At 43.8% G+C, this 288,358-nt stretch overlaps 1 protein-coding gene and 2 long non-coding RNA genes across 4 annotated transcripts in view; 2 read left to right on the plus strand and 1 right to left on the minus strand.

The window, feature by feature from the left end:
* Positions 1 to 15,074: 15,074 nt before the first annotated feature.
* On the plus strand, positions 15,075 to 29,660 carry LOC109281905 (uncharacterized). Its single transcript, XR_009461864.1, has 3 exons — positions 15,075 to 15,306; positions 27,382 to 27,435; positions 28,068 to 29,660. It is a non-coding gene; the product is annotated as an uncharacterized LOC109281905 (long non-coding RNA).
* Positions 21,340 to 162,945, minus strand: WNT7B (Wnt family member 7B). Of its 2 annotated transcripts, none has more exons than XM_006264607.4 (4): positions 162,503 to 162,945; positions 87,935 to 88,161; positions 33,866 to 34,137; positions 21,340 to 25,044 (listed from the first exon to the last, which is right to left on the minus strand). In XM_006264607.4, exons 1-4 carry the CDS (start codon positions 162,571 to 162,573, stop codon positions 24,565 to 24,567), a joined length of 1,050 nt encoding a protein of 349 aa, XP_006264669.1. In that variant the 5' UTR covers positions 162,574 to 162,945; the 3' UTR covers positions 21,340 to 24,564. The 2 variants fall into 2 exon arrangements, with proteins under 2 accessions (XP_006264669.1, XP_059582640.1); XM_059726657.1 differs by lacking the exon at positions 162,503 to 162,945 and adding an exon at positions 154,257 to 154,341.
* Positions 162,946 to 201,715: 38,770 nt separating this feature from the next.
* The window catches only part of LOC109281882 (uncharacterized), a 149,876-nt gene continuing 63,233 nt past the window's right edge, over positions 201,716 to 288,358 (plus strand). Inside the window, exon 1 of the long non-coding RNA XR_009461351.1 lies at positions 201,716 to 201,836. This is a non-coding gene — a long non-coding RNA (uncharacterized LOC109281882). The remainder of the gene's footprint in view (positions 201,837 to 288,358) is intronic.

Consider the following 288,358-nt stretch of genomic DNA (forward strand, 5'->3'; position numbering starts at 1 on the left):
GGTTTTGTCTGGGGCTTGATTTGACATTTTGAGTTCTATTGAACTTTAAATTCTAAGTGAAACAGCAGCTGGTATCATTTCTTAGGCTGGAACCAAAGACAACATTCACTGGCATTCTGTAAATGTAACAGGCTAATTAAGGGGAAATAATTCTAGTTTTGTTTTAAATGTACTTAACCCTCTCATTCTCTAGCGCTGAAGAGACTGTATATTGGTGTCTGTATTTGGAGGTGGGGTGGGGTGGGTAGGGGATAGGTGACAGAGACTTGAAAAACAGTTCGTTGCATATCCAGGGAGAGGATTCATTGTATTGAAAGTTCAAGGGTTGTTGATAGAGCTGTGGGCTGAGAATGTGTCTGCCTGCATTTCTAAGTGCACTATGCCTGTGTTAATGTCTGCTTAAATAGAACCACATTTACTATGTATTTTTGAGAGGAGTAACTATCTCGGCTCCAATTTCAGAATATAAAGTTCTTTTACAGTCATGACCTTTTGCTCTGAGTCCCCTCTGTTGATTCAGAAGTAAATTCAGTAGCATATCTTCAGGAGAGCATAGCACTCCCATTCCTTCCATGTAAGGAATTTCATATTAATTTAATATTTTATCTTCTGTACTACATGTATTTTAAACCTTTTGGGCCCTATTTTTCTATATGCATTTAAAAGAAACCACAAATATTTATGGGACATTTTAACACTTAAAAATGACATTAGTGGTGATGGATTGCATTTAATACATAAAAATGAATCAGTATTGCATGATATTTCAGTATTATTTGTGTTCAAACATTCTATAATCCATCACGGAACATTAACAGCATCAGTTTAAGCTCTCTTCACTTTCTTCAGTCTGGGTTTTTATTTAGAAAGCAGACATGCAGTCCCCAATGAGAATTAAAGTAGAAGCATTAGCTTGCAAAATATATGCCAATGAGCTAATGATTCTGACACTTCCACAATACAAGCTTGACAAGAAGGCATGCAGACAGCAAAGTCTGTTTTTCTATCTCATATTTTTTTTAATGGCTAAATGTTTGTAGGAAACAAAATGGATTTATTTTGCTCAATCCAGGATATAATATCAGGACTTATCCGGTTCCGGGCCCCAGGGCTTCAGACAACTAACAAAACACATCTTACTTCTGCTCTGCTAGTTCTCTGTTATGCTTTTCACATGCAGGAAGAAAGAGTAAAAGCATAACCCAATTGAATAAAGCAGCATGGCCTGCTATTCTTTGCTTATGAAGCATCACATGATAAGCACCAATTGAAGAAGAACCCCCACCTGTGGTAAGAATCTACATAAGTGTTAAGCAATTTCATAAAATATAGGTGAATGATTATGATTGTCTCCAGTCACTGCAATAATTCAGTATTATGTTAAAGTTGTTAGTGTTGCTTCAAAGCATATTACCATTCATTCTGGAATATTTCAATGACATTGTGCTATTTTGAAAAAATGGATGCATCTACCAATGTTTTTTTTTTAAACACGGCAGCATTTGAAAAAAAAATTATTTTGCTACATGAGAAAATTAAACCAAGGTTTTTCCTTGTAGAATTAATGTTGCAGTTTGTTTCTTGGCTATACAGTCACTGTTTATATAAGGATGTACTGGGATAGGGCTGTCTGCCATGACAGTGTAAAAAAATAACCTCCTTTTCTAATAAAAATAAGATGCTATTTAAACAAGAGGTTAAAGGAAACCTATCCTGTCTTCTGACCTTTCATACTGTGGTGAGCATTCAAACTATAGAGCCAGTTATATGACACAGCCATGTTGGATAGATTGTGAATGCTATATTTTAGCTGGGATTTCCAGTAAAAGCTCTCGACCATATGAGTTGGAACAAAATATTTGTACAAATGTATATTTGTTCTTTTTTCAACAGTAAATGCATGGAACAAACAGTCAGCATTTAAAGTGCTCTTTAGGCAAGACTACAAATATATTTTAGAAATCTTGGGCTCTTTGTATTTTGTCTATTGTTGCTCGCAGGAGAAAAAAATGATATGATTAAGGTAATGTATTTTTAATGTTATCTTTAGGCAAGTCACTTCACTTTATTATGTTTCCATTTCCCATTTGTCTTATGTATGTTTTATCTGTTTAGATTATGAGTTGTTCAGGGAAAATTTTCTTATTTAAATGTTTTACAGTACCTAGCACAGTGATTCTCAAGCAAGGTGCTGAGGCACCATAGGTTGCTGTGAGATTTTTTAAGGGTGCTGCAGATTGCCATGCAATCTCCCTGCCTCCCACCACCAGGCTGAACTCTGTGGCGCTGGTGGAGCTGATCGGAGGGCAGTGCCAGCTCTGCCCACCTTCCACCACCGGGCTGTGCTCTGATAGGTACTGTCAGCCCCATGGGGCTGAGCCCAGTAGCGGGAGGCAGAGTGCAGCGCTGGTTATGTCCACCTCCTACCACTGGGCTGCACTCTGCGGGGCTGGCTCAGCTGATTGGAGCACAGCGCTGGCTCTGCCCACCTCCTGCCACCAGGCTGAGCTCTGATTGGCTCCACCAGCCCCATGGAGTGCAGCCCCAGCTCTGTCCACCTCCCACCACTAGGCTGCACTCCATGGGGCTGGCAGAGTCAATTGGAGCGCAGCCTAGTGGTGAGAGGCGGGCACAGCTGGGGCTGCGGTCTGCCTTCTACCGCTGGGCTGAGCTCCATGAAGCCCGGTGCTGGGCATGGCCTGTGCCCAGAAATGGTCCTAGGTGGCAGCAGCAGCCTCCTGTAATCCGGTGCAGATCTGGGGGCCTGCACGCCTGAGAGGAGTCTGGCACAGCCCAGCAGCCATCCTGGGGGTGTGAGCCCCTGGATCTGCACCCCAGATGAGAGGAGGTTCAGACTGCCTCTCCCACCTGGGATCAGTGTTGGGCATGGGCTGCGCCTAGCACCGGACAAGGTTGCTCCTGCCACAGCCTGAGCCTCTTCTCATCCGGTGTGCAGATCTGGGGGCTTGCACCCCTGGGAGAGCTGCTGAACTGTGCTGAACTCCTCCCAGGCAGAAGCCCCTGGATCTGTGCCTGGATGACAGGAGGCTGCTGCTGTTGCCTGGGGCCAGTGGCAGCATCAGTCTTCCCCAGTGCTGGCTGTGGGCTGCACCCAGTGCCAGTCCCAGGTGGCAGGGGCAACCGCCTGTCATCCGGCACAGATCCAGGGTCCTGCACCTCCAGCAGGAGTCCGGCACAGCCCTGCAGCCCTCCCAGGGCAGCAAGCCCCCAGATCTGTGTGTCAGATGACAGGAGGCTGCTGTTGCCGGCAAATTTTGCTTTCAAGACTTTGAGGTGCAGTTTCTGAGAAGCCTCTGCACCTATCTCCTTGAAACTTAGCAGGCTTCATGCCCTCAGAAGCGGCTATGATCTCTGCAATTTTCATCTGAATCAGGCAACAAATGACAATGTTTTAGGCATTTTCATGATTCTCCATTATAGCCTATGGGTGAAATGTCGAAACGAGACGAAACAGTGAAACAGTTTCAATGAAACGAAACAGGACAGTGATTTGAAATTAAACTAAATAATGAAATGAAATACTGTCCCTTCGAAATGGTGAAACGGATGTTGAAATGAAATGATGGTGTTTTGCACAGCCCTATTAAGTCCCTTTATCAAAGTGAAAATGTTAAGAGTTATTTCTTTTTTATGTGTTGAAATATCCTCCCAAGAGCTGTCATTCCCTTCTACAGCCTTAGAGAGAAAGCATTGCTATTCAATGGAATCATTATTGTAAAGTAACTATTATTTCTAATGTGTGACCCCATTTTTTGAAGAAGCAAACCGTATGGAATATTTGTGCCTTTGAAGAACTACTTAAGATGAAATGGTTCTGAAGTGCATTTAAGGATGTTTACTTTAGACACTTTATTTTTCTTTATTTTTATTCTTATTGGCATTGGCTAATGTTATTCATTAAACTAACAGTTTCTCCCCTGCCTGTTCTTAAGTGTGACTTGTGACCTTGCAATCTGTGTATTTTGTCATCACAGTGTGTTACCATGGAACTGATTTTGATGTCATGAATAAAGGCATTGTGAGTTTTCACATTCCCAAGCATATTTGAGACACAGATTTAGAAACAAAAATGACTTCACCAGTTAAATATTATTAGATCCTATAGTATATCACAGGTAAGAACACTTGGGCGCTATATTCCTTTCCATAAAGGAATCAAAAAGGAATTTCAAAGCAGGTGTACAGAAGAATGATATTACCAACAGCATTTCACATGATTAACTATTTTGTGAGAGCATTGAGCTCCAACCTATTTATGTTACTGTAGATTAACTTTGTTCATATGGTTCATGCATGCTGTTTAATATAGGTCATGCATAAGGAGGAAGAAAAGCTATTGTATATAATAACACTTGGATCCTAATTGAATTTAACTCTTTGACAACAGTAGCAGCAGCCGTACATCATCAGAAAACTAGACTAAAGTCAGTCTTTTTCTATTGAGCTTGCAAATAGGTGTAAAGGATGGTGAAGTAGGATTGCTCATTTTGAAGTTGCCTATTTGGATGTTTATCTCAAAGCAGAATTTTAAATAGCTGAAAGAAATAATTCATTTTCATTGGGTAGTAGAGCCTGTGCATTCATATTAATTTAAAAATAAGGCAGACAACCTTGGTGACCTGCATATCAGATTTGATGAGCACAGAGTTAAAAGGGCAAAGAACCACATGTCCCTCAGGTTCTTTTCATTCCAATTCAATGGCTGATGACTTTTTTTTTTTTTTTAATCCTGAAAATGAAGTAAAATATTGCACTGAATACAAAATTAGTACAATGATTGTAATAGTCAATGAATTTCCCTTTTATTTGCCTGCTACTTATTTTTTATTTGGGACTTTGGACATATTTTATTTAACACTTGTTCAACACCACTTAACCCCTGGGCACTGGCCAAATAAATTCTCATTGAGTAGAATTTATGCTAATGCTATTCTGATTAAGCTACATTAATTAATATTGATTTTAATTAGACTAAATTAGTTCCCTGGAAGACATCCCCATATGGTTTTATTTATTTAAAGGACATACAAAATGTATGGATTCACTGAGTTGATAGCTGATGATAATTATAGCATATGGTTACTATAGTGATTATTAACCCAAGGCTTCCCGAAGTACTTTGCAGCATATATACAGAAGAATCTTTTCATTCATTACTAAAGTGTTATTTCTGTGACACAGTGTTGCAGCTATCCTGCATGAGCAACAATATCCAAGTGCTTTTATGAATTACTTATTAGTATTTTTTTCTATTAGCTACTATACATAATGTCCATTGCACAGGGCTGACAAAACTTGGTTGCAAAGGTATCAGGAAGCTATTCCTGCTAATGGACAATTGTCATTAACACCATTATGCCAGGTCTGGTACTTCCGTACCATAGCATCTGATGAATTAAGTCCTGGTCCATGAAAGCTTGTGCGCCGCCCCCCCCCCCCCCCCCAACCCTACAATAATTTAAAATAACACACACACACACATTTTGGTTAGCAATCTACTCTGCTTTATTTTTTTTAAGGGGCTAGGTTGGAAGTACTGAGCTCAGTGGGCATTAGGGGCCTACCTTCTGAGGTGCCTTTCTGTATTGTTAAGCATCTGAAGTTACCATGCATCCAGGTTCTCTCAGATATGTCCTCTTTTTGGGTCCACCCATTTCCATCGGGGCATTTTTTTAAACTATCAGCAAACATCCTAGATTTTGCTCTTCCTCTGCTCAGCATCAAAGTTTTTCCTGGCACTTTTTGGCTTGCCCTAGCAAGGAACTGCTTGGAGCTGGAGAGAGCAGAGAGGGTAATTGGAGGCAGGGGCATCACATGCGTCTGTATGTACATTCCAGAAGCTGCATGCAGGTAAGTCTATGGAAGTGTGGGTTGGATGGCCAGGGCTTGGGAACTGTCTGGGGGAAGGGAGGGTGTGTCAGGGGCATGTGGAGGGAATGGGTGTATGTGTGTGTGTGTGTGTGTGTATGTGTGTGGCAGAGCTGTGTGAGGCGGACAAGTGCCTGGTAACTCTGGGGAAAGCTATCCAGACACCAGGGCTGCAGCAGGGGAAGGAGACAGGGGAGGCACCTGCCCCTCCAGCAGAGGAAGGGGGCAGGGGGGCCCTTCAGGGGCAGCAGAGATCTGTGTGGCTGGCCTGGGACCACTGGGGCCACTGCCTATTCTTTCAGGGCTGATGAAATGCTGCAGGGATGCTGCAGGACTTGTGGGGATGGGGGGGCGGGGCAGGGGGCTGTGGGTCAGGAGTGAGGAGCATTGGTAAGGCTGGGAGGGCTGTGGCTTGGGAGTGAGGGGACACTGGTGGGGGCAGGGGACTGTGGGTCAGAAATGCAGGGCACAGGCAGGGCCAGAGGGCTGCATGTTGGGAGTGAGGGGAATCAGCAGGGACAGGGGGATGTGAGTTGGAAGTGAGGAGTACCAGCATGGTCTGGGGGGCAAGGTACTGTGGGTTGTGAGTGAGGTGCAGCAGCAGGGCTGGGGAGGGAGAAGGTGGGGGCTTGGGAATGAGAGGCAGTGGCAGAGCATAGGCATATCACTGACCCCCCCCCCCAAACACACACACACTGGTGCCCTCTTTTTTGAAACTGGAAATATGGTAACCCTAATCTGAAGGCCTTTGAGCATCTGGCCCTAAATCCTTCTGATAAAACTATCTTCACAATCGGTATAGCATAGACCATCTGTCAGTGCTGACCTAGAAGGACATCCTTTTGAAGTGGGAAGATTTGCTTGACCCCCTCAATCCTTGGCCTCACTACTGAGACTACAGACCAGGGTGCGTGTTTTAATTGTGAGGGTTTTTTCTAACATAGCCACCTGGAAATGGGATTCAAAACTGTCTATTTATTTCATTTCAGGCTACTTAATACCTGGTAGGTGGTAACAGCTTCTGGTTTATTGTCAGCAGTGACTAGATTCCTAACAGTGACCTATAGGTGTGAAGCCTTCTAGGTAATGATTAGTTCCCTGATCCATTCAGTCTATTGTGACCTTTGTTGTCACCAAATAGCCTACGGTACTATTAGGAAACAATTGTGCTGTTGTCAAATCAACCCTGGGTCAATTTTTTTTTTACCCTTTTGTATTTCTAGAATTTGTTCCATTTCAAAAGAGAAGAGCCATGAGAGATTGAAGAGAATTTGCTAATGATCAACACTAAATTCAGATCTAAAGGCTGCTTTAGAGGTATATTTTGTGGCTAGAATGGCAGTGTGGATCTGTCCAGTTGCAGATAAATAACCATTATCATTCCTTCTACTGTAAAACTGCATCCTATAATATATTGATGAACCTGGTAGGGTGAAGCCTGTTTCCATGGAGACACTCTTGAGGGTAGCATAAAGACCATTTGAATTTTAAAACCAAACTGCATGTGATCATTTGTATGTCAGTACCCAGAATGTATTTCCAGTTCCTTCCTAACAATGTGCATATCCAAGTGCCAATTACAAACAAAGCCCAACCAACAGTGTATGAGTTTGGGAGTTAAAAGAGATTGCTTAAACTAGTCCCTGAACATTTTCAACCAACAAACACATTAGTACATATTGACAAATTGACATCTGCTTGTGCAAAATTCACAAAATGAAAAGGGAAAGGGGACCAAATTATCTGATTTAAATGCTTGTTCCTAAAAGTTTGAATTCTCCATCATAAAGGTGAGTAGAAATGTAAATGTGCCATATAAAAACTAGATCTTCAAAATAAACAGTGCTTTAGTCCAACCACAGGTAACAAATTACAAGATCAGATCAAAGTAATAGCCCTAATTCCTCACAACTTCTAGAAAATGGATCAAGGTGGGAGAGAATTTTAATATCATAAATGAACTTATATATGAATTATTCATTATACAATGGCACTTATTTTGTAAAACCCAACCAATGCAAGTTTGACTTGTTTGGCATCTATAATAAAATAGGGAAGCCAATTCAAGTAAACACATTTACATTAGCAGACATAAGTGTCCATTCTGCTTAGTGCCTGTGGGCCAACACGTAGACAGCACTGGGTATGCCACTTAGAATGAGTGTGGCCCTTATCCATTGTTTGAAACCCATTGCATTAAATTTGTTTCCTGGCAGCCATCCCAGTTAAACGAGCATGCTGGCTAGCAAGGGACTTCACTATTTACATTTAGATAGTTTGGAAAATTTCTCCCTTTATTTGTACCTTGAGCACACAATTATACTCTCTTCAGTGTGAATTTTCAGCTGCCTAGGTGAGTCATTCTGGAAGCTGGGACTTAATGCTCTACAGTTTCTTCTTCTGAAGTGTGTCTACTTGTTTACATTAAGACGGCTTTCCAAAAGAGCAAATTCCATTCTGGTTAAAGGAGTAAATGGGCTCCCCTTGCATTGATTTCCTGACACATGTCATTACCAAAGAAGTATTTACTTTGTTAGCTAGTAGTATTAGTTTACCTTTTCTTGCTTGGAGCAGAGTGATTCTGAAATTCTTGTTGAAGGTGTATGACAACGTGCTCTTGCTACAGCATGGTCACAATTTAAATCTGCATTTATTCCTTCCTTACTGATTTTGAAACTAAAGGAATTTTCTCCAGGTTTTGGGTAAATAGTTTGAAAACAAGAAAGAACCAACTCTCTCCAAGCTAACAAACCAATGTTGTGAGGCAGCTTTTAATAAATACAACATAAACTGTAGGGGGAAGCATTTCAGTCAAATCCGCTACCCGCGTTCTATCTCTGGACATCGCAGGTGCCTTTACATAAGCACAGAGGACGCTCTGACATGTTGGAATTACAGTGCATGAGAATGTTATGCAAATGTCGTAAATACCAACTTTATATTAGGTAAATAACATGGAGATAGATTTTTGCCTATTGCCTTATTCATAGATTCATAGATGTTAGGGTCGGAAGGGACCTCAATAGATCATCAAGTCCGACCCCCTGCATAAGCAGGAAAGAGTGCTGGGTCTAGATGACCCCAGCTAGATACTCGTCTAACCTCCTCTTGAAGACCCTCAGGGTAGGGGAGAGCACCACCTCCCTTGGGAGCCCGTTCCAGACCTTGGCCACTCGAACTGTGAAGAAGTTCTTCCTAATGTCCAATCTAAATCTGCTCTCTGCTAGCTTGTGGCCATTGTTTCTTGTAACCCCCGGGGGCGCCTTGGTGAATAAATCCTCACCAATTCCCTTCTGTGCCCCCGTGATGAACTTATAGGCAGCTACAAGGTCGCCTCTCAACCTTCTCTTGCGGAGGCTGAAAAGGTCCAGTTTCTCTAGTCTCTCCTCGTAGGGCTTGGTCTGCAGGCCCTTGACCATACGAGTTGCCCTTCGCTGGACCCTCTCCAGGTTATCCGCATCCTTCTTGAAGTGTGGTGCCCAGAATTGCACCCAGTACTCCAACTGCGGTCTGACCAATGCCCTATAGAGGGGAAGTATCACCTCCCTGGACCTATTTGCCATGCATCTGCTGATGCACGATAAAGTGCCATTGGCTTTTCTGATGGCTTCGTCACACTGCCGGCTCATGTTCATCTTGGAGTCCACTAGGACTCCAAGATCCCTTTCCACCTCTGTGCCACCCAGCAGGTCATTCCCTAGGCTGTAGGTGTGCTGGACATTTCTCCTCCCTAGGTGCAGCACTTTGCATTTCTCCTTGTTGAACTGCATTCTGTTGTTTTCTGCCCACTTGTCCAACCTATCCAGGTCTGCCTGCAGCTGTTCCCTGCCCTCCAGCGTGTCCACTTCTCCCCATAGCTTTGTGTCATCTGCAAACTTGGACAGAGTACATTTGACTCCCTCGTCCAAGTCGCTGATGAAGACATTAAAGAGTATCGGTCCAAGGACCGAACCCTGCGGGACCCCACTGCCCACACCCTTCCAGGTCGAGACCAACCCATCTACCACGACTCCTTGGGTGCGACCCTCTAGCCAATTCGCCACCCACCGGACTGTGCAGTCATCCATATCATAGCCTCTTAACTTGTTCACCAGTATGGGGTGGGATACCGTATCGAAGGCCTTCCTGAAGTCTAAGTATACGACATCCACCCCTCCTCCTGTGTCCAGGCGTTTCGTAACCTGGTCATAGAAAGAGACTAGGTTGGTCAGGCACGATCTGCCCGCCACAAACCCATGCTGGTTTCCCCTCAGCATAATTTGCCCTGCCGGGCTCTCACAAATGTGAGCCTTGTTAATTTTTTCAAAGACTTTACCAAGGATGGAGGTGAGACTGACCGGCCTATAGTTGCCCGGGTCCTCCTTCCTCCCCTTTTTGAAAATGGGGACCACGTTAGCCCTTTTCCAGTCCTCCGGGACTTGGCCCGTGCGCCACGAGCATTCGAATATTCCCGCCAGTGGCTCTGCAATGATGTCGGCCAGTGCCTTCAGCACCCTCGGATGGAGCCCATCCGGGCCTGCTGACTTAAAGGCATCCAGTTCTTCCACGTGACTCTGCACCACCTCAGGATCTACGTATGGAAGTCTGGCGCCTTGCTGCTGCCTCTCTACAACCCCAGTGAGAGACTTGTCGTGCCCCTCACTTAATCTTATGTATTTTCTTGAGTTTTGCACTGCCTTAAGAAACTCCATTTTGTATTGCTCTGTAGCTTGACATAAGTGCTTGACCTTTGTATGCTGTATATATGAGAGAATGGGTGAGAGTGTGTCTGTGGAAAAGGAAAACATCAGCTGGTGACTGGCTGAAGAATGCAGACAGATAAAACATCAAAACAAGAAGAATCCACCCCAGAACAGCAAGAGAACAATATCAATTGACCTTCAAGGAAGAACACAGTAATAAAAAGCCCAGATGATTAGGTGAATTGACAAGGCTATAAAAGATGGGTCGAGACATATCAATTTTGAGTCTTGTTCTGCCTGTCATCCTGGAGCATCGGTTCATCTGATAAGAATAACCGGCAGGAGCCCGGCTCCCACTTGCGATCAACTGGGCTGGCCACTAAGTTGATCCGAGCACCAATAAGACTGATAATGTATACCAGTGCAGAACAGAAATTGGGGTATGAATGTGGGGTGTGTGTGTGTGTGTGTATGTGTATTAAGCACTTAATCAATAAATGCAGCACTTTGCCTTATCGCCCTCATAAGGTCTCACACATGATTTGAGCAATTGGCAATTTGTGTAACAGGAGCAGGGTTGATTAATTGAGTCTGCTGGAGCATGGTAATTATGGCACTCCAACCACCCTCAACATCCTGTATATTGGTGTCCCTGCACTTCAGAATTGTGGCAGGGGGGCTCATCAGTTCAAGTGCCCCTGCCAGCATTTTGAAGGACACTGATAAATGAGGTGCCGTGGCACTTTAGTTAGAGTGGCTCTAGGAGCCTTTCTAATTAAAGTGCATCCCCCCCTCCTGCCCCTGGAACACGTGTAAAAGTGCCCCACATCATCCAGTGCATAGGTGGCTAGACTAAGGGGCACAAGTGCCACAAGTGGCATGGGTAGCCTCTGTGTGTGGCATGTGGGGAGGGGGCAGGCAGCACAGTGGCAGATAGGTTAGGAAAAGAGCAGAAGATCAGGAAGAGGAAGGGGGTTGGAGTGGCATGCAGGAAGTGCAACTAACCTGTGGTATGTCTGCTGAAAAGGTTAGCCCTCACTAGTGAGTCAGGGCCACAACCTCCAGGGGCAGTTGCAGCAGTACAGGGCCTTGAATTTCCTTGAAGTTTTTATTTGAGCAAGAGGCCAATTTCATGTCCTTTTTTTGATGAATTACAGACTTGAAACAGGGGCAGTGTAGGAATCCAAACATTTTCAGTTAGTTCCCAATCATGCCTGGAATTAACCAGTGTTACTAGAGTAACAAATCAACTACTTATAGGGAAAGATGTTTATCAGCACAGTTTATTTAATATTGACTCCAATTCATCTAATATAGAAACGTCCACAATACCCCATTTTTATGGACTTTAATACATCCCAGAAAAGGAAATGGGTCCCCCTGACATTTCACATGCTGGATGTTGTCCCAGGGTAGATTTTTTTGTGGAAGTTTGACACAAAATACCCCCAAAACCAAACCAGTTTTAAAGCTATTGGAAAGATTTTTTCAAATGAGCTCTGTTCTTGGCAGGTACATCCACATTTAATCCCTGCCTGTGTTTAAAAAATGCAGTCTTCTAACAGCTCCCATTTATTTTTTCTTATTAGGCTCCTATTTTTTGAGAACTTTGGTTGTAAGTTGTATTTTGTTTGTTTTTAAATTATTGTTGTCTTTTTAAAGATTCTCTAAATGTATTTCTTCCTTGCTACTTATTGAAATTAGAGTAGACTATAAAATCCAGATTTGTTTTTATCTTTGTCTTTGTTTTCAAAATGTCACCATTGTTTTTAGTAAGGAAAAATACAAAAATCTGCATATCCATTAAGACAGTCCAGATAGGAGAAAAGTGGGGAGTAATAAGAGCAGAGGTAAGAAGAGCGCGCCCATTCTTTCTTAGAACTGACGAACTAATTTTCCCAACTCAACATTTTTGAGGTATTGAAAAAAATTCCTATTTCCTGCCTGTAATGAAAAATCAGTATCTTGAGAATTTTTATGAAAATCCAAAAAAATTGTTTCCTTTGGCCCATTCAATATTTCATCTTTTTAATTTTTAAGTAGTTAGATTTTGATGAGGGACTGGCTAAGAACATTTTGAGAGCAAAAAACATTTTGGCTGGGAAAGCAAACAGCTTTCTGGTTTAAACATGTTGAAATGGGAAATGTATCACCTCGATCACCTCAGAACTTTGCAACCTTTTCAAATTGGGGAATTTATTCAAAATGATCCTATTTTGTTTCTGATTAACCTACATTTTTCATGAAAATATTTATTGAAAAATTCCATCTCCCTCTGTTGATGACTGCTTTAACCCAGCTCAGTGTAGGAACACTGTCAAGTAGTGACCAGCCCCACCCAGCAGAGAACTTAGAAAATGGTTGTGTTGTACTTCATTTCATAGCCTCAGCTTTCTGCATTTTCTCAGGACCTCAGTTGCTCCACTGCCCCTCTTTATTTTAATTTCAGCTTTGAAACCTTGTACTTACTGTGGGCTAAGAATTTCCATGCAGGGATTTTTTGAAAATTAGCTAGTGTATAATAAATAAATATGCAAATTTACTATGCAGTAAATTTTCTAAGCCCTCGGGCTGCTTAAAGACTTGGGTTATATTGCAAATTTTCCCCTTAGAGTTTCAAATTCCATGTTCATGAAAGTTGAGTTAGATGTCCTAGTCTGTTTTGAAAAATTTTAGAAAAAAAATCGGAGTCAATTTATTGTGTTTACCTTCCAGGGATCCAGGCTTGAAAGTTAAGGTCTGCTCCTTCCTCCTTCACCTGGAGATGATATGAAGGGGGAAAGCATCTCTCTGCCCTTTGGTGATTTCTGCAGTATTTTCAGGAGCACTGCTAATGGCCACTGGAGCAATCTTGTGGCTTCGCTTCAGGTGGACATAAGTATGAGGTACCTAAGTGTGAGGGAGGACAAGTGACTGAAAAATAAAAGAGCAGAAAATAAAAAAAGACAGGGGGACAAAAGAAGGGAGCAGAAGGGAGTAGGGGACACAAGAGAACCCATCTGAGTACAAAAGGTATCTGGTCTAGGAGTAGGGAAATCAGTTCAGTTAAAATGAGGTCTAACTAGAATGAAATAATTCTGGAGCAAATTCATGTCCCAGTTTGGCATCCCACCATCCTTACAATACTCTGAGAAAAGAGTCTTTGTTTGTGACTCCTTTCCCATCACCCACTCCTGAATGACAAAGCTTTCAAATATGAAATTGCAGCCACAGATTATAAAGGGTAGGGTTAAGGTCCTTTGAAGAAGTATTCCCATTGGGCAAGTTTTTCTACTAATGTGGGTATCATTAATTTGTGCACACTGTTTTTTGGTCTCATATTACCTTTACACAAAGGACACACATAAAAGTGCTTGCATAAATGGACAGTGCATTTGACATGTGAAAATTCTATTGCTCTTGCACACAAATGGTAATGGATAAAACATAAGAGAAGCAGGATCTGTGAGGTAAGGTGTTATCTTTTATGGGACCAACTTGTATAGTTGGGAGACAAGTCTCTGCATTTCAAAAGCCCTTCATCAAGCACCTACATTGAACACCTTCAAGATGAAACTGGATGCTTATCTTGCTGGGATCCTATGACCCCAGCTGACTTCCTGCCCTTTGGGCAGGGGGCTGGACTCGATGATCTTCCGAGGTCCCTTCCAGCCCTAATGTCTATGAAATCTATGAAAGTCTGGGAAAGAAGCAGTTATAGTCTAAGCTAAGTACAACTTAGAACAATTATTTCAGTTTTCAGCTGGCCACATCCAGTAGGTTAAAGAAGGCAGGCACCATTATACTCCAAATGAACTCTCACAGCGTAATGAAAAAGGAGGGGAATACTATTTGACCAGTGGGTCAATACTATTCACAAAATGACTGCTCCATCTCTGACTTCACAGTTCTTGTTCTCAAAAGAAACCAACATAGTATCTTCCAAAAACAAGCCTTGGAAGGGAAATTCATAACTTTACTGGACTCCAAAAACCATGGACTTAACAGAGACATTAACAAATGGAATGTGTTTGCTTATCTTACTATCCTATGTCTGCAAAAGAAAAAATAGTAGGATAAATGGTAGTGTTGGAGTGATGTAGCCATGATAGTTAAAGAAACATGAAAGAAGCAAGTATTTGTCCGAGGGATACGTTTTACTGGGCCAGCTGTATAGTTGGGAGAGATTTTAAACAATCTTTTGACCACGAAGTGTCCTTCCTTAAGCCTGGGATAGAAACAACACCAAACAAAGTCCCTGTGAAAGGAGCTGTTTGGTTCTTTCCCAGACATGAGAAAGGGTGCCTTGTGCCTGAAAGGTAATCTAAAATCTCTCAAGAAGAATGGTGCAATTTAAAAAGTAAAGTTTTGAGGAATTTTGTGCTGGTAAACAGAACTAAAGACCCGTACATGTACTTTCTTTTAATCATGTCATATTCATTTATTAATGATTAAGCATAATAGCACAAATAAGGAAAATGTTCTATTCAAATATTAAAAATGTAAATCATTCCAAAACATCTAGTAGCAGTATTGGAGTCTGAATGTATCTCATGGTTTCTTGCTATACAGATCATTCTGATGAAAGCCTGGCTCAAATCTGAGACGCATCTGAAATGGTCAGGCTCAATAAGAATGCAATGGGAGCTCGTTATGTGCATCTGCAGACAGAAGCTGACCCTTCTTAAACCTTGTTAACCAAGATTATGACCAAAGTACTTAGGAACAAAGGACTTCTGCACTTCCATCCAAGCATGTAAGTTCCTCTGCCTCTGTTTTTGGGGTAATAACTGTCTGTATGTAATTATCTACCCAACATGTTGAGCCCAGAATGTGTTGATATGGCCAAGTGCTTTGGGGATAAAAATTGGAATATGACTGCTAACTGTCATGGCCCTAACAAAATCTTTTTGGGGAGTGTAAAGATAGGTGATAGATATAATTATTAGAAAATCTAGTCTACTGTTCTTGGTAGCTGCTGTAAAAAGATGTTCAGTCCAAATTAAAAAAATCTTGTTGGAGAGATTTATAACAGGAATAAATCATATTATTAATATTTAGGAGGGTTTCTGTTTGAGTAAGCCAATATTGTTAGAACCAAGTATTTTTAACTAAACACACTTGAATAAGAAATGCAAAGAATAAAACTTATTTAGTTCATTTATCCAAGGTTGGCTGAAATGCAGCCTTTTAATAGTTACATTCTCCATATTAGGGACAGTGAAATCCATAACCGCAAACACACTTCCTCATTCTTTCTCTTTGAGGAGCGGTTCAGATTAGGTAGTCAGCTGAAACTCCCACAGCATATGTTTTCTTATCATTTTGCAGGGAGCCTTCTCAAGGTATTTTCCTCTTAGGTTCATTCTAAAGAAGGTACTTAAATGGCTGGCCAGGGGTCCCCATAAATTTAGAAATATTCTTTTATTAACCCATTTATCTTGTTAATTTCTCTCTTGCATACACGTTTGTGTGTGTATGGGTGCCCACGTGGATGCACGCGTGCGTGCGCGCACGCGCACACACACACACACACACACACACACACACACACACACACACTCATGTAAAGAAAAAATATGTACTGTCCATTGCTGCATAAAATACAAATAAGTTCCTAGTTCTCTGTCCTCTAAAATATATATTTTGTATCACATAATATTAGCAAACAAACCAGACTTCCCCCATGCTATTATATATTTACATTAACATACTATTTTAGTTTTACATATTGATTCTATGAGACTATTTGATACCAGACGCAGCCCTGTGCCAGGATTGCTAGAATAAAATGTGGTGGGTGGATAAACCTGTCCTGCTGCATAGCTTCTGGCCTTTTTTGAAAAAAAATAAATTATTTATTTGACTTTCTTAGTACACACCTACTGCAATAGTATATCAGTAAGTGTTGTGTGACTGTAGAAATGTTTGCATCTGCTTAAAGGATTATAATGGGAACAAAGGAAGTGCACATTATCGCACAACATTTGGTTTTGCTCTTTTATTATTACTTTATATATTATTTTTGGCTAATACGAAACCATAAGTAGTCCGAGGGTATGTTTTTTGTTAAAGCTGGAGAAGATGGAACTTATTGTACTTGACAATAAATGCATGACAGATCTTTTAGTGGCATACATTGCAATAACCATGAATAACCAGGTCTAGCAGCCTGAACACAGGACTGGGATTCAAGAATTTCAGGCCCTAAATCTCATGCTGATTTCTACATGACCCTTTTTCATAAAGTAACCAGTTTTTAAGGACCAAAAAACCAGGGCCTAGTCCCTGGCACTGCACAGGCCTCTGGAACCAGAAGTTGTCTTCTTCACCACTTTTAGTCACAATTAATGAAGTGTCTCTAATGCAGTGCTGCCAGTGAGCTTATTAACTCTGCTGAAAGGCAGAGCTAATTAGCCCAGGTGCACTGCTACGTAAAGCCAGCTACACAGCTTCCAGTTCGGGCATTATACTATGGCAACCTTCTAAACTGGTATAGCCATATTTATACAGCATCAGGCAGCATTCTGCAACATCCTCTCAGCTGATCAAACAAGATACTATCTGGCATCGTGTGATTGTTCAGGGAAAGGGAGAGATCAACCAATCTGGGAACAATTTTTCTAATTCAGGATAAAAGTCCCTGTTGCAGAGCACTTAAGTGCCCTACTCCTTTTAAAGAGTGGAAACTGCTAGGAAAAGAGCCCTAGCAGTGAGTGGGGAGCCCCAGCTGCTAGCTACTAGGGCAACCAGAGTGAGCTAGTGGCCCTTACCTACCAGCGGTCAGCTGACTGGAAGGGGCAGGGCCTAGCTCACATAAACCCCAGGGCTGAGGCCAGAATGGCAGTTCCCTGCCAGCAGCCAAGGGGGAAGGAAATCTCCCAGAGCAACCAAAAGGGAGAGGCCTGACTGCGGGTACAGCCTCTGATACTGGTGAGGGACAGAGCACCCTGGTGTGGCTTGAATGATGTTATAGCCAGGCAGCTTGAATTTATGTTATATCCCAGAGGCTTGTGTCTTGTTCGCTGTTTATGACTGGTGGCTTGGGTGAGGCTATTAGGGGATGGAGGAGGCCTTGTAGGGGACCCACAGCAGTGTGGGGACCCCAGCACCAGAGACGGTGCAGCATTTGGGGGTGCACCGACCCCAGCGCCAGAGAGGGCGCAGCACTTTACAGGGCCATGGACAGCCCAGGCACCAGTGAGGCACAGAGCAAGACAGGGCTGCGGAGAGACCGAGGAGGACCAGGGGGCCAAATTTGTAACAAGGCCCAGACCGAACTATGTCAATTCCATCTGCAAGGCTTGGGGCGTGGTGAAAGGGGTGGTTGGAGCCACACATAGCCCATAAGGCTAGGGTGCCCCAAAACATCCATTGCAGAACGGGACCCACCAGGGGTCCAGGAGTCCACAGGGTCAGAGTATACAGCAAACCGTGTCCAAGAGGATGCAAAGGCAGCCTCCCATAATATACATATATATATATTATTTTTCCATCAAAGACATGGCAGGTGAGAATCGAGGGTGCCCATTGGGCCAACTTGGCACGGTAAGGGGGCCTTGGGGAAATCACGACCATCCTGTAGGGCCCCGTCCCATGACAGTCCCATTTCAGGCACTGGACGACAGGAAATGGCCCTGAAATTTGGCACTGTCTTTGAAATTTCAGAATAGTCAGTTATAGTGCTTATGCAAAGTATCATGAGGCTAAATTATGATCTGCCTGTATGCTCCTCCTGACCTGGTATGCATGATGGTAGAGAAAATGTTGATGGAGGCATTCCTCTTCTTCTCTTTCCCTGTTTATAAAATCGACATCATGATATGTGCTTCCTCTGTATGTTGTTTTAAGACCTACAGGTTAAAAGTGGTAGATAGTAGGCAGGCATTTTCAGTGTAAACACACTTGGTTAAAGGCAAGTTTTAAATTGGTTCTCAGCAACTGAACCAAAAGCAGCAAGCAGAGTTATTCATGGAATAGTCCCATAGGATTTAAAGGGTTCAAAACAATGCAGTCGAATAGAAATACAGGATCACAGGGTTAGAAAGGTACCTCATGAGGTCATCTAGTCCAGCCCCCTGACTAAACCATCTCAGCCAAGTCTGTCCAACCTGTTCTTGAAAATCTCCAGGAATGGAAATTCCACAACTGCCCTAGATAGCCTCTTCCAATGATTGACCAAGAAAGTTCTTTCTCATCTCCAGCCTAAATTTCCTCTGCTGGAGCCTGAGGTTATTGCTCCTAATCTTGTCCCCTATAGCCACAGAGAATAGTCTATACCCCTTTATGTATTTGACAGTTGTTATCAAATCCCCCCTCGGTCTTCTTTTCTCCAGACTAAATAATCTTAAGTCTTTCAGCCTTTCTTCATAACTTAATGCAATTAGAGTACTACGGAAATTACTCTATCTGTGGAATAGATAAAAATCTCCTTTGTGCATGTATATTTTTGCATCAATTTGTGGAATGCTATAGCCAGGATGTATATTTTCATTTGAGAAGTGCACTTTTTCATCATCCCCAGATTGGGTTAATCTTGTCAGAGTCATAACTGAGGCATTACCTCTACTCTGTGTTTCTTCATTCATTTACTTACCCAAAGAGGTGTTGGGAGGCTTAATGAGATGGTGTAGGATGAATACTAGTATCAATAATGTCAGCCTATTAAGTGTCCTTAACTTCAAAGTTCTGTTGCAAAGATAGTTTTTTTTTAAGATACAAGGTAATGTCTTAAGGATTGAACTTTTTAAGAACACAGCATCTTTTTAATAATTTCACACAATGGGCTAACTTGGAAGCCAATGGCAGGCTATATCCCACATGGGCCACTAAAATGGAGTTGACTTGAATCTTTAGTAAAAAAAAAAAAAAAAAGGCAGTTTAATGTATGTTCAGGAATAGCTAGGTCAGTTAAAGCAGCATGAAATACAATGGCAAAATATCTAGAAAAGCAAAACAATAAATTCATGCTAGGACACTTCACAGAAGTACCACAATATATTAAGTAACTCACTTGGTGCATGCCCTTGAAGGGGAAATTCTATGAGAACCAAAGATAAGAATGCTGTATCATCATGTCAGTAGGGCATTGATCCAGCTTGCAAAGACATCCTGGAATTTTTTCTGTAGTGAAATATTTTTTAGTCAAAAGGAAGCAACAAGAATGGGATGATAGGAAAAATCAGAACTGCTTTGGCACAACCCAGCATCCACTCCTGCTCATAGTATGAAGGAGAGCAAAGCATGCACTAAGAATCCAAAGCAATGCCAGAAATTAAGAGAAAACACATTAGCACTCAATGGATGTTCCATGAAATGAGGAGAGCTCAGTTTTCATTGATCGCTGCCAAAGTTAATCAGGAAGGCACTTCTCTTTTAATTAGGTCTGCAATGAAGGGGACCTTGCAGTGGGATTCCAATGGCAGGATCAGGACTGAAAATCCCTACTATTTTCTAGGTTGCTGGACAAGGAAATGTAGAGGCTGAGGCACAAAGTTTGGCTTTGGACGCAACTGCTTCCAAAGTTACAGGGGTTTGGATTTGGTTTGGGTCACCTATAAAATAATATATGAATTTAAATACATAATATAATGATTACTATAGTTTCAACCCCATACAGACTGTTTCTCATTTTAATTTGAGTTTGAAGCATAGATGCAATCATCCTCATCTATTGGTGTCACTCTGAGAAAAGAATGCTGGGCTTTTGTTCCTATACTTACAGTACTGCCTTCACTCTGGGAGCTGTCATTGCAATATTTCTTAATGATCAAAAGTGAAACGAGCAGCCATTCAGTCAGGCTGTGACAACTGCCATGATGGCTAATTGTTTCAAGCTTCAGAGAAGGAGGTTTCCAGGGAACACAGAGGTTTCAGTTCACAAGGGATAAGGCAGAAATATCTCTTCTGCATGGCTGAAGGGCTTATATATACAATCAAGCTATTTCCATGGGAAACCTAGTGTAACAGGAGTGTGACACTGTACTTTTGAACTATTATTTTTACAGCATCACTTTGTATTCTCAAAACAAACTATAAAAATATAGTAAAACGTTATTGAAATGAAACAATTACCCAGAACTTCTACTTGCAGCATAATTTAGATTTACAAACCTTTGGATGTGTTTCATCTACTTCACAGTTTTGTTGTAGAAATACACCTTGACTACATACAACTTTAATAAGAAGTTGCCTGTGATATAATTACAAAGAAGGTATATTGCTTCCTGGTATCTTTGAATTAAATTTGACTTGTATCTGTGCTTGTATAAACCTAGAGTAATTGAATTCATTTTAATGAAGTTACTTTGAATTTATTCTTAATTCAAAGGAGGGAAATATTCCATCATAGACTATACTCTTTGTATTTGCTATAAAATGATGCTAGTGACACTACTGAGGAGTGATTTCTACCCTGATAAAAGTATCAATTGATTTAATACTGTACAATTTTCTCTTGAATTCTAATTCAGCTACGTATTTTCACATTTGTGACCTAAGCATATAAACAACCCTTTACAATTTAAAATCTGTGCATGGGTATATGTCTTTAGTCAGCTAGGGCCTTCTTTCATATGTTTTGTATATTCTTCATTATCCTCCCTTGTTTACTTACCTACAGGATACAAAGAAGAATGGGCTTTGGCAACACCAAAATCTTCCATTATTACCTTGTCTTACACATGCATATCTGTTGTAGATTTGCGAAGCTTCTTTTAGATGATCACTGCACAATTTTTAAACATCATATTTGTTGAAGGGTGGGATAGCAAACACAATGAAAAAGGGCTGGAAGGGGTAAAAGTTAAGTTTTAATGAAACATGTTTCATTTTCTTTTTTTCCTTGCCACAAAACATTAACATAGTAAACATTGATCTTTGTTCTTAAATTCTTTAATAAGATACATTATTTTGAGCTCTGTCATTTCTAATTATTGTAAACCGTGTTGTGTTGCTGTTAGCATTCAAACGTTCTACTGTCAACAGCTCTTTGAACTGCATTTGTTTAGGATAATGCTATCTGTAAGTTAATTGCAGTCATGAGCTATTGTTAGAAGGCTGTCACTGTCTTATTCACATGTGCTACAGTATATCAACAGTGATGCTATCTTAACCAAAATGCACTGCTCTTTTCCCAGTCATAGCTCAAAGTCCATGCACTGCTGTGGTTGCCCCCTGCTCTGTGCTCTATAGTACCTCTCTGAACACCCCACCCTAAAAGAGCAAAGCTGCTCTGAAGAATTTTAATTTTGAAATCAAATCCACAGTAGAAATATCAGGATAGCTAAAAGTTATTTCAATGAGGGGCAACTAAGAAAGTGTCATTTTGGTCCACTTTTCAGGGTGGTTGGTGTAATAATATATATATTTTTTTTTTACTCAGTGTAGTTCACAATAATTTAAAATACTCTATAGACATTTAAACGATATACAATAATATAACTTAATTGGATTCCTCAATTGTACTCAACAAATACTATTCTAATATATTTACAGTATCTAGTACCATTTGACTGTGCATGGGAGCTTTATTTGCTTCCTGTCAAGAATTAAGTGAAAGTACAGTATATATTTTATTGTTAAACAACAATACCCACGAGTCGAGGGACTTTGAGTGGTTCTAGTGTAAGTGTGGATGACCCTATTAATATTAATGTAGTTGCCCTCCTTTGCACAAGGGCTGTATTCACCTTGAACAAAAGTAATTTGGACTCCTTGGGCATGTACCCAGGAGTGGGAATGTGCATTTCCCTGGGGACAAACAGCAGCGGCACAATATGTGCCACTAATGTTTTTCTCTAGGAAATGCCCATGCATGCGTGCTCTGGCACATGGCATGGCATGTTGCCCTGGGTGGGGTAGGGGAGTCTGGGGCCAAACCTTGGGCTGGCCCTAGTAGCCTTACCTGGGGTCCTAAGGGCTGGAGGCTGGAGCCACAGCAATCCAGCAGCATGGCACCTAGCTGGTAGCTGGAGTGTGGCTTCAGCTGGCTAGTCTCTGGTTTCCAGCAGTACATGCTGCTGTCACATGCTCTGCTGTGTTATTTTAAGGTGCAGGTTTTTTTAACGCTGGGATCTCCAGTGTCAAAAAACCACACCTGTGCTGCAAATTAGGAGTGCAGGAAATGTCTGAATGTGTGGCACATGTAATGGGTCTGTGGCGCTGCATACTGCACATCCGCGCTTGTCTTGACATGCCCCTCAGCTTCGAGGTGCTCTGCTGGAAGAGGTCTGATTTCCAGAGAGCAAGGGGTCAGCACTTGAAAGCCTGGTGCCTTGAGATATCTCCAGTCAGTTTTAAAACATGTAGAGCCACATACTTGGAAAGAATTCCCAAATGACTCTTTGAAAAGCAAAAGCGCACATTCAAATTATCACCATTAGACAATACTTCATCCAAGTTTCCTGAAAGCCAGATAGAGAGTCACACTACAACTGAATACTTGCTATAAAATAAGCTATGTAGTTTTATTGCAGTTGGACAGATCTGGCTCTTGTGGTTAAATTAACCAGGATCTACAGTACTAAACAGCTGGAATCCTTTTTTGGAGTGTGAGTTGGAGTAGAAGGGTATTGTGAAAACTCTCTCTCTCTTTTTTTTAACATTCAAATATTTACCCCAGGAAAGGGTAATTTATTGTTGCTAATCTTAGATTAATTGTGACATTTAAGAATAAAATATACTAACCCCATAATTCCTTTGCTTTTTGTGGTACACTAATGTAGCCATCATAACTCATAAGTTGTAGTTCAGCTACTGTATTTTTATTAGCTACCTGGCTTATGAGCATTAAGCTCTTTAAAATATTGGAAGTAGGCAAGTTTGTCCTAGGAATTATTAAGCTGTAACTCTTAAAAGGAAAGTGTAATTGCTTGGAAGATCCTATCAATGTATTTGTCTTCAAAGCAAAATCTTTCATATCTGTTGAAGCATATCCTTGTGTCCTAAAACTCCTCATGCTAAGTTGAAAATAGATGCTCCCTGCCTTACCCCTGAGCTGTAAGACTACTTATTTTTCAGAGGTTGGCAGGAAACAACTATATCAAGTTTTTGTAACCACAGTTTTGCATGATCTTTTTTTTTCTTTTTTTCTTTTTTTTTTCTTTTTCTTTTTATTTTTTTTTTGTTCAATTCTCATACTTGCTTTAAGGCCTACAGTAATTGAAATCTCTAATAGTGGAGTGACAACAGATCAGTAGCACTGAAGAACTTAGGGAGAACCAAATACAAAAATCATAAAGTCAGAATTCCAATAAGTTTACATTTAGTACAGAATTAAGACATAGCTACCCGTTAGTGCTTAGAAAATTTTTGACACTATTAAAACATAAATAATAATCTTTCAATGTTCATTCCAAGAGTTCCAGTGTCACTGGCAGCTGACATAATTTTGTGAACTTTAAACGTCAAACCGATAGTGGAGTTTTTCCATTTTATATTTTTCCTTCACTATCAGTCTTAGTTTTTACTATACCTGCCTTGTTAGAAATTAGGGTTTTTTGTAGCAATGTTGCTGGGTTTTCTTTTTTTTTTCTTTTCAAAGAAAGTTCTTTAAAAAAAAAAGTCTTATTTGCACAGGGATGGGGGGGTTTCTTACCTTTTTTCAAATTTTACAAAAAAAAAGTCTTTTTTTTTTTCTTTACATCACCTGGGAACTGTAATTCAGACAGCTTCTCTGATATGTATAACTTAAAATCCTAATTGGAAAACTCTACAACACCCAGACTGCAATTAAAAAAAAAAAAAAAAACAGGAGGAAAACTTGCATGTGTTTTTCAACGTCACCTTAATCCTCTTGCCCTTATTTCCAAAGCAGTTACAATGGCCAGCCAGCCAAAACACATCATCCTTTAGAAGGGTAAATAGTAGGGAGAGATTGGTTTTGGGGTGGTTTGTTTTTTTTTTAATTTTTTTTTCCCAAAGAAAATTAGATGTGCAAAATGATGCTGTAGTTGTTTGTTGTACTCCACTTTCTGTCCACTTGCAGTGACTTGTTCTGTTTATTTAAATGCTATTATTTGCAGGTGAATACCTCTGTCCGCTCACTACACGTGTTACACTTGACAAAGCAGCACCAGTGGAATTTGCAATTACACTGCCACACCTTGGTGTACTGGTGTGTGTTATAACCCCTTCCGCAGCACATCATGTCACACCCATCCGCATTGGGAGATGTACGGTTACAGAGGCGTCCTTGGGTACCAACACTCCCTGTGGAAGCATCTTCCTCACAGTAGTTGGGTGATTTTTCAATATACACCAAATCGGTTTCCATTGGTTTTTGATAGCTTTTAATCTGCTTAATCTTCAGGAAAGTTGGCTGCCGGAGCCGACTTGCTCGTACCACCTCCACTTGTACTGCAGCATTATACTTTTCTTTCAAAATATATCCAATCTCTCTGAATTTAGGAAGTGTGGTCCAGCAGGTCTTAGTTGTACAGGAACCTGATACGCCATGACACTTGCATTCCAATTTCATTCTCTCTTCAAGAACCTATATGTATAGATAAGCAATATTACATATTAATGGATAAGCAATTATAATAAAATGACTTAAATCTTACTGCTAATAGTTTGTTTATCTTCACTATAGCTGATTGAAATTTTTCATTTGCTTTTTATAAGTATGCTTTTCTTTGCCAGCAATAGCACATTTTATTGTTTTATGATGTTGAGTACAAAAATATAAATCAGGAAAATAAACATTTGTTTTCCTTTTTTAAAATAATTTTTTGGAAGTGAGTTTTACAGTGAGCAGTGGTTTTAGGGAGCAAGAATCCATGTAATTTTAGTAAAACATTCATATGCTGAAAATGGAAAATACTAAAAGAAAAAAGGTTTATAGTACATTCTGATCTTTTAAACATTCAGATTTTTTTTAAAAGAAAAAATTATTGTGATTTTTTTTTTTGGAAAAACATATTTTTGACTGGGTCTTAATATTTGTTGAGTAATTTAAGATGTGTAATGGCTGTTATCCCTGCTTATTCCGTATCTGAACATTAATTGATACTGACAGTGGTAACAGTTGAGTACTTATTAACCAACTCACAGTACAAAAGACACCACCACACTTAAAAATACCATCCCCATCCATTTAGCCTACAATCAGTCTCTAAATATTGTTTTCACACCATACCAACAGCCCAGCTACTGTGGGGTCAGTATAAGCTTCAAAAATACCTTGGGCTCTATGTGTAGAACCAGTGGTTCACATAGGAGTCCAGATCAAGGTGGATCTTCCTTCTTCTTAGGTAGGTAGTCTGATTTCCAGCCTATGTACTGAATTGGGCTAGAGGCTCTAACAGGAGAAAACACCTTCTAAAAACTACCCTGGGTTCCTGTCTGTTTTATATGAATGGGGAAGAACCTATTGTCTTCTATAGAAGACTTGAGTTTTCCCCAATGGATACTTTCCCCTTTTAATGCCAGACAGTGTGCCTAGTGCCAGCCTGAGTTTCTGCTATTTTCTCTGACAGAGGCATCAGCATTTTGGTGGAGGTGGATGTGCGTACCTTGTGAAGTTTTGGGGGTGGGAGGCTTTCTAGCTTGAAAGCCCTGTATAAATATAAAGGACTGCTCTTTTTTCCTAAAGACTCCTAAACTTGATTTCAATTTCATTCCACACATTTTATGATTCCAAACTATCTATTAGCCTAGATACACATCTCCAGCTGCTAGCCTGTTTGGTTCTTTAATACAGAGTCGCCTTCAACTTACCAGCAGTAACACAGGAGCAAAATCAATGATAGCCATGGACAGAAGCAATATTCTCTTCTGTTCTGTTCTTTATATAGATTCTTATCGTGCCTTCACCATAGTATCTAAGCTTCTTTCAGGAGTTCATTAAGAAACATTAGTTGGAATTGTCACATGTTGTTCATTCTCACTCTTTTATCCTTTCTCATGGGGGAGAATTGTGTGTGCAAAGTCATGTTTTGTTAAAGCACATTTTATTACAGGTGTATGTTATAAAAGATACTATGTACAGTATACACGAAGGTGGTGAATCTTGTGATGATCATTAATTCCTGTGGGAGTTCATTCTCACTCCATTCACTGAGAAAGCTCTGTCTCCTTCAAAGAGAAAGTTAATCTTATGGCATTGTGCCTGAGAAGTAGAGTTGTTATTTTGCTGGAGTTTTAAGTGATGTTTTAGATATGCTAAGCCCAGGCATTAACATTCAGTACTGTCTGCAAAGGTTGGTAGTATTGGGTCTAGCAATTTTATGATGGGTCTTGCAATATTTAGTGTCTTTTTCAACGCCTACCTTTTGGATTCATATTGCTACATGAGTATCTCCACATTCATTTAAGAAAAAAAGAGAGGTTTATAACTCCTTAGTATAGTGGAGGAAAATTGAAAATACAAAGCGTTAAAGTTAAAAACCCCAGAAGAATCCCCAAATGTATCAATTCATGATATTTAAGCCAATCTCAGATTTGGAGCGGTGGGGCTTAGTTCATAACTTTTGAATACTTAGAATTACAAAACTGTGTGCAGACCCAATCATCCCGTAGTTAGATTGCTAAATGCTATAATTTGTATCAACAATTAGTTGTGGGTGCAAAATTGTGCCCACAAAATTGGAGGGCAGGGAGTCTAAGCCTCAAAATATGCAGACTCCAAAGAGGAATTCTTCCTTTTCCCACACAGCTTTTGTTGCCTACCCCTCACTCCTATTGAGTAGTACCTTACAATTTAAATATCTCCACTAGGTTCCCTATGTGCACAGTAAGGTACTGCTGAAAACAGAGAGGTGGTAGAATTTGGCCCTTAATATTGTGATTCGAAGTAAACAGACCTTTTTCTTCCTATTTTTTTCCTCAGACTTGGTTTGCCTCAGAGAAACTCCTGTTCAAATGGTGACCCTGAACCTGAAAGGTACTTATTTACTCAGATCTAATGCATTCTGCCAAGTTGGGTGGCTGATTAAAGATTGAAAATCGTTAACTTGCGTGACCCACTCCTTCAAAAATACAATTTGTCATCTGTCAACATCTCATATCTAACCTTGACTAGTTTACAATTAGATCTATTTCCCCAAGCAAATTCCCATCATTTGACTTGCTGCCTCAGCCTAACTGTAGGAACATTCTTTAGATCCACTTTCCAGGTACCGCTCCAATATGGTCTTGCCAAGTAAAATTTTCTAACAACTACTGCTACTTTATTAAATGAATTGTGAACTATAATGATAAAGATTTATTTTATTCTTTATATTTTGTACCTATATAAATCATACACAGAAAGTCCGTTTGAGAGTTGTCTTTTGCAAGTTAAGCAGAAAAACCTTCTAAAGAAGGAGCTCATTTTAAAAAAAATGTTCTTAAACAGTAATATAAGCATAATAACACGATAAAAGCAAGCTCATTTGAAAGCTAAGCTCAACTGCATAATATCAGATAGGATTTTCAATATGGACAGAAACTGTATCTGGATAAAATATGTAAAAGCAATAGTAACATTTTGTGTGTATTTATTTTGGCCTTGACTTCCTGGTTTGTTTTCTTTAGTGGAAATGCGTATTCTTGGACCACATGCTGAATGTAACGAAATCCATGTTACTTCTTTAACTGCAGTATCAAAAAGAAATAGAAAACTTTAAGACTTTTCCTGTTAAATAGGCAGAGATCAGCTCTTGGCTTTGAATACCACGTTTATAAAGAAAGAAGAGGATTCTTGTTAGACTGTGTGTTATACTGTGAATGGTATGTGTTTACTCTATACATCGCATGTTTATAGTTATGGTCAAACCTCAGCTTCAGCAATACTGATAAGAGCAATAATCTCTTATGAGCAACATTTTCACCTGGGACTATTTTCCATATCATGTATTCAGATGAAACCCTCTATAACAGCAACAGACACTTAGGAACAACATGGCATCTGGATACTGACATATTACTACAAACAGGCATTGGCTTTCCTAGATGTAAATCCCATAAACTTTTGTCTATTTTTAGATCTGTACTTTTTCTGCATTTTCCAATTTATTTGATTTTTTCCCCCATATTCCCCTGTCTCCCCCACCCCTTTGCTTTTGAGCAGAGGAGCAAAAACACTGAGGAAGAAGTTATTGTCACTATATCTGCAGCCTAACTGGAAACAAGACAACTGTCCTCATGAGATTCTGAGTGGAAGTGTTCAGGCTTAAGAAACATGGATAAGTTTTAGTTCTCTGACTAAACACTCCACGCTCTAATTCTGAACTTCTGCAGTTGGATTAATATCTGCCTGCAGATCAGTTTAAGCAAAAACATAGGACGTATGCCATCAGGCAGAATTACAAGAATATTTTCCTCTACAAATGCATCCAAAATGGACATGCAATGAAGTTTGCCCCACAATCTAGGATAGCCTGCCCCTGATTTAATGATGCTTTCTACCATACTGCCCAAATTCCATGACGGTCCCAAAATGCCCAGCACCACTGTGTTTGGGAGTTCTTGACTCCTGATCCTGCATTCCAGATCCTAGAGGGGGAAAATATTAGGAAGTGATGAACCCAGGGCAGCAAGACACTGAAGGTAACCTTTTTTAAAAGCAACCAAGTGAGTCTGGGGCCTAACTACCATTTCCAAGAGTGGTTTAGGCTCTCAACTTTCACCCTTAAAATGGGATGCTGCCTCCTGAGTGACCTAGGTGCTTTTGAAAACTTTTACCTCCTTCTTTATTTTGGGAATTGGCTGGTATAAGAGAATTGGAGCTGAGAGGACCTGGCATCTCTTAAGAGATGATAAGTAGTTTGCAAATCAACTTATTAGCTGATCCACTGCCGGAGCATGTCTACAAAAACCCTTCCCAGTACCACAGTGCTATGGTGCCAGGAGCTGTGAGAAATAGTCATGGTTTGTATGAAAATGTTGTCCTAAGTAATTGAATATTCTGTCATAAAGAGAGCCTGAAAAAATGTTGTCCTTACACTCTTATTGTTTGAAATATAAAATAAGATGTTGTCATCTTCCAGACATTCAAAATAAATAAATAAATAAAAACAACTCCAGCAACATTACAAAGAAATAAATGTGGGGATGTTATGAGACAGAGCTCCTGGCATTCATTGCTATATGGGTGTGTTTCTGGGGGGAAAAAAAGACATAGGCCTGCTTTTTTACCATGTAAACACAGTCATTGTAAGAGCCTAATTGATCGATAAACAGTTGGAAACCATTTATTTCCATCTTTTGGGTTAAAGCTGCAATGTGCTACTAATTTGTCATCCTTTTCTTTACTTCCACCTGAAAAAAGCTCATGTTTCTAATTGAGATTCTTATGAGCCTCAGTCATTGTGTTGATGCTCTAAACAAAAAACTTAAGGTAAGTGGTATGTGTTCACCATTTGCACTATTTCTACATTCATTTATCCCAGAATAGAGATGCTCACTTCCTAAAAATGCACAGTGGAAAATTGTTTAATAAATGGGCCTCAGAAGTTTACTAAGTTTTATTAGCATTTAATGTCTCAAAGCTGCATCAAAGTTTTCTTCAGGTATATCTTTGTAACCATTCAGATTTGCCACAACCTTGAAGTTGATTTTTTTTTTCCATAAGAACGCTTGAATAAGACATGAATTAGATCAGCGTTTCCCAACCTTTTTTTTTTCTTCCATGGCACACTTGCATAAATTTTAAAAAATTGTGGCACACCGCTGCTCCCCCTGCCCCCAACAGATAATATGGCCGCCACCGCTGCCTACCGCCCCGTGTTGCTGCCACTCCACCGAGTTGGGGGGAGGGGTGGGTGGCGCACGGCACCAGGTGGAGATACGCCCCACTGGGAGCCATGCCCTCCAAGAGCATTACGGACACGGCATTCATTTATTCATTTATTTGTGTGACTTTTTTCCAATTCTGCAGCTCACCTCTTCAAGCCTGACGGCACACCAGTGTCAGCAGCACTGGTTAGGAAACGCTGAAATAGATTTCCAAGTGTGTGTTTTTTATTTGTTGCTGTTCTATTTATTCTGATCCCTAGGAGCCATTTTGGAAATTAAATTCTTTGGTATTTTACTCAGCGTGGTACTTTTCTGACACAGACCACATTTATTCAGGCAGCAGCATCTAATTATTTAACCAAAATTCATAAGCAGTTCTTTCTTCCAAACTGTACTGATGTCAACTTTATCATTTTTCACCTGCTGTGACTTATTATAAATTCAGTAACAAACTTCACAAATGTGATACTAGTTTGGATAATGCTGGACATGCAATACAGTGCAATTAGTCTGACCTATCCTACCCCTTGAAAAATATCCTGAAGACTGAAATATCTGCCCTATTCATGGACTACCCTATTAGCATGGGTAGTCTAGAGGATCTTAGCCACAGAATACATTTTAAGAGCTTCCAATAACTTTTTTCCTCAATTGTTTGCAAAGCTCATGTAATTATTTATACAGTGCGTTGTTTTTTCCTCAGAGAGAAATTCCTCAGTGCTCTGTCATTAACTGCAGTAAAATACCAGCAGGCCGGATTTTGAGATCAATCCTACAACGGCAAAATATTATAGGTTCTGTTATGTTTGTGGCTTTGGTTCCTGGATGTATGTGAAATGAAGGACAACACGGCAGCTGGGGAGCTGGAAGCATTGCACTGGCAGAGGTGTAGAGCAGACAAATAAAGTACCTCTTGTGGAAAACTATCCTCTGGTGTAGGACACCTAACTGCTTCCCCTGAGGCTTAAAATGACAAGCAGACATTTGAAACATAGTTGCCAAGGTCTTGATTCAAAGTCCAGTGAAGTCATAGCTGCCTTAGCTGGCAAATTCTCAGGGTGAAAAAGATAAGTGACATCATAAATGACACTTTGTCTTAGCTGCCTTCCTTCAGAACAAGGAAAGGTTGTCCTCATATTTGTTCATAATAGGCGTGACCCTCATCTATGAGGATCAGATCCAATTTCTTCCAAATGCTGAAAACAGTCACACTGCATGTTGCAGAGGCTGGGAGTGAGGGAATTCAGATTCAGCATTGCAGTGCTGCACTAAGCAGGAAGCCAGTGGTAAGTACAGTTTTGGGGGGGGGTTTTAACACAGACATCAATGACAGCCATGTGAAACCTCTCAGAATGAAATCTACAAGAAGACAAAACTGGATGCACTTCTGGCAAAACCCCAGAGAACAACACAGAATACATGAAGGTGCTGCAGCTGGCATGGTTACTTTACTGTATAGATTGGTGTGGTCTGAGAGTCAGAAGACTTGGAATGTCCCCAACTCTTCCACTGATCAGTTATGTGACCTTGGATAGATCTCTCTAACCCTTGACATCTACATTTTCACTCTCACCTTTTTGTCCATCTTGCCTATTTAAACTGTAACCTTTTTAAGACAGCTCTTGCTTTAACACGTGCTTGTGTTGAACTCCCCAGCATAGTGAGAGCGTACTGCTAGGTGGGACTTTGGGGCACTAACACAATACCAAACAGGAAGTTGTTCACTTCAGAAATTCACCAAATGGCTTTGTGGTTCTTTAACATGCATTCCAGAAAGCCTCTGCTGAGGCTTAAGCAAAATTAAGTGCTGATGCAAAAATAAGGCAACCACTCCCACTCTACCCACAACAATGAGACAACACTCCAGCACAGCTGTCATGGCCTGTCCTATTCACCATTTAGGATAACCTGCCCCTCTTAAGGATGCATTCTACCATAACACCGACATTCCACCAAGATACCAAAATATCCAACACCATCTTGTTTGGGAGTTCCTGACTCCTGTTCCTGCACTCCAGATTATATACCTCATCTGCTTTCTTGTATTTATATATTTCTTTTCATTCTAACAATTTATCTGGCCATATCCAAATACATTCTGTATAGGAACCATTTCTGTTGCCATCAAAATCAAGCTACCTCTGGGACTGAATAAACAGTAAATTTACCACTGATACAATGACAACACACAATGGTTCAGGGAAGGAAACTGCAAGGATATGATAGGTTAAATTTCTCTTTGTATAGTATAATAGAACATTTAATATAGGGGTTTCCAAGTGTAGTCTCTGGGTTACTTTTGTCCCATGTAACATTTCTGTGCAGCCCACAAGAAGACTTTTCAGTGGCAGCTCCCAATGTTACATCTACCAAATGTAAAGATACTGCACTACAGATTGATTTTATCATGTGGCACCCCAGCATGACATCTAGCCCACTAAATTACTCCCCATGTGTGTGTGTGTGTGTGTGTGTGTGTGTGTGTGCGTGTTATACACTCAATATATAAGCAAGCTTCATCTTGGAAGATGAGTAACATCGTTTCTCACAGTGAAAATATTTCAAAAGGAGTACTATAAAATCTGTTTTTTATGGTGAAATTCTATTTCTTATTTTCTTCCAAACACTCCAGGTGTTTGGAGTTGAGGAACTAGATCATTGATTTTCAATCAGGACACTATGGCACCTTGGGGTGCCTTGATATCCCTTCAAGAGTGCTATGGGATGCCACATAATGCTAGCATTCTTACATGTGCAAATGTGATTCACAAGATAAACCCAGGAATTTCAAATAGGAATCCATGGTGTCAAAAACATTCAGAGTTGGTGTGGTCTTTCTGAGTTATTTGCAACAGAAATTCCATTTTCTGAGGGCTGCCTTGAGTCTAAAAAGATTGAGAATCAATCACTGCAGTAGATCCTCAGTGGGTATAAGTTGGCATAGTTTCATTATGATTATTGTTTCATTATTAGGAATTATGTTGTGGTTGTAGACATTCCACTGTGCCGCCTTCCAAAGATTTAGTGATGCTTGCCTAGTCATGTGGTTATTTGCGTTCCACCAGTGTGAAATTTGCAGATATACATTTGCTACAAAGTATGTAATTGATTACAGCCATGGTTGAAGAAATGTTTTGTTTCTGGATGGAATAAATAACTACTAGAGCTTTGGGAGTTCGGCAACATGCAAAGCTTTTCATGTTTCACTACATCCCCCTTTCAGCTCTCACTAGATTTTTCCGAGGGAGATAAAATGCAAACATTTAAGTCTACCCAGGACATCTCCAGCCTGTTTCTTAAGGCCTTACGCCCTCTTAAGGAGGGCGTAAGGAAGCAGAAATAGGTACAGGTACAAAAACTGTGGGAATACCTCTTGGAGCTGTAACGCATACCTATCTTTGTATCTATAAAATTAATATAAGCAATAAATGCCCTTAGGTAACTTTTATTTTCTGGTGGGTACAGAATGATAGTATAGAAAGAGGCAAAACCTAAGTGTATTCCTCTTGATAACCTGTCCCAGTTAAGTTCAATTGCAAATGAAAATCTCCCCACACATCAGAGTATAACCGCATTCCCCACCTATTCTAGAATACCTTTCTTCCAGCCTCATTGTTGTGCAAGTTCATCAGCCTCCGTGCATTCTTTTTGATTTCTCGGGCATCAACAAACCTCCTGGAGAACTCAATGCCGTATCTGATATCCGCAGAGCAGCCTCCCCATTTCCAGCCCTCCTCCTGGTTGTAGTAGCCCTGTTTTTCTCGGTCACAGCCACAGTTGCTGAGATTGCCCTGGCTGCAGGCGGCAGTGACAGCATGCGCAACCCCGGCAGCAGTAATGGCATAGGTGAACGCAGCTTCCCTGCTTCCTGTGGAGAGAAGCCAAAAGCTGATGGATCTGGAGAAAGTCAGTGTTTTACTAGTAAGTGCATACAGCATGTACAGTAATGCATTCTTTTAAGCACATCATGGAGAACCATTGATAGCTCAAACGTTTCCTTTTTAAAAAGTTACTCATCTGTTTAACCATTTGGGTGTTCATGGCCGTCTGGTAAACCCAACTTTTATAATAATCCTGTCTGCCAACTGTAGACTGAGGTGCTTTTTGCCAGTGGATTAGTCAGTAAGATATGTAGGATATATTTTGCATTGCATCCATGCTGCACCAAGCACCATCTCCATGAAGCATTTCTCTCCTGTTTGCTCAGCACATCCCAAATACCAGGAAAGAGTGGTGCAAACATCTTAGAAACAGACCTGAGTGTTCACCAGGAAGTACACCAGAGACAGAGAGCTTCAGAGCAGCACTGGGGCTTGTACTCTAACCCAAGTAAACTACTTCATTTGGAGATTTTGCACCAGGCTGAGGGAGAGTAAGTGCCACAGTAGAAGAATAATGATTAAGAATTCACAGCAAATTACTGAAGTACCTTAGCACCTGCCCACAAACTTTAGGTTGTTGTTATCTAATAGGCCCAACAGATACAAAGCAAAGCAAATCATCTAGGAGGGAAAAAAATCACCTTGCTAGCTCCGATCATTTTAGGATTTACAGCTGTCATTACTGTTCCAGAATAGGGCATGCACTTTGCATTAATTTTGTTCTATGTTTATTCAGTCATATAAATTATTTTTGTCAGCTTCTGACCTGAAGAAAGCACAACCAACCTCTCTTACTTCTAAAAGATTGTGCACAGAATTGTTCAGAAGGGGATCCTAAATTTGTTTTGGCCCCCTTTTGTTATATTTGTTTGTTCAATGTAAGAAAAAAATGACCTTTTTATTTTTAGTTAAGTTTGTCTTTTTTTAACATTGCTGAGTCTGCATTTAACAGAAATAGAGAGAAGAGCCAGTCTTCTCTACTCTCCTTGCCCAGTCTCTCCATAATTAATAAGTACTATGGAGGGAAATGTGACCCTCCAAAATTGCAATTACATTCTTGTGGCCCTATGTAAGTAATACATGCCAGGCAAGGATGATGGGGGGTTTTTATGTGCTGCAAAAGCTAAAAAACACTTGTACAAGTTCTTATACTATTGTTATTTTAACACATCATGCAAAGGAAGGACTGATTTGGCTGAGGATGAATGTAGTATATTTGTTTGTATGTCCTGATCTTACAAAATGCATATACCGGTGTTCACTCCCTTGGTTGAGATCAGAGCCATGTACTGTATTTGAGAACATGTTTTACTAACCCAAGGTATTTCTTTCTTGCATGTTCCTTTAAGAAATCTATGTTTCATCTTTAAACTAGAAGAACCCTGAAATATTCTATTTTTAACTGAATATTACAAAAGTTCAAATTCTTATTGTCTTCAGAATCAGGATAAGAGAAAATAAACCTCTAAGTTTATTTCAGGAATTACAACCAAGTAGATTATGGGGATGTCCCTGCCTTATAAAAACAAATGTGGAAGATTTGAGTCTTCTTGTATGATACTTAACCACTCTACTTTTATTATTATTATTTATTAATTATATGGCACTGGCACATAGAAATCTGAAGTCAAAACACTTATCATACTAGGACCATGCAAACATATCATGCAAGCCAACATGTAAAGTCAGCTAGGGAGTATATTAGATAGGAAGAGAAGAAACAGGAGGAGTTTGTGTTAACAGAAGCAGGAGAGCGGGGAAAGGAAGGACACTATTAAGGAAGGAGAGAATGGGCACGTCTACATGTCACCGTACAGCGACATTGCTATGGCGCTGTGCTTTAGTACTTCCTTTTGGAAGTACTAAAGCACAGTTCAGTAACCACCTGTACTGCGCTGTGCGCATGGTGCACAGTTAGATTTCACCATTACCTTGCCATAGCGGCACACTAAAATGGGGGGACGGGGTGGTGCGCTATTACAGCGACGTAACTGCTGATCAGATGTAGACTCACATGATCACTACATCACTGTAGTGCATCACTACGGTTACATAGGATGATTTGTAGATGCACCCAATCATCTAGAAGCACTTAATGGAGCACAAGAACTTGGCTGTCCGGAGAATGTCACAATAAGGTTTGTCAGGTGCTTAGGCTCTATGGAAATAAGTATTTTAGAAACACCAATTAATAAATATTTCTTTCAAGTAGTGTAAAAGTATTGTAGCCTCTACAGTCCATTATATTTACCAAGTGATAGACTATCAGAGGTTTTTTATTATTGTTATTTGTAGTTTCACTATCTCCTATGTGTATCCCAAGCAGCTAATCCAAGATTCACTAATTTTACTGGCTAAATAGTACTCATAGTCATAGGACTCATAGTCTCATATTTCAATTTATATTATATCTGTAATAGTCTGCATTGTGACATCCCTTATTTATTTGGCCCATGAGAACACCGATTTTTTTAAAGATGTGTGGAATACAGGCAACCTTCACTTAACTCTGTTTCACTTAGTGCTATAACGCTCATTTTAAATTGATACTTGATTTCACTTAGCACTCACCGAGATTTGTTATAATGCTCATTGTCACCGTCTTGGGTCATTAAAAACAATTGCGGTCACCATCTTGGGTCATCCAATACTTTCAGTTTTGCTTAACACTCATTTTGCTTAACGCTAGTTTTTTCAGGAACCAATTAAGAGCGCCAAGCGGGGTTTGCCTGCATCCTTATCTAGTTGGTCAGAAAAATAGTTGCCTAGTTAGTAATTCTGAAACAGTTAAACATGAATCCCTGTACACATAGCTGATTGATCAAAATATATATTTAGTGTCATTGATCTGTCCAGGAGTCTTCATAAGGCACCAGTCCTCAGGCAGGTTTGCTCTTGTAAACTGAAAGAGAGTCTATATTCTCTTCATTATACCCTTGATTACCTTTAAGAAGAGATGAAATTGTACCCACTAGAGAACTGAAGCAATAATAAAATGAACTCCAATTAGTAAAATACCCAATGTGAGCCCCAACACTTAGCTGTCAGAGCCATCTTTTTACTTCAGTGCAATTCTAAAAGAGAAAGCACTCGGAAATCTGATCTGGATTGTAAAGTGTACCCCTTTAGCAAATTAAGCAATCTTGTGTATCCACTGAACCTGCAGAAAATAAGATTTTTGAAACAGAAGAGATTAATTTTATCTTGAGCACTAATCTAAGGCAGCGTGTTAACTATTTCATCAGCTCTTAAGGTAAACAAATTTTGATCATAAATGTTGAGTAAGGAAAAAACTGGAACAAACCTATGGCTTCTCCTGTTTAGTACCACTTTGCTTAGGCCTACATCATGACCTTCCTTAATTATTCCTTAATTATACTGTAAGTCAATCCAGTCACACACACAGCTTAAATAATGCTTGATAACCAGTAACATAACTAGGAGTGAGTAAGCAAAAAACTCTCCCAAGGAAGGCTGTGCTGTTTCAGCAGTAGCAGCCCGACACCACTGCTGTAGCAGCAGTTGGGTGCAGAGATGCTGCACTGCTACTATAGCAGTAGCAGCAACAATGGGGTGGGTGGACCATGTGGCAGGAGCATTTGGGGTCCCCTGGCAGGTAAGACTGATTCCCCTCCTCTGCTACCCCTCCCTACTCCCCAGCCATGTTTTACCCAAGGTACAAAAGTTGCTAGTTATACCTCTATTGATAATTAGAGTTGAGTGGGGAACAGCTTTCCTGTCCCATAAAACTTCTTGAGGTTTAAATAATTTTCCTTGTTTGTATTATGGCAAAGCTGAGGCCTCTTTTCATGAAAAAAAAAGAACTAGAGCTCAAGTACTAGTGGTTAGCACTCTGAGTTGTGGGAGACAGTGAAATTGAAGCACCTGGTATGACTAAAATGAATGTCCTGACCACCCAGGCATTCTCAGCTGAAATGCCTTCTTAAACCTTGGAGAACTTCCCCAGTGTAAGTTTCATCAAACCTCAAAATACTCTATGGTCTAGTGATTAGGAAACTGTTAGGAGTCAGGTAACATGCCTCCTTAGGAACAGTAGGAAATTTAAGATGGGAGCCTTATCAACATTGCATAATTTATATGTTCCTGTGGCTGAGTGGTCTAAGACACTGGATGGAGGCCCTGGACTCTTTGAAGGCATGAAATAGACTGCTTCTGTCAGCCTGTTCTGAGGACTTTTCCTGTGCTGGTAGGAGAAGAGGAATAGTGAAAAATGGAGCATCTGACCATAATTTTATGACATAATAATAGAGAAACAGTAGATGTGCTATATCTGGACTTTAAGGTTTTGACACTGTACCGCACAACATCCCATTGAAAAAGCTAAGGAAATATGGTCTTGGAGAAACTACTATAAGGGTGCTGTTACAGGTTTCCTTAAACCATTCTAAATCTATGGAATATTAGGTGGTGTTAAATTCAGACCAGTTTCAGAGCAGTTACTTAATAGTGTCTCCAACCTGCACAACTATGACTTGCCATTAGTGGGTCTGGTGAGCAGGGGCATGACCTAAACTCTATCCCTCCTCTGGAAGCAGAGCCCTAGAGGTTAAGTGCAGCAAGAGCATGAGGAAGCATGTCTCCCTGGGCTGCATGTACTCATTGCCTAGGGGCTCCACGCCAATGCAGAGACCTCAGGGATTAACTGTAGTGAGAGCATTAACCCTGGGGAAGCATACCTTTCCAAGCTCCATGATCTTGCAATGCTCAGAACTAAGCAGCCCTTTCTCTCTTTCCCCCCCAAGGAATGCAGGAGGCTGGGGAGGAAAGCCACATTCCTCCCTCCTTCTCCTGGCCATGGGGAGAGCCACCCAGATATGGGGCAAAGGCCTAGTTCTGTGAAGAGAGGGGCATGTGCCTGAGCCCTGGCCCAGGGGCCAACAAGGGTCTCCTTGGATCCTTGAAGTCTTCAGCATGGTGTCATGTGAACTAGTTATAACTACTGGGGACAAGTTAGAAGTGTTGGCTTGGGGCCAGTACCACCCCTTGGGCAGCAGAGCTTGGGAGGGTAGAAAGTTTGTCAGGTGGAGAGGGGCTGGGAGCTGTGCACCCTGGCATGCTGGATGAATGCAAATTGGTCACTTTTGCTCTGTGGAGCAGGCTAAAAATATACTAGCTCAAACTAGGTAGAACAGCTCAAAAAAGCCCTTGCCCAAAGTGGCATAACTTTAAGATGCTTAGAGGATAAAACAGTTTAACACCCTCTTGGCTAGGTACAGACAGTCAAAAAGCCTGAGGCTGAATTGATCCAGTCTTTGCAGGTTAGTCTAAGCTGCACAGATTGAACCGATTAGCAAATGAACACACATTCACTTTTGATTCAGGAAATGCAGCCACATACCTGCGGTGGCTCAAGCCAGAAGCCAGGGGGTGCTACAGCATGCCTGCCAGCCACTGCCAAAGCGGAGGAAAGAGAGAAAGCCATCCAAGGCTCTCACCCCTCCCTGCTCGAGCAGAGAGGGTGTGACCAGGCACCAACCTGGGGCCTAGTGCGCTGGAGGGTAGGGGTTTAAATTCCCTCCCTGGCCCACACGGGACTCCAGGCTGGGTCTGTGGTGGCAGTGGGGAGGGCAATGCCTGCCAGGCTTCTTCCCCCCACCCCTTGCTTGAGGGAGGGGTGGCAGCCGCTGCCAAACTGAGGGGGTGGAGGGGAGATATTGCTATTGAATTCATAAAAGTTTGAACAAGAATAGTCCTTCCTGTGAGGTGAGCATATATTGAACACAGCACTTTGCAACCTCAAGCACATAACAAAAAAAACAAAACCTTTGCCTAAGTTAAGATAAAGCCCAGTGAAACACAATGAGAGCACACACAATTTAGTCTAACTTAAAATAGAAGGTAATAAACCAAAAAGACAAGAAAAAGCCTAGAACAAGTCTTACATAATCCAGAAAGGCAGTGTCTCCTTACAATTCCTAATTTAATTCTGAGAACAAATGTACATATAAATTGAGTGGTCTGACAGTTATACTAGTCTAGTCATGGTAGTTTAGTCAGGCTAGCCCATAAGTGCAACCTAAAATTAAATGTACCTCTTTAGTTGAAGGCAACTGAGGAAAGTAACACCCTGAAACTTGTATGATTTCCATGCCGGGTCATTGTCAGTATTTTTGAGGTCATCATTTACATTCTAATTGCATATTTTTTTAATAAGTGTGCTAATGCCCAGTAATGCAAGCTGTTTCTGATCACACACACAGATGTTGGACTAGTGTTTTCCACAGCAGGCTATTTCTGTCAGGGAGCGGTCTATTTATTCAGTGTTGGAATCTTGGATTAGCCTATAGCCCACCCCTAATTTATATGTCATCTCTGACTAACTTTTAGACTGCTAACATAGCACTAAGCTTAGTATGGTCTGTTGTGGAAATTATTACAAGTTCCATAATTGCTATAGTTTACTACATTCTAATGTACATGTGCATTGCAGCATATTTTCAGGCAATAACCACACTCAGCAGAGGCTCATGTACACTAAATATATATTTTGATCAATTGACTATGGGTACAGGATTTCATCTTTAACTGTTTCAGAGTTACTAACTAGGCATCTGTTTTCCTGACCAGCTAGATGAGGATATTGTAATTCTGCGCATCATTCAGAAATGTGTGTTATCATGGGCCAAATAAATAAGGCATGCCATAAATGTAGGCTAATGCAGCTATAATTTAACTTGAAATATTAGACCCTGGGTTATACTATTTAGCCAGTAACTTGGTAAATCTTGGATTAGTTATGATAGAAAATATATATGCATTGCTACTAAATACAGATCAGATCAAATATGCTTATATAATCTACAAGTCATCAGTAGGCTTAGTTTCTGTGGCATATTACAATAAAAGTCAGTTGTAAGCAGTTACAGACCATTGCAAAAAGTAGATGTCATTACAAAACCTATTCTTTTGCACCAGTCTTCCCTTCCAAATTTTGCAAGAACTATATACAATAGAAATCAGTTTAACTAAGCAGAATGTGTACATTTATCCTATTTGCATGCTAATCTAGTGCTCTATACTGACTTTTGGAAGACCAACCTACTTAAGTATTCATTTCAAGATGCCAAACTTCTGGTGAAGTAAAAACCAGTTATTGTTAAGCATGCATTTTGGATCTTTTAGGATATATCTACAGTATATTGGACCATAGTATGAGCGCCACCATTAAAATATGCAAATCTGCTCATTCCCATTGTGTATGTGCCACTGACTGAAAAAAACCTCATGTAGCCAGTGTTAGAGGAGCTAGGTGCTCTATGAATGATCACCAAAAAGGAGCTACGTGACATGTTTTTGACATGAGATATGTGTGCAGCAAATGGGCAGGATATGTTTTTCTGGCAGTCCTCTCTAGCACTGTTCAGCAAGGAATGGATATGCCCTGAGAGAAGAATCAAAGACATGCAACATAATGAACCTTATGCTATTAGGTCTTAAGGGCCATATGACTTGGGTCAGTGTTTCAAAAGATCATACCCATCACAGGCCAACATCCACTGGATCCCATGCTTGCTGTCACACATCCCCTTTTGGGAAAAAAATAATCAAATATAAATAAACTGAAAAATCCTACAAATAAATACAGTCCTATAAATAAATCCTATAAATAAATAAAACCAAAATACATGGAGAGGTCATCAAGACTGGGGGACAGGCTGGGCAAGTCAAACTTCCCAACAGATCAAATGAATTACTGGTCTTGTACATCTGTTAAGAACTACTAACTCTCCACCTTAAGAGATTTTTGATTAGTCAAGAACTTGTTCATGAAACAATACTTCTGATGTGGCCACTTCAGTTGCTGGCATACATCTGCCACTCGGAGATGGTGTTTGCGGCTCCTACTTCTTCTTGTGATCAATAGCTGTATGGGCTAATTACTGCAACTGGTGGTCACCCCTCTGCAGAAATCAAAATCATCATCCCCTTGACCTTGTTGAGATGTCTTCTTTTCTTCTTGTAGGACTCCCCTTGAACAGTGATTATGACACATGGATTTGATGTGGTTTGTATAGTTCTTACTTTGGCAGGTCACCAGTCATTTTCTGGTTGAAATCTAATACCATCTCCCATTTGCTATGTTTGGCATTTTTGTTCTTTTCCAGTTTTATGGCAGATACACTCTGACAAAAGACTATGTCTTCACTGCAGTCATTGCTGCACCTGTAGCATGACAAAGACATGCCTAAGCGAGCTGGGGTAGGAGGAGAAGTTTAGATATAGCAGCATAGGCCATTTACCCAGCTTCTCTTGTGGGTTTGGCAGCCTGCACTGAGTTTTATGCTGCTACAGATAGTCTCTCTTCCTTTCACCAAAGCTAGTTAGTTTAAAGCTAGCTTGGCTCTGTCTATACTAAACTATAGTCACATCAGTGACCTCAGCGCAGACATACCCAAAATCTTAACAAACCTTTCAGAATAGATGATAACATTAAGGATTTGACCTCTGCCCAGAAATCTGTGAGCTTAATAAAGCACTTTGAGGTAGGTCACAATCTTTGAGGCATGTCAAATATGATTCTCTTGAACGTGCCAGGGATTTTTCTTTTTTAATCCACTTTTGCACTACTTTTTTCTGCTAACTTATTTGACAGCTTACAGAAAAGTCTTGACGTGCTGCTTTCACGATCTGATGAATCAAAAAGATTTGCTTAGATGAGCCACTAGTGAATGCAGTCCAACATCTGTGATTAACTCATCTGGAATTCCATGTTGCACAGACTTTGCTACTTGATGTGAAACAGCACAAGTTCAAGAAAATGTCATCATTAATCCATGAGCAGAGAATCCTCCCTGTTTAAGTCAAACAGATATGCACCAACTTTGGACAAACAGCAGTCAAGGGTTTCATGTGGTTTCAGTGGCTCCTCTGCATTCTGTTCCATTTATTTAATGCAGATTTTACACATGGTTGGATACTGTGAATGATGCTCAACCTTTCAAACCTGAGGCTGTGTAGCATTATTACACAGCGTCCTGTAAGCAGACTCTTGTCCTATGAAGCATTTTCATCCCTAGAACTCCAGTGAGCTTTTATGCTTGAAGATGCCTGGGATTTTTCTGTTGAGCATCCATCTGGAATTACTCTGCCTCTTGTAAAAATGGAACATTTTTATGTTGCACATTTGTTGCTTGTCAAAGTTCCTTTTAGAAGTGGAAAATAGGTGAGCTGTAGTTTATTTCACTCTTCTCTTCCAGGAGTTACTTGCTTTCACTATTTATAGGTACTCTGGAAGGCCTGTCCACTACATGGAAGTGTATACCATGTCAGTGTTTTCATAGTTTCATATTTTCATAGTTGGTAGGGTCAGAAGGGACCTGAGCAGATCATCAAGTCTGACCCCCTGCCATGGCAGGAATGAGTACTGGGGTCAAACAACCCTGGCAAGGTGTTCATGCAGCCTTCTCTTAAAGACCCCAGGGTAGAAGCAAGCACCATTTCTCTTGGAAGTTGGTTCCAGATCCTAGCCGCCCTGACGGTGAAGTAGCGCCTCCTGATATCTAGCCTAAATCTACCCTCTGCCAGCTTGTGACTGTTATTTCTTGTCACTCCTGGTAGTGCTTGGAGGAACAGGGACTCCCCCAATGCCTGCTGGTCCCCCCTGACCATTTTGTAAATGGCCACTAGATCCTCCCTCAGCCTTCTCTTGTGGAGGCTGAACAGGTTCAGGTCCCTTAACCTATCCTCGTAGGGCCTGCCCTGCTGACTCCTGATCATGTGAGTGGCCCTCCTCTGGATCCTCTCCATGTTGTCCACATCCCTCCTGAAGTGCAGCACCCAGAACTGGACACAGTACTCCAACTGTGGCCTGACCAGTGTCACATAGAGGGGGAGGATCACCTCCTTGGGCCTGCTTGAGATGCATCTGTGGTTGCATGACAAGGTGCGGTTGGCCTTCCTGACCACATCCCTACACTGTCAGCCCATGTTCAATTTGGCATCAATAATGACTCCAAGATCCTTTTCTGCCTCTGCACTGACGAGAAGGGAGTTCCCCAGCCTGTAGGTATGCTGCTGGTTCTTCCTCCCCGGGTGCAGCACCTTGCACTTGTCAGTGTTGAAACCCCTCCTGTTCTCATCTGCCCACCCCTGTAACCTGTCCAGGTCTGATTGCAGCCTATTCTTCCCTTCTAGCATGCCCACTTCCCCCCACATCTTAGTGTCATCTGTGAATTTGAACAGGGTGCTTTTTACCCCCTTGTCCAAGTCACTGATGAAGATATTGAACAGTGGGGGCCCAAGGACCGAGCCCTGGGGGACCCCACTGCCTACATCCCTCCAGGTCGAAAATGACCCATCCACCATCTCTCTCTGGGTGCAGCCCTCCAGCCAACTACTGACCCATCTGACTGTGTAGGTGTCGACACCACAGTCCCCTAGTTTTTTAATGAGAATGGGGTGAGAGACAGTGTCAAAGGCCTTCCTAAAGTCCAGGAAGACTACGTCCACTGCTACCCCTGCATCCAAGGATTTTGTGACCTGGTCATAGAAGGCCACCAGGTTGGTCTGACAGGACCTGCCTCTAATGAACGCGTGTTGGTTGCCCCTAAGCATAATCTCCCCTGCTGGCCCCTCGTGGACATACGCCAGGATAACTCTCTCAAAAAGCTTACCCAGGACCGAGGTAAGACTAACTGGCCTATAGTTTCCTGGGTCCTCCTTCCTCCCTTTTTTGAAAATGAGAACCACATTGGCCATTTTCCAGTCCTCTGGCACCACGCCAGAGCACCATGAGTGCTTTTTTTTTTTTTTGAGTACTTTTCCAATTTTATGATCCTTTTCTAAAGTATTGGTGGTACTTTGCACAGTAGTTTCTGTATTACAACAATTTATGGTCTGTTTCTAACTGAACTGATACATCTCCTAAGGGTGGGTCACTACATGCAGGGGCGTGTGCTTGTAGAGGCACAGATAGCAGCATCACAAATTTGTGCTGCCACTTTGTGCCCTTTCGTATGCCCCTGCATGTACGCTTGGTGTGCAGCAAATTGTCCTGGGTAGGAGTAGAGGTAGGGGAGGCTGTGGCCAGCACCTGTGTTGGGTCCAGCGATATTACCTGGTGTCCTGGTGCAGCCAGGGCACAGATCTAGCTTTGTAGAGCCTGGCTGGCAGCCAGAGCATTGTTCTGGATGGCCAGACCTCCATTTTTTTCTGGTGCACGCTACTGCTGCATGCTCTGCACTGTTTTTTTAACCAAGAGTTTGCGGGGGGGGGGGGGGGGGGTTGCTACTGGGATTTTGCTATGGGTTTTCACATTCCCTGTGTGCAGTTTGTGGCACCACAAACTGCACGCCCCTGCCCTAAATGTTCAGTAAACTGCTTACAACCATAAATAATTGGCAACATTTCTTGTTTAATAATACGAGCACAATTCTGTTGTGTTTTAGTCACTATTTTGGAAGCATAAACATTGGGATTTTTTTTGGAACTACTCATGGAAGCTTGGTAAATTACTGGTAGTGTTAAATTTAGGGTAGGATTGTTTTTGTTAACTCAGAGCTAACAAACAACCTAACTCCTTACTACAGAAGAGGTAATAAACTGTGATTCAGAAAGCACTGCTGCTTGCTTTTGTTAATGGTTTATCAAAACATGGTGCTAAGCCTTCCTTTAAAAAATAAGAGGGTCCCTGTAAGCATAAGAGGTAAAGGTCCCAGATACACTGTACCTTTGAGAACAGTCTGTGAAGATTGTTCCAGTCACACTTGGCTGTGTTTTTACAATGAAGTTGCTAATATTGTCAAAGTATTATGTGAGAACCAATAGCTGGGGCTGGGTTCTGTTCCTGACTCATTGGCAGGGTGTGATGTTTTGGTGGCTAAATTAATAAAAATGACTAGTGATTTGAACTCTCTTAATTTTTGTGCTGTCTGAGATACCTTAAGGCAGCAGTGCCAGTTGCTGCTCCCGCACCCTGCTTTGGGAAATCCTGGATCTGCCTCTGGCAAACACATTCTAGTTGAAAACAAAAAATGACAATACATCATGAATTCACGTGTGGCAAATTTCCAACAGTGGTATTTGTACATGGCCTTATAGAGTTACTACATTCTGTAGTGAATGTGGCTAATTTTTAAAAGCAACCTCCCCCACCGCCCCCCTTTCAATAGCATTATGTGCAAAGAGCCACAAGTAGTAAGTTGAAGAGCCATGGTCTCAATATCACTGCCTTGCAGGATCAGGCCCTATCTGCAGCTTCTATTACATGGACCAATATCAATGTATATCATTATAAGCTGTTTTGATGTAACTGTTAAATCTGTCTACTTCTGTTTACAACAGGTTTAAAAATGCAGCAGTGTGATTCCACTTCTAATGGTATAAGAGAAGACAGACCTGCCAGCTGAAATGGAACAAAGGATGTACACCACAAACAGCAAGTCCCCAACCCTAGTAAAACAGTCAAAGTTACATCTGTCCATAACCTCTTCTATGTCAACCTTCTAGTTTAGGGGTTGGTGAGCTTTTAGAAAAGGGGTCTACCCCTCCCCACCCTGTGCTGGTACAGGTTGCTACTCCCCTCTCCAACCTTCCCCGTCCCTATCACAGTACGCAGGTTGTCTGCTGCTGCTTCTACCAAGCATCACCACTTCTGCCACATACCACTGATCCCCAACCCCAATTGAAGCAGAGAGGGACGAATTCATTGGTGATGATGAGTGATGTATGCCATATATGGGGCGATGGAGGCACTGGGGGAGGGAGACAGGATGGGCAGCCCCACACAGAGTAGAGAGAGAAAATAGTGGGCTGAGCTGTGTGCTACTGATTCTCCTGCCAACCTCTGTTTTAGTTCATTAAATTAAATACTGATGGAAGTACCATGCCATCCATTGTTCGGAAACTTATTTGGATGTTCTTCACTCCCATTTAAATTATGTCATCTTTTCCTGTATACTTATGTTATAAATTATGTTCTAACCTAGATAAATTGCTCCAGGCAGTGGATATGTCTTCACTCTTCTGTAAGTCACCATGCACACCTGTGTTTGCTGATCAACTATGTTAAATAATAACACCTTTTATAAGGTTCATTGAATTATGGCTAATTTGAACCATTAAACTGCAATATCTGGCTATGCCAGTGCATGCTTAGAAGGGAATTTCAATGTTTGCTTCAGAATACTTCATTTTTGTGGATTTGTGTGAAATCGCTAGCATTACCTGATGATGTTTATGAAAAGTCTTTAATGGTCCAGAACATTTATGTTACACAGAAATCTAACTTTAGCTCAAAACTGGTGCTGGACATGTTACTTAGAAGAGACACGTTTATCAACAAGACCTGAAAATCTCAAAGGACAAGATATATAAAGGGCAGTAGAAAGGAAATATATATATACACACATACAATCTCTGTTTTTGAGGTAAGGACCTGAAGCACATCAAGATTAAGACTTCTGTTTAGCAAAAGAAACCATGGTCCACCTGGCTGATTCTCTTTGCAGGAAGTCAGTGGTGTCTTAAGCACAAAACTATCCTTCTTTTCAGTTAGAGAGGAGAGGAGGGAAGTTCTGTGATTAAAGCAATAGCCTAGAACTTGGGAGACCTGAGTTTAATTCCCTGTTCTGTCAGTGGCTTGTATTAAGTCAATGAAGATCTCATCCCAAAAGGGGACAAGCCCCAAAGGCTTCCTCAGGGTGCTCGGCAGAGGAGAACACCCAGTTTGTGGATTAGAAATGGACTTAAGTGTGAGATAAATATGGAACTGCTCAGTCCCGCCAAGATGGCAGTAGTTCTGGACACGCTTATCAGCAAAACGTTATGTGCATAAGGAACTTTACTTGTGAAAACTTTCGTCACCCTAGGGTCTCTCAGGTGACTAGCTAGTGTTTCTCAAGATTGTACACTTGGACATGGGTGCCCAAATTTCTACAGGTTGGTGGATCTGGCTTCAACCATTCTGTACCTTAATTCTTTACTTTAAAATGGGGACAATAATACTGCTTTACCTCGCAGGGATGTTTTGAGGATAACTACAGATTGTACGGTGTTAAAATATTACAGTGAAGGGGCCATGTAAGAGACAGAGAAGTTTAAGACTGTGTTGTCATCTTTAAGTTGCAATGACCTTTCTTGAGATGACAAAGTCCCAAGTCAGATTGGGCAAATATTTGATACAGGCTACCAGCTGAAAGCACAGGAATAATATTAGGGTGTAGTTATTTGGGTATGGTGAAATACCTGAGTGTCACAATGATACACTACATTCATATTTTTACACTGATACGTTAGTATTCCATCTGATTATTGTTTTGTCCTTGTGTAGGTTTCCAAATACAATTTCAAATTTAAAAAAAAATATCAATTGCAAAACAACAAGCTATAGCCAACTCGAAAATACTTTCTTCTACCTTGAGTTTTTTTTCTTTTAGCACCCATATATCCTTTATTTTTAAAATGAAATGCCCACAAAAAAAGCTCTATTATAAACATGATCTAAGAACCCAGATAATATAATTAAATAGGAGTGCAAAATGGGCTGTTTTAAAGAATAATCTGGTGGAATCAGTTTTGTTTTTTTTTTAAATGAAGGGATAAGTCATTTTAAATGGAATCCCTGCATTTAGCAGTGAAGCTGCAGTATTTTGTCAGGCCTTGCATGTAGCTATGTCATATATATATGTAAGGCAAAACATTCAGGAGGAAATTACTGCTTAATCCACTGTAAGTACATGGTGTTCTAACCCTGCTCCTTTCACGCTTCACCAACATTAGGTAGAATCAACATTTTGCTTTTATTAATAATTTAAAGTAACAAATATCAGCTTCCTACCTAAGCTTGCTCAGAGGTGGGTTTTTTATTTTTTTTGAAGGTTGTAAAAGTCCCACTTCTCCCTGCCTTGGAGATGTATTCAAACATTTTATATCCTGCTTTGGTAGCGCTATCTCTGTGGTAGCAAGCTTAGTTTGATTACGGTAGCTGCGCTAGCTTAGTTTGGCTGCTGTTGTGAGATAGTTGACAAGGTCTGCATCTTATTGAGTGTCCTAACACCCTCTTGAATGGTGAGGTATGAGAATGAGCAGTGACATCCCTTGCTGACACATACTTTTTAGAGTCCTTTGAAAATCAGTGTGGTCATTTGAAATGTATAAATTTTGCAAGCAAACAAAAAAACCCCTTATTTTAAAAAGAATTGCAAAGAAACAGCACCTGTACACAAATCTAGCCTAGAAATGTTCATATGTATGAAATACGGTTCTTTGGTAATGTGCAGACATGAGCAATATGCAAAGTTAAATATACGTATAGAACAAGAAGCTTCTTTTTAGACATCTAGGGCTAAATCCACAAAGGAACTTAGACTTCAAAACACTTCAAGGCCTAAGTTTTAGGCACCCGCTGGTTAGTGGATACCTAAACTATTAGTTACTATTGAATTGTAACTAAGGACAGGTGACCAGGGCAGTAGCCCTGGGTGCTGATTTGTGGAGAAGGAAGCAAAACCAGAAACTGTCACAGCTGCTGCATTGTCCAGCTTCTGCCACTGCCCCTGTGGGTTGTAGCTGCCCAGGGTGAAGAACTTCCCTGTTATGGCTTTGATGGATTCTACCACCCCAAGATGGGTACGCAGGCTTTCCATGTACATTGCAGAAGGAGAGTTATGCACTGAAGAATGGGGCTCACAGACGCAAGAGCTAAGAAGAGAACTGGCTTAGCAAACCAGTAGGAGGAACTAAGGAGAGGGGTGGAGCCTAAGCCCTCATCCATTTCAGAGTGAGGCATCCAACTCCAATCTGAAGGGACCTCCTCCTATTTAAGCATCACAGCTGTGAGTCCTCTCCTGGAGGTAGGTTCTTAAACCAAGTTAGTTCTTTCTTGTGAAAACCACAGAATGAGGAAGTGTTGTCATGTGTCCCCTTGTACTAATCTAAAGAGACCTTAATAAATGAGAATTCAGTCCTAACATAGTAATGACACATATTCCACCCTTAATATTATTAAATGATCCCAGATTATACTTTGTTTCGGAAAATAGAAATTAATAAGAACATAACATAATAACTGCCATTTACTGTGTCAGACCATAGGACCATCTTGCCACATAGTGGCAGAAAGTAGATGCTGAAAGGGACAGTGAACTGCATGTGTCCAGGGTTTTTCCCCAGCGCTCCTCTCTTACTTGCAGCCTCCAGCATTTAAGGTCTAGAAAGGTCTAGGAAGTTCTGATTCAGAGGCTGTATCCCTAATTCCCATGCTCAACAACTACTGTTGCACCTTTCCTCCAAGAATTTGTCCAATCCCTTGTTTGAATCTAGCTAAAATGTCAACTTCCACAACATCTGGTGGCAATGAGTTCCACACTTTAACTCCACACTGTGTAAAAAAGAACTTTCTTTTGTTAGTTTTAAACTTACTATCTACTAGTTTCGTTGTATGGCCCCCTAGTTCTTGTATTCTGAGAATCAGTTGAAAGCATCTATTAAATGATGTTTCTATTAGTTTTAAACATTAAGGAAAAAAAAGGTTTTGTTACATGCAGAGCACCTCAATTGAGTAAGTTTTCCAAGTGTTTCATATATTGATATTACTGTATTCCAGGAAGCCCCAAAAGAAAATAAACATTTCTGGGGGGGGGGGGGGGGGGGGGGGGGGAAAGTTACTACCATTAAAACATGAAGGCATCTGGTAAGAGCTACTCTTTTTATTTAAAAAATCTCACTGGATTTCATCTCTAAGCCTAGGCGAAAAGGATATGATCAGAAGGCTCTTCAGAAATTTAAAATGGCATTTAATGCTTCAGTATTTAGAAAAATACAATTTTCAGCACAGATCAGTAAGGCACATATTTGCATAGTATGTCCCCATGTCTTATGTCTAATGAGAACTTCCACATTTAGAGGTGGACAATTGATGTGTAGCAAATAATATATTTTAATGTTGGTTCTTTTCTTTTACAAATTGTTAGTAAACATAATGCAAAATTACCAGATGAATGTGTTTTAAATTATTCTTACGTTTTGAAATGAAGAATTTGAGGAATTATCTATTAACTCTGTACTGTGAATATTCACTTGGCTACATAAGTAAATATAGTATTGTTTCTGTGGCTGGACTGAATGGCTTATATAAGTAACACAGTATGAGCTGAGAATTTCACAAGTGAGTACATAATATGAACATCACTGACAGCAGCTCTTCAGGCTGTGAGTTTTAAATGCATTCCTTTCAGGCATTGTTGGTGACAGTCAAATTTTGTGGAAAAGCAAACAAGAAAGTGCTTTAAATGTGGTTGAACGGAAATTTGCTTTCAAATTTGAATAAATATCTTTGGAAGTGTTTTCCCATTATTTGTTTGGTTGTGGTCATACTGTTGATATGTTGCTTGCTTTATGAATTCCTACAAGAAGAGAGATGGGTCTGAGTAATGATTCTCAGACCTGATATTTTCCTGTTTTGAGGGGTCCGGATCTGGCAGTGTAATTACAACTCCCCTCCTTCCTCCCTAAGCAAAATTTGGCACAAGATGTACATATGAAAAAGATTTTAAAAGAATACATGTACCATTCATTACTTTGAAAAGTTCAGAGGTTTTGGATGCTCATCCAAACCTCTCTGGTTTGCAAAATGGGTCTGGAAATCTCACAAGAACTAGCTTTTGTGCTGTATGTTTTGCTCTCATGCTTGGGATTCTGATTGGAACTAGGAAGTGAGGAGACTCACAAAAACAAGGAGCAAAGGAGTTATTTTATTTAGCTTCATACTTCATGCAACAAACTGGATTGGCTCTTTATTTTATCTGAACCAATTCATTCATCCCTAGCATTCTTCAAATCATTACAGATTAGTTATTGCATGTACTGTGAGAACACCCAGGCTTTTATGTTGCTGGGCACTGAACAAATGCTGAACAAAAAGATGGCTTGTACCCCAAAGAGTTTACAATTTAAGTATGAGACAATGGATAGGGAAACTACATGTTAACTGTTCTCTCTGATCCAAAAATTAAACCAGTAGAAAGATTAAGAAATCACTCATCTGATCTGCAGAAGAGTACTTGTAATTTTCCAGTAGCAGTGTCCTAGATACGGACATGAAGCTTTAACAAAACTGCAAAGGCAAGCACCCTAGAACAGTCAGGTATACAAACCAGAAACCTGGATCTGCATCTTTTGGCTTGTGGCCACCTCAAGCCGGGAACAGGATACATAATATGGTCCCTTTCAGGTGTTTTGGTGAAATTACAAAAACAATTAACTGGTTTTATACTAACATCAAACTTCCAGGCACTGATTAAATAAACTTTTAAAAAGTCTCTTTCCATTAAAAATTAAAGATGTGTTTGAACGGTAGGGGTGGGCTAGCATGGAACCAACCCTGGGCACCAACTGAGAGGGGGTGCTGGAAGGGTGACCTTCCAGGGAGTCTTTGGTGTGGCAGCAATAGCCCTGCACTACGGAAGCAGTGTGTCCCTGGGGAAAGTAAGACTGACCACTTTGACCCCCCTTTACCTTTTCACCCCTCTCCAGTAGGATTTTGCACAGGGCACAAAAGTTGTTAGTTGCACCTCTGGGTCTGAAGCAAAACTCCAAATAATCTCCACAGCCTTACACTTCAGAGAAGTTTATCTCCAGATCTGAACTTTGCAGTTGACCCCTGTCTCTCTGATGGGCCAAACCAAAAGCCAGATCTGAACACAACTGAACTCTGGGAAAGTTCAAATCCATCTTTTGTGGTTCAGGTTGATCTTTAATTAAAACAAACCAGTTTGAAAGGCAAATGTCTTAAAACCAAAACAAAGCAAATGTTTCACGTGAAAAGTCTGGATTAGGCTCTATTGTACCAAGTTGTGTTCTATTCTCTCACATGATGTAATGTTGCTTAGTATAACACAATGTGACAGCGTGCACATGCTGCTACATGAGATAGTCCAAAGCAACCACATTGAATTTAACTTTGAACAGAGTACTGTATACACAGAAACACCCCATGCTGTGTAAAGACCTACAGGCATCCTCACTTGGCTCTCAACTTCAGGGGTAGTCCAGCGCCTTTCAAAATGTCAGTGTCCATTCCTAGTAATACAATATGTCTGGGGTCTTTTAAAAATCCATTCCTTGCCTTTTTGAATGAGCCTTCTGCCTCATTATGCCAGTAGTATGTGGAATATTGCCACTAATCTCTGAAAACAAACAAAGAAGCGGTGCTGCAGAGATCTTGTTGTGTAATAGGGCAGGGAAATCCCAGCTAACACTCCAGCTAAGAGCTTCTGTTTATACTGTAGTTAATATTACAGTGTCTATAATAAAGCAACACAGTTGATCAATGGACAAGAAAAAAGCAAACAAAAGAGAAGGGAGCATGGTTTCAGCATTACTGAGCTGTTGAGGTAAAAGTAAATGGGAAGTAGAAAGGAAAAAAAGAGAAAATGTTTAAGCCTCACTGATAATGTCAGAATGTCACTGTGCACCAATGAATAGAAAAAGAGTTTCTTAGACAGGAATAGCTGCCCAGAGAATGACAGAACAGATACAGGACAGTAGTGTACAGTAATCACTGGGTTCTTTCTTTATAGCTTTCATTATGTCTTATATTTTGTAAGTATTGTCTACACATGCAATATTTGGACAGTTTAGAGTTTAATTTCTTTAGGATGCTGATACAAAGTATCCAAGCTTCTTGCCTATGCATATTGAATCTGCAAAGCTCATGAGACCAGGTCTTCCCATGAGATAATTAAGTATGTTCTACTTTTGGGATACATATGCCATTAGATCAAAACCTCCCATGGTACTTCTGCTTTTAGTACAGATAATAAGACTTTGCATTTCCCTGCACCTGAAGGTCTCAAACATTTTATAAACAGTTGAGCCTCACAACTCCTCACTGAAGTTAGTTATTGCCATCAGTAGTCTAAAAACAGAGAACTTTGGTCCAGAGAGGTGAAATGACTTGTTCAGGAAGTACAAGGCAGAGGTGGACAAGGTTCTTTGGGTAAATGTAGTATCTTTTATTAGACCAACTAAATAGTTGGAAAAATTGTTCTTGGCAAGCTTTTGGGCACAAACACCCTTCTTCAGGCACCAAAGTCTGCTGATGTTATGTGTTCTCCACGGTGGAACAGAAGCCAATATGCAAAATGCAGTTCTGTGAAAATACAAATGCATGGCAGTGAGGAGTAGAGGGAATGGGAGACAATAGGTATAGGACAGGTAGGGGATGGGGAGAAGGAGGGAATGTGGAACCGGTGACAGAATGTAGCTGGTAAAATGCAGACAAGTTACCTGTGGTTAATCAGATGTCAGGCAGGTTATAATGTGCCATAAATCCAATGTTTATATTTAGTCCATGATTTTTTGTATACGGTATATTTATGAAGTGAAGGCAGTAGGCTCATCTACGAAAGGGGTTTTGTTATTTCCTTTTGAGGATTAGAACTGAGAGGTTGGAGAGAGAGTGGTTGTCTTGTGAGAAGTGCGCACCCATAGGTAATGGGATATTTTTGTCTTTGATAGCTTTTCAGCGTGCGTTCATTCTGGTGCACAGTTGTTGTTTGGTTTCTCCTACATATTTTCCATCAGGGCATTTAGTGCACTGGAAGAAATATATATCACATTTCTGGAGGTGCAGATCTAAGATCCAGGAATGGTGATGATTCTGTTGTGGGGTGGGGCTGTAGTTATCGTGGGAGTGTTAGAGACGTGTTGGCAAGTTTTACATTTCTTGTCCCAGCATGGTCTAGATTCTTTCATGTGCTTTGGGCCATAGAAAATTTGCTTCTGGTGAGGTTGGCGAGGTTCAGTGCTTGTTTAAAGGCTAGGATGGGTGGTTCTGGAAATAATCTGTTTAAGAATTGGGTCTTCTTCTCGTATAGGTTGCAATTGTTTGAGGATTTTCCATGTAGGTTCCAGGGAGGGATAGTACGTCATAACTAATGATGTGCAATTCACTGGAATTTTTTTTTTTGTACTGCAGCAATTCTTCACATGGTATCCAGGTGGCTCTTTCAAAAGTGCAATCTATCTCTCTGGATGTCCCAACACCCAAGCGTCCTTGTTGGGTGAAAGCCCTTTTGAGATTTGTGAGGTGATGATCATGGGTATTCTCAGTGCAAATTTGGTGGTATTAGAGGGCTTGGCTGTATATTATAGCTTTCTTGGTGTGTTTAGGGTGATCGCTCATTCTGTGTAGATACGTATGTTGGTACATGGGTTTCTTGTATATGGTGCTTCTAATTTTATCATTCAGGATATTGATCATAGTTTCTAAAAAGGAAATGGTGCTTGAGTATTCAAGAGAGAGTCTGATGGAGGGGTGATGATTATTGAATTTATGATGAAAATCAATCAGAGATTGCAGGTTTTCAATCCAAATGATGAAGATGTCATCTATATATCTTAGGTATAGCATGGCTTTGATGGTGCAGTTTTTGAGGAATTCTTCTTTCTGGTGGGTCATAAGAAGTTGGTATACCGTGGGGCCATTTTGGTGCTGGCAGTTGTGCCTATGGTTGGAAAAATCCTTCTAGTTCTCCACAGTGTAGTATCTTATTAGGATATTTTTCCACACAGAAATTAAGGCCTCTGGGCCTTAATTATATACTACTTACATATAAATCAATTTAAGTGATCAGAAACTAGTTTAAACCTGCAACAGAACAGAAGTTCAGTGCACATAAACCAGTTTAAAAATGGCCAAAACTGGTTTAAGATAAACCTGGTTGAATGTAGTATCAGACTTAACTGATCTGGGTCAAACCAGTTTACTGAACTTCAGTCCCAGACCCCCTCCTGGTTTAAGTTAAATCAGCATCCCAGCATGTTTTTCAACCCTGGGCTGGGCTATGCTGTATGCTCTAGAGAGCAAGGCTGGCCCCACATCTCTGCTTTCTAGCTGGAGCAGGGCCAAGGGAGTGGCTAGATGCCGGTTTGGCATGGCCCCTGAAGCACAGTGGACAGGTAGGGGGCTTATTTCCCCCTCCCTTCCCTCTCCCCCTGGTACCTCAGCTGGGGTCTGCCTAGCCCAGGCACAGCAGCCCCCGTCAGGACTCCTGCCACTTGCTGCTCCAGTGGCAGTGGTAGGGGCATGGCCAGACACTGGGCGGCATGGCAAAGTGGGCAAGGAGGGGGTTTATTTCCCCCCTGCCAACCCATATTGGTTCTTTAACAACTGTATGGTATGGGACTAACAGCTTTGATTGCTTCTCAAATATTGTCCCACCTACCTAGCAGAATGTGTTTTCTGATCAGAGACTTATTGGAGGAAGGAACACAATAGGACCCTCCTTAAGGAGAAGACTCCATCCCCTCCCACCTCTGGCAGAGATTAAAGGAAGCAACTGATACAGGGAGGAAAAGGGGGAGGGGTGTTATTCCCCTCAGCTTCCCCAGGCCATGGGGGATGGGGAAGAGGCTGGGGAACCGGGCTGGTTCTCTGTCACCTGTGAGCACAGAGCCAGCCCTGCTGGATCAGACTGAGAGGTGGGAGGTGTTAGCAAAGACTTGGCACAATCATCACATATAAGTGCTGGAGACAGAGCTAAGGGAACAGGAGAGGGTCTCAGATAGCTTGAGCTGGTGTGACCAAAGAATGCAGAGAACTACATTTACATTATAAAGCAGAACCTGTAAAAGGTGGGAGACAGGAATACCTAAGCAAGGACTTGTCTTTTTGGTTTACTATATTCCAGTTAAATTAGGCTAAACTGTGTGTACTCTCAATGTGTTTTACTGGGCTTTAGTAAAACTTTAGTAAAACTTAGGCTTTAGTAAAACTTTAGTAAAAGCTGAGGCAATGGTTTTTGGTTACTCTGTCATATGTTTGAGGTTGCAAAGTGCTGTGTTAATACATGCTCGCTTCAGAGAAAGGACTATTTTTGTTCAAGCTTTTATGAATTTTATGCCACTACCTTTTCCCCACCACCCCTCCTCAGTCTGGCAGTGGTTGCCCCCCTCCCTCAAGTGGGGGGGGGGGGGAGGTCAGAAGCCTGGCTGGTGCTTTTCTCCCCCAGACCCAGGCTGGAGTCCTGTGCGGGCCAGGGAGGGGATTGAAACCCCCACACCAGCGTGCTATCACTGGGCTAGTGCCTGACCATGCCCCCTCCACTCCAGCAGGGAGGGGGGAAAAGTCTCTCTTCCCTTCCCTTTGGCAGTAGCTGGCAGGTGTGCTCTAGCGCCCTCCCCAGCTTCTGGCTTGAGCCACTGTAGGCATGTAGCTGCATTTCCTGCATCAAAAGTGAATGTCTGTCAATTTGTGCAACTTAGATTAACCTGCAAAGACTAAATCAATTCAGCCTTGGGCTTTTTGACTGTCTGTACCTAGCCCTAGAAAGGATTTTTCAACTTTGGTAAGTGTGTGCATGAAGAGACTGATATTATTTCAGTGTTGGCTGGTTCCTTTTTATGGCCTACCTCCAGAAATGTAATATATCTCATCCAGTGCACTAAATCCCCAATGGAAAATATGTGGGAGAAACCAAACAACAACTGCGCTCCAGAATGAACGCATACTGAAAATCTATCAAAGACAAAAATATCCAATTACCGGTGGGTGCCCACTTCTCACAAGACAACCTCTCAATTCTAATCCTCAGAGGCAATTTACAAAACACCTTTCATAGCTGAGCCTACAAACTTCACTTCATAAATCTTTCTTAATGTCAGAGAGGTAAAAATCAGTCCTTGTTTTAGATAAACACGGCAACTAGCAGTCCATTGTTACAATGTTCAACAGATTTTTGGCTGGTTTCCTGATGTTGATCAACTTCCCTAATACTAACATTTCCATTGGTACTATTATCAGAAATATCCGGACCCCAAACTGACCTTACAGTTACTCATCCATTAGTACCCTGAAATAACCTTCTGACATACCCCTACAACTGTCCTGCATTGACCACTTCCACTCACTACAACTGAATTTACCTATTCTTTCCCTGCTGTTTCCCTCTCTCTCTCTCTTATGTACACACATACATTCACTCGTATTTTTTCAGTCCCTTACATCCCTAACCAAGTCATCCAAAGCTTTAAAAATTTTAAAGCTTCCACTGCAAAGACTGAAAACATTCTTATTCTTAGATGTAACACAATAGTATGATTGACTGAAGAATTTGTATTTCAGAGAGAGGAACATAGGGACTGGAAGGTGCCTTCTAGGACAATGATTCTAGCACGCACTTATCTTCATGGAGCAGGCAAAGAATAGTGCTGAATTTCTGTGGACATCCATACTTCAGAAGGATCCACTACAATGCTTCTTGGTTGACAGAGTTGAAGGCTTTTGTGAGGTCAAAGAACGCCATATAGAGAGGTTTATGTTGTTCCCGACATTTTTCCAGAAGCTGGCAAGCAATGAAGATCATGTTGGTTGTGCCTCTTGATTCCCTAAAAGCACACTGAGATTTTGGGATGAGCTCTCCAGCAAGTGAAAGAAGACAGCTCAGGAGGGTTCTTGCAAAGATCTTTTCTGTGGACAGCAAGGTGATTCCTTTGTCATTTCTGCAGTCAAACCTGCCTCCCTTATTGAAGATTGTCATGATCATGGTATCCCTAAGGTCATCTGGGATTTCCTCATGTTACAAATCCTTAAGATGAGGGCAGGGAGCTGTGATGCAAGCTCCTCTCTTTCCTGCTTGAAAATTTCAGTAGGGATTCCATTAGCTCCAGATGCCCTATCATTCTTTATCTGCTTGATGATTTTTCTCACCTTGTCAAGAGTTGAAGGAATTCCAAGATCAACTCTGACTGGATGTTGTTGGATGGAGTTGAAACCACTCTTATCAACAACAGAGTCTCAATTGAGAGGGTCTCCAAAATGCTCCTTCCAATGGACACTGATCCATGTAATGTACATTACGCCATCCTAGGAGATCAGCTAGGGCACCTACACAGACCTCGACCCTGACATAGGGAGGGGTATGAACCCTCAAGCCATGGTTAAGGGGGAGGTTTTGAGAGGCATCCCCATGCCAGTCACTAGAGTGGCCATTCCTGCTAGGACAGGGTTAATCCCAAAAGCTAAAACTAAGAGAATGGAAAAAAAAATGTATATATTAACTACAGAGATAAGTGTCTGGAAATGCAGCCATCAAAAGCAAAAACACGGTCCCAGTGATTTACCTGAGTGCTCCCACCATGGTCAACAGGGTGTGTGCAGACGGCCTGAATATTGCAGGCATACACTATCTTGTCACGCCCCTAGACACCAAGGTGGTGAGGGTGGTGATTTCCAACGTCCCCCCACACCTGTCCAACTGGGAGCTGGCCAAGGGACTCAAGCCCTATGGGGTTCCCATGAGTCCTTCATCAACTGATGATTGGAAGCAAGGACCCAAAGCTGAAGCATGTCCTGTCCTTTCGAAGGCAGGTCTTCATGCTCCTCAGGGAGGGCCACCAGTCTTTGCCTCACTTCTTGAACCTCATGCTCGATGGGCAGAGGTTTGTGATTTATTTTTCCTTGTGGGAGACCACGTGCTTCTAGCGTGGTAGCTCTTCCCACCTAGCAGCCCAGTGCCCGCAGGGGAAAGCAGCCAGAACATTGGCGACTGAGGCAGCACTGAAGGATGGCACATCCACTTCTGGGACACAAGCCCCACCCAGTGAGGCCGGGATCTCTTCCCAACCTCCTTTCAACCCTGTTCCATCTGAGGGGACTGGGGTATCCAGCATGAGAGCACCATCCAGCGGAGGGGCTGGTACCCAGCCCTCTCCCCTGCCTATCCCACCTACAGTGCCCACTGCTCCCAGTGCAGAGGCCCCACCAGATGGAAGGGCTGATGCCTCCACTTGCCCCCTGCCTGCCCTGACCACCGCAGCTGAGGTGGCCAGTGACTGTGGCACCAGAGCCCTGTTGGATGATGGGGCTCAGGTCACCTCCCGGCTGCCCTCCACTTGGCCTTGTCTGAGGTGGCTGGCCCCGGGGGGTGTGGGCCAGGCCTGTCCCCTATTTAGTGGGGCTGCCTGCCACTAAGAAGAAAAACAAGGAGAGAAAGATTAAGGGGACCTCTTGGGACACCCCATCCCCACCAGGACCCTCCTTGGCCAGTGCCAGGGGGGCCCCCACTGGAGAGCCTGACCCCACTCTGGCTGTCATGCCAGTGACCCCGTTGCATGTGACCGTGGACAGGGATGACTTGGTGGTGGGGAGGTGAGGGCAGGGGTCACCAGCTCTGCGCCTGTCTCCCAGCTGCTGGAGTCAGGTGGCAGTAAAGATGTTACAGAATGTTGCACTTCTGGAGGTCTGACCCAGGGGGCAGTAGAGGAGTCTGTTGACCTCTTGGTCACGTCCCAGTCTACCAAATTGGATGGGAAAGCTAGTGAGATGGAGATCCAGCTTTCTGAATGTTGCAAGCAACCTCAAGAGCAGGATGACCTCTCTTCCCCCAAGAAGGTGGAGATCACTCTCCTGGAACCAGTCCTTGACCTGGACGATGAGAGAAGGCCGATGTGTCTGGATATCGTGGGTGTAGACACTGCGTTTATGGGTGAGCTCCTATCTGGGGTGCAGCCTCACTGCTTTTCTGTTGGAAACATTCATCCCACGTTGGTGGACCCCCCCTGGGTCACCCCTGACTATGGGGGGTCTCCTGACCTTTCTGAAGTTGACCAAAGGACAGAAGAATGTACTGGGGTGCATCACCCAGTGGTGCACAGGCCCTAAGCTTTTTGTCAAGGCTGCCAGGGCTGCAGCCAAGCTTATGCAGTAAGATCTAGGCACCCAGCAGATGGCTTACTGTCTGGAGAAGCTTGCACAGTGGGTGAGAGATGAGTTGCACCTGGGAGGATCCCTGGAGTAGAGTAGGGTCTGATAGGCCTTTCCTGACCTGTCTCTGCTGTCTTGCTCTGCTCTTGGGTGCTCGCTTTTCCACCCACACCTTGCCTTGCTCTTCCTCTCCCATACCCACACCCATGGCAACCATGACCATTGGCACTTTTAACATTAATGGGTGCTGAGATCTGGTGAAACAGGAGGTCATCCTAGAGCTCCTGTGCCAGAAGCAGCTGGCCATCACCTTCCTCCAGAAGACGCATTCCAGTGGGCTCAACCAGGTAGCCTTGCATGCTGCCTGGTGAGACCACTGGTTCCTGAGCCATGGGACCAACCTCAGCATTGGGATTGTGACTCTCCTATCATTGCAGCTGCAGCTTGACACAGAGGTGGTGCAGGAGGTCATCCCCAGCTGCCTGCTGACTGTCCGCGTCACCCTAGCACAACACCACCTGCTAGTCATCAATATCTATGCACCCACTGATGGTCAGGAGAGGGTCATTTTTTTTGAGACATTGGCCACCCTCCTGCATGACACTAGTGGGGACAATGACCTGCTCCTCATAGGCGGGGTCTTTAATTGTACCATCGATGCCTAGCTTGACCACAAAGGGCCTGAGCCTCACCTGCCTTCAGCCAGCAAGCTGCAATCTGCCCTGGAGACCGTGGACCTCGTCGATCTCTGGCAAGCCCTGCATCCTAGCATGCACCAGTACACCTGGACCAGGATGAGTGCCAGTGGTCTCACCATGGCCCACCTAGACCACCTTTATATCACCAAGCACCATCTGCCACTCCTGCGCAGCAGCCACATCATTCCCTTGGGCCTGTCAGATCATGGCCTGGCCTGAGCCTGTGCACAGGCACCTTATTGGTGCTTCAACATCATCCTGCTCCAAGACTCCTATTTCTGGGATGCTTTGCCCACTTTTGGTGGGGCTGGGAGGCCGCAAGACTGAGCTACTCCTCTTATAAGCTATGGTGGGACGTGAGCAAGGTACAGATCCGGGCTTTTTGCCAGCAGTACACCCAGCTGGCCATGAATGAACTGCCTTGCTGTATCTGAGAGCTGAAGGAAGATGGGGCAGAGTTCAAGGCTGCCCTGCTGGCCACTGGCAGTGACACATTGCTGCACAATAGCCTCCAGTTCCACAGGAAATGTCTGCACAATTTGGCAGAGTGCAGCTCATGGAGTGAGGATCCGTGCCTGCTGCCAAGAGCTGGCAGAAACTGATGCCCAAGCCCACTTCTTCATCCTGGAGCAGTGGCAGGCAGTGAGCAAAGTCTTAGATCACCTCAAGACTCCTGAGGGCCAGGTAATCATGGCAAAATGCGTGAGCATGTCGTTGCCTTCTATCATGACCTTTTTGCAGCTGAGCTGTCCTGCCCCAAGGCAATGTAGGAACTCCACGAGGGCCTGCCTCATCTCTGTGCCCTGGAGGCTGGTGAGCTTGAGTGGGAACTGTCTCTGGAGGAGCTGGCACCTGTCATGGCTGGCCTTGCCTCCAGGAAAGCCCCAGACCTTGATGGGTTACCTGCCAGTTCTACAAGAACTTCTAGCCTCTCCTCTGCCCCTGCCTCCTGTGCATTTTCCAGGAGAGCCTCGCTGACAAGGTCCTACCAAGCAGTGCTCACACTGCTGCCCAAGAAGGGAGACCTTGGCTGCATTAAGAACTGGAGGTCAGTCTCCTTGCTGTGGATGGAATACAAGATTCTGGCCAAGGTGCTGGTGACCCACCTCTGAACCATCATGGCTTCCATCACTGGGCCTGAGCAGAGCTACTGCATGCTGGGCAGGACCATCCAAGACAACCTGTTCCTGCCGCACAACCTACCCAGAGCTGTCACAACCCAGTGATTTTGGTGCCTCGGCACGATGGAATTTTCCTGCCACATGAGAGCCTCTTGCACAGCAAAGGTTTTTGTTGCAACAGAAAAACCTTGGTGCAAGAGAGTTCCCGCCATTTGAATGCAAATTTGTATCCCGCTATTGGCCAGTTCTAAATTATTCCTACGTGGCGGCTAGTAATTGGCTTGCTAGCCGTTTAAAATTTTGTGCGACTTCCGCCCAAGTCGGAGAACTTTGAGCACACTGCAGAGTGCCTCTAAAGAGATCTGACTTGCAGCTGAGCTGATCGATAGACTGATCACCTATCGATTCTTCTCCCCCTCGCCGAGCACAATCCTCGACGTACCCTTTCCCCACCGGCTTAATTTGTGGATGGATTAGCTGGCCTGAGCCTTGCCAGCTGGAGCAACTCACATAGTTGTTCAAGCGACCGGACCACCTGCGTCGCGGCTACAAGCGGTGTAAGTAAAGTTTTTTGCAACCACTAAGCTTTGTCTGCCTCTCCATTCACCAGCCCGCCCAGCGACCGAGTAATTTCTAAATCACCTCGAGTCGGCTCCAGCCGTCCGAGACAAGAGCCAGTGAACTCTTCAGCCTGGACACTGGTCTCATCTCTCTGGACCAGGAGAAGACTTTTGACTGGGTGAACCATGCCTACCTCTTCCAGACCCTAGAGGCCTTGGCTTTGGGCCCCTCTTCACCAGGGCCCTCCAGGTCTTGTACCAAGACACCTCCAGTCTGCTCAAGGTGAAAAACATGCTCTGTGCGCCATTTACAGTGCACAAGGGCATCTGTTAGGGCTGCCCCTTGTTGGGCATGCTCTGCTCCCTGGCCATCAACCCACTGCTGCATGCGCTGTGGTGCCACCTAAGCAGCGTGGCCCTGCCAATGGCCATGGGCCCATCCATTGGCCCTCCACTCCAGCTGTTGGACAGACTGCCAGCGAGCCTATGAGTGCACCCATTCAGCCCATATTAACTGGGTCAAGAGTGATACCCTGCTGCTCAGTGCATGGACCAATGAGACCCCCACCCTGGATTTGCTGGGTGCCTTCACCTGGTGCTGTGAGGGCCTCAAGGTCCTGGGAATGTTCCTGGGGCCACCGACCTTCATGGCATGCTACTGGGACAGCCTTGATGAGGGGGTGGGGGCCCACCTGAAACGGTGGTGCTGGCACCTACCCAGCCTCTCCTACCGTGGATGGGTCCTCATCACCAACAACTTAGTGGTGGCAACCGTGTGGCACCAGTGCCCTGTACTCAACCCACTGCTGGACCTACTTGAGAGACTCCAGTGCCTCCTGGTAGATTTCTTTTAGGATGGGTGCCACTGGCTCCCATGAGCTGTCCTTTACCTATCTGTTCTGAGGGGAGGCCAGAGCCTGGTCAACCTGGCAAGCAAGGTGGCTGCCTTCCACCTGCAAGCCCTTCAGCAACTTCTCTACGGTGAGGAGCACCTGCCTTGGCAACAACTGACGTGCCAGTTCCTGAAGATGGTGGGGGCCCATGGCTTCAACCAGGAACTCTTCCTTCTGGACTTCATGCTCCTGAACTGGGCAGTGCTTCTGGACTTCTACTGTAGCATGGTATGAGCCTGGCAGGCCATCTTCCACCTCCAGCCCCAGCCCCAGCGCCTGCAGTTACTGCAGCTGCTGAGGGAGCCCCTGGTGCACAACCCAGCCCTACGGTGCCCCATGCTGAACCTGGCCTCCACCAGCCTCAGAGTCACCCTCATCCAGGGGGCATGTCCTCTGCCTGGGCCATCTCCTTGACCCCGCTCAGTTGGCCTGGCTCTCACCCAAGACCCTGACCTGGCTTGGAATGCACTCCATCTTCAGTGTGGGACACCTCCTGCATGACATCCAGGCTGCCCTCCCACCAGAGTCAGCAGCCATCCTGGACAGCCATCTCTGGGTGTGTCAGGTCCCCCTCACCACACATGGCCCGAGCAATGCCTTCGCCCTGCTGCCAGTCACCCCAGCCATGGATGGCAAGCTGGCTGGTGGTCCTGGCACCCTGCTGACACTCCCTGTGCCTCCCAACAGTGACATGGGTTGCCCCTTTGCTTCCCTGCACTGTAGAAGCCTGTATGCCTGGGTGGTTCACGTCCACCATGCCCAAGTGCTGGTGGGCCACCTCAATACACTGTGGTGATGGCACCTGGGGCCACCATATTCCCCACCAGCCCACCTGGCTTGGCGCACCCTGTATAAGCCACCAACCATGAAGAAAACTGGTGACCTGCAGTGGCTGTTGCTGCATAGCATCCTAGCCACTGGCACATTTGTGTCCCACTTTGACTCAGCTGCCTCGATGACCTGCCCCTTCTGCCCTGGGGGCATTGAGGAGAGCCTCTTCCATGCCTTCCTCAACTGTCCCTGCCTGCAGCTGCTCTTTGTCATCCTCAAGCCAGCGCTGCAGGCGCTGGGCAGGAGCCTCTTGGAGAACGCTTATGTGTGCTCCTACCCATATCGGGTGGCTGAGCAGGGCGCTGTCTGCCTGGCCAGCTTTCTGCTGGGTAAATGAAGATGGCCGTCCTCAAGAGCCACCATAGCAGGTTTGCTGGGACTGGATCAGATGATGCCCTGTGGCTTTTCAGCCTCCTGGTGTGGGTGCACCTCTCGCTGGAGTTTGAGCACACTGTGCTCTGGTGGGCGGTGCCCACCTTTGAGGCGCGTTGGGCCCTTGAGGGGGCACTGTGCCATGTGGAGTATAGCCATCTTCAATACGCACTCTGATGTCATGACCAGTCTGGGTTACTGGGCATGCTTGGTGGCTGACTGTGACTCCAAGCTCATGCCACACCCTGGGCCCTCACCAGGCTGCTTTTTGTTTTTTTGTGTGTGTGAGGGAAGTTGAAGTTTTTGGTATGTGTACTTTTGGATAGAACAAGGTAGGAATCATTTGTTTATAGAGGGCTTTGGTCTGTATGACCGTGTGGCCAGGTGTCCCGACCATATAATGGTATGTTAGGCATGACGTGTAATACTGTGAAGGTATCTGTCATGGCATGATGTTATGAATATAATGGCATGGTGTTTTTGGTTTGATGGTGATTTGTTTGTGTTTGCTTTACATATTGGACCTTTGATTGCATATTGGACCCCAGAGGGGCTGACTTTTTGTACCCCAAAACCCTGAATAAAGTAGCTAAAAGGTCAAGTTCCTTCCTTCCTTCCTTCCTTCCTTCCTTCCTTGAATCTTTTGGCTTTCTGGGTGAGAACAATCTTCTACAGAAGGTCCTCAATCATTTAAATACATCTTCTATGAAAACCTATTATTCCTTTGATCACCCATCTCAGCATCCTGAGGCTGGCCCTATACCTGGTACAGAAATGATGGTGGAAAAGGGCATTCAAAAATGCCTTCACTTAAAAATGCTTTCATCAGTCCTATCTGAGTCCAACAAGTTTGATAACTGAAGTTCTGCCCCAAAGTTTGTTAACTTTCAAGCAACTGTTCAAAACATCCTATGGCTGGGCACTGTTTGTGCCTGCCACTTTAAGGGCCCAGCCAAGCAGCCAGCAGGTGCCTGATTGCAGCAGCCATTTTAGATTCATGGCTGCCTATTTAAGCAGAGCACTTTTCTGCTGGCAGTGTGTATCATCCTGGAGGTAAGGGAGGAGCTGTAGGGGATAGCTAGGAGGCTTCTGGTCCTGGGCATGACCTAAAACTGCACCCTGCAGGAAGTGGGTGGCCTGGTGGGGCTCTCAGTGGCATAGGAGCCCCCAAGACATGCCAGGCTAGTTACAACCTTGGTGAAAGGCAGGTTGGGGTGCCTTAACCCCAGCTCCCACAACTGGGTGGGTCACCTGCTAGTAGGGTCCAGAGGGCAGACCCCAGAAAGAGAGTCAGGCTAGAGGCTCAGAGGTCTGACGTAGAGTACCCTCAACTGGTCAGTGCTGGGGCCAGGATCAGACCAGTCAAAAGGGCCAGGAGCCCACTGCGAGGGACACCCAGAGCTGAGGGCCTGGATGGACAGCCTCCCACCTTAATTAAACATGAATGGGCAACCTCCTGCCTAAATTAACATATTAATTAATTAAGAACAAGGTGTGGCAGGTGATTCAAGTGGGTGGCATGCCCAAAGGCAAGTGGGGACCCTAGCACTGTGGCTAGTCGGGGAGCCCCACTTTGCCACAATCCCTATTCAGCAAAGCATTTAAGCATGCATTTAAAATTAAGCACGTATCTAATTCCTATTTGTATTTGTATGTATGATTAAAGTTAAGGTTATAGTAAATTGATTTGTTGAATGTAGATTGATATAAGTGCTTTGCTGAACTAGAAGACTCAGGGCCTAGGGCAACCCCTACAATGTAATACAAAGTCCAAAATACCATGGAAGGTTAGGCTCATCTTTTCAAGCTGTCAGAACAGGGGTGTCATACTTACCTGGTTCCTTAGGCCAGAACTGGACCATAAGACTTCTCAAGGGCTAGAGACAGACCCAGAAGTAAGCAGCAATGGGGAGAAATTTCAGGGAGTCACCGAACTTAATACAGTCATTGCTTGCCCTTACCACCAAGACACATCCCCAGCAGGGCTCCATACCCTAGATTTGGGTGGCAGTGCCTGCCCTCCAAGTTCTGGCCCTTCAGGAGTCCCATGTTTCCACAGACAGTTTCACAGCAGTACATTTGATACCCATATTATATCTCTAATAATATTTTGGAAGCCATAGGCATATATTATTAATATACGTGTCATGTATTATTAACATAGAAATAAAATAAAGGTGAGGGTAATCTAATCTTACACAATAGAACCATGCACAGTGATGGCTGCAAGGCTTTAAGAAGGCAATTTTGCTAATTAGAAAACTTCATATTTGTCATAGTTTGTTTTACGGACTCTTTAGACTTCAAACAGCAGGGGTTGCCCTTTGCTGAAGGCAGGGTAGGAGGCTGGATGGATCATGTATTGTAAAACATATGTTCCTAAACTGAACTGGGCTAATCAAGAAATGCTCCTGCTGCTGACTGTAAAGTGATATAATACAACCCATGCACACTCATGGTACATTCTCACATGTGTGTGTATATTACGTAGAAGTATCCACAAACATGTCATACTTACTTTGTCCCTTTTTTCTTCTTTTACTATATTTAATAAAGGAAAGAGATTTGTTTATGCCAGTCAAAGAGCTGGCTGGAAAAAATAAGTTTTGTATATATACATAGCGTGCTTATGGTTGAATTAAATGCTGCAATATAGGTGCAAATTTATGCTGCATGACATTGTGTTCTTCACATTGTTTATAAATGCTTCTTTGGTTTAGGAGTATATGGTTTACCAAACAGGGTATGCAGATGAAGCAGCAGAGAAGGAAAGGGAGGATACTACACATGTAACTATGATTTTTAATGCTATGTTTAGTCTTCCTTCCTCAATGTAGAGGGTTGGACTAGATGACCAAACCTATCATCTGTAATTCTAGGGAAGAGACTTTCACAACATAGTAACCACAACAGTAAAGCTTATGGGATCTGTAATGCCATTAGTACCTCAAATTCTTTATACAGTATCATTTAATACCATGTTAATCACTTTTCTGATTGCTTTTTATTTTCCCTTAAATTATTTTTTGTGTTGAAATCTGCCTATGTGAATAGTTATTTCTGATAAAAATCAGAATGTAGTTGGAGGGGGTGGTGTAGTTTGGTTTTGATATAAGTCTGTCATGAAATTCAGAGATACAAAGAGAGATTCTGTACTCACATAAAAGTTAGGAGTGTTCATACCTGCAGTCAAATTTTGGCTTCATTAAGTGAACAACAAACTCCTTTTGATTTCAGCAGTTCCAGGATCTTATCTTTGAGGTAAGAAAGCACATCACTGGATTTTTTTAAATGTTATCTATACTGTTAGTTAATTTCATATTATGGTGTAATTTGTTAACTGGTAAGACCAGGACACCAATAAATATTCACTATATCACTTTTACATTAAGCAATTTTATATCATTATATTTAAAAACATGTAAAAAGTTGAGGTTGCAAAAGCACTCAGAAGTGAAGAAGTACAATAATTCATGTTGCTTGTGCAAACTGAATCTTGTTCCTTGTTTATATATATCTATAGATGCAGATATCTATATCTGGCCTATATATATATGTATAAGTATATATGTGTATATATATGAATATTAGGGGTGTGCAAAGCAGACCCTATTCGATTTGGATTCAGATTCAGCCTGAATCGGGGACAGCAATTCAATTTGTTGATTTGGATTACTGTCCCTGATTCTATTCAGCTGAATCTGAAGATTCGATGCTGATCTGGAGAATCAGCGATTTGGACACAGACACAGCTTTAAATGTTTTTTCTACATACCTTGAGGTACCAGCATGGCTTGTGAATGTAGTAATGCTGGGATGCATGGAGAGTCCCGCAGGAGTGCGGGGGGGCCCTCCCCATGCTCAGCGGTGAACCTGGAAGTGAACCAGAAGTACTTCTGGGTCCACTGGGGAGCATGCGGGGGGACCCCCTGCTTGGCAATTGGCCACAGGGGGGCCCTGGGGGCCCCCCCAGACCCAGAAGGCACTAGTCACCAAGCCGGTGGGGGTATAGGGGGGCCCCCAGCATGATCCCCGGTGGACCCAGAAGTGGACTAGAAGTGCTTCTGGTCCACTTCTGGGTCTGCTGCTGAATGCGCTGGGGAGCCCCCCATGCTCCTCTGGGATGCTCCATGTGCCCCAGCATCATAGTGTTCATGAGCCACCTGGTACCTAGAGGTATATAGAAAAAACATTTAAAGCTGTGTCTATGTCCAAATCACTAAATCTTTCCGAATCTCTCTGAATCAATTCAGAGGGTTCCGATTCAATTAGGAGAGATTAAAGGGTCTCCTGAGTCAATTCGGATTTGGAGATTCGGCTGCCGAATCTAGCCAAATCTCCACCAAATCGAATCAGGGACCAAAGCTTCGCACAGCCCTTCTGAATATATAACTGAATCTGGTTCCTTGTTTTATTTGTGTGTGTGTGTGTGTGTGTGTGTGTGCGCGCGCGCACGTGTGCACGTATGTATAATATAATACATAAATATATTATATCCATTAAGGCATTGCATACAATTACATGCACAAATTCTATTTCTTCCATTGACTCCCTGACTTTTTCATCCCAAGGCAGATCTCTGGCCCGGAAAAAAAAATCTTAGGTATTTAAAGCAAACAAAGTCTAAATGTAATAGAAAAGATGGCCTCATGCTGAGCAGTCTCAGTGCTACCAATCCTGAGCAATCTAATGTTTATGAGACCCCTCTCTAGATGATACTGATTGGATTACAGAGATCTTCTGTTAAATGACATTCAAAAGATTTCTGTCTGGAAGATTTTCTGAAAAAAAAAATTCTACAAATTTCTATCTTGGCAGAATGTGGATTCAGATAAGATAGAAACTTGTTGAAATAATTTGGAATTTTTAGTTCTGTGAAAAATGTCCACTTGTCTCTCAAATTCTGGTTGAAACATATTGAGAAGTGGGCATTTCCCATAAGATGAAATTACAAATTTCACTCAGCTCAGACATCTACTGATTTTCCATATGACTGCAACACATACAAAGCTCATTAAATAATTATATGAATAAGCTACTGTTGTGTTTAGCCTGAGGATTTCTGTTTTTAAAGCAAGTTTAGTCAAAGAGCTACATGTGCAGCTGTTCTAATAAAGCCAACACAATTTTCATTAAATATGCCCTATACTTTTCATAAACCTTCAGACTCTTGCAAAGTCTCCTGAATTTCAATTTAAATAGCTGTTGGTACCTTACTGAGAGACATTGTGGAAGATGCCAAGGGAAAATAAATGTATGTTTTTAGCAATAGCATTACTAGGGGTGGGCAAGAGGGACACCTACTCACAGTGCCAAGTTAGGGGTGGTGCCAGAATCACCCTCCATCCCTACAAAGTCCATGCCCCAGTAAAAAGAGCAACCCCATAGCTTCCCCATGCTGGGAACTCCAAAACAGTGCCCAGATGCTGCTGCTGTTTAAGAGCAACAGCTGGGGTGGGCAGAGCATGTAGCAGCAGCAGTTCAGCTGGAAACTTTTTAGGAGTTCCTGGCATGAGTAAGCCTGATGAGCCCCCACACCCTGGTTTTGCAACCCATGTGCCCCCCTCCCTTCCTTCTGAGAGCTGCATGTTCCCCTAGTTCTTGGAACCCACAGCCCCCCTGCTCTCCCACAGGTTTGCCCAGGGCACCAACTCTGCTTATTACTCCTCTGTTTTTAAGGATCAAGAAAAGATGATATGGTCTATAGCTAAATTCATTTATAGGAAAGAGAGAAGGAAGATAAGATTAATAAAGAGAGAAGAACAGTTTCTAGTCAAAACTTTATTAATAGAAATTCATAGTTTAAAAATAATACTGTCAATTTCCATAAAACCTTTTCTGAAAACCATAGACTGAAAAGTGTTCTACTCACATATCAATTAAGCATGAGTACACCACCTTGAAGTAGCATCTTGAACCTTGGTAACAAGCACATAAAACACTCACTTTTGCAAAAATGTTCCCTAGGTGTGGGTTCCTAAGTTTCAGTGCACACAGTTTTGGGCTGTGGTCCTAGATGTTCAGAAAAGTCAACTTATTAGGAACAGTTGGTACTCGGCAGCTTAGGAAATCTGGGGAAAGAGTCAAAGTTCAGCTCCAAAAAAATTTGAGGCCCTTCTTTGGAAAGCTGGCTTGTGCCTTGTCCAAAGCCACACTGAATGGCTAAGGTAGGACCCATATCCAGTAATCTTTGTATCTGTCTGCTGAATGGTATCATCTGCTTCTCCCCAGGGTGGGTATATATAGCCACAAGCTTAGTTTACAGTTTTGTAATACAAGCATAGGACTAAAGCTTATTTCACCTTTATGCACCAAAGTGGCATTTATATAACTGCTCAATTGCAGGTTTTGGCACCTACACAGATCTATGGATTCTATTTCACTTGTATAGCCACACTTGCTCTCTGCTTCCCTCCAGAGCATGCTCAGAAGGCTGTGTTATGGCCTTGAAGGCTCCAAGGCAGAATAAGATTGCCCCAGCATGCATGCATGTGGCTCTTCGTAAGTCCCATGCAATACAGTCAGAGAGAAACCACAAGCCACCCAGGACTTCAAGATGATGGCTGGAGGGTGCTCTGGGCAATGCCCATCCTACAGATAGGTGGTTAGAAAATATTGTTGGAAAGTGGGAGATGCAGGTTCAAGCTTCTTCTGGATTAGGGACTCCTAGAAGTTGCATTTTCCACTCTCAGGGTAGTTTGCCTAAGCACTAGGTTACCTGGCTAAAAGGTGGGAGGGCATCCCTCCTCCTTCTCTGTTTTTCTTGAAGCAGTTTTGCACGTACCCAGATGATTCTATTGTCTTTGGAGGTGGGGGGTGGAGAAATATAATTAAAGATCTATGTAAGTGTCAAAAACAGTACTTGTGGTATTATCTAAATGCTGCTTGAGCATTTAAAGCTGAAATAGGATTTGATCCATAATCTCAAGTGTAGACAACCTCTGTAAAACATTACTTTTCATTTATTGTGCAAACACCTATATCTAAATGCCTGAAAACTAACAATCTGTTGTCTAGAATTAATTTTTAAAAATTTCCAAAATGTAAAGTTGTCTGAGCCTAGCTTTCCCATAATAAAGGAATGCTTCCTCACTATTTCTTGGTGACAAAAATAACAGAAACTTTTCCTTACACAGCCCTATGCTCAGTTACTTCCAAGAAGTTCCCTCTTTTATCTTAACTCATAAGAATCAGACTAAACATAATTTTACTTTTACTTTTATGTTTCCATCATTTCAAATTACACTAGATGGACCATCTTTGTGCTCATGAAGCACTTAATAATAGAGCTTAAAGCCTATGGCGCTTTAATATGCATTAGCCTAAGTTAATGTGCATTAAAGGTACACATCTACATGTTTACACCCTTAATGCACATTAAAATGGTGAATTTAGGGTATTTGTGCCTAAATTTGACACCTGCAGACAGGTCTGTCTCCTGGGGGGATGAATTGCGGTGACCACCACAGGCCCCGCACTTTGGGGAGCCCCGCGGAGCAGGGCAGAGCAGGGCCCTCATAGTGCTGGTGATTATTACTCCTGCAGGGCTTGTGCAGTGCTGGTGATTCTGCGCTGCTGCTATCAGCTTCTTGTCCAGCTGCCTGCAACCCTCCACCACCGCCGTTGGCTTCTTCACACCCGGGCCCTGCACTGGCTGGCTGGCCCTGGGTCCCACACTCTGCTAGGGCCATCTCTGGAAATGTGGGTATCAAATTTAGGTGTAGATAGTTCAAGCACATTAACACACATGTAGACATGTTAAGGTGCATTAATGCTGTGTGTGTGGACTGATTTAGGACTAATTTTAGTTCTAAGTCAGTCCACACACAGTGTCCATGTGCTTTAATGCCTGTATGTGTAGATGTGTGCCTAAACCTGCTTCATGTGCATTAAGCTAATGCACATTAAATTTAGACGCACTTAAATGCATGTATAGACAGGTCCCTAGAGCAATTAATATAAAGCAAAGAGCTCTTAGCTCTTTTTAGATGGGAAAGCCCTGCTTTGTTCTAACATGTTTTCTACAGTTTTTTGGGGTTCTAGGTGGTGTCCTATAGTTGCCTGTCTTCACAAAAATCATTCTGGAGTCATATATCTTAACGATATATTGCAAACAATATTGAAATCCATATTTATTATAGTCTGTCTTTGTGTCTTCTGGAGCTCAAATATTGATTGGAAGAAGTATATTTTTGAGTTGCCAGGAGACATTATGGTGGGCACTTTGGTGTTTTACTGAATAATGGTGACAATGATGGCATGTCTGTGATGCTGTGAGGCACACTGCCCCTACCCCATGTGTACCATCCCCCAAAATGGAATTAGTGTAGAACCTGTCAGCAGGTACCCAGCACTGCACTATGAGGGCTATATTACTTCCATTTTGGGGTGGTAGTGCCTCATCGTGGCATTCTATGGTATGGTACTGTAGACATGCCCTGAAAATCACCTCAACATTTATTTCTTCTACTCTTCAACAGCTTCATCTGTTTTTAGTTGACCTCTTTAATAAGTGATGTCCCACTGTTTTTTGATTCGGCCAGTTAAGAGAAATTTGCCTCTGTAAATACTCCCATGAAAAGTCCCAGAATTATCCACCATTTATTATGTAGATTGGATTCCATTAACAACTGAATTTTTATTGCCCATACCTGTTAGATTTGGCATGGTATTCTTCAGTTCTAACTAAACAGAATACTGCAGATACATGGTAAATATTAGGCATTTTTTCCCTAAAATGACCACTAATAACTATTATAAGATAGCCATGAACTCAAGTCAAAGGTCTGATGAAGGCTGTGCAACAAGTCTCACCATTCCTGCATTCTTTTATCCTGACATGTTAAGCAGTGCAGTTTTACAGATACAGAATTGAAAACCATGTGAGTACTTATGAAGCCACTTGTTGGGATGACAAATTGCATTTATATTCTATCTAGTTCAGATTGTTAAAAACAGTTTTTGTTTGTTTGTTTTGTTTTAATAATGGTAGATTGTTGAAGCACTGATAGACTAGATTCACATTTACCTAAAGTAAGAAAAAAATAGAGTTTCTTTCATATCAAATTTGCAGTTTATAATGCTGTCTAATATTATGACTGATTGATGCTTAACTACCTTATTTCACAGTGTAAAAGTCAAAGTTTGGAGTCAAAATAGTTACCTTTACACTTCTACCTTTCTACCTCTACACTGTATCAATAGTTTTGACCCCCACCCCAGTGCCACCCCAGCCCTGGCTGAGTCCCGGCCTGACCCCAACCTGACAACCTTCTTCACCTACCGACAGTGTCCCTGTCACTGGAGGCCATGGGGCCTGGGCCAAGCCCAAGTAAAATAATCTAATGTCTACTAATTTTCTTTTCTAAAATGTTTATGCCTAGTCTCCTTATATTGGGGCTTCTTGGGTAAAATACAAATGCATAACAAGACTTGGTAGTGGCCAAAGAAGACAACCTGGTGACTGACTTAAACATAGAGGCCAGCTTGGGTGACAGCAACCATGAAGCCATCATGTTCACTGTTCATCACAAGGGAGACAAACAAGATAGCAGGATTGAAGTTTTGGACTTCAAAAATGAAAAAATTTACAAGCTTAGGTCACTAGTAGGGTAAGTGCTGCAGGACCAAGGACTGTAAGCAAAAGAAATACATGAAGAGTGGCCATTCCTTAAGGACACAATCCTTGAAGTGCAAAGGAAGTCCATTCCTATGCAGAGGAAAGGTAGCAAAAGGGCTGGGAAGCCCGCATGGCTAAACAGGGAAATCATGGTCCTCTTAAGAAAGAAGAAAGAGAGGCATACAAACAATGGAAACTTGGGGCATGCCCCAAGGAGAACTATACAACAATGGCCTGCACTTTTAAGGAACAGATTAGAAGGGCTAAGGCAGCTACTGAACTAAAATTAGCAATGGGGATCAAGGACAACAAGAAGTCCTTCTTTAGGTATGTAAGGAACAGGAGGAAAACAAATGGGAGTGTGGAGACACTGCTCAACCACTCAGAACACCTAGTTACTGGCACTCAGGAGGAAGCTGAACTCCTGAATGTCTACTTTGCTTCAGTCTTTCACAGGGCCAAGGGGAAAAACATGCCAGATAGGGTACAGAAGGAGAAGGCTAGGAATGATTGCCTTCCTACTATTGCCACAGAACTGGTGTGTGACCAATTAAAAAATTTAGAAATATATAAATCAGCCAGCCTGGATGAACTTCATCCAAGGGTGCTGAAGGAGCTGACCAAAATCATAGTGGAACCCCTGGCGAAGCTCTTCCAAAACTTGTGGTGCTCTGGAGAGGTCCCTGAGGACTGGAAGAGGACCAGTGTTGTGCCCATCTTCAAGAAGGGGAGGAGGGAGGACCCAGGTAACTATAGGCCAATTAACCCAACTTCTATCCCAGGGAAAATCCTGGGAAAATTCATCAAGGAGTCAATATGCGATAGGCTTGAACAAGGTAGGATTCTGAATGACAGCCAACATGGCTTCATCGTGGGCAGGTCTTGTCTTACCAACTCCTTTTATGAACTAGCCACCTGGATAAGAAAGAGGAGGTTGACATTGTATACCTTGACTTCCAAAACACTTTTGATCTGGTATTCCATGAGGTTCTTATGAGAAAATTGGAAGATTGTGGGCTTAACTGTGAGACAGTCAGGTGGATAGGAAGTTGGTTACAGGGTAGGACCCAGAGAGTTCTACTGAATGGATCTGTGTCATCTTGGCAAGAAGTGGCCAGTGGTGTCCCTCAGGGGTTGGTGTTTGTTCCAGTGCTTTTTAACATCTTCATCAATGATTTGGATATGGGGGTGAAGAGCTCACTGGCCAAGTTCATGGACGACATCAAGTTATGGGAAATCATGATCATGCTTGAAGATAGGCTGCAGATACAGGCAGATCTAGACAGGCTGGCAAGTTGGACAGATTGGAACCAGATGAGGTTTAACATCGAGAGATGTAAAGTGTTCCACCTGGGGACAAACAATCCCCTGCACACCTACAGGTTTGGCAATGCCAATTTGGCCAGCACTATGAATGAAAGAGACCTGGGGGTAATAATTGACCACAGTATGTACATGAGCTGACAGTGCAACACTGTAGCCAGCAGGGCAAATAGTACTTTGGCATGTATCAATTAATGCATCACCAGCAAAACCAAGGAAGTGATTCTTCTGCTCCATTCAGCATTGATGAGACCGCAGCTGGAGTACTGCATTCAGTTCTGGACACCGCACTTCAACAAGGATGTGGAAAAGCTCGAGAGAGTCCAGAAAAGGGCCACCCATATGATCAGAAACTTGCACAGCAAGCTATACAAGGTAAGGCTGAGGGACCTGGGACACTTCAGCCTGAGAAAGAGAAGGGTGAGAGGGGACTTGGTAGCAGCTTACTGCTACATCAGAGGCAAACATCAACAACTGTTCACCAGGGCACCCTTGGGGAAAACCAGGAGCAATGGTCACAAACTCCTAGAAGACTGTTTCAGGCTCAACATTAGGAAAAACATCTTCACAGTCAGGGTGTTCAGACTGTGGAATAAGCTCCCTCCAGAGGTGGTGAGATCACCTACCCTGGTGATCTTCAGGAGGAGACCGGACAGTCACCTTGCTGGGGTTACTTGACCCCAGTTGTCTTTCCTGCTTGCTGCAGGGGGCCCAATGATCTTCCGAGGTCCCTTCCAGCCTACATTTTACGAATCTATGAAAGAAAGTGAGGGGAAAAAGGAAGAGTGAAAAAATGGCATCGGGGCAAAAAGAAAAATAGAAAAGTAGACACATGCTTGTATTAGAAAAAATTACGTGGACTCTTTTATGGTTCCTAAAGTTACCTTTAACATTAAAGTGCATACATGATGCTAGGAAGTACAAGCAGGAAGAGATAACAGATGAGGCCTTCTCATTCTTCCTGAGAAAGTAGGCAATTACCTCAGATGTCTGAACATGAATGCACAGAGCCTGGGAAACAAATGGGACGAACTGGATGTCCTCACATAGTCACGGAACTATGATGTCATTGGAATAACAGTGCTCCAGTCATGTGAACTATCCCACCAAGTCTCTGTCATCAATGGGTATAAACTGCTCAGGAAGGGCAGGCAGGGGAGAAGAGGAGTTGCTCTTTAGGTAAAAAGAAAACAACAAAGAGTCTGATTGCTCAAAGCTCCAATATAAAACTGGATTTAGGCCTGTTAAAAGTCTCTGGCTTAGGGTCAAAGTGGAAAGCAACAAGGATGATGTTGTGGTGGGGGTCTGCTATGGACCACCAGACCAGGAAGATGAGGTGGACGAAGCTTTCTTCAGATAGCTAGTGGAAGTTTCCCGATCACAGGCCCTGGTTCTCATGGGAGACTTTGATCATCCTGACATCTGCTGGGAGGACAATACAGCAGTGCTCAGGAAATCCAGGAAGTTTTTGGAGAGTTTGGGGACAACTTACTGGTGCAAGTGCTGGAGAGGCCAACTTGGGGCTGTGTTCTTCCTGACCTGCTGCTCACAAACAGGTAAGAATTGGTGGGAGATGTAAAAGTGAATGGCAACTTGGGCAGCTGCAACCACAAGATGATCAAGTTAAGGATCCTTAGGAAAGAAAGGAAGGAAAGCAACAGAGTAAGGACTGTGGACCTCAGAAAAACAGACTTTGAATCACCCAGGGAACTCATGGGTAGGATATCCTGGGAGGTCAGTCTGAGGCAGGAAGAAGTCCAGGAGATCTGATTGTATTTTAAAGAAACCTTAGTGAGGATGCAGGAACAAACCATTCTTCTGTGCTGGAAGACTAGCAAGTATGACAGAAGATCAGTCTTGGCTTAGCAGGAAACTCTTCAGCGAGCTAAAACACAAGAAAGAAGCTTACAAGAAGTGGAAATGGCTAGGGACGGAGTATAAGAGTATTGCTCAGGCATGCAGGCATGAAATCAGGAAGACCAAAGCACAACTGGAGTTGCAGCTAGCAAGGGACATAAAGGGTAACAAGAAGGGTTTCTACAAGTATGCCAGCAACAAGAGGAAGATCAGGGAAAATGTGGGTGCCTTACTGAATGGGGGAGGCTTTGATCCATAAGAGTATCTTTCCCCCATCCATTTGCCCTACATTTATAATTGTGATCATCTGTTTATATAATATGTTTAGCACTGTTTTGTGTCCATCTCTCTTCCAAGTGGTTAATTTTGATTCATATAGCAATTTGGAGTTAATAAAATAAATGTACTGATTACTGTAGTACTTAACAGGGTTAAAGCTTTTTTTTAAGGTGAAGCCAAGGAGGGGTGAATGCAGGGAGGTGGGGAGATTCTACAGATGTTATTTTTCTCATAAACTCCTTACTGCAGAAAAGCTTGATGTCACCTCAGAGGCATCCTTTCAACATGTCAGAAATTCACAAATGCACACAAAAGGTCATGGATCTCAAAAGCCTTCAAAACTCCCTTGTTTCTTGCCCTGTAATTTGCTGATTCTTTACAACTGTCAGGTGGCTGTCTCAATAATTTGAATTACTTTCCACCACCTCAAATCTCAAAGGTTTTCCTCAAAATATATTCAAAGATGGGAAATACATTAAGATGAACAATTTTAAAGCCAATCATTTTCCTTGTGAAAGGTCTAGCCGAGGGGTCATCTGCAGATTAATTTTGATGTCTTGTCAGCTGCACCCTCTACAGACACTTTCATCTTCCATGCCTCATTTTTGCCCTGGGTTTAGCACTGATAAGAGAAGTCTGTTATAAGCCCCAGAATACACATAGTTTCAGAGGGAACAGCCAAATACACAAAGTATTAGCTTGGATAATCTTCTTTGACAGGACAATAGTAAATCTCCATATTGCCATTCATTCTGACTCCATGCTGTAGAAGCTGCTGTGGCTAATTATTTGTTCTCAGGTGGTGATTTGCTTCCTTTATTAATGATGAATACAATCTGGTATAACATACACCAGTGTTTCCCAAACTTTTTGGACCAATTTGGGCTTTTTTGGACTCTGTCAACTTGGACAATTATCAAACCTTGGACTTCTTATCAAACTCTCATTGAAAAACAGGGGGGAGGGAGAAAGGAGAGTGGAAGTTGGGGAGAGACAGTACAAGCCAACAGCTAGGGACTAGTTGCCATAATGTCATCATGGATTCATGGTGATCCATTAACTACAGTTTGGGAACCAGTGGTTTAGACCTAGCTATGGGGAAAACTGCCTCTTTCTCCAGTGGTTTAGACCTAGTTACAAGAAAAACTTCCCTTTTCCCATGTGCCACTGGGGAAGTTAGGACCACCCATTAGTTCTGGGTTTCTCCTTCATCTGACAAGAACCAGAGTATGTTAACCTTCATACTTGATATAGGTCTGCTGGATGCCTATCATCAGGTGACAGGCATTAAATAAATAGGTATTCCTGGTTTTAAAAGACAGCAATCAATATATAATTAGCTGATGCATTCATGTATTAATTTGCATGAGAAGGAAATAAAAGAAGGTGTGGGGAGAGATTGGGACACCAGCTTTCACAGGATGAGGTGTGGAAGGCAAAAGCACACAGGCTGGAGATGTCAGATGCAAGTTGTGAAAGGAGAAGGAAGTAGTAACATCCAATCTAAACTTTACAAGACCAAGTCAGAGAAGTTGGAATTATATTCACCTGCTTGGAGACACAGAAGTTTCTAAGTCAAAGCTGATTTTCAGTCGCACCCAAACCAGCTGCAGCTTAATAACTTAAAGTTGCAAGGCCCCGTGGACAATAGCACAAAGCACCAGGAACCTGTCAAACTGCAACATATCGTTTAAAAAATGTCTAGCTGAAATTGCCCTGAAGCCAATGAGTGAATCTGATAAAGTGCTAAAGATTATGAAAACTGCTACTGTGCTGCCAGAATTTCTTCAATATCTCAGTCCTCATGATTGAAAATAACTTACCTGATTTTACATGAGAATCCTTTGTGAGGAAGACTTCCTCATTGCTTTATTATACCAAGTAAAGAACCATGCCATACAAGAACTTCTTGCCCTAAATCAGAGGTTCCCAACCACTGAGCCGCAGTCCAGTACTGGGCCACAAAGGGTTGGCTGTCGGGTCATGGTATATCAGGGCAGCCCCAGGAGGGAGGGAGGTGGCTCCATGCACCCCATCCTGCTCCCACCACCATGGCCACATCCGGCAAGGTGCTGCCTGCACAGCAGGTACCAGGACCCGGGCTGGCCCAGGCAGGACCCCCAGCCCCATGTGCAGATGGGAACAGGGGAATGTGGGCAAGGAAATGCCTGGGGAAGAGGGCAGGGAAGTGGCTCTGCTGCTTGCTCTTAGGGACAGCAGCAGAGTCCTCCTTTCCGGGCAACCCCAGCTGGGTCCCTCCATGCCACCACCTGCCCAGCCCCCTCCCCTGTAGGGTCCCTTGGTGCCCACAGCTACAGTGCCCCAACCTGATCCAATCCTCGCAACACCTCTTCCCCATGTAAAATGTAAATATGTAAATTAAATTTAAATCTGTAAATTGAATATGTAGATCTCGGCAAAATGGACAGGCTTCTAATCATAAAGTGAACTGAATTTTATTTGTGACCATGTTCTCCTATGGACCAAATAGCTCACAGAAAAGTTGTCAACTTTAATCTGACATCTGCTTATGTAATATGGGAAGCCAGGCCACAACCTACCTACCCCTCCTCTCACCGCACAGCCAGAGTGGGGCTGGGCCATGCCCCCTTCCCTCTGTGCAGATGGTTCAGAGCCAGTCCATGCCTCCTTTCCCTACACTACAACAGGGCTGGGAAAGGAGGCATGGGAAAGAGCCTCCTCCTTGGGCTGGAAATGGACTGGGTCATGCCCCATACCCCCAGCAGGGCTCAGGCAAGCCCCCTTCCCCTGTGCAGCTGGATCAGGGCCCTGCTGTCTCCTGCCCCCTCTGTGTGGCTGCTTGGAGCCCTGCCATGCCCAACCCAGCATTGGATTGGGTCCACCAGCCAGATCTGGCCCACATAGAGATCGGACACTGCCCGTCCAGCCCACTGGACAAAAAGGTACCACTGGCCTAGAATGACACTTGGTTAGTTTGTTCACATTCTGGAGCTCTGCACAACCACTGGTTAGAGCCTACATAAACAGCTTGACCAGTTGCTGGAAACCTCAACTCAAGAGTCTCCTTGAAACCACAACTCAAGAGCCTCTATGTTAAAGTTAAGTCATTTTAACTTGCACATCAGTGATCTGCCTGAAACTCTTTATTAATCTGTGCTGTTGACATCTGCATGGGCACTCAATCTCAGGCTTTTTCTGACCTTGAGAACACATTGAATTCTGATCTGGCAGTCACTGCAGTAGCTGGTACTTGCAGCTGGAGACTTCAGCATACGTTTTGTGTTTCTTCAACCTCCCTAGTGCCTCTGTGCCTTGGGAACTGACTGTCTCACTTAATAAGCAACTGTTGGTATAAAGTCCACACCCAGTCTATCATGGAATTTCTCTTGATAGGTCTTTGGTTTATTGTTATCAACTGATGAAATCATCTGTCAAAATCCAGACATACAGCAATCTACTTGACAAGCTAAGTGGAACTACATGGGGATCAAATAATTATGCTCTTCAGACAGCTGTCCTTGCTCTGTGCTTCTCAGTAGTAGAAGCCTGTGCTCCAGCCTGGGTTCCCTCATCCCACAACCCACAGTGATGGGGCCATAAAGCATGAGGTAACATATCAGGGACTAAGGACCTACACCTGTACTCCGAAGGCCAGTGCTGAGAAACACCATTCTGCCTTACAACAGAGGATTGTTCCCCTAACCATATTGGAAGTTCTTCCTTAAGCAAAATGGTTATTAATCCAATTTAAGAAATTTTCCAGTGAAAATGAAAACATAATTCATAGTTACAATATTTTTACAATTCCCTTATGCTTTATGACACTTCATTGGCATTTGGTCATGCTCATCTGGAAATTCTCGAGCAGTTAAATGAACACCTAACCCAGCCAGAGAGAAGAGGATGCTTGTCAGTCTGCACAACAAGGTATTGGTCAAGCTCAAAAAAGTGCATGTGGATGTAACAGGGGTTTAGGTTGTAGCCGTGTTGGTCTAAGGATATAGGCAGACAAGGTTCCTTGGGTGAATTTGATATCTATAATATCTAATAAAAGATATCAAATTCACCCAAGGAACCTTGTCTGTGGATGTAACAGACATTGAAGGGTTGCTTACCTGACCAGAGGGTGTCCCACAACAAGGCCTGTCTCTTCAGAGACACTACTAGGGCAAAGGAAATTTATCCCAACAGGGACCCTGTACTCAAGGCAAAATGAAGCTGTCCCACACAGGGACATCTTGAGAGAGGTAAAGAATGGAAAAAACCCTAGCCAGGGGTTTGAAATCAGAGAGGGACAGTTAAGAAGAGCCCACAAAAATCCCAGCTCCAGGACTGGCTGGGAGGATTTCTTTAAAAGTGGGGAGTTTTTCCCCACCCAGGGAGAGGGAGAGGGGGAGAGAAGGGACACACTGCAGGGAGAGGTCTATGCAGGCCAGGCCACAGTGACTTGCCCCCCAGAGCCTGCTGGAGCTGTGGTGAGCTGTAGATGGGTCAGAGGTGCACTCACAGCCTTGGGACTTAAGCCAGGGCTTTGGAAGGGGCAGGCTGATCTCCTTGTAGGGAAACAAGCCTGGTTAGTGTGTGTATGTGTAATTTAAAGGAGTGGTGCACAGCTGCAGAAGCCCAGCCCAGCCCAGCACGTCCCCATTGCACAGACAAGGGGAGGCAAGACTCAGGGAACTAGCCCCAGAGTTGGTGGTATGTGTGTGACCCAAAGAGAGGGCATGGGCTGCAGGAGCCCAACCCAGTGCACTCGTGTGTTCATCCATGAGAGAAGTGTATCCGCTTTAGCCTGCAGCCCAAGTTGCATGGCCCACTGTGCAGGGGCCATGAACTGGGGCTGTATACATTGTGCGTTGCAGGGACCCAGATGTGGGAGCAGCTGCCAGCAGTGAGGTGACGCCTGGGCCGATGTGGGAGGACCTCAGCCATGAAGGACCTACCACGATGCAGTGGGAAAAGCTGGGGATTGTGTGTAAATCCAGTGTGCATAAAGGTCAGTAGTAGTGTTTGTAAATAAGTATCCAGTAGCTCACGTTCTAAATATTAAGCAATTAATGTATTAGTGCTTCAACATTTAATTGCTGTTTATGCTTCTCCTTTAACCTATACCACACCTGAGAGGTTATCAGTTTGTGAACTCTGCAGGCACCCAAGTAACTATCTCCATACCACCAGTGCTCCTTTTGTGTACTGTATATAGAGTTATTTTGGTAGCAATTTGAAATTTTTATCCACTTTAGTTATATCTTGTTCTGTATATAATTAAATTGTACATAATTAAATATTTGTAAATAATTATATTGGTGGTTGCAAAGTATTTGTAAGTGTAAAAGGGGCCCTCCCTGCCAGAAAGCCCCATTTCAGCTCCTGGGAGAGCCAAGTGTGGCTTATGCTACTGAGCACACCAGGATTCCAGCACTTGGATGTGACACGCGGGTAGCACCATGTGCCAGGGTTATGTGAAGGTGTCCAGCTCCTAGGAACATGCCAGTACAATGTAAGAAGCACTTTCAGTACACACTAAAGACAGGCATCCCAGTCCACCAAAACACTTAGGCACATATTTATTTATTTTTTTTAATGGTGTCATCCTATAGAAGTTGAAGATGCTCATATGCATAATATTAAGCTGTTACTCAAATACTTTGGTGGGTCAAGACCAAAAAGCAAAAGCACACCCAAATTCCTTCAAGCATAGCATCTAGCATACTTGGCACATGTTCATTTCCAGGAAATGTGTACAAACCAACATCTCGCTACTTGCCTCAGGTAACCCAGAGCAGATGTCCAAAGAGCAAGCTGAGAAACCTTGGGACTTCATCACCTGGGCTTGTGAATGCCTTAGGTCTTCCCCTGTGTGGCACTCTTAACATTGATATCCTAATTCAAGTCCCCCAAAAATTCACATATCCATGCTCCACTTTTTAAGTTCTAAAGAAGGATTAAACAGATTGCCAAGACTTAATCACATCACCCTGACTCACTTAAAACAAAGAATTGGACAAATACATGCCAAATTAAACATCAGAGAAGTATGAACCCTACAGCTTCTTACTGGACAAGAAGATGGAAAGCATTACAACCTCTCACATATTTCTTTTTCCTTATGCATGTTTTAAGAGAATGCTTTGTACTCTGGTTTTTTGTTTTTTTTTGGTCTGATGCTGTCCTGGTTCAAAACTATAATGATGTACATACATGCCAGCCTGCCACTTTGGTTTTATTTCTGATAAGTCCTTACAAAGTTTAATCCTATTAGTCAGCTACCTTAAATATGCTCAGAAAGACTTGCTGTCAGTTATGTCTGCTTAGGCACCTAGACTGTACCAGATTGCTGCTTGCTGGCTAGCTGCACATGAGCAGGAATAATAAGTATTATGGTGGTCAAAACAGAAGCAATTCAGGTGTGGAACCACACAGGGCTTTGTTACCTTCAGTTTATCATGATTCATCATTGGACAATAGGGCTAAATACAGACAGTCAAAAAGCCCAAGTCTAAATTAATTCATTCTTTTCAGGTTAGTCTAAGATGCAAAGATTGAACCAATAAGCAAATGAGCAGACATTCCCTTTTTGATTCAGGAAATGTAGCCACATGCCTGCAGTGGCTCAAGCCAGAAACCAGGGGGTACTAGAGTATGGCTCTCTGGCACATAGCCAGCATGGGCTATGTGTTCATTTCCTCTTCCTGCTGCCCCATAAGTCTCTGAGATTTTCTGTTCACAATCATAGTAGCAGGACTCTGCAGGCTTGCTCATCACTTCCTCCTCCTGCTTCCAGGTGCCTCTGGGGTTTGTTGTCCATAGTCAGCCAGCACTAAGTAAGTAGGGAAGGGCAGCTCCGTACTCAGGAGAAGGGAAGTTTAGCCCCCCTCCCTGGCCCCAGACCCCAGCAGGGATTTGCCTGGGGGTACCAGTGAGCTGGCCAGTGAGCCAGCCCTCAGGGCTTCAGCTAGGGAGCACAGGGGAGGGGCCAGCCCTGCTCTCTGAAGTGGACAGCACAGCCCAGCCCAGGGCTGCAAAATGCTAGGATGCTGGGGGACCTTGATTTAAAATGAACCAGGAAGGGGTCTGAGACAGAAGATTCATAAACCGGTTTCACCTAAATCATTTAAGTCTGATACTACATTCAGCCAGGTTTATCTTAAACCAGTTTCAGCTATTTTGAAACTGGTTTATGTGCACTGAACTTCTATTCTGTTACAGGTTTAAACCAGTTTTTGATCCCTTAAACCAGTTTATGTATAATTTCTGTACCTAGCCTAGAGGTCAATGAGGCAGCATCATATTTCTTCTGAACATTAAAAAATCCCCCACTGAGATTGGCTGCATGTACCTGCCCTGAGATTGGCCACTGCTGAAGCCACCTCTGGCTTCTGTGGGCAGTTGCTGCCCGCCCCCTCCCCCCCCGCTGCCGATGTGGCTGGCAGCAGCTGTGGGCAGTACCCACTTGCCACTCACCACCCCCCACTGCCGTTGCCACCGCCGGCGGCACCTACAGGTGGTCCTCACTCACCGACACTGCCGCCAACATTGATGCCAGTGCCCCCCCCCCCCACTCTCGGGAGGCACCTGTCATTCATTTTGAGAGGGGAGAAGCCTTTTTTCCTTGAGGTAGCAGGAAGGAAGTTTGGTAGGTGTCTTTATAGCAATTCTGATTCAATTGTTGGCATGGGTAAAACTCAAACTTTAAATTATTCCCTGTGTACGGTAGTTGAAACAATGCAAACTGCTTTCCACTCTGGTCCCTCCTTTTTGTATGCCAATAACAGAATTACAGCTGTGTTTCTATAGCCCACAAAATTATAACACATCTTATTTCTCTTGAGGACTTATTCATCTTTCCTTATTTCCATTTCCCAGAAAAATCCTTATAGTAATAATGGGAACTAAGAGAGAAATTATTTCTCCAGATGAATTAAGAAATATCTGAATACAAATGTAGAATGAAATATTGACAAGTGAGATTGCCTGAATGGTAAGATATTTAGAAAAGATGAATAAGTCCTCAAAAGAACAGCTCCTGACCTCTGACCTTCCTTCATCCAAAACCAAATCTTTTTTGAGGTTCCGAAATGTTCTGTAAATTTTCCCTTAGAAGCTTCCTTTTAGTTTCCTCTGCAGCTTGGTATTTTGGTGCAGAGTAGAAGAGCCAAAGCAGGCTAAGCCAGATCTGCAGCTGGTGAAAGGCATCTTCACTGATGTTGGTGGAATTATACTGATTTACATCAGTTTAGGCATTAGCCCATTGTGTCTATAAGATATCAACCAACAATATTAAAATCAGGGTTTGTCTGATTCACACCTCAGCTTTCTGACATTGGCTTTTGGCTAGCATCAGATGAAAAACCTTATTCATAGACTATTTAGAGAATGGCTAAGTACTGCACGAGCGCTTTACTCCTCATATGGACAGTGCATTCACTTTTTTTCTCTTCCACAGAAATCACTCATTGCATGTGGCAGGTCAGGTTTGACCATGTGACTCACCTCTACCATTGAAATTAAGCATAGGAGCAGAATCGCCCAAATATGAACATAATACTGGGCACGTCTACACATACATTAATGTGCCATGGTTACTGTGTATTAAATTTAGTACTTGTATAAGTACTAAATTAATGCACAGTAACCAGTGTTATTGTGTAGCAGCATCGATGCCCACCTTTTTAGTGACACTACTGTGCAGTAGCCTAATAATCCTGCACGGTAGCATATTAGCACTGTTTGTGCTGTGACATGCTACTGTGCAGTATTGTTAGTCTACTGTGTAGTTAGTGTCGTATGTAAATGTGCCCACTGTTCCTCAAAGAAAGTTGTTGGTGGTACAATTTTTAGAGTTTTGTTAGACACAGTTCTTGTTGGCCTAATAGACAGGTACTTTGTAGAAACCTTATTAAGTAATATCAGACATAAATTAGGTGGAAAGTGATCGTTTGATGACTGTCCTATAAGAATTGGTCAGGCCTCAGTCTTGTACCGTAAGTTATTTTCTTTCAGAATGTTTTCCAATATCTACCACTGTAGGTATGCCATGTATAGTGCTGTCTTTAAGCTGTAAATTATAAATAGAAGGGATTAATATAACTGCTGTGTAGTGAAAGATCACCAGTATGTCATATAAACTACAACAATAACAAGCTAATTAAGATTTTTCTGGTGGCTGTTTTGGAACTGAATTTATCTCATTACAGTGGGATTCTGACTGGTCATAGCATGAAGTCCAGCAGCAATGATGTATCCCTAACTGGCTACCAATTCGTTACAGCATTACCTTCGCAAGAAATGAAATTGACTAGCCGTAGTTGCTCTTACAGTTATTCAAGTGTTTTTTCACACAGAATATGGTACAAATAATAGAAGACTTAACCTAGCTATCTCTGGACCTGTTTTTCATTGGCTACAAAATGAGGTTAGAGAACAGCAGGAAAAAATAAATGCTGATGCTGTTCTGGAGAGCGTGTTTCTTCAGTTTGTATGGCATGTAAATGCCTGATAGATGTAAATCTATTCCATACTGCAAGAGGAAGCTAAAAGGCAAACTGTCCCAATTGCTGGAACTATTTTGGAGAATCTCTTACCTACTCGAAGCTCTTGTCCAAAGACCGTTTTTTCTCCCAGTGCTGAGCAGTTCCATCTGCCATACCGAAACTGATACTGGCACTCATTGATTCCCATCTGTGCCCCTTCTCCAATCACTATGATGGCATCAGGGCGGCTCTGGCAGATCGCTCGTTGCCGAGGGGCCAAGCCTGGAATTTTGTTGCAGATGATATTTGCTCCTAAAGCCACCACAGATGACAGAGCTCTAAAGAAAGACAGAAAGAGGCATTAGAAACCAACTGAGACCATTAATTCTATTTGTTCTACATTACAGGATGGCAGAAAAGGCAATGGACAAACAGCTAAAGGTTTGGAAATTTGGTTCCTATAATTATGAAGACTTTTCCCAACCTCGTTGGTCTGGCAATTGGGGTTGGAAATCTTGCAGGATTTCCAGTAATGCCTAGTTAAATCTGGACCAGAAATACCACATGAATAGCCTCTCTCATGGGCATTTGGCACTTCTGTTTCCCATACCAGATCAAACCAGGAACTGAGAAGGTGTGATTCATTTCAGATTCATTTAGAAATGTACTTAGTTTCAGGCTATAGGCATTTACATTGCCAGAACCAGTTCACTCATCACAATTTTCAAACTATTTTAGACCACTTTAAAAAATATTTTTTTCTACCAATATTCTTGCCCACACTTGAAATACTGAGCGACTAATGGACATTTAAGTATAACAATATTTTTAGACCTGGCAAAAGCCTTGGAACACATGTGAGGGATAATCAACATGAGGCATTCTTACTGAAAACATTTATAATTCTCATTCTTCAATACATGTTCAGAAGTATACATCTAGAGTTACAACTCATTATGAAGATCACACGCATCAATTTTCAGTCTCATATACCACCTTATTTTTCAGAATGTTTATGTTATGAATAGCATTTTAAAAAATAGATTTCAATATTGCCGTAAGTGATTTTGGAGCTTAAGGACCATTTTAAAAGGTTCCCATTAAGTCTTAGGCTCTTAATTGAATAAATCACTTTTGTAAATGGAATTTAAGTTCCCAAATAACTTAGACACTTTTGGGGGAGATTTTTCCATTGGCTAAAATTAATAGCTAGAAATGTTAAACTTGTTGTCCTGGAAACCTTTCAGATTAAATTATACTGCCTAACTGCAGAGCTACACTGTAGAAAGGCATGAGGTATACTGACTTCTAAGTTGTGCCTACTGGCATTATGCCTTGTTTAAACTTCATCCCACATAAAAAACCCTCTAACCTACTATGATAGCCAGATCCACTGTTCTACCCCAACACATGAAGTTTGGAGATTTGGAAAAAACATTATGGTTTCTTCCTCTGTGAGTTCATGTTTCAGGGAAGTTGCTCTCTTGCACCCTCTCTCTTGCATTGGTGCATCCAGTACTCCCACTGAAATTTCTTCTAGGCACTGGACTGAAGCTGTAAACAGATGTTGACTTTGTGCCACCATAAAAATGTTTACGGTGCATAAAAGCCAAGAGAACACACATCATAGCCCTTTGTTGTGCTTAAATTCTGTGGTGTCAACAAACCTAGTAATAATTTTTGCTGCCTTAATGTGGCTGAAGCCTGTTAACTTGTGGTAGAAGAGCGTGAGCAGACTGTAGCTACCCCCACTCGCCAGCAGCCCTAGGCAGAAACTCCCCCAGCTTTGAGGGCCTGATCCTGTGGGAAAAGGGCCTCAGGTAACTTACCTCAAAACAGAACCCACATATGCAAGTTGGAAACCCCCCAGTTGCAGATATGCCCCCCTGTCCCTGTTGGGTCGCGGAGAGATTCCCCCAGTGTACATCTGCAAGTCCAGAGGGGGGAACTCTAAAAAAGGTTCACCATGCTTGCAGACCGGGTACACCAGGGAAATCCCTCTGCAGGGGATTCAAGTGGGTGGAGGGGAACTCAGAGTCTCCTGTTTCATTTCTGCACCATGCCTTGACACAAGGCACACCATTGAAAAAGGCACTGGGCCCTGCTACATCTGTCTTGCTGGGTTGGTGGATTGGTCCATGTCCCAACAGGGGGGTACATCTATAAAGGGGTTTTCCACCACTTGTAGATACACACCCAAGTTGGGGCATGGCACCTGGGGCCCTTTTCCTGCACTATCAGGTCCCTAATGTCCCAACAGGGGCAGAGCAATGACCCTGCAGGGTGACAGCCCCAGTGACATCTGTAGACATCAGTGAAATAGACTGGCTGTGCCATGACGTATTGCAACACAGTGGAACACTCTCCAAATAGGACCTTTGTTTCCAGCCTAAGAGCAACAAGTTAGCTGTCATTCTGAAAAGGTAGATTCCTATCTCAACAAAGTAGGTGTGACTTCCCAAACGGGAAGATGCGGTGTGGTACAAGCATCACAAAAATTAAAGCAGTCTCCCACCTAGGCATATAAAAGAGGAGGCAGCTTAATTCTGTGACATTTTCTGCACTGTCTTGTGCACTCATTCAGCATGGTGGCTTTTCTATGTTTTCCTGGAAAATGGTGATTCTATTAAATCAAAACAATGCATGGATGTGTATCGATTTTGTTGAAATATACATTTAAAAGTATTGAAACACGTGGTTCCAAAAACATCAAAGTGCTTTGCTATGACTATTTCAATAACACAGAATAGATTATAAACAAAACAAAACAGAATGAAATGCTTTGGAATTTCCTGTAGAATGGAAGTACTGCATTTCAAACATCTCTACCCTTAAATTTTATAGTTCATAGCTTCCTATGATGATGATTCATTATATTTGTCCATAGTCTATGTATATGGTTGACCAAAGTGAATTTTAGGAGGATGGAGAATTATTGTGAACACAGAACCTGTTGTGCCACATTTCATTTTAAAGAGACAGACAAGAAATACAAAATTGAGATCCAAGTCAGAGCAGTCCCAGAATTTGAAACATAAATGTTCAAATCCCAACTCCTCTAATAGCATAGCATGGCCAGTGGCATGTTCTAATCCAAAGCTTTGGTTCTGACCCATCTCTTCTTCAATAAACATTTAAAGATTTTATTTTGTAAGTCTTTAATTCAAGATTTGGGTGTCTCCCTAAAAAACATGCCAGAGCTCATACAGAAGCTTGATGCAGAAATGACTAGGTGAGTTTCTCTTGTCTGTGTCATGCAAGTGGTCAGCCAGTTATTATAATAGTAATTGGCCACAGACTCCATGAATCTATTAACATCACAGAAGGATTTAGATATTTAGGTCACAGGAAAGAAACCTGAATATTTGATTCAGATACTTTTCAACACTATGGAGCAACACAGCCATTTTCTGCCATAAAGCATCAGATCTTTATCTCTATAATATGACAGATGATACTGGAAGGTTTAGATCATGTTGCAATTAACACTCGTAAGGAGAAAAAAATGTGTTTTGTGCGTTGTACAGGGAAGCTAGTGCATGTGCATTTTAGTAGATTTTTGTGATCACTTTGAAATGCTGAGTTCCCTGTGTGCATGTACAAATTGGAGGATTGGACCAAATGAAATTGTGAGGTTCAACAAGGACAAATACAAAGTCCTGCACTTAGGATGGAACAATCCCATGCACCAGTATGGGCTGGGGGCTGACTGGCTGGTGTGTTGCCATCAGGTCAAGGGAAGTGATTATTCCCTTCTATTCAGCACTGGTGAGGCCATATCTGGAGTACTGTGTTCAGTTTTGGGTCCCCCACAATGGAAAGGATGTGCACACCTGGAGAGAGTCCAGTGGACGACAACAAAAATGGTGAGGGGGCTGGGGCATATGATTTATGAGGAGAGACTGAGTTTGGAGAAGAGAAGACTGAGTGGAGATTTAATAGCAGCCTTCAACTGCCTGAAGGGAGGTTCGAAAGAAGATGGAGCTAGATTGTTCACAGTGGTGGCAGATGAAAGAACAAGGAGCAACAGTCTCAAGTTGAAGCAAGGGAAGTTTAGGTTAGATATTGGGAAGAATTTTCTCACTAGGAAGGTAATAAAACACTGGACCAGGTTACCCAGAGAGGTTGTGGAATCTTCATCCTTGGAGGTTTTCAAGACTCATCTAGACAAAACTTTGGCTGGGATGATCTAGCTGGGGATGGTCCTGCTTTGAGCGGGTGTTGGACTAGATGGCCTCCAGAGGTCCCTCCCAACCCTAATTTTCTATGATTCTGTGAGTTGATGCTAATCTCTATGTCTGGCCCATGCATCTCATACAAGTGTTGATAGTAAAAATATTACGTACATTGGTAATGGTCAATCACACAGTGTTCCAAAGCATTACACTTATTGATATTAGCAGCATTATTTGGAAGCTGTTTGTAGTGCCAACAGGCTGTTGTGTGAATTCCTAACTACTTAAATTAATCATTCAACTACTATATTCTGCATGATGCATCCAAATTGATTGCAGGGGTTTCACAAAGGAGATTCACTTCAGATAAGGCAGAAGGGGCCTTGTTACATATTGCACTCTGAGCTGCTCAAATGTTGATTGCTGCTAGTGCTAGCTCAAGTTTGGAGCAGTACCACCTTGAGGCTAAAAACCTTTTCTGATTGTTTCCCACCTGCACAGCTGTGACTTTCCACTAGAGGGCTGCCAAGCAGCAGGGGCCCAACAGGTGTGAACTGATACTAAAGGACAGGTTTCTATCCATGCCATATGTGGGGGGAGGGGGGGGTGAAAGATGGTTAGACAGGGTGCAAACCTGAAGCTGAGAGGCAAAGCATTAGTGGGAGTGGGGGTAGGTGATGAAAGGGAAGGTGGAAAGGAGATGGGGATGGTGAAATGAAGGAAGTCAGCCACTGAAGGATCAAATAAAAAGAAGTAAAAAAAATTAAGAATTTAAAAAGAAATACAGAGGAAGTACATTTAAGGTCTTATGTTTTAATAAATTGGGATTTGGGATTGGGTTGTGAGGGCTACTGGTTTTGCTTCCCAGGGTGGCTGGAAGGTGGGACTGGTGAGGGAAGGTACTTTTGAGAGAGCTACTGTCCATGCTCTGGGAAGGAAACCCCAGCTCACAGGGACTTGATCCACCCCTTTATCTTGTCCCTCCTCCAACCCAACTAGACCCCACTCCTGTGACCTGGCTAACTGGCATGTACTTTGCAGGCTGTTTGCACAAGTTTGCATGCCTGGGGGTGGGAAGGTCCAACCCTCAGGGATGGGAGGGGGAGCTGTTTGGTGCCAGAAATGCCACCTGGGTAGTAGAGTTCAAGGGGTGAAAAGTTTTTCCACATAGAACAGGAGGGTGGGGGAAGGGACACTGCCTCCTGTGATGCTAGAGGATTTAGGTGGCTCATCTGTGGGGAGTTGGCTATACATTAATGGAACATGAGCTGGGTAACACAGATCAAAGATAAACCTGCCCTGGAGTGGCAGAACTTTAAACTGCCTAAAGTGTTCTTAAAATTAGTTTCAGGTATTGATGTGTGGACAATCTAGGGGTTAAGAACTCCAGGAGCTACCTAAAATTAATATGTAACAAGTGCTGCTTTACTTGGAAAACCAGCCTCTGATGAAATAGCATTGTGTGTTTCCATGTCTATTTGCCCCAAATTATTATGCTCAGTCTAGAAGTAGAAGGCTGGGGTTTAAGCTCCATCACTCCAAACCCAGCCTGGGATCTGAATATCAAAGTGTACTCTTGGCTCATGCAACATTACACCAAATAAAAGTTATACAGGCACATGTTGCCTTTAGTTATACCCTTGCAATTTCGTTGTCTTCAAAATTACAGAGGTGCAACCCAATTGCACGTAGCTGGGTTGCATTGCTGTAAATGAAGATTTGGGGGATTCCACAGGTGGCCACACAACTAGAATTTAGTTCATAGTTATCTTGCTGGTGGACAAGTCTGAAAAGAGTTCAGATCAACTGTGTTATTTCTGTAGGGCTGATGATAGTAAAAACTTACTTTTATTCTACTGGAGTCAACAGATGTGATTGAATAAACAAAAGAGAGAGGTCATCTGATAAAGAAGATGATGTTTTTACAAAAACACTTATCAGAGCAAAACTCTTTGGTAATGATACTAGAAGATGTGGGCTTGGTTTCACATATCCTCAGATGCATTGGATATGGTCATTCTTCTGCCAGTGTTTTAAGTTTTTTGGATTGGTTCTGGCTGGCTTTGGGCCTACAGTACAGCAGGGATATTGCATTTTTTGCAATGGCCTTAGAAAAAACTACTAATCTATCTCCTCAAGGAGGTTTTTATCTTGGTGTGGGCCCTGCTTCCTAAATTATATGAATAGAAGCAGTCTTACACATATACAGATACTATATAATACATATATAGATGGCACATGAAAGTGCCTAGCATCTCTGAAAATCCAGTCCAGAACACATCTGGATTTAGGCCTTCAGATTTTAGGACAATTTTCAATATTTCAGCCAATCTGTAGATTAGATTAACTGAAAGTAAAATCCTGGCTTCACTAACAGCTACAATGTCATTGGATGAGAATGGTAAATTTGTCACCTGCCAAAAAAATTGTTGAAATGGACAGTAAACTTGCTTGTGTCCATTTTTGGGTGCTTAACTTGAGACATGTCAGACCTAATTTTCAGAAGTGTCAAGCCTTAGTACTTCACACAACGTCTCAAATTGGGCACCTAAAACTGAAGGGTGGTTTTGAAAGTTTTGGTTGTAGCAGTCATATATATATAGAAATGATGTACATTGGTTGATCTATACACGTGCCTCAATTCTACCTTGTTACAGTCAAGGAGTTATGGCAAGAAACAGCTCTCCAGAACAGTATCCATTGATCTGCTGTTGACTCAAAGACAAACCTTTTCCAGCTTATGAAATAAGCATATTCAAATCTGCCTCAACAGGATCTTATAAGGTTCAATGTTTGTAAAATGCTTTGAAATAGTCTTCATTAAAAGTACTATATAAAGTCAAACTATAATTACTGTTTTATGTTATTGTTATAACTTCAAGGGACTTCCCACTCTTTTTGCCCTAGATTTACCAGCCTCTCCTTCAGACCTGTTGTTAACCTACTTTTAAAATTGTTACTGTAATTTGTTGCCAATAGAACTGCTGAAGCTGAGGTTCTAGAAAACTTTAATTATTTTACAGAAATGCATGTCGGAGACAGCGACCACGAGCTGATCACCTTCACCATCCGCCATAAAGCAGGCAAGTCAGTCAGCAAAGTAGAAGTCCTCAACTTCAGGAAAGCTGACTTTGACAAGCTCAGGAGGCTTGTTAGAGAGGCCCTAAGGGGCCACAACCTGAAGGGGAGGTGAGTTCAGGAAGAGTGGTTGCTCCTCAAGGGAGCGATCCTGAAAGCACAAGCAATGTCTATCCCAGAGGAAAGGCAGCAAAAGGGCACAGCAACCCCCTTGGCTCTGCAGGGAACCAGTGGACCTCCTGCGTCTAAAAAGAAAGGCCTATAATGGATGTCAGGCTAGATCTGCCCCAAAGGAGGAGTACTCTGCACTGGTCAGACCTGTAGGGAGCGAACCAGGAAAGCCAAGGCTGCGACTGAACTCCAACTGGCTACATGTATCAAAGACAATAAAAAGTCATTTTTTAGATATGTGGGGAGCCAGAGGAAAAGCAAGGGTAACATTGGACCCATGCTAAACCATATGGATCAACTGATAACCGACGTCCAGGAAAAAGCCAACCTGCTCAACAGGTATTTCGCGTCGTTTTTTCACCAGCTCCAAGGGACGGCTCTGCCCAATATGGTACGAGATGGCCAGGGCGAGGGAGAACTATTACCCTACATCAATGTTGACCATGTGAAGGAACACCTTAAGAGGTTGGACACCTTCGAGTCAGTTGGCCCAGACAGCTTACATCCCAGGGTACTTAAGGAGCTGGCAAGCATCATAGCTCAGTTACTGGCACAGATCATTGAGAACTTGTGGTGCTCAGGCAAAATGCCTGAGGATTGGAAGAAGGCCAATGCAGTGCCTATCTTCAAGAAAGGGAGGAAAGTAGATCCACGGAACTATAAGCCCATCAGCCTGACCTCCATCCCCGGGAAGATCTTGGAGAAAATCATCAAAGAGACCATTCTTGACAAACTGTCTGAAGGCAACTTCTTGAGAGATAGCCAGCATAGGTTTGTTGCAGGTAGGTCTTGCCTGACCAATCTCATCTCCTTCTACAACCAGGTGACATAGCACCTGGACAAGGGAGAAGAGATTGATGTCATATATCTCGACTTTAAAAAAGCTTTTGATCTGTTATCCCACAATTCTCTTATAGAAAAACTGGCCAACTCTGGCCTTGGCTATATCATAGTTTGCTGGCTGGGGAATTGGCTTCAAGGTCAGACCCAGAGAGTGGTAGTTGATGGAAATCAATCGTTGTGGTGCGCCGTGACCAGTGGGGTCCCCCAAGGCTCTGTCCTTGGGCCTATCCTTTTCAACATCTTCATTAATGATGTGGACATTGGTATCAGGAGTGGACTGGCCAAGTTCACTGATGACACCAAACTTTGGGGTAAAGCGTCTACACCTGAGGACAGGATGGTGATCCAGGCCGACCTCGACAGGTTTGGAAAATGGGCGGATGAAAACCTGATGGCCTTCAACTCCAAAAAATGCAAGGTACTCCACCTTGGGAAGAAAAACCCACAGCATGCTTATAGGCTCAGCAGCGCTATGCTTGCTAGCACCATGGCCGAAAGGGACTTGGGAGTCATGACTGACCACAAACTGAATATGAGCCACCAACGTGATGTCGCAGCCAGCAAAGCAAACAAAACTCTGGCTTACATCCCTATAGATGCTTCTCTAGCAACTCCAAGGATGTCATCCTCCCGCTGTACTCAGCCTGGGTGAGGCCACAGCTGGAGTACTGCATCCAATTCTGGGCTTAACAATTTTAAAAGGATAAGGAGAAGCTTGAGAGAGTCCAGAGGAAGGCCACACTCATGATCAGAGGGCAGGAAAATAGGCCTTATGATGAGAGGCTGAGAGCTACAGGACTCTTCAGCCTGGAAAAGCGCAGGCTCAGCGAGGACCTGGTGGCTGCCTGTAAGTATATAAGGGGTGTACATCATTACCTGGGGGAACGCCTGTTCAGCAGAGCGCCCCATGGGATGACAAGGCCATACGGTCACAAACTTCTCCAAGACCATTTCAGGCTGGACATAAGAAATAACTTCTTTACAGTCCAAGCCCCCAAGACTTGGAACCGACTGCCGCTAGAGGTGGTGCAAGCACCTATTCTGGGTTCCTTTAAGAGTCAATTGGACATTTATCTTTCTGGGATCCTGTGACCCATCTGACTTCCTGCCTCTGAGGCAGGGGGCTGGACTCAATGATCTTCCAGGGTCCCTTCCAGCCCTAATGTCTATGAAATCTATGAATTGTCAAGCATTTTCTTCTGCTGTTACTTGTGGCATGCCTCAGTTTGTGCATTTGTCATGCCTTCTGATAGGTTGTATGGCACTTTTGGGCCTTGGCAGGTTGAATGCTACATCAGTAACTAAATGGAGAAGTATCTCCTTTATGACAACAGTAAAAGACAAACAAAAACAAAACAGATCCACATACCACATTTTGGCATCTTCTCCCATCTAATCTTTCCTTGTTGGGTACATTCCCTTGATTGTTATCACAAGAAAATCCTGAGTGCTGTATTTTGGTCCGATTTCCAATATAGTTCACTGTAACTGTAACCACACCAAAGTGTAACAGTATGTGTACAGTTATGAGTTATACAATTGTTTATCAGCATGAAATGTTGAATTAATACCTGAGGAACCATGTGGTAATTTTTAGAAATTAATGATAATGGCTAGCTAAGGGGAGGTAGAGAGCATTCACTTTAATCAGGCATTAATTCATGTTCATATTGGTATAAGGAGAATTAAGTCCAAGCCAACAACAAGCAATTAAAAATTACTAAAAGCTCGGTGTAAGCAGTGAATGTGGATAGCCTGATATTTGGGAAGGTTTGGGTTCATACCACAATTCTGAAACCTCAACTTCAGCATTTGTTTATATTTTAATCAATCTGCAGGCATAGCTATGCAGTCTAGTCCAGATATAGGCAAAATATTAATAACAGAAGGAAAGGATTTTCTTTCTTTGTTTCAAATATTGCTTGCTTTAGCCATGTGAAAGCAAGTGAATAATATTGTTCAAAATTCCAATTTTCTGTCAAAAAGTTTGCCACTTCCTGACAGTTGTCTTTTCTCTACAAGGTAGAACTTCTAGGGTAGGTTCCAGAATAATGTCTTACAAAATAATGTGCAAAATTGCAAAATCATAAAGTTTTGAGTACGTGAATGTCATGAGCCAGTCAAAATGTATGGCCCCCTGAAATTTCCTAGATATAGACACTTTGAGGATAGGAAAAGCTTGGGGAATGGGATAGCACAAAAATTTCACACACTACTGTACAGGCTTTCTTTAAAAAATCAGATATTAACTAAACCTCCCAGAAGCAGTTACAATTGCTGGAGTTTTGAAGTTTTACTACTGCAGATTTACTGTTCTTTTGCAGTTTGCTTTTTTGGACTACTAACCAGAAAACACTTGTGCATTTAGTTAACTTTGGCCCATGAACAGGCTCATGGGGTGCATCCACACATGCAAGCACATGCGCTTGCAACAGCTCAAATACAAGCGGTACAAATTTAAGCCAGGGCTTTTGCCTCAGTGTATGTGCCCAGACATGCACTTTGGTGTGGGGCCAATTGTGCCACTTAGGGCAAAATAACCTTGCCTGGCTCCTCCTGGCTCCGGATGGGGACTGCAGAGCCAGTAGAGGCATCTGTTCCTCTGGGGCAGCTGCCAGTGGGCTGTGGCTGCAGAGTTGGTCTCTGTGCGGCACTACTGCCACATGTGCCCCCTGCCCAGCCATCTGAGCAGCTATCACCCAGAAGATGTTCCCAGTGTGGTGGCCTGCTTTGAACTCTCTAAGCATGTCCTCCTGGCCCCAAATGGCCAGGAGGTCAGCCACCTTCAGCTGGGTCCAAGGTGCCAGCTCTGAGCAGGCTCCTCTGCCTGGGTCCTGCCGCTTGCCTCCCTAGCAGGAATTCTGGTGTTCCTTCTATGAAAACTGAAAAATCCCTGATAAAATAATCCCAAAGTCACTCTGCAAAATACCCCAAAATTCATGTTCCTCCACAATTAAAACAAAAGACCACTATATAGAGAGAGAGTGAGAGACAGAGACAGCCATCAGTTGGGCAATGTTTTATTGATATATCTACAGTGTTAAAGCAATTTGGAAGCCTACCAGTGTCTCTATAATCATAATAAAATGATTTCTAAATACCTATATGTTTTGCTGTTTGCCTTTGGTTTTCTTACCATAGAACAGTTAGAGCTCCCCGTGAACGCTTCACTAGCCAGGATGTGGGATCTGCCCTGCAGCCACAGCTCCTGCCAGCAGGTCTCATCCTGTCTGGCCGCTGGGCATGCAGGGTGTGTGCCGGGGGTATGTGGTGTTTGCAGGAGGAAGGGGGTGGGAGGATGTGGATGGCTGTGGGGGGGGCCGTGGGGTGTGTGGGTAGGTGTGGGTGGATTATGGAGGGACTGTGCAGGGGAGCTGCTCAGGAGGGGAGGGCCCCTTGCCCCCCCACAGGGCACAGCCCCCCTGCACAGCTCACAGACTGCCCCCTCAGGGCTACAGACCCCCCACAAGGGCCACAGCCCCCACAACAGGGGCCACAGCCCCCCCAACAGGGTTTATGGCCCCCAACAGAGGTTACAGCCCCCAACAGGGGTCACATGGCCCCTGCAGGGTCTATTACCCCCCCCCCCATGCAGGGCCCACATTAGGGGAGTTCAGGCGGGGAGACAGGGGATGTGGGCAGGCAGCGCAGTGATTGAGGGGGCTCAGAGGGCAGGCAAGGGATGGGGCTGGGTGGGGCAGTGATCAGGGGGGCTTGGGGGCCAGGCAGGGGATGGGGATGGGCAGGGCAGCCATTGGGGTGCTGGTGGAGCAGGCAGGGCTGGTGGGGGTCCCCCCATGATCCCCTTCCCCCTCCTCCAGGCCCCGTACCCCCTACTTAGTGGCAGGAGCCTGGGCCCAGGTCCAAGTCCCTGCAGCTTGCACTGCTGCCTGTCTCACACAGGCAAGCAATGTGCTTCAGCACCAGGGCAAGGGCCAACCATAGAGATGCTCTGGCTGGCTACCAGAGTGTCTCTTTGGAGGACCTAGCCTCTGGTTGAAAAAAAATGTATCTGTATAATATAAATTCAGTGCTTTCAACAAAGAGGATGAAATAACATACATACTATCTTTGGTGAAAAACATCATTGTTGAGAGAAGAACTTCAATGTTGGCAGTATGTTCAAATAGTTCCCAAGCATTGAAATACAAAGCCTGATTTAAGTCCTCATTCCTTGTCATCTAGGAATCCCCCCAAAATTCTGGGAGCTTGGTTCTGACAAATGTCTCCAAACTAAATAACACTAGTTCTTTCAGTCTTTCCTAATAAGCCTTGCTTCCCAAGCCCCTAGTCATTTTTGCTGCTCTGCATGGAACTCTTTCCAATTTGACCACATCCTTCTTGAAGTGTAAGGCCCAAACATGGCACAGTACTCCAGGTGAGACCTCACTGGTGTGGATTAGAGCAGAAGAATCACTTTCTTTGTTTTGCAAGTGATGATCCTGTTAATACAACCCAGTATATTGTTGGCCTTTTTTGCAACAAGAGCACACTGTTGGCTTGTCTTCAGCTTATGGTCCACTGTATCCCCAGGTCCTTCTCTGCCATACTGCAGCCAAGCCAGTGATTTCCCCAGTCTGTATTTGTGCATGGAATTATTCCATCCCAAGTGCAGAACTTTGCGCTTGCCCTTGATGAATCTTATCTGATTGATTGCAGATCATTTTTCCAGTCTCTCCAGGTCATAGTCCTGCCCTCCAGACCACATGTAAATCTACTCATCTTTGTCAGCCACAAATTTGCTAAGCATGCGCTCAATCCCATTGCCCAGATCACCAATGAAGATGTTAAGCAACACTGGACTCAGGACAGTGTTATGAATCTATGTACAGTACTTTCATCTAGTCTGCATTTCCTTACCTTGTTAATGAGAATGTCAAAGGAGATGGTGTCAAAACCTTGTTAAAATCAAGGCATATCACATCCACTGCTCTCCCTCCATCCATGGAGACACTATCAAGGCTTTTGTTAACAGATAAGAATGGTTGACCTATTCGTGCATACCTAGTATACATTGGGCTAGGATCTGTCCAAGATGGATAGCTATGATCCTATTCCACTCTGTCTGAGTCCCTGAAAAACTGCTGTGACCTATCTTGATCTCAGCCTTAAAACTGAACCACAAAAAGCAGTGAGAAGGAGAGCCCACCCACCTTTTGTTTAATGGTTTTTCTAGGACTCAACTTGCGGGGCATTTGGGTGCCCTAGAAGTGAAATAGAATGTAAGGTTTTATGTGGTTTAAAAAAAACAAACCTTACAACTTGTTTTCTGCTGGTGCAAATGTCATTTTATCCCAGGTCCAAATCAAGGATGAAATCTGGATGCAATGCCCCACTTTCCAATGCTCCTGCTCCTGCAGCAATTGAATTCCACTTCAATTCATGCTAAACACTAATTTGTATTCCATGCTGCACAGTAGTGAAGCGCACAGCATTTCACCTCAGCCACTGGGAAAACTATAATGTAGGTTTTTTGAATAGGCACACTTGGGGTTACTGATGTCAGCCCTAACTGTGCTGCTTGATAGTAACCTGAAGTCACTGTTGGGTAGGGGTTTATTTTCAGCATGGAACAAAGGGATTTAGCCGCACGAATCCCATTAACAGAAGAGGAGCTGCTTGGCTTAAATCTCTGTGCACTGTACTGAAAGCTTACCCAACAGTGTCTGATAAAAAGCTCTATAATGGAATCTTTGTTAAAAAAGAACCACTGACATATTTTGTGGTGACATTGTGACACATCTGAAACAGTACACCACTACTGAATGGTTTATTTAATTAAGAATTCCTAAGTAAATATTTTGAGCATGCAGAAGTTGCAGAAATTGGCAGAAGCTTGCCCAGCTCTGAATTCCATCTGCATATGTTTATGCTTTCAATTTTGTTTTCCACAGCAGGCTTCAAGAAATCATTGTTCGTTACATGTGAGATTGAAATGGAAATCAAATAAGCCTGCTCAGTACTGCCCTGTGGTGCTCTGATCCTGGCTGGAGCTCCAACTTGATTCCCCATACTCATCTGCCATCACAATGTTATCACTTACTTTTAACAGGAGGGAAGGGTTTGTAAGTGGCTGCCTCACCTCAGTTAAGTAAGTAGCAAGGTTGACATGCCAATCCAAAATTAAATGGGTGGAAAGGGTAGGTATGAGAGGCAAGTCACATGGGTGTTAATTGGGATTTGGACTACACGCCTGCACAAAACAGAAGCGTAAGGAACAGCTCACCTTACAATCCCTGCGTGCATTACCTAGGTGGGCTGGGGATTGGAGGAGGGCAAGAAATAGACAGAGCTTGACATGGCCATCTTAAGAATTGGGGAAGCCTGGGTACAGGGCTGACAGGAGCCCCTTACAGACTTAATTACCTGATAGTTATCACAGTGGTTTTGCTTCAGCATGCATGCATGCAGGTGCATTCGGCATCTCACATAATCACATGTTTAAACTCTGGCATGTTTGCATGCTCATACCTTGTTTCTCTCTCCATTTTGTGCCTCTGAGGATCAAATAGGATCATGCCCATGCCCCACAGACTCCCAAATAACTGCACCTTGTGGGACATCATGCATTTAAACTGAGTTTTATCACTAGTATCCTAACAAGATCACTTGGGAAAATAACTTGTCTTGACTGTCAGGAGAAACTTTGCAAAGGGTGAGATTTGTTGCACAAGCAAAAGGTGTCCAAGACTTTTCTCAGGTTAAGTAATGTATCTAACACTATAAATGGTGCCACTGAGCTAGTTTAAGACTTGGGCTGTGTCCATTTTAGCTGTGCCTAATTGATGTAGGACAGACGTAACAAAGATATGGCCTGCAGGCTGGATCCAGCCCATAGAGCCTTATCATCTGGCCTGCAGTGCTGCCTGTGGGTCTCGGACCCACCCTGTGTGTTGCATACAGCACACATGGGACCTGGCCCCATACTTTGCATGCAGCATGTGGAACCTGTCTGATACACACTGCACATGGTGTGGGTCTGGAGCTGGTATGTTCGCTGCATACAGAGCATGGGGTCAGTCTGGGACATGTGCTGCATGCAGCACAGGGCCAGTCTAGGGAGTGCACCACATGCAACACCTGCACCAGATTTGCCCTGCACATGGGATCTGAGGCCAGTCCAGATTAGAACCACAGACTGGCCACACATGTTGGATCCAGCATGTAGGGTCACTCTGGCATGGGTATTACATGCCGCACGCACCTCAGACTGGCTCTGTGTACTGCAAGCTGCATGGAGCTGGGTCCAACTCAGGGCATGCACTGAATGTGCAGCCTGTGTTGGACCAGCCCTGCACACTGGATCCAGCATATGGGGTAATATATGGGCCCAATCGAGCCCACAGATTGACCCTGCACCCCTCATTATGCCCACAGGGCCAAATGAATTTGATATCCTCTATATAGGAATAGCTTTAAACCTTGTCTTAGTCTGTGAATGAATGCAAGGGAATAAGGAACCCTTGGACCCTTCTGTATGCTAACTAGAGCTCAGATCTAAGAGTAAGGAGGTATTATACTGCTAATTACTACCCACCCTTGGAACAAAAAATGGGCCAGAGGCTTATCTCCACATCTTATCCACCAGCCATTACAAGCAATCTGGTTTTGGTGGTAGTTTAATTTGTTCCTGGTATAAGTCATTGACAAATGATACCCCTTGGCCCAGAACAGGGAGAAAGTGGGGTTGAATTATGATGGCTCAGGAATATTATTTCTGAGTCACAGTAGCTCCTGAGCCTATTCCTGGGATGATATTCAGGGCTTTGGATAAAGTGATGATTGAGCCCACTGAAATCAGAGGCCTTAGTCATGTAATAAGGCAGTACTTGATATTGTCCATCTTCCTTCAATAATGCATTAATTAATAGAGTGGTAATAAGTGTAGGCTTAACTTATGTGAAAATTTCGGAGTCCTTAGCAACGTGTCCCATTTCCAGGAGCCCACAGGTGTGACCCACTGAGTTTCAAACTGGAAGTCAGTATTTTCTCTAGAATCCAATTTGTTTATTTTTTTATATTCCAGTTTTGCTCAGGGCAAAACAACCTTCAAGCTTGATCCAAATCCTGGATCCTTTCCCTATGCTACAGAGCCCATTTCATACAAAACAGTATAAGAGATGATGATAACTCAGTGAGTTATGGCAACCATATGCTAATTTAGGAACCCTGCTTCCATATTGATGTATGAGGAACACTTTTTACCTTCAAGGTGGTTCATGGAAGCCACACAGATGTAAGAGCCTACCCACATCAGCTACGATGCAAGACTGGACCCTAAAATGTTCTCTTATGGCAAGGATCTGCAATGTTTCTCACATATGCAGCTGAAAACATCAACTGTATTCCCAAATCTCCTGACTGCTGATACATGAACTTTTAAATCCATCAAACTTGAGTTAAAATATTTATTTTCACACACACAATATGTGCACACATATATATTTAAATGTAAAGATGTTATTTTGTCCACAATCTATCACTGCAACCATTACAAAATATCCAAAGATCCGGATGATATATTAACAGCAGTGGTGTAACAAGCAGAGTTGATGCCTGTGCAAACCCTGCAGGGGGCATAAGGCGGGTGGTGGTGCATGGTTCCAAGAGCAGGGGAGGGTACATGGGTTCTGAGTGCAGGGACAGGGGAAGGCAGCAGTCTTACCCATGCTAGGAACCCATAAACAGTCCCCAGATAAGCTGTTGCTGCTGCTGCTGCTGCCCTGCATTCTCCCCATACCAGCTGTTACTCTTAAAGCAGAAGCCAAGGCACAGATTCTGTGGGGGTTCGGGGAGATTCCAGTGCTTCTCCTAACTTGGCACCCATGATATCTGACCCTCTCACCTACAACTAGTTACACTAGTGATTAATAGTATGGCTATAGAGACCAATCCTGCAAAAGTACTCAGTACCCTCACATTTCACTGATGTCAATGTCTGTTCCTTCATTCTAGTGCACCTGCTGAGCACTTGTAGTTGGCATCAACATCTAGTGCTATTGTTTTCTTTCTGCTTCATTTGTGTTTTCAGTGATCACTAAAGAGGATCACTCTGATAGCTCACAGGAAATTACACCAAGTACAGGGGATAGCTCTTTGTTGGATAGAGAAAGAAAGTAAATTATCTTGCAGGAAGAGCAACTGGGGAGGACTGCACTGGGATAGCGCTAAAGAGATGAACCACACTTATATGTCTAGACAGAAGATAATCTAACATCCAAGAAAAACTACTTTGTAGAACTAGATCTTTTCCAAAACTCTGTCAGCCCCCAAATCCTCAATAAACATAATTGGAATATATTTTTGAGCAGTTTGTCCAAAGTCTGCACCAGATTGTTCCCTCCAGTGGAAAATGCTGCCAGAGGAAGATAAAGGGGAGACTTGCCATCCAAGAATTGGCCAGACATTTCCCTGCTAAATTTGTAAGAACTAATGAGGCCACACCCTGAGGAGGTATGTCAGCGGGCTGAAGACCATATGTCCTGTTTTGGCAAGTTTGCTCTGAAACACTGTCTAGCTTTAAATTCAGTAATAAGGAATGTATTTGTGTTTTCTTTAAGTTTTAAAGCTTCTGGAGGCAGTCTGTTTTCCAGTCTTTAAAAATCCACTTTTTCATATGTGTTTTTGATACAATACATTAAGGCTTAAATTCTTCTCTCAGATGCATACAACTTAACTTGATTTTGACATTCCACCCTCCTTGTATGCACTGAACTCCCATGGATATCAGTGGGAGTTTTATGTATGTGAATAGAGCAGAGTATCTGAATCAGTCTGGATCTGCAGTGGGAGAAGAATTCTGTTTTCCAAACTGGAATAGTGTTACTTTTCCTAACTTGGTGATTCAGGTAAGTGCTTTTTACTTGTTAGCTTAGATCCTCAACTTTCAGTGGAAGTCAATGAAATGTCAGTAGAGAGAGCCTGATTTATACCAGAGAGAATCTGGGCTGTAATTTTGGAAATCTTAATGTAGCTAGATTGTTTTTGAGGCTCTCTCATAATGGCATAGAAAAATATTATGCTGATAGCATGAATATGACTTTATATCATAGCTACAGAACTTCAGCTGCTATGTGAATGACATTGCCAGGATGTCCTTGAAACAAGAAAAGTGGAGAGGTCATATTAAATTCACACCTAATGTGCAATTTGGATTAAATGATTACTGGAAGTTGCTCTTTTCACACTGATTTATATAGCCACAAATCAAGTTATCTGGCTGACAGCAAGATGACTCCTAAAGAAAGAGGTTTTGAATTAGTAGTGTAAGGAAAGAAACTGAATTCACTTTTTCACTGCTAGCGGCTTCTTGATTTTGTGAATGCACTGGTAAGCCTTATGCCTGGATTCATTCCATTTTTTCATTTGTTGGTTGTAAGGAAGTCTTGGATATCAAGAAGTCATGTATGCTGTTAATTTTCACTTGTTGACATATTCCTAATGCAGGAGTGGCTCTAATGCTCTTATAGCAGTGTCGTTTACTTCATCACCAACCACTGCTCTAATGATCATGTTCAAAGCAAGATTTCTGTTTGCCAGTGCAGGGGGGAGAGGGGCAAAGAGACATAAATAAGGTTTCCACCTTGTCTCTGCACCTTATACACCTTTCCAGCTCACCGCACTGGGAGTACATGCTCCCCTAAAATACACCAGCCAACACTACACAGTCTAAGCTGGTCTATAGATGTATTCCATCACCAGACTGATTATTGAATTGAGGAGAAAACCAGGGAATTTTTGAGACATGCATGTCTACACATGCATTCATGTGCTTTAGTTAATGCTCATTAAATCTAGTACTTCCATTGTGAGGTACTAGGAAAATGCGCATTAGCCGGTCTTAACGTGCCTTACCTAAAGAGCATGTTTTTGGGGCATTTATACATGTACTCCAGGAGAGGGGGTAGGTGGGAGGGCACTTTAATTAGAGTGGCTCTGAGAGCTGCTCTAATTAAAGCACCTGCAGCATCTCATGGATCAGCATCCCTGCTCTTCAAAATGGCAGCAGGGGTGCTTTATCTAAAGCTTGTTGAATGAGCTTTAGATAAAGTGTCCCCACTTCACTTCTGAAGTGTGGGGTGCTGATACATGAGATGTAGGAGGCTGCTGGATCACAGTAATTGCAATGCTCCAGCAGACTTGATTAATTGAGTCTTCTCAGACATGCTGGAATTGTAGCACTTTGGAGCAGCCTCCCTGCTCATGTATAGGCACCCTCTAAGTGACACTTAATGTGCATTTGCCTATTTTAATAAAATTAAGTAAAAAGCATGTTTTTTAAGTGACACTTTAATATGGATTTAAAAAGGCTAATGTGCACTAAAGTGCATGTGTAGATGTGCCCAGTGTCACAAAACACCTCTGTGATGTACTCCAGGGTCTGGTCATCTATGCACAATTCTTCCTCAGACTAGACCATCCACATGCAGTGTCTTCTAAACACTCCAATTTGCAATTCAACCAAAATGCTGGTCTGTCTGTTCTTTAACCCTTTACCATTGAAAAAAAAAGATCATACAGTTAATACTCTTCCATGATACCACCTGTTACAGAGTCCCTTGAATAATTACATTTATCACAAGCTTAGTTCAACAACACAACAGCTAAACATTTATTCCTAGAACAGGGTGCAGAAGCAATTCCTCTCCTACTGCTGGTGATACATTATAGTTTCACTCTCTTTTTCAGCAAATGTGTGTACCTATACACATGCACACACACACATACATGCCTACATGCATGCACATGCACATCCTTCTGAATTGCCTTTCAGGGATATCACCTGGCATCTCACTTGTGCCACCATAAAAATTTTCATGGCAGCACAAATGGTGAGCTAATAGACATTGCTACCCCTTGTCACACAACATCAGAAGAAAATCAGTGGCAAGCCAAATTATACGTGTGGTAAAATTGGGGAACTGCGGCCTCAACAACCTTAGGGTCTGATGGCTGGGGAACTGGCTCCATGGCTAAGACTGCAAGATAACAGAAATAACTAAGCTAGACTGAAATTAGTCAGCTTGCAGTCAAGACATAGCAGCACCTGTAGCTATGACGATCTACCCAGCATTGTGAGGAGCCCAATGCTGTGGCTAGACCATTGCTTGTACCCAATTTAAATCTAGCTTGGGTATGTCTTCACTACACTGCCATATAGACATGCCCTGAGGCAGGTGCGCTGAAGACCCACTTATCCAGCCAGCACAGTAAACCTCTTAACACACACACAATCTCATCTGATGCATAGATTGTATGAAAATAGTATTTTAGGAGCATCCTATAGAATATAATTGTCCATTGCGTTATAAAAGCTTTATGAGTAGGCACAAAAAAACAGATGTTGCTGCCCTTACTCAAACTGAGCAAGGGGTGCTCTGGTAAAGTGGTAAGGTATCTTGTTATGGTTCCATTTGCATGATCTCAAAGCCTTGACCTGGACTCGTGCCAGGGTCAAAACGAACACACAAAATACAAGCCATTCCCTCAAAAAAATAAAAATAAAAAGGTCACAATGTTATTTGCTAACTCTTCTTCCTGTCTGAGTTGTTCCTATAAATGACTCTGTTCTTCTTGTAAATGGGTCATTCAAGCTTGAGAGTCAAGGGAGCTGGATGTGACATTGGCCACATCACTGCATTGTGTGGTACTGGCCAAAAAAACTGATGTGCCTTAACCATCAGTAGCACAACACAGGCTGCTGAGCCCATTTGGGCCTTTGAACTTTTGATTCAAACCAAGAAGCACCTTCCTTCACAATACCATTTAGATTATTTAAATAATTTGTGGCTAGACCGTTACTTAGTCTCAATACAGGTATCAGCATCTGGCCCTATTTAAACAAAGAAAATCAAATATCAAATCCAGTATAAATGTATATTTAAGGCACATGCCTTGTATTCCAACAGGTAACGTCATAGACAAATAGAAGAAATGTTCCAAAATGTTTCCTGTAATTCCAACTGTTTCTCTAATTATTTAATGATACAACAGATGCATTGTTATTGCTACATAGCTTTTTATGAGCAAATATTTAACTACACTTTAATGTGAAAAAAAAAAACTTTTTGCTATTTGTGAATTCACTCATTACTAATCTGTCTGCTTGTTTTTAGGACCTTCTTGGTTGCCAACAATTTTATAGTCACCACACAATTTATAGTCATAATGTGATGTAAGTAGAAGAATTGACTGCTTTTATGGCCCAGGCTTTGGTTTCTCTGCATCCAGCAAAACTCGCTTTGAAGTCATCGGATACTTATGCAAAAACTTATGTGTATACTAAACTCAATTGCATTACTAGCCCCCTTGAGCCCTGTCCATATATATACAGTAGGTGGTTAGTAAGTGGACTGACTAGCCTTAGTTTTTACTTAGTGTACTCTTGACACTTCCAAAATTTTAGGAGTGTTATGTGAATGAAACATTGCTATTAAATTGTTACAAGTTGCAAGAAAATTCAGAGTAACCCATGAAGCAGAGCAATATAGCCTATACAAAATTCAGTTCTTACAAATTGTGTGATTCAACTTAAATTGTTCCTGCTTATAAGTTCACAAACTGTGCACAAATAAGATTGGTTAGTACACAATATTTTGTGCTGGTAAAAAAAAAATTGTTTATACTACTGGGAAATAAAATCATGCATCTATCAGAGCATCCTAGAAAGTTGTCCATAGGTTGTCTTAGCAGTTATTTCAAATTTAAAATCTGAGGTGATATAAGCTCCATGCTAAATTATACAATATCTATTCTACTTCCCTTGATTTGTAGTGGTGTTTGGAAGAATTAGCAAACAACATTGTATTTTTCTAGAGGAAGTGACTTGGATTCTATGTCTTTGTTCTGACCCTGGCATGGAAATTTTGTATCTGTTGTTCTTCCAGTGGCCTGAGGTGCATGTGTCTCTGGGGTCTGAGTCTGTTATAGATTGCTTTCTTTCCTTTTTTGTGTCCTTGTGACAAAGCATTTAGCAGATTCATTGGAATCTGACGGACAACGCAGTGAGCACTTTTGCTATGGTCTAGAACTTGCCACTTCTGGGCTGTCAGCCATGCACCTTTAGTGCCTGTACTACCTAGGCCCCCTCTGTAGATCACTGTGAACCCATGAAAGCAGCAGGGAGGAACTCTGTGTTGCTCCTAGCTGCAAAGGGTGTACTGATGCTTTTGAGATTCCTCACCACTGTATTTACCTTCAGTTTTGTTGTGGTCCTCCTTGATCACAGCCCAGTTCTATGTGGTTTAGCACTGGGGATATAATTGTACTTTGCAGTCTTATATGTAGTTTCTAGTGCTGGCCATTTCATGCCTCTCATTTTATTCCCCAGTGCTAGTGTGAGCATATTTAAAAGGGAAAGTGATTATTATTATCCTTTAGGATTTACACCAGAGCCAGGAGCAGTTGTGGACTGCATGAACAGATGGGACTGTGTAGAATACATAAACTGGCCATTGAACCCCTGTACATGCACAAAGGGTGTGATGTGAATGCTGTATCTGTTGTGAATGCTAAATGCTGGACTCCTGGTAGGAAGTTAGACTGATTAGGACAGTGGTTCACAACCAATTTAGACTCAATAGACCCCTGTCACCTAATGGTGCTAATATTGCATGGCTACATTGGTTGGCACCTGGCAGCACCCTTGAAAGGATCTCAAGGCTCCCTAGGTTGAGATTTTGGTGAGAATAACTAGATTAGGATAACAGTTAAGTTAAAACTAGAACTTTACAGGTATTCAAAACTGGAACTACAGCCCAGGTATTTATCTACTGATTTTTTCATGCTCTTATGCAATTCTTTCTAATCAGACTTATACTCTTTGTTTTTCTCTCCCTGACCCTGCTGTGTTTTTCACAGCTGATTAATTTGAATTGTAATCTTTATAGACTTTTGTCTTACAGAATTTAACAGAAAATCATAACCTTTCTTTGGATTTTACTATAAAAGAAAACCCTATAAAAAGGGGATATGATTTTCTATTGACTTAAGTTCTCTATTATATTTCTGCAAATAATTGATGTAGGGTTGGACTAGGAATCAAGAGGCCTGGAGTCATTACCCTATTCAACAGAGGCCTATTCTGTGACCTTGGCATGTTACTTCACCTTTCTGCAAGTTGTTGAGCATCCTGGTCCTGGTACATCAAACCGTGTTTCTACATTTTGTCTTTATAAGAGTAGTATCATTGAATGGATCTTCACATGAAGCATTGGCGATGTGTAGGGGGTGCATGCAGGTGCATGTGCAGCCCCTGAGATTGACTGTCCACCCCCTGGAAATGCCAACCATGAAACCAGAAGTGCTGGTGGAAGTGGCTGGTTTTGCCACTGGTGGTTCCGGACTCAGTGATCACCTGCTGGGGGGCTCCCCCAACCAGTCGGTGATCTGGTGCCCCCCACAGACTCAGAAGGCACCAGTCGCTCATGACATAAAGCATGTATTCAAGTGCTGTATTGGATTAATACCACAGAGCTCACTACATTGCAACATTAAATCATGCATATCTACTTTGGGTGAACTGGGTAAAATATTGTAAAATCATATAAAGTGGAAACAATTTAAACAGATAGATTTCTAAGAGGGAGCTATAGAGGAAATTATAAAATAATCTGATCATTGATTGTTGATTGGGGAAATTAGTATGTTCTGTGTCCTTTTATCATGGTGCTATTACTGATAGTAAGAGAACTGACTACAAACAATAGGATTGATGCATAGAGAGAATAGTAGTAGAAATTATTACAAGATATTTTCAGAGTCTTTCAAAAAATTAAATGGGAAAAGCCAGAGGAGATGTTGTCATATAGATCATCTGGTACAGCTGAACTAGGCTGCAAATCACAGGCTGAGAAAGGGTCAAGGTAGCTTTAAGTTACTTTTGTAGCCACCCTGATTCCTAGACAGAGTCAGGATCTGGGCCTAGCTTTCTGGGATTGTGTCAGATAATGGGATAATGTCGCAGCTTCAGGTGCAATGGAAGAATATTAATCTGACAGTAATTTTAGGAACCTATCTCTAAATTCCTAATATGATCATAAAAGGAAAGTGACCTGATTTGGTAAAATTCAGTACAGAGAATCACTTTGTCAAGAATTCCTGTGATTGCAGCTTTTATCTCTGGCTGCCAAAATAATTAGCAGTTACAGGAATGTGACTGATAAAAAGAAAATTATAGGTCCTAGACAGATGGCCAGTAGGGAACTAGTAGTAACCCCCTAAAATCTGACCTGCTGGGTCCTGACCTTAGGTAGAGCACAAGGAAGCAGTTAAAATTTTAGCTCTGAGTCTATGCCAGAAGACTGGGGCAGTGGAATTGCAATCTAGGGCACCCTTGATACTCCCCTGCCCACCTCTGCCACATCGCAGAATGCATCCAAGGCATGTCCCTACTGTTCCTTTTCACCAAGAGTGGAGTCCAGAGAGCTGGCACAGGAAATAGTGGAGCTACAGATAAGAGGGAAAAAAAGAAGAGAACAGAGAGCTATAGAAGAATGGTTACTTGTTCTTTGTACAGTGAGGAGCAGTACACCAGTATTCAAACTACCTGTTCTGGCATAAAACAGGCCTAGATGAAGTATTTCTATGCTTTGTGGAAAACTTTCCTTCCTTCCCTGTCCACCCCCAAAATTACCTTGAAGCTTAACATTTCACTAATAGTAGCAGATAAATTGGGCTAGTTATGCAGACACATTGGAAGCTGCTCTGAGGCTGCAGTATATGATCTGATATGCAGGGCAGATGGAAGGAGAGTTTAGCAAAGGCCATGGAAGCATAGATTGCACACTCTGTGCCTGAAATCCATGTTAAAGATTCTAGTATCTGCTACAGGGTAAAACCCAACAGGTGAAAAAAAATTGTGACTTGGTATCAAAGATGCAAAATTTCTGTTTCAGTATATACAGTAGAAAAGCCAACTATTAAATACTTCAGTTTCTAGCAGCACTAATCTGGGCAAATCTAAACCCAAACTTGGTGTGCTAGTGAGTCACTAGAATTATAAAGAAAAAAAAGTCTTTTCAAACAAGCCACAGCAGAACCAGGTTTAGGTATTTTGATCCTATCGCATTTCAAATAAATCAAACTCGTAATTGCAGAGGCTGCTGTGACAAAAAGATATGTGAACTAGTTCAGAGAAATTAAGAACCTTTCACCTCCGGCCTCAGTGAACCTTTTCTTGTCTTTCAAGACAAAGTTAAAGGAACCTTTTCAAAAGTCCTGCTATGTTTGGATGAGAAAGGTTCTCTCAGTTTTGATCTTTGACAATGACCAGATGTTGTAGGAAATCTCATGAGACACCCTGTTCCTGTGACATTTCTCACTCAATAGTATAGGCTTGGATGCTTGGTTTAAGCATCCAAACTACTGGGTTACATTGAAATTGGTATTCTTCCTGAATATACTGGGTGCATCTACATGAGGTGTTTACTGCGGTTGACTAATTAGCTCTACAGAAAATGTCTTGGAATCTACACATGCTGGGCAACTAGGCTGGAGTAAACTAATTAATTCTGCAGCAGGATAGTACATGTAAATGCAAGTACTATCTTTTTGCAGAATGTTTTACTCCTCAGCAATGCGCATGTAGACACTGGTGTGTCGTCTGGGGAGTGAGGGTGCTTCGGTGCACGGGCTGCTTACCGGCTAGCCCCACACTGAGCACCCTTGTGCCCCAGCCAGCCCCTCTGTAGCACACTGAGCTGCAGTGGTGGGAGGGAAGGAGCAGCCCCGGGCTGGCAGGCTGAACCCTGAGGCCTCCTGCCAGTTGGGGCTGCTCTGTCCTGGCTCAGTGTACTGCAGTCCCGGGTGCACATTCAAATGTCACGGCCAGAAGCAATAAACTCTGGAGCAATAAACTCCAGAGTTAATTGCACATGTAGATATGCCCAGTACCCCATATGCTAGATTCCTTTTTACCATTTAAGTAAATAGTTAATGGAATTAAACCAATGCTACATTCTCTAATTACTCCAAAGCCTTTCAGCTTCACTGAAAATTAAACAGACTGAATTTCATTCATTATCATTATGTTACCCTTTGAGTGTAAACCATTAAAGTCAAATTCTGCCAGCCCAAACACAATATATACTGTAGGCCAGTGATTCTCTGGGTGCTGCCAGAACATTTGAAGGGTGCCATGAGGTGTGAGAAGATAAGCAGACAAGTGCAGGCTTAGGTTTGTTTCTGCCTGGCTGAACCCCATCACCCACTGCCTGGCCCCTCTTCAAGGAGGTAAGCACTATATATAAATTAGTTTTTGAAATTGGGTGCCACACAATTTAAAAGTTAGGAGGGATGCCTCAAGTCCAGTATGGGGTGCCTCAAGTCTAAAAAGTTTAAGAACCACTGTTACAGGTTTTCATGTTCATCCTCAACATCTAAACTCAAGATTCAGTCTCATGCCAGAATTTAAATATTATACTGGAAAGTCTCCCAGTGAGACATGGAGCTACACTACAAACTAAAGCTAAATTTAAATTTGAAAACTGAGTTTTGATTTCCTTGAGCCCTTATTCCCCAGAATGGCTCAAATTTTCCTCTGAATTGTTCACCCAGGTCTAATGACCATTGAACCGTCTAGTAGGCATTACACATGAGATAGGATTAGAAGGTCATGGGTTCAGCCCCTAACCAGGACCATTCACCCCTGTCACAAATCTACTCAGTTGACAGACAAATCTTTGTGATGAGTTGGCCACCCATTCAGAGGGTCAACTGAAATCTTATTCATGTTGGAAATTTGACTGGGAGACAGAAGCAGAGTGTATGTGTGCGTGTGTGTGTAGAAGCCCACCCTACAAGCACACACAAACTGTTAGATCACCAATCACATAATTCAAAATATATCCTCCCCCAGTCTTCTTCTGTAGAGGCTAATATCTTCCAGCTTGAGTCACACCACTTGAGAACCTTTTATTCTCACTTCTCATACATCCTAAATAAAAATATTTAAAGAATGTTTTAATGACCTGTGCTGTAAAGGAAAAAATAAAAATAGATGCAATGAGTGCACATCATGTTTATTTGTTCGTAAGTAACTTTAGCAAATAAAAGTGAATGTTCTGAATGCTTTCACTTAAAGGTATTATAAAATAATACCTTAATGCCATGTCTTAAAGTATACTTTAGATCTCTCTTAAGCAGGCATCATTTGTTATGCTTCAAAATTTCCTCTAGCCCAGAAAAAAAATTCCACAGCATTCTTTCTGCCTTACATAAGCACTAGAGTAAGAAAATCACCTTTCTTTGTTTTATTGTTCAGTGTTTGGAAAACTACAGCCTTCTGGAAGATCTCATAACAAATCCATATGGTACATTACCCTGATGATAAAAGTCAAGCATCACAAAAGCTACTCCAAAACTCTAGACCAGTGTCAGTGTCTTTGTCATACAACAGAAAAATATGATCCCAGCCCAAACTAATAGCATAACTCAAGGGTTGGGAAGGGGGGTTAGCACCAGGGGCAGCAGCCCTGGGCACTGATTTGGGGAAGGGGTGCAAAAATAACAGCTGCTGCCATAGCCAGCTGGTTGAACAGCTGCCACCGTTGTAATAATTGCAAATGAACTGGGAGCCACTGCTGCCCCAGTAAGCCGTTTTGTTATGCCTCTGCCCTAATGCAGAATTAAGGTTCTTTGGATTTATGGAAAGTCTTTAGGGTACAATTTTTATACTTGAATATAAATGATAATGGATAACTACATATATGATTGTGTTTGTGATTATGATTGTGTTGCTTCTTGTTTGAGAGGTGAAACAGAAGCTGTGATCCCTTGTGGTATTAATGATTTCCAAGAGTAGTGCTGATACAAACTCAGATGCATTGTGTCTGTAAATCCCCCCTAACTTTTAACTTTATATGGTATTCTTTACCTCCTGCTTACATGGGTGGATCTAGGTTTTTGAAAAGGGACGTGCATGTGGTATGGTGCATCATCACATATATCACAATAACTTCTCAAGTTAAAAAGAAATTAGAAGTGTTATTAATAATCTAGTGGCCTAGGGTTGTATTATTCAGTGTAAGATCCAAGCAAAAACAAATATAAATTTATTGAAATGTGCATTAATTTGCTATATTCTATATTATGCACAAAACAACACACCAGACTAGGCACAAATACTCAGATGTGGTTTCATTAGTTCTGCAGTTATTAGAATTAAATTGATATCTCTTTTTCGTATTTATAAAACAAAATCAAGCCATCTTGAGCATCTTGACAGTGTATCCAATGCTTATTTCCAGACCTGAGTTTATGTTTTTAGCTAGAGTTAAAAACAGTCTGCAAGGTTGTGAAACAGGAGCTACATTATTAGGCTCATCTAAGAGACAGCTGAATTGCCAAAGAAAGGATGATTTGATTAGTGGAATATTAAGACCATTGAAAAGGAGAGAGGGTTGTTAACACCTGTGAAATGAAGTGTTAAGAAGGAATCAGGTAAATTATAATGAACCATGAAGTCAAGAGTAGACTGCTTCCTGAATAAAAATGCTGCTGCCACTATCAGACAGTTGGTTTTAAAATCTGGGTGGACCAGGAATCAGAGTGCACCGCACCCACCCTGGATCTGCCCGTTCCTAAATCTCTCTCTTTCTCTTTCTCGTTCTCATATAGATAGATAGATAGATAGATAGATAGATAGATAGATAGATAGATAGATAGATAGATAGATAGATAGATAGATAGATAGATAGATAGATATACAACTGATGTTCACAATATAGCTGCATGTTTTCACCTGGGATTTGGCACAGGCCTAGGATCTAATTTTGTATAGGACTGTGTGGCTCCCTGGAAGTATGCACAGTATATAAAGATAAACAGGTGTATAAGTCTCTGCAGAATGAAGAATAATGCTTATAAAGATCTTTATGACTCCCTCAGAATGAAAGATACTTCATTGCTTGCAAATGTAATAGCATATAGGCTGCACCTCCAAAACTAACTCAGAAACATAATGCATATAATTTCGTACAAATGTCTTCTGATGGGTAAAATATAGAGTAAAATATATTATTGCACCAAAGGAGATTTCCCCTGGTGGAAGGAATTCTCAGGGCCATGCAGTTGATGGACTTGGTCCCTGAACCAGCTGCTCCACACAGCCTGGGGTCAAGGTGACAGCACCCTGAAACTTTCATCTTCCTCTGATGGATGCTTTAACTCTCACCCCAGCCAACATAAAGTCCAAGCTTTATAACCAATTTCATAATGTCACTCAGGGCTAAGGAGAAAATAAACCTAAATAACTGAGAATGAATTCCTACCCTCTGCATCCCAGATAAACCTTAATCAAGAGGTTCTCCACCACCACTGAATGGCTTAAACTTTATCTGAAGAATGGTAAAAGTAAACCCTTCTGCAAAAGTCAACCAAAACACTTATATATGTAGAAGGAACATTTACATTTTCCCTTTGTAATTAGTCTGATAAATTGTTACCATGAAAAATAAAGCAGTATGTAATGAGTCCTTAATAGGGGCGCTTATACATGTGCTCTGGGAGTGTGGGGGGCATTTTAATTTGCGTAGCTTTGTATGCCGCTCTAATTAAAGTGCCTGGAGCATCACATGGATCAGTGTCCCCATGCTGAAAAATGGCAGTGGGGGTGCCATTTTTCAGTGCAGGGACACATACACATGATGCTAGAGCCTGTTGGAGCTTGGTAATTACCATCTTCCAGCAGACTTGATTAATCGAGTATGCTCCTACATGCTGTAATTACAGCACATTGGAGCAGCCTCCCTGCACGTGTACAGGCACCCAGTTTTCTAACGCCCCCACATGGACACAGTTTTAAAAAATCAACAATGCCTAATGATTACATTGCATTCTCTTTCTGAGGTTCTCAAAACTCTTTATATTCTTGAGTGATTGAATCCACATAAGACCACTACCCCTTGAAGATAAGTATAACCCTACTTATTTTAAACATGGAAAAACTCTGACACAGAGTGTTGGTAACAACTCTGATTCAAACAGGTTATTTGTGGTTATCCTATTTCTACCATAACTCTTATGACTGCCCATCCAGTTGTACAGCTACATAATACTCCTTCCTTCATTAGAGTGGAAACAAAATAGATAAAAGTTCATTAGGGCAGGGAACATCTGTTTTGTACAGTACTTAGTGCAATAAGTTCCCCATCTTAATTGGGACCCCCTACACATTACCCTGGTATAAACAACAATGAGAAAAAATCTAGTCTCAAGAATAAGAAATGCTGTCATGTTCTGATTATAAGTCTACCTTTATTTTTTTCTTTCCAAAAAAAAATACAAATTACATTTTATTTATCCATGGGGGTGGCCCACTACTAAAGCTGTGCAAAACATCATTGTTTTGTTTTGACATCCGTTTTGAAGGGACAGTGTTTCGTTTTGTTGTTTTGTTTCATTTTGAAGCACTGTCCCAATTTGTTTTGTTGAAATTGTTTCACTGTTTTGACTCGTTTTGTCGTTTTACCCATAGGCTATAATGGGGAATCATGAAAATGCCTAAAACACTGTCATTTCTCACCTGATTTGGATGCAAATTGCAGGGATGGTAGCCCTGAGTGCATGAAGCCTTCCAAGTTTCAAGGAGATAGATGTAGAGGTTTCTTGGAAACTGCACCTCAAGTTCTTGAAAGCCAAATTTGCCAGCAGTGGCAGCCTCCTGCCATCTGGCATGCAGATCCGGAGGCTCGCACCCCTGGGAGGGCTGCGGGGCTGTGCCAGACTCCTCCCAGGGGTGCAGGATCCCGAATCTGCACCAGATGACAGGAGGCTGCCACTGCCGCCTGGGACCGGCACTGGACACAGCCCACACCCAGCGCCAGGGAAGAGAGTTGAGAGTTGCTGCCACTGGCTCCAGGCAGCAGCGGCAGCCTCCTGTCATCTGGGTGCAGATTTGGGGGCCTGCACCCATGGGAGGGCTGTGGGGCTTTGCTGGACTCCTCCAAGGGGTATGGGTCACCGGATCTGTACCAGATGACAGGAGGCTGTTGCTGCCACTGCTGCCTGGGACCAGTGCTGCACTCCATGGAGCTCAGCCCGGTGGCAGAAGGCAGAGTGCAGCCCCAGCTCTCTCTACCTCCCACCACTAGGCTGAGCTCTAAGCAGCTCTGCCAGCCCCATGGAGCTTAGCCTGGTGGCAGGAGGCAGGCAGAGCCAGCACCGCCCCCTGCTTCCCGCCACCAGACTGAGCTCCATGGGGCTGCGAAACCACTCAGAGCTCAGCCTGGTGGTGGAAGGCAGAGCGCAGTCCCGGCTTTGTCTGCCTCCCACCACCAGGCTGAGCTCCATGGGGCTGGCAAGGCCAATCGGAGTGCAGCCTGGTGGCGGGAGGTGGGCAGAGCTGGTGCTGTGCTCCAATTTGGCTCTGCCAGTCCCATGGAGCACAGCCTGGCAGCGGGAGGCTGGGAGAGCCAGGGCTGCACTCCCCGCCGGGCTGAGCTCCATGGGGCTGCAGAGCTGCTCAGAGCACAGCCCTGGCTCTCCCCTGTCTCCCACCAATGGACTGCTTCAAAACTCAAAATGTTTCAAAGCTTTCGAAATGTTTCGAGTGCCCTCATTTCATTTTGAAGCTGTTTTGAAGCTTTTTGTTTTGTTTTGATTTCACTGTTTCAAGCTCAAAACATGTCAAAACAGCTTCAAAATGAAACACTTGGTAAAAATTTGCACAGCCCTACCCACTACAGTCTTGGCTTTTATACTTGAAGAATTGTTATGCATGAAATAAAATTGTCAAGTCAGAGACTCTGTCAGTACAGTTTTTATTTTAGTATTTTTAGTACATTTAATCCTTTGGATCCTGCCCTTAGTTATTTGATTTTCCTATGTCATTTTGTAAGGGCAATATCAGTTCCAGGTCCTTATCTGTAGCTTTTGGCTTTTATATTCAGGGAAAAATCTGTTTTTCCTAAAAATTAACCTGAAACTGTGGGGTCAGCTTGTATGCAAAATCGATTTATAATTGGAACAATATGGTACACCCCATGAAATGAACTCAGAAAGAATGACTCTTAAAATTAAAACCAAACTCAAATGGATAAACAAATCAAAGCACACGTCATCAGATCCTAACATCCTTAGCATCCCCTTAAGCCATGTCATCTACCAGTTGAAGTCTATCATAGTCCCAAATTCAAATTGCTAAGACCATTCAGGACTGAGATAGAAAAGACTATAAAAGATCTCTAGGACTCAAAGATGGAAGAGACCTTCCAAATAAAATCCATTCTTCATCTCGTACATGGAAAGGAGATAAGGTATGTCTGCATGGCAGTTCCAGGAGACATACCCAAGCTAGCTTTAAATGAGTTAGCTCACATACTGCTAACAGGGTAGCAGTGGCAGCCTGGAACTGAGTGCAGCTTCAGAATCTACTCAATAAACTATATGCATACTCATGCATGTGGTTAATCTAGGCTAGGTTCCATGCAACCATGGCTTCACTACTGGGAGTTTGAATTAGCCAGGTTGAAGTTAGTTTTGATATGTTTATATGAGCTACACTGACCACAGAGTACACATAGTTATAGCTGACAGATAGAGGATGTATATTAAACTGCTGTCCCATGATGCCTAAAAGGACTAGCCATGATACGATATAGGTCAATCTGTTTTACTTGCAACTTGACACCAGAATAAAGCCCTGCTCATTATAAGAAAAATAAATTCTTAAACTCGGAAAACTGAACTCAGTTTACGTTCCAAGAGGCCTTTCCTAAACCAGAGGTGCACATTCCAGAAGAACATTTTATGTTGTTGCCTGATGGGTATTTTGAACTATATGTGAATCTCTCCTCTTGACACACTGCTTGTTGTGTGTGGGTGTATGAGAGGAAGAGATCTGTTGTTTTGGTGAAGTTCTAGAGATGGAAATCATCTGAGAATTTTTGCTCTGAGAATAGGTGCAGCATCCAACACAGGAAGCTACTCTGAGGATAAAAGAATAGTTTATCCTCATGTTTTATAACCATTTAATCTTTGAGTTCTGTAGGAAGATGGCCAAAAAAGGGCATCAGATAGTTACAAATAGTGCTTTTTGTGTACTGGGACTAGCAAAAGCCAGCCAAGCTTATGTTACACTGGCCATCAAGCTACCAAACTGGTTTGCATTTGAATCAGTGATCTTAAGGTAAAAGCCTTTATTGTATTTACCATTACCAGTCCTCTCAGTCCAAGCCTGTGTTCTAGATTACTGATTCCTGATCTTATTTCTTTGTGGTCTTCATATTGTCTGGTAAGCCAGCAGGTTTCAGCACTGTTGCTTGCACTTCACAACTTTTAATTTTTCAATTGAACTTCTGTATCAGTAAGATAATATTTTCAGACTGTTTCTTCTTGCCAGCCATTTGCTACCCAAATTAAACACCTAGAACCCCATTCTATTCTGTTCATTAGGCACTTCAGTGGTCCTGGGTGCCTAACGTTCCTATTCCACCTTGCTTGAGTGTCTGAAAGACTGAATACAGAAGGGCAGTAGGTCCTTCTCCTCCTCTTTGCTGCTTTTTGTGTCTTAGCTTTAAGGCTGAGATGGCAGCCTGTGACAAAAACATGCATTAATACATTTTCAAGGACTTGAAAATGGTGAAATAGGATCATACTTAGATGCCTAATAGGTAAAACAGGATCAAGCCCCTGGAACGTTTATACAAATTGTGCCTGTGGGCCACTCATTAAAGTTAATTCTTTTCTTGTTGTTAGGACATTCTTCGTAATATCTGAAATTATTGAGCTTGATTCTCTATTGCATTTTCTGTAGCCACTTCCACTGGGGCAAAGTGATGAGGAAGGGATTGTGAAATGCTGCCAAGTACAAACTTTACAGCAAGCCTGAGTGCAGAAAGCAGGAAGGAATCAGGTGCGTGTGCATGTCTTTCCATTTTTTCCCAGGATCTGAAATCCAGCCCCTCCTGATATGTAGACATTAGCTTTAAATAGGAAGTCTTATCTTGAACAAAGCACAAGCACTAAAATTTCCTCTGCTTGTAGCAGTTCAATTTCTTTTACACAAATTTCTTCTGAACTACAGCAAACTAACATGGCTGAACCAGAGGGATTCATGCATGTACCTTGGATTTACCCTTTAGCACTCTAACATAAGCAAACCAGCCAACAACATGGTGTCAAATCATTTTAAAAATCTGCCTCATGTTTAAGAACAATAAAAAAGTGTCTAGGCTCCTAAAAAAAAGGACAAATCAAAGAAAAAGAAGCAAGACACAGCAAAAAATAGTAGGTAGAAAGGTCACAATTGGGCCCAAAGCCATGTTAAAAAAACAACTAGTTTGGGATTCAGATTTTGCAGTTCATTTGAAATGTTTTGACTTCTTGAAGCTATCAATGAATGTTACTCACAGACTTTTTTTTCTGTCTCCAGAGAAGAAGAAAGTGTTTTATACTCAGCTGCATAATTTCTTAATTTAGAAAAAACTGGTTCCATGCTGCTACTTCTCTGGTGTACATAAAGGTTGTAGATGGGGTATTCCCAAGCAGGCTCCACCCACCCATTCCCAGAATGGGTGGATAGAGCCACCCATTCTGTGAAAACTCTACATTTTCACAGAAAAAGTTGACATTAATTGTGCTTGCTAATATTCTGGCAGGCTTTTTCAAAAAAATAGTCTTCTGTTTTGTTTTTGTTAACTGTCCCTTTGCCTTCTCCTTGCTGAGGAGAATCATAACCTAAACCATCTCACTGCTAACATGCTCTCTCCAACACAAACTATCTCAATCAACTCAGATAACTTATTAAGGTTTCCTGTTCCTTTCAGATAATTCGGCTGGTCCAGCCTGGAGACCCAAAGTGTTAAAGGTATTTTTCAAATAGCTGTGGATGAGATTTCAATGACTTAAACAGATTAAAGTTAATGCCAAGTTAATTTTCACCTCCCTGTTTAATATTCTAGTAAAAAACCTGACCAAGCTGCTGCTTTAGACTGAAGAGAGGGATGTGAAATATTGTCTTAGAAGTTCTCACTCTACAACCACTCCAGTTTAAATGCAGTGGAAGCTTACTGTGAATTCTTAGAGTTAAGTCCAGCTGGCAATAACATTTCTCCCTACCAAGACCCACACTTAAAGTCTTAAATTAGAATAAGATTAATAGAGTTTAAGGCCAGAAGTTACCATCTGCTGTGACCTCCCATATATCACAGGCCCTTCAATTTCACCCATTATTCCTTGTATGAAGTTCAATAACTAGTTTGTCTAAAGTACACCACCCAGAAAGGCAGACAGTCTTTCTTAGAAAACCTTAAGAAAATGGAGAATCCACCACTTTCCCTATTTGCTCTAATGGTTAATTCATCTTGCTGTTAAAAATGTGTGCCTTACTGGCTCTTATTATGCTTTTCTCCTCTAGATTGAACAGCCTTTTCATATCCAATATTTTCTTCCCATCAAGATACTGACACATTTCAGTCAAGTCACCCTTCATCTTTTCTTTTTCAATAACAGATTTGAACTCCCCAGCATTCATTATAAAATATTAGCCTGACCATTTAAGAAATAAAATGAATTGATGAGCTTTTCAGATGCTGGTGTTTGAAACAGGAAAGCAAAAGAAGTTAACAGTGTCACCAGCCAGAAAGTAAACCTCCCCAGCTTGAGGTTCAGTCCTTGCTCTGTGGCCTTGGGTCATTCTCCCCATTCCCTCCAGCACCTTGTCTATTACCTTTATTTTGAGCAGCTGTGCTGGGAAGAGTGAAGTAAAATGGAAGTTAACCCCTTTGTTACCCAGGAATTAGATGATGCCCTTGTAATCTAGAATCCAGAATTGACAGCCCATATTTACAGGACAGGTGCAGAATGGGTACTGACTATGTAAGTTTTCACTGCATTGCCCACCCTAAAAGCTCCACTATAACCTTGATGGACCATTTCTATGAGTGATTGTTCACTCCACAGCCTACTCCTGGGCCTGACAGCTGAAAAAGTCAAATCACATGTCAATTAATACCAGTTGTGGGAGTCATTTTGCAATGTGGATACCTGTGAACCAGCTGAGGGGTATTTGTATGTAGGCTGCCAAGCAAACACGATGATGGTTGTTACTGGGAGTGTCTACACGTGCTCCTGACTGCACATTCAGTACTGGCCAGTCATTTAGTATTTGCTTTAGCAAGTACTAAATGACTGCACAGTACCCACTGGTTGTGTGCAGTCCCAGCAGCTCATGGTTATTTTTAGATGCTACATTGCCATAGCGATGAGCTACGGTGATGTAGCTCCTCACTAACACGCAGTAACATCAGTGTCATGGTTCGTGCCTGCCAATGCTATGTTGCTATAGACGCACACGTAGATGCACCCCTCGAATGATGCTTTTGGATGATTTCAAACACATCGCCCTTAACATGAAAGATTCCATACCCTGCTGTCCACATAGGCCAGTCACCACCACAACCCAGTTGTATTCCTGAATACTTTGTTTTTACTTTTGCTTATTTTCCATTTTCCTCAGCCTAATGCAGACTTTTTTACGGGATGCAGCTTTTACAAGCTAAAGTTAAAGCCCTGAAATTGTTGCTTTGTTTTTTTTTCCTATGAAGTATTTAAACAGACTTTCACTTTAACTACACTCATTTCTCCTTTTTTTCAGTGAAGAGTATGGGTTTGACCCACTCTACCTCAGTAGTATTCCTGAAGTAATTACAATACTCTCTAATGCCTTTATCTAAAAATATACCTCATTTTAATAACACTTATGGTTTTAAAGGCTAGAATGGGTCTAACCCAGAGTTTATAAGCAGGATGCAGTCTTCAGTAAACTGCAGTGTGAAATCATCAGTTAGTGGTTTTTCATCAGCTCTGTGGAAAAAGCTCTAATTCATCCTGTGAAAGCTTCTATTCTGTTTCCTCTGTGAAACACAAAATAGTTCTTTTTCACTTACTGAATTGTTGTTGCAAAGTTCAGCGAAACAGGCCAAATCCCTTCATGTGAGTGAAACCAGTTAGAACTTTGCTTCAAAAGCCAAGTGAAATACAATGCAACAACTACTGAGGTCAGTAGTGTAGCATGAGGGGATGAATTTTGCCAGTGACTCTAAATTCAAAGACTCTTAACTGTTAGCCTTTAATAGGAATAATCCATTCAACCTAACAGTTTGTTTATAATATTGCTTATAATTTATCTTAGCTGTTATATATAGCTAATATTCTATTTACAATATATTACACACAAAAACCCTATTCTGAAAGAACATTTCAGGCTACTTAGTCAAGCACTGAAATTTAAGAAATGCCAAAAGAAGGTTAATTCTGGAACCTTAATTCTTCTCCCATGTCTGTGTGTATTTTAATAGCCTTTAGTGGCATTTCTACATACTTGTTTCCCAGAAGATGCACATTCATTCATATCACAGGAAGGATGCTTCTCACTTAATGAGCACCCGTTCAATATTCTGCTTTCTCATAACTGTTTTATGTATAGCCCTGTGCCTTATTTAAAGCACACTATTCAAACTGCTCTGAAGATAGAATTAGCATTTTCTTCATGGCTCTTTCTATGATGTTCATCTCAGTAAGCATCTATTTGTTTAAAATATAGAAAATATCCACTAATTTTGGAATCCTCATCTGAGACACATACGACATAATATTTCAGGCAACTTATCATTGTATCACTTTATATGCTCCAAGCACAGCTCCCAGTGACTTCAGCTGCAGTTAAGAACTCAACTTTTCTACAGTTCAAATCCCAGAGTCTCAAGTCAAGCACCCAGAAAATGAAGAATGCCTAGTTAGTGACCACTTGTGAAAAGTTTTGGGTGACTTGACTGTACCAGCAGGAATTCTGGAGCAGAGGTAGGAATAATAATGCAGTTCTCTGAAGCATCCTTCACATGCTACCTTAATTCTGGCTCTGCCTAGCCACCAAGTGCTTGATTGTGTAATCTTAATAATCTTTAACATAACATAGTTGTGTATGTAATTTCTTAGGTATTTACAACTGAAGAAATGAGAAAAACCAGCATGTGGCTTCATGTGGATACCCATGTTGATTATGGTAGGGCTAGGACCTTGAGGTCCAAACCACGGACTGCTGCCACTTAGGTTAAGAAAGTAACTGGTAGGAGTAATAGCTCCTCATCCTCTGTTTGAACCAGCACTAAAAGAGAACAGGGCATTTTCCTGGTGGGTGTCACAGATATTTGCTGACAGCAAAGGAAAAATGACATTCTGAGATCTTGGGTTCCATTCCAGGCTCTATTGGACACAGAGTCTTCTTCTGTTCTTTCACCTCTTCCCAGTTATGGCCAGTTCCCTGCTCGTCTTAATTTCTTTTACCCTGTCTCCTTCTCCAGCCAGTCCCAGCTCAGTCATAGTTCTTGTCTATTCACCTTGGCATGTGATCAACTCTTGCCATGCTATATTCACTGTTCCCATTGGTTCCAAATATCAGTCTCTCACCCAGCCTCTTCCTACAATCTCAGCGTCTCCCCCAGTCCCTCAGTTCCTTGTCATAATCTTTTTGCCTAGCCAGTCCAGTGTCCCCTAGATCATCATCTGAGATCAAGGTCTCAGTTTCTGCCACCTACTGATTCTTAGCTTCCACCTCCACCCCAGTTGCCTTCCCTTCCCATCTTTCTGTCTTCCACTTTCCTTGCCCAGCTAGCCACAGTCTCTGCTCCAACTCCCAGTACAAGTTTCATTTTCCTCTTCTTTATGTGTCTCTAGACTCTATGCAGTTCCAGTTTTCGTTCCCCCAGTATTCAAATGAGGCAGCTTCCTACAGGGTGATAATAATCAAGAGCACAGGTGAAGAAGTCTCCCAGCAGTCTCTCAGGGCTAGTCCTGCTTTGCCCTAGGTCTGGAGCAGGCTCAGGGAGGGTGGAATCTTTGGAGACTTCAGCTACTGAACTCTAAAGGACAGCTCTGCTGGACACATACAAACTGAGTTGGTATAACTTGACCAAATCCAGGCAGAGTTTTTACAAAGATGGTAAAAGGGATATCCCTGACACAAAGACCATCTCCTGTTTAATTTTTAGTTTATGTTCACAGATGCACTAGAGCTTGGGTGCATTAATAACCTGTTTAAAGCATATCAAGAAAGAGGTCACTAGAATTTTTAATATGAATAAAAATAGTTAAAGTCTGGTGAATTTGTGAGCAACTGAAAATAGGGTCTTGTAATGGGAAGCTTGGGCAGATTTAGCAATTCAACCTGCCCCACCTATAGTAATATGAATTTATCTATATTTGTTTACATAGATGCATATCTCAAGCAAGCAAATAAATAATTATTGTGAGCCAAGTACTCAGACACATAGCCAACATTAATAGTACTTTATACGAGGAATATCTGGATTGATTTCAGTGAGATACATGAGTAGGCTTATCAGTATCTGCTCCTTTATTGTTATATTTTCAACTTCACTGCTGTGCATCCTATTGTATGAAATTAACCCCTGTAAAAAAGGGCCTGCCCATTAAGGCCCAAGAATCACTTTGGTCCCATTTTAACCCAGTGAAGTGAAGTTCCTTTAAGCATCCTCTACCATGTATAATTCACTTTCAGAGTTATTCCCATCTTTTCATACTGATGATTTCATTACAATGATGTGTTTTCATTTTGCTTGTTGCATTCCAAAAGCTTTCATTGCAGGAGGGCTATTTAAAAATAAATTAGTATGTTTACTATTTTCTGTATCTCAGTAGCCTATTTTCCCAGGAAATAGGACTTGAGATACATTCCTGAGAGTCTGTAACAAGCCAAAGTATAAAAAAGCAACCGTTCACACAGGAGAATACATTGCAAGAAAGTGAAAAACAGTAAGCTCTGTCTTTTCCATTGCCAGAGCCTCAGAATGCTACCCACAGTGTTAAAAGATATCATAAAATGTCAGACTCACAAAATGTGCCATGGAAAAGCCAAAGAAAGCAGCAGCATATTAAAATAAGGAAGTATTTTCATTTTTTTTTAAATAAAAGTGCCCTGAATCACTTTATGTACAAAGCTGAGCAAGTAATGGAAAGGCAATCCACCAGAATAAACAAAGAAGTGTTATTCTTTAGGATTTAGCTTCCTTTCTTAAGATGTTACAGGGAAAATCCCATCACACAACAATTCTGCAAAAGCTAATCACTTGCTTTTATAGTCCATTCCAAAGAATTGTCACTAATCCATATGCCGCTACATCACATTCCACTGTAACCTGTCACTTATATACACTCCTGTTATCTCTTTTCCTCTCATTCACATCTTCCCCTATGATCCATCTCATCCATGAAAAACACTTTGATTTACAACTCTCTGGGAGCTTGTAGTTTCTAAAAATTCTATGGCATTTATAGTAAATATTAGCATCTGCAGAACCCAGTTGACTCATACAGTAGCTTTCTGCTCTTCAATGATAAACATCTGCCCACTCACTCTCTTCACCTCTCCAGCTTTTGTTTCCTCTCTTTTTCTTTTCCTAACCTGTGACTCACTTCCACGGAAAAGTGTTCTTCGACTAGCACGCTTGAGCTGCTGCATCCATTGGGAACTCCATCCCCTATCCTCCTGCAAAGCCATGTCATTCATTGTCCATATAAATCTTATTTTGCCACACTAAGAGTTAGCCTGCACCCAGTCCATCCATTCCATGTAGCTATTAATGAGCTACAAGAGGCCCAGGTAAAAGTCCCCTGGGACAGAAGAAACACTGGGACTCATATACATAGCCCTACGGCACTACCTCTTCATACATGTTTTAGGGGCCAGGACAGTGGTGGAAGGGAAAGTAGTCATGCTTTTACCTATACAGATATTCTGAGCTGCTGTATAGATAGCCTGGATAACAGCCCCTACGCTGCATTCTAATTTACTGGGACACAATCTAGGTGGCACAAAGATCACCTAAAATCCATGTTTAATCCACCACCTCTAGGATGCACCTTCTGTGCTAAACCTTCAATAGGCACAGCAAGCAATCCAGCCCCCTTTCCCTTTATCTTAATAACTTGTTCCCTTGCTACTGGCATAGACAAATTCAGTTGTCTATGCCAATAGAGTATTTTACATTGGATCAACAGCCAGATTTCACAGTATTAACTAAAGATGGGCCTGAGCCATGGATTTCAAGTCTGAACGTAGGTGTTAACTCCCTGAAGACCTAAGGCCATGTGGGTTTCCCCCTCTCCCACATTTCTAATACCACTAGTTTTTAATGCTGCTTTTTGTGCACTAATCTTCATTTGTTAGGTAGGGGTAGTGTCATAACCCAAGTAATCTAGCAAGTGATGTTAAGAACCTTTTCTATAGCTGAGCTCTACTCTATCTGCCTCATGCAGCATTCTGCCTTTGAATAACGGGCTGCTGTTTAATCTCTGAGTGGCACTGACATCTGTGGCTTAGCTTTTGACTTTTCTGCAATTAACAGAAGTGACAGCATTTTTTCTTTCAAAAGATATTTCATCCCTCCCCACAATAATCAGCATAGTCTCAAAGTGGGATGGTGTCTGGAAGACTATTGATTCCCCCTCCTTAAAACAAATGATCCTCTAAAATAAATCAGTTCTGATCCTACATGGAGATGCACATGCATGAGGTGACATATACTCAAGGCTTTCCTTTCACTGAAACTGATTATCTCCAGAGAGCTTCTGTTGGTCCCAGATATGGTAAAAAACAGACTGCAAGGAAAAAAAAGTGTGTGCGGGAGAGGGGGGGGGAGGGTGCAGCTTCTCCAAAGAGTGCAGGGCCATATTTCTAACACTCGCACTTGTGGTCTGATTTCCTAAACAGCTCAGCTCCCATTTTGATACTTATAGCCATATACAAAAAAAGGGGTTGAAATCCAGTGTACTAACCCAAGCTTGTAAAAATTTACATTTTTAGATTTGGTCCTACATTTTTAGAAAGATTCTGAAAGTGTAGAAGATTCAATTACACTAGTAAGAATTTAGTCAAAACATGTAACTAAAACTGTAACCTGTACACTCAACAACATGCTCTAAGGTATAGTAGTAGAAACACACACTTTGCAAGCATTCATTGAGGGCATCCATCTTTCTGCTTCTGCCACAGAGCTCCCTAGGTTCGGGCCAAAATCTGCAACATGCTGAGCACTTTAGCTCCAGAACAATAAAATAGTTAAGTATGTACTAACTTTAAACCTGTATGCATTCCCATTGACTTCTAATGGAAGCCAATGAGACTACTCACTTGCTTAAGCACTTTCTTGAACACCTAGCATCTTGCAGAATTGACCACTTGGTCAGAACCAGATAGAAAAGATTACATTGCCTAGTATTGATATACTAGCCAATTGCCCATCAAGAATGACCAGGGGTGGATGAGGAGGGGGCTGGGATGGAGTGCTGTCACCTAGCACCCCATGCTGCCGGTGTTCTGCCTTTTGCAGGGAGTGAGGTGGGGGAGCCACGCTGGCCTCGGCTTCCCCACCCCCTGTCTGGTCCTTGGTGTGGCTTCGGAATCGTGGCACCACTCCCCCATGCTTTGGAGCACTCTGATTGGCTGTTTCCATCAGCGTTACGAACAGATAGACAGACAGACAGACTTAGGCTTTTATAATATTAGAATGATATACTGTGAGGTTATAAAACAGTAAGAGGCTAAACTATGTAATAAATTGTATTTATCATGTCTGCTGAAGTAACTTCTAAAACTTCAAACCTTCAGGCAGCCCTTACAGAAACACCATAAACAAATACTTTTCTGTAGGAGATGGAATTTCCCAGATCAAAGAAGCAATAATCCTGAACCAGCGACAGGTTTAAAGTGAAATATATAAACCACCAGGGCTAGAAACGAGTGCTGTACCACTGAAGAGCTAAAAATCATCTCCCATCCCTTTTTAAACATACAGAGACTTTGCTTCCAGTCATGGTAAATTCTGAAATATGCCACTTTCAAACTATGGCATTATGAATTACAGACGAACTGTTTTAAATCATTGTGGATGCTCTTATACTAGTTACATATTTTTATACCCTCTGTGGCTTGTGAAGTTGGTGCTGGTTTACATAAAGAAAAACATAATTGTGTTTGAAAATGACTGTAAACAACTGCATTAGATGACACAATGTAGGCCAGGACAAATCACATTCATCATTATGTAGCTGAGACCAAGGTTAACTGACATGAGGCTGAACTTGATTGTTGTGGTTTGCACTGATTGCTAAGTCATCAGCTTGGTGTCAGCTAATTCCATTGTTCACAACACAGTATAATGCTGAATTATAGACAAGTCCCTGAACTTAGTACAAAAACACCTGGCTTTACAAACAGAAGGACATGACCAGTAGTGACAATAATTAATTTAAAAACTCTCCCATTTTTGGTGGAATACTGGGTGTATCTACAGATTCATTAATGTGCCATAGTTAGTGAGCATTACGTTCAGTACCTGTATTACCAGGTACTAAATCAATGCACAGTAACACACACCTTTTAAGTGACACCAGTGCACAGTAGACTAATACAGCTGCACATTAGCATATTAGCATGCTTTTCACCGTAACATGGTAATGCGCAGTAGAATTAGTCTACTGCTCATTTAGCATCTCGTGTAGATGTGCCCACTGTTTCTGTAAATTAGGCACCAAGTACAAAATACATCATAACATGGTAATAAGGTTTTGTGCTCCGAGTCTGAATATGTTTTGCAGCTTTGCCACTCATGAACATGCACCTGTACATAATATGATTATGTGGCTACATAAAATTGTCACATACTTGAAAATTAATTTTAAATTGATGTTTATCCAGGCCCCGGCATTCACTACTATAAAAAATAATTGAGTCACTAGCCTTTAAAAATCTTAATAAAAAGTAATGGATGTAATGCCATTTCTCAGAGCCTGCAGAGAGCTTAAAACACTAGTTCTGAGAACCCTGTGACCAACCTCATTTATATCAGGTGAGGTGCTCATTCTGTAATCTAAGGAAATATCAGTGTCAGTGCTGTTAACTGTTTCACTGCTGCTAACTGCAGCAGAATTTTCCCAGCAATATGCTTATTTATCATTGTTGAATGAGGCAGCAGATATTGGAGCAGAATAAGAAGGGCCATTAGCTACTATCACTAACTTCAGGAGAGGAAAATGATAAATCCAAATCCACCTCCATCAAGTGTAAACTCACTTCTGCATCCTGCCCAGAAGGGTGAATGAAAGAGGAGATAAAGGCATATCTTCCAGTCCAAGAATCCTCCTTTTTTTCTTCTAAATTTTAAAAGCATCAACATTTTGAATGCTGAAACCACAACCGAATCTGATTCAGCTGTCCAAACCTGTCCCTGTCCCTGACTATTTCTGCAATGCAAGGACAAATACAGGCATCTGAAAATTTGGACCAGCACAGTGTAAACAGAATTTAACATCAAAATATGCAATCACATGCAATCCACTAACTGGATAAGCCAAGGCAGCATAGTGAGAGGGTACATATGTTCATGGTCTGATGCATAAAGTAACTCCAGTCATCACTAGTACCTGTGCTCCTGTTCCTGATAATAAGCCTTTTCCAGACTCATTTTAATAAAATCTTTGACTACCCATCCATATTTTTTCTCTTACCCCAGTTATAGAGATGGGATGGCAGCTACAAAGCTAAGATCTGAATCCAAACTTCCATGTGGTTACAGTATTGCTTAGATTCATGGTTTAATTTCAGACCCATATTAGAGTTAGACCTTGGCTGTAAAAACTAAATCTGTCTCGAATACTTTGCAGGGTTCAAATATAGGATTCCAACTGGTATGGACACAGAAAGAGAGAATAGCTATACAAACTGTAACAATTATATAAATTAACTATATACATGGACAGAGAGCTATATGCTACTAATAATAATCTGATGTAAGCTTTCTCCTTGTGCTCTATAGGATGTTGGGCACATGCTGAGTTTTGCTGCTGGTTAGTATGAAATTTGTCTGCATACTGCCACTACTTGAAAAATTCTTTGCCTCTCAGTAGTTAAATTTTGTCCTTTGCAATTTTCAGATTTCTGACAGAGCTGCTGGTGACAGTTGTAATAATATTCTGTAAAATGTTGTGGTGGTGATTCTTTGAATGCCTTTGTGGTTTGCTGTCCAGAGTTATAATAACCTCTATTGCCTCTCTTTGCCCAGATATGTGTTCTCAACTTGAAAGCACTGGAAGTAGCATTTACTCTTCTGCATGTGTTTGTAAGCTTGTGTTGCTGGGCATGAGACAGTGCCTATTTAGATGTTTACAGTATGCTCATCACTGTGGTATCTGAGATCTATGTGTCTGTCTGTCTCTCAGTCCATTATCACTTATCAGTGAAAGTTAAATACAGGAAGCTTAGTCAAAGTGGAGCAAGACCACTGACAGGTAAGTGGTTTCAGACCCTCATGTTAATAGTTTGGGAAAAGACTTGAATGCAATAGATATTTTCATGTGCTCTTTTTTATCAGCTCTATTTGTTTAGAAAAGCTATTGAGGGGAGATCTTGGACATTATATGCTGTGGATTTGATTTTGTATAGATCCAGTGCAAACTTGCCATGTCATATATATTTTAAGGCATTTACTGCAAACTCCTCAGAAAGACAGGATGCAATATCTGGTTAACTTCAACTTATATTTGTCCTCTTAGTGGACAGAGCTATTGAAAATTGATCCCTGTGAACATGTATAACTTTATACAAAGCATACATTTCAACTAAAATTCTGCAACAGAATTTTTAGCCCAAGCCAGAAAGGTGGCCAGAATGCCAGAAAGGCATTCACTTAATGCCACCTGAGAAACTTTCCAGAATTTTTCTGGAATGTCTGAATTACCTGCATGAGTGTCTGAAGAAAATGGGCATCTCTACACATGCTTTTATGCACACCTAAACTTAATGCACATTTGCCTAATATACATTAAAGCGATTTAGGCATGCATCTACATGTGCACACACTAAGGTGCATTAATGTAGTGTGCAGACTGACTTGGGACAAAAGTTAGTCCAGAGTCAGTTGACATACACCATGTTAATGCACCTTAGCATGTCTACGTATTCATTAAGGTGCTTTAGCTATTTGTGCATAAATTTGATACCTCCTTTTATAGGTATCAAATTTAGGTGCAAACAGCCTAAAATCACCATTTTTAAGGTGCATTAAGGGTGTGCATGTGTACACCCCTGCCTTTAATGTGCCTTAAAAATGGCTAATGAGCCTTCAATCTGCACACGTAGGTGCACCCAATGAGAGATGATGAGATAGTTATGCCAGAATCCATAGTATAGGACTTGATTTTATATAATGCCTTTCATTTTAGAGGTGTATTCCAAAGTAATTTCCGAAGTAATAAATTAGATACTGAAGGGAAAACACAGTAGCTGTTATAGGCCACTATAGGCTCATAAGATCATTTAGGAACCGGAGCCCAATTAATTGAATCAGGAAATTGTTAGTCATAATGACATTGGTGATTATTCCCATTAGAGAATTCTAGAGATATACAGAAATAAGCTGAGCCTAACTTTGAGAAGAAACTCTCTCTAACAGCAGTTCTACATTAATAAAGCTACACTGTGCTGGAAGGATAGCTTTGAACTCAAGCTCTAAGGGAAAGAAAGCAGAGTTGCCTCAAAGATCACCTCTTCATCTTACAATAAAGCAACTGCAGCGTTCTCATTTGTTCTGTGAAACACTGCAGTGTTCCTTTAATGGTTTATGTTCACATTTATACTTTGATGCTCTGGGATCTCAGGAATAAAAGCATAACCCCTCCCTAATACTCGACCTTTTTCCATTAACATTTTATAAGCAGGGCATTAAGATATTTCTTTATTATTCATTTTCATCCATCACTATCTATCATTATAATATTCAGATGTATATATTAGTAGAAAGATGTACCTATGTGGAGCTGCAAGTTTGCAGTGATTTATCATATGCATCACAGGACGACTAAGAGTTCAACTGTATGGGGCCTAATTCAGTTAGGCAAAATATAGATGTATAGTAAGGGTAGGTTGGTATCCTAAATATTTTATGTCCATAGTGAATCCTGGCAGTGTTTTTGTTTGTTTATTTTTTATCTATCTTTTTTTTTTCCTTTTTAACTAAGCCCCTTCAAATCCTGCAGTTGTTGAATCAGTTACACAATTTGTCACTTGGGGCAGCTCAAAATCTCCTAGCCAAAAACAGAATTTTGGGTTTAGTGCAAATTTTGGCAATTTCATTTAATCTGTCTGCTATTTTTTTACATCCTTTGCATTTTGCTGTCCTCTGACTTCCTCCTTGCCTATGCAGGGCAGATCTTGGAGAATTCAGTGGGGATTGGTCATAGCCATTCAGCTAGCTTGTTGATCCACAGTAAGGCTTTCCTAAGGCAGTTAGACTTCTGACCAACACACAGGACCTTATCCCTGCCAGTAGGCACCCTTTCTTCTTCAGGTTAAATTCTGATCAGCTTGGAAGCTGAAGTTGCCAAGAACTATCTGCACATCCTGCCCTGACTTTCTGAAGTCTTCTTTCATTGGCCAGCTCTTTTCTTGCTGGTTCTCATATTTATCTAAACCCTTACCTTTCTCCTTCTTACCCTCTTCCCTTCCACTTCCCCATTTCTTTCCCTCTCACTACTGGATGATCCTCTTTTGTATGCCCATTTCTCTTCTCTCTCCCCACAGTTGACTTCTACCAGTCCTTACTCTCTGGGTGAATGTCTACCTTCTCTTTCCACTCTCCTGTATTGTTCATTTCCTACCTGCATTTCACCCCACCCACAGCACATTTTCTTCTTTACTCTGTAGCTGTCCTAAGGAGAAGTAAGAAGTAGGGAAGAAAATAGTATACACTCTAGACTTTAGGATGAGGGGCGGGCTGCCATTTTGGCAGCAAGCAGGAGCTCTACCCAACCACTTTAAACTTATTTTCTAATGTAAAAATAAAATTGAAAGTTCTTTCCCACATTTAAACTTCAATTTAGCAAAGGAATGAACTAATTTTTAAATTCCTTCCTATTCAGGACAGTATGTAACCAGGTAGCCAACTCCAAGTATCTTCAAAGGATCTATGGAACTGAAAGTTATTTAAGCACAGGCTTAAGTATATGCACATGCTTAAATGCTGTCCTGAATAAATGTGCTATTAAGACCTGTCTTGAATTTTAATTAAAGAGCTGAAATTTGCTGCTTGGCTGCAAACTATGGCTAAAAGTCATACTATGGGTAAAACTATGGCTAAAAAGCCATTTCTGAAAGAAGAATGTTGTAGAAGAAAGCCCTTCATATAAACCAGGGAACCCTAAAAATGATAAATATACTAAAATAATATATATTTATTTGATTTCTATGCTGTTCTCCACATGAAAAAGACTCGGGATAACTTACAATAATAAAGTCATAAAAACAGATAGAATACTAAAAATAATAGTGGAACTATTCCCTAAAGAATACCCAGAGCTTAACTCTACCTGCTATAAGCCTGATCAAATAAAAAGGCTGTAAACCACTTCCAGAAGATGGCTGGACTCAAGCTCTGGTGGGTCTCAAGTGGGAGGGAGCTCCACAGGTGAGGGACAACAACAAAAACAACCTCTTATGTGCTTTGACCAAGCTAACTCAACTCACAGAGGGCATATCTACACATACATTTACTCTGGCCCAAATTTACTCCCTGCAAGGGGACGGTTCCCTGCTCAGCGGGCTGGGACCTCCCCCTGACTGACAGTTTCCAGCCAGCCCCAGGCTGTTCAGGGAAGCAGATGCAGCCTAAAGGTGGCTGGTGACTGTCCTGTTTTAGGCAATACCTAGCCAGCTCCAGTCTGCACATATAGACTTCCCCACATAACCTGGGGCTGGCCAAGAACTGTCCCAGTCAGGGGCAGGTCCCAGCCCTGTGACACAATTAGGTAATTGAAACACAGGACATGGAAAGAGCTGCAGGGGTGGGGTAGGATCCAACTGGCTGGTGAGGCAGCTAGCAGTGAGCTAGCTGCTAGCTGCTCCACTGGCAGATTGGGGCATGTGGCTGGGACTTGCTCCTCCCCTGCAACTGTAAGCCCTGTGTGCCTGATCAGGGAGCCAGGGCCAGGAGCTCCCTGCTGCCGGGTTAGGGGGCATTGTCTCTGCCCCAGCAACAGGCAAGCCCCTGGGGCCAGGAGAGAACTGTCTCCTGGTCCTGTGTTCCCTGTCAACCCCTGAGCTAGCACCCAAGGGGAGCATTGAGCTCCCCACAATGCCAACAGGGGCACATTGCAGGGCTGCAAAGAACTGGGTGCATATCTGCTCCCTGATCCTCACATGTATAGATGCCTGCCCAAAAACCCTTACTCTGGAGTCGCAATTGTGATCACAGAGCAGGGGCTGGGAACAACCAGGCCCCACTCCACACTCATGATCAGGGAATGGGAGCTGGAACTCTCTGCTGCTGGGGCAGGGAACATTGTCCCCACCTGGGCACGCAGAGTGGGGGCTGGGGAGCTTGCTCCCTGCCCAGCTCTGTGAGGGTGGGGCTGGGGGGGGGGGGGAAACAAGTTCCCCAGCCTGTTCCCCCCATCCTCTGCACGCATGGAGCTGAGCAGGGAACAGGCTCCCTTGCCCCCACTAGCAAGGAGTTCCCAACCTGAGAGTCTCAGCATGGGAGACAGCCCAAGCCCCATGAAGGAGCTTGGACTGGGAGCTATCTCCCACCCAGTGGTAGACAGCTGACTAGGAGATTTTGCTCCCGGTCAGGAATCTATACAAGCACTACAGCACCATTACTAATCCTGAGTAAATTTGCTACTTGCATTTGCAAGTTTACTGCAAAGTAAGCATGTAAGCATGTAGATGCTAGGGCTGTGTGAAGCGGCTAGTATTCGCTTCAGATTCAGATTCGGCCAATTTGGAGGACAGTGATTCGATTTGGTGATTTGAATCACTATCCCAATTCGATTCAGATTAATCTAATTTGCAGATTTGGCTGCTGCCGAATCTCCGAATCTCCAAATCAGCTACACCAGGCCCATCCCCCACCCGCTCTCCCATGAGAGCTGCCCTGCACACCCCAGCTCCCAGCACTTGGGGAAAAAAAGCCCCGCCTCAGTGGGTGCTGCTGGGTGGGGGGTGCTCCCTGCTGCCCCCCACTGCGCCACACTGCATGGGGGGCTCTACACAAGCCCCCCAACTCTCCCCTTGCTCCCCCAGGCCCCTCATGGGTGCCCTGCCCAGGCCAGCTCCAGCCCTTTAAGAAAACCCCCCCCCCAAAAAACCCTGGACTCACTGCTCCTGCTGGGTGGGGGGTGATCCCCACTGCCCCCTGCTGCCTTACACCATTTGGGGGGCTCTGCATGAGCCCCCTGAAGCCCTGAGGCTGCTGCAGGAGCGGTGGGTCCCAGGGCTTTTCTTGTTTCCCGAAGATTTGGAGAGCTTTGATTGGTCCCCTGATTCTATTTGAACTCGGAGATTCGGCCACCAAATTGGGCCAAATCTCCTCTGAATTGAATCATGAACCGAAGCTTCGTGCAGCCCTAGTAGATGCACATGTTTACTTCACAGTAAACTATGATAATGCGAAGTTAAGTGTCTTGTGTAGATGTGCCCAAAAGGTACTTCCAGGAGGTTGTTCCTGTCTGACCTTGGGAACCATTCTGGAGCATAAAGAAGTTCCCTAGATACATACGACCCAAGCCATTTAAGCCTTTATAAATCAAGATCGCAACCTTGAATTATTCCCAGAAAGCTACTGGAAGCCAATGCAGACCGAAGCAGTGGAGATATATGTTCCTGGTAGCCCACCCCATCAGAAGATGAGCTGCTGCGTTCTGCACCAGCTGCAGACTCCAACATATCCTTATGGGCAGCCCCACAGAGAGTGTACTGCAATAGTCCAGCCTCAAAGTTACAAAAGCATGGATGATAATATTATAATATTAGGGGATAGGTTTTACATATATAACATTTGTACTAATAAAATATAACATCAGCTAATATTAGCTCTTGCCCTTTTTCCTAACAGGAACTATTTTTTAGAGTGGAGTAATGGATCATGTTATGTCCCACAACATTGTTTTAATTCCTTTTTTCAAAAGGAAAGGAAACGTGAAGCAAATTCTTGGTCTGTTACAAGTTGCTCTTGCGTGTGCATTAGTAAGCTACTGGAGCACTCCTTGAGTGAGAGAAATTACTGTCTAAAACCTCACAACCTACTCAAAGCATATGCCTATCACGTACCAAAGCTCGCCTTGTAGCTTATTGGTGATTTTCCTAACCTTTGGTAATTGACCATGTAGCTATACCAGATCCTAAAGCAAGTCATCTACCCTAATAGGCATCATCTTGTTATCTTAACTTGTTTTACTTTCACTTCTTATGGAGAAGAACCAAGCAAACAACCCTTTGCCTGGAGTAACTTGTACAGACAAAGTAGAACTCTAGTGTCAGCATAAACAAAATGTAAATTACCCCCTACAAAAAACCCCAATCACCTCTTACAGTCTGTTTCAGCTAGAAGGAAATGGCCGCAATACTGTAACACTTCAAATTAGCCAAGAAAGGTCAGCATGAAGCTATTTCAACAGCAATGCTAACTTTGCACTTCCCTCCAGATCCTAACCCAAGGGCTCTTAGGGTGTGTCCAGAAAACGTGCACGTACATTTCACTGGGGACAAATAGCAGCAGCACAAACATTTGCGTGTGCAGTGTGTGGTGTGGTGCCGCATACTGCACGTGTGCAGTGTGTGGTGTGGTGCCGCATACTGCACATGTGCACTCATCTAGACATGCCGTTACATGCCACTAGTTTAACATTGGGAAGCAGATGTAAGAATCGTTAATGTGCTGATTTTGTATGAACTTCAACTGGCCCTGGCCCCCTTTTAGGTATACACATGCAGAGGCTGGTTCAGTAGTTACCTGGCTCAGCAGCTGGCCTTGGATTTGGGAAAATTCACTTAAAGTCCCTTTCCTACCATAGACTTCCCTTATGACACTGGGCAAGTCACTAAGGATATGTTTAAACAACACAATGTGGTGCTTTAGAGAAATAGCTGAGCTCACTCAGGTATTGGGAGCAGTACAACCATGTTAGCAGAGCACTCTGGATAAAGTAACTAGGCTGCTAGGAAGCATTTATAGATAGTTTTGGTATCTGTAGATCACACTACATTATGCCATATGGACATTTCTTTAGTACTAGTTCTCTGTCTGTAAAAAGAAGGTTGTGATGGGCTCTTATACTCCAGCAATAGGAGCCTTAGTTAAACTATATCTTTGGTAAAATCAGGAGTTTATACCTCTACCCACAAAGTTAGTTGATACCACGGGACAGACATTTACATCTAGATACCTGAGAGCAGAACAAGACCAAACAAATGCACACATGGAATTTTCTTTGATTTAATGTTGGTTTCCCTGCTGAGGGCTAAACTGTGAGCTCAAATATCTGAGAGAATATTTAGGCAGAAGCGTGAGCAGGCACAAATCCTGATATCTGCAGGAGAAGGTCTTGCATTTGCTTGCACTTCATTTGGAGCACAATGCATGTATGTAGAATTGGCTAGCTTCTGCAACAGTGGGGAGCTAACCTTTTTGATAGGTGTGCCACAAATTAGCCTCACACCTTATTTGAGTTCCATTTTGATCCTTCTCCCACCCTGCCTGATCTGCTGCTCTTCTTTCTGCTCCCTGTCCTGTGCTCCCCACCAAATCTGCTGCTCTATTTTTTGCTCCCTGTCCTATTTACCACACATGCCACAGGTTGCTCTACAATCTGTTCCTGTGCTTTAGTCCTATGTACATAGGTTGTTGAGAGCTGCACACCTAAAAGGCAAATTTTTGCACTTAAAAAAATTAAAAGCAGAACTTCAAAGAAAATTTAGACAATATAATTTTTTCTTCCTTTAAAATAATAATGATTCCAGGAAACTGGATGCTCAGGGGACTGGTATTGGGATATAGAGCCTTTCATCACTGATCCAAGCATGGTCCAAGTTAGTAGTGACCAAAAAATTGTTACCGTTTGGCAGATGTTTTGTGGCCTAGAGTATTTGAAATGAGTTGGTGCTCTTAATCCAGTTCCCAGTGGACAACTTTCCACATCACAGAAACCACTACCACAATTGGCACCCTTATTGGCGGTCTTAGCAGGTTGGCGAAGGATTAAATAAGTACAGAGACTGAACTACCCACTCATGCCTAGAGGTTGCCCCTCTAGGTCATAGAGGAGACACAAGGATAGGGTGGAGTGAGGAAACTCACACACCCTCTGCTTGTGCTGCACTGGTTTTGTGGGTAGGGAGAGGAATTCAGCCTCCAGGACTGTGGATCAGGCACCCTTTGTGAGCATTACATTTATTTGCATATTTTTATAGTTTTAAATGATTCTTAAAATAAACCAAAAAATAAGAAATGTTCAGAACTGGTGCTTTAAAAGGCTCCCAGTGTTCAATTTGCTATAGTCAAGGGAGTTATATGAGGGTTGGATTTGACAAAAAAATACACAAATAACTTGCAGTCATGGCTGCACTTTGAGAAAAATTCCTTTCACTGCATTAAGTTTTGTCAGTCATCGCTTTAATTATCTCCCAAGGTGTCTTACAGTGGATACAGCCTGTGCCAGCTGCTGTCATAACTCTAAAGCTGACTTTTTATTAAGTACACAATGGCTCTCAAAAAACTAAAGAGTTTTTATGTAAGCAAAGGTAGAATACTCCTTGAAATGCTTATTGATATGATATTAAAGAAAGCCAAATCAAGATTTATGTTACCATTAAAAAGAGCTTTTATGTGAACTAAGTAAAATGTATTGAACAGTATCTAATCTGGGAACATGATTAATCATGACCCGTGTAAAAGATCTTCATCATTGAGTTCACATGTGAATATTATTTATTTAAAGGAAAATCTTAATGAAAAACAAATCTCTGTGGGCCAAATCCTACAAAGTTACTCATCTTAAACTTTCATGGAGCTAAAACTTACACTTTGGGGTTTTTTGGCATTATTGTAGATGCTTGAATCTGAACTGAAGTGTGAGCCTCATGGTGTTTGGTTGCTGCATACATGCATAGGAAAAGCTCACAGGATTGATAGAGTAAAATGAATGGTGGGAGGGGAAATGAGGGCACAAAGATGGGAACTGTCTTCCATTAAGCCTTACAGCAAATGTTTGGCAAAGCTAAGTCCAGTTCACAATGAAATGAACTTCATTTTCTCCGCTCACAGTTTCTGCAAGCAATTACAATTCTCACTGGGTATGTCTACATAATGCCCCCATGTGTCTAGGATGTTTTTGAGTGCAGCCTGCCTACACTCACACTCACCAAATCCAGAAAGGCACCAGTGAAGCAGATCTAGGAGCATCCCTGCCACAGTCACTTCTCTTTTGAGACCTTAGTCTCCAGTGTGCTTGAGAGAAGCTACTACAGATGACCATAGCTGGCTTCACAGCTACATTTGCCGCATTGGCACTGTAATCAGGCTGTCAGCCCATTGCTGAAGGAAAGAGGCCTCAGCCCTTTTAGACACTACTTTGCATAGTAGTGAAAGGAGGAGACAGGGACAAAAAAAGTAGGTGTAAGTCCTCAGAGGAAGCACAGGACCAGACTGGCCCAGGGCCTGAAAAGGTAAAAAGCTCTGTGAGGAGAGGTGCCCAGGAGGAGCTCTACAATGAAACCTCATATGGAGATAAGTTATGTATTTATATTTTTTTCTGAGTTTGGTATACCCACAAGGTATGGGAATGCCTAAAGGGGAGATGGGAGGCCACTGAAGATACCTGATAGAGGAGCTTAGATTACATTATTGAATTTGTAAGCTGCCCAAGGCCCACTGGACTGTGCAGAGGGACTGAGAGAGTCCCAGACTGTACTGTTACTTTGGGGGCTGGTGAGAGATCTCAAACTGAGGACTGTTATTTTGGAGCCAGCAAGAAAACCAGTGAACTGTGCAGAGTGGAGCAGGGCTCCTGAGGCCACATCTTAGTTCTTTGAAGATAGCCTCCCAAAACCCATTTAAAACATCAAAGGCTTGGCAGGAAGGCATGAGGGAGGTGGCTAGACTGGCTGAAGGACCTAAACAGGTCTCACCCTGCCACTAAAGGTCACAGGGGGAAATGAGGAGGAACCTGAGGCCTATTAGAGGCACTTGTGATGGCAAGCAAAGAGCCAGGGCACGCTTGAGAGCATGCCAGCCAGAAACCACTGAAGATACTCATCATTAAACTCAATGAACATTCAGCTGGAGTAAACATCTGGAGTCCAATTCTGCAAGGTGCTGTGGGCTCCTACTTCCTGTTCTTTTCAATTAGAGCAAAGGGGGCTAATCATATTATTGGACACTATAGCACTGGGTCCTTAATAAAAACTGTACACACAGGACTCATGAATATGAATATTTCCCTTCTGCTGTATCTGTCATGGAGCTACTATTTATGCTTATCTGATTAATTGTCTCCACACGCAGCTTTCATGCAAGCATATCACAAGTAAGACTGAGAAGTATATCCACTGATAAAAGCAGTATACATTCAAAATATAGAAAAATACTGTCACAATGTCAGTAATATGATGAAATGCTTTGGCAGAGTTTAATGGCACCAACTGTAAAATGAAAATGGCAGAGGCTTAAAATGTTGCAAGTCAGTGACATTTCTTAAATGAAATAGTAGGAGCCACTGATTGTATTTATCTCATTTACTGGCACCTGAACCAATGGTCAATAAGGGTTGTGTGTGGGAGGAAGGATGGGAGGGTTTGGTGATAATTCCATACCTGTCACCCAGCTGTTGGCTGAAAGAAACAAAAAGAAAAGAAGGGGGGGAGAAAAAGCATCTAATTTATAGCATGTGTTGACAACACTTCACACAGTGGATCCATGACCAGGATGACTAAATGCTGCTGCAGGGGTAATCATTTGAAAATATTAAGACTATTCTCGCTTTGGTCCTTTGATTTGAACACTTGACCTAGACTGAATGCATTTCATAATAGCAATAAGGCAGCCCTGTAGGGTGTGGTTACCATAAGAAAATAACACCCCATTGAAAGATTAGAGGCACCTGGCTGCACCTTATGCCTCCTAAAACCCTAAAGGCATGATTATCTCATCATATGCCACCTGCCAAGTCTTGTTGCTTAATTATTCAACTGAGAAGTCTGGCCTTACAAAGACCTTGAGTTGAGGGTGAATGTGCAGGCACATGTGTGCGTGCACACATAGTATTGTGCTTTTTGCAAGTGTTGTGCTTTTTTTGTTTGTTTTCTTTTGAGCTGTAATGCACTTTAAGTGAGTTCAATTGTCAGCTCTGCTCATTACACACAGCTGTTTGGAGATCTACAAAGTAGCCACTACTAGTTTCCCAATGTAGGCATGGTTCACCCTGGCCCTGTCCTAAGTCTGGTTTACTCTACACTACAAATGCTTTTGTTGGCTTGCTAGGTGTCATTGAGCCAGTCAAGGGCTGCTTGAGCTCCATTAGCTGCAGCCATTGCTTTTCCCAGTCTTGAAACACCCTCCAAGAAAACCTGAAGTCTCTGGGGAAGCTTCTACCAGATGAGGACTAGGCCATAGTGCCGCATACATTTGCTGCTTCCAAGCAAGATTGCTGAGCTGTATGTGAAAACATTGCATGTACTCCAGTGTGTGCAAAATTCATGTCTACTTCCTTTGCAAATGATATACTCCAGTCCCTTAACTTATTTCTATTCCATTTCTACTACCAGTTCAAGACATCCTTCCCAATAGTTAAAGCAATGAATGGATTGTGCTCCAGCTCTCCATACCAAGACAGTTGCACTCCTCTGGAACAATGCAGATCATAAGGCGCAAGACAAAGCTCTGAGGTAAGGCATTCTTTGTTGAGAGGATCTGTCTGGGGAATAAACTTCCAGAGGAGATTAGACTAATCTAGAGGCTGATGACCTTTAGGTCACAGTGAAAGAGCTTCCTCTTTGATAAACCTTTTCCGACATAACCAGAATGACATTAACAACCATAACCTGACCCCATATCCCTGCTCTCAAAGCACCTACCCCAAACATAGCTTCCCAAAAACAGGGAAAAGGGCAGAGCAAACGACCCTCTGAAGTCTCCTAGGGTCCGTGGTTTGCCAAGCTAATTAATGAGGGTGCTGCTCTGGTTCTATGAAGAGAGTTGCCAACAAAAGAAAACAAATCAAAACCATAAGACAGATAATGTACCCTTTAGGCCATGGGCAGAAGTGAAAAAAGATTTAGCAGAGGCCAAATCATGGGGATTTTATTTACACATACACCTATTAGCATTAAGGTCTATTGCATTAAATTGTAATACAAATTTTAAATTTTAATAATTAAAATTTACCCCTGCCACAGGCTTAATTTAAGTCAACAACAGCACAGAAAGTTAAGTGCCATTCTCCATTCTTAACTTACTTTTTATATGGCAGTGCTGAATGCCATGCAGTACATTAAAAAAAAAAAAAAAAAAAAGCATACTGTTGTTCAGAGACTCCCCACTTCGTAACAGGCTGGATTAAAAAGTGCTTCTCTCTCCTCCTCCTGAATTACTTGTTCTAAATCATCAAATTGCAATGCAGCTTTAATGTGAAAATCTTTGTGTGGGTGATTTTGTTTTATTTTAAGTTAAGAACAAAATAGATAAAGCAGGGAAAAAATATTTTTTGCTTGAGAGGGTTCCTTTAATCAAATAGTCACATGGGTCATTGACATCCTGCCAGTGAAGTCCTTGGAGGTGTTGCCATGCTCTCAGGATTCTCTTCACTATGCCAAGTGTCCTGTCCCTTCTGGTGCTATCCACTGTGACTGCTCGCATGAGCAAAGCATGATCTGGCTAGGTCACATTTGGATGGGAAATATCAAAATAGCAGTGCTACAAGAAGTAATTTTACCAAATGCACTCCTGCCCAAGAGGTTGCACGGTGACAATGCATCAGCATAGTTATCAGAGGATTCTGATCTGTGTTTCAGATGGTATCTAGCAGGGGTCATTAAAGATTTCTTGGAACTCTTAGTAATAAGGAATGATTTAACTTTTAAATTGAATTTTCAGAGTTCTATTCCAATATTCATTCTGAAGGCACTGCCTTTGGTTAAAAGTTCTGATTTCTCTTTTAAAGATCAGGCAAACTCACAAAAAAGTTAAGTAATTTGTCCTAGGCCAGAGTTTTTAGTAGTTGAGGCAGGAATTAGTTCTCAAGACCTCATGGCTAAGAGCTAATTTGCTTCTTCACGGGGGGCTACATTTGGGCTTTCTACAATTTTACCTTCTGTTTCATCTGGGGATACTCAGCTTCTTTTGTGCAGGTCCTAACTGTATATGCTGGACTGTTGTGTGCTATGAAACAGCTGCTGCATTCCACCTCAATGGTGGGTGAAATGACCCTTGCCCAGTTCACATGTATATATGGAGGATTAATTTGCTTAAGATTCTTGAATGAAAGACACTTATTAAGTAGTAGCAGCATTTTATAATTATGTTCACTTCAGCCAGGCAAGAAGATCTAATATCCAATTCCAGTGCTTAAATATTTTTAAATTAAATACACCCTCACTCTATTTTCCATGCCCTCTTTGCAGGCTGATGGTTATTATATCTTTGTGCGTTTTGTTTATTCCCAGACTTGAAATCTGTACTGTCCCCCAACACCTTGCGGACAAAAAGCAAACAAAATGCTTCTCTCCTTAAAATATATTTTTTTCTTTGTTTTCATGTCAGTTTTTCTGGCACAGAGGCACTGGGTTTCTTTCAATAGCCCATAGAATTAATTGTGGGTTTTGTCTGACAAGGAGGAGTAGCCTCTTTCTAAATTCCTGGGAAATGTGGCCATGTTCCCTTTAAATTATGTAATTTGGTAGCCTAGAATGGATATATGTAAATGGTTACTGGAAGAACAAGACATGTACTGACTTTTGTTTTGATTCTCTTCTCATTTGCACCAATAAGATACTTGACTTCAAGGATGTATTCGTGATACATTTTGTTGGGAAGTTGATAAAACTTTAGGTGAAATGAGAATCAAGCCTTTGATGTAGACAAGACGTAATATAAACACATTCCACAATGCTGCAAGAAATCTATTGTAATGCAAATGATTCTCGAAAGGCACATATATCTTGAATAGTTTGTTATACCTGAGCCTTAATTTTACTTTGTTCATTTAAACCACAAAACTCCCATTAACATCATTTATTCCCAGACCATCATAGCTAAAACATACACACTCATCCTACCATTAAAATCACTGGCAGTTTTATGTGAATTTTATGCAATTACCTGAAAATTGAATGTCTCCCATTGACTTTAATGGCAACTAAGTAGCTAAAATGTATGCAGCAATTTAAAAAAAAGAGAAGAAGCAAAGTAGTAGTTAACAATAAACTTAGGGAATGCTTACATCACAAACATATCATGCCAGAGAAAGACATACTCAAATATGCCACATTGCTAAGCATGTGCTAATTGCTGGACTGGAAGCAGCATTCACATGGTACTTCTGGCCAGCTAATTAGCCCTGCCTGTAAAAACTGCTTGTTAGCCCAGATGCACACTACACCTACTTGGCAGAGTAAGTTCACTGTGCAGGACATGCCATTTCACAGGAGCCAATTCTTGTGCTACATATTAAATTCATGATTAAATTCTGCTTTCACTTACACTCTCAAAATCTTTTTTGATATCCCTTTCTCCAGTTATGTAAGAAATCTGGGTGAAATTCAGCTCTGTACAAAAAAAGACCAGGACAAGGCCTATAATGCTTAAGTGGGACCTTCACCTTTGTTAAATCTGTTCTATGGGTATAGGTTGAAAAGAAAATGAAATTCAAATCTGCATTTGCTAGTTAGATCTGAACTACATGGGCCTGGACTAGTTGGATATATGAACTTTTGTTCAGGACAGTTTCCTGGAAGAGAGATGCTACCTCACCAATTTAGGCCATGCTTCACTGCCAAAAGAAGATATGATTTTTGCAACCGCAAAACTATTCTCTATTAGTTATGTAATTGAAAAATCCGACTGGAGGATTGGTAGTGAAGGCACTGTAGTTTTTAATAAGAAGCCACAAGTGGGAATGTTGTACTGGCCTCATCTAGGTACAGAAAAAACTACTTGTTCTTTGCCTGAACTAGGATTTTACAACAAGGTAGCTTCTATACGGTATCATCTCACTATGAAGCGGAATCCTTTTGGAAATGAAGACAATGCCAAGAAGGAGAGATTATCCATTGCCTTATATAAGATGCTTTGCAGATTTATCCTACTAGTTTAGGGAAAGAGATGGGGACATAAGAGGAGACAAGTCATGGAAATATATTGAGAAAATAGTTAAAACCAAGACCTTGGTTTTATCTAGAATATTTGTTCACATTTCCATTAGTGGTAATAAGAATGCTAATACATGAATACTGCTGACTATATATTCTAAAGCTGACCATTGTTAAATCAACCTGACTCCCCACATTTGCAGGGGTTGGGGAAAGTATTATATTACCTTTAGGGAGAAGTGAAATGAGGATAAGAGAACTTCATGATCCCTGGAAGGATTAAAACACTCGTTGAGAATCCATTGGCCTTGTCTTTTGTGTCACTGCATTGTTGTGCCTGAGCTCCTGATCTCTATTATCCTCCAGTGCAGCCCAGGATTTATCTTGGCAATGATGATTTTGTTCAACCATGTGCCAGTTCATTCGCTCCTGCTATGGTGAAATCCTCAGATGTCAAAAGTCATGAATGTTTTGCAAGAAGATACAAATTCTGGCATCTGCGGCTCCTGTTATTCCTCTGATAGAAATCTAAACTCATTCTAAACCTTATTCCGAAGTAATAAGGAGGAATCGCTGCTGTTTTTTGCCATAGTATATAGCTTGCCACAGTAACATACAAAGGCCAAGATATCTAGTGTGTAGACCTAACTTTGAAATTAGGAATAGTGTGGGAAGAAGGGGAGATAAGCAGTAGGGAAGAGAGAAAAGGATACAGCATACAGAGGAACCATGAGCAAAAGCAAGCAGGTATTTTGCAGGTGTGCCTGCCAACCTATCAAAAGATGCTTCCTTTATGGGTTGGCCTTATGCTATGAGTTCATTAGCTCTGCATTCAACTACATTCAAAAGGGAAAGATCCTGAAGTTAGTTTATGGTAATAAATTCAGTACAGAATGGATTCCAGTCCAACTGCAGTATTATAACCCTTTCAACAAGCTGCTGTTCCAGATTTTGTATTAAAATGTTTTGGAAGGGCTGTAGAGTTAAATGTGTATTTTTGTGGTCATAGATTTGTTCTCATGGTATGTTAATCCAAATAATATGGGCATCTGTTCTCAAGAAAATAAAATAATCTGGGGCAATATTATTTGTCCATGCTGTTTATCCATACTATTGAACAAATGTTTCTAGAACTAGATAGAAACCTTTACTTGTTCAAGTATAAGAGTAACACATTACCCTCCTTTATTTGGCTCCTTGACTTTCCCCCGATGGGCTTTCTTGTGTAGGCAATTCTCCCTCATCAGAATAAATAAAATTAAATTACATGTATTTTTAATATTATGGGCTCAATGAAGTCATTGCAGTAATCTCAAGATGCCATACTATGCCCTCTAAATATATTACAGCACTATTCTTTCTTTATTTAACACTTGATTTCTACTTCACAATCTTGTGTTTCATTGGATATGTGCTAACTATCTAATACATGACACCTCCTTTTTACAAAGAAATTATGGTGGGAACTATGATGAAAAGCTTGGACTCAAGTTTAAATTTCCCCGAGGAATCAGGCGGCTCAGATTTTAAGATTTTATCATGGTCTAAGCCAAAGAGATGGGCTAGTGATTTTTTTTAAATCTGCATCCAAACCTTGCCAAAGCTCCAAAGTATTGTATTTTAATCCTACTTCTTTAAGAAATGTGCCTTAGTTTTATGGGGACTGGGAATCCACCACTGCCGCCAGCTGCAAATAAAACGGTGTATACTCAACTCTTCTAAAATCAGGCCTGATGTCTTTGTATAAGAACCTTAACTTGAGAGAACAGCTGAAGTAAAACAAATAAGTCAACCTTAAACAGACCTTGACCCTGAGCAACAGAGAAGTCATCCTTATCAGTTTTTTTCTTATACAAATATATTTATGCCACTGTCCTCTAATAAGCTTTTATGTTAAAAAGGTATAAGACAAAAATCCCATAATTGCAATATTTTACAATTTTTCTAAACCAGCAGCCAGCAACCTTTAACAAATCATAGAACAACCTGACTCCCATTCAATGCCAGTCAGTTAGCTTTGGTGGCCTATCAGTGACAGTACCTGCCCCAAAGAACTTACAGTCCAAATATACAAGACAGGGAGCATGTACACAAGACATTTACTGCAGAGCTGACTAATTAGCTCTGCAGTAAAATGTCACCATCTACACCTGCAGTGCTATTAGGCTGCAGTAAATTAACTCTGCCATAGGACAGTACTGCCAGACACAAGTAATATCTTATGGTGGAGTAACGTATACCACTGTAATGGACGGGGCTGGCTGGGGCACAAGAGTGCCTCAGTGTGGGGTCTGCCTGCTGCCAAACCCCATGCTGAAGCACCCTCATGCCCCAGCCAGCCCCTCCACGGCACGTTGAGCTGGTCAGAGCAGCCCCAGGCTGGCAGGCTGACCCTCCAGGATCCCCTGCCAGAGGGGGCTGCTCTACCCTGGGTCAACATGCTGGGTCCCAGACACGTATGTAAACGCAGTGCCTGGGAGCAGGAAACTGGTGCAAACCGCACGGAGTTTATTCTGCACATTAATTGTATATGTTGATGCATCCACTGAGAAGTTATGAGACAAGGACCAATGTAATGCACCTAAGGTCACACAACTAGTCAGTGGTAACAACAGAGTTCAAATCCAGGACTATGTCCACTATATCTTGCTGTCTCATCTTTACACAGCTACACAGAGCAAATACAAATAGCCATCTTAAACATCCATCTCTAGCAGCCCTAATGTTTAGGGGGCTAAAAGTTATTATTCTCCTCTTGACACACAAAGAACCAAAGTGTTTCCTTTAATCCAGCATCTTAGATTAGCTCTAGTAGTACAAGATGTGAAAGCAACAACTTGGAGAGTATCAGAATGTCAGCATCAGGAACTTCAAGAAAAGCATGCATTTTCTTCCAATATTATGAATAAACCACCACGGATATTCTGTTCATTAATGTGGATAATTTTCCTTCTTCTTGATCATTCTGTTTATAATCAGAGGGAAACCCTTTTTGTAGGAAGAGCTGCAATGACAATATATATACTGCATATACACATATAGTATGCACATACAGTATGAGAAATGGTACCCTTTTTGTATTATTAAACTTCTATTTTGCTATACACATTTAATCAATGATTAGACAACCATACTTAATCTACTGCATTAAAATGCATCAACTATCCTATTAGCCACTTCTTTTAAACACCATAAACTAATTGTGTTTACCATAGGTCAGAGGTCTCAAAAGTGACTATGCTTTGGCATGTCTACACATGACGCTACATCACTGTAGTGACGTGCTACAGCAATGTAGTGTCCAAGAGTGTCTACAGTACACAGTATGGGCGGTTACTGCGCTGTGCTTTAATACTTCCTAAAGGAATACAGCGACACAACAACAACATCGCCGTAGGGCAACGTGTAGACACCCATAGGCACTAAAAAATACGTACAATACAGGTGCCATACAGTATATTTACCATGTATAAACTGATTTGGTAAGGTGTCTATTTTTTAGCAGTTTGGGGTATAAGTGGCTAAATTATAGTTCACAATATGCCCTAGAGTTATATAGAAAACTGTAATATATTCTAATGTGAGACTTTTGTCTTACACCTTTTTAAAAAGAACGGAATAAACTTGCCCACACAGAAGTACCCCTCTGTCTTAACTCTTAATACCAAGTATGCAGTTTGATTTAATCTTTATCACTGAAATAGAAGCAGTTAAAAATTATATTATTTTGTGGAGCTGAAAAGAATAAATGGAGATAGAAGAAAATTAACATAATCACTGAAACTCCATTAGTGTTCACTAAATAGTAACTTGGGAAGTTTCTTCCCCTCCCAAGCACAAATGCTAACAGAGACACCATAAAATAGTACTCAAATAAGCTCTACCATCCTTTAATCTTCAAAGGCTAACACACTAAGCCAGAGAAGTATATCTACCCACAAGATAAACACCACAAGTTCAGTCGACTACTATCCATTAAGCACTGAAATAACTTCCCTTACTTTTTAACTTTCAGAGCAGAACAAGGAGAAATATTACAACGTGTCCAGCTTTCCCTAACTTCTTACATTTTATGGGGGGTGGGGGAGTTGAACTGCAGTGAAGCCCATCTCTTGGGCATGTTATTAGTATGCATTTGATGGGAGGAGTTGGGCTTCCAGCATCGCGGACAATGCGTATTGGGATGGTGAGGAGAGTAGCAAAACTCCAGATGTGGGACTTGCCTGGTTGAGCCCAAGCTTGTTTCTTTTCCAGGCTACAAGGATGGATTAATCAAAGCTTGCTGTTTTCGGGTTGGCTTTGTTATGTTTCACCTCCTGATCCCTTTCCTTTCTGCTCTGCTTGACTGCAATAGGGACCAAAAGCTCAGCTCTCTCGCTAGTTCCCAGAGCTCATTTCAAGCAGCGGAGCAAGTGACCTGACTCTTACAGGATGAACCGGGGATGGCAGGGGGAAGGCGAGGGCATTATTAGCCACGGCCAGTTCTCATGGTCACAGATCAGCGCTCGGATGATCAGTCGCTAGCTCTAAATAAAGCCTGCCTCGCTTCCCTTGTGTTTCCCCTCAGCAGTTGCCTTTAGTATTATTATTATACTTCTATAGCTTTTGCTTTCGGACCTTATAATTATGTCACACAGCAAGGGAAACCGCCAGCATCCAGCATCTGGTGTGCGGTTGAAAACTTTTGTTTCAAGATTCGGACTATTTATAGAAGGAAAACTTTGTAGGATAGTAATTTCCTACGGGTTGGAGAAAATGTGGCTACGTTTATATTAAAGGGGGGAGGGGTCGTATTTATTTATTTATTTATTATAACGCTTGCCCTCTTAGAAGAAGCAGAGGGTTACCTACCAGCCTGTGAAGGGGGGCTTCGGTTACTCGGTTTAATCAATAGCCTGGAGCTCAATGCATAAATCAAGCTGCTTTACCAATCGGTAGCCAACGCATGTGCATTTCATTACGAATTAAGGATGGGGAAGGAGACATTTAAGGTTTTCTGTGGGGTTAAGGATAGGGAAGGAGATATTTAAAGATCTCCTGGGGAGGGGTGTGGGGTTGTGCCGCCTTTGCAGTCCCAAGGGTGGGTGATCGGTCCCTGTCACCTCCACCGAGATACGCTGAGGAAGGCACCTAGGTGAAAAGAACCCTTAAGAGGTGCCCAAGCCCCGAGAGCCTGCGCTTTCCTCCACGCCGCAGCATGGCAGCACTAGGGGTGGGGGAGATCTCTGCACATGGGGGGACAGGCCGGGGATGCAGGATCAAGAGCTCTTGGGAGAACCTGTCATGTCTTGGGCGAAGCTCCGCCGTCTGCAGGCAGGTCTCCCTCCCCCCTCCCCCTGGGGTACCTGCCCCGCCAGCCCACCTTCCTGGCGCCAGGCGGGGGATGCTCACGCCCAGACCCCAGCGGATCGGGGACTGCCCCCGGCACCTGCGGGCCCCCGGCCCCTCCTGCTTCCCCGGGGGGCAGCCCCGACACCCCCCCCCCGGCCGCGGTACCGGGGTCCGGAGCAAGCCCTTCTCCCCTCTTGCTTGCAAAGCCCCAGGCAGCTTCCAGTCCCCCTCCCGCCCCTTCCTCCCAACGGGGCCGCTGCGAGATGGGTCCCGAGGGGAAGCAGCATCCCGCCAGCAACCTGCACCCGGCGCTGCTTCTCCTCTCCAGGCACATCCTCCCCAACCCCGCGCCTCCTCCACCCCCAGCCCTTTGCAAAGAAAAAAAAGCATCAATCAGTAGCTCTCCGGATTGGGAGCGGGCCCGATCCCGCTGGGCATAGCTGCACCCTTGAAAGCCAAGTGGGCTTCCTCCGCCTCCCATGGGAAGGAGCCCTGGGCGCTGGCGCCGCCTCCCGCCCTGGGCAGAGAGGATCGGGTCCCCACCAGGCACCTGGCCGCGGACCTCCCCCCTGGCCACCCCCGCCCCGGGGCTCTGCACCCCGGCGTCCCAGAGGTGGCAAGCGGGGTGGTGGCCAGCATGAAAGAAAGGCATTAAAAAAAAAAAAAAAAAAAGATCTGGATCACTTACAGGTAACTCCCACTGGTAAGGATGAGGAAAATCTGAGGGTAATACACTGAGAGTAAAACACTGCGAGATGAGAAAAGGATCATGGCTGAATCCCGTTTACACTCGTGGAGTTCGCTTCCTTGATTACTCCTGGCGCCCCCCCCCCCCCCCCCGAGGGTTATCTCCCCACCCTCTGTGGTGTCAGCTGTGGCCTTTCTGCTTGGATCTGAGTTGGAAATCCAGGCCCTTGGGCTGGGGGGTGGAGGGGCTGGGGGGGTTGTTTGTTTGTTTGTATGGTTGTGTCTAGGGTTCCCCTGGTGCTAATGCTGCTCCATGGGCAGGGGACAGGCTGCTGCTGCTTGCCGCTGCTGCTGCTCTTGCTGCCTCTGGCTCTGGGATCCTGCCTGTCATGTCTCAGTGGTTGGAAGTTGTTACAGAGTGGGTTCTCTTGTTGGAATGATGATGGTTTAAAGGATTTGGATGGCAGAAAGAGCCTCTCTCTTTCTCCTCTTAACTCTCCTGAGACTCGGAGCTGCCATTGGGCAGGCAGTCGCTGCAAACCGCCTCCTTTTTCTCCTTTTTTTTTTTAAAGGGGTGGATGACAATGGAATGACACTGATCTAGCCGGAGCTGTGCATGGGAGCTGTGTGCTCTCTGGCCGAGAGCTCTTGTTTGCACCGCGCTTTGAAAACAATCCTCAGCAGCTCCGGAACGGGTTGGATGAAGGCAGCCTCTGCTTAGCAGACTGCGGGGCTCTCTCCCAGCTCCTGTTAGGAGGGCTCCTAAAGGCACTTGGCAGCTGCCAGCTCCAATCTCAGTTAATTGTTTTGCAGCCCCCAGCCTCTGCTATGCTCCGAGAGAGGCTTATGTAGTGCCAAAGTCCAAAGAAGAGTCACAGTGGTGGTGATTTGGGTCGGGGGGGGGGGGGAGGGGGTATTGTCTTTGGAGTTGACAGTGCATTTCATTACCAAAAGCAAAAGGGGTCCCTGCAGTAGCAATAAAGACCCGGTGGCTTCTTAAATTGGAGTCTTGTGTGAATAGGGCTTGGTTTTGTTGTTGTTTGTTTTTTGGGTGTGGGGTGCTTTGCTAATAGGCACTGCCTGTCTGAGCGATTCAGGTTGCATCTTCATCTGCTCACACCTCCCCGTTCCCACGGAACGAGGTTTCTCTCCTGCAGAAGGTGCAAACCTGGGGAGGAAGGAGTTCTGCCGGCAAGTTAGTTCCACCTCCTGAGCCTTGCCCGGAGGAGGCAGGCTGCTTCGTGCGTTGCGGTCTGGCTCCTAACCGCGTGTCATCTCAGCGGGCCGGAATAAACCCGCTACATTTCTACCCCACGTGCTTCTGACTGCGCGTTTCCCCATCAGTCAGCCAATGAGAGGGGAACAAGGCGGCGGGGAGAATGTTGAGGTGCCGAACGTTCCATGAGCACTTTGAGGTGCAGAACGTTCTCTCTTACTGTTGACCATATTTGGAAAAAAAGAATCCGGAGACGTTCTAAGTGTTAGTGATGGGAGAAAGAAAGAAGAAAGACGCTTTAACTTCAAGAAGATGGGATAGAAAAAGGAGCCGGGGAAGGAAATGGGCACAGCACTTAATTTAGAGGAAGAAAGCCTAAGTAGGCTGACATCCAGGTTGTAGCCGTATTGGTCTACAGGCAAAAGCAATCATGACTCGTGGTAGAGGTGATTTTATTAGACCAACTAGATCTTCGTAAAAGTTCTCCCATGGAATATGACCTTTCATTTCTATCCAGGAGAACTTTTACAATTTTTTCTCCTATGCTTGAAAAAGGGTGTTTGTCCCCAAAGCTTGTGATGATGATGATGATCATCATCATTATTATTATTATTATTGCAAATATCTAGTTGGTCTAATAAAAGATATCACCTCTACCACGAGTCCTGATTGCTAAGTACGCTGGCACACTCATACTGAAAGTGTTTTTGGTCCACATAAAAAATACAGCTTATCTATGTTAGCTCCCTCAGTAATCGCACGAGTCCTCTACACCAGCCTTCCCAGCGCCATGGAAGCCTCTCCTTTGGTTACCAGCTGTATTTATAAGTAGGTAGCTGACTGTGATACAGTATAAGAGAATCTTCCCAGTGATCTTACTGTTCTAGGATGAATCTACAAGTCTTTACATTCCTCCCGTTCCCCCAAAGATATGATGCGAATCGTTACTCTTTTTTCTTTCTTTTTAATTATGCCCATCTACCGGTTCAATAGAATCCGTTAGTATAATTAACATTGTCTTGGGAAACAAAAGGGATTAATCTTGGTGAATAAGAGAGAAAGTTAATAGGGTCTTCAAAGTTTAGGTTGCATCCTCTAATTGCCATATTTCTTTGTAGCACTTTTATTGCAATATATACATATATCATATAACACATAAGTATCTATATTACACAAAAATATCATCACTCTAAATTGTCATATATCTTTGTAGGATCTATATTTTATGTAATATGCTTAATTATATAATTAAGCAATATGTAATATGCTTAACTGTCCATCACTACCCTCAGATATATAAGCATGTCATCGTGTGCAATTGTGATTCATGTGAATCGGAAGAGTTCGGACCAATATTTATTTCGAGTCTAAATGAGTTGGTAGCTTAGCTGGACCTAACATGGTTTGCCTCCCTCTGTAAATGAAGAATTAGAACTGGGTTTAGCTATACATTTAATTTATAAGAGGTGTAGCTGGGTCTCTAGAAAACAAAACAAATCAGACAATGGGATCATCGGGGGTGGGATTTTGACCAGAAGGACGTGGACCAGGCATTCTGTGGGTACAGCGAAGAAATATGTGACATGAAATGCCATAAGCTTCCTTCTTTGTGTGTGACGGGATAGAGACACTATTTCTGCTGTGACTTCAAACCGAATTTATTGCCTGTGATGAAATAATGTCACGGTTCATCCAATCGATCAAAAAGCCCCATTCGAGTGACTCGTATCAACTCTTCTCCCGCAAACATGTGTGTTCTAGATCCAACAGAACCAGAATAGCAAGTCATATGTTCATATGTGTTCTGTTCTTACGTGTTCCAAATACACCCCTAGCAGAACATGGCAGATGATTCAAGACCCAAGGCAAATCAGGCACGGACAATACATCCTCCCTCTGTTTGTCTGTCCAGTTCAAGCTACAGTTTCTTTCCCTGATAAACCTTGAGTGCAGAAATGGGCAAAATGTCCAGAATAAGGATACATCAAAAGTTGGTTGGAACTTTGAAAGTATGTCTATAATAGCATTATGTTATTTCTTCTATAGTTTTTTGTTATTTCTTAGGTACTGCAGAGTTTTAAACGTCATACAAATCAGCGGGGTTTCTAAAATGAAGCGATGTCACGCGAGAAAGGCATAGACTGCCACTGGTGACCCCCCAAAAAGCTTGCACATTAGGGGCGAAATCAGAATGAGATGACAATTGATTTAGACTTTGCAAAGCTTCCGAGTATAAAATTGATAGCACTCCACGGGCTTTTAGGCACAATGCGTCTCTCATTGTCTTGAATAGAAGGATAAAACTTAGTTTCGACTGCTTGGAAAGTTAGTCTTTGTGTGCAGGAGTTCACATCGGGCTAGTGTTTACGGTCTGGCTAGTGCCTGGCAATGACACCGCTGTGTAGACTACCTGCCCCAAAGATTATTCAAGGGCTCCACTCAGGCATTTGATTTGGAAGATTTGCTTCACGGGGTACAATACACGTTGTATCTTCATAGTCCTTCCTCCTGAACAGAAACAGCTTATACCAAGAGGCATCCTGCCCCAGCATAGCTGTCACGATTCACCCTTTAAAGCGATTCCGATTTCCAGCTCAGGTGCACTGGCTCAGACAGAGTTTCTAGCAGATGCAATACAGAGCCCTAAAAAAGCCACGCGGCTTCTACCGACGAGGAGGCATCTTATCTGTTGCACTTGCTATGTCCCATGTGAGTTGCGGTGCTCAGGGGAAGGTCGGGCAGCGTCCTGCTGGGCAGCCAGGAGCAGCTCCCTCGGACAATCCCTTTCTTTCCATCCCGCGGGGCTTATTCAGGCAAAAGCCCGATTCCTTGCAGGATCCAGCCCAGGGACTCTCATTATACCCTGGAGCAAGGAAATCCAGCCAAAGGCATCCAAGGAAGAAAAGATTTCGTTGTGGTTCTCGGTACAGGAACGAGCTGAAGGCTTAGAGGTGGCAGTCGGAGACGGACTATCTCTTTGCCATCCAACTGATCCCTCGCTCTGAAAAGGGAATAGTAATACTGGATTGCAGCCTTCCCAAAGCACGTGCCTGGGATGATGCTGAAAAGACAACACTGGAACATTTAAAGGCAGCCAAGAGCGCTACGTGCAATGTGGAGAGTCCATGGGAAGGCAAAAAGCACCCTGGTTTCTCTGCGTCCGGGCTAACCGCATCCATTTCCATCGCGGGAAGAGCCCAGTGGGTTAGATTTTCTTCACCGCAGTTAAAAAGACCTTGACCTTCCTTTCCCTCTCTTGCACACCCCTCACACGCATCTGTGTGCCTTTCCACTCCCGGTCGGTTTGGGGTTGTTTTAATCTGGGAATGCCACTTTAAAGTATATCCCTGGCTTTCTCAGTGGGAGAACATTAAACGAAAGGCAGCATCACATTGGAAGCAATGAGCTCAGTCTCACCCAGAGTCGCATCAATAGACTTCTGTTGCATAAAGCTCTTCTCCCCCCATTATTCCCAAAACTCCCGATTCTAGTTGCAGCTGTTATTTGTTTTAATGTGCAATATATCTTACTAGCGGGATCAGTTATGCGATAGGAGCATTTTAATCCTGCCTGAAAGCTGAACTCCGTAGTTGCTTAAATATCTCTGTAATCTCTTTGTAATGAGATACCTGAACTCAAGGATATATATCCATTAGCAGTTTTTTTAAATGTTTCTTGAATTGGAATTTCAAATTAGATGCAAACTAGCTTTTGATGGCTTTATTCCCCTCCCCTGGTACACATAGACTGTTTGTCATAGCAAATTAATATTGTTTAACCAGGTGAATGCATCAGAAATCACCTGCTTTACTGGGTCCAACAACAGGAGAAAGAGCTGAGGAGATTTCTTAAGATGAGCATTTTATATTTAGTAATGGGTTGACTCTTGCGGGGCGAGGGGGGGGGGGGGCCGAACCAGGCAAGCCACAAAATGAAAACCGAGTCAATGGGAATTTCACCTGAGAGTCAAATTCTCTTCTCCAGTTACAAATGGCAGCTTCCTTACATTGCGTTAAAATTTCTACCCTGTATATTTGAAAGCCCATTTCCAAATTTAGCAATGGGTAGTCAGCTGTGTGTGCAGTGTTTTCTTTCCGAAGTTTAGGTTTGCCAACATCCCTATCATTATTTAAGTGGAGATTTTTTTAAGACCTGATAATTAAGACTTGAATATACTCCCCTAAAGCAAAAGAAATAACTGCAAATTCTCAACTCTTTGCTATGTTAATAAAACAGCATTCTAGTTCATCCTGCAAATTAAACCAAAAGCACTGGAAGGGCAGACTGCTACTTTATCATTCTATCTTTCCCTTTCTATGCAAAGAGCTGACTAGAAAAGGTATCATTACATTCAAAGAATATGGTTTCAACAAAATGGTAGTTCCAGTGCCTGATGAAAGAAGAAATAATTGCATCCCACATGTCTAGCCTAGTAGTAGTCCAGGATCTCAGAGCAAATTTCTCTCTCTATTGTTCAGAGAAAGTGAAGTATCATCATCGCTTCATAGGGTTTCTCTGAGAGCTTTTACGGTTCGTGCTATCCCCTCATTTTTATTTAGAGAGACAGTTCATCAACCTCCTTTGCTTTTGTTCTGAATCCTCTTTTAAAATTTCTATGTTAAATTCTATTCACGAAAAATCTGCTCTTCATAGAAAAGCACAAACACCGTAAAAGCAAACTTACTCCAGTAAAGACGTTGCCTCCTTTTGCAAACTATTTTTTTCTTAGCTTGTGGGTTTCACTGTAGAAGATGGCTTAAAAAAGCTCTCTTGCTATCTAAGTGTGCATGGTGTTGTTCTTGTGGTGTGTCATGTATAAATACATATGTGGGCCAAATTCTCTTCGTTCACAGCTTCAACAGAATTTAGCAGTGAGGGGAAAATGATGAATAAATTTGGTTTGCTGTGACAAAAAAGCAGTACGAGCACTGAACCGAGGAAACTTACAGAGACAATGCCCTAATATCCAGTAGATAGGTGTTCAGTGAGAAATATTGTTATTACCCCACCTTTTTCCCTGTGTGCATATAATCTAGCTCAGAAAGAAAGTATCCCTTTTTAAAGAAAAGGGGTCGTTCTACTAACACAAGTTTCTTATTCATGCGAAAAGACCAGGAACGTTTCCAGGGTTTTTTTGGTTGTAGCAGTGTTGGTCTACGGACATGGGCAGGCAAACTTCTTTGGGTAGATGTGATATCTTTTATTAGACTAACTGAGTAGTTGGGGGAAAGTCCTTTTCAAGCTTTTGGGCACAAGAAGCCTTCTGCAGGTATAGGGGGTCTCCGCTGTTCTGATTCTTTCTTCTTTTCTGTCTTGCTCTCTTCACCATCGCGGCTGTTTGTAACTCTTTAAACTTTTCATGAGTACCTTTAAATGTTGTCCCATTGGTCTGTCTTATGCCCTAAGGAGGTAGTGTTGTTCTGCATGCTGAATTCATTTCAGGGAGCAGCAAAATCGTCCAGGTGATCAAATGAGACACCTGCGATTAGCAGAACTGTTTAAAGTGGACACTCGGAAAAAACTGGCTGCTCCCCAGAGCACTGCTGCAAGCCAGCCCCATAGGTCTTGGCTATTGCATTCCCCTGTACATGAGGACATCTTGCTCCTCACTCCCCAGGCAGTAACCCACAGACATCTAATTCCTCCCAAGGAAGGAAAGAGGTGGTAAGTCGGGTGTGAGTGACAAGTGGGTGAAGTTTGGGAATAGTAGCTATTTTTTCATCAATAAACTGGCTCTTGTGGGATGATTCTTCCTGATGTAACTTTAATCCTCTGCTCTTCACTTGATTACAGATTCCCTCCCACCCCTTGACGGCAAGAAATGTTTTGCCCCTGTATTGCAACGTGCTACTGTCTGTGGCTGGTGTTCAGTATAAAATACCAGCTTTGGTGCAATGGCCCTGTGTGCAACTTGAATCGCGCGAAAGAAAACAGGCTATGAGAAGGGCAGAGGAAAAGTGAAGGGCAGGGGATGTCGTGTATTTGGGTTGGACTTGGGGTGTAGAAACTCAGCTCCAGCTACCTATTATGCAGTGCTGAGTCTTTCTACTGTAGTCACTTGAATCAAACTGCAGCCCCCGCCCTGCCCCCCACCTGTATCGATTTCAAGATGAGAAGCAAGCATTTTCAGATTACAACTCACCTTATGCATTCTTGATCATTAAAAAAAATCCCGCAGCTATGCAAAAGGCAGGATCTTTTAGGAGTTTGTAGCTCGACAGGTAAGAACTCGGCTGGGGCTCAGGAATGTGGAAATACAACTCAAGTCTGCCTACTGCAAGGAGCAATATTAATAAGGGCACACAGGTAAAGGGAGAGAGAGGGAGAGAGAGAAACTTGGCAACTAAAATAACATAGCGATCTAGATCATTGTGATCAAATAACAAGGAGCAAACATTTGGCTTCCCAGTTGCCCTGCTGAAATTTGGCCTGGAATGGGTGCAGAGTCAATGAGCTGTGTTTCAGCACAAAGTTGCAGCCACCACGCTCCCTTCCTGGTGTGGTTCCCGGTTGTTTTATCAGAGAGGTAGACGGACCAGATGTCAAGTTAATTTCAACACGTCTGTGTGATGGATAGAAATGCAAATTGTGCCTAGGCCTGCATAAAAAAAATCCCTGAGAGCAGGTTCAGACCAGGGATCCCCCCCCCCTTCTTTTTTTTTTAATACTTAAATTCTGCTCCATTGTCTCATCCTTAGTGGCTGGATTACCTGTCAGGTTAATGCGGTACTGTATGCAGGAGATAATATTTAAATTCGCTTAAATAGTACAAAATCCAAAGAATCGGGCAGTTCCCTCCAGGCTGCATGTTCCCCTAGGCTAACGCGGCGGCGGTCTAGCCGGATCCACAGTAGGCGAGTGACAAGAAATACATATTTTCCCTTTTCTTTTACTGATGATTATGAAACTGCCCCTGCAAGACCTCTTCAGACACCTGGGGAAGAAATCCTGCTTTTTTAGCAATCTATTTAGACACATCCCTGTAATAATCTGACCCCCAAAGAGACGGAATATTTTTGACAAGCACTTACCCTAATTTGACATAGATGACTCCAAAGCATAGAAACACGTAGAAAATCCACTTTCGAAAGTTTCTGTGCATGATCTAGAGAATGGACTGAGCCATAAAAATGCACAAAAAGAACTGATCTCTGCCGGTTAAATCCCAGTCGAGAGCATTTCTGAAGCGACCCAGGAGCAAAGCCGGTCGCACTGTAAAAACTCAGCGGTGATCAGACAACCAGCTCGTCCTAAAGCCATCGCGGCCAGAGCTGACTCTGGTACTGTATTAGGGCAGAGAAAATAAGCAGGGGGGTTTCAAAAAGGGCAAAACAAAAACCCAGGATGGGCAGGCTGGGGAGAAACGAGCAAGCCTTGGTCTTGATCAACTGTTTATACAGCCCTGAAGTTCAATGTGTTTTTACTTGTTCTGACTTCCCCAGGTAACACCACGTATCTTGCAATCTATGGCTCCAGGTAGGAGGATCCCTCTCTCTCTCTCTTTCTCTCTCTCTTTTTCCTCCCTCCCCCCCTTCCCTGTGTGTATGTCAGATTCTAACACGTTTTATCCCTCTCTCTCGGTTTTTAGGTATGCCTGTCTCTCTCTCTCTCTGTATGTTCCAGCCTGCATCTCCTCAAGTCTTTCAGATAACTATGAATAGTTTTCGAAGAAATTACAGATCAAAGGAATCCTATCCTGTCAGACTCGGGGGTGCAATACAGCAACTTCCTCTAGTTCATTCATCAGTGTGGCTGGAGTTTCAATAAAATAGCAAAATATTTTTTTTTAAAGCGAAGAAAGCTAGATTGGAATACCCAAGAACATATGATATGATATGACCCGTGCCTGTACCTGTATCTATCCAGATACCTGATTGTGTTGTCATCTATGGGCACGTCCATCACAAAATGGGTCGACAGACCAATCTGCAAAACCAATCTGCAAAACAAGAAAGCATTTTTCCTCCTTGGTATACTCGGTTTCTCACCGATGTTTAAGATCCCCTGTGTGGGGCTTACTGGGATGAATACCTCTCTCTTTGTGTTCAGCTACTGATAATCATAATCACAAGCCTGTTTACCAATCGATTTCTTTTATTCTCACTGATACAAGACCTCTTCAGTTTAGTTCCATAATATGGGCAAAGGTCTGTGCTGATCAACTGTACCGCTTGCGTATTCACCATCATACAGACATGATAACACAGAAATACTGCCTCAGCCTGCAGAGACAGCTCTCACGCAGGTGCGTGTATGCTCGAGTACCATAAGCAGGATACGTGCCAGCATATCCAGGCACAGTTATGGGACATCAGCACACAGAAGGCTGGTGGGCATCAGGGCTTGGACGGCTTGCACCTGGCAAAGAGAAACAGCCCAATCTACCCCAGTAAAAAAAATCTATCTGTCTATATTGGCTCGGGGTATATGTGTGTGTGTGTGTGTATGGGGGTGTTTAATGTGTATATATGTGTATATGTATACATATATGTATGTGTATATCTATAATGGGGCTGTGTTTAATGTGTGTATATGTGTATATCAGTTTGCATATATATATATCTATATGTGTGTGTATGTATATGTGTGTGTGAATGTGTGTGTGCATATATGTATGTATATATATGTATATATCATATACATATGCATATGTATATGTGTATATATATTTACATATATATGTAGGTGTACATGTATACATATACGTATATGTATGTGTATATATTTACATATATAAATGCGTATTTACATATATACATATATGTACACACACATACATATGTGTGCGTGTGTGTGTGTAAACCCAAGCAGGCGGTGCGCGAGGGACAAAGCACACCGCCCTTCCTCGTGCAGGGACTGCGGGGCTGGAGCAGCCTGCCAGGCGGCCGGGCCGGGCGGTGGTGGGGCGGGGCTGCCCCCCGCAGCTGGCCCGGCAGGGGGAGGCGGGTGCGCTGAGGGCAGAGGCGCGGGGCCGGGAGCCGGGCGGGCGGGGCGGAGGCGCTTATGACGGAGCCTGCTGGCTCTGCTCCGGGCTGCAGCTCAGGTCTGTCTCGCCCCTGGGCAGTGCCGCCTGCTTTCTACTTTAGTAAGCAACGGGAGGGCTTCCTTAGGCAAGCAGCACTGCCCCGTGCATCATCAGCACCAGTTCCTTAATGGCAGTGGGGTTTTCTTCTTTTTCACTTCCCTTGACCGTCTTCTCCCCATCCGTTGCCTGCCACATGCTCTGAAACTGGATTGTTAGAAAATGCAGCAGCGCTGTCACAGTCGCCGACTGGATCTCTCTCCTCCGCTCTTCAACCCGCAAGTGCAACCTCCATTGCCTCTCCCTTCCCCCCGAGCTGTTTAAATCCACAATCTTTTCCAAAGAGGGAGTCATAGAAACAGAGAAAATGGAGGTGAAGCCATCTGGTCCGACCCCTGCTCAGAGCAGGACCAGCCCCAACTACATCATCTCAGCCAAGGCTTCGTCTAGCGGGATCTTGGATGGAGATCCCACCACCTCTCTGGGTGACCTGTTCTTCACTACCTACCTCCTGAGAAAGATGTCTTAGTATCTAACCTAAACTTTCCCTCTTTCCTTCCCCTCCAGCCCGCATCCCCGGGTTTTATGCCCAGCCCTTCTGCTTGGACCTGTGCTTGGCCGTGGAGGGGCAGGGGGAGCTCTCGGGGGCGGCGGGTGGGTGGTCCGTCCTGGAGAGGCAGGAGCCTTTTCCTTGCTTGGACAGAAAACATTAACAAGTTTTCTAGAATAACCCGGGATGAATGAAAAGGGTAATTGAGATGTTTAGCGGACTCTGGCGGGAGCAGAGATGGTGAAAGTTAGATAGCTGGCACGGATCTGGTTTCTTAAAACCGTCAGCACTCATTTGGCATCTTCTCGGAGGGAGAGGCGGGGTTGAACGGAGGAGGTCGCCCTCTGATGGGAAGGAATAAGGCAAAGGCTCTGCTTTCCGGGGTAGCATCCGTGAGCTGTGGGATAACACTACCACCTAGAGGATGCGACTGGCCTCAGCCGCTTCTTTACAGCCAGTCTCTTACCAGCGCTTCTGGTAAGAGGACCCGAGCCAGACCTGGGAGATGCAGGTGCCTTGTACTTCTTCTGTTTTAGCTCCACAGAAGCGGATTATTCACCCTTTCTCTGCCTCGGATTTCTTTGCTGAAAAAAGGTCGTGTAACCACGATGCCTAGTTATTCAGCCTAAATACTCTGGTCTACAATAAACCCAAATACTTTTCTCTGATCATCCCAATTTAATGTGCACACCTCCATTCCACAACCAGTGATGGGTGGAAAATGTTACTCTACAGGGCATAGTGTGTGTGTGTGTGTGTGTGTGTGTGTGTGTGTGTGTGTGTGTGTGTGTGTGGCTGGGGGGGGGGGGGAGAGTGTTAAAAAAATCCCAGATAAGAAGGATAAGAATCTTGCTTATAAGGCTAAACCCTTACCTAAACCCAACATTTAAATCCTCAAAACCCTCAACCAAGACTGGCACAAAGGCTCAGCAGCTTCCTAACAAGGGAGGCAAGTGGGTGTTCAAGTTTTCCACAATAAAGTTCCCAAGTAAGCTTCTGCTTCTGCGCATGCCCAAGAATATTTCTGTCTTGACAGTGTTGAACAATTCAGCACCTACCTCTTACCTAACCACACTGAGATTCATAAATGTTCCTCTGCTTGTCTTCCTTAATGGTCTCACTTTGGTAGCTGTTCTCAGAGCACATTTGATCAGGCTTCATACAAGGTGGTAGACACTGCCTTTTATTCAATAATTCAGTGTGCTCATCTAGAAAGTGGTTCAATTCAATTTTCTGCTTGAAGGGATTTGGTTCTGTATCTCCCAACTCCAGAAGCATGCCTTAATCACCAGGTGAGCATTAGGCACCAGAACCAGGTTTCTTCCACTTTTAGCTAGGATCCTAACCGATAGGTTAGAGAGGCTTTCTTATGCTTGTTTGCTCTCACCCAGTGAATCTTTTTTGGCCCCAAATAGAACAGCTTCAACAGGAATTAGTAAGACTTCCCTACACCTCTCTCTACCTCAGAACAGCCTCAAGCCCAGTGCTTAGAACATATGCTCCTGGAAAGAGGGATATGTCAATTTAAACCCCTCAGACAACCAGCAAGGCTGCATCCAGATGTGCAGACACATGCAGTTTGTGGTGTTGTAAATCTCTTTGTGGCATGGAACCCACAAGCAGCAACTGTTAAAACATGCCCCGAGCTGCAAATTAGCAGTGCAGGACCAAGATTTGCTACTGGGATTTCTCAGTAGCAACAAAAAAAAAAAAAAAAGCCTGGCACAGAAAGTGGTACAACACATGTGCAACAAGCACCAGACCTCTCTGATGCCTGACCTGTGTCCCTGCTGCTCCAGGCCGCTTGAAGCCAACACCTGTGGCCAACATCACGTACAGCCTGATCAAGTGTCCTCAGTCCAATACTCCTGAGTTCATATGTTGATTACATTTGTATCAGAAGAATCAGTCAATGCTTGTGGAACTATTCCAAATAGGATCTTGCTTGTGAATAATGAAAAAAAATTCCTGGGAGTATGTAGTCTGCATGTAAGTGTCATATTGAATGTAATATTTGAATGTTTGTAATAGTTGCCCATTAGCCAGTTTAGGAAAAAGACAAGATTTATCTTCTTATCTAAGCCATTGTTTTGGCCTACGTGTGGAAGGTCCTGACTTTGCTCAAAGTTTTAACTCTTGAATTTTATCTTTAGAGGCCTTTAACAAAGTTAACCTAAAAATGACCCTTAAGCAAACATCCCGAGAGATCAAACCCTAGGGCCTTTGGAAAAATTGGAAAGAAAAGGTCACTTGCAGTGGTATGGAAGTTCCCCAAAGTAATTAAAATGGTCAAGAAAATAAACTGATTACCAAGCAAAATAATCTGTTGAGAAAGATCCGAGCCCAAATTTGGGAGTAGTGACAGGTTTGGGTAGGAGGGGCCCAAGACGGCAACTCACTTAATAAAAACTGTAACCTACTGTCCCAATTTGGAGGTAACCTCACTTGCAGAACAACAAAGGAAGAATCACAAGTGTAGGCCGGATCAGACTGATCACCTGAACCACCCTCTCTGTGAACACGAATCTCTTAAGTCACGCTGAAGCTGCAGAGCGCCTGAAAGGGACTGAAAGAAGGGGACTTAGTCCTATCACTGCTGAGACCAACCCTAAAACCATAACTAAAGAATGAAGGTATACCTGGGGATTTGGTTTCTCAGAATTCTAGTATTGTAAGTATATTATGAAAAATAATAGTATTGATTCAAATTTAACTTTTAGTTGTAATTGTAGTTGTTTTTGTAATACTAATTCTTATAGCATTGTTTGGGAAGGAAGTGCATTTGGAGCATTGTTTCTGATATATGTAGTTATTGTGTTCTTAATGTTTGTGGTATTTCTTAAGGCTAAGCAGTGTTATATGCGTAACAAAGAATTTTAAAACAAAATTGTGTTGTATGAATTAAGAGTGTAATCATTGTGAAATCATGCAAGTAGCTAAAAATTTCCCCCAGTTGTGTGGGATTTTCTCTATTCCATAACCCACTAGAGACAGTAAGTTCAATAGAACTGATGTGCCAAAAATGTTAGCTCAGTACTCCAGTATACTTAGTCTTCATCTAATTTACTACTTATTACACAAAACAGTGGGCTTTCCTCCCCCAAGATACGAGTTTCCCCCAACATAGGGAGGTGGATGTTCAATGACTGACTGATAGTTTGCAGCTCATTCTCCTGTTTGGGGTGGGTTAAAGGAATTGCATCACTGTTGAAGAGGCCTGAAATTTAGCTCCCTTATCCCACAGGAAGAACGTCACCCATGGCATGCTGGTACCTAGCACCACTGCTCAAACTCATTTGAGATGCTGCAAGACATATGTATGCTAAGAAAATAACATTTCCCGCACTACATATTTGCAGCGCAGGGGCAAAATTAGATCCATGGATACCCATATCCAAGGGTCAAAAAAAACCCCACTCCACAAAACAGCAGGGCAAGGCACAGTCCCGGACTGTGCCTGGAGACAGCCTGGGAGTCAGTCCTCTAGGAGAGATGCTCTGGTTTCTGGCCAGAGTGTCTCTGTGGTGCTCTTGCTGCCTCCAGCACTGTCAAGGGTAAGCTAGGGACATGGGGTGGGGTGGGGTGGGGGGGGTTACGGCTGTGGGGGTTATAGGTTTGGGTGGGCATGGGTGGGTATGAGGAGTGGCAGGGGGATATCAGGGGGGTGTCGGGAGTGGAGGGGGTTGTTGGGGGCTATGGGGAGTGGTGGGGGGATGTCAGGGAGTGTTTGGAGTGGTGGGGGATGTCAGGGGCTATGGGAAGTGGTGGGAGATGTGGGGGGGTGGTGAGGGGATGTCAGGGAGATGTGGGGGAGTGGTGGGGGGATGTCAGGGAGTGTCAGGAGTGGAGGGGGTTGTCAGAGGCTATGGGGACTGGAGGGCAATGGCGGGGAGTGTGGGGATCGGTGGGGGGGGAATTTCCCATATGAGGGTGGGTTCATGAAGAGGCTCAAGCAGGGGCTGCCATACACCTGCCCCACCCCTGGCCCCCATGTTGCCGGTGGCAGCAGGCAGCATGGCTATAACTGCTGCAGGCACAGCAGGCAGCTATGCGGCACTGTGTGGTCCGGGCTCTGTACATGCTGAATGTACTTGCTGAATGGACATGGCCCATCCCACTAGTGCAAGGCCTTTGACGGGCCAGGAGTGTGTGGGGCCTGGGGCATATCAGCCCATGTGGGGCCAAGGGGTGGCGAGTGTCTGGAGCGCAGAGCCAGTGGCGCACGGTACCTGCCATGCCAGAGCCTCGTGGAAAACACTCCCTGCCGGTCCAACCCAATCTGATCTGGCCCAGGCCATGCAGCTAGTGTGGGTTTGCACAGGAGCCATGCCTCCCGGAGCCGCACATCCTGCTCCAATGCAAAGCTGGACTAGCGAGCCGTGCCAGACTGGGTCCTGACACACGCCTCCTCCCCGCAAGCACTGCATGGCAAGCAGCGCTGTCGCCAGAGGCAGCACCTGGCACAGCATGCAAGGACAGTGTGCCAAGCCAAGCTGGGTCCTGCTGCCATGGAACCAGCCTGGTCTGGAGGTATGAGTGACCCCAGTGCCGGCAGGACCCTACTCAGTGCGACATGCGGGCCTCACGAGTGATGCTGGCCCCTGTGTGATGCCAGTGAGTAGTGCCAGTCCCTGATGAGTGGCACAGGTAGTGACGGCTCTGAGTCACTCAGGGCAGTGCCGTGACATGGTGGGGCTGGCAGCAGCATGCTCTTAGCACCTCACTCCCGCTGCTGCTGCAGGGGATAAGTTGTGGGCCCTGCACGGGTGGGCTGTGGTCCTGCAGGGTGGCTGGGACCCTGTTGGGGGTGGGCAGCTGGATCCCTGCAGGGGGGGCAGTCCATGTGCTGTGGGGGGGGACTGCACCCTGTGGGAGCCAGGGGACCCACCCCTCCTGAGAAGCCCCCCCACCAGGTCCCTCCACACCCACAGCAATCACCCCACACCTACCCACACACCCACCTGCATCCCCACATCCCTCCACTCCTACCCACACACCCACCCACCTTCCCACCCCCCTTCTGCAAACCCCACATCCCCACATCACACACCCATCATGTGAGAAGAAAACCAAAAGTACACATCAACACATATAGATATTTAGAATTTATTTTATTATGATAATAGAGACACTGGCAGGCTTCCAAATTGTTTTAACATTGTAAATGGGTCAATAAAGCATTACCCAACTGATCTCTCTCTCTCTCTCTCTCTCTATATATATATATGTATATGTCTGTGTGTGCATGTGTGTAGTGGTCTTTTATTCTAATTGTGGAAGCACATGGATTTTGGGATATTTAAAAATGGATTTGGGATGCTGCTGCAGCAGCCCAACTGGCACAAGGGGCTAGTGTTCCCAGATACCAATTGGCCAAGCCCCAGAAGCTCCTGTCTATTTGTGTCATCCAAGTTCTGTGAGCCCTAAGGCCCACCCAGCTAACTAGTAGCCCCTACTGTATGAGGCTAATGGATGAATGACACAAACAAACTCTTTGGACAACAAAGCCAAAAAACAGGACAGGAGTGATGTAAGGATCAAAGGGTCAAAGCGTGAAAATGAGTGAGCCTGAGGAGGACACCAAGCAGAGCCCTCCAGGCTGCACCCACTAGTCCTCAAAGGCATCCAAGGAGTTGGTGGATGCTGCCCACTGGTGCTCCACCCGGAAACGTGCACAGACAAGTGAGAGAAAAGTAGCCCCACAGTCTCCAGTCACCTTTCTGGCCACAGCATCCTTCCTGGTCAAGTACAGGGTCCACTTAGCCAGGGCCAGGAAGAGGTTGACCAGGAGGTCCCGGGACTTGGTGGGGCAATGGATGGGGTGATTAAAAACAAAAAGGTGGGGGGTGAAATTTAACCAGAACCTCAGGAGGTTCTGGAGGTGAATGTGGAGGAGCTGTAGCCTGGTACACTCTAGGGTCATGTGCACCAAGGTCTCCCTCTGCCCACAGAAGGGGCAGGAGACCAGGGTGTCTGTGAAGCTCACCACATACACACCCATGGTGATGGATCCCTGGAGGAGCTGCCAGCTGAGGTCCTCAGTGGCTCATGGGATGAGAGTGGAGAACAGACTCAGTCACAGGGGTGCCCTAGCCATGCCCTCGCTGAGCAGGTCCCACCACTTGGTGTCTGGGTGGGATGTGAGGGTGGCATGATGGATCGTGCAACACACAAGCATGTAGAGGTAGCAGCGATGGACTGTGGAAAAGCAGACTGGCCTGGTGTCCTCCAGTCAGCTTAGATGGTGGAGCGGGAAGCACCATGACACTGACCCCATGACAAACTCTGGTGGGCTGGAGGACATGGCAGGGTGGGTGGGGGGGGACTGCCACCATGCAGGACCTGGTTGACAAGGGCAAGGGTATCAGGAGGTAGGGCAGATTTCACCTCCTGAACCAGACAGCAAGTTGCACATGTCGTATGTAGACCCATGTGCCAAGCCAGTGCAGTGGGGTCCATCCACTCCTGCCTATCATAGTCCAGGAGGTCTCCAATACAGGTGACGTCAGCCAGAATCAACCTCTGTCACAACCAGGGTGCCTCTGCTGTCAGCACCTCCAGCTGGGGGTTCCAGAGGAGGGGCTCGATGAGCAGGTCGGTGCCCTGGGTGAGTGTTGCAGGGGATCCAGAGGCAGAGACCAGGCTTCAGACCCAGAGGAGGTCCTGGTAGAACTCTGGGAATCCTCTCAGGTCCTGCAGGGAGAAGCCCCTCTGACCATGCAGAGGCCAAGGAGCAGCCAGTTGTATTGGAGCCCCCAGTTGTATCGGAACCCCCAGAAGTCATAGAGGAAGGTGCACCGCAGGTGGCCCCATGCCACGTGCCTACTGATACTGTATAGCAGTTGCTACAGGGCCTGAAGGCAGAACATCAAGACTTGGCTGGGGAGGCAAACCAGGCCCTGGCCACCCTTCTGCAAGGGGAGGCTCAGGACCTCTGCAGCAACCCAGTGTCATCCTGGCCAGAAAAACTCCAGCACCCATCTCTGGAGTCATGTCAGGACCTCAGGGGGCACAGGCAGGTTGTGTAAGTGGTGCCAGAGCATGGGCAGGACCAGCTGGTTCAGCACCAACATTCTCTCATGCAGGAAGAGACACCTCAGGAGCCCTGCCCATGTCCGGAGCCAGCCCACCACCCTTGCCTCCACCTGGTGCCAGTTCTCCAACAGAGAGGGGTTTTTGAGGAACAGGTAGACCCCCAAGGAGAGCAGCAGATCCTGTGGAGCATGGGTGAAAGTGAGCCCACCTGCCACCCATCACCCACCTCCAGGCCAAAGCTCTTGACCAACTTGATCTTGGCAGAGGAGGCCACCAAGTAAAATGCCTGGCAGGCCTCCACCTGCGCCAGGTCACCTGAGTCCTGGACCGTGAGGAGTACATTGTTGGCATATGCTGACAGGACCAGCCACACTGCCAGCTCCCAGAGCATCAACCCTGCCACCCACCTCTGCAGAAGAATGAGGAAGAGCTCCAGGGCCAGGGTGTACAACTGGCCTGACAGCAGGCAGCCTTGACACAGGCCTCTCCTGAACAGAATGAGCTCCATCAGGGTCTGGTTGAACTTGACCAAATGTCTGCAGAGGCATACAGCACCTGGAGAGCCCGCAGCATACCTGTGGGATACCTGTGATCTACTCTGTCAACTGGCTTCTCCTGGTCCAGGGATAGGAGGGTGAAAGACAGGCCCTCTCAGCACACTAGCTCCAGGAGGTCCCAAACCAAGTACAGGTTGTCAAAGATGGAACGTCCAGGTACCATGTATGTCTAGTTGGGATGGATCACATCTGTCAGCATGGACCGCAGGGGCAGAGAGATGGCCTTCACTGTCACCTTGTAGTCCATGCAGAGGAGGGACATGGGACATCAGTTCCTCAGGTCGTGGGGATCCCCCTTCTTCGGCAGGAGGGTTAGCATGGCCCTCCAGCACAACAGGGGAGGTTCCCCACTTCCCTTGGATTTGGCCCAGACTGCAGCAAATCTGGGTCGAGTACATCCTAGAAGGCCCAGTAGAACTCCATGGTCAGCCCATCAATGACAGACACCTTGTTGCCAGGCATCAGGCGGAGGGTGGCTGAAAACTCAGCCAGGATGAGAGGAGACTCCAGCCAGTCCCAGTCACCCACGCTGACCTGTGAAAGTCCCTCCCAAAGGGTATGACAAGCTTCAGCATCAGTCAGATCCAGGCAGAAGAGCTCTTCATAGAAGGCCTGCATGCACCGGCACATCTCACCTGGATCCATGAGGCAGGTGATGTACTTCCTGGCCCCCTACCTTTCCCAGGCATAAAACAAGTGGGAGCTGCAGCCCATCTCCTGAAGAAGCTGGACAAATGAGCAGACAAATGCACCACAGGTGTGGTGGTCATCCAGAGCACAAAGCTCTACCTGCCTCTCCTTACACTCTCCGCAGAGGGACTGGTTGGTTGGGTCGGTGGCCAGGTACCTCTCCAGCTGTAGCACTTCCTGCTTGAGCTGCTCCCAGACCACCTCCCTCTGCTGGGTGTGCCCCTGAGTGTAGCTGCAGCAAAAAAGCCGGATGCGCACCTTCCCCACATCCCACCATCTCCAAGCTGAGGGGAAAGCTGCCCGTTGCTCCCACTAGGCCAGCCAGAATTCCCAGACTGTTGCTCTGAATCCCACATCTTCCAGCAGACTGGCATTGAAATGCCAGTAGACTGACCCCAGATGCCCAGGGCCTTTGGTGATCACTGAAAGGGGTCAGATGGATGCCAGAGTGGGCACTGGCAAAGTGCGGCAGAGAGATATAAACCTGGTCAAACCAAGAGTGACATGCCTGCTCCTCCCCCACCCTCACATAGATGAAGGCAGGGGGTTTGCTAGGGTGACAGGCATGCAGATGGCCACCAGGGAGTTGTCCATCAGGATCCCCCCAAGGACACCCATGGTGGCCTGGTTCCACTCCCTGCCCAACTTGTCTCACACATCTAAGGTGACATTAAAGTTCCCACCAAGGACTAGGCACTCATGAGGGTTGAGGGTGCCAAGGTAAGTGGCTGCCTGGTGGAAAAAATCCATCAACTCCAGGTCTTTCATAGGGGTGTACATGTTTAGAAGGTTCAGGACCAGCCCCTGCACTTGGACCTGGAGGTGCAGCAGCAGCCCAGCATCACCTCAACATCCTGGAGAAACTCCGGCTGTAGGCCTGGGGAGAACAGGGTGGCCACTCCGCAAGAGGTGGCCGAGAGGTGACTAAAAATGACCCTGCCTCTCTACTCCACCTGCCGATTAGGATCATCGGCCCGAGTCATCAGGGTCTCCTGCAAGGATACCACAGGGTACCCCCCCTCCCGAAGGAAGAAGAACATCCAGCATCTCTGGAGACCCTTCCTGCAGCCATGGACTTTGAAGGTCACGATCTTAAACAACCTCATGGCTTGGGGGGGCGGGGGCGTGAAGTAGATGGATCAGCAGGGGCCTCACGCATCTCAATGCCTGGTGTGGGGCCTGCCGGCTCATGTAGCACCCTCCCATAAGTATAGAGGGTGTCTATGGAACTGTGGGTCCCCCTATAGATCTGGGCGTTGCAGCTTTTGGTCCTTTTGCCTTCCCCTGCCAGCACCCTCGCAGTGGTGAGGACGCTGTCAAAATCTCCCCAGTGGTCCAAGGCAAGCTGTACTTTGCTGGTGGACTGCCATGTGTAGTTGTGGTCAAGAAATGCCACAACTTAGCTTACCCCTGGGGACTGCCGGGATCAAGAGGTCCACAGGATCCATGGAGCCTGCTGATTCTCAGGCATCCTCCTCCTCGTCCTGGGGCTTAGTGGGCTCCTTAGGCACCGTCTGAACCCCCCCGGTCCGCTAAGACCCTGGACTCTAGTTGGGATTAGGAGAGCTCTGCAGCCCCTTGGGGGTAAGGGTGGAGGTGGGGCCCCTTCACAAGATGGTAGGGTAGAGCTGGAGCCCCAGGGGATTTGCACAGGGTCCCCAACAAGATTGGCCTGTTGTTTAGGGGACTATGGGGCAGGCTGGAAGTAAGGTTTTTCTGGGAGGGGGAGGGAAGAGACCTGTCAGGCACTGGGGTGACTTCAGTGTCTGCCTCAGGGCCCTGGGAAATGGGACCTCCCTCCCCAGGATTCACTGGCATGAGCCCCAGGGCCCCTGTCTCCCCCAGATCATTGTGGAGGGTCTCTGCTGCTGGACTTTCCTTTGGGTTGGCCAAGGCCTCAGCCTCGGCACCCATGATCTCAGGGGGTAGGCCCTGGCCGGTGGATTGAGGGGCTTCTTCCATGGGCTCCTGTTCAGGACTGTCCAGAAGCCCTGAAACCTCCTTCATGGGGATTACCTGTTTGATCTTTCCCAGGGTGAGGTGTCAGGTGCAACCAGGGAGGCCCCTAGGAGCTGGGCCACTCCTTCCCGCCATGTGGTGGTCCTGGAGCGGGGGAGGAGTCCTCCATGTCAGAGGGCTCCAACTGCACTTGGGCCTTCCTCTTAGCTTGGAGGGGACCTATACACACTCAGCCATGGGGTGGTCCTCAGGTGGACAGGCTCCAGTAGAAGGTGAGGGTTGTGGTGGTGAGGCAGCTACAGTGGGGGCATGACTAGAGGCAGGGGGGCCTTGCTCCCTCTCTCCCCTTGGCTGCTGCTGCCCTCCCTGGGACCACACTGTGGCAGGGACACCGCCGCGGAAAGAAACTCACCGAAGGGAGGAGAGGTGCGGACCTGGTGGGACACTGCTGGGGACCAGAAGTGCAGCCAGAATGGGGCTGCTGAAGAAAAAAATGCTGTGCTAAAGAAAGAAGGAAAATAAACTGCCACAGGCCAAGGGAGAGCCGGAAACAGTGCTTGCACCGGCATGGACCCGCTTTATGGCGGCATGCCAACACCAATTGCCGGCCAGCCCCCTGGTGGAGGCATATAAATATTGCTGGATGAGGATCAAGGAGGACCAGATGCGAGTCCTCTTGAGTTCCCATTATGGCCTGGAGCTGTTTGCAGCCCCTCAGAGGGCATATGGTGGCAGCCCCAGGAGGGGCCAGAGATGGATAAGTTAAGGCCAGGAGGGCATAACTGTTTACCAGAAATGGACCATTGGATCTGGATTCAGCCAGCCAGAAGTAGGAAAGAAGAGAAAAGGATCTCTGGGCAGCTGTGGACCCAAACCAGAAGGAGACAAAAGCACATCAGGGAGCAAGGTAATCCAGGCAGGGCTGGTAAAAGTGCAGGCCAGTTGATGTACAGCCTAAAGCCGGATGGTACACCATCCAAACCAGACTTTACTGACTTAAAAAGGGGATGACAAGTAAACTTGTCCTGTGACAAATACTAGTCACGGCCCGGAATTAACATTTAGTTGGTGTAAGGCAGGGTGTAGGGGAAGCAGAACCCTGAGGTGGAAAGCTGGATGAAAAGATTGAAGAAGGGGCCCAGGAAAGGCAGGACTTAAGATCACTCTCCCAGTAATTAATTTATACCAACAAAGACGTGGCAGGTGAGAACCCCTGGGCACCTTCCAAGATATCTGGCTGAACGGCGAGCTGTCAACCATTAAAGGGACAGCAGCTCCTGAAAAGCCAGTATGGGTGAAGAGTGCTAGTGAGAGGCATGAGAGGTTACATCTGCCAAACTTTGTTTGGGGGTGGGGTCCCCATAGCTCACAGGGGGGTTGAATGATGTGGCTGGGGTGCCAGAGGGGCCTGAGGGGGGAGGGGTACCAGTGGCAGGGGTACTCCTCTCACCAGTGGGACCTGCAGATGCCCTCTCCTCCTGGCCCATGGGGCACTCATGATGCAAATGCCTTGGGGTGTGGCACTGGAAGTATTGCAGGACCCACAGAGTACAGAAAACCCTCACCAGGGCCCCCTGAAAGGGAATCATGAGTCACCCCTCAGCCTACAGCCTTGTTCCCACCACCAGCTGGATTATATAACCTGGTGACGGAAAAAGTGCACATGGCAGAGGCTGGGATCTTGGCAACCCAATGAGAGAGCCACCACCAGGGAGAGTGGCAAGGAAAAAGACCCCTTTGCCATGGAAGTGAGGGATCACCACAATCTTGGGTGCCCCCCACTACCTGAGCCAGGTCCCCCCCCCTCCGCACCCAAGTCTCAAAGTGTAGGTTCTCCTCCTTGGGCAGTTGGCACTTCACCTTGTGCCTGCGGGTGAGTGCCAGAAAGGGGGACCCACCACCCAAGCTGGAAGGGACAGAAGTGGAGAGTCCAGGCCCCATGGCTTCGGGTCACCCTGCAGCCACCTGTGCATACCTGTGGTTCCCATGCTGGGGGGCTGGATTTGTTGGGCCAGGACTAGGGCCAGGTAGAGGCTGAGTGGGTGTGCTGGCTGGTGTAGTGCAACTGGTCTCAGGCACCGGTGGTCTAGGCTTGGGGGTGGGGCCCTTGTCCTTCCCAAACCCAGGTGTGAAGGAGGCTGAAGAGGAGCCCTTCCCACTGCCCTTGCCTGATGGCATGGGAGAGGGCTTGGGAACCCCTGCGGTGGGGGAGACCTGGCCAGAGGAGACCCCCTGGCCCTGTTGGCTCCCTGCCAGAGTCCTGCCTGCCCCTGCAGCAGAGGTTGCTGGCTTCTCTACCTCTGAAAGGGGTTGGTTGGACTCTGCCTTTGGGGTGGGAACTTCCGGGACGTGCATCCCCTTGGGGGCTTGGCTGGGATCTGCCCCCATAAACGGGGCTGCAGGAAGCTCTGTGGAGGCATCTGCCCCCCCAGAAGGTTCTTGCCCTGCCATTGCTTCACATGAGGGAGGGGAAAACAATAAAGAAAACCAAAATATATAGTGGGGTTGATGAATCTAATAGGAGCAGGCTCGGGTTGTTGGGAAAAGGGGAAAAGGGGGCTGAATCTCACTGAGCTACATCCTCACAGGAAAAAAGAATGGGAGGGCTATGCTTGGGGAATGTTGTTGGGGGGCGGGGGTGGAAACACACACACAAGGGCTGGGGAGACTCGAGCTGGCTTACTCAGCCACACAACAAACATGAGGGCAGGGGGAGTGGAACACAGGACTTACCACACAAGGGCAAAAACACACAGGGAAGGCTGCTGAGGCAGATGTAAAAGATGGCTGGAGCAGTGGAGGGGCTTTGTTTGTTGAAGATAAGTCCAGGAGTCCCTCAGGCCTCCAGCCAGGCACTCAGCAGCAGAGTAATAGGCACGAAAACAAAGCAGGATCAGATGCAATGAGGCAGCTGTGGGGGAGGGCAGGAGCAATCAGTCAATTAGGGAGTAATCTAGTGCAGGTGTGGTGATGAGTGGTGCAAGGTGGTGCAGCAGGGAATCTCCCTTTCTCCTGAGTGGGGGCAGCAGCAGAACAGATGGTAGCAGTAGCAGCAACAGCAGCAGTGATGTTAACAGCCATCCAGGTCAGACATGCAGGGTGTGGTTCAGGTGAAAGTGGAGGCAAAGGTGGGGGGTGGCCTGCCAAGGGATATGAAGCAGGCAAGGCACCTTTAGGCTCCAGCAGTGATGGTGGGGGAGGGGCCTACAGGCAGTGCAGGCTCGTTCCCCAGGCTGTCCCCTGGCTCGGCAGTGGTTTGGGCAGAAGCTGAAGTGCAATGCTGGGGTGTGGTGCAGTGTGGTGGGCCCCTCCCCGAGAGGGGGCAGTGGTGTGCAGCAGATCTCCCGTTTGGGGGGGGGGGGGACACAGCAGCAGCAGCTGCCCAAGCAGGAAAGGGTGCAGCCAATTTACCCCCCAAAAGCTCTGCAAACAAGCCAGCAGCTAGCAGTAGCCAGAGGCAGGAGGGGGCCATTCTCTCCCCAGAAACTCCTGAGACCAAGCTTGCAGCAGCAGCAACAGCAGCAGTGTGGGACAGGAAAGGGCATTGCCAACTTCCTCCCAGAGGCTCCACCTCCAGAAGCTCCTGAGAGCAAGTAGCCCTGAGCTGCTTGGTAGGGAAAACTTTTATACTGCTCAGGTGTCTTAGAATGAACTACTGGGTTCAGAAGATTCCCCGCACTTGAACAAAGGATGTACTCACGGTTGTTCTCACCCTTGCAAAGCTTTAAGGATACTCACAGAGGCAGGTGATAGGACAGAGCAGAGAGGACGGTCACTTCACATCAGCCCTAGGCGGTAGCTGCCACCCTGCATAATTCCCCTGGCCCTGGAGTGTCCCGATCCTGGGGATGCGATAGCCTGAGCTGGGACTCTGTGCAAGTTGGAACTCTTGCCAGAGCTGAGGAACCCATCGTAACTTAATGTACAGCTTATGTAGTCTTGAGTAAATAATGTTATCTCGAGCTAGGGATTTGGTTATCTCAAGCTAGGAATTTGGGGATGAGTCGTGATCCAACACACCTGGTGTTTACCACATTCCACTGTATTACAACATTCTACTGTCTAGGTTCATGGTTTGGTCACGCTCACAGAGCAGGAGGCTATGTGCCGTTTCACTGGCCTACTATGGAATCAGCATGCAGAACTCTTGCTATTAGCAATATCAAAGCTCTTACTATTACATCGGGCCAGGACAGGGCAGCTTTTCATACTGCTGGGGCCAGCAGAGGTGCTGGCCACAGGCTCCAGCTCCCCCTGGATGCAGATCTGGGAGGAGCCAGGTAGGGTTATTTTGCCCCAAGTGACATAATTTGCCCCACACCAAAGTGCATATCCAGGCACGTGCACTGAGGCAAAAAGCCCTGGCTCAAATTTGCACCACTTCTATTTGAGCTGCTGCAAATGCGCATGCCTGCCTGTGTGGATGCACCTCTTGGCTCCTGTGGGAACCATACTTCAATAACTTCTTCAACCTCAGTCAGCCAGAACACCTACCAGTTCAGCAGTTCTTTCTTAGTTTAATGAGCTCTCTTAGCTAAGTTGTTTTTTATGCATATATATTAGATATATTAGATATGTGCAATGAAAAGTACATAGTACTGGTTCTTAATTGTATATGTGTATACTAGTATTACCTGTGTGTTCATTCTTCACATATTCTTTGCCCCTTTCTACTTCATGTCTCTGACTGACTTGTCAGGCCACTCACTACATCTAGAACAGCTTCCCTCTTCTTGTATGTATGTCTACCTCATTTTCTGCCTTCAAATCTCTCTTAAAACTCAGATGTCTTTCAATTAGCATGTCACTGTCAACCTGCATTTGAGAGCTATATACTCATGTTCTCTTATGCCTTAGTCCTGCAGAAAGCGATGAAACTAATATGATGGGGAAAGATGAATTATAGTTTTAGTGATGATTTATGGCTTGAGGTACATATTTAGAACTGGCATTCTCTCACTCTCCACAACAGGATGCCCACTAGTGTCAATGAAATATTTGCACAAAGGTCAAAGGCCAAATTTGGTCTATATAAGAATCAACCTTTTAGTGACTATTATTTATTAGGTATTTTCTTGTCTCAGTACAAAAATGTTTCCCACTTCGGGCACCATTCTTTCTACTTTTCATTTCTCTTGCTTTCCCACCTTCCTTTCTATGTTTCCTTTTCATTCATTATTCTTCTTTGTTCTTCCTCTGCCTTTTGTGTAGCAATTTCCACTTTACAGGGCTTTTCTCTTTGCTTGGTGACCACCCATTGTTTAGTCATCAATAAAATAGTTAATGTTGACAAAAACATTGTCATTATTTTAATTGGATCTCCAATGAAATTAACGTGTTCTCTACTTACTCAATTCAGCACTGCATAGGTTTATCTTTGCTTCCCATTCAAAATGTTTTTCCTCATCATCATGAAACTAAAAATGCACTTTTCATATGAAAGCTGAAATGCATCACTCAGGTCACATATCAGGTGGCCATGTGCTGGCATTGTAGCATATGATATGAAGACTAAAATTAATTGGAATTAAAAGGACTGCGCATACTTCAAGATAAGTGAATGCTGTCCTTTGTAACGCTTGGTAGAGTATAAAAATATGTCTTCCTAATTTACAGTGGAGGAATTTCAAGATGGTATGTTGCTTGTCAGAGGGAGAAATTTTAGGTTACGCAAGAGACTTATTTAATATTTCATAGAGTAATATTTGAAACAGGCATCTTTGGAGTTATTTTCATGAAGTGAATAATTCAGTGCCATTACTCTAATAGTCAACAATCTTGGGCCCCTCCTGAAAGATATCAGTAACAGGAGCCTTTACACATCTCTTAGGTTATAAATAGGCATCTTCAATGAAAGCATAAGAGCTGTCCCAGGGGGTATGTCCCAGCACAGCTGATCCAGTTCATTGGGCAAAATATGTTGCCTATTGTCCTGCCTGTTGATCCTTCAGGACAATGGGTGATGTGTTTCCTACTTGCAGAGAAACACCTCAGCATTGGTGATGTGTAGGGGGTGCAAGCGGGTGCACACACACTCCCTGAGTGTGGCAGTTCATCCCCTATGAAAAGGCGCCACCAACTTGCCACCCCCCTCCCCTTGCTGTTGACACTGCCAGCAGCATCTGTGGGCGGTCTGCAATCACCGCTGGCCACTGCCAACACTGCCAGCAGTATTTGTGGGTGGTTACAGTGCCCTCCCCCACTGCCAACAGCACCATGGCAGCCCCACACTTACCACCGCCATGCTCCCACCACTGCCAGTGCTGCTGCCACCTGCTGGAGCTCACCGTACCTCCCCAGCTGCCAGGGGCACAAGGCATTCATGCACCTCAGGGAATCTCTGAAGTGTGTCTATAAGCAGAGGAAACCTGCTCTGGTGCAATCCTGGAGCTGGGACCACCAATCAGCTGATTGGTAGCCCTAGTCCTGGGACCACACCTGTGTGTCAATGGGCACCTCAGGAACCCGAAACAGGAGTATGCAAGCAAGTGCTCCTGGGACTTCAGGGAGCTGATGCTGCATGCCCTGGAATTACCATTCCTCATTCTCACAGCACACAGGATCAGGCCAGAAGGTGGCTGGAGAGTACAGGCAGCTCCAGGCACACTCCACTTTCCCACATATTTCTACCACTATAAAGCAGCACAAATTGACCTTTGACCAATTTGACCTTTAATCTTGGCCTTTGACCTTTGAACTAAGCTTGGCCATCAAACCAGGCAGTGTCTGTTTCCACCCCCTAGCTACGTCAGAAATGTTGAGACTTATACCATAAGACTTTGTGACACACCATGGGGAAGAGGGGGATTTCTTTCCATGATTTAATTAATATATTATTACAATAAAGCAAAAAAAACCCACCCCAACACTGAGCCAAATTCTGCTGCCTGCCACACTTTGGTAAATCTAGGGTAACTCTGCTGAATGCAATACATTATGCTGACGTCAGTGGAGTTTATACTGAAGTAAAAGGCAAAAGACATACTCTTTTAAAATAAATATATCAAATATAATTTGGTTTGGCATTTCATCTGTGTATCATTTAAACTTGTATTATTGCCTTTCATGTTATTAAAAGGAAACCCTCTTTTATTTATTTATTTATTTATTTATTTATTTATTAGGAATAACTGAGGGATTCAAAAGCATCAATTAAACTAACACAAACTTCTTTAGAAAAAATCAGGAATAAGAATTATATTTTGATAGACCAATATGCTCCCTTTCATGTTTTTTCTCTAATGTATAATTCCTTTAATTTTTCTAAATGAGAATCTCAAAGGTCTTGAGGGGTCCTCATTTTCAGGTGGATAAAAGTCTTTTTTAGTGGCTTGTCTTCATATCAGAGGCACAGTGTTTAGATTACACAGCCCTCCTAAAGTCAGTCTTGCAAATCTCAAGTGAATGAAAGTATCATTTTATAATGGCTGAAACATTATAAAGGGTGGGTAGATTTGTACCTTATAAACTAAGTGGTGAATCAGAGATGTATAGCATAAGTTATTCATATTGGATGCATCCGATGAAGAAAGCCAGCCTTTTGCATGGCTTCAGACTGCCACAGCTATCTACCTCTGAAACATTATATTCAGTAATATTTTTCCTCAGTATGTTTTTGTTTTAATGTTTATAACAGATAAATGGTATCTATCAAGCAGTAAGCAATTTTTTAAAAATGGCTTGTTCCCACAGCAGTCTCCCCCTACTCAATCTCATGCAAAACTCCTGTCAACTTTAGTGGGAGATACACATACATAAGTACTGAAGATCAGGCCTTTGAAGACCGGAGGGCATGTCTGCACTGGGACCTGGCAAAAAAGCAGGATTAGCCCTGATTTCTGTCAACATGTAGTTACATCACTATAAACTAAAAGTAGTGGTCTACTCCTGGCAAAAATACAAGACATACATTACAATTACTGCATGACAATCAGAAGCAGCTGTTACCATTTTTTCCCTGTCACTCCAGCTGCCCCTTCATACTGGGTAGCTTTACCCTACTATCAATTGTTAGCTTGCAAATGAAAAGCAGCGATTCTTCTTTCCCCTTCTGCTGGAAGCACTCTAAAGGAAGAAGTGGAAAAAAATTCCCTCTGAGAAATGGAGAATTAGCAGAGGTATATTAAATGTATCCTTCTATTTTAAAAAATAGTGTTAGGAGAAATTTAGAAAAAAAAATGATAACACACAGCTGCAGCTCAGTTTAAGGAGTTCTCCATCAACTGTTATGAACATGAAAATTTATAGCTGAGAATTTGAGGGCTGGACCCGATGATCTTGTGAGGTCCCTTCCAGCCCTGATATCTGTGTAATCTATGAAAATCATAGCCACATTTCAGTATTAGAGTTTGAATGGATAAATCCAATTTACAGAACTCAAGTTAATTTGGTTCATTGTTTAGGAAGATCCAACCAATAATCTTTCAATTAAAAGCTTTTTCATCATCTGGGGGTCTGGAATGACTCCCTAGGAATGCAAACTGCAAACTGACCAGGTAATACATTGTTTCATTTGAATTTATATACATATATTAATTTGACTAATTGAAAACAGATAAACTGAATACAAAAAAGTTACCTGATTCTTCAGCTAGATATCCCAGAAACACCAGGTCTAGGGTTAAAAGGCACACCCTTTCCAGGTATAAGAGCACCAACTTTTAGTGTAGGAAGTTCATGTTGTATGGAGATATTTGTGCTACAGAAAAAATATAATAACTGCTTCCCCTTTCATCAAACACTTAACCAGCTTCAACCCAATCGGGTACCTTTTGACAATGACTACATGGTTTGGGCACATTATGTTTTGTAATTGAGCTTTTAAACATTCACCTTTTTTGTAGAAATGACCATTTATATGCATTTTTGTTTACTCAATTATTTTCCTGTAAAAGCACAGCTCTTCTTAGGGCTTTGTTCAAACTTAGGTTTCACAGTTTGTTAAGATCTTAAGATTTTAAGATAATTCTGTATTTATACCTTCCTAGTTCTCTTTTTATTCTTTAAAAAAAATTTTAATACTCTAACTTTTGTAGTTTTCAGGCATTAAATCTTAGTTTTTGTGTTTGGCAATACTGAGGTAGCTCCAGCATAAACATTGGAAAATGGCCTGCTCAGTATCCTGTCTACTATACCCAGCTATCATCACAGACTTGAGCTATACATTAATGACTGTGTTCAAATGTGTATATATACAATCACAGTGAGGATCTACTTGAAGGATTCTAAAGTTACAAAGTATAGATGTAGATCTATAACAATTAATCAGGCTTCTGCCCAGTGTTTATTCACTTAAAAAGCTGCGTGTCCAATTAACGTGACCTCTCTTTTTCTTGTCTTTGTTTCCATTTGTGCTGCTCCTTCTGATTCTTCCAAACTTTTTTATTCCTTTCAGTATTATTCCTTTTATTTTGCCTCTGCACAGTGGCTTCTAGTCTAATCCCGTACTGTTCTAGTTCTGGCACAGTTGTATCACATGACCATATTGCATATAATAATTTAGTCATGTGGAAATGCCCACAGTTCGAAAACAATCTAGGAAGACTTACCACTTCTTTTTATCATTTTCAACAATTCAGCAAATAGTTGCGCCTGTGCTTTCACATGCATCCAATTTAGAATCACTGAATTATAATGATCACTTATCTACAAATCATTCCTACATTTTCCTTCTATTATAATAAGCCTCTCTTTCATTAGACTTATCAGTGAAGGCTGCAGGATATTTTATCTGGCTCTAGTTCAGCTGAATGTGGGGGTGCTAGTACGCACCCTGCGGTATTTTGTGCAGTTATGAGCAACTTATGAAACATCAAAAACTGCATGCTTCAGTTTCAGATTTAACTCTTTGTTTGGTTTGAGATTCTGATTAATCATCAGTACAAGAATTCTGTAGAGACCAATAGCCATATGGGAAAATCTGTTGAGCGCTGTCATTTGTCACTAACTTGATTTGGAGTTTGAGTTGCTCAAGGCTGAATCCAGTGTCTTATACTTCATCTTTTATTAGTAAAAACATAGATGAATTATTCCCAAATCACAAGGTACAGGGACAGCTTGCATGTCAAAACATGTATGGCTTAACTGCTGCAGTCACTTATAAAAATCCATGTATTGTCAGGATTTTCCCCAAAACTGAACTCTGCTACCAGGGGAAGAAGGCACATAAAAACATTGACCATAAATTGGTGATGTTCTGAGCTGTGCACATTAAATGATCATGGTTGCCTTGAAAAAGATGCATTATACAGAGGAAGCCCTCAACTCTCAGTTGCTCTTCACCAATATTGTCAGCAAAGGATAAAAGTAATAGAAAGTGTCAAAGAGCTTCTTTTCCAATTGCTAAAAGATGATAAGGAGCTGCTGGGTCATTGTAGAAGCTGCATACTTGAATGAAACCTGTCCATCCTACTAGAATTTATCTGAGCATTTTTTTCACTGCTCTTTGAGGCAGGCATTGGTAACTACTGTATGTTTGCATAGGCCCTAAAACTATGGGTACAATCTTACTGAGGCCTTTTAGGTATGACTGCAATATGAATATTATATAATAAAATGTATGCCATTTGGTGTTTAGTTTTGAGTTTATAAGTACTAGGATATTATGATTGACCCAATAAGGGCCCGATACTATTCCAACTATTCGGTGCTTAAGTGTGGTCCTCTCTTATTTTGTTCATGTACCTGAAAAACAGTTTACACAAGAGGTTGTTGGGTCCTTCCTCCTGATTGCTTCTTTTTGTAACTTAACCTTGAGACTAAGACAATGAAGTCTTAGGGCTGTTTAACTTTTTTCTTCAGGAACTTGATTGGGGTGGAATAGGATCATGTTTACATGACTAACAGATGGAACAGGATTTGGTCCAAAGACTGTTCTTGTAGAGGATGATGTAGATCTGTGCCCATTTTGAGGGTTGGGGAGGAGACATCCATCCTATATTATATGTTTATTCACTTAGAGGTGCACACAAAAGAAAACAATTATTTAACGTTCATATAAAATATAATATTGTTAGGTTTTTGGTTCTGGTTTGGGTGGGGTTGTTTTTTGTTGGAGTATTTAAATACCTTTTAAGTAAAAGTGAATAGTGTCATAACCAAATGAGTTGAGTGCCCCTGTCACAATAGAACGGCCCTGAATAACCGCAGTTACTTTTAAATTTGGTCACGTTCTGCCTCATTAGTATTCAGTCTGTTATTGGCTACTCCGGACATATAAAAGTTCATGCAACTTCCAGCCAAGTCGGAGATCTCTGAGCACGCGGCAGAGTAACCACGGAGAACTCTGTAGCGCGATCGAGGAAACTTGGCGGACTGATCACCCACCGATATCTCCCCGTCACCGGGTCCTTTTCACGTACCCCGCTATCCTGCAGGTTCCTTTTCATTCAAAAGCTCGTTAACTCGTCACTCGTTTTGTTATCCAACAACGCAAGCAAGCTACCTCGAGGCCTGCGCTGCCATTCCATGTGGTGTAAGTAAAAGCAATCTTTTAAAACCAATAAGCTGTCTCGCCTCTCCATCACCGGCCCGCCTGACGTCCAATTAAACTAGCGATCCTCAGGTCGGCTCTGGCTGCCCGAGACAAATAGATAAACAACATACAAACTTGTATTGTTTACTGTAGTCCCATACAGGTTCAGCTAGGGATAGAATCCAGGACTTCTTATTCCTAGTCTGCCTCTGGCTCTAATTTGTTCCATGTTCCCTCCAAACTAGAAATAAAACCCAGGAGTCCTGATTTCCAGGATCTAATCATTAGACCCCACTACTTTACTTTCTTAGTGCCAACATAGAATCCATGAGCCCAGAATACTCATTCCCCTGAGTAGCCTTGGCTGCCTTAAATTTTGTTTGATACACCTTTGCCTAAGGGGTGGCATAGAGCATCTTATGTATCAGCATCCCTGTGCTTCAAAATGGTGGTGGTGGCACTTTGGGCATCTATACACATACTCCGGGGTGGAGGGGAGGGGTTGTTTTAATTAGAGCAGCTCTCAGAACTGCTCATAGTGCCCACAGTGTCACATGTATTCAGTGTCCTGCACTTCAAAATGGCAGCAAAGGCACTTTAATTAAAGCTCGTTCAAGCTTTAGTTAAAGTGCCCCCACCACCATTTTGAAATGTGGTGATACTGAATTCTCAACGTGGACGCTGCTAGAGTACACCAGTTAACATGCTCCAGCAGACTTGATTGAGTCTGTTCTGACGCATGCTAATTAGCACGCATCAGAGTAGAACTCCATCACGTGTATAGGTGCCCTTTATCTAAAGCTTGTTGAATGCATTTCATATAAAGCACCCCTGCCACCATTTTGAAGTGTGGGGACGCTGATACATGGGATGCGGGAGGCTGCTTGAGTGTGGTATTTGCCACACTCCAGCAGACTCAGTTAATGCACTGTGATTTGAGTCTGCTCCGATGCACTGGAATTCCAGCACATCAGAGCAGCCTCCCTGCTCATGTATAGGTATTCTTTTTGCCTGTGGGCACACCTGATAGCCTACTGTTTCATTTGCTTGGTACATTAAGGATCTCTCAGCCACAGCTGATCAGCTATACTTCTGTTGCCTAGTGAGTCTCCAAGGGTATCTATGTGTGAAACAGAAGCGTTTCATTTCGACCAGAGTTTTGACATTTTGACAGAACAGTATTTTGTTTCGACTTTTGTTTTGAGTCTAAGTGGCTGTTCTGTTTCATTCCTTTGAAACGTTTTGCCGTTTCAACCCTGTTTCGACGTTTCACCCATAGCATATAATGGGGAAGGTCAAAACAGCCTATAACTTTATCATTTCTGGCAAGATTTGGATGATACTTGCAGAAATGGTAGATCCTTCTGAGGGCATGATGCATACCCTGTTTCAAGAATATAGGTGCAGAGGGTTCAGAGAAACTGCACCCCAAAATCTTGAGAGCAAAACTCATGTCACGTGTATGTGTTAATCCACAGTGGGGTCAAAACTGCAGGGATGGTAGCCTCTCCTGAGGCCACAAAGCCTACCTTGTTTCAAGGAGATAATTTCAGGGGGTTTGGAGAAACTACACCCCAAAATCCTGGGGTGCTTATGCAGGGGGTCGGACTCGATGATCTATTGAGGTCCCTTCCGACCCTAACATCTATGAATCTATGAATCTACGAAAGCAAAACTTGTGTCACATTTATGTGTTAAGACACAGTGGGGTCAAAACTGCAGGCTTGCTAGCCCCTGCTGAGGCCACAAAGCCTGCCAAGTTTCAAGAAGATTGGTGCAGGGGGTTTGGGGGGAACTGCACCCCAAATTCTTGAAAGCAAAGCTCATGTCATCTCTATGCATTGGTGAGGTCAACCAACGGTTATGGAGTTGGTGCCACCAGGCAGGCCTTGGGTTCCTGAATAACAACCCATACTTTCAGGCAGGGGGCTTGCTTGGGTGGGATGGGCTACACCTGTCCCCTAAAGGCAAGCATGTCTTCTCTTCCAGGTTGGCTGATTTCATGCGGCGCGCTTTAAACTATCTTCGTTGGGGGATGGGGCCATAGGAGAACTTGAGGACACCTCCCAAACAAGACAGGTGACATGCACAAGGAGTACCCAGGTAAGTGACAGGGGTCTGGATAGTCCTGGGAATCGGGGGGTGGCACACGCACCAATTCAAGGCCTTAAATGCCTCTACACCAATGCTCATAGTATGGGGAATAAGCAGGTGGAACTTACCCTCTGGATAGCTGGTTCAAACCTGGACATAGTAGGGATCACAGAAACCTGGTGGGATTCATCCCACAACTGGGTGGTTAACATTAGGGGCTATAGACTATACAGGCAGGATCGAGCGGGGAGGAAAGGCAGGGGTGTGGCGCTCTACGTCAAAGAGCAATACACATCCTCAACTAGCAGGATGAGGTCAGAGGAGAGGCAGACTGAAGTGCTCTGGGTCAGAATACAGGGGAGTTGTGGGGAAAGAGACTTAATGGTGGGGGTCTACTACAGACTTCCCAAGCAAGGGGAAGAGCTGGACCGCGAATTCTCGGGTCAACTTGAGGAGGCACTTAAGGCAAGGGATGTAGTTGTCATGGGTGATCTAAATTACTCGGACATGTGCTGGGAGGAGCAGTCAGCCAGGTTGGAATGCTCACGAAGGTTCCTTGCTGAGATACAGGACCTCCACTTAACCCAGGAGGTGCACAGTCCCACCAGGGGAAATGCCCTGCTGGACCTGGTCCTGGCCACAGGTGACGACCTGGTGAGGGGATTCCAGTGATCATCGCCTGCTGGAATTCACCATCCAGCACAGGGTGTCAAGGGCCTGCAGCAAGGCAGTAGCCTTAGACTTTAAGAGGGCCAACTTCAATGAGCTGAGGAGATTGATAGGAGAGGCACTGGGGTCCTGGAGAGTAGGGGAACTGGGTGCTCAAGATGAGTGGTCGTTCCTTAAGATATTCAGAGCCCAAGGGGTGACAATCCCAGTGAGAATCAAAGGGAGCAAGAGTGCTCAACAGCCCCCCTGGCTCACCAAGGGCATTTGGGAATGCCTGATTGCCAAAAAGGAGGCGTACACCCAGTGGAAGGGAGGGGCTATCACCAAAGAGGAGTATACCTCTACCACTCGGGTCTGTAGGGGGGGCTGTTAGGAAAGCTAAGGCAGATACGGAACTAGGGCTAGCATCAAGGATCAAGGACAACAAAAAGTTCTTTTTTAAATACATAGGGAGTATGAAGAAGGCACTGGAAAATGTGGGGCCCCTGCAGGATATGCTAGGCAATCTGGTGGTTGCATCAGAGGAAAAAGCAGACCTTTTTAATAATTTCTTTGCCTCCATTTTTTTGTTCAGGGACCAGGATTCCCTCACCAAGATTCAGGATGGACTCAGGAGAGACTCCGCCAGGCCTAGGGTCAGGGAGGACCAAGTTAGAGAACTTCTGGAGGGGCTGGACATGTTCAAATCAGCAGGTCCAGATGCACTCCATGGCAGGGTGTTGAGGGAATTGGCAGGGGTTATCGCGGGGACCCTGGCATGGCTTTACGAGCACTTGTGGTGCTCTGGCCAGGTGCCAGATGACTGGAAGATGGCCAGTGTGGTCCCCATCTTCAAAAAAGGGAGAAGGGAGGACCCAGGCAACTATAGGCCCATTAGTCTTATTTCGATCCTGGGGAGGGTCTTTGAGAAGATTATCAAGGAGCACATCTGTGAAGGACCAGCAGCAGGGATGACGCTCAGGGGTAACCAGCATGGTTTCATTAGGGGCAGGTCCTGTCAGACCAACCTGATTGCCTTCTACGATCAGGTCACAAAATCATTGGACATAGGTGTTGCGGTGGATGTAGTCTTTCTGGACTTCAGGAAGGCCTTTGACACTGTCTCCCACCCCATTCTCATTAAGCTAGGTGACTGTAGCATTGATGCCTACACAGTCAGATGGATAGCAAATTGGCTGAGGGGCTGCACTCAGAGAGTGGTGGTGGATGGAATCATATTCGACCTAGAGGGATGTGAGCAGTGGAGTCCCCCAGGGTTTGGTCCTTGGGCCTGCACTGTTCAATTTCTTTATTAGCAACTTGGACGAGGGGGTGAAACGCACCCTGTTTAAATTCATGGACAACACCAAGATTTGGGGTAAGGTGGGTACACTAGAAGGGAGGGACAGGATACAGCTGGACCTGGACAGGTTACGGGGTGGGCAAATGGGCATAGAATGGGACTCAATACTGACAAGTGCAGGGTGTTGCACTTGGGCAGTAAGAACCAGCAGCATACCTATAGGCTGAGGAACTCTCTTCTTGAAAGCACAGTGGCAAAAAGAGCTCTTGGAGTCATTATCAATTCCAAGATGAGCATGGGCCACCAATGCGAGGACATGGTCAGTAGGGCTAGCTGCACCTTGTTGTGCATCCACAGATGCATCACAAGCAGGGCCAAGGAGGTGAACTTCCCCCTCTGTGTGACACTGGTCAGGCCGCAGTTGGAGTACTGCATCCAGTTCCGGGCGCCGCACTTCAGGAGGAATTTGGACAACATTGAGAGGGTCCAAAGGAGGGCCACTTGCATGATCAGGGGACAGCAGGGCAGACCCTGCGAGGAGAGGCTACAGGACCTTAACCTATTCAGCCTTCACAAGAGAAGGCTGAGAGGGGACCTGGTGGCCGTCTATAAACTTACTAAGGGGGGGCCAGCGGGGAATGGGAGAGACCTTGTTCCCCCAAGCACCTCCCAGAGTAACAAGGAATAATGGCCATAAGTTGTTAGAGGGTAGGTTTAGACTAGACATTAGAAGGCACTACTTCACGGTCAGGGCGGCAGGATCTGGAACCAACTTCCAAGGGAAGTAGTGCTGGCTTCTACCTTGGGGGTCTTTAAGAGGAGGCTTGATGATTACCTGGCTGGGGTCATTTGAGCCCAGTTTTCTCTCCTGCCCAGGGCAAGGGGTCGGACTAGAAGATCTGCAAGGTTCTTTCCGACCCTACATCTATGAATCTATGTGTTAAGCCACAGTGGGGTCAAAACCACAGGGGTGGTAGCCCCTGGTGAGGCCACAAAGCCTGCTAAATTTCAAGGTGATAGGTGCAGGGGGTTGGGGGGAACTGAACCTCAAGCTGCTGACAGGCAAAACTTGTAGCATAGATGACCCTGTGTGTGTTAAGGTGCAGCAGGCTGAAAACTGCAGGGGTGGTCGAAACAGGTCGAAACAGCATCAAAACAAAACTGGCTGCAAAATTTAGCACAGCCCTAGTATCTATATATATGCTCAAGGGTGGGAGTCAAGGATATTTTAATCAGAACTGCTCCCAGATAGCCTCTCTCATTAAAATTTTAAATCTGAACAATCATTCTGTCATCCGTTCATCTCTTTCTTTTTTCCCCTTCCTAGATATAGCATCCTGGGGAAAAATATGGAACTGGTTTCATTGAACACAGGTGATGGCAGAACCTCTTTCAAGGATTCCTCTGCAATAGAGTTAGCTGGACAGGAAAGAGGTGAGGGAGAAGCATTCATATCCAGAGAACCTATGCTAAGTACTGAAAGTTGTGAACTGCTGCTTGTTTTCAAAATCTGTTTTTCAAGCTGTTTGCACATTCAGTGAAACAGTCCTTTTACATCCCTAAAGACTCCTTCACAACCACAAGAGCTAGTGTGTGGTTGTGTGCATGTTGTTTATGAATTTAGCTTTAATTCTGTAACACACTGCAGTTAAAAGTGGATTCTACAACAAAATTAGTTAGGCACCCTATTTGTAGTAATAAATTAGCTTGGAAGAAGTGATCTGACCATGGTAAGTTGGAGTTTCTCCTCTCTGTTTCTGATTTCTAGAGCTTTTCCTGATAGCCTTCCCCACATAGACCTAGGCGCAGGTGTCTTAAACTATTCTGTTGGTACACTTTTTGTGAAATGACATCTTACCTATAAAAATACAAACTGTTGCTTAGATGTCCTATGACTTTTCCATCTTCATTGTAGGTTACCATGAATTAGAGAGGACCTTTGCCTTTCTGATGAAGTAAAAAGGGAGGAAGCTGGGACACTTGTGGTAGAAACTGCCTTCTGAATTGTATTATTAGCACAAAGAAATTTTGAGTTTCTTGTACCTTGGCTATGATTGAAACAACGTAATTCATTCCCCCTGCTATTGAATCAATGACACCTCATCCCAAAAATATCCAGTGTACAGTATGTAGGTTAGAGACATTTTTCCCTGCTGTAAAGGGGCATGTCTAATGGATTGAACAATGAAATGAGATTCTAGTTCTGGCTGTATCATTGTCAAGAAGGATGGCTTTCAGCAAGTCACTCTTTCACCATGCCTATCCATAGAACTTGAATAATAATGCTGATTTTCTGTAAAAGTCTTTGGCATATACTCCTAAAAACATTATTAAATAGAGGTGGAATTTATTGGCTAGGAACAAAAATCCATAAACTGATCCAAGTAGATTCAGTTCATCCTCTGGAAGCAACAGAGAAACACAAGGCTACTAAAAACAATTCTCTTCTTCCTCCCCTCCCAAAGAAAACCACCTTCTGGTTTCATCCAGTTTTGCCAAATGGACAGTGCTAAAATTAACAGTTTTCTGAAAATCTGACCTCTTTCTTCCTGGCTAGAGAAAACCAGCCATGGACAGATCCAGGATTTTGTGAAAGAGGGTGAAGAAACAGAGACCAACACTCCAGGAGTGATGTACCCCTGCTCCCAACTGCACCCTTGTCCCACAGGACAAGGCAGACCTCACTGTGGAAGCAGCAGTGGGCCTTTATTCTGAAGTGCCTTGAAATGTAAGACTCCCATTTCCCTGCTTTTGGCATCTGCTCTCTTTCTCAGTCTCCTCCCCTCCCTTCCCATTCTCCTCCTCACGCTTGTCACAGGCCAGCTGGGCACTGTGAGTGTATCAATTTTATCACAGGCCAACTGGGCTGTTTAATTCAGTTTTGGATTGAGGAGGCAAAGTTAGGAGTGAAGTAAAGGCAAATTTATCATAGCTTACACACACACAACAGTTAACAGAAAGATAAATGCGATAAGCAGATAATGCAGTATTAAAGATCTAATAGTAAATAATAATAACAGATAATAAAACAGATAGATCAATTCTGTCGCAGGCCAGCTGGGCACTGCGAGGGCATTAGCCACTGGGCTGTTCAAAACGACAGATAGACAGACATGGGTTGGCAACTTATCGATAGTCCCTTGATGCCAGGTACGCGTCAAGTGATTCCAGCGAAGTCAAGTGTCCCTGATTGACGCTGTCAGGGGGGTTACCGGGGAAGATCCCTTGATCAGGGTCCGATCCTCACTCACACCAGGAGTCCAGGGTCCGGGTGTGGAACAGCAGTGACCATTCTGTTCCTTCCTTACTGCTGATCACCTGATGCATGCGCTTTTTATACCTAGTTTTATGCTAATATGTTGGCTTTAGAGCCACTTACAATGTTACCCTATAGCAGTTACCCTATGGGGTTGAAAGGTATTAAAAATTATCATAAAAGGTTACTACCCAAACTCAGGTTTATCCAATAAGCAAATTATGATGCAGCACCTTTAGGTTTGAAATTGACATTGCTCCACCTAAACCCCAACCCCTTTTAGGTTTCATTTGAATATGCTTTCTTGGGATGTGCTTTCCTGGAATGTGTTGGGTGTGCCAGGCAGTTAGATCCAGTTTTATCATCGAGGCTGAACCCTGAGCAAAAAACCATTAGGTCTCCTAATCTTACAGCTACAGCTTTGTCTATGGGGCCCAGTCAGTTCCACAAACAGTTAATTTATCATTTTGGTTAAACTTATGACAGACAAGTTGCATTTGCAGTTTACAAACTTACAAGCTTTATATTAACTAATATTACCTGTTTAGGCAAAATACCAAATGCCTCCAAGAAGCACATATTTACTGCTTATTAATCCCTCTGGTTCTGGCTGTCACAACTGCTCTGCTGTCTCCGGCTGATCCAAGACCAGAAGAGAGTGCTCAAGAGTTGCTTCTGCTCTGTTTCAGCTGGGAACAGCAGTGGCAGTAGGTGAGTTTCTCCTCCCTGTCCATTTTCCCTTCCTCTCCCCTCCCCTCCAGGTTGTGGTTTGGGAGGATTGTGGGAGGAAGGCTCCAAAACCACTGCAGCTGGGCTCAGAAGAGGGAGAATAGGGGGGTGGGGTGGGGTGGGGGGAAGGTCATCCAGCCCGTTTGTACTTCTGGGCTGGTTTGAAACACCAGAGTGGGAATGGGTAGAGAGGAGGAACCACTCAGCACTGCTACTGTTCCCAGCTGGAGCAGGACAGGAGTGCCTCTGGAGCCTCCCCCTCCTCCCAGACCAGCCAGGAACAGTGTCAGGCAGGTGGGGGAAGGGGACGTGAACGCTGCTGAGGCAGGAGGGTATGCCAAGAGATGGGGGCTATGTGGGTGATGGGATTCTTACCTTTTGGAAGGACTTCAGAAAATCCCCAGCTGGTGCTCCTGCCACATGGTTGGAAAGTGGGGTGCATCCATGCTACTGTGCCCTGTCTGGATCTGCCCCTGAAACCAGCAGGATTGTTTTGAGACCATTGTTGACAAAGATTGGTGATGGCCAGGGAATGCCCATACCATACACCCTCTGGCATGTAGCAGGTTATGCTCGGTCACGTAGGGGAGGCTGGAGTCAGCAACTGTGCTGGCCCCAGCAGCCTCACTTTGGATTCTGGGGGCCTTGGGTAGCTGCTGTCGTGGCACTCCTGCAGCTGGGAGCTTGGCTGGCAGCCAGAGCATGGCTCCTGCTGCCCAGGCTTTGGTTTTGGGTTGAACGTACTGCTTCCATGTGTGCCACCCCGCTTTTTTTTGGAGTGGGTTTATTTGACCCTGGGGTCAAACTCCCCCTGTGCTGCATGGTAGCATTGCAGTGAATGCCGGCATGTGCAGTGTGTGGCACCACAGACAGGTCTGAGGTGCCACATACTGCATGTCTGTGCTCGTCTGGACACGGCTAGAGTTACCACAGGTAGTGGTAACAAGAACTTGCTTGTTCTTCCTAGGGGTACTCATATGGGGCTGTGGAAGTAACTCTCTTCCAGTTGAATGTGTAAAACTGTATCTTAAAGTTTGAGGTTCTTTTCTCCCAAAATCTCTTAGAGGAGTGGATGAGGAGTGAATTGGGTCGGGATCAATCAAGCTAATGTGACAGACTTACCCAATCAAGTTGCAATGCATCCAGAGGCTTGAGAATCCTCAATTTTGATTGGTGAAGCCAATCCACCAATCAGGAACAAGCTGGGGAAAGCAGGCACCACCCCTGTCCTGAGCGGAGGAGGAGAGGAGCTCCCCGACTGGACTGTGGACAACAGCACAGCAGGTCCACCAGACTTCAGGGGCAAAGCCCCTGAAGCATATAAAAAGAGAGCGTGCTTGGCACACTGGGGAGCAGACACAGTGAGGGATGGCAAGGAGAGAGGAGCTTCAGAGAAGACCATCCTCGGGACCCCACCTGACGGTGCCTTGACGGTGCGCAGATCAGTGCACAGCACTCAGGCTCTGGATGCTGCTTGAGGTGACCTGAGCCTGTGAACCTGGCAAGTGGCTGGGTAGGTGGTAAGTGGATCAGTGCATGGAGATCTGGCCCTGGGAGCAGCTCGAGGCTGCTCAAGTTAGCCCTGGCTCTAGGCTGAGTAACTGGAGCCCTGCAGTGTTGCTCAGCATTAAACGAAAAGAGCCCTGGTACCCAGAGCAGGTCCTGGGAAGGGGAAACCAGAGCCAGTAAGGGCTCAGCTCCTATAGAAGTGCCCTTGGTGCCTGGCGGTGGGAGGCAGGGAGAGCCAGGGCTGCACTCCCTGCCGGGCTGAGCCACATGGAGCTGTGGAGCTGCTCAGAGTGCAGCCCTGGCTTTCCCCAGCCTCCCACCACCTGGATGCTGCTTCAGAACTCAAAACATTTGGACACATTCAAAACATTTCAACTGGCCTTGTTTTATTTTGCAGCTGTTTCAAAGCCCTTCATTTCATTTAAATTTTGCTGTTTTGAGCTTGAAACAAGTCAAAACAGTATAAAAATGAAACAGCCGGCAAAGCTTCGCACAGCCCTAATACTCACTCCCTGAGCAGTTTGTTTCTAGATTGTGGAAGGGTGTGTGTGAAGGTGGGAGAACTTTTCTTTAGAATAAAGAATATATTTCGTATTATGCTTTCTATATATAGTTGGGGGGTTGGGTTTTGTTTTTTTTTAACAATCTTTCCTATGGGAAATGCTTGTATTACAAGCTGACTGAAATTAACAGCCAGAAACTATTAATAATTCTGCTACTTCTCTCCTTTGACAAGTTATGGCAGCCTGAGTCCATAAGTAAGAAATCTTTTCTTTGACAAATTCTTATATTATTAATGATCTCTTATGATGATGAACTAACTGAATTTGCTTAAGTGGATAAAATGTTTAGGCCTTCCCTGAAGCATCATGCTTCAGGGAAATGGTGTGTTTCTTTTGTTTTTTCTTTCCATTCCAAATTCTTAGAATTGACTTTGTGAATATTGCTTGACCATCAGTCTTTTCAATAAGTTAAAAATGGAATCCTCAAAGTGTGAGGCCCACCTCTTTTTCAGGGAATTGGGCAGCATTGCCTGGAATGATTTAGGGGAAGAAAAGAGACTAAAGGGTTTTGTTCTCTGTGAACACACCTGCACATGCAATTAATACTATAAAGGCTTACTGCATAGTAAGCCTTCTCAGGGCACACATCTACACATGCTCTTTATTGGGAGAAAATCTGCTCCCAAAGGGAACAGCCCTGATCCAACCCTGCTCTGGCCTCCTTCAGCAGTTAGAGGGAGCTCCAGACTCCCCCTAGGTCTTGGGGCTGGCATGGAGCATGGTGTCAGTCCTCATGTGCACGGGGCCCGGAGAGCTCTGTCAGCTGCAACTGCAGCTGTCTCCTAGCCCCATGCACACTGGAAGGGGTCCTGATGTGCAGGGAGCTGGGAGACAGCTGCTGCTGCAGAGCTGTCCTGGTCCCAGGCATGTGGGGACAAGCCCCATGCCCAGTGGGGTTTTCCCACACAGCTGGGAGCTGTCCTGGAGCTGTCCCTTCTGGGGCAGCTCCCAGCCAGCTCTGGGCTGCATGAGGTTTTTCCTGAGCAGCCTGGGGCTGAATGGGAACTGTTCTTTCTGGGGCAGCTCCCATCTAGCTTCAGGCTGTGTGGTGAAATCTCTGTGCAGCTTGGAGCTGGCTGGGAGCTGCCCAGAAGTGGGACAGTTCCCAGCCAGCCCTGGGCTGGGTGGAGAAGCAGAGGGTTCCTGAGTCCTGGCACTGCTCAGTTCCCAGCTCCTGTGGGAAGCTGGGAATTAAGCAGTGCTGGGACGCAGGGTGTGAGGAGGGGGGCAGGGGCAGAGAGCTACCTCATCCTAGTGTTGCTCGGCTCCCAGCTCCTGGAGGAGCCAAGAGATGAGTAGCTCCAGGACTGGGAGAGTTCCCTGCCCCTGTGGCCCCCTAGTGTTGGGGCTGACCAGGAGCAAATTTGCTCCCAGTCAGCAACTCCACATGTGCTACTGCACAGTATTTACTGCACAGCTAGTTTGGTACCTGTATTTAAAGATAGTATGTGACTGTGCAGTAGACTAATTTACTGCACACTAAATGTGCGCACATGTAGACAGTGATGCTTTACTGAGAAGTAAACACATGTAGATACACCCTATATGTACACTTGACTACCTGTTGCTACGATACACTTTGACTTCAGACTAGCAAAATAAGTTGGTCTCCAATGACTTGGACTTACTCCCCTTTGTTTAGAGGTTGTCTCTTAACTATTGGAGTAATGGGAAAATGCAAATAATGAATCCAAATGAAGAACTGTTAATAATCTGAAGTGCTAGAATTCACAGACCTCTAGATACTTGTCTTATTTTCAAATCTGCTTTCAGTACTTCATATTTATTTTTTTTCACCTCTTGATCCCTTGTTAATTTAATATCACTCCCTGTTTCATGTTCTTCAGGTTCAGTCTTGTTAAAATGGAACAGAGCAATTATTTTCCCCCTACTCCGCTTTTTTTTCCAGCTAAAGAAAATGGTTCTTGTAGCTTCTAAAGAAGGTTTTATTTCCTTAACTCACTGAAGAGGGAGTTCACGTAGCATTTTTCCAAATATTGGTTCAGAGATCTTGGTTTTATCTTTAGTCAAATACAAAGATGGCATTGTTGTTTAGCAGCCTTAGTGAAACATCAAGACAACTACCAACATACCAAGTGTAGGGATAGCTTTTTCAGTGTTGAGCACAAGATGGCACTGCAGTTCACATGAAGCAAAAAGTGCAAAGTTCTGGATTTTGATGACATGCATTAAGGAATCCTTGACTCTCTAGGTTCCTTCAGCCCCATCATCACTTGCTGTTTTAACCCATTTTGGTTCTGGTTACTTAAAGGTCTGGCCTAGGGTAGGAAATTTTATGCTGGTATGAGATGTGGACTTTCTCCATAGTATGGCTCACTTGAATATAACTGTAATGTGGACAGCATCAGATGAGGTGAGCTCAAGTTCATGAAAGCTTAAGCTCTCTATGCATCTTATTTACCTTCTGCCTGACTTCAGACTAACACAGCTAACTCCCTCTCTCTACTCAATTATACCAACATAGGCTGAACTGGAATAAACTGTGTCACTTAATACATGAACACCTGGGAGGAGGTGGCAGCTATACTACTAACTGTACCCTTCTAATTAAGCCTGCAAAAACTTCTGGTGTAATAAGACTTTAAATCATTGATGGTACCAAATTATTGATGATACTACTGACAAGTGTTATCAGTGCTTCCTTTATAAACAGACATGGGCTTAATCCCTATTAACTGACATTTTTAAACTGGAATTGAAAGAAGCAAGTGGGTTTTTTGTGGGGGAAGAGGGGAGCATATATTTTATGTCAACTGTCCAGTGATAAGAATTGGACATTTGAAAAAAAAAAATTAAGCATATAAACCTGAACATCTAAATATACCTCCTTTTGGAAAGACTGAGGTTGGAGAGGTATCAGAGTACTACTAATAATTTGAATAGGTTCCTCTCTGGTCTTAGTGAACACTCTAGGATTTAAAGGACCTTTCTCAGCATTTTCAACAGTTTCTGTTAAAAAATAGACTTGTTTTCTTGATCTTCTGGGAATGCTGTGTTTCATAGTTTCATAGTTGGTAGGGTCAGAAGGGACCTAAGCAGATCATCTAGTCGGACCCCCTGCAATGGGCAGGAAAGGATGCTGGGGTCAAACGACCCCGGCTAGGTGGCTGTCTAGCCTCCTGTGTCATGCATCTCTAAAGGATCTGGTTTAAAAAATAAAATGAAAATGAGTAAGGCTAGATTTCTGTATTTAACAGCCCCAGTAACCATATATTTGGAAGAGCTGAGCACAAAAAAACTAAATTAACTTCTTCTGCTTTATCTTGGAAATCCCAGTTGTGTATTCTGATTCATTGATTAGCAAATACTTTCAGTCCTTCTGTGACATTATAAGTTCACTTCCAGTTATAGATAGTCTGCAATCAAATTCATGGAACTTGCAATGTTTCATTCCAAGAAACTCCCAAGAAACAAGTGGATTTCACATGTAGAAAGAGGGAGGGGATATGTGCTTTTTTTTCTTTTAATGAAAATAAGATTCTCCTCAGCTCCTCCTGTGAGGATGCTTGGCATAGAATTGTATGATTAAGTCAGTATTCCAGTTTTAGAATTTCCCTTTTCAGGTCTACAAACTCTTCAGATAGCCAATGATAGTGTGGAAGACACACCCTGCTTTCAACTAACTTCTTTCTGTATGAAAACAAGAAGACAGAAAAGTGCTATGGGTAGAGGGGAGTCACAAGCAGAAGTCACAGTTGCATTTCTTTTCTTTAAACCCAGTGCTTTTTTCTCTCTGACAAAGTAAAAGCTGCAACTGTGCCTGTACCTGCTGCCATGTTCTGCTGCAGCTAATGAAAGCTAAACAGCAAGATTTGAGGCAGCTGCAGGCTGCTGTCCACCAAGTCTGCCATGCCTTTTGACTGATTCTGGTTCCATTACATGCATTGGCTCAGAGAGGCACTCCTTCCCTCCCAAGTAAACAGTGTGTTACCATGGTTGAAAATTGGCCAGGAAAAGTACTGGTTTCCATCTGTAGAGCAATCCTTGAGAGTCTGCAGAGGGCGCCTGCAGTTGCTTGTCTGACAGACTCTTTTATTTTTTAAATCAATGCAGAGAGAATCTTCTTGAATGTATGGTTACTTTTCTGTCAAAGAATCAGGTTGTGCCTCCTCTCTCATGACTTAATTGAGCCAAATACCAATGCCTCACCTCCTACACAACAGTCCTGCTGCAGCCCACCTGGAATGGGCTCTGGGAACTGCCAAAGTGCCCCATCATATCCTACAGCTAGTTTTGAGTCAAAACTTCTTCAGAAAAGAAAGCATCTTGGAGAGAGAGGGACTGAATGGCTAGGGACAGAAGTTACACATAAACCAGTTTAAGAGATCAGAAACTGGCTTAAACCTGGAACAGAACAGAAGTTCAGTGCACATAAGCCAGTTTCAAAATGGCTGAAACTGGTTTAAGATGAATCTGGTTGAATGTAGTATCAGACTTAACTGATTTCGGTCAAACCGGTTTACAAAACTTCTGTCCCAGACCCCTTCCTGGTTCAAGTTAAATCATAGTCCCCCAGCATGCTTTGCAGCCCTGGGCTGGGCTGGCTCAATTCTTCTGCTCCCTAGCTGGAGCAGTGAAGGCTAGCTGACAAGGGGATGTGAAGGGGAGCAAGCCCAGCTGGGGATGCAGCCCAGTCTAGGGGGTGAACTACCCCCTCCAGGCAAACCCTGGCTGGGGTCTAGGGCAAGGAGAGGGGTTAAACAGTCCTTTCCCCCACTCAAATTTACTGCTGGCTGCAACTGTGAACTACAAATCCCAGAGGCACCTGTAAGCAGGAAGAAGAAGTGATGAGCAACCCTGCAGAGTCTTGCTGCTGTAATTCTGGACTGCAAATCCCAGAGTCCTCAGGGGCAGCAGGAAGAGGAAGTGAACACACAGTAAGAGAGCTATGCTCTAGAACCCCTGGCTTCTGACCTAAGCCATTGCAGGCATGTGGCTACATTTCCTGAATCAAAGGTAAAAGTCTGTTCACTTCTGTTTCAGTTTAATCTGTGCAGTTTAGACTAACCCACAAAGACTGAATTGATTCAGCCTCAGGCTTTTTGACTGTCTGTACCTAGCCCGGGTGTCTATTGCTGCTTCTGGGCATGCAGCTGCCAGTTCCCCCCACTATTGTAGGTGGGATGAAATGCCAGGCAGAGCACAAAATCCCCAGAACAGCCTGTAGGAAGAGAGGTTAGCCCAGGTTATGCCAATGTGCTGGTGCTAGGAGGCCACGCTGTCATTCCTGGTTGTTTCTCACTCTCTGTACCTGAGCGCTGTACAGGCTGCAATGCTTCCACAGCTGTGAATCATGTTCAAGTCTGCTGAGGCTGTGGGATAAAGAGCCACTGATGTGGAGCAGGCTGGAGCTTGTACTTCCAGCTTAGCATTGTAAAGCCCACCTGGGCTTCCCCTCTGCTATTGTGTGTGCTCCCCTGTCCCTCTCCTGTATCTCCTGTGCCAGTCTTATTGGAGTGGGGAGTAGGCAATATCGTGGGTGAAAGTGACTCTAAATGGGGGGTAGGAGAGTGTGTCAGGGGTAGATGGCTAAGGTTGCCTGTCACCTCCCTCCCACTGCTCCCATCTCCCTCCAGCAGCCCACCCCACCCAGCTTCTCCTCCTGCCTCCATTTTTCTCCCCCCACACCCACCTGGGTGTGGGCCCTGTGTCCCCGAACCTGCCTTTTTCTGCTGGTGCTCTGAAGAGGAAGTGTGTGTGTGTGTCTTTGCAGGTGCACCCTGTGTCCCCGAACCTGCCTTTTTCTGCTGGTGCTCTGAAGAGGAAGTGTGTGTGTGTGTGTGTGTGTCTTTGCAGGTGCAGCTGTGCTGGACCTGCCAGGTACTGGGGAAATGCCAGAGCCAGCATGTACAGGGTGTGTAGTGTCTGTTTTCTTTGTACTGGGGGAGCAGGAGCATCCTATCAGCCCCAGGCTCTGCTGGGCAGAAGCATGCAAAAGGGAGCTGGGGAATGAGATTTATATTTCTGTCCAGTTTCCTTGATCCACACAGGGGATGGATGTGTACAGTTCTCCAGAGCTCTGAATTGAAAGGGTGAGTAACCCCTAAATACTAGGGTGAAGAAGATGTTGGGGCTTGGGAACTAGACAGCATTGAGGCCTGGCTATGGGTAGAGGATCTTGGTATCACCCCTTCCCTGCCATGTTGGAGCATGGGAATGAGGAAGATTTGTAGGGCAGGGCCCAGTGGAACTACTGGGACATGTTCACTTCTTTCCTCCCTCTCTCTTGGCCCCAGTTCAGCTCTGCAAAATGAAATGAAGGGGAAAATTCCTCTGAGTTCTTGCCTAAAAATGTTTACCTGAATGGGTTGTGATTGGCCTCCTTCTTCACTGCTCATTACTTCAATGTAGACCTTGAATGTCTGGCATTTTAAGTTAAACACCTACCCTGCAGTAGGGCTGTGAAAGGCACAATTGTCAGGTTTCTGCAGAGCCTGTGCAACCTATGAAAGAAATGGTGATAACAAGGTTCTTTTCTGCCTCCTCTTTCTCATAACTGCACCATTAAGGCCTTTTAATAAAGCTTTGTTACCAGGCTTCCAAAGTGATGTGAAATAAGCACTTCTGAAATTGAGAAAAGATGGGGAAATGTGCTGTGCAAAATAGAAATAAAAATATAAGTAGTATGTTAAAGGTATCGGTGATAGCCCTGCCAGTTAACAAACCCTGATCTGAACGCTTGTGAACTTTGCCGGGAAATAGGAATTCAGACTCTGTAGCAAAACTCTATCCAAATCTAATAAAAATTCCCTCTTTTTCTATAAAGATCTGAATCTGAATTTGAGATGCAAACACCCTCAGATTGTGAAATGTTTTGAAAGCCAGAGCTGGATCTACCTTTTTTTTTTTTTTTTTTGCTTGGGCCTGCCTTTAACCAAAGAGAGAAAGAAAGCAAGAAAAGAAAGGAACTCCCTAACTTACTTTTTGAAGAAAACAGCAAAATACTGCAAAGTAACAATAACAGATAACCCTGTTTCTTGCTGCAGAAGACTTTCCCATTTTTATCTTTTGGGTATGCAACAAATATGTAATAGGGGTCTAGATGTGCCTTGCTTGAAATTACAAAGTTATCTTTACAATCCTTAATTCATGAATGTGGGGTCTCTCTCTCAGCATATGGTTTTCTTTTCTTCCTCAATTTCTGTGCACCTTATTAAACTCAACAAACCAAAGTGTGGCCCACCAGATAACAAATGCACACTTGAGACACTTAGAATGTTTCACAGACAAAACTGGCAAGATTATTGATTTGAAGAAATCTTGGAATGACTGTGAGATCACATGAAATGAAGGAAGGAAAAGGATTAGTGATACCAAACAATAAACAGCTCATGGTTTTTGTATTTCTTTGGTCATTTTTTAAAGAAAGATATGTGATGAGGGGGGGAAATTATTCAGACCTACCTTTTCTTTGTTTGTGCAGCAGTATTATAATTTCAAAAAAATATGAAATCAGTTGTACCATTGAGGACATCTCAGAATCAGAAAAGATATTATTGGGGGAGGGGGTTTTGTTTATGACTATTTTAGTTGTCTTTGCATTATTCTGCAGGCTCCAACCATGTGTTCATCTATTCTGGTATGCATTCTATACATCAATCATAAAAAGAGAGTCACTGCTCTGGTTTTTGCCCCTGCTATGCTGATTTTTGAATTACATCTATGATGAATTTGCCTAACCATATTTTAAAAGTGTACTTCTAATCAGAGTAGTGCCTCATATATATAATATCCATTCCTGTCCCCTGTTGATATCTGAATCCTAAATCAGATTCCTATTTAACTGTAGAACTATTTTAGGACTTCCAAAGAGGCTTAAGACTTGGGTATGTAGTTGCTTCTTTCAGTAGAAAATATAAGATGAATTAATGTATTAAAAACCAGTGGGGGTGGGAGGGAGCAGGCAGAAAAGGAAAGAAAAAGGTTAATTCCAGGATGGGAACAAAACAAAAACAATTTCAGCAAAGCCCTTGACCATGCGTAAAAAGTGTGCTACTGAGCTGGGGCGGGGGGGTCTTAATTTTTCTTTTTTATTCTCCTGCTTTGCTGGGATCAAAGCAGAAAAGGAATGCTGTTTTGGCTTTGTTGACACCTTTTCATGCAACTACTCGTCTGATTAGGTTTATAACTGAAGAAAAGTTTTAGGCAGGGCCCAATCCTGTGTTCTCATACACTTGCACTTCTGACTTTTTGGAAGCAAAATGAATGGGAAGTCCAAATTTTTTGTTAAAGTTATACTTTCTTTGAAATATAAGGTCTGTATTTTCTTCAGTTCCCATAAGAAATCAATAGAACTCATTTTAGCACCGCGCTTAATTTTGGACTGTTTAAAATCCAGTTCTAAATTGAAACCAAATTCAGGGGGGGTTGAGATTCAGGGTCCTCCATGTTTCCCCTGCCTCCCTCCCACACTTTATTTAAGTTCTGATCTCATCAGGGCTACTTGCAAAACTGTGATCCAAAATCTACTCCAGATGCTGACTTTATGGAGTTAAGAGAGGGTTTGACTGGGCAATTTTCATTTGTACCTTTATGTAGAACATTTTTGACGACTGTGTTTTTGGCTTTATGTTGAGGTACTTTATAGGCCCTGATCCTGTAAAGACTTTTCTATGCAAGCTTAGCATTAAACGGTAGGAGCAGCTCTATTGCCAAACATAGAACAATTCTTAGTGCCTAAAGTGAAAAGTTTGCAGGTTTGAAAGCCATGGAAAATAAATCATATTGTGCAAACCTCCACTGAGATTGGTAGGATGTCAAATAAATCAGTATCTTTCGAGCTTGATGTAATGCATTTGGAACAGTAATAGAACCTCACGATGTAAAATTTAAAGCACCAACATTTAGAACTTATGCTTCTTTAAATTCACAGGCCTAAATAGAAGCAGACTGACTTTTAAAGGGTGGGGTACCCAGGATTCTGTGAGCTTTGAGGACTGGCATTTATCAGAAATCAGAATAGCTTATTTGAATCCTACACAATGAAATTAGGATCTCTTAGCACTTGCATTTAAACATGTTTGCAGCCCTGCACTCCTTCAAATAAACCCCCATTTGGGCTGGAAATGTAATAGAAACCAGCCTTGTGTGTTTAGGTAAATAACCCCGATCACTGAAGACTGTTGAGTAAATAGTATCTGTCGTGAAAATAAGAAATCACTTATAAAACTCAAATGAACGCTGAATATGCAGCTTCGTAGCTCATTCATCAATCCGTTGATTTAAAAAAAAAAAAATTAATGTAGATTGTTTGTTTCTGCTCCATGGGAACATCTTGCTTACAGAACAACTGGTGTACATTCAGTTTTCTAACACAGATCTCCATCCGACTTTCTTTTAAGGGATGTATACATGAAGCTTCTCTAAAAGCAACTTACATCTTGTTCCTCTTATTGGAGGTTTCCCAGCTTCTCTGTGTTCTGAACAAGCCAAAAGTGATTGTGGAGAGAGGAGATTATGAAGATCTTTCATGTATAGGCATTCATTTCCTTAGAAAAAACTCCATGCCACTTAAACTGGAATTTTATAGGGCCCAGTCTTTTAAATAACCCCCGAGAAAAACTTAGTGTATTTGGATAGGATGAAGTGGGGAAAGGAAACTGAAGAAAGGCAGTCCTTTACTTGAGACCTGGAATAATACTTCGCTGAGAGACTCATCCTCCTACTGAAGGGAATGGGAGCTCTGCCATCAATTTTACTAAAAGAGAAGATCAGTGTGTCCTTCCCTCTTGGTACAAACTTTTCTTTCCAGTAGGTCTTTAAGATCTATGCAGATGTGCACGCATAAAAAGGAAAATAAATAACAATACAAGAGAAGCCAATTTAAAAAAAAATGCATGAAAGCAGCATCAGGAAAATTTTGTGGGCCTTTTGTTTAAATATTTTTTGTGGAAATATTGATCAAGCTCAAAAAAGCATTTCTGAGTACCTTACTATTCTTCTTTCAAGGGGAAGTACTTGGCCTAGTTTTATTTCAAGCATCCAAAATGTTACATTCCTACATCATGAATTATGCACTTCTCAAATGTCTTTCCTCTACAATAATTTATTCCTAACGTATCACAAATGTCTTTAGCTTGCTCAAGTATTTTATCATTTTGTAATTAAAATAAGTAACTGTGTCATTTTTTAATAGTACTGATACACCTCTCATGCAATTCTGAAGGCCTAAGTGAAAGCATTCAAAATGCACCCCCCCCCCCCCCCCCCCCCCCCCCCGTCAAATCTGTTCGGTGATTATTTAGTCCTTTAGGTATCAACAGGTCTCATTTAATGCTTTGTTTCTGAGGTACACATTTTAGATAATCTTTTAAATAACTTCCTGCTGTAGTTCTATAATTAGATACCGTATGATAATATTATTGGTAATGTTTGTTTAGTGATTTTTTTTAAATGAATTTCTATGAAGGCACATTCAATGATTAAGAAGGGTTTTTTGGTTTGGTTTTAATGGTGATTAGGCACCCTCAGCTCCCCATATGCAGCTAGCATCTGTATTGATTTTTTTTTTTCTATTTTACTGCTGATTCTGAATAAAGCAAAGTCAAGCTCCTGACTCCAAATTACCTGATGAGAGGGCGGGCAGCATATTTGTGCACATAGAAGAGATCATATGAGCTACTGTATTTCAGATGTTAATTCTTAATCTATTGCCTCACCTAACATTCCACTTTGCCTTCAGGGCTCTCAAGTGCTCTCCATCCTGTGTTCTACTAGTGGGACAAATTTGCTGGCATTGAACCCTTTATTATGTATGTTATACATGACACGTAATATTGTCTTGGTGGTAGCTGTGCTTTGGATCTTTAAGTAAAATGCATTCCCTTCTAAAACCATCTGGCTGGCCTTGGTGATGGAAAAGTTCTGAATGTCCCTCAATATGTTAATAAACTGCTAAATATTAAGTATAGTGCACCCTCTGAAATAAGGGATTTATTGGGTTTTAATAGAAATCAAATTTTATGCAGGAAATGTGTTGCTTCAAGAAATTTCACAATGTTTTAGTTTGTAACCAGAAGCAGACTTGCCATGAAGGAGGTCAATGTTTATTTTTCCAAACTTTCTAATGTATTAGTGGGGAAGAGGTAAAGGTACCTACTTGTGACATAATTACTTTTAAACCTAGGGGAAAGTTAAAGTCCTGGTGCTGTCTATGAATGGGAAAATAAGAGAAGCAGATTTGCACAGAAATCTCAAACTCTTATTAACACCTTCCCTAGCAAAAAAATGTGTTAATGAGGGTGGATTTTTTTAATTAATCAAAGCTGGTGCTGGCTTATTTCTTTATGGAAAAAGATTGTGCATATCTCCTCCAAATAGAGGCACACCCCAAGGTGTGTATGTGTGTGTGTGTCTAATGTGGATTCTCTTTTCTGTCCATCTCCCCTGCACAAAGCAGTTTTACGTAAGTCCATTTTGTTAGATCCGATTAACAAAGTTGGGGTTGCAGGATGTGTTTACTGGACATGGACACCTTCAGAGGCATCAGAAATGTTCTCTAAATAATTAGAGTAATTATGAATTGAGAAATTGCATGCAGACAATCTTATTCTGCTTTTAATTTTAGAAAGGCTAAATTTCCTCCATAGATTCCTAAATGAATGTTTTTGTGCTTTGCTGGCCAAGTTTGACTTCCCACCTCGCATCCCCACATTTGTAGTTAATTACTTTTAGCAAGTTTAAAAAATTAAAATTATATTAATATGCATTTTCATTTTAAAGATGAACCCCCTCCCCCCCCTTTTATGACTAGAGAGAGAGATTTCTCATTTTGCAGAAGTCAAAATAAAGATTCTTAACCTGAGTTTCTTGTACAGAATTTGTAATGGAAAGAGAGGTGCTTCGATTTAAGATGGTTTATGGCAATACTTTTTCAGTTCAGTTCTAAGCAATTTAGAGAGAAACTCTGCTTTCCTCCTTCAGTTTCAGTACATCCTTAGAAACAACACAACGTACGAAAGTCATTCAGGGTTTTTAAAGGTGCTTGTCCCAAGTCCCAACCTGTGTGATCTTCCTTCCACTTAGCAATGTTTTGTTTCATTACCAGGCTTTCAAAATTATATTTTTCCAGACTGTAGTGGTGAATTTGAAATTGAAGGCAGAAGTTGGGGGCGGGGAGGGGGAGAAAAAAAAATCCCCAACAAACCACAGCTCTACTTCCACAGGATCCGTGACTATTAATTACCCAATAAATTATACACTTATTTATGCACCCAACAAAATTATGCAACAGGGAAGTGGACCTGGATTTGTCTGCAAAATTAACTTTTATTTCAGTGACACATTTGAGCCAGTCTCATCCATTTGCATTTCTAAACAAAGCTGGTTTCTAAAGGAAATTTCCACTCTCACCCTAGCTCCCACTAGTGCGCGCTAGGGTCCTTCTGAGGCCAGTTGCTGATCTCTAGGTCTGAATTGGTTTCATGAGTTGCTGAAGTTTTAACCTCTTTGAGTTTCTGTATTGGAGGATTCTTCGCATATTCCTTTTTTAATTTTCCCTTAAGACAACAACAACAAAACCTTAGGATCCTGATTCCTACTCTCCTTTCTTTGAAAGACCTATATAGGTTGACACACTTGGGTTGCTGGTAACAAGTTTTACCTTCTCTTGCAGCAGCACAAAAAGGAAACTCAAGTGATTTACTGCCTTTCTGTGTCTTTGCTGACTCTGCTCTAATTAAGTCACTGGATCACGTTTGCGTGACATTACTGTGTTTTCCCTCATAATTGTGTGGGATAAAAGTTTGGCTGCCTGTTTAAGCTTAAGGGTCACTTAGGGCTCTCTAAACAGAGCAACACTGAAGCATGATACAAATACCAAAGGAATATCCAAGGCAAATATTCAAAATCCATTTTATCTGAGCACCTGCGTTGTTCATGTGTGTGCGCCCATCTATGCCAAAAAAAAAGCTAAACCCTGATGCTAAATGTCACATGGGCTAAGATATTTACACACACACACGTGTCAGGAAATTCAAAGTTGGATTTCCCATAGTTGCTGTGATTTGGGTGCATTGCAAGTACATCATGTTTTGTCTTGTATTGTTTCTATGACTTAATATCTGCAGTGTCTGTTAAAATTGTTGGGACTACACTTTTTTGTTTCTTTTTTTGGAGTACTCATAAAACCAGCCATACCACTGTGCTAACACAATATTGTGTACTGAAGACAAGTGTTTGTTTTAAAAGGAACGAGGGAGCAAGGGAATGAAGCACCAAAGCCAAAGAGAGGTGCCAGGCTATGGAGAGTTCGGCAAAACTTAAACAGACAGCTTTGGAATAAGTGATTTCAGCCCAAGGAGCCATTTTAACATCATTTAAAAAGCCCTCTGACAAATGTGGTTTATAAACCCTAAGTCATAACTAAAGCATTATGTACAGATACACATAGACATGTAAGTATTATTGCTCTTCAGCTGAGTAAAAGACTGCAGAGTTTTGCACGTCAGTTTGTCATTGACAGAAACCAGAGAGGCAGAGCTGGACCATTTTTCTCAGTGTAATTCAACACAGCTCTGGAACACAGGTGATCCCAAAGAGCATGTGTGCAAATTTCTATTCCAAAGGGTCTTGGCCCAGATACCCATGTCCAGTTTCCAGGGGGGTAATTTCTTCCTGAAGAGCTGACTCTAGGTAGATTCAGGCAAAGAAAAAATTCCCCTATTGCTTGCCATAGCTTCATTCCTTCTTCCTCAATTCCCACTAACCAGTCTTTATCACAGCAGAGCAATACAAACATTTCTTTCAAGAAGTATAAAAGTAAGACCTCAGAGTGCTATCCAGTGTCTTGTGTTACAAGGGTATGTATATAGCCATGCTCCCACATGCCAAGGTTGGCTCTGTTTTTATATTTTCTCTTTTCTAAATCTGTTTACAGAATTGACTTCTTCCATTCTAAATATTTCTGTTACAATAGCTTCTAATATTGCCATCCAAGATCAAAGCTCCATTGAGCAAAGTACTGCACCTATATGTAGTATGACAGTCTCTGATTCAGAGTTTATAATCAAACAAGACAATGAAGACAATCGCGTAAGAGGATATACAGGTGATCTGTGGCAGATCCAGGAACCAGATCTCTCTTCTCATTCAATGACTTGAGCACAAGATAATCCTCCTATAAAAAGGAAGCCATGATACAACAGTCAGAAAAATTTGTTACAAATTATAATTTTTTTTCACCAGTATTGTACCCATGTGTCCTCCTTCTCAAATGCTGGATACCAGCATAAAATGTCTGGAAAATAGGAGTTTCTGATACCTCTCTGAAGTCAAACTAAATCACAGTGAGCAGTGGGAAGTGTGGCCAATCATACTTGGTCAATCTGGCTAGTCTTTAGGAGATCTTCAATTTAGAACGGCTTGTGGGGGTGGCGGGTGATGCACTATGCACTCAGTCTTTGAGAGGATGCCAAGAGAACCTATCAGAGACTGCACCCACATGCCAGGCTTTGGAGGTCATTGGCACAACCTTCAAAGAAAATCTCCTGCTAGCTGTTAAGTTAATGTTTAGGGCATAATAGCAGCAGCTGCTAAAAGAAGGGAAAGAAGAGAACTGAACTAGAAAAAGAATGTGGTATTAATTTCAGTGGTATTTTTTTGTTCTATCAAGTTTTTATTTGCATTAAAATTGTTACTGGTAAGTTAAGGTCTATAGAGATGTACAGTGCACCACCTGAAAAATCTCTCCCTCTCTGTTTTTTAAGGGAAAAGTTACCAAAAGTTCTGGGGTTGAATAAATTACCCAATATGCTTTTTATTTTAAACATAACAAAATTAGGGTAAGGTGGTAGGATATCTCAGAATAGCACATATATGAAGAGATGGGTTTCAGTGTTGTTGTTGTTGTTATTCTTATTATAAACAGCTATGGTGTTTCTTCACACTTGGTGGTTTTTTGCTTTTTTTTTTTTCTTACTATTGGTAAGTACTAAACTAAAAGTTAAATCCTGCTCTGTCTTACTTACAATAAACTCCCTTTACTTTTACATGTTGAGTAGTACCTTTTGAAACTTCCTTTAAATGAAGAAGAAAAACAACATTTTGTCTCTCAGCAAATAAGGTAATTAGATACTACAAGAATAAGAATCTATTTAAATATCTGAGTCCTTCAGCTTCAGAAGGAGATTTGGCTTTCTATACCGAATAACCTAGCTAATGGAAACATGATTATTTATACCAAGTACAGAAGTCTAAATTAGCTATGTATAGGAGTTGAGGACAGTGAGTACCTTGTGCTTTTCCCCCTTCCCCTCCATCAAAACAGGGGAGTAAGGCAGAGAAGGAGGGGTGGGAGAAAAGAAGCAAATTATTAAAAAATCCTCTGACTTCAGGGGGAGCAAGACTAGGCCATTTTTCAACATTATGTTCTCATATAAATCTTTTAAAGTCTTAAATATTCTCATACAGTGGAGCAGAGGAGTCTCAAACATAATCAATAAGGCTGATTCTTGTTAGGCTGTTACAAAGTTCTATTTTTGTTCAAATAATGTTCACTAATATGACAGACAAATATATTTATAAAACTTGGAAGTCTGACACTATGGTTTGGCCTTCACAGCTTTTATGCATTTTAGTATTTATGAAAATAATTTTACCTCTTTCATGGTGCAAAGCAAAACATGCTTGTGTTCTAGCAGCATTTATCAGTCTTTTAGCCTAGTCCTATTGAAGGCAGAGTAAAACTTGGATACAATTAAGTTAGAATCAAAATATTCTGAAAGCATTGAAGAGGGATCTCATTGAAGAGGTTCAAGGGAGATGAATGGAAAAAGGTTATGGTCTTTTGAAGTTTCATCTTTCCTGTCATTCAGTATGGAAAATCTACTCTGTTATGATTCAGGGGCAGGTCCCCACGTGCAAGGGTATGTGGTTTGTGGTGCCACAGACCACATGCGAGGAATGTGAAAATGTGTGCAGTGGCAAAATTTGCTACTGAGAAATCCCATTAGCAAAAAAAAGTCCAGAGCACACATCAGTAGTGTGCACTGGACCAAATGCTCTGGCTGCTGGCCAGGCTCCATGCAACTGTATCTGCATCCCTGCTGTCCCAGCCTCCTCTGCTTGTACCAGGGACAATTTGCTACACACCAAAGCACCTGTGTAAGGGCTGTGATGGGGCACAAAGCAACAGCACACATTTGTACCTTTGCTATTTGTGCCTCTGTAAATGCATGCCCCTGCATGTGGGGACCTACCTCAGAAGAGCAAAGTGGAGGGACTACCCTTTACAGTGTTCTCCCCTTGTGAGATACTGACTTGAAAGTATTTTGACTTGGAGAGAGATGCCAGAAAAGTGAAGGAAAATGTCCAGTCACAAGAAATATCCAGCAAAACAAGAAAGGACTTGTGGCTGGCAGCGTGGACACAACGAAGGGAAAGATGGGCGGAGTGAACAAGTGAGGAGTACCCCATGAGCTGTAGTTTCAGAGCAGCTGTTCCATGTGGCTAGAGTGGCCCCAGGGGAGAAGAGAAAGCAAAAGACTGGAAGTGGAGCGGAGAAAAGGAGAGCTGAGTCCTGGAGTACAAGATGTTGGGTGGGAAGATCCCAACCCAGAAGAGCTGACAGAGAGTCAGCAATAGAGCTCTGGGAGCTCAGCGTAGCCAGAAACCCTGGCAGGGAGAATGCCTTGGGTGGGGAGGGGGGATGATACAGGAGGCAGGGGCAGAAAGCTCTGTGGGAAGTGGCTCAGCCCTGGGATGAGTGGCCAATCCCAGCTTGAAAGTTAAGTTACAAGTTAGGGGTTTTGTTTGTTTATTTGTTTTCCACTATTTTATTGTCAGCCTGGAGAAGGTGAAAGGGGGAAGTGGGTCAGCTGGCTAGAGGTCGTCCCCCCCAACCCCTGGAGGAATTAAAATTGGGGAAAAGAACCAGACTGGTCATGGACACTGTAAAAGGAAGAGGCAAGAGCCCAAATGGAATCTTGCGTGCATACCAGCCCAGCCTCTGGCTTCTTTACTACTCATTCCATCCAGGAAGCGCACACACTGATGTCAGGCTGAGGAAGCATCTGCATAAGGGTTCTTAAACCCGAAAGCTTGCTAAGAAGAATTTTTCCAACTATATGAGTTGGTTTAATAAAAGATATCAGATTTACCCAAAGAACCTTGTCTGCCTATGTCCTTAGACCAACAAGGCTACAACCTACACCCCTGTCTCCATGGGCAGGCATTTCTATCTTTCCCACCTCCAGCTGGTTTATGTTGAGAAGCACAGCTTAATAGTCTGCACAAGTGTTTGAATCCTGGCACTTCCTTCTTATGGAGGAGGAGTGGTGGCTAAGAAATGTAAATTGCCTGTCCTCTTCCAAAAAATGGCTATATGTTTTTGTGCACCATATCTTTTGTCTTTTTTTTAATTGTAAATTCTGTGGGCCAAGGAATGTCATGTTCTGTGTTTCCACAGTATACGGTTTGGCCTGGAGTTTAGGTCCTTGGGTGCTATGGTTCTAAAAATGGTATTATCTGTCTGGAGAATTGTTGACTGGACTTGGGTGGTGGGATTTGTGTTTATCTTGCTCATCTATATTTCCAGTGATGATGATTACAATTAAGGGGACTGAGACTAGTATGATCCTACATGAGAATAGGGCTGCATCATCTGTTGCTCATGAAATAGTGGTGGCTCCTGCAGAAAGGTGGATTTATTAAACAATTTTAAGATGTAGTGAAAGGAAAGTAAAAGTCACAGCTACAAAATCAGACAGTGAGTCATTGCTTTTGCTATAGGTTTGAACCTGACGCCTTGCCAAAGGCAAGAATGCTACCAAAACAGCTACTATTTACATACCACATCCTTTACTAGAGAAGATATTTGTGTATTACAGCATGCATATTTTTTCATACAGCTGTAAACATGGTGATTTAAAAATTACAAAATTTGATCCAAAACAGGAATAAAGCACCATAATGAGGCCTCCCTGTGCACTCAAAACATTTAGATCTTGTCTGCATATCTGGTACTGCAGAATTGATATTTAAGTTGCATTTGCATGTAATTGTGGGTACAAAAAAGGATCAGGACTTTGCAACCAAGAATTCTTTTTTTTTTTCTCTAAGATGGTAGGGGGAGGGGAGAGAATACCTTGTATTTACTTCTTTCCTTTTGGGTTTCCCACTTTCCTTGAAAGAAAAATTGAGTACTTTAAAGATAATAAGTGAGTACTAAGTAAAGTGAAATGAGGGAAAAATTTCAGTGGCTGATTATTTTACAGAGGAGATGAAAATTGTAGCACTAATGGGCTGCTTTACATGTGCAGGGATGCTGTTCCAATGCACAGCACATTGGAGCAAACTTGATTAATCAAGTAATTCCCACGCTTCAACAGACTCCAGCATCATGTGTAGCAGTGTCTAAAGCTCATTGAACAAGCTTTAGTTAAAGCGGCCCCACAACCATCTTTTAGTGAGGGGACACTGATACACATGATGGTCTAATTAGTGTGGCTCTTGGAAGCACACTAATTAAAGCACCCATCCCCGCCTCCCAGAGCACATCTATAAATACTCTATCTGAATGATGAACACAACACAGTAGTAAAGGGAAGTTGCTCAAACAGATGTAATACTTGCTGTAATCAATGTATTAAGCTATGCAGGATGGGGATTGTAGACTAAAGTCACTAAGTTCTTCAGGGCAGCGATTCTCTTTTTATTGTTTAATTTAGCACCCCAAAGAATGGGGTCCTAATCCCTATAGGCACTACCACAAAACAATTGCAAATTTCACTTACCTCATTTTCATCTGAAACCAAAGCTTGAGAGATGTACATTTCTACATTAATTCATGGAGGCACATCCTACCCACTTACTTAATATTGTTTTTATATATCGTTCTGCTCCTGCCTTACAGCAATTTATGTATGGTGAAACTATTAGCACAAGTTCCACCATAGAACAATGATCTTCTGTCCAAATTTATGATACTTTCCGTGTACTCCAGTGGAGCAAAAGGGGGAAAAATGTGGTAAATTAATCCCCTGTTTTGATGAAAAATTGCTAGTAGTTATAAAGCAATTAAGTTAACCAACAAGGTAATAAAAATTAAGTGCCCTGTTCATGAATGATGCATATTCCATATTAAGAATAAATTTCCTAAAAGTTGTACTTTGAAATATTTTCCAAAGTGCCTTTCCTGTATAATGTGCACAAATTTTGTATTCAACAACACAATTTTCTCAGGTTTTTTGGAATGCAATAAGGAAGTTATTAGTATGTACTTAGGCTCCTACTGAGAAGGCAGAAGGAGAAAAAAGGGATTGAACTGACTCATGTGACCAAAGAATGTGTATTTTTATCCAAGCATTCCCACTGATAAATCATCCTTCCAAAAAAACTTGTATTATATTGCGTTTGTATCTGAGCAGGCTTTACTTGAATGACTAACACATAGTACCAAATAAGTTATGCTGACAGCGTTTGTTTGTTATAATCTATATATTACTATATAGAGCAGTAAGTGTCAGATTCAGGAACTTTCCTCATCTCTTGAACCAACTTATTAACAAGGACAATGCCAACACACTGGGCATGTCTATATGTGCCCCCTATGGTGTAGCTGTTACTGTGCCACCATTTAGTATTTGCTTTAGGAAGTACTAAATGATGATGCAGTAACAGCTGTTACTTCATTGTCCTGGCAGTGCAGTTATTTTTAGCACCTATAGTCATCCTAGTGTTACACTATAGTGAGGGAGCTCATCCCTACAGTGACATAGTGTCAGCGTTGTAGTTAGTGCCTGCCGACATAGTCACCATAGCGATGAGCTATGTCTGCTAGAAACAATGACATATTGATTTTTTTTTTTTTTTTTTTTAAAGTCCAACCCAGCTTCCACGGTAGTGAATAGAAAGACTAAAGGATGGTTCGGTAAGGCTCCTAATGAATAAGTTATAAATGTAAAGGCCCTAGTTTTTGCCTTCCATTATGATGGGGTAAATCTAGCATAACTCATTGGGAGTTAATATACTTATCCCAGATTTTCATTAGTGTAACATTTAAAAGCTTTTTTGGCCTGCATCAGTTTTGGACAGCTTTTTTCTACCCTCAAAGGTAAAGATTTTTCTTTTGTCAGACTGTTGTCTTTTTTACTTTGCAATTTATATCAGATTTTTTCTCCCTAATTGGTAAATACTATACCTAATAGTAATTAGTTTCTTATCTTCCAAAATGTTGGTTTAAATAAAGGTAAATCCATTACAGAGAATATACGTGTGAGATGTAAATGGACAATGCTCTTTTTTTCAATGTGGAAGTCTTTTTCCTTTTTATATTTGCTTTGTCATTGGTTTAGCAGCTGCTTTACTTTAACTGGGCAGATGCATGCAAGCAATTACTTTTAATATGCTTAGAGAAAAATCACATTTTTCAAGAATTCTTTAAATTCAGAAAAAAGACTGGAAGAAATCTGCCCCAACTTAGAAATCAATATAGCTGTGATAAAGGGGTTACAACAAGTTAATGTTCCTGGGTCAGGATTTTATGCATGCACCAAATGACTAATACAATTCAGAATCTTTGTCCAATGTCAAGAAGAAATGGGAAAAAACCTAAAACAGCCTCAAGGGAGTATAGTTTATGCTGACAGCACTTCTTCAAACCCCAAAGGTAGGATTACTACCTTAATCAGTGGCAATGTACAGAAGGTGCATGGGGGTGCATGTGCTGGTACACCCCCTGTCAGGCCACACTCCCTGCTCAGGTAATAGGCAGGGGGGCAGGCGGGAGCACCGGTGCACCCCTCTGTAAGTGCCGGCTGGGAAGCAGGGCCCCCAGCAAAAGTGGCTGCCCCACTTCCAGAAGTGGCTGTGAGTCTTCCAGAAGGGGCTTGGCCACTTTTTGGTGAATGTGATTGGCCGTCGGGAGACCCTCCCCCCTCCCCCGTCACTGACTGGTTGACTCAAGAGGCACCATTTGCCCATGGCCTAAATCCTTCTTGCCTTAATTATTCTTACAAGAGTCAAACCTAAGAGACCAGTAAAGGGGTGAGATGTCAAGCAGATATTGGTTCCACAGACCTTGTGATAACATTTCACCAGTCACAGCATTTATTTGTGACCTGTCAATATTTAAATATTCATTTTATTTGATTTCTCTGATTTTGTTTGTAACTGTTTTTAGTCAGTCAGATGGGCACGATTTATTACACCACCCTCTACAATTTGCTAATCTAATTTTCTTGATTTGCATTTTAAATAGCAGTGTTGTGTAATCTGGATTTTGGGTTTCCTTTATTTGGATCATCTGGGATTTAGTTCTAAATGCAGCGGGGGAAAGGGACACATGGAGAGAGACTGGTCGCATATGGAGAGGGGAAGAGTGAGGCTATAAACACATCTTGCCATATGAAGCAAATCAGCTGTGCTGGGATGTGACCCGGGTGAAACTGCCACTGCCCATTGTTCTCTAGGGTCAGGCTGCTGCTGCTCTCAGGGCAGTCTTTCAGGACAATACTTGGGGCATGCGGGAAACCTAGGGTTCCCTGCTTGCAGAGATGTACCTGGAAATTCTGCATTAGGCTCTTCCTCAGCACATGGAGAAATTGACAGGGGAGTTTCTGGGCTGTGCAGGATCAGGCCTCTGAAGCCCTGGGAGCCACCTGCCTGGGGCAGCTGGAGAGCATGGACAGTTCCATGTTGCCTTCACTGTCCCACTTTAACAGACATTCACCCTAGAATAGTGTTGCAAATTATTATTATTTTTATTGTGGCCACAAACTTTGGCCTTTGTGGAGCCTGGGAGCTGAGCAGCACCAGGACAGGGGAACTCTGTCCCCTCAGTGCTGGGCTGAGGACGGAGAGCTTCCCTGTCCCTTCATCCCTGATGCTGTCTGCGCAGTGCATGCTCCAGTTAGCTTCTACTCAGTGTCCATGCATGGGGGGAGCTGAGTAGTGCCAAGACCAAGGAGGGGAAGCCCCATGGGGGTTAAGCAGCACTGGGACCAGGGGGAGCTGCAGGGAGGTAAGTCATGGGGGTGGGGGGGGAGGGTAAGGAGACATTTCAGATATGTGGGGAGCCGGAGGAAAAGCAGGGGCAACATTGGACCCCTGCTGAACCAGATGGGGCAACTGACGCCCAGGAAAAAGCCAGCCTATTAAATAGGTACTTTGCGTCAGTTTTTCATCAGTCCCATGGGACACCCATGCCCGCTATGGGACAGGGAAGTCTGGGTGAGGGTGATCCCCTGCCCTCTATTAATGCTGACTTCATGAAGGAACATCTTGAGAAGCTGGATACCTTCAAGTCAGCCGGCCCTGACAATCTTCACCCCAGGGTACGCAAGGAGATGGTGAGCATCATAGCCCAGCCTCTGGCACAGATCTTTGAAAACTCTTGGTGCTCTGGTGTAGTGCCCGAAGACTGGAAGAAGGCCAATGTGGTGCCTATCTTCAAGAAACAGAGGAAAGTGGATCTGACTAACTACAGGCCCATTAGCTTGACTTCTATCCCAGGGAAGATCTTAGAAAAGTTTATTAAAGAGGCCATCCTTAATGGACTGGCCGACGCCAACATCTTAAGGGATAACCAGCACAGGTTTGTTGCAGATAGGTCTTGCTTGACCAATCTCATTTCCTTCTACGACCAGGTGACCTATCACCTGGACAAGGGAGAAGAGATTGATGTCATATATCTTGACTTCAAAAAAGCCTTCGATCTGGTTTCCTAAGATCACCTCTTGGAGAAACTGGCCAATTGTTGCCTTGGGTCCTCCACGATCCACTGGCTGGAAAATTGGCTCCGTGGTCAGACCCAGAGGGTAGTAATTGATGGAAGTCTCTCATCATGGTGCTCTGTGACCAGTGGGGTCCCCCAAGGCTCTGTCCTTGGACCCATACTGTTCAACATCTTTATTAATGATGTGGACACTGGAGCCAGAAGCGGACTGGCCAAGTTCACCGATGACACCAAACTTTGGGGCAAAGCATCCACACCAGAAGACAGGCGGGTGATCCAGGCTGACCTGGACAGGCTCAGCAAGTGGGCGGACGAGAATCTGATGGTGTTCAACGCCGATAAATGCAAGGTTCTCCACCTTGGGAAGAAAAACCCGCAGCATCCTTATAGGCTCGGCAGTGCTATGTTGGCTAGCACTATGGAAGAAAGAGACTTGGGGGTCATCATTGACCACAAGATGAACATGAGCCTGCAATGCGATGCTGCGGCCAGTAAAGCAACCAAAACACTGGCTTGCATCCATAGATGCTTCTCAAGCAAATCCCAGGACGTCATTCTCCCCTTGTATTCGGCCTTAGTGAGGCTGCAGCTGGAGTACTGCGTCCAGTTTTGGGCTCCACAATTCAAAAAAGATGTGGAGAAGCTTGAGAGAGTCCAGAGAAGAGCCACACGCATGATCAGAGGTCAGGGAAGCAGACCTTACGATGACAGGCTGAGAGCCCTGGGGCTCTTTAGCCTGGAAAAGCGCAGGCTCAGGGGTTATCTGATGGCCACCTATAAGTTTATCAGGGGTGACCTGTATCTGGGGGAACGTTTGTTCACCAGAGCGCCCCAAGGGATGACGACTAGGTCGAATGGTCATAAACTACTACAAGACCGTTTCAGGCTGGACATAAGGAAGAATTTCTTTACTGTCCAAGCCCCCGAGGTCTGGGACAGCCTGCCACTGGAGGTGGTTCAAGCGCCTACATTGAACACCTTCAAGAGCAAACTTGATGCTTATCTTGCTGGGATCCTATGACCCCAGCTGACTTCCTGTCCATTGGGCAGGGGGCTGGACTCGATGATCTTCCGAGGTCCCTTCCAGCCCTAATGTCTATGAAATCTATGAAGTCTCCCCCCTGGTCCCAGTGCTGCTTACTACCTCCATGGTTCCCCCTGGTCCTGCCGTTCCTCAGTTGCAGCAGCTGACTAGGGCATGGGATGCTTGGGCAGTGGCAGGGCTGAGGGGACAGGGAAGCTTTCTGTCCTGGGCCCGGAACTGAAGGGGGAGAGATCCCCTGTCCATGCAGCAAGCAAAACAAACGGAGAGCTCAAGGCATTGCTGCCGCTTGGCCATGAGGCATCTAAGTCAGTACTGCCGAGCTGGGCTGCAATCCCGAGCTCTGCACTAGAGTCGCAGATCCCCCTCCCCACACCCTTTCCACCCCTGAAGCTCCCTGTTGCCTAGGCTGACCAGGAGCAAATTGTGTATTGCTCCTTGTCAACGTCTATACCAGGGGCAGGCAATTATTTTGGGCGGAAGGCAACTTACTCAATTTTGGTAAGCTGTTGAGGGCCGCATGGGTAGCCTCACCCCTTAACGTGTGCCCCACCCCCTGGTCACAATCTCGGGACTGTGGGGGCCAAGTATAGCGGGAATCGGGGCCGCACCGATGGAGTGGAATTAGGCACAAATGCGTTCTGGTTGAATTGAAAAGAACTTTAGTTACAAACTGACGTACAGGGACTTGCGTCAATGCACACAGTGTAGGCACGGTCCGTTACAAACAAAAGAAAGAAACCGGGTGGCATACCGATGTTTTTTGAGCATGCAGGGTGCGGGGTACGTCGGGACGGTCAGCAATGGGGAGTGGTTGGTGGTTGATGAGGCCTCCAATTTTGCTCCAAGGTACACGAGGAACTCGTTCCCAACGTACACGCGGAGTTCCCCGGCTTGGGCGGAAACTGCCCAAGCTTTTATACGGCTAGTGAGCCAATTGCTAGCTGCCGGGTATGAATAATTTACAATGAGCCAATCGGTAGCATGCATCCAAACAGTGCAGCTGCTAGTTTTGGCAGGAGCTGATCACTGCACCAAGGCTTTTCCCGCCATAGCGAGGCATCCCTTGCACCAAGTACTTGCATCGTGCTAAGAATTCTGCTGTGTCGAGGCACTTTTAATTACTAAGTACAGACAGGGACTAGAAGACCCACCTCCTAACCCCTGAACTTTGCCACCAGAAGTTCCTCCCCATGTCCCTGGAAGTACTGCTTTCAGCAAGCGGTTTTGCCATCTTGGAACCAGAAAAATACCAAATTATATTCTAAAAAGTGAATGTCTACAACATTAATTTGATTTCAAAAAATATTTTGTCCTGGTTTACATGTCTTTGTGTAGTGTACATAGAGGTAATTGTATATAATAGCTTAAAATGAAGTCTTATTCTTGTACATTGCGGGGTATGGGTGTGTGAGTATATGGGATATGGGGGAGGGTGTGGGTGTCTCTGTGGGGTGTGGATGGGTGTGGAGAGTGTGGGTGTGGGGTGAGGGAGCATGTGCCTCTGTGTGTGTGGATATGTGGGGTGTGGGTGGGTGTAGGGTTTGTGGGGGACTGTGTGTATGATGGGGGGTTATGCAGGTGACACCATAGTGGGGACATGGTGGGGTGGGGAGGCATGTGCTCCCCCTGAGATTGGCCACTGCTGGCTTCTGTGGGCAGTCACTGCTCACCATCTGCCCTCCCAACATGACCAAGGAAGCCAGCAGCATCTGTGGGCAGTCCCCCCTGGCTGCTCGCTGCTACTGATGCCAGCAGCTGCAGGCAGTCCCCACTTGCCATGATGGTGCCCCCCCCCCAGTCTCAGGAGGCACCAATCTTTCATGTGCGTGCGCGCGCACACACACACACACACACACACACACACACACACACACACACAATACCAGTGCAGCCTTGTGCTCCCACGGTCTGGGGATACAACCAGGAGTCATATGGTACTGGAGCAGTGCAGACGCAGGAAGGCAGGGATATGGCTGGGGGTGGGGTGGAGCTGGGCTGCTGCATCTGGTGAGGTTCCCCCTGGGTCCTACTGCCCATGGCTCCTGTCATCTTTGACAAACTGCCAGGAGCATATAAATATTTTCTATATTTTTAGGGGCCCCATGGAGGAGATGTAAATGCCTCTTGGTGCCATCAGGTTCTAGCAAAACAGGACACATTCCTTTTCAATGATAGATGACACATAGTTTCATAGTTTTATAGTTAGTAGGGTCGGAAGGGACCTGAGCAGATCATCAAGTCTGACCCCCTGCCATGGGCAGGAAAGAATGCTGGCGTCAGACGACCCCAGCAAGGTGTCTATCGAGCCTCCTCTTAAAGACTCCCAAGGTAGGAGCCATCACCACTTCCCTTGGAAGTTGGTTCCAGATCCTAGCTACCCTGACTGTGAAGTAGTGCCTCCTGATATCCAGCCTGAATCTGCTCTCTGTCAGCTTATGGCCGTTGTTCCTTGTTACCCCCAATAGTGCTTGGGGGAACAGGGACTCTCCCATTGCCTGCTGGTCTCCCTTGGCCAGTTTATAGATGGTCACCAGATCCCCTCTCAGCCTCCTCTTGTAGAAGCTGAACAGGTTCAGATCCCATAGCCTATCCTCATAGGACCTGCCCTGCTGCCCCCTGATCATGTGAGTGGCCCTCCTCTGGACCCTCTCCATGTTGTCCACATCCCTCCAGAAGTGCGGCACCCAGAACTGGACGCAGTACTCCAACTGAGGCCTGACCAAGGTCACATAGAGGAGGAGGAGGATCACCTCCTTGGACCTGCTTGTGATACATCTGTGGATGCATGACAAGGTGCAGTTAGCCTTTCTGACTGCATCCCCACATTGGCGGCCCATGTTCATCTTGGAGTCAGTAATGACTTCAAGATCCTTTTCTGCCTCTGTGCTGGCGAGTGGGGAGTTCCCCAGCTGGTAGGTGTGCTGCTGGTTCTTCCTCCTCAGGTGAAGTACCTTGCACTTGTCAGCGTTGAAACCCATCCTGTTTTCATCCGCCCACCTCTGTAACCTGTCCAGATCTGATTGCAGCTTGTCCCTCCCCTCTAGCATGCCCACCTCCCCACCACATCATAATGTCATCTGCAAATTTGAACAAGGTGCTATTCACCCCCTCATCCAAGTTGCTGATGAAGATGTTGAACAGCGCAGGCCCGAGGACCGAGCCCTGCAGAACCCCACTGCCCACATCCTTCCAGGTCAAAAAAGACCCGTTCACCACCACTCTCTGGGTATGGCCCTCCAGCCAATTGGTGACCCGTCTGATCATGTAGGGATTGACACCACAGTCGCCTAATTTTTTTAATGAGAATGGGGTGAAAGACAGTGTTGAGGGCTTTTCTAAAGTTCAGAAAGACTACGTCCACCGCAGTGCCTCTGTCCAAGGTTTTAGTTACCTGACCATAGAAGGACACCAGGTTAATCTGACAGGACCTGCCTCTGATGAACCCATGTTGGTTGCCCCTAAGTATACACTCCCCTGCTGGTCCCTCGCAGATGTGCTCCAGGACCGAGGTAAGACTAACAGGCCTATAGTTTCCTGGGTCCTCCCTCCTCCCTTTTTTGAAATTGGGGACCACTTTGGCCCTCTTCCAGTCCTCTGGCACGTCACCAGAGCACCATGAGTGCTCGTAAAGCTGTGCCAGGGGATCCGCAATGACCTCTGCTAATTATCTCAGCACTCTGGGGTAGAGATCGTCAGGATCTGCTGATTTGGATGCATCCAGTCCCACCAAGAGGTCCCTGACTAGTTCCACTCCAACCCTGGGCCTGGCTGTGCCTCCCCTGGGACCGTCAGGGGTCATGATGCGGGGCATGACCTGGTCCCTGCTCAGAAAAATGGAGGCAAAGAAGTTGTTAAATAAGTTAGCTTTGACATCTGGTGCAACCACCAGACTTCCTAGCGTGTCCTGCAGAGGCCCTATGTTACCCGGAACCTTCTTTTTACCCCCTATGTATTTAAAAAAGGACTTCTTATTGTCCTTGATCCAGGTTGCTAGTCCCAGTTCCATCTTCGCCTTACCCTTCCTAACAGCACCCCTACAAACCTGAGTAATGACTGTATAGTCCTCCCTGGTGATGGCCCCTCCCTTCCATTGGGTATATGCCTCCTTTTTAGCCTTGAGATGTTCCTGGATGCTTTTTGTTAACCAAGGGGGTTTTTGAGCACTCTTGCTCCCTTTGACCCTTGTTGGGATTGCCACCCTTTGAGCTTGGAGGATCTTCTCCTTAAGGAATGACCACTCTTCTTGGACTCCCAACTCCCCTTCCTTCCCCTCCGGGACCTCAGTCTCTGCCTGACTAATCTCCTTACCTCATTGAAATCCACCCTCCTGAAGTCCAGGGTTACTGTCTTGCTGCAGGCCTTTGCCACCCTGTGCTGGATGGTGAATTCCAGTAGGAGATGATCACTGTCGCCCGCAGTCCCCTTACCAGGTTATTGCCTGTGGCCAGGACCAGATCCAACAAGGCATTTCCCCTGGTGGGACTGTGCACCTCCTGGGTTAGATGGAGGTGCTGTAACATGGCTAGGAACCTACGTGAGCGGTCAGACCTGGCTTACTTCTCTTCCCAGCAGATGTTCAGATAGTTTAGGTCCCCTATGATGATCATATCCTTTGACCTAACTGCCTCTGCGAGCTGACCTGAGAATTCCCGGTCAAGTTTTTCCCCCTGGTTGGGTGGTCTGTAGTAGACCCCCACCATTAAGTCCCCTTCCCCCTGACCCCCTTGTAATCTGATCCAGAGCACTTCAGTCTGCCCCTCCTCTGACCCAGTGCTGCTCGTTGAGGATGTGAATTGCTCTTTGACGTAGAGCGCCATACCTCCACCTTTCCTCCCTATTCTATCCCTCCTGTACAACCTATAGCCCTTGATGTTCACCACCCAGTCATGCGTTGGATCCCACCACGTTTCAGTGAGCCCCACTATGTCTGGGTTTGCATTAGCTATCAGGAGGGCAAGTTCCTCCTGCTTGTTCCCCATACTATGAGCATTGGTGTATAGGCATTTAAGGCCTCCTGAAGCTGAATGCCCCGCCTCCCTAACCCCAGGACTATTTGGGCCCCTGTCACTTACCTGGGTAGTTCGTGTGCTCATCATCAATCTTGGCTGGGCTGTACTTGTGGGTGACTCATGGTTTGGTGTTCTGATGCTTCCTCCGACCTCATCCTCCCCTTCCCCCAATGAGCCATGAAAGCATGGTCAGATCACGTCAAGTCAGTCCCAAGGCTGCTGTGACTGTTGGGGCACTATAGATGCTGTAACAGCCCTCCAGTTAGTTGAGTTGCTTTGCATCATTGGTGATTCTTCGGGCAAAGTGATCTGGAGGTGCCCATCTCCTCACTAGGCATGAATGGTTGTTGGCTTACAGGAGCTCATCCACCCTTTGACAAGTCTTGTTTTTGGCCCTGCTGTGTGTCCACAAACCTTCCTCACCCAGGCTAGTCCAGGTAGTCAGTGACAACCCAACCATGGAACAAGCTGTACTGGTTTACATAGTACCAGATAGCAGACCAAGAGAGGCTTGGCATGACAGAAGAAGGCGTGGTATGCTCCCTGATGCACTTGTCTAGACCAAAATTGACTGAACAGGGGAGTTCTGAAGCTGTCTAGGAAAATCTCTAGAAAAGTCTAGGCATGACAAATACTTATACTTCACTGTTAGCTGCATCATGTGAGTGTACATTAAGGTCTTCCAGTAAAGCAAATTTTTGGAGATTACCAATAACAGGTTCAATACATATCTGCAATGCCTAAACAGGAAGGGGTGGTCAGTAGAGATCTGACTTATCTTTGAGATTCATTAGAGTAGGTGTGTACACATTTAGGCTACAGTTCAGAAAACGTGTATGCTTTAGCAGTTTACCGATTTTTAGGGCTGCTCTTTAGATTTTGCTTGCATTTTGAGTTTAGATCCAAATGGGATGGTAGTCTGAACTCCACCCTTCTCTATTTGTGCTTTTTTTTTTTAACTGGAAGGCTTTCAGCACTAGAGTGCTCAGGAATGGGCTGCACAAGATATTTATTTTTTTAGACTTATGTGCTGTCCTCCCTAGAAAAGATTCAACATGGCTTACAATAAAAAAAAACCCAAGATCAAGTACAGGATCATAAGAAAGTGGGGCTGGAAGGGACCTCATGCGGTCATCTAGTCCAGCTGAAGACAGGATCATCCCTGACTAAACCATTCCTGCCAAGTGTCCAGCTAATTTGATTCTGAAAATTTTCTGAGATGGAGATTCCACAGCTTCTGTAGACTGTTCTAATAGTTAATCACTATTGTAGTGAGGAAGTTCTTCTTAATCTCCAATCTAAATTTCCTCTGCTGTAGTTTGAGGTTATCACTCCATCTTGTCCCCTACAGCCACAGAGATTAATTGTCATTCCAGGTCTGGGGGTCTGTGGGGCGTTGTCGGGGTGAGAGTGTGGGTAGGTGTGGGGTTTGTGAGGGAGGGTAGATGTGGGGGTTGGGGAAGGTGTGGGTAGGTGGGTTTGTGGAAGGGTGTGAGGGGAGAGGGTTGGTAGATAGGGATGGGGAGGAGGGTGTGGGTAGGTGTGTGGTTTTAGGAGGGTGTAGGGGTTGGGAGGTGTGGGGTTTGTGGCATGTTTTGGGGGTAAGTGTAGGTGTGGGGTTTGTGGAGGGAGGATGTGAGTAGGTGTGAGTTGTATATGTGGCCCTTCCTCTCCCCCCCCCCCACTCCATGGTGCACAGCCCACACTGGTGGCAGCAGCAGGTGGCAGACCCTCTGTGCACTCATGGCCTGTGCAGGTTGAGCTCCATGGTGGCATACAGCTCCAGCCAGTTCCAGGAGCTGCACATGGTTGCAGTGAGTAGGGTCAGGCTGGCCAAGTTTGATGGTGCAGGGCTCACCATGGCTCATGTACAGTTCTTGGGACCCAGCTAGAGCCATATGCAGTTGCAGGGGCCCCATGTGGTGGAGCTGGTGGCCTGGTTCTGCTGCCTGCCACCACATCCAGCTCCCAGGACTACATTGAGAAGCAGGGAGCGGGGCCAAGCCAGCCTGGCTCCATTGTGTGGGGCTCCCAGCTGCTTATGGTGGAGTCCCAGGAGCTGCACATGGCAGGGAAGTAGTGAAAGCCACTGGCTTTGTCACACAGAGCCACCTCCCTGCTCCCGCCCCAGTACATGAGTCCCAGGAGCTGCCTATGAACTGTGGGGAGTCCTGCATGATTGAACTGGGCTGATCCAGGCTTTACACTCCCACCACCCTGCTGGATGTGGGCCCCATGCTCCAAGTTCTGCATTCCTGCTAGCCCCAACTCCATACTTCCTCACAACTGCATATTCCCCACTCCTGTCCACTTTCCTACCTGCTGCTCGGAGTGCTACTGTAGTAACAGGAGGAGGAGCCAGTGGTAACAGAAGAAGATCCCCAGGCAGCTGCAACAGCAGCAGAATCAGCTCTGCCTGGAAGCTATGTGCTGGCCAAGGTCAGTGCCAGGGCCAGGGCCCTCCCATGCATGAGGGTCAGAGTGCAGTGTGCTACCCCAAGAGGAGTAGGTGGGCTTAGCCCTATGCCAAGCATGGCAGGGGCACCAGCAGGCTGGGCTGGATAGAATTAGTAGGTGGGCGACCACCTATTGGCTGGATGAAATCTCTTGGCAGGCTGGATCCAGCCCCTGGGCTGTATTTTGCCTGCCCCTGGTCTAGATGCAATCACAATGTGGTGGATGAACAACTGATTAAAATTTCTCTTGAATAATTATCAATGATTCACTATTGAACTGAGAGGTCACTTCAAGTGATGAACTGCAGGGGCCTGTCCTAGTTCTTGTCAATATTTTCATTAATGTCTTGAATGATGAAGTAGAGAATACAGATTTGCAGATGGTACCAAGCTTTTTGTGGTGGAAGATAGGCTTGCAAGCACTGTAAGGGACAGGACCAGAATTCCCAAAGGAGTGAAAAATTTGAGAGGTGGTCTGAATTCAATAAGATGAAACTTTAATAAAGACAAATGCAAAGCACTATGTTTAAGAAGGAAAAATCTAATGCTACTAAAAGTTGTTTTATCAAAACATTGTACCCAGTTTTGGGCACCATACATGAAAAAGTATGGAGAGAGTACACAGGAGAGTAACATGAATAACTAGAGGTTTAGAAAACATGAGCTATGAGGAAAGATTGAAGGAGCTGGGTTTGTTTAGTCTAGGAAAGCATATACTAAGAAGGGAGATCATTCTTGCAATTAATAAAAAGCTGTTAGAAAGGAAATGGGGATCAATTGTTTACACTATCCAATGAACAAAGGACAAGAATAAATTTAAATTAAAATTAAATTTACAGCAAAGAATATTTAATTTGGAAGTTCTAAATTGAGCACGATGGAAAAAAGCTGTGGAATCTCCTTCATCAGACATTTCTCAGAGCGAGCTAAAAAAGCAGCCATCAAAAATGGTCCTAGGTATGGAGGTTTGGCCTAGATGGTCTCTTGAGGTTCCTTCCAGATGTATGTGACCATGATTAATAATCTTCAAAATAATAAAATATATATTTAATATAAATATCATACCCTAACATTTTGCTATTTCCAAGTGTAATGTAATGATTAGATGCTAAAAACTCAATTTTGAACTTATATTCCTATTAAAAAAAGACTTGAATTTCTTTATCGTACGTTAGAATGGGTGTGTCTACATGTTCTATTAATTCAAAGTAGGCTTACTGCACAGTAAAATACTATGCAGTAAACCTTCCTGGGAGCATATCTACACATGTTCTCTCTTGGGAGTAGATTTGCTCCTAATGGGAGCAGCCCAGTACAGGGCTGCTCCCATCCTGCTCTGCCTCCCTGCAGCAGCCAGGCAGAATTCCAGGTTCCCCTCAGTGCTAGCCTGGGGGCTGGCAATGGGCATGGGGACAGGAGAGCTATGCTGGCTGCAGCAGCAGCTGTCTCCTGGTCCCATGCACATTGGGAGGGGACCTGATGTGCACGGGGCCAGGAGAGAGCTGCCCTTGCAGCTGGCAGAGTTCTTCCGGCCCCATGTTCATCTGGACAAACAGATGCCAGCAAGCCCCCTGCTGGGCATGACTTCTCTGCATGACAGAGGGTTGCTGGCAGCTGTCCTGGGTATGGGGAAGCTGTAGGTGTGCTTCATGCAGGGCTGTGGGGCATGGGGCTCACTGGCAGCTGCCCTGCCTGGCATGGAGCTGGCGGGGACTGGGAATCCAGCCCTTGCCTGTCCCCCAGAACAGCTCTGTGCCACATGGCACTGGCTGCTCCAGGGGACAGGTGTGGGCTGGGTTTCCAGCCCCTGCTTACCCTCCAGAGCTGCCAGCTCCATGCCAGGAGCCAGGACAGAGGGCAGAAAGCTCCCCAGTCCTGTTACTGATAGTTTCCCAGCTCCTGGGGGGAGCCGGGGAACTGAGCAGTGTCAGGAATGGGGACAGAGAGCTCCCTGTCCCTTGTGGCCACCCGCTGGCTAGACTGACTGAGAGTATCTACTGCACAGTTAGTTTACAGGTAGTAGCTAACTGTGTAATAGACTAATTTACTGTGCAGTAAATGCGCACGTGTGTAAAGGATGAAGCTTTACTGTGCAGCAGACTGATACTTATTGGGTGCATCTACATGTGATACTTTATTGTGCAGTAGATTAATCTATATGATTTATGTATGGAAGCAATCTAAGCCAACATATGTAACAGTAAAGGAATTATTCTTTGCTGCAGAGGTCAAACATATGCAAGCTTGTTGCAATTTGCTAGGGACAATAGTGTCATTTCCCTACTATTAAATTATTATAGGTGGCTTTCCTACTAGCTGATGCTGTTTGTACACTTGTGATCTGATACTTTTTTGCAGCCTTTTCAGGGCAATCCAATGTAGAATTATTTATTTCCAGTTCTTCCTTGGAAGCATGGCCTTGCAGCACAAACATAAAATAGCATTACCTGAATAAAATCTCATCTAAGAAAAAGAGAGGTAGTTTGCTGTTTTAGTCTGAAGTCAGGCAGAAAGGAGGGCAAAGACAGGCCCCTGCCATCAGAAAAAAACTGACTTTTATTAGGGAACTTTTTTTGTGTGCGCTTATTAGAAGAGAAATGTAATTTGAATTAACAAAAGGTGCTTTAAATATGGTCCCACATGCAGATCCAACCGGTTAGGGTTACCATAAATCTGGGTTTTCCTGGACATGCCCTCCTTGAGTCCTCCAATCTCTGTCCAGGTGGCTTTCTGAAATAGGAATCAGTGTGTGGGATTTTGTTCTACTCCACTGGTGGGAGCAGAGGGAGGATGATTCAGGCAGAGGTGGCACTGGAGGAAGCTGTCTGGATGCTGGGCTGCAGCGGGGTTGGGGAGCACCTGCCCTTCCAGTGGAGGAAGCAGGTGGGGGAGGCCCTTTGAGCACAGTGGGGAGCTCCATGGCCAGGCTGGTGCCTGCAATTGCATGGGCTGGACAGCCCCAGAAGACACCACCTGGGAGAGGGGGAGGGCATGGCCAGACCACCTGGCATGGGCTGGAGCCCCAGCTCAGGGTAAGGGGTTCCATAGGCATCCTCTCCTCTTCCCTCCAGCCTACACAGGGGCCCAACTTACTCTGCTACCACCCACATGAATTGGAGCTGCCGCGCTCTGGCCTGATCAGGACAGGGGCATCTTGGGGGCTCCCTCTGGGGAGGTAGGGGCTGTATATTAGGAGTGAGGGATGCACTGGCAGGGCTGTGGGGGTAGGGGGATCCAGGTCAGGAGTAAGGGGCACTGGCAGGGCTGGGGAGGGAAGGGGCTGTGGTTTAAGAGTGAGGGGTACCAGCAGGGATGGGGAGCACGAGCTGTGGGTAAGGAGTGCAGGGCACTGGTAGTGCCAGGGGCCTGTGGCTCGGGAGTGAGTGGCACCAGCATGGCCAGGAGTGGTTGAGGGACTGTGGGTTGGGAGTAAGGAGCACTGACAGGGCAGGTCAGGAGTGAGAAGCAGCAGCAGAGATGGGGAGGCTGCAGGTTGGGACTAAGGGTCACCAGCATAGCCTAGGGGGGGTGAGGAGCTGTGGGTTGGGAGTGAGGGGCACTGGGAGGGATGGGGAGCTGCAGGTTGGGCTAGAGGGGCACTGGCAGGGCCAGGGGACTGTGAGTTGAGCAAGGTGTCCCTCCCCTACCCCCACAAGAGGCATCTTCTTTTTTGGAACTGGAAATATGGTAACCCTACAGTTAGTGGCTAAATTCTGAAGAGCAAGTCTGCAAACATCTCCCAGAGACCCAGCTAACTTTGTGTAGGAGTAAATAATCTGGAGTAGGTTCTGCCATTTTCCCAGCACATGGAACCTGATACAGAACCTCTTGAGCTCTTGAAGAATCATAGGAACAAGAAGAGTATCAAGAGAACCACTGGTATTTGAAATTTAAACATTTTCCTTTTAATAGGACAGTCCCTATTTTTAACCAACATTTTAGAAAATGCATGACTACTGATTATCAGTCTGTTGCATAAATTATGTATTTATTTGCAGAATAGTTTAATTTAGCAGCAACACATGCAGCAAAGAGCTGAACAAAAAATGAACAGGGATCTGCAACATCTTTTATTCAAAGCAGATGTATTATTTGATATATGTTTAACATTCTCCACATCATCCCAACTTGATCCTTAATGTGTTAGAGCGTTGCTTTTAAAGAAGATGAAAATGGGCAGCTAAAATGCTGCCCATATAATCTGAATTATTTTCAGCTCTGTTGTTAAAGCTTAGAGATAAAACTTTCTTTTGAACTGAGGTTGAGGGCATTGTGTCTGATATATCAGTATAATTCCTGCAATATAAATACTCATAAATTAAGTTAGTGGTATGGTATGATTTCCTGTAATCTGTTTCCAGAAGCAATATTTTATTGAATGAACTTCTTATTTTAACTTTTCACTTACTGACTCAGTGGCACAGCTGTGATCTGTGCATGATCACTCACTCATTCACTCTCCCTATTTTTTTAAAATCAGAATTCACTATGAGAAACTAAAGAAGCATTGCATTTTTGGGGAAGCGTTGCATTTTATTATGTATGTAGCAGGATGAGAGAATGCACTGATAAAATCCAAAGGTATCAAAATGCTTTACAAAATGGGTGTGTATTTTTTCTCCAGTTTATGAGTAGGGAAACCAAGGGTTCTGTTTTATGAGTAGGCCTCTAGGCCCACAGAAGCTCTTGCTTAACTCTTCTTGTCTTACTCTCCCTGGGTCTCATGGAGCCACAGGACTGAGGTAGTTTCAATTAGCAACCTTGTTAGCATTGCATTACTACTTGCTTAATCTGAACAAGTTAATTTATGCACTTTTCAAGGTGATACACCTTTCAACACCTTTTTTTATGGGTTTTAATGATTTCTAACCACAGTGGACAAAGGGCTAAGCTTGGCTAGATGGCCACTTAAAAAAAAAAAAGTAAAATGGTGAACTCTTTGCAGCAGGAAGTGCATCCTATTCAAATGGCTTGCTATTTGATATTAGTTCATTGAGTTTTCATGAAATGATGGCTTTAGAGACATGGGATACTTTAGACTCGTTCACGTGTGTTCTTCCCTTAATATCACAGTTTGTCTATGCAGGTTTTCTGTCCTAAGCACTTTGAAGTCCTCTTGCTTCCCCAGATGGGGCAAAGGTTACAGAAACTCCTCCTTGCTTTGTGAAGAAGTGGGTATTTAAGTAGTATAAGGCTAGTAAGATGATCCTACATGAGTCCTCCCCTTAGCACAGAAATTCATCAACAAAGACATAGGTCCTGGGATCATCTCCTCCTCTTGGAAGGTAGCTGTGAAGAAAATGGAGAGAATAATTTTTGATCCAGCACAATGAAACAATAAAAATAATCCACTTTGCAGTGGGCAACTACAAAATGAACTGCTAGGAATGAAGAAAAGATTTTAAAAATAGGATCTTAATACCTGAATACTGAGACCACAAAAACTTTTTTTTTTTTTTTTTAAGTCATGATTTGTAAGATCTCACTTTTTTTGTGGAGGCCTTTTGGATCCTTGGAAATGGTTTAGTGATACTAGGTGGTTATTGTCTAGCACAGGTTATGACAAGATATTACTTTCAAACAATTGTATTTTAGCTCTGAAATAACATTTAATTTCTAAAAGATATTCTCTTCAAGAACACACAAATTTATTTTGTAGATTGATCTATAAAAGCAGCAATACATATATATACACAACCCAATTTACCCAAAGGTACCTGTAGCAAAATCTATCCTCGCATTTTTTCCTTAGATGCAGTGCCTGGGATTATTGCAGAGCTTTTTTAATCTGAATGGTTCACTTCAAAAGAAAATGTTTCCATCTCCCTTTTATTCTTAGGCTCTGTTTATGTTCCATTTTCACTGCATAGATTAAACCATTTTTACAGAGACACTGTCCCAGTCATGAGAGTAGCTTGAAAAAAAAAGTTCCAACACCTTTAAATTATTTCTGAGTTGGCCAGGACAGCCATATTGGCTGGAACCATTTTAGAAAACTGTTTAAAAATGGTTTCCTGATGTCGTAGAAATAATTATCAAGATGGAGTCCAAGAACAGGACAATCTGTGAAGTCAGATTTATAAACAAGAAATTTAGATTATTTTGTAGCTGGAATTCTCTATGTATAATGCCTGTCCAGATGCAATTTAGCTTTCTAACAGCCTTCCTTACCCTCAGAGTCTATTCCAGATGGGCAAACAGGGATTTAAGGAGCAGAGCCAATTTACAGTTGCCATCCCAGCACTGTTATACACACATTGAGGCCTGCAGCTCCTTATTGGGCTAGTTCAGTCCATGTGCTGACAGAACAAAATTGTTAGTACAGCTATGGAAATAGTATTTGTATTTACAAGTACTATCCTGCTGCAAAGTCAATTAGTTTACTCCAGCCTAATAGGGGCGCATGTGTAGATGTGAGATGTTTACTGCCCAGCTAATTAGTCAGCTCAGCAGTAAACATCTCATGTAGCTGTGCTCAGTATGGTTTAAGAATTCTAGTTACTCAAATGATATTTTTCAATTGCTTCATACCAGTTCAGGATCTGGCCTTTAGTTACTTCCTCCTACAACTGTTCAATGCTTACTCTTTATCACATTCTTTTGCCTAGTCTAATGGAATTTTTTTACACTAAGTCATGCATGCAGTGGCTGCAGCAACAAGAAAACTTCCAGTCCACATTGTCTAGTGGTGCTACTTACCTACCCTTTACCACTCCAAAAGAATTTCAAACTGGTCCTCAAATCATAGTAACAGTTTTAAAGTGCTGCCAGCCTGGCCTAGAGCTGAAGCAGCCATCTTGAATGCAAATGCTTGTTTCCCATTAGTGGACCCCTGGTGCATGCAATTGTACAGCCCATGATGATTTTGAAAGAAAAATCTCTCTTAAAGTGGGAAGGAAGACTATTTAAAAAAAAAAAAAAGACTGGATACAGCTCACCAATTAATTTGAATGAATGATTAGGAGAGACACACACACAGGGGTGTCTATCTTTTGAGCAGTGAAGGAATGGATGGGCATCAATTTAGAGCTGATGGATGATTAATAAGATTTTGTACTAGAAGTCAGATCAGAATAAATACATTTTTAAATGCCACTGGCTGTTGTAAGGGTGTATAGATATCTGTGCAAGAGATAAGGCTGTATTAAAGAAAAACAGTAGGTGCAGCTCAAGTGGCTAATTACTATAATTACTTTGAAATATAAGAGGATAAGTGACAACTAACAGTTGCCAGCATGTTAATATGATAAGAATGGCCATAATTTGTAGCAACATTAATCACTATTGATTTAAAAGTCTGCTACCAATATATAGCCAGTGAATGAGAACACTGTAGGATACATATGTGGCTGAGGCCTCTCATAGAACTTGAGGATAAAAAAGTCTTTTAAAAAAAAAAAAATATTGATAAAGAAATAGATGCACACAACTTTGTTTAAAAATGGTATTGCCAAAAATTAACAAAGTGATTTAAAGTTTTCCTTTACAGGCAGTCCTCAACTTAGAACATTTCATGTTACAATGTTTCGTACTTACAATGTTTATAATATGACACGCTGTTTCAACTTTGACATCAGTTTCGACTTTACAATGCTTGATCTGATGTGATGCCATGACAGTGAATAAGTTCACTGTGTTGCTCATCTCTCTGGAGAACATCTGTCCAAACTTCCTTGGACACTTTCTTTAAAAAAGCAGATGAGACTCCAGAAAAACCTGCAGCCAAGACTCCTGAGAAGACTCCAGCCAAGAACCCTTCAAAAAGTCCAACCAAGACCCTTTCAAAAACTCCAGCAAAGTCACCTCAAAGAAGTTTTTCCAAATCAATATGATTGCTATTTACAATATAAATACATTAATGTATCTATATTACTCATCTATAAGTGATCGAGTACAAAAATCTGGGGTATTTTTGTTGAAAATAGGGTATTGGGCCTTGGTTCAGGAACCAATCCCCCATTTATAACATTGTTTCATATGAGAAAATTGATTCTGAGTTGCAACATTTTGACTTAAGATGCAGTTTTCAGGAACCAATTGTGTCGTAAGTCCGAGGACTGCCTGTACTTGACCCATAGTGCCTCCAAATCTCCATAGACTGCACAGCAAATATTGTCACATTTGTCAAGTCTCTACTACAAATGCAAGCTATGCATGTATGCAGGAAAGTTAAGTGGTAGGTGTGGTCTTCCACGCTGAGTGCATTGTAAGTCTCAATTCATCTTTCCCCATCCCTTTTCTCATAAATGTTTATTGTATTAAAAGTGTTGGTCATTTCTGAGGTGACATAGAATCATAGAAAATTAAGGTTGGAAGGGACCTCAGAAGGTCATCTAGTTCAACCTCTCTGCTCACAGCAGAGTCATCCCCAACTAGATCATCCCAGCGAAGGCTTTGTGTAGCTGGGTCTTAAAAACCGCTAAGGATGGTGATTCCACAACCTTTCTGGGTAGCTTGTTCTAGTACTTTGCTATTCTCCTCATGAGAGATTTTCCTCATAGCTAACCTGAACTTCCCTTGCTGCACCTTGACCATTGCTCCTTGTTCCATCATCTGCCACCACTGAGAACAGTTGAGCTCCATCCTGTTTGGAACCGCCCTTCAGGTAGTTGAAGGCTGGTATTAAATCTCACCTCAGTCGTCTTTTCTCCATACTAAAGAAGCCCAGTTCTCTCAGCCTCTCTTCACAAGTCATGTGCCTCAGCTCCCTAACCACTTTTGTTGATCTTTGCTGGACCATCTCCAATTTGTCTACCTTCCTTCTGCAGTGGGACAGTGGGGGAACTGAACACAGTACTCCAGATGTGGCCTCACCAGTGCCAAATAGAGGGAAAGAATCACTTCCCTCAATCTGCTGGAAACACAATTCTACTAATGCAGCTTGGTATTCTGTTAGCCTTTTTCATAACAAGGACACACTATTGGCTCATTCACCTTATTTTCCACTGTAACCCACCAGGTCCTTTTCTGCAGAGCTACTGCTTAGCCAGTCACTCCTCAACCTGTACCTGTGCACGCAATTGCTCCATCCTGAGTGCAGGACTCTGCACTTGTCCTAATGGAACCTTATGAGGTTTCTTTTGGTTCAATCCTCCAATTTGTCTAGGTCTCTCTGAATCCTAGCCCTACCCTCCTGCATATTTACTACTCCCCCAGCTTGATATTATCTGCAAACTTGCTAAGGATGCACTTTGTCCTGTCTTCCAGGTCGTTGATGAAGATATTGAACAAAAGTGGCCCTGGGACCAACCCCTGGGGCACTCCACATGAGACTGGCTACCAACTAGACATCAAGCCATTGATGATTACCCTTTGAGCCTGACAATCCAGCCAGTTTTCTGTCCACCTTACAGTCCATTCATCCAACCTGTACTATTTTAGCTTGCTTGCAAGAATGTTGTGGGAGACTGTATCAAAAGCCTTGCTAAAGTCAAGGTATACCACATCCACCACTCTTTCCCCCACCCCCAAGCCACAAAGCCAGTCATCTTGTCATAAAAAGCAATCAGGTTGGTCAGGCATAACTTGCCCTTGGTGGGTGCATCCTGATGGGCATGCACGGTAGGGGTGTGCAAAGCGGGCAATATTTGATTCAGATTTGGCCTGATTTGGGGGACAGTAATTCGATTCACTGATTTGGATCACTATCCCAATTCAGTTTGGCTGAATCTGAAGATTTGATTCTGATTCAGAGAATCAGCGATTTGGCCACAGACACAGCTTTATATGGGGGTTTTTTTTACGTACCTTGAGGTACCAGGCATGGCTCATGAATGCTGAGTTGCTGGGGCGTTTGGAGCATCCCATGGGAGCACATGGAGGGGTCCCCCATGGTCTCCACAGTGGGCCCGGAAGTGGACTGGAAATATTTCTGGTCCACTTACGGGTCCACCACCTAGTGCACAGGGGACCCCCCTGTTCTCCCATGGGATGCTCCATCTGCCCCACCATCTCAGCATTCATGAGGTGCACCTGGTACCTCAAGGTATGTAGAAAAAATATATAAACTGTGTCTATGGCCAAATCTCTCTGAATCAAATTGGAGGCTTCCAATTTGATTTGGAGAGATTAACGGGTCTCCTGATTTGATTCAGATTTGGAGATTCAGGCGCCGAATCAGGCCGAATCTCTTCCAAATTGAATCAGCAACCAAAGCTTTGCACAGCCCTAATGCACATATGGTTTACAGTGTGTCAAAGCTGTTTGAGGCACTGCAAACCACACACAGTGCATGTGCACCCATTCACTGCACTGCTAATTTGTAGTGTAGCCCCAAATTTGACACCAGGAGATCCCAGTGTCACAAAAAGCTGTATTAACAAAAAAACAGTGAGGCACACGTGGCCTATAGAAACCTTTTTTGTGTCCTCTTCACATCCCCTGCTAGCTAAGAATGGTCATACCCTTCCTGATCTCCAGCTGCACTTTGGCCTTCTTGATTTCATCCCTGCATGCCTGAGCAATACTCTTATACTCCTCCCTAGTCATTTGTCCAAGTTTCCACTTCTTGTAAGCTTCCATTTTGTGTTTTAGTTCACTGAAGAGTTCCCTGCTAAGTCAAGTTGGTCTTCTACTTGATAGTCTTCTTACGCATTGGGATGGCTCATTCCTGAGGCCTCAGTGAGGTTTCTTTAAAATACAATTAGCTCTCCTGGACTCCTCTTCTCCTCACACTGGCCTCCCAGGGCATCCTGCCCAACAGTTCCCCCAGTGTGTCAACGTCTGCTTTTCTGAAGTCCGAGGTCCTTACACTGCAGCTCTCCTTCCTTTCTTTCCTAAGGATCTTGAACTTAGTCATATGGTCACTGCTGCCCAAGTTTCCATCCACTTCTACATTCCTCACCAATTCTTCCCTGTTTCTGGGCAGGAGATCAAGAAAAGCATGGCCTTTAGTTGTTCTCTCCAACCCTTACACCAGGAAGCTGTCCTTAACACTCTCTTAAAAACTTCCAGGATTGCCTGTGCACTGCTATATTTCCCTCCTAACAGATGTAAGAATTGAAGTTACCCATGACAACCAGGGCCTGTGATCTGGAAACTTCCACTAGCTATCTGAAGAAAGTCTCATCCACCTCATCCTCCTGGTCTGGTGGTCTATAGCAGACACCCATGATAACATCACCCTTGTTGCTCTCCCCTCTGACCCTAATTCAGAGACTTTCAAAAGGTCTGTCTTGAGTTCATACTAGAGCTCCAAGTGATCATACAGCTCTTTTTTACATAAAGAGTAACTCCTTCTCCCCTGCCTGTCCTTCCTGAACAGTTTATACCCATCCATGATAGCATTCCAGTCATGTGAGCTATCCCACCAAGTCTCTGTTATTCCTATGACATCTGTGACATCATTCCTATGACATCATAGTTCTGTGACTGCAAGGGCTTCCAGTTCTTCCTGCTTGTTTTCCAGGCTCTGTGCATTCATGTACAGATATCAGCTGAAGCTTAGTCTCTGCTATGTTAAAAAGTTGTTTAACTTTGTGCTTCACCATTCAGGCCTTAGATCTAACAGGCAATGTTAGTGGAATGAATGCATGAGGTGGTCTCATTAATACAGGTGCAGGTATGCTCTCTGTCCAACTTGTTACTTTTGCCCCATACATATATGTACCACACTACTTATTACCACTGCTCCCTACAATAGAGCTCATGTATGTTGTATTTTGGATCACATTGTGTTGGATTTCTTGAGCTTAGATATAACCACTATTTACAAAATGCCAGCTATGTTAAAAATTGTATCTGTCCATGCAGAAAGAAATATGGTAAGCAACAAAGCCCAGTTTTTTCTCCCATTCAACAGATATGTACACACTTATGTACATGTGTACATAGTCCACACAGTTGTACAGCTGCAGTTTATGGGCCACAGCTCTCCCGGTGTATCTAGAATCCCTGTGATCAAGCCTGACACAAATGCGAAGGTATTACCTAACCTAAATACAGGTGTCCCTTGCTTTATGCAGGTTCTGTATGTGCGAATTCACTCTTAGGCAATTACTTTTTATACCAAAAATTCATTATATGTAAAGTTTAATTCACTCTTATGTGATTGGTATGGTGGAAGCCTGCAGTTAGTTGCTTTGTGCGGTGCATTGTGGGAGTGACACATGCCAAAATATTGTCTTCTGTGTGGATCTGTGCTCCTCTCTTGTTGTCTGCAACATGTGTTTCTGTAGTTCCCATCCCTGTTATGATAACATTCATCACCACCCTGTGCTGATAGTGCCCTGTGCTTGTGTGTACTGTCTGCTGTTTGTGAGTACCAAAATTGTCTTGTAAAAGTGCTAGAAATAGGTCTGGGGGTCAGTACAGTCGAGGTCTTGGAATGTGTCCTTATTTTGTTACATTGTAAAGTGGGTTCCCTTTATTTGAATTCAAGTTATTGATGTTTCCCAGGAACCCATGTACAGCATAAAGTAAGGGAAACCTGTACATCTGATAGGAAACTTCTACCATGGAAGCAGTAAATCCAGTCCAAATCTGAGTGTATGGACACTTAGATTTGGAGCCATTCCAAAAGGGCAGCAGCTGTTACAGTCTAATGGTTACATGTGGATAAGCTAGCAACAATACAAATATAGCAAAAATGCTCACTTTTAATAATGATTAGAGCCATGTTAAAGTTGGAACAGTTTTGTTACATTTGTATAGTTCCCACTTGTCCATACATAACAATTGAAATGTAACAGCTGCTATCCTTTTTTTTTTTTTTTTTCAATATTCCTCTTTTGAAATGGCTCCAAATACATGTATATCCATACCTTAACTGATCTTTTTAGTCACCAGCAAATATGTAGTTCACTAAAGGCAAATAAACTATTTCTCATAGAAACCTATGCCAACTGTTGTCAAACCCTCTGGAAACCAGATCACTTTTTCCAGTTCTTCTCCTCCATGATGCAGTTAAGATTTAGTTGATTCTGTAAAGAAGTAAGCTTTATATAATATATACATATAATTTTTTTATTTTTTTTTAATGAGTCATTGGGCACATCTACATGTGAACTTTAATTCACATGAGCCTATTTTAATGTGCAAAGCATCACTAAAAAATGTTATTTAGTTTAACATTTAAAATAGGCTAATGTACAGTAATCGTAACTTAAAAAGCATGGGTGACTGTATGTGAGCACGGAGGCTGCTCTGACACAATGTAATTACACTGTGTCAGAGCAGACTCGATTAATCGAGTCTGTTGGAGCATGGTAATTACCTCACTCCATTAGCCTCCTGCATCTCATGTATCAGCATCCCTACACTTAAAAATCGTGGCAGGGGCACTTGAACTAAAGGTCATCGAATAAGCTTTAGTTCGAGCACCCCCACTGCCATTTTTAAATGTGTGGTCACTGATGCACAAGATGCTGCAGCGCTTTAATTAAAGTGGCTCTTGGAGCCACTCTAAACTGCTGCCCCCTCTAATCCTGGAGCATGTGTAAAAGTGCCCCATGCTCTTTAGTTAATGTGCATTAAGACAGGCTAATGTGCATTTTCTTAGGACTTCACGATGGAGGTACTAGATTTAATGCATATTAACTAAAGCGCATTAATGCATGTGTAGACGCACCCACTGAACACACAAGCCCACTGTTAAAGTAAATTTACTTTTTTGGCCACAAGTAACAGTCCGTCCTTTCATCTTAGCCAGTGTTTCCCAAACCTTGTGGATGCTCTCACTCCCCCCTACTTCTGCCACCTCTTCCCATTGTCAGTGGCAGTCAGTGGTGAAAGGAATCAGCAGTGGGAAGATCAATGGCAACAGCCGAAGTGCAAGAGGGGCTGAAATAAGGAGGCACTGTTGATTGTCCCTATGATGTACATGTGCTGCTCCCCACCCCTGGAACTTTTTGCATCCCCCAGTGGGGTCACACCCCACAGCTTAGGAAATGCTGATCTAAGCTGTATCATGTTACTAATATTTTCATATGTGTATTATATTTACATGAAGAATATTAACAAAAATATTTTCTTTCTTTCTTTGTTTATGAAACTGCTTAGCTGTTAACCAAGCTAACCCAATCCAAACATTCTCATCTCATTTCACCAGCTTGGATATTATGCTTCAGTTGTTGCTAAAGACAAATTCATCTGCAAGCTGTTCCCAAGCAGCAATGTATTGCTGAAGCTACTTAGGACATCTGCATACCCTTTAATGATTGACTTAGTGTCAATATAGCCTTTATGGAAAAGGACTTAATCCAGATCATTGGAGATAAAGATAAAATAGGAATGTGATTAGAGCTTAGAGCACTAATAATGAGCTGGGTCTTGAAAGGTATTCAGCAATTTCAGTTTCCATTGGCTTCCCCAAGAACTGCAGGAACTTTTGTGCATCTGCTGATCAGTCTTAATATGAGTAATACTAAAATCTGGGCCTGATTACTGGTGTTAAACTGGAAATTCTCCATTTTGGTGCTGACTATAGCTATAACAAAGAGAGCGATTCAAAGGCACAAGTGCAGTTAGAAGCTCAGCTGCCTATTGAGCTTTTGAAAATCTTTCCAGAGTTGGCAGAAGTCAGTTAATTTTCCATGTATTAAAAGCCAAGTTCATCAGATACCTTCACAACTTGCATCAGTCCATTCTAGCCAATGAGAACAGCATGTACATCAGGGCTGTGCAAAGCTTTAGTAGCCAATTCAATTCAGAGGAGATTCAGCCCAATTCAGCAGCCAAATCTCCAAATCCAAATTGAATTGGGAGACCCATTAGAAAGTTTGAATCAAATCAGAAGCATCTGAATCAATTTAGAAAAGATTCGGAAACATTTGGAGATTTGGAAGGCAGGATTGCAAGAAACAAACCGAGAAGAGGGAGGGTAAAGGGGTTGCGGGGAGGAGACTGCTTTGATACTAATAGCTGTAGCTGGCCAGTGACTGATTGTGCCTGTACACACCACCTTTAGCAGGACAGTGGTGCCCTCTGTGTATGAGGCATGTAGGGAGTACTTGAGGGAGAAACTGCAGAAGGCAGGGCCACAGGTAGCTTTGCACTTCACCTTGGACATCTGGAGCAGCTGGGGTGGAAATCATACCTACCTCTCCCTCATGACACTGGTGCAATCAGTTAGGCTGTTGGTAGTCTCTCCTTCAAGTGGAGGTGATGGATGAGTCCCACACGGCAAGAGAGATCATGGTGGCCATGAACCATATGGTGCAGGGGTGGCTCGTTGGGCAGGGCAAGCTCACCCATGGGTTCATGATCACCAACAATGGGGTCAATATGGTGAAGGCAGTGCATGTTGCCAACTTTGTTGGTATCTGCTGTGTGACAAAAATTCCACCTTATAGTCAGGGATGCCTTGGAGGGGGTCGGGGCACCTGGTGATGGCACCATCAGTACCACTACCAGCCAGCTTATTTCAAAATGCAGAAAGGTGGCGGGCTACTTTCACCAGAGCATCAAGCGGGGCAAGATGCTGCTGGACAAACAGGCAGAGCTGAGTATCCCATAGCACAGAATCATGCAAGATGTGGAGACTCAGTGGAACTCCACATACTTGATGCTGGAAAGGCTTGTCAAGTGACAGAAGGCAATTTATGAGATGGTCTTGGTTGGGGAGATTGGGATCAGAGGTCCCCTAAACAAAACAGAGTGGGATACCATCTCCCAGATCTTGGTCCTCAAGCCATTCCTCAAGGCCACCCACAGCCTCAGTGCTGGCAATGCCCTCCTTAGCTAGGTAATCCCCATAGTGAAGGAGCTTAAGAATCAAATGGAGAAGTTCCAGGGGATCAGTTTTCCTGGCTGAAGCAAGTCGCTTTCACCAGAAGTGCAAGTACTGGTCTGAAGGGGCTGCAGGAGGGTATCAAAAAATGGCTGGATCCATTGTAGTACAATAATGTCCATGTGCTGGCAGGCATGTGTGACCTGAGGGTGAAGGGGAGTATCTGCAACAGCAAAACCCTTTATCACTGGATGGAGGGGCTGGTGAACAGAGTCAGGGAGGCAGAGGGACAGAGGTGGAGGGATGTGGAAGAGGGGAATCCACTTTCCTGTGCCACAACTCCAGCCATGAGCCAATCTCCTCCACCACAGCTGCTGCCATTTTTGGCCAAGGGGATGGATTCAATGTTGGGGCCCAGAGATACCGGACCCCACCATCAGGTAGGTAGCATGAAGGCCTCAGTGGCTACCTATCCCACCAAGGCCATGGAGCGACTGCACTGCAACCGCTTGACCTATTGGGCAACTTGCAGCCAGGTGTGGCAGGATCTGGCCACAGTTGCCCGGGAACATCTGTCCTGTCCACCAAGCAGTGTTCCAAGTGAGAGGGTGTTCAGGATTGCTGGGGATGTTGTGACACCCCACTGCACCTCCTTGGATCCTGGTTTGGTGGAGCAGCTGGTGTTCCTGAAGGTGAACCTCCTGCTGCTGGGGTTCCCCAAACTCCACGTGCAGATGGAGTGAGTGCCACCCTGCTTACTCTGCACCTATTTGCCTTTTAAACTTTCTTTGACAACCATTTAATGCCCAGCTATCAGAGCTGAAGGCGGTAGTTTAGTTTTTCACCAGCCAGCAGGGGAAGAACATCTCCTTGCTGAGCTCCCGTGCCAGGATGAACTTGGAGGCATGGACTGGGGCTATGGGGAAGGAGGAGGCCCCAGGTCCTGGGCATGACCTAAAACTGCACCCTGCCAGGGTAGGGAGGCCTGGTGGGACTGCTCGTGGTGTGGCAGCCCCAGGAAATGCCAGGACCATGAACCCCCCTGGTAAAAGGTGGGTGGGGGGTGCCTGATAACCTCGAGCCACTGCACATATGCACAGTCCTAGCTGGGGAAAGCCCAGACATGTAAGATCTTTGAGAGGTCTGAGGCTTACTAGTTGCAGTGGAGTTGTGGGGGTGAAAACAAGCAGGAGGCTCAGATCTGACCTGAGGTACCCCCGACTGGTCCATGCTGGGGCCAGGACCCAAATCGGGGTCAAAGAGCCAGAGGCCCACCATGAGGAATGCCTAGAGCAAGAGGCCTTTGATGAAGGTTGAAGTATCTAGGAGGTTGATGAAATGAAGTTCAAATGGCTCGTCTGTGAAAAGTGTTTTGTAAATTCCCTTTGAGGATCTGGGCTGAGAGATTGGAGACAGCATGGTTTTCTTGTGAGAAATGTGCCACCACTGGTAATTGGGTGTTCTTGTCCTTAATAGATTTCCAGTGTGCGCAGTTGTTGTTTGGTCTCTCCCACATATTTTCCACTGGGGCATTTGGTGCACTGATGAGAAATATAATGTTTCTGGAGGTGCAGCTGTAAGATTCAGGAATGGTGATGGTTCTGTTGTGGGATGTAGTAATTGTGCGGGTACTGGAGATATGTTGGCAGATTTTGCATTTCTTTTCATGGCATGGTCTGGATCCATTTGGTGTGTTTTAGGCTGTAGGAAGTTTGCTTCTGGTGATGAGGTTAGTGAGGTTTGGTGCTTCTTAGAATTTAAAAACCACTTTTCACAGAGGAGCCTATGAACTTCACTTCATCAACCTCCTAGATATAAAAACTCATGGACTCAATATAGACATTGGATTTATGACACACTATAACCTGCCTAACAACTGACTCCCCAGGTACCTCTCCACTTGTACCTGCTACATTCCCCTCCCTGCCCAGCCTGTCTCTCACCCCCTGATGCCTCAATTTACATTTTCATGGACTGGCTTTCTTGTATGAAGACCAGCCTCTGGCTTCTTTACTATTCATTCCATCCAGGAAGAGCACACACCAGCTGCAGATGGTTCCTTAGCCTGACGAAGGGTTTTTAAACCCAAAAGCTTGCTAAGATATATTTTTCTAACTATTCAGTTGCTCTAATAAAAGATATCAGATAGACCCAAAAAACCTTGTCTGCCTATGTCCTTAGGCCAGCATGGCTACAACCTACACCCCTTAACACACACAAGAGATACAAGTTTTGCTTTCAACAATTTGAGGTGCACTTTCACAGAAACCCCTGCACCTATCTCCTTCGAACTTGGCAGGCTTTATGCCCTCAGAATGGACTATCATCCCTGCTCTTTTCATCTAGATTTGCAGGAAAATGACAGTTGTAGGTATTTTTGAAGATTCAGCCATAGACTATAACGGGGAATCACTAATCGGCACTGGATTTTCAAATCCAATTCGACCAAATCAAATCAGTACAGTGACTCAAATCACTGAATTGAATCACTGTCCCTCTGAATTGGCCGAATCAGGATCGAATACTTGCTGCTTTGCACGGGCCTAACGTGCATATCTGAGGCTGACATTTAACCATTTGAATGAACACGTGCTCTGTCACATCATTGCATGCTGGCACTGCTCAGCTGGAGGAAAAAGGGGCAGCTAAAGAGTAAATTGCTATCTGATGATGCTTACTTACAGTGGTGATGAAATAGAATGGAGTCACCCAATGATTCAAGGAAACTGTACAACACAGCAAAAATGAGCTGTATAACATCTTTCAAGCTGGAGCACTGTTGAAACTTCCCTGGCTAAAGACCTAGGCTGATAACATATTTGTACCTCTGTAACCTACGTTGGTTCTGTAAACTGAAAGGAATTACACAGGGTGGTTATTTTGCATGTTCCCACTAGTTGGCAGGTTGCACTTAGGGACCTGTTTGCCATGAGAAAACTACTATGCTAGGATGGAAGCAGACAGGTGACACCCACAGTGGTACACCAAACACTGTTAGACTTCTACTTCTTACTTTTTGAAGGTTTACACTGAATAGAGTGAGGTTACTCCAGTGTATAGCTCTGTAACCCATCCGCTGCTTTTTTACAGTGGTGTGAAGCCCATTTACACTGGTCTAAATATGTTATTGGTCCAGGGCCTTAGGGTGCATTTACATGTGCACTTTAAAGACCATTAGCTTATTTTAATGTGCTTTAAAGTGTCACAAAAAACCTGTGCTCTTTAGCTAATTCTCATTAAAATAGGCTAATGCACATTTTTCTAGTATCTCACAAGAGAGGTATTAGATTTAATGTGCATTACCTAAAGCACATTAATGAATGTGTAGATGTGCCCTTAAATTTCCAATGCCTATGGCCCTCTTTGGAACCCAGTGACATAACAGATGATCAGATTATTTCAATGTTTTATTTATGTGGTAGTAAAAGACAAATCATTTGAAGGGTTCGAAACATCTTATTTCCTCCTCAGCTCAAAGGGAGTTGAGGGGATACATCTGCTTAATAGGACCTGTTGAATATTTCCTATGTGGTGGTTGCATACTCAGCTGCCAGTGAAATCAATCTAACTTCAAGTATCAGTAACAGATCTACGTTGTGAATAACATTTTGCAACCACAGTTGTGGCTTGGATATCATGGGTAACTTCTAAGACAGTGTTCTACTTAGCGCTGCTGCACTTGCTCTTTTACAGGTCTGAGCTACATATGTGCAGTTTATCCACCAGTAAAAATATTCCTTGTAGTGAGTGCTATAATTCTGCATTAAAAAATTCCATAGGTCTCCCAATCAAATGTTTTCGTGACTCATTAAGTTTTTAACCCCTTTGCTGAAATTGGAATATTCCTTGATTCCAAAAAATCTCCATGCAAAGGATTTTTTGAAACCTCAAAATTTAAATAACATTTCTGAAAAAATACAGAAAATTGTATAATGTTACAAAACTTTGAATAACCTGATCTTAATGTATCAGTCCAATGCTGTCATAAGATATGAAAGAACTTAAGGTAGATCCTAAAAAGGGAAAGAGCAGGATTCTATTTCTGATTTGTCCTTTTGTGTTCAACCATTCTATAGAGGATGAAATTTTCTCCTTTTCCCAGTACTCACACACACTAATTACCAGTTTTAGGTTTGCCTCATTTTTTTTCTTTCCCTCCAACTACAGTTTGTCAATTGAATTGGTCAATACATTTCTAAATAGTACAGCAAAATGTGTAGGACCAAAACATGTAGAGTCAAAAGGTACAGGATCTACCTTTCAAAAGTAATAGGCCTGCTTTCAGGCTACATCTACACATACAAGTACTTCAAAGCAACAAACACCAGAGCAGTTTAAGCTGTAATAAACTACTCCTGAGCACAGCATCTACATGTGCAACCAGGACAGCTGCAATTTGAGCCAGGGCACAGCAGTTTATACCAGGGCCACTCCTGCCCTGCTCTGCCCTGCCCCAGGCTCCGAGTGGCAGTGTTGGGTGGCAGAGGGACTGGCTGGGGCACAAGGGTGCTGAAAATGTGGAGCCGTGTGGCTAGGTGGCAGGCAGGAGTTTGGCCCCCTCCTGACTAGGCTGACCGGGTGCAATTTATGCCTGTAGTCAGCGTGTACACATGCGTTTAGTCACAGTTAATTATTCTGCCATAAAGTAGTACCGTCCCCGAGAATACTATTTTACAGTGGTGTTAATTAGTTTACTGCAACATAATACTATTGCATGTGTAGATGGTGATGCTTTACTCTGTAGCTAATTAGTTTACTCCATATTAAAGCACATGTGTAAAAATGTCCACAGAGTAAGAGATTCAGTCTGAGTAAGAGTGGTAAACCCAGGCTTGTATCTTTTGAAAATATTTTTCTTGTGATATGCCCCAGTTGTCATGCCCAATCTACCTCTAGCCATAAAAAGAAGGTTCATTCTTTGCATTCATTCAGATTGCATTCTCTGCTGCAAATACCAATTCATTATAATATGCCACCCAACGAAACACATTTCAGTTCGCACTGCACTGGGGAGGAGGCTCTTCTCAGCCAGACTGGCTGACCTGCTTGACCGGGCTTTAAACTAAGCCCACCCGGGGATGGGGGGACTACCACCACAGCAAGCCCACTGGGCAACTTTTGCAAATCCAGCAGGCTAAGGCACTCAAGGGAACCCACCCCTACCCCAGCCCCGGAACGATGTGTAGGGAAGACTAGGCCCCTCAAAGGGACACTTACATGCCTCTACACCAATGCCTGGAGCTTGGGGAACAAACAGGAGGAACTCGGTCCTCCTGCTAAACAAGAATGACTGTGATGTCATAGGGATAACGGAGACTGGGTAGGACTCCACCTATGACTGGGTCATAGGTATAGACGGCTATACACTGTACAGGAAAGATCATGTAGACAAAAGGGGCAGGGGTGTAGCTCTCTATGTCATGGAAAGCTACACATCCCTGCAAGCCAACACTGGAATCCAGGGTAAATGACTGGAGACTCTCTGGGTTAAAATCCACGGTGAACATGACACAGGGTCACAGTGGTAGGAATCTACTACAGATCTCCTCACCAGGATCAAGAGCTCAACAAGGAATTTGCCAAGGAACTGGCTGAGGCTGCACACTCCCGGTGCATGGTTGTCATGGGAGACTTCAACTACTCAGACATCTCAAGCAAAGAGAACCCGGCCAAATCTAAATGGTTGCAAAGCTTCCTCATATGTGTGGATAAACTCTGTCTGACTCAAGAAGTCTGTGGACCAATCAGAGGCAAAGTGCTGCTCAACCTGGTACTGGCAATGGGGAATGATTTAATCAGCAACCTAATGATCAAAAGGAAGCTGGGAGACAGTGACCATGAGCTGATCACCTTCATCATCCACTGTAAAGCTGGCAAGTCAGTCAGCAATGCAGAAGTCCTTGACTTCAGGAAATCTGACTTTGACAAGCTCAGGAGGCTTGCTGGCAAGGTCCTAAGAGACTACAACCTGAAGGGGAGGGGAGATCAGGATGAGTGGTTGCTCCTCAAGGGAGTGATCCTGGAAGCACAAGCAATGTCTGTCCCATCTTGGAGGAGGCAGCAAAAGGGCACAGCAGCCCCCTTGGCTCTGCAGGGAACTTGTGGACCTCCTGCATCTAAAAAGAAAGACCTATAAAGGATGGAAGACTGGATCCCCCTCAAAGGAGGAGTACTCTGCACTGGTCCAAACCTATAGGGAGCGAACCAGGAAAACCAAGACTGTGACTGAACTCCAAGTGGCTACACGTATCAAAAACAATAAAAAGTCCTTTTGTAGATATGTGGGGAGTCAGAGGAAAAGCAAAGGTAACATTGGGCCCCTGCTAAACCATATGGGACAATTGACAACCGACACTTAGGAAAAAGCCAACCTGCTTAATGGGTATTTTGTGTCAGTTTTTCACCAGCCCCAAGGGACGGCCCTGCTCAATATAGTATGGGATGGCCAGGGTGATGGAAAATTGTTACCCTTCATCAATGTAGACCATGTGAAGGAACACCTTGAGAGGCTGGACACCTTCAAGTCAGCCAGCCCAGACAGTTTACACCCCAGGGTACTTAAGGAGCTGGCAGGCATCATAGCTCAGCCAATGGCATGGATCTTTGAGAACTTGTGGTACTCAGGTGATGTGCCCAAAGATTGGAAGAAGGCCAATGTGGTACCTGTCTTCAAGAAAGGGAAGAAAGTAGATCCAGGGAACTACAGGTGCATCAGCCTGACATCTATCCCAGGGAAGATCTTGGAAACAATTTGTGCGGGCCAGGTCAGACCCTGGGCCCTTTTCGTCGCTCTGCACGTGGGCTGTGGCCGGCAGCCCAGGCAGGCCGGGTCAGAGAGGGCGGGCGCCGAGTTAGAATTAGGCACAGACACGTAACGGTTGATTTTTAAGATTGTTTACTTACACTGAGATGGTCGCGGTGCAGGCTGAGCACTTGCTTGAGTTGCGGTTACAACAGAAAACACAAACACACGTGGAGTTTGCTAGGCTCCACGCAGACAAAACACGAACAATCACGTGGAGTTTGCTAGGCTCCACGCAGACAGAACTCCGGATGTCCAGGACAAGCGCGCATTAAACTCGTCGATACGTCTTATAGTAGGCTCCGTTCGAAGACGGGAAGAGGTGGGCAGTGGATCAGGCCGCCAAACTCCTCTGAGCGACACACAGGGTTTCTATTACCCTGCCGCGCACACCCAGAGTCCCCACGAGATGGATGCGGAGTCCTCTTCGGCTTGGGCGGAAACTGCTCAAGCCTCTTATACGGCTAGCAGGCCAATCGCTAGCTGCCACGTGTGAATAATTTAGCACTAGCCAATTGCAGGGCACGAATTTGCATACGACGAGCGGGAACTCTTTGCACCGTGCATTTCTATGTTGCAAAGAAAATGCACCCTGCAAAGATCGCTGCAAAGTGGCGGGAACACTCCTTTGCACGTGGGTTCTCTGCGCAGCAGAACTCCTCCGTGCAATGAAGCTGTATACCCACAGGGATAATTCGAGTGCCGAAGCACACACAAAAAAATCAGACCTTTGGGTCATGACACAATTATCAAAGAGACTATTCTTGACAAACTGGCTGATGGCAACATCTTGAGGCATAGCCAGCATGGGTCTGTTGCAGGTAGGTTTTGCCTGACCAATCTCATCTCCTTCTATGACCAGGTGACATATCACCTGGACAAGGGAGAAGAGATTGATGTTGTATATCTTGATTTTAAAAAAGCCTTCGATCTGGTGTCCCACGATCATCTCATGGAAAAATTGGCCAACTGTGGCCTCGGCTACATCACAGTCCCATGGCTGGGGAATTGACTCTGAGGTCGGACCCAGAGAGTGGTTGTTGATGGAAGTAAATCATCATGGTGCGCCATGACCAGTGGGGTCCCCAAGGCTCCATCTTTGGGCCTATACTCTTTAACATCTTAATTAATTAGGTGGACATTGGTATCAGAAGCAGACTGGCCAAGTTCGCCTATGACACCCAACTTTAAAGCATCCACACCTGAGGACAGGGTGGTGATCCACGCCGACCTAAACAGGCTCAGAAAATGGGCAGACATAAACCTGATGGCGTTCAACACCGAAAAATGCAAGATACTCCACCTTGGGGAAAAAAAACCGCAGCACACTTATTGGCTAGGCAGTGCTACGCTTGCTAGCACCATGGCTGAAAGGGACTTTGGGGGGGGGGGGGAGGGGTCATAATTGACCACAAGATGAATATGAGCCACCAATGCAGTGTTGCAGCTGGTAAAGTGAGCAAAACTCTAGCTTGCATCCATAGATGCTTCTCAAGCAAATCCCAGGATGTCATCCTCCTGCTGTACTCGGCCTTGGTGAGGCCACACCTGGAGTACTGCATCCAATTTTGGAATCCACCATTTAAAAAGGATATGGAGAAGCTTGAGAGAATGCAGAGGAGAACCATGCACATGATCAGAGGGCAGAAGAACAGGCCTTATGATGAGAGGCTGAGAGCCATGGGACTCTTCAGCCTGGAAAAGCGCAGGCTCAGGGGGGGACCTGGTGGTTGCCGATAAGTATGTAAGGGGTGTACATCAGGATCTGGGGGAACACCTGTTCACCAGAGCGCCCCAAGGGATGACAAGTTCAAACAGTCACAAACTCCTCCAAAACTGTTTCAGGCTGGACATAAGAAAGAACTTCTTTACTGTCCAAGCCCCCAAGGCCTGGAACAAACTGCCTCCGGAGGTGGTGCAAGCACCCACTCTGGACTCTTAAAAGAGACATTTGGACATTTATCTTGCTGGGATCCTATGACCCCAGCTGACTTCCTGCCCCTGGGGTAGTGGGCTGGACTCGATGATCTTCTGAGGTCCCTTCCATGCCCTAATGTCTATGTAATCTATGAACCTGGGCTGGATTTGAAGCATCAGCCTAAAGCTGACAGGTTGCTGCCCCACTATCAACCCCCTAAGTGTTTTTCCCTTTTCTATTTCTTTAAATATACTTTTGTACAGGCTTTTTTTTGTTTGTTTGTTTTCCATCCAACACTAATAAATGTAACCCTTTTTTTCCCCACCATTTCATAGATAGAAATCATCTGAAACAGCTGCCAGTTGTGCCTGATGACTAGAGAGCTCATGAAAAAGAGAATAAATTGTGAGCAAAGGAAAGTCTTTCATCATAAATACTCTCTTGTGCAAATCTTGAGTAGGTTGCTGGTATGCTGCTGCTACAATGCTTGTCTGCACTTGTATCCCAAAATAAATTGATAGGCCGCTTTGCCCTAATCTGAAATATACTCTAATGTAATCTTGCTCTTTTAAAATTCCCAAATAGTTCTAAACTCTTCTGTTTATAACCTATATGTAAAATGGTCAAAGTGATGATTGGTTACATCTCAATAGCTCAAAAGTATACTTATTTTAAATTAGACATTTAGGTTATCCTAATTAATCCATCTACCTTGGCTTTATTCTTAGGTTCTTAACTTCTTGTAGGTATCAGTGTAGGACTAGATGTCAGGAATAATATGAATGATGACAAGAAGTAGCCTTCTTTATCAGCTCAGAAGGGATACTTCATGCATGAAGTGTATCGTGAAAGAAAATGCTTTCTCAGCTGCTTATGTGAATTTTGAAAACAATAATCTGTGCTTCAGAAAGATTAATAGCAAGCCCTATAAATATCCATGGGTCATATGTTTATAGACCAAGAATAATAAACCAATTATATATAATTAGAACAAAATTGGTAACAACTCTTACGCACGACACCTTGATTTCAAATACTAACAGCATTCAGTTACAAGGTTTGGCAAGCTTTGAGGATGGAATAAACTTCAGAGAAAAATAATTCAGTTCATGTTTGCCTGCTTATTCATATCTTCTAATTTATTTTACACAATATCAGATTGTATATCCATATTATTGGTAAACATTTCCAACAGTAACCAGGACTAAAAGATGGGAGGTGCAGGTGGGATCCAAATTAAGATTTACATTAAACTACATCAAAGGTAAAGAAGCTTTGGATCCATTTTTCTTCTTTTTCCATGCCTACTCAAATTAGGACCACCTCTAATCTGAATCAATTTTTTTGCTTACTTTTAAACACCTGGCCCCAATACCAATACTCTCATTAGGTTCATCTATGCAAAAAAGGTTTCTCAAAATCCTTTAAACACTTTATGGCATTGGATGAAATCAGCATTTGTTAGCTTAACTTCAAGGGATATGTAGGGGACATCCTCATTTGTGTTTAAAACAGAATAATGACAGGAAGTCAGTGAGTTGCCTGAGGGTTGTGTTTGGGGTTTTTATATAGAAACTTAAAATAAAAAGTGAAATGCTCATAGTCCTTCCTCTATCCCCATACAACGCTGTATTACTCCTTACTTTTCTTTAAAAAAAAAAAAAAAAAAAAAAGTGTGTGTGATTCAGTGGACTAGCTAATCCTTATTTGTTTTTTGAAATGCCTAGTTATGTATTTATACCATACTCACATGAGTGTCATTTCTATTCCCATTGAAGTCAGTAGCTAAATTTCCATTGGCATCAATGGTAAAGAATCAGACCAGCAGGACCCAGGCCAACTCCACTTAAAGTTAATAGAAATCTTTCCACTGACTTCAGCAGAAAGTGAAGTAGGTTACAAGGTGCTATCTGGAATCATATGCCTTTTATTCTGATTCTTTATCTAACATTTGTTTTCTACAGCCGCAAGTTTTCACTTGATTGTTACATTCACCCTGTTAGCCCCTACCTATGTAAATAACAAAGCTGAGCCTCAGAGTTTCAGTTTTTCCTCCAACCCTTTCAGTTTGTATTGGGTCTCTTTTTTAAATCCAAAGCCAATGGAAAGGATCCTGCTGATTCAATGGACTTTGAATCCAGCCCAGTATTTTTAAAGTAGTCCTTTTTACTAGCACGTAGACATTTCACAGTTGTGAATGTTTGCATCTGGGTTCAATAATAGTCTTCAATATTCTTTTTAGTAAATTTTCTGTAATACATTTAATATGTCAAGTTTTTGGACATTTGTAATTTATCTCTATTGAAAATAGTTTGTAATTATCAAGTACAAGCACATAAAATGGCATGCCTCTAACCCCCTGCAAGTTAGAACAATTCTTACTTGGAATTACTTTTTCTGGATTTAATTATTTAGCATTTTTGGCTACTTTGATGGAAAGGGGTGGTTTATATTGGACTCCAAGTTTGATCTTTATCTGATGTAATTGTGGTGATTTTGTTTATACCAGATTACTTTTGATTATTTATTGCAATTTCAAAAGTTGGTACTATATGTTGGAACTATATAAGACTGAAGTGGAAAAAGTCCAGAATATAATTTAGGTAACAATATATGTAACACAGTTTGAACTAGTAATTAGCCTGCTCTTTTTCTGAAAAATAGTTTTAAATTTTCTGGAAGGTCACTTCCATCTTGTTTTGCTACCTCAGAATCCCACAGAAGACTTAGGGACAGTTTTGCCTCCCTCCATCAGCCTGTTGTGACATGGGACTAGTTTTGTTTTCTATGAAAGCTATAGTGTGTGGATGCTTTGTTTGAGTCTCTCTCTCTCTCTCTCTCTCTCTCTCTCTCTCTCTCTCTCTCTCTCAGAGCTTCCATATTCCTTAACTGGAGATAGGCCAAAACCCTAATGCTTTCTGGGAGTTCATCTATGGAATAGATACAAAACTGGAATTTGGTTCTGTGTTCTGAATCATCTTCCAAAGTTTGTGGGGGAGGAAAGGCTTCTGAAACGGACTTTTGATTTGGGCCCCTTGTCTAGTGGAAACAAATTCAGCTTTCAAAACTCAATCTTCTATGTGAAGGCTAGGTTAAGTGTTAGCAAGTACCCTTAACCATAACTGTGGGACTCAGCACTTCAGATCAGCTGTTGTATGATGGAATTTTCCTTCCCTTTCTGACAGTCTATGAACTATTTGATCAAAGTCAAGAAAACCACTGGCAATACTTACAACTCCTTTTGGCAGTTGCACAGCAAACAAATCTTGCCTGGGATTCTATCCCAAAACAACTATCCCAATTGAAAAACATAGTTAAAACCAAGGAGCATCACATCTGTAATTTATACATTATCCACTTCTTCCTTCTAAATAAGGATAGATAAATATAGAGGCTAGGCTGAGGGGAGTAAAAGGTGTGAGACAAAATCTGTAGACAGAGAGGTGGTGACTGTATGAGACTTGTCAGCAGTCTTGAGCTTATTCCAAACCCTTGACTTACTGTGTGACTTAGAGTAAGTTGCCTGGAGGAGTTTTTTCCAATGGGAGAGAAGGAAGAGCTCCCCTTTGGTTGCCCAAATGAGTTGCAGATTTTGACAAGGCAAGAGATTCAGATGTGGGAAGTGTTTTTCCCTCCCTAGCAGGTGATATGCCTTTCACTCCAAATGAACAGAAAGCACTGAATCTTAGGAGAGGGATGTCAGGAGGGTTGCCTGGGTTTTGTTTCATAGGTACTGACTCTGTGGGTCCTCCAGGGCTCAAGCACCTACCAAAAAAAAATTAGTGGGTGCTCAGTACCCATGGAGTTGCTTGCACATGTTTAAAAAACCCCCCACAACCATGCTTTACTAGAAGAAGCAGCAGGTGACTTCAGCCTGGCTCCACGGTGCATGTAAAGATTGGGCGCTTCAGCAGGGCTTTTTGACACCTTTAGCTAGAGATGATTCAATCCGCTATTAATCAAAAGTACCAGAAAAGCCCCACTAAAGCTTGATCTTTACAGATACTGCAGAGCTAGGTAGAAGTAACATGCTGCCTCTTTTGGGCATGTGCTTGGTTAGAAGTCAAGTGTTGGGCTTTTTTGTTTTGTTTTATGCGTGCAAGCACCCAGCAGCAAAAAAAAAAAGTCATCGCCTATGTTTTGTTTCTTAGTTCTGCCACTGACCCTCTACCTGGCCTTCACCCAGTTACTTGCTTCTGAGTCTGTTTCCTTTCTTGTTCTATTCAGTTAGAACTATCACATTGGGTATGTCTGGCCAAGAAACATAATGAACATGGCATAATGAAATATTAAAAAGAGATGCTACTGGATGCAATCTTCTTATTGATGTATAATGAAATTTAGAACAAGATCTAGGGTCAAAGATGCATTTAGGGTGCATGTTAGGGATGACAAGCAATGTATCTGCCATTAAATTGCTACTAACTCACCATGCGTGAACTGATTTTATACAGGTGACAAGAGTAAGGTCCCCATGTCTCCTTCCATTGATAGCAAGCTGACAGTGAGACACGTTCAGGCAGAGGAGCCTCAGTGTCAGAGTTTAGCAGTAAAGGTAGAGAGGAATTGCTATTTGCCTGAGTTATACAATTCACCATCACCACAGTTGGGAAATCATTGTTTTTCCTGGAGCACCCAGGAACTTTTGCGAAATCTAAGTTGCTATGTCTGGTCACACAACCTTTAGAAGAAGTTCAGTCTTAATCCCCTCCTTCAGATTGCATGTGTGTACAAGGAGGTTAATACTTTAGATGGGTGACTGCAGGCTTTGAAATTAATTGCAAGTGTTTTTAAGTCATCAGAAGTAGAGAAATTGAGGAGAGCAATGTATTTTAAAAATCATTGAGTCAGCCATTGAGTCCAATATGCAGTCTTTGATTATTTTTTTCATACAAAATATTGCAGGGGACTCTGAGAGCCTGAGACTGAATATTTGCAGTGGTAAACACCAAAGTTAAAGTAAGGTTAAATGTTGAATTAATACACTTGATGGGTCACAGTCCTTATAGTCTTTTCTTCTGGGAAGAAGTAAATAGACGTGTCCAGTTTAACATAGCACATTAACCTTCCTCTTAATCCTACAATTTACTTACTAGGGGATTTGTATAATCTATCCGATAAATAACATTCATTAATATATTCCTGTTAAATAGGGCCATGTAGAACACTTGGACTGAAGCTTAAAGCTAGATGAAACTTGCCTGGTTTTGTTATAAACCCAAAATGTAGTTCAGGTTTGCTGAAAAACTCAGAGAGGAACCAAAATTAGGTGAAAATCAGTGGCTTTATCTGTGGTTCTTTTGGATTAAGGTTAGGCCAACTTTTAAAGTAAACCCCATGTTTTTTGAACTGACATCAAACAAACAGAAAAAAGTCCATATGTCTCACTACAGTACAAGAACAAGGGTTTTCTCTTACCTATACTTAAGAACAGCAAGTTTGTGACGAAACAAAAAATAAACCCTGCCCTGCATGAAGCAAGGCAATAACATTTAAAGAATTCTGCCTAAAGGAACCAGGTAGAAGAGCAGGAGCTCTGGAAGAACGAGACTGACTAATGCAGAAGGACTCCCCAGCCCTAAATAGTAAGAAGTGTAGCAAAACCCTTTCTAAATTCATCAGCTAGTATTTGGTAGCTCGCAGAGTAGAAGCAAATGGTTTCTATGTCTGAAGACAAAAGGTAGAGCTGCTGAATGAATGCCACATATCACCTATTTGTACATTTGCTACAACAGCCCTACTTCTCCGTTCCTTCTTTCAGCACTTTTCCTTCAAAAAGAAAAACAGGCTTGAGAAGTCTAATAAGCACAGAAGTGGCTTATAGCCTGGGCCTGCATATTTTAGTTCCTAACTTGAGTTTCTAACTTTCAGTCATAGTCTTGGGTTGTGTTCTTGCTCATCCTCCTCCAGGATGCTTACTGGAAGAGGCAGAATGTAACCCAAGTTTTTTCAGTGCATGTGGGAGTACCTGTATTGCTGCTCCCTACTAAAAGATGAAGCATGCTGATTGACATCATGGGGAGTGGAGCCACAGTTATGCCAACTCCACAACTCTTCTAACTGCTAATTTGTGATTTGCTGTCCCAGAAGCATAAGGGGGAGAAAGCATTTTAGGAGTAGCCTTTGTGCCCCACTGAACACCTGAGATGCAATTTTGACCCACCATTGTCTGAATTATGGGGACAATTTTCTCTTCCCCCTGTGCATAGTACTTCTGCAGATTAGACTACATCTAATCTGTTACAGGTCAAAAACTGACTTGGAGTGGGTGTGAGGAATGAATTCAGTGGTGGGGAGGGGTGAAGCATGAGCAAAGAAGAAAGGAAAATGATGCGTCTGTATACATGATAATTTTAATTATCATGTTTCTATTTGTGCTTTTGATTCTACTCTTACTTGATTTTTATATGGATTTTCCCCCTATCTAAATCCATGGTTCTGTAAGCTCAGGATGAAGAGCCTTTTGGACATTTTCTGTTAGTAATCCTGCTCTCAATACCCACGATGAATGCACATACACAGACTCCTGGCTGCCTACAGCCTTACCCATCTGTTCAGATGGCATGGTGCCCATTCAGAGGTTGGCTAGACCTTTGTTCTAGTATATACTTATTATGCAGTAATATGGGTTTAGATGGGCCACATGTAAAAGAATATAAATGCCATCTCTTCAGCAGGACACCTTTCTCTTGGGTAATTAATCAAGTTTCCAGCAGTGTTCCTCTGGTGCTTACAAGAAATTTGTTTACTTGTCAGCAGCTATACTCTTAGATGGTTATTCTATGCTGATTATTTTAAAAAATGAATAATGTTATGGTTTATATTTCAAACCTATTCATATGAGCACTGTCCTGGCTGCCATCTAGATTCTGAGACTCCTTTCTATTTAAAGAGGTCATATCTTAGTTTCATTTGAAAGGTTACCGAACTCTCATGGCTTTTATGCAAAGTCAAGGAGCAGATCTTCAGCTGACATAAATCACAATCAATTTAAAAGTCAAGGTTTGTCAAGGTTTCCATGAAAAATATTTCCTTGGAGTAAGATAACAATCATTCCAGATATTACTGTTTGCTTGCTTGTTTTAAATGAAACATTAGTCCATATCTTTTTGGGCTCTCATTGATGACAATAGGAATTCTGAGCTTTGAACTGAATGTTTATGGGCTCATAAACTGTGTACAGGACAACTAGATGGGAGGAAAATGGAACAACTACAGTCAGTGGTGGCCTTAGGGTTGTTGGGGCCCTGGGCAAGAGAGTCATTTGGGGTCCCTTAATTTTAATGACCTATAAGCAAGTCAGACATTTTTTATTTCAATTTTACTTTGCCCTATCAGTGAAACTGTAATTAAAGTATCTTAATACAAAATTAATAATACAAATATTCAGTGTAATTAATTTTTATTAGTGTGGAGCCCCAGATGGTCACCTGTTTTGCCCTCCGCTAAGGCCACTACTGCTACAGTCTATGGGAAAGAGAACAAGAATATTCAAGAGACAGCTTTAAAAATATTTGTGGTAAGCAGACTATGACTGAAACAAGCACAGAAGAAGCATCCTCTCCGTGGTTATCATAGTGGAAGAAGTCTTCCTCTGATGTGTTACCTCTGAGCTTGTATGGGTAGGAAGGATGTTTTGCCTCCACATGCTGGTAGTTCGGGGCTTAAAGAAATGTTAAGTATCGGCTAATATTTTATCGTCAATGTAAGTATACTTATTTTGAAAGCTGAGTAATGTGGAATGTTCCCTTATGGATTATTTATCTGGAGATGGAGGTACCATGAATTTAAATTATTGCCTATTAAGACTTTATTGGCATCAGCATTTATAATTAATAATTAATTGCATTAGCAATCATATTTATTATTATGATTATTATTATTATTGACTTCAATTGCTCACTCCATATTCAGAACTCTGCAAACTAATAAGTCCTCAATACTGCTGCAAAACAGTTAAGTTTTTATTAAGTGTAGAATCAGGTTGAAAAGAAATGAGTTGATTGGCTGATTAGAAGAAGAGGAGTGATGAGGCTGCTGCTCTAGCCAATCTGCATCTCACTTCAACATGCAATTTCTGGCAAGGAGATCAAACGTATGGGTTAATTTCACTGAAAAAAAAAAATCAATAGTCTCTTTTGATTATTTGTACCTGAATTGAATTAATATGGTACCAGCTGTTCAGTGAATATTAGAACATGCCACATATGTATGGCAAAGTATTTAATATACCATGCTAGATCACTAGAAGAAAATAAGAGGAAAAACATTTTAAAGTGTTCTTGTTGTGTGCTTTTTTCCTTTAATCAATAAACTCCACAGTCACAACCAGACAAAAATAACTCATGCAGTGACTTAAGATATATTCAGGCTAAAAATTAAAAAAAAAAAAAAAAAAAAAAGTGGCAGCTGTAGCAATAGACCTCAGATGTTCCATACAAGACCAGGGCCTCATAATACTGAATACATACATATAAGAAAAATGGTTTCTGTTTCAAAGGCTAAGTACAGACAGTCAAAAAGCTAAAGGCTGAATCAATTCAATCTTTGCAGGTTAGTCTTAGCTGTGTAGGTTGAACCAATAAGCAAGTGAACAGACATTCACTTTTACTTCGGAAATGTAGCCAAATGTTTGCAGTGGCCAAACCCAAAGGCTGGGGAGCACTAGAGCATGCCTCCCTGCTTGGAGCACACAGTTTGGGCCAAGGCTAATCCACCCACCCTGTGAGAGGGGGTTTGCAGTGGTGGGGCAAAACATCCAAGGATGTTGGGGGACTGTGAATTGACTTGAATCTGGAGGGAATCTGGGATAGAATTTCAATAAACTGATTTAATCTAAATTAGTTAAGTTTGATATAGGCAGACAAGGTTCCTTGGGTGAATTTGATATCTTTTATTAGACCAACCCAAATAATTGGAGAAAAGTTATTAAGCAAGCTTTCGGGTTCAAAAACCCTTCGTCAGGCTAAGGAAGCTTCAGCAGTTGCTGCGTGCTGTTCCTGGATGGAATGAAAAGTAAAGAAGCCAGGGGCTGGGCTGGGCTGGGCTGGGGAGTCAGTTGCCAGGCAGATTATAATGTGTCAAAAATCCAATGTCTATGGTTAGTCCATGATCTCTAGTATCCAGGAGGTTGATGAAATGGAGCTCATAGGCTCGTCTCTGGGAAGTGTTGTGTAAATTTCCCTTGAGGATCAGGACTGAGAGATAGGAGAGAGAGTGGCCCTCCTGTGAGAAATGTGCCCCCACCGGTAATTGGGTATTTCTGTCTTTGATGGATTTCCGGTGTGCGTTCATTCTGGTGCGCAGTTGTTGTCTGGTCTCTCCTACATATCTTCCATCAGGGCATTTGGTGCATTGGATGAGATATATTACATTTCTGGAGGTGCAGCTGTAAGATCCTGGGATGCTGATGGCTCTGTTGTGGGGTGTAGTAATAGTGGGGGGGGTGGAGATGTGTTGGCAGGTTTTGCATTTCTTGTCATGGCACGGTCTGGATTCTTTTGGTGTGTTCTGGGCTTGAGGAAGTTTGCTTCTGGTGATGAGGTTGGCGAGGTTCGGTGTTTGTTTGAAGGCTAGGATGGGTGGCTCTGGGAAGATCTTTTTAAGACTAGGGTCTCTGTCTAGTATGGGTTGCAATTTTTTGAGGATTTTCCGTACAGGTTCAACGGAGGGGTGATACGTCATAACCAGCAGTGTGTGATTTGTGGGGGGTTTTCTTCTGTACTGCAGCAGTTCTTCACGTGGTATCCAGGTGGCTCTTTCAACCGTGCGATCTACCTCTCTGGACGAGTGTCTTTGCTGGGTGAAAGCCTTTTTAAGATTGGTGAAGTGGCAATCTCAGGTGTTCGCTTCAGTACAAATGCGGTGGTATCTGAGGGCTTGGCTGTATATCACAGCTTTTTTGGTGTGTTTAGGGTGATTGCTGGTTCTGTGCAGATATGTATGTTGGTCTGTGGGTTTCTTGTATACTGTGGTCTGTATTTTACCCTTCTGGATACTGATCATTGTGTCTAAAAAGGAGATGTTGGTGCTGGAGTATTCTAAAGAAAGTCAGGTGAAGGGATGGTGACTGTTGAATTTCTGATGAGTTTGATATTACATCCATCCAGGTTTATCTTAAACTGGTTTTGTTCGTTTAAAAAATGGTTTATATGCATGGAACGTCTGTTGTGTTACAGATTTGAACTGGTTTCCAATCACTTATACTGGTTTATGTGTAATTTCAGACCCTAGCCAAAGGGCTTCTAAATCTAATAGACAATTCATTCATGGATGGGCTAAAGGGCTTTGTCGCACAAATAGTTCAATCAGAGTAAAAAGCTGCGAAGTCAAGTTTAGACTGCCATCCATCTATATGATGGAGAATAAAGGTTTGTGGAAGAGTGCCACCTCTGTCTCTCCCCAAAAACTCTGCTCTGTGACAATTTGGTTAATATGGGCTCTTTAGGTAACCCTGAGTTGTAACCCAAATTGGATACATTCCTGAGGGAGGGAGGAAACCTGCTCCTTCTGCCTATGTGACTGGCTTCACATACCTGGGTGAGGGGCTTAAGCGCTCCCTATTGTTAAGCAATGCCAACCTGATTGGGACGGGGCTAAAGACTCTGCCAGTCTGCCCAGCAACCAGTGATGCATTTCAAATTGGTTGGATGGGAGCCAACAGGTGCTGGCCTCCATTGGACCAGGTAAATGAGGTCATAAGGGCTATATAAGTTAAGGACTGCCCAGGAGGAGGGGCAGTAGCCATGACGAAAACTCAGAGAGAAGAGCTGGACCATCTGAAACTTGCTCTCTCTCGACACTCATGATCAACGAACTGCCTGCCTCCAGAGGGATCTCCACCTGCCTCTGGATGATACTTGTGAGCAAGCTACCTGAGATCTAACTAGATATATAGCTTGCAGCAACTCAGATGCGTGATCAAAGGCTACCCCAGCCACCCTGTTTGCTCTATGGGATTTCTCTGATACTACTCAACTCTGTACCCTACTCCTTGTAACCAGTAAAGTTCTCCTTTGTACCTAGCATGGGAGACTTATTGGGAGTGGGTCTAGATTATGCCTTGGGGTCCCCTTGGTTCAGCTGACTAAGGGAGAGTACTTTTTGTGCTTTAGACTGAGGGAAGCACCCTAAGTTCTTGAAGTAGGTCGAGTACTCTCAAGGACGACTAGGCCAGTGTTCCCCAGGGGGCACAGTGCCAGGATCAAGCCCGTCCCTGGGTGGTGGCAGCTATACCCCCAGGCTGGTGGGTGTGCTCCAGGAAGGGGGTCAGCCAGACGTGAGGCACCCCCAGCGAGGCACTCAGAGCCCGGAAGGTGGCTGGGTGCAGTGAAGTGGGTGGCTCGGTACAGGAGCACCCCCTGCTGGCCCATCACAAGGTTACAGGGGAATGGGGCAGTACTGGATGGACTGGGAAGGAATGGGTAGGAGTGAATAGCAGAAGGGAAAAATGCCCAGCATTCAAAAGGAAGAAAACTTTTCCATAATGACTTAAAGGCCGGATCATTCAGGCATGTGCTGTTTGTGGCACCACAAGCCTCTTTGTGGCACCACAAACCACACGTGCATATTAAACTGTGCCATGTGCTGCTAATTTGCAGTGCTGGGGCAAAATTTGCTACGGGGATTTCCCGGTACCAAAAAATACCTGCGGGGGAAAAAAGCAGTGCAAAGCATGCCAAAGTGCTGTGTGCTGGGACAAATGTGGAGCCCCCACACTGAGACTCCCTGCATCCCAGCCAGCCAAGGAGCAGGTGGCTGGGGTGCAGAGTGCCTCTAGACAGGGGAGGAAGCAGCCCTGGCCTGACTGCTCTCTGCGAGGGCTCCATAGCAGACCCCTCATGCTGAGGCATGTGGGAGTCCTCTTCTCAAGGCACATTGCATCCCAGCCAGTCATGCAACAGGTGGCTGGAGCTCAGTGTGCCTCAAGATGGGATAGAAGGCAATCCAGGGAGCTGCCTGCTTCTCCATCTTGAGGTGCGCTGCGCCTTAGCCAGCTGTTTCTGAGCTGGCTGGAGTGCAGTGTGCCTCAAGACAGGGGGCTCCACATGCCTCCCCAGCAGAGCCCTCACACAGAAATATGCAGAGACAGGGGAGCAGCCAGCCCTGCTCCCCCGTCTAGAGGCACCTTGCACCCCAGCCAGTCAGGGAGCAGCTGGCTGGGGTGCAGGGCGTCTCAGTGCAGGGGTTCTGCGTTTGTCCCAGCATGCAGCACTTTGGCATGTTTTGCGCTGCTTTTTGATTGAGATTGAAGCAGGCATGGAGAGAAGCTGAGTGAAGAGACTGAGGGGGGAGTATTTGAACAAGCAAACAGCCAGACAGCATGAGGCAGGAAAACTCCCCTCACAGAGGTAGGGAGGTGTTCTCTGAAGACCTGATGTTCCTTTCTTTGGCAGATTCTGCAGGTCTTCCTAATGGTTGGAGTCACTAGCTGGATCCTTTATCCGTTTTTCCCCCCCTTATTCAGTCCACATTTAGACTTCTGTGTTTGAAAACACCAGAGAGACAGGTGGCCCTGGCTGTAGTCCATTTCTTTACCCTCTGCTTCCCCACAGAGCACGTGTCCATGGTTCAGTAGTTTCTGCAGCCATTTTTAGTGGCTGGAGGCACAATCTTACCCTGACATTTTCTCGTCTGACTGCCTCAAGTTATGCTTCTAAATAAGGTAGAGTTTGTATTGATTATAAAATGACTAATGGCTAAGGAATCCTGGTTGTAAATAATGGTCTATGATTGATTGAGAGATCATTGAGAATCAGTATCTGTTTCCATAAAAACAATGACTATTTCCATTTTTTTTATCTCAGGAGTTTACATGCTATAATCTCAGTGTGACATTGCAGGCAGTTCATTGCTAGGGGATTATTGCATTTCTTGAGTGGTTAAAGTCACTTGCTCTTTGGCTTCTTGATACCACCTGAGGCACATGGTAATTGCCCAGCAGTGTGCTGCCTGTCATTTTTTATTGCCTATGCCCTAGATAGCGTGCCCTATTTAAATACAGCCTTGTCAAAAGGCATTTTGAAAGCCTAATTCAAAGGCTGCTCCTGAGAGAAAGATCATATCAATCGGTTCTTAGCAAGATAAGGGTGAGGCGTTATTACCAGAACAAGAGAATAATCTGATGTAACAGTTCATGCACTGTATACATGGCATGTTGATGCACAGTGAGGACTGTATTGTTAGCCTTAACTGAATATGATGGAAAAACCTTCTTGGCCAACCTGAAGAAAACAGTATTGTTATAAGATTATAGCAGGGATGAAGGAAAAAGAGGATGGGACCAGGCAGTGACTGTTGCACAGGAGAAAACAGCAAAAGAAGTGTGTGTGTATGAAACTGAATAAAAGATTCCCAAATACCTGAAATAAAAGGAAACAGCTATTATTATGCTGCCTTGGTGCTGTTGACATTACAAAAGTGCAAGTGGCAAGATCAATTAATGTTCTGGGGCTGAGGAAACTACAACTGTGATGCGATAGAAAGGATCTCCACAGCTATACAGTATGTTAAAAAGAAAGAGTGAACTAAAATTTGCCCCATTCTGTCGAGTGACAAATGTCTAAGACAAAATCATTGGTAGAATATTATGTTAGTGACCTAGGCCTGAGGTGCACAAATTCTTCAGCATGAAAATAGCCGATTGTCACAAGTTGTTGCCAAGGGGGTGGATCAGAAAATATTCTTGGCAATCTTTTTCTTAACAATAATAAACATGCTTTTAACCTGCCCTTTTTGGTGAAGTCCTTGAAGAGGTGATTATGATACAGCAGTAAGATTTATTTGGACATTAGCAATGTATGTGATTTTTTTCCACTAAGGGTTTAAGCATGCCCACTATCTAGAAAAATGTTTTCTTGCCAGACTTATGGATACATTCTCTGAATACGACAACTGGTGATGGTAGTGGAAGCAGAGCATGTGTCACATCTTCAAGTCTAAGTGAAGGCCATATTGTGGCTGGCCCTTCCAGGAATATTGGGAAACATGAAGGAGTCTTCATTCATTTTGCCCCACATGACCATTTCCTCAATGCTCAGTGAAAGAATTTAAATATTTCAAAATTTTCCATATGATACCAAGTGTTCTCAGTAATTACCTGCAATCTTAGTCTTACTCTTATGGATGGGACACGACTTCCTGATAGATCTGCTTTGGTATTTGAAGCTATTCAGACTATTATGTTTCCTTTGGGTCCTGATGAAAGCACATGTGCGGTCTGTGGTGCCTCAAAGCAGTTTGAAACCCTGCAAACAGAACACAGTGTACATGTACCCATACACCATACTGCTAATTTGCAGCACAGTGGGTTTTTTTGACACCAGGAGATCCCAGTGTCAAAAAAAAACCTGCCACTGAAAAAAAGCAGTGCAGTGCATGTGGCAGCAGCATGGGCTGCCAGAAAGTGAGCCTGGTCAGCCAGAGCATGCTGGTCAGGCTCCAGGTGGCTGGCTCCATGCTGCTGCAGCCCCAGGAGGCCCCCAGGACACAAGATAAGGCTGCTGGGGCCAGGACGGGTGCTGGGCCCAGCCTCCCCTACCCCATCCGAGTCACTTTGCTGTATGCTGGAGCATGTGTGCAGGGACATGCGTGGGGACAAAGAGCAGCAGCACAGATATAGTTTCAGAGTTGGTAGGGTCAGAAGGAACCTGAGCAGATCATCAAGTCCAACCCTCTGCCACGGCAGGAAAAAGTACTGGGGTCAAACGACCCCAGCAAAGTGTTTGTCTAACCTCCTCTTAAAGACCCCCAGGGTAGGAGCCAGCACCACTTTGCCTGGAAGTTGGTTCCATGTCCTAGCCACCCTGTCAGTGAAGTAGCGCCTCCTGATGTCTAGTCTGAATCTACCCTCTGCCAGCTTGTGACCATTATTTCTAGTCGCTCCTGGTAGTGCTCAGGGGGGAACAGGGACTCCCCCAATGCCTACTGGTCCCCCCTGACTAGTTTGTAACAGGTCCCTAGATCCCTCCCCTCAGCCTTCTCTTGTGGAGGCTGAACAGGTTCAGGTCCCTTAGCCTCTCCTTGTAGGGTCTGCCTTGCTGCCCCCTGATCATGCGGGTGGCCCTCCTCTGGACCCTCTCCAAGTTGTCCACATCCCTCCTGAAGTGCGGTGCCCAGAACTGGACACAGTACTCCAACTGTAGCCTGACCAGTGTCACATAGAGGGGGAGGATCACCTCCTTGGACATGCTCTAGATGCATCTGTGAATGCATGACAAAGTGTGGTTGCCTTCCTGACCACGTCCCCACACTGTCGGCTCATGTTCATTTTGGCATCAGTAATGACTCCAAGATCCTTTTCTGCCTCTGCACTGATGAGAAGGGAGTTCCCCAGCCTGTAGGTATGCTGCTGGTTCTTCCTCCCCAGGTGGAACACCTTACACTTGTCAGTGTTGAAACCCCTCCTGTTCTCATCCACCCACCCCTTTAAACTGTCTAGGTCCGATTGCAGCCTATTCTTCCCTTTTAGCGTGCCCACATCCCCCCACAACTTAGTGTCTTCAGCAAATTTGAACAGGGTGCTCTTTACCCCCTCATCCAAGTCACTGATGAAGATGTTGAACAGTGCGGGTCCAAGAATCGAGCCCTATATGCTGCTGCTCTTTGTCAAATGGAAACACATGCCCCTACGCATGCCCACTTGTCAGGATGCAACCTTGGAGAGAGGTTTGATTCAGGTAGAGCCGTAGCCAGGGAAACTGACCACTCTGCGAGCGGGATGAGAGCCTTGGGGGGGCCAAAGCAAAGGGGTGCCAGCCAGAGTGGAGCATGAGACAGAGCCATGAGTGGCTCATTTGAGGGGGAGCAGGGATGGGGGAAGGGCAGGTACCACTGCTGGGTACATTCCCAGGCAAGCATGGACTGGTATGTGCCCCCCAGATCTGTACATGGGGCAAAGGCAGACTGCTGCTGCAAGCTTTGCCCTGGGCACCAAACTTTGTTGCCCCAAAGTTTGGTGTCATCTGCAAACTTGGCCAGTCCGCTTCTGACTCCAGTGTCCACATCATTAATGAAGATGTTGAACAGTATGGGTCCAAGGACAGAGCCCTGGGGGACCCCACTGGTCACAGGACACCACGATGAGTGGCTTCCATCAATTACTACCCTCTGGGTCCGACCACAGAGCCAATTTTCCAGCCAGTGGATCGTGGACGATCCAAGGCGACAATTGGCCAGTTTCTCCAAGAGACGATCATGGGACACCAGATCGAAGGCTTTTTTGGAGTCAAGATATATGACATCAATCTCATCTCCCTTGTCTAGGTGATAGGTCACCTGGTCGTAGAAGGAAATGAGATTGGTCAAGCAAGACCTACCCGCGACAAACCCGTGCTGGCTATCCCTTAAGATGTTGGCGTCGGCCAGTCCATTAAGGATGGCATCCTTAATAAACTTTTCTAAGATCTTCCCTGGGTTAGAAGTCAGGCTGATGGGCCTATAGTTAGCCGGATCCACTTTCCTCCCTTTCTTGAAGATAGGCACCACATTGGCCTTCTTCCAGTCTTCGGGCACTACACCAGAGCGCCAAGAGTTTTCAAAGATCCGCGCTAGGGGCTGGGCTATGATGCTCGCCAGCTCCTTGAGTACCCTGGGGTGAAGATTGTCAGGGCCGGCTGACTTGAAGGTATCCAGCTTCTCAAGATGTTCCTTCACAAAGTCAGCATTAATGGAGGGCAGGGGATCACCCTCACCCGGACTTCCCGGCCCTGTAGCTGGCATGGGCATCCCATGGGGCTGATGAAAGACTGATGCAAAGTACCTATTTAATAGGTTGGCTTTTTCCTGGGCGTCAGTTGTCAGTTGCCCCATCTGGTTCAGCAGGGGTCCAACGTTGCCCCTGCTTTTCCTCCGGCTTCCCACATATCTGAAAAAGGACTTTTTATTGTCCTTGATGCTCAAAGCTAGCTGGAGTTCAGTTGCAGCCTTGGCTTTCCTGGTCAGCTCCCTACAGGACTGAACCAGTGCAGAATAATTCTCCTTGGAGGTGACTCCCATTCTCCATCCTTTGTAGGCCTTTCTTTTTAGCCTCAGGAGGTCGCTAGGTCCCTGGAGAGCCAGGGGGGCTGCTGTGCTCTCTTGCTGCCTTTCCTCCGAGATGGAATAGACTTAGTTTGTGCATTGAGGATCGCTCCCTTGAGGAGCAACCACTCTTCTTGAACTCCCCTCTCCCTGTGGTCACAGTCCCTTAGGGCCTCACTGACAAGCCTCCTGAGCTTGTCAAAGTTGGCTTTCCTCAAGTCAAGGACTTGCGTGTTGCTGACTGACTTGCCAGCTTTTCGGCGGATGGTGAAGGTGATCAGCTCGTGGTCGCTGTCACCCAGCTTCCCATCGATCACTAGGTCGCCGACTAGCTCATCCCCAGTAGCCAGTACCAGGTCAAGCAGCGCTTTGCCTCTCGTTGGCCCATAAACTTCTTGAGTCAGGTAGAGGTCATCCACGCACGAGAGGAAGCTCTGCGACTGCTCAGATTTTGCTGAGCGATCCTCCCACGAGATGTCTGGGTAATTGAAGTCACCCATGACAACCATGGTCCTGGAGCAAGCTGCCTCAGCCAGTTCCTGGGCAAACTCCTGGTCAAGCTCAGGACTTTGGGTGGGAGGTCTGTAATAGACTCCCACCATTGTGTCCCCTGTGCCGTGTTCCCCATTATTATATTATTATATTGCCAAAAAGGGAAAATGTTACATGCTTATGTAGTATCCCATAGGAAGGCCCTAAAGAAGTGGTTCCCAACCTTTTTAGGCACAAAGAAAATGGCATCTCTTAGTTTTCACTTTTTTTAACAATAAAAATACAGTAGAGCAAATTTTTCTGTTGGCAAAGAACCACAACAGGTCATAATGGTTTTGACACTAAAGATTCCTATTGGAAATCTCTGGGTTTATCTTGTGAATCATGTTTGTACACCAACAATATTAACATTGTGTACCCCCCCCCCCTCCCTGTGGCACCCTTGAAATGATTTCAGGGCACTTAGGGTGCTGCAGTGTCCTGACTGAAAATTGCTGACTTAAAAGGTGGGGAGAAGGGAATGTGAAACTCCAAGTTTCCTGTTATGGAGTTTCCCCCAGATCATTTAATTAGAGCCAGATTCCTTCCTGATAGGCTCATGGAATAAACAGAATTCCACTCTTACTCAGTGGATCCCTCAGGTTCAGTGGTTTAATTGGCATTGTCATACTTGCTGTGAAGATTTTTCTTTCCTCTTAGCCTCCCAGAAGTGTGGCTTCAATAGAGCTTCACTATCTGGGCTTCGCTTGTTGACAACTCTCCCAGAAGTTCCCAACCAATATTTGGGGAGGGATAAATAATCTATGGTGCAGGAGGGAGCTCTAGGAAAAATCGCTACATCCCTAATGCTTAATTTTTTTCTGTGGATTCCACACAAGACTAGTATGAAAATAATGCTTATCCCCTTCCTACTCATAGGTCCCTAAGCTCAAAGATGGAAATAAACTCCTATTTCTTCAAGATCTCTAGGACTAGGGTATTTCCAGTGACCCAGCAGAAACATGCATCCTCATGTGAAAAGCATGGTTATTTCTGTGATATCTGCACAGTCTAATAAGAGGAAATGGAATCAGTGCACCTGTGCCATCCATTATGGTATGTTTATACTGTATTTTCCTAAAGGCTTTGAGAAGTAAAACTCTATTTCATAGAAACAAATGGTCCACTGGCTGGATTCTTACCTTTTTATTTCGTTATTAATGCACCCCATTTCCACAAGGTTTGTTTCTCATGGGCATGGAATTAATAACTGTCTAGGCCTGTAGCTAGCTATTTTTTATTCTTCAGAAAAGAGGCTCCATAGATAAATGGATAGCACAGGGGAAACAAAACTGAAATGTCCTTTCTAGCTCAGTGGTGCCTGGCCTTTTGACCTCACATGCTGGATAAGTGTGTGGGTTCAGTCCATGGGCCTGCATCTAGCTGCATAGCAGCTTGACATCATGCACCTGTATTCAGCCATGCAGAGGGTCATGTTATCCAGCCTGCAGGGCTCCCCACAGGTCTGCAAATTTGGCAGCAGGGGAGCAATAATTAATGTTGCCTCTACTTCCCCATCACCAGATCTGTAGAAGTGTGGGAAGCCCTGCAGGTTTGATGACATAGCTCCATGTGCTGGATCTGGCCCCAGGGCCAGAGGTTGAGCCACCATTGCTCTAGACTGTGCTTCATGATGTGTGTGATTTTTTTAATTTTTTTTTTAAAGACAGCACACAATATTCTAACTGTATTCTTTGCTTAATATACCTATACCATTCTGTTATTAAGCACTCCTTGAAAGTAAAATTCTCTAAGCTCCTCTATGCAGGCTTCTCTAGGCCTTATATGCTGAAGGCTGCAAGTAAGAGAGGAACAGTGGGGGGAAAAACAGGTCATACCAAGTTCACTCTCCTTTTCAGCATTCACTCTCTACCATGGTGTGACACAGGATACTGGGCAGGATTGATTTATAGTCTGACCCAGTAAATGGCAATTCTTATGTTCATGAGCTTGCTATAATGTCACCATTGGGAGACTCTTTATTATAGCATCTCTTTCGGCACACTTAACTAGGAGAGCAAAATTAAACATGAATGTTCTAACCAATTTACTCACTTAGTATTCTTTTATACCATGGAACATCTTTATTAACTTGTATAAAACAGTTGATGCTAAATTATAATTAGCTTACACGTAACTTGCTTGACAGCCAAGGAAGCCTTTTCTCTCTGGGTTATTATTTCAAGGCTTAACTTTGTATACCTTTGCAGGACGCTTGATGTTGGAATGAGTTCTAGTTTTTCTTGTGATGAGAGACTGCTATGTGCTGAGTTCTTGTGGTAGAACGGTGCCTGGGCTGAGTAGGCAGCCTATGTTCTTTTTGTATCCTGCTGATCGAGTGTTGGCAGATTGCACATTTCACCCTCCATCTTCCACATCTGTGCATATGTTGTGTTTGTAGTGTTCTGATATATTCATGGTTTCAGGGAAACATTCTTATCCTTTGCTGTGTTATGCAAATGAGGCTTTAACTGTTCAATACCACATAGTTTGTTTCCAAACACAATATTTGTCCTGAGGAAGTAGTCGTGACAGGGTCTCCCAAGTGTACTTCTGGAAGGTCTTTAGCTTTTGATAATTGTAGGCTTTGGCCTTAGCATATGTGTCTCCCTTTCTTTTCATTAGTTTTTCCATTGCCATCTGTAGTAAAGCTGGAGCTACAGATACAAAGATGCATGTGTCTTGACATCTAGTGTTGCACCAAGCTGCTATTAAGTGCTTCTGTAAGAGTATTTTTCTTGAGTTTTATATTTGTTGAAAGTATCTTTTTTGAAAAAAACATTTTTGGGAGGGTTGGAAATACTTTTAAGATTTTGTGTGCGTCTTTCTGCTCTGTTGCTAACATACCCAAATGCTACTAGAACATAAAACAGCCTTTACTCAATATAGCTATAACCCTTCTTTTGCCAGGCAGTAGATAGCAGTAACAAGGGCCAGGTTTAAATTTAGGGGTTTTACACAAATTTTCTATCCCGGCTTAAGCCCCAACCCAGAAACCTGGGGAAAGTACTACCTATGTGTTCCACATTGAACAAACTTCCCCACTGGCAAGCAACTGCAAACTATAACTAGGATTATTAAAAGGAAGACGTGGGGGCATGGGGGAGGATAAACAATCTTAGAAGAAACCTTAACAAGTGTTGGGGCTGGTTAAGTTTATCACAGTCAATTGCCCCTGCTGACTCACAATGGCCCAGTTACCTCTTAGAGAAGTCCTGTAGCTGGGGTATCTGTCAAGAAAATCCAGAGGAGCTCTGCTGCCTATCTCAGTCATCAGGGGTCACCACTGCCCTTTGGGAACTCCAGAACTTACACCAGTCCCTTGCACCAGTTTAGAGGGAATACTGAAATGGCCGTCCTTGCCCTCCGTTCTGGGAGTCTTTGCCATGACTGTGGCAGTACCAGACATGGTTTGGGATACCATGCCTCTAACTGGTGGAGATGAGCAGACAGCAACACAGCAGCTGTAGCTGGGGTAGGTGAAATGGATCAAGGGTTGCCAACTGTCAATAAAATTTGAGTAAAATCCAAGCTAAAAAACACCCGCTTTAAAATAAAATATATTGTCTGTTTTAAGAAAAAAAAAGAAAAGAAAATGGAGCTGTCTGCAAACAAGCAAGCAAGCAAGCAAGCAAGCAAGCAAGCAAACAAACAAACAAACAAACAAACAGTGAGTTCATTTGAAGATCCATCATCACTGAATCCATGCCAGGATAGAAGCAGTGGGCCCAGGGATTGAGGGTTGGGCTGGGGGGGCAAGCATGGTGCAGCATGTGGTATGGGTGAGTAGGGTACCCCTGGGGTGGAGGCAGCACAGTGGAAATGCCTGCTGCAGTCAACTCAGGTTTTTTGTTTGCTGGGGGGGGGTGCTTATGTTTTCATTTTTCTTTTTTACTGGCAATCTACAAAGTTTTTTGTTTGTTTGTTTGTTTTTACTATGATTGCTGTTGAACCCCTAAATTTGAACTCATCCTCTCTAACTGCTATCCAGGGCCTGACAGAAAGGCTACATTTACATTATATAAACCATATCAGTAAAAATATATGTCAGTTTAGAAAAAAAGAAAGAAAAAGCTTGATTTCCAGTAAAAGTTTGCGTACTGTCAGTGTGTGTGTGTGTGTGTGTGTGTGCACGCGTGGGGAGATATATATATAGGGATGGAAACCCTGGATAGACCATTCCCATCTTCCTCTCCTCTCTGGTGCTCAGGACCCCTTGCTGCCTCACTCTCTAGCAGGTTTTTCTTAGGGTGTAAAACTTGTGATTTTCACTTCTGGGTTAGTTTCACTTCTGCTCCTCACCACCAGCAGTCAGTGTTACTTCTGTTCACCATCACTGAGTTCATCACCACCAGTGGTGCTCCTTATCACTGGGTGTTGCTGCTGAGGATAACTGCTCCGCTGCTGTCATTCCTCGCTGCCACCACTGCTGCTCACCATGGCGGGCGGCAAGGGGAGGGAGAGGGAGATGCTGATCCTTACCACCATCACTGTTCATCTTTTGGAGTCGCTAGTCTGCATGGTCACCACTCAGGAATGCAGGGCTGCAGTTCTGTGCTGCCACCCCTTACCCCTGGAGTTTTACTTTTCTTCACTGCCGTTACAGATCCTTTTCTAGTTGCTTATGCAACCTAGGTCTTTTAGATCTTCAGGTATCTAACAGCAGGCTCAAGGAGTTTGACTTTCCTAGGAACCCACTGGTTACCAGGTCTCAAACTAACCCATTTTGGGGAGTTGTACCCACAGTGCTAGGGAGAATTGTATATCACAGATAATTTCCCCATTCTGGCTTGATGGCTGTCCACAATACAGAGGAAACTCCTATTTGCAGTATTCCCAAGCCTCCTCTTTCATTCTGGATCTAAAGGCCACCCCACTGCAGATCTCTGCACAGGTCATGGTGAGTGCTTGACACCATGGTGAGTGCTGACCCCGATCTTTGCCCAGTTTTCTCTTCCAGCATTTACAAATACTCTTCCTTGTAAACTATGCTTTTGGAAGCAGGAGCCATTGCACACAAGACCGTGTTCATCTGGCCTCAGACATTTTAAATATTTTTTTTTTACCTCAATACAATTATAACAAGCACAAATATTTCCCAACTCTCCAAATATACATATGGAGATATTCATATAAAGGATACATAAGGGTTGTCATATCAGCAGGGTTACCTCCAGGGATACACAAAGTTTATCATCACACACATCAGTAACATCAGCAGGCTACACAGCTAATAGTGTGGCTGCTCCTATATTGCTTTGTTTTTCTTTTTTTGAATCCAGCCCTGTTGCCAGGTTGGAGCTTTTTTTCCCTTTGTGGTCAAAAGAATGTCCAGTTGCTGAACATTACTATTGTAGGCAGCTGGACATGAAAGGAGGTATCTGGTGTGCCATGATGATGATTTTTCTTTGTTTTGTATTTTGCAAAAATGTTTCTGATTTCCCATACCTACAGGAGTGACTGACTGTTCTGTCATTGTGCATAGTGAGATGGAGCTAAAACACTACAATGTGCAGGTTTTCTTCTTTTTTCCACAGATGCTGTCCCCTTCCATCCAGCATTTCATGCAAATAGACTTCTCGAAGGGAAAGTATTAATTGCAACAAATGATAGGCCCATATAGCATGCTTGCTACTGATACCACCTAGACTTGTATGCTGAGTATGGGCCAACATAATGTATGAGTCCTATTCTTAGCAGCAGTAGATGTGGCTCTTAAATTCCTTTTCACAGAGTAGGCAAGAAAGCTCCTCTTTGCCTCTTGGCTAGAGGCTCCAGTGATATTAGAAGCACTTAGCTTCACAGTGGAATATTCCCTCATTTGGTTGTTGTAACCATCAGACAAGGAGAGTCAGTCCATTGCCAAGTTGGAATTGGACCCAGCAAATATATGTAAAGGTGCTGAAGGCTTTCCTCAGAGCTTCCAAGCTCAGTCAGGGTGTTTGCACTCTTGGGACAAGGATCTACAGCAGGCTGTGCACACACAATGCATGCATGTGATTGAACAGCTGTAACTCCAGGGTGGGAAACCCGGTTGGGGGGAGGGGCAACCGGGGGGGGGCGGGGGAGGAGGGACAGGGAGACTAGCTGAGGAGAAGGTAGCTGAATCTGCTGAGAAGGGCTGCTTCTGAGGGAGCTGCTACCAGGACAGTTGCTTCAGAGAGGACAACTGGCAGAAGAATTGTGAGTGAGTGAGCTCCTACTGAGGGTAGAGAAGCCACCAGCTAAGGAGTACCCAGGATTGCCTGGTATCCTTCACTAAATGAGCAGGGGTTGTGGAAATGGGTTTCCCTTCCCACTCTTAATATCCCTGGGTGCAGTGAGTCACTGCAGGAAGTCAGGGACAGGGGTTGCTAAAGGAGGTTTTCTGGGAGAGCTAGAGAAAGCAGCAGGGAATTGTGGCTGTGTGGGCGCTCTAGAAGAGAGCTCAATAAAGTACAGACGAGAACAGGCACTCCAGGTGCCAAACACAGGGGAGCTGCCTTCGGAAGTGTCTGGGGAGTGGTGTGATTGTTTGCAGGCACCCAGGAAAGACTGGAAAAGGGAAGAAACCCTGGTCTCCAGAGCAGCCACACCTGAGGTCCTGACAGGCACCCCCATCTTCTATTCAGATGATGGTATCACCACCCCTCTTCTGAGGCAGAGCGAGTGCTGCTCCCCAGGGCTCCTTTGCAGCCACTCCACAGTGGGCTACTTTGCTGCAGGTAAAGTGATTTTTGTGGAGGCCTGACTGACTAAGTGTATATACCTGTTATAAGTTGCCTGAGTGTTAAAGTTGATAACATAATTGTTTTTGCTATATGATATGTATTTGCTTTATCTGCTGGTATAGATTATTACTGATCTCATTGAAAATATTTTGTTTGTTCTTTATAGGATGTTGAATTTGTCAATGTCTCAGTTATTATGGTAAATAATAAATTATTGTAAATAGTTATTTAGTGCGTGGTCTAGTGTGGGGAGGACCAAGGGAGAGTACTCCAATGAGTGGCACTCCTAGCCTGTAGATGGAGTGGGAGTAGACCGAGACCTATTGACACCCCAGTATCCCAAAAATTTGGACATGGCTGCGGGTAGCACTGCTGCCAGGGTTACATATAGATGGAGTTTCCAGGTGCCTTCTTCAAAGGGAAGGGACCATCAGCTAGATTCACCTGTTAGGATTCTCTTGCTCTGAAAGTCAAGGAAAAAAGGTACAGTTCAAACAACTGATGACCTGCCTACCCAGTGAGGAAGGATATGTTTTTGCAGTGAGCAGCAAAGATCCCATTTATCTTGTTAAAAGGGCTCAGAGATGAAGACAGCTTGGACAGGTATGGGCTTGACCATCATTGAGATGTGTTGGCAACACACCTCATAGGCTAGGGATAGACATTACACACAAACCAGTTTAAGTGATTAGAAATGGTTTAAATCTGTAACAGAACAGTTGTTCAGTGCGCATAAACCAGTTTGAAAATGGCTGAAACTGGATTGACATAAATCTGGTTGAATGTAGTATCCGATTTAATTGATTAGGCTTAAACCAGTTTGTGCAATGTCTGTCCCAGACCCCTTTCTGGTTTAAGTTAAACCAGACTCCCCCAGCATCCTGGCATGCTCTCTGGGCTGGTCCCTCCCCTGTGTTGGAGCTTGGCAGTCTCTGCAGGTATCTGCCTGGCTTCTGCTCCCTGCTCCCCTGCCCACTCTGTGCTAAGCAGGCATTCCCCCATCCCTCATGGACACCTCAGCATTAGCTAGCAGACCCACATGCTGGCTGCAGTCCCTGCTATGGGAGACAACAGAGGCAGACAGGATTTTTGGAGCTATTCAACAGGTAGCTTAATGTCCTTCCTTGGAAGAGCTGTTTAAGAGCTGTTTGATCCCCACCTCCCCTCCCTGCTAAGCAGGAATTCCCCCCTCTAAACTGCCTTGTGGAGAAAGTATCTGTGTGTTAGCTAGCAGACCATCTGCTGGGTCTATGCTGAATCAACAGGAAGAAGGAACAGGTAGCTGGTAATGTCCCTCTGTTTTCTTAATGGGACGATAAACACTTGAGATAGGGGTGATACTGTTATCAGCTCCTCCCACCCCCAGCTTGCTTGCCTGTTGGTTTGCTGCAGATAGTATACAGAAGCAGGGAGGGAGATTGAAAAGCTCTGTATCAGCAACAGATACATGCACTGCACACACCCCCTTTGGCTCAGTGCTACCTGAGGGCTGGCAACACTCCCACCCCTTGAGCAGAGAACTGGGAAAAGTCTGGGACTACAGGCAGGGTAGGGGTTTACACCACTCCCTAAGTGATCAGAGCCTCCTGCTGAGACAGGCACAGCAGAAATACCCTGGAATGCTGTGACTGTTGGCCAGACTGTTGTTGTGGCTAATGAGGCTCCAGGAGTCTACAAGGTACCCAGACCTCAGGGGGTACTCAAGGCTCGAGGAGCAGCTTGGGGGTTTTAAGGAGCCAGAGTATGGCTTATAGGACTTCTATTATGTTAGAGCTATTATGTTATAGCCCGGGCACTCATATTTATGTTACTGTTTGTCCGGTGGACTGGGCTGAGGCTATTTGGGGAGGAGGAGGCCTCAGTGGGGCATGCTACTGTGCAAAGCCCCAGCACCAGGGGGGAGCAGTGACAGGGGATGATCAGGCTCCAGCTCCAGGGGGGGTGAAGTGACGGGCTGATTGGGCCCCAGCACCAGAGGGTGAGTGCAGCAACAGGCTGATTGGGCCCCAGCGCTGGGGGGAGGGGGGGGGGGCACAGCACAGTGACAGGGCTGATCAGGCCCCAGCTCCAGGGGGGCAAAGTGACAGGGGCTGATTGGGCCCCAGCACCAGAGGGTGGGTGTAGCAATGGGCTGATTGGGCTCCAGTGCTGGGGGGGTGAACAGTGATGGGCTGATTGATTTTTTTTTTAGCTGATTACTATGCAAAGTAGCAAATTACTGTGCTTCGTGCCCCATGTGCCAGAGATCAACCCCTAATCATCCACCAAAAGCTACCCTGATACCCATGCCCTTGGTGGAGGTTCCATTCAAATGGGTGGTGGTAGACATGGTTGGACCACTGCCCAGAAGTGGTGCCAGGCACCAATATATCTTAGTCTTACTAGACTATGCCACAAGATATCTGGAAGCTGTGCCAATGCGAACAGTGTTGGCCCCAAAGGTGGCAGATGAACTGCTAAAAATATTTGCCACAGTGGGACTTCCTAAAGAGCTGTTGATGGATCAAGGAATGAATTTTACATCCTGGGTGTTTGAGGGGGTGAGTAAGGCCTTGGGAATTAGATGCCTAAAGACTGTCATTTACCACCCACAAACTGACAGGCTATTAGGGGGATTTAACAGAACATTGAAACAGATGCTAAAAAAGTTTGTGGTAGAGAGCCCACAGAGATGGGACTGCACGTTGCTGCCTTTGTTATTTGCGATATGAGAAGCTCCCCAAGCCTCGACAGGGTTTTCCCCCCACGGGGAATGCTAGACTTGATTATAGAAGTCTGGGAAGAACAGCAAAGTAAAAATAAGAATCTGATCCAGTATGCGGTACAGTTAAGGGAGTGCCTAGAGGTGGTGAGGAGAGAAGCTTTAGGAAATATGAGTGAAGCCCAAATGAAACAAGTAACACATTATAATAGAAGACCTTGTGACAGGAAATTCAAGGTGGGGGGATAGAGTGTTAGTTTTGTTCCCCGACCAGGAGAGTAAACTATCTACACAATGGCAGGGACCTTACGAAGTTATATGTTAAGTGGGACCCTTAGACTATGAGATACACTAGCCAGATAAGAAGAAGAAAAAACAAGTTTATCATGTCAATATGTTGAAAACGTAGCAAGAACAAGAGTGTTTATATGTGGCCATTCATCCCAGTGAGCCAGAACTGGGACCCTCATTGAGGGAAGTCAACAGGAAGGGTAACATAGAGCTGGCATAGAGCTGGCACCACAACTGTCAGCAGAACAGAGACAACAGGCCACCAAGCTGGTAAAGGAATATGGGGACATGTTCTGGGAGATGCCCAGGGTAGCCCAAGGCTACACCAGATTGAGATGATGTTGGAGCAGGACATAATACAGGAATCCCACAGCAACTGGTGAAGCCCCATCATCATAGTACCAAAGCCAGATGGAAAGATTCGCTTTTGTATTGACTTTCATAAGGTAAATGCAGTGGCAAATTTTGATGCCTATCCAATACCCAGGGTTGACAAGATGGTAGGGAATATAGGGCAAGCTAGTTATATCTCCACATTGGACTTAACAATGGGCTATTGGCAAATCCCCATAGCCCCAGAAGATCAAGAGAAGACAGCCTTCATAACTCTGTGGGGTCTGTTTCATTTCTGGCGTATGCCATTTGGACTTCACAAGGCCGCTGCAACTTTTCAGTGTGTAATGGATAAAATATTACCTCCCCATGGGGGCTATGTGGTGGCCTATATCAACGATATTGCCGTATATACATCAGATTGGGCTGGGCATCTGATGGCATTGTGAGCAGTGCTGCAAGATCTATGGAAAGCCGGCCTAACAGCTACTCCAAAAAAATGTATAATTGGGAAAGAGGAAATGAGATACCTTGGATTCCAAGTAGGGAGTGGAAAAGTACGGTCATTGATGGACAAAGTGGAGGCACTACGAAAGTACCAAGCGCCCCAAACAAAGAAACAGGTGAGGGCCTTCTTAGGCCTCACAAATTACTATAGGAAATTTGTACCTCACTTTGTGGAGCTAACAGTGCCATTGACAGAATTAATAAAGGCAGGAGCCCCAACCCAAGTGGGATGGACACCAGAAGCGGAAGAAGCATTCCAGAAGGGGAAGGAAGCTTTATGCTCACATCCACTATTATATACACCAGATTTTAATAAGACTTTTATAGTCCAGACAGATGTGTCAAATAGAGTGATTGGAATGGTGTTAGGCCAGACGGAAAAAGGGGAGGAACGTCCAATAGCGTATATTGTACAGGAGGGATCGAGTGGACAAAAGGGGTGGGGGTGTAGCTCTCTATGTCAAGGAAAGCTATGTGTCCCTGAAAGCTGACATTGGCAGCCACGGTGGATGACTTGAGACTCTGGGTTAAAATCCATGGGGAACATGGCACAGGGTCAAGACCTTGACCATGAGTTTGCCAAGGAATTGCCGCATGCTCCCAGTGTATGATTGTCATGGAAGATTTTAACTACCCAGACATCTCGTGGGAGGAGCACTCAGCCAAATCCGAGTGATTGCAAAGCTTTCTCTCATGTGTGGATGACCTCTATCTGATGCAGGAAGTCTACAGGCTGACGAGAGGTAAAGCGCTGCTCGACCTGGTACTGGCAACTGGGGATGACCTAATAAGCGACCTAATGATAGAAGGGAAGCTGGGTGACAGCGACCATGAGCTGATCACCTTCTTCACCATCCACCATAAAGCTGGCAAGTCAGTTACTAACACAGAAGTCCTCGACTTCAGGAAAGCTGACTTTGACAAGCTAAGGAGGCTTGTCAGCGAGGCCCTGAAGGGCCATAACCCAAAGGGGAGGGGAGTTCAGGATGAGTGGTTGCTCCTCAAGGGAGCAATCCTGGATGCGCAAGCAAAGTCTATCCCATCTCAGAGGAAAGGCAGCAAAAGGGCACAGCAGCCCCCTTGGCTCTCCAGAGAACTAGCGGACCTCCTTCATCTTAAAAGAAAGACCTACAAAGGATGGAGGACTGGAACCACCACCAAGAAGGAATACTCTGCACTGGCCCAGACCTGCAGAGAGCAAACAAGGAAAGCCAAGGCTGTGACAACTCCAGCTAGCTGCAAGTATCAAGGACAATAAAAAGTCCTTTTTTAGATATGTGGGGAGCTGGAGGACAAGCAACGGCAACATTGGACCCCTGCTAAACCAGATGGGACAACTGACAACCAACGCCCAGGAAAAAGCCAACTTGCTAAATGGGTACTTTGCATCAGTTTTTCACCAGTCCCATGGGACGCCCCTGCCCACTGTGGGTCAGGGAGGCCCAGGTGAGGGATATTCCTTACCCTGCATCGAAGCTGACCTCATGAAGGAACAGCTTGACAGGCTGGATACCATTAAGTCAGCCATCCCTGACGGTTTACACCCAAGGGTACTCAAGGAGCTGGCCAGCATCATAGCTCAGCCCCTTGCATGGATTTTTGAGAACTCCTGGTGCTCTGGTGAGGTGCCTGAAGATTGGAAGAAGGCCAATGTCATGCCTATCTTCAAGAAAGGGAGGAAAGTAGATCCGGCAAACTACAGGCACATCAGCCTGACCTCTATCCTGGGAAAGGTCTTGGAAAAGATTATCAAAGAGGCCACCCTTAACAGACTAGCTGACAGCAATATCCTGAGGGATACCCAGCATGGGTTTGTTGCGGGTAGGTCTTGCTTGACAAATCTCATTTCCTTTTACGACCAGGTAACCTATCACCTGGACAGGGGGGAAGAGATTGACATCATATATCTTGACTTTAAAAAAGCCTTTGATCTGGTATCCCATGATCACCTCTTGGCAAAACTGGCTAACTGCAGCCTCGGCCTCACCACAATCTGCTGGCTGGGGAATGCGCTCCATGGTAGGACCCAGAGGTTGGTGGTTGACGGTAACCAATCGTCATGGTACCTGGTCACCAATGGGGTCCCTCAAGGCTCTGTCCTAGGGTCTATAGTGTTTAATATCTTCATCAATGATGTGGACATTAGTGTCAGAAGCGGGCTCACCAAGTTTGCTTATGACACCAAACTCTGGGGTAAAGCATCCACACCTGAGAACAGGAGTGTGATCCAGGCAGATTTTGACAGGCTCATGAAGTGGGAGGATGAGAGGCTGATGGTGTTTAACACTGAAAAATGCAAGGTTCTCCACCTTGGAAGGAAAAACCTGCAATGTGTTTATAGGCTTGGCAGTGCTACGCAGGCTAGCACTACAGATGAGAGGGAATTGGGGGTCATGATTGACCACAAGATGAATATGAGCCTTCAATGTGATGCTGTGGCTAGTAAAGTGAGCAAAATGCTGGCTTGCATCCATAGATGCTTCTCAAGCAAATTCCGGGACATCATTCTCCCGCTGTACTCAGCCTAGGTGAGGCCGCAGCTGGAGTACTGCATCCAGTTTTGGGCTCCACAGTTCAAAAAGGATATGGAGAAGCTTGAGAGAATGCTGAGGAGAGCCATGCGCATGATCAGAGGTCAGGAAAACAGACCTTACGATGATGGGCTGAGAGCTCTTCAACTTGGAAAAGCACAGGCTCAGGGGTGATCTGATAGCCACCTATAAGTTTATAAGGGGTGTTTACCAGAACGCCCCAAGGGATGACAAGATCGAATGGTCACAAACTCCGCCATGATTGATTTCAGACTGGATATAAGGAAAAACTTCTTTACTGTCCAAGTCCCCAAGGTTTGGAACAGACTGTCACCAGAGGGAGTTCAAGCACCCACTTTGAACACCTTCAAGACACATTTGGATGTTTATCTTGCTGGGATCCTATGATCCATGCTGACTTCCTGCCCCTGGGGCAGGGGGTTGGACTTCATGATCCTCCGGAGTCCCTTTCAGCCTGAATGTCTATGTATATAAGTAGAAAACTGAACCCGCAAGAGAGAAATTATGCCATGATAGAGAAAGACTATCTGGCCATTAAGTGGGCCATAGAAACACTTAGGTATTATCTGTTGGGATGAAAGTTTACCCTAACAACCAATCGTGCACCACTATGCTGGCTGCAGAACATGAAGCCCGACAAGACACAACTAATGCGGTGGGCTCTCAGCCTCCAGCCCTACTGTTTTGTAGTGGAAGACTGTCCAGGAGTCAAGAATGTGAGTGCCAACTTCTTTTCCCACCAATATGGAGAGGAAGAAGGGTCAGAGAAAGAGGAGAAGCCCTGGACAAAAGAGAAGAGAGGAGGGTGTGTAACAGGGAACCTTAACCCTGTTACTAAGAGACAGGGCTGCCCCTTTAAGACCCGGGGCCAGAGGAACATCAAGCACCAGGAGGGTAGGGGTTAATAGCCCAACCACCCAGGCTTGTCAGCTGACAGGAAGGGGATAGGCCTCGGGCACATATAAACCCCAAGGCTGAGGCTGGCAGGGGGAAGGTCTCTGGCAAGCGGCCAGGGGAAGAGAGCTCCAGCCCAGCAGAAATACCCCGGAATGCTGTGGCCATTGGCCAGACTGTTGCTGTGGCTAATGAGGCTCCAGGAATCTACAAGGTACCCAGAGCTGGGCGGCAGGTGGATGCTCATGGCTCGAGGAGCAGTTTGGGGTTTTTAAGGAGCCAAAGTATGGCTTATAGGACTTCTATTATGTTATAGCCCAGGCGCTCATATTTATGTTATTGTTTGTCCGGTGGACTGGGCTGAAGCTATTTGGTGGAGGACAAGGCCTCAATGGGGCACACTACTGTGCAAAGCCCCAGTACCAGGGGGGCACAGCAACAGGGGCTGATCGGGCCCTAGTGCCAGGGAGGTGCCGCAATGGGGTGATTAGACCCCAGCACCGGAGGGGCACAACAACAGGGGGTGATCAGACCCCAGTGCCAGGGGGCGCAGCACCAGGGGGTGCGGAGACAGGAGGCAAATCCCAGTGCCAAGGGGCACAGCATAACAGAGTGAGCCAACCCAATGCCTTAGGGTTTAGGTTGACATTTATACTATCTGAGAGGTGTGGGCCACTGTGCAGGGGAGGTTTGGAGCAGTGGATAGCGACCCCTAGCATTGGGGTATTAAATGGGCAGCCTCCCACCTGAGTAACATCATAATTATTGTTCCATCAAGGCATGGCAGGTGAGATAGGTGGACAGGTAGCCCAGAGACAGAATCAAGCCTCTGTTAGACAGGCACGGAGATGGACCCCTGTCACAATATCTTTAGCCCTTTGTGAACTTAGCTCTGGCCTGTTCCCTGATACTGCAATGTTCTTTTTATTATTGGTCTGACCAGGAGGGGGCTTAAGTAGATTAAGAGCTGTGATGGAGTGAAACTGATGTATCCTTAACAGCAGCAAAAACCTGGGAGTACCAACCTGCACAGAACTTGAAGGGAGGAGCAGAGCTACTAGTGGAAATACTTTGGAGGAGATGCTAATAAATCAGACCCCTGGCCCAGTGTATTTCAGTGAAGCTAAAAATTATGCCCACTGAGAATTTTACTTAAATCATATGTTCTTTGGGGCAGAGACTGTTCTGTTTTTGTTTTATACAGTTCTTAGCACAACAGTGTCCAGGTCCACAACTGGGTCTCTGTGGTATCACAATACAAAGGAAATTATACTAATATGAGGTATGAATTTGGAAGAGCAAAAAGTAAAATGATAGCAAAGAAGCTTCAAATCATGAGAGAGTTTATTTAGGCCGGATAATACAGTCTGAAATTCAAGTTTACTGATGAAATTCTTGCTACTTCTTAACATTAAAAGAAACTGGTTAAACAGCCAATTTCTGAGGCGATGGTAAATTTGAATTTAAACTGAGGAAAATCTCTCCTTTTGAAGTACAGTTGAAGGAAGAATGTCCACATCATTCCCATCAGTAGCTTTATTTAGGGCCTTAAAATGTTGTTGGATATTTACCATACTGTCCATTTGTCAGTGATGCAAAGTGGGGGGGAAATGGCTTCAGTAAAGTAACATATTTATTTTAACTTTAAGTATTCCTTTTTTTTTTTTTAATCCTGTGAGGCAGTTTTGGCTTTGCCTAGAGGACGCTGGTAGTTCCTTTCCATCCTGCTTGCTCTTATTTTCTTATTTATCATATCTTTACATCCACTGCTGTTTGCAGATTTTGTGCCACCTCCCTGGCACTAAATACATAAAGAATGAGCATTTATCCTGAGCTGGTACAAATCAGTGTAATTTCATTGATTTTGAAGAGGGATACATTACTCTGATTTACATCAGATAAAAGTCCAGTTCACTATATTTAAATCTTTTTCTGATAATATTTAATCCACTCATCCTCAGAGATGGTGCCAACACTGGATTTATTTTACACTGATTCTCAAGGGTCCTTGTTTCTGAAAGTTCCTTGAAGAAAAGAAATCACATTTAGTTCTGTTTGTTGCTGGTTTTGTTTTTGTTTTTTTATTGTTCCCTTTTTCTTACCAGTACTAGTGATAAGTCTATATCCACACACATCCTGGAACTTTTGTTACAGTAATTTAATATATGCAAAGTGACATGCTGAGGCATACTGTATGACAGCAGTCTTTGTAAAGGAGTTACAAAGTGTCTTATTACACTAGGATGTATTTCACCTGACAAGCCTCCTGCATAATGTGGTTAGCCACATAACTGCTCAAACTCCCTGTGGTTATATCTTAGTGTTTTTGCAATCTCTCTGGGATGGAAAGGGAGATGTGGTCACCATATGAAGGCAGCTACTAAACTTCAGCTCCATTTAAGATGATTTATTGCTAACCTGTGTTCTTAACTAGTGCAGCCAAATCTTCTGAATGTGTATAGATATTGCTGTTTGTAAACAGCCATTAAGAGCTAATGCAAGTTAGGAAAGAAACATTGATCATTTTTCTTTTTTACATTCAACCTCTGGTACACATAAAAGTAGTAACACATGCAGTTTGTCCCTATTCGCAATGAACCGGTTTTAAAATATTTACCAGTTACTTTTTCCTCATTTGTTAATTACCCAAGTAGTTGTGTGAAAGTAACAGCTTTTTCTGTTAAAAGCAGAATCCTGTAAACTTCAACACACATGCCTACCTTCAAATTCCTGAGCAGCCAATGAAGCTACTCTCTTGCTTACAGTTAAAGTTTAACTATGAGATCAGCATTTGCAGGACTGGGTTCATAAATTGTTTCCTGTCTAGTTTGTTCAGTGATTCAATGATGTAGTGTTTGTGACATCACTACCTGAATCCTGAATTGTGACAGGCTTTAGGAAGGAAAATGGATACTCAGTAGCAAGCTTTAAAAACACATAGATACAGGGTTTCTATGGAGAAATGTAGAAAAATCTTGTGGTGTTGTAAATATCACTTGTGTTATGACTTGCCTTAAAAAGGGGATAAGTGATATAAGCTGATGGACTTTGGCAAGAAATTTTTAAGAGCATTTTGGACAGACACTTGCCTGGGGTGGTTTGTCAGAGATGATCCTGCCATGAGAGAAGACTGGACTAGATGACTTCATGAAGTCCCTTTTAGCCCTATTTTTTATGAGTTCTTAGGAACTTAGGAAAGTTAACTGTACTTTTTCATGTACTTTTTCCCTCTCCGGTCTGTGTACCTGGACAAGCATTAACAAGTACATGTACCAGATACCTTTCCCAAAGGACTTCAAAATGCACAGATCTAAGGGAACAGTGTGACTGAAAAAGAAACATAAATGAACGTATGAAATCTACATTTAAGGTGGTAGCATGGAATATCATTTGAGAGTTCTCTCTCGCCTTCTGAGGAAATCAGCAGATACAATTTGATATGGTGGCATTTTACCTCTCAGTTGAAGGATTGCACTGAGAAGGCTCCTCTCCTTAGTTGGCATGAATGTCACCACCTGCTGCTAACTGGTTTCATTTTAATGTAAATCCACAGGATTTGTTATTTAAGCTGTATTAGGCAGGAGAGCCAACTGAAGTGTTGAGCTGCAGAGAGCTGACTGTCTGGCAGGCACATTTAATTAGTTTGAATAAAATAATAGAAAATTACCTTTGGAAGGGACGTCAGGGGGTCATCTAGTTCAGGCCCCTGCCCAAAGCAGGACCATCCCCAACTAGATCATCCCAGCCAAGGCTTTATCTATCTGGATCTTAAAAGCCTCCAAGGATGGAGATTCCACAACCTCTCGGGGAAACTTGTTCCGTGTCTTACTACCCTACTCATGAGAGAGTTTTTCCTAATATCTAACTTCCCCTGCTGCAACTTGAGACCATTGCTCCTTGTTCTGATGTCTGCCACCACTGAGAACAGTCTAGATACATCCTCTTTGTAACCGCTCTTCAGGTAGTTGAAGGATGCTATTAAATCCCCTCAGACTTCTCTTTTCCAGACTAAATAAACCCAGTTCCCTCAGCCTCCCCTCCTAAGTCATGTGCCCCAGCCCCCGAACCATTTTTGTTGCTTTCTGCTGGACTCTTTCCAATTTGTCCACATCTTTTCTGTAGTGGGGGCCCAAAACTGGACACAGTACTCCAGATGTGTCCTCACCAGTGCTGAATACAGGAGAAGAATCACTTCCCTTGATCTGCAGGCAATGCTCGTACTAATGCAGCCCAGGATGCCATTGGCCTTCTTAACAACCAGGGCACACTGTTGACTCGCATTGAGCTTATTGTCCACTATAAACCCCAGGTCCTTTTCTGCAGAGCTGCTGCTTAGCCAGGTCCCCAGACTGTACTGGTGCATAAGATTAT

Source organism: Alligator mississippiensis, chromosome 4 (genome assembly GCF_030867095.1).
Source record: "Alligator mississippiensis isolate rAllMis1 chromosome 4, rAllMis1, whole genome shotgun sequence".
In the NCBI taxonomy this organism is placed as follows: domain Eukaryota; kingdom Metazoa; phylum Chordata; order Crocodylia; family Alligatoridae; genus Alligator; species Alligator mississippiensis.

Coding starts and splice junctions, on each gene's coding strand:
- WNT7B (XM_059726657.1), bottom strand. CDS start 154,339: ATGATCCTTTTCTCATCTCGCAGTGTTTTACTCTCAGTGTATTACCCT. Junction 88,162..154,256: donor CTTACCAGTGGGAGTTACCT/GTAAGTGATCCA, acceptor GTCTTTCTTTAG/AGCTCTGTCATCTGTGGTGG. Junction 34,138..87,934: donor TGGACAAGAGCTTCGAGTAG/GTAAGAGATTCT, acceptor TTCTCTCCACAG/GAAGCAGGGAAGCTGCGTTC.